This window comes from Lithobates pipiens, unplaced genomic scaffold (assembly GCF_037356315.1).
Source record: "Lithobates pipiens isolate NorthernLeopardFrog02 unplaced genomic scaffold, aLitPip1_a1.2 Scaffold_74, whole genome shotgun sequence".
Classification (NCBI taxonomy): Eukaryota; Metazoa; Chordata; class Amphibia; order Anura; family Ranidae; genus Lithobates; species Lithobates pipiens.
In genome coordinates, this window is record NW_027507897.1 from 448,041 (window position 1) to 736,398 (window position 288,358).

Genomic DNA, 288,358 nt, shown 5'->3' on the forward strand with positions numbered 1-288,358 from the left:
ACCTGATGAAGGGGAGGAGCCAGAAGTGCCGGTAGGGCATCCCAGAAGAGGAGGATCTGGGCTGCTCTGTGCAAAACCCTTGCACAGAACATGTATAACATGTTTGTTATTTTTATAAAAATAAAATAAAAAATCCGAACCTTTACAACCCCTTTAAGAGTAGTCAAAGTTGATTGAGAGTAAACTTCCACTTTAAAGTGATTGTAAAGGAAAGTTTTATTTAAAAACAAAACAAACAAAAAAAACATGTCATACCTGCTCTGTGCAATGGTTTTGCACAGAGCAGCCCCAATCGTCCTCTTCTCAGATCCCACGCCAGCATTCTTGGCCCCTCCCCCCGCTGATTGCCCCCATAGCAAGCAGTCTGCTGTGGGGGCACTCGTACATACTCTCTGCTGATCCGGCTCTCTGTGTCCATAGGATACATAGAGCGTGGCTCAGCTCCGCCCCCGTCAACTGTGATTGACAGCAGCGGGAGCCAATCTGCCTTTCAGTCAATCAGGAGGGAAAGACCTGGGAGAGCCTCAGATCTGGTGCACATTGCTGCATCAAAATTGGGCTTAGTTAAGTATGGGGGGGGGGGGGGCTGAAGGGGGAGTTGCACACTGAAGGTTTTTTTTTTACCTTTACAACCACTTTATTAAACAGCTGTGCAAATATCATAAGGTATTAAAAATTGCAACTGCTCCCATTTTAAAATATTTAATATTTGTTTTTGTTTTTTTAAGCAAAATTTGTTTACTATATTTTGTGTGCAAAAAATATTTAAAAATGTTTCTGGCTGCAAAGTGATTAACCGCTTAGCGTCCACCCCCCGTAGATTTACTGCGGCAGGGCGGCCGCTCTGCACCAGATTATCTGACACTTCCAGGTCTGGGGCGAGTGCGCCGTCTTCAACCTTTTTCCTGCCAGGACCCACCTATCATTAAGGAGAAAGGCAGATTGCCGTTCTGTGGAGGGGAATTCGCTGATCCTGTGTTCCTGAAGGAACACAAATTTTTACATCCCCCCCCCCCCCCCCCCACACAGTTAGAAAGCACTCCAAGGGAACAAACACTTAACCCATTGATCACCCCTGATGTTAACTACTTCTCGGCCAGTGTCATTAGTACAGTGACAGTACATATTTTTTTAGCACTGATCACTGTATTAGTGTCACAGGTCCCGAAAAAGTGTCAGTTAGTGTCTGATTTGTCCACGGCAATGTCGCAGTCCCGCTGATTGCCGCCATTATTAGTAAAAAAATAAATCTATCCTGTAGTGTGTAGACGCTATAACTTTTGTGCAAACCAATCAATATACACTTATTGGGATTTTTTTTTTACCAAAAAACATGTAGCAGAATACACACTGGCCTAAATTGATGAAGAAATTAGATTTTTTTACATTTTTTATGTTTTTTTTAGCAGAAAATTAAAAATATTGCTTTTTTTTCTAAATTGTTGCTCTTTTTTTTGTTTATAGCGCAAAAAAAAGAAGAAAAAAAACGCAGAGGTGATCAAATACCACCAAAAGAAAGCTCTATTTGTGGGAAAAAAAAAGACATCAATTTCATTTGAGTACAATGTCGCACGACCGTGCAATTGTCAGTTAAAGTAACGCAGTGACATATTGCAAAAAATATCCTGGTCATTAACCACTTCCCACCCAAGGGCGTCATATGGCATCTGACTTTCAGTGTGAATATCTGAATGATGCCTGCAGCTACAGGCATCATTCAGATATCCTTGTTTTCAGCCGTTGATTCTGTGCACCATAAGAATGATCATAGCGGCAGTTCCGCCGGTTAATCGTTCTTACAGGGGACGGGAGGGGACATCCCACCCCAGTTGGTCACCAGTCATCTCTATGATGGTCGGAGGCCTGGACACGGTGTTATGACGTCACGTCCGGGCCACAGATGTAAACAAAGCTGGGATCGCGGCTGGTAAGCATGATATCGTGGATTTTTTTTCCCGATCTCATGCTTTGCAGCCTGGAGGAGAGATACAGGATCTTATTGACCCCACATCTCTCCATAAAGAGGACCTGTCACAAATGATTCCTATTACAAGGGATGTTTACATTATGATAAAAAAAAGTAAAAATAAAATAAAAAATAAAGTAAAAAAAAAATAATAATAAAAAAAATTAAAACACCCGTATCGCGGGTACGCGCTAGTCCCGCCCACATATGTATATGCCGTTCAAACCACGTGAGGTATCGCTGCATGCGTTACAGCGCAAGCAACAATTCTAGCCCTAGACCTCCTCTGTAACATGTAACCTGTAAAAAAATGTAAAGCGTTGCCTATGGAGATTTTTAAAGCGGTATTCCAGCTGCAATTTTTTTTTTTTAAGTCAGCAGCTAGAAACACTGTAGCTGCTGACTTTTAATAAGGACACTTACCTGTCCAGGGAGCCTGCGATGTTGGCCCACTGAGGCCGATCCGTCCATCGGATCAGGTGCCGGCGCCACCATCTTAGCGTAGGGAAAGAGGCAGTGGAGCCTTGCGGGTTCACTGCCCGTTTCCTACTGTGCATGCTCAAGTCACGTAGCGCTTTGTGTGTTTCAAATATTTTTATTGAGATAATGCAGATATGCATAAAACCAAATACAGAATAAAGCACATTCAAAAAGTAAAGTGGTATAAATAGAAAGTGCAATGGTCTAGTAGTCAGCCAAAATGTAAAAGAACATCAGAAAAACATACACAAAAGCTTATAGATAAGTAGACATAAGCAGGTCAGAGCTCAATTATAGAAAGTTATATAAATATTAACTCAAGAGCATGTCTCTTATGCAGGATTTTTTAGGGGGGGTTGATCCCCGACCACTCACCCCTTTGGGGCGCAATCACGTAGCGCTTTGTGAATGTTCCTGTTGATTTCTGGGACACACACACAGCTCCCAGAAGACAACGAGGCAGCTTGCTGAAGAGTAGGAAGTGACAGAACAGCGCAGCGGAATAGGAAGAGGCAGATTAGGAAGACTGCCTAGCAACAGGCATTTCTGGTAAGTAAAAAAATAAAAAATAAATTCAAATTTTTTTTTCACATTTTTTTTTATACCTTTTTTGGAGAATGTTAAAGTCGTTTTTTTTTTTTAGGGTGGACTTCCACTTTAACCACTTGCAGACCGGACCATTTTGCTGGTCAAAGACCAGACCACTTTTTGCGATTTGGCACTGCGTCGCTTTAACCGACAATTGCGCGGTCGTGCGACGTGGCTCCCAAACAAAATTGACGTCCTTTTTTTCCCACAAATAGAGCTTTTTTTTGGCGGTATTTGATCACCCCTGCGGTTTTTATTTTTTGCGCTATAAACAAAAATAGAGCGACAATTTTGAAAAAAACGCATTATTTTTTACTTTTTGTTATAATAAATATCCTCCAAAAATATATAAAAAAACATTTTTTTCCCTCAGTTTAGGCCGATACGTATTTTTTTACATATTTTTGGTAAAAAAAATCGCAATAAGCAATTATTGATTGGTTTGTGCAAAAATTATAGCGTTTACAAAATAGGGATCGTTTTATAGCATTTTTATTAATAATTTTTTATTATTATTTTTTTTACTAGTAATGGCGGCGATCAGCGATTTTTATTGTGACTGCGACATTGTGGGGGACCCATCGGACATTTTTGACACATTTTTGGGACCATTGTCATTTATACAGTAATCACTGCTATATAAATGCAGTGATTCCTGTGTAAATGACACTGGCAGTGAAGGGGTTAACCAGGGGTGGCAGTGTAGGGGTTAAGTGTTCCTAGGGGTGTGTTACTAACTGTGGGGGGGCTGGGCTTTCATTTAGTGAACACTGATCTCTGCTCCAATCACATGGAGCAGAGATCAGCGTCACTAGTTGCTAGGCAGAATGGAGAAATGCTGTTTACACGGCATTTCCTCCATTCGGCCACTCCGTGAGACGATCGCGGGGATGCCCGTGGCGATCGAGTCCGGGGGTCCCGCGACTGGACTCACGGGGGTCCCGACCAGCGCGGGAGCGCGCCGCCGGTGGCGCGCTCCCGATGGCAGGGCGGCATTGAATATTGGACGTAACTGTACACCAATATGCCTGCCCGTGCCATTCTGTCGGGAACTGGTTAAGTACCAAAGTTTGGTGTCATTCCAAGTGTGTGCAAATTTAAAGCGTGACATGTTAGCTATCTATTTACTCGGCGTAACTTCATCTTTCACATTATACAAAAAAATTGGGCTAACTTTACTGTTTTGTTCTTTTTTAAATCATGAAACTGCTTTTTTTTTCCAAAAAAAGCATTTGAAAAATTGTTTTGCGAATACCGTGTGAGCTAAAAAGTTGCGAAAACGACCGCCATTTTATTCCCTAGTCTTCTGCAAAAAACAAACAAAAAAAAACCCACATATAACGTTTGGGGGTTCCGAGTAGTTTTCTAGAAAAATTATGATTTTTACATGTAGGAGTGCCAGAATGGGCCTGGTATGGAAGTGGTTAAGGGGGTAAATCTTTCGGAGCTGAAGTGGTTAAGGGAAGTTGAAAAAGAATAAACTTAGTGGCAGGATCAACAAGTATATGGGTAGTACAACTGTGGTAAAAGTGCCCTGTTTTGAAGTGGATAAACCAAAGACCTGTGTGTCATTGGTTGTGGCAGACAACCCCCCTCTCTCTCTTCTTCCTCTCCTCAGGTGACAGCGCCACCAAGGTAAAGTCCGGGGATGCGCGCGCAGCTCGACGCCCCGGCCGCCGCTCAGTCAGCTGACTAGAAGTTGTGCGTGCGCGCGCACCTCCCCTCCCTCCCCCTTCCCGTATACAGAGTACGGAGCCGCGAGGACACTCAGCGCGTGAGCACACACCTGGATAAGCCAGCGAGAGATCAAAGGCGCGCGCTGGGGGAAGGGGGAGGTGGAGTTGAGCGCGAGATCTGGGCGGGAGAATTTACCTGTTGACCCCCCCCCCCCTCCTTACATAGAAGCTGACACCTCTGTACAGGTCTGGCCGGCGCTGTGGGCGGTCCTGCGTTGTTGCTGTTAATTATTAATAACAAGAGAGACCCAAGGGGGGGAAAAAAAAAGAAGCAGGGGGTGGACGTGTGTGTGGGAAGCCCAGCATAGGCTGCTCCTGTGATCTCACCTGAGTGACAAGCTGTGTACGGAGACTAGTGAGAGGAGCCCCTCCCCTTCCCATAGAGGACAGGTGTGTGACCCCCCCCCTCCTCCTCGGAGTTCCCAGTGTGGGCGGGGCGCGGTGTTCCCTCTCCGGGTATCAGAGTCCTACAGGAGAGGTGATAGGTTCCCGGGCCTAGTGAGAGGGCGGAGCTTGAACAGTCCTTCCCTGGGGCCTACATACACCCTGGGGGGATTGTGGTGTCATCAGAGTGTAGATTCCAGGTGTCACCCCTCGGGGCAGTGTCTGAGTCCTCCTGTCAGTCTATAGGTATGGCCACTCCACACTAGTCCTCCCATCAGTGATTGTTGATGATAGGGGCTTCCTGTGTGTCCTGAGGAGATCCCAGTCTGATCAGTTCATCCTGTCCAATGCTGTGTACACAGAGGATATAAGATGTCCACTCGGACCCCGCTACCAACCGTCAATGAACGCGATGCTGACCAAGTAAGTGCAAAGGCCCAAATCTTGTGTCCTGGTGGTGTGTGTACAGGTTGTGTACAGGGAGTGTTTACACACCCGCTGTGTGCTCTATAATGTATTATCAGGGCGCCTGCACTCTGCCCCGCCTGGGGATTGGCCGCACTCTATCCACGGTTTCCCATAGGCTTTGAGATCGCCGTTTCTAGGTGTATTTTCTGAAAACGCACTGAAAGTTCTGCATGCTGCATCTTTGGTGAGCTTCTGAAATGCACCACAAATGAAGGACATAATAGAAGTCTATGGGAAAGCACAGGTGCGCTGTGGGCAAACCTCAGCGGGGCAGTGTGAAAGCTCCCTCGTACCGCAATTCCAGATACCTTAAAGTGATTGGAAAGTCGTGTGGGTTTTTTATTTTTATTATTTATTACATGTTTTACTTCCTCTGTGCAGTGGTTTTGCATCCTCCTTTTCTCGGGTTCCTCGCCAGCTCTCTTGGGTCCTGTCGAGTGACCCTACAGCAAGCAGCTTGCTATTGGGGCACCCCAGCTGAGCGACAGCTCTGTATCTATTCAAACACAGAGCTGCCGTTCGGCCCCACCCCCTCTCTCTCCTGATTGTCTAACTGACTTTGACAGCTGTGGGAGCCAATGGTATAGCTGCTGTGTCTCAGCCAATCGGGAGGAGAGTCCCGGGTAGCTGAGGAACTTGTGGACAGAGATGGGGAGGCTGCAACACACAGAAGGCTTTTTATCTTAACGCATAGAATGCATTATTATTATGTATTTCCCATGTAAATCTTAATAAAAATATTGAACGAGAATGCATTAAGATTAAAAAAAAAAAAAAAAAAACTTTCTGCCATTACAATTCCTTTTAACCTGATTATAATTGATCACCTTGTAAATCAACCCATTCAGTGTAAAATGGAAATGAAAAGCAAAATATTTGTGTATAGATCTAAAAAAAAAAAAAAAGTATTTGTAAGAATTGATCCCATTCCCCTGTACTCAGCTGCATACAAAGTGGGAGGAGGCGAAGGAGTAGCAGCACATTGAGCTTCCCAGTGAAAGGCTGTGCAGGGGGTGTGTCAGGACAAGTCTGGTCATTGGAGGAGAGCAGGCTGAGTTCCCAGCACAGCTAGAGAACTGACCACACTGTGCTCTCCTGCTTACCGTGGTCAGTTTTTAATAGGAAAGCAAAGGGACTGGTGGGAACACCAGGGATTTCACACAAAGAAGTAATACAAACAGAACAGGATGCTCTCTCGTACAAGTACATGGTACAGCGGACGCATATCAGGAATATGAAATGTTGGGGCAACAAACACTTTAAAGCCCAACTCCGGGCAAAAATTTTTTTTTTTTCCCATGCAGGGGGGCTGTGCACTCTAGGGGACAGGAGAAAGCTTATACTTAGTGCTCATGTACACGGACGTTTTAAAAAACTGGCTGCAAAGCTAGCTCCGATGCCTGGAAAAATCGTTGTTAAAAACGTGATTTTTACCACGTTTTGCATTGGCGTTTTTGCGCGTTTTTTAGCGTTAAGTAGCGTTTTTTAAGAAACACATCTCTTGGCTATAGCACTCAGAAAACAAAGAAAATATGTTGCGCGTTTATGCGCGTTTTTGCGCGTTTTCCCGCGATTCGCGTTTTTACAGCTCTAGCTCCACGCCACGGAACGCACTGGTTCTGGGTTTTTTTTACAGCTTAAAAACGCCTATGCCATTTGCAGCTCAAAAACGCCTAGGTGGGCATGAAGCCATAGACTAACATGGACAGCCGTTTTTAAGCTGCAAAAAAAGCTCAAAAAAGTGGCTGTAAAAACGTCCGTGTGCATGAGGCCTTACAGTAAAACCTTGGTTTAAGACTAACTTGGGTTGGGAGCATTTTGAAAGACAAGCTACGTTTTTAAATACATTTTGACTTAATATAAAAGTAGCGTCATGTCACAACTGAGTATAAAAGAGGAGAGGCGCCTCTAAGTGTAGCAATATGTTTACATTTATTGAAGGTACAACATTTAGCAACAAGCATGGCTGATGATTAAATCAGGCACATCACATCTAAGTATGCAGGCATCCAAGGAAAAGCTGTCCACATAGACCGTCCTCCGCACCGCCATCAACATCATCCCTTCCACTCTGCACTCCACGAGCGCTTCCAGCCTCGCTTTAAGATTGCTCTACTGCAGGGTAGTCTTCCCGGTCATGATTGCAGAGTGACAGCGGTGAGAGCCGGCAGTGCAGAGGATGGTCTATGTGGACAGCTTTACCCCGGATGCTTTCATACTTAGATGTGAAAGACCTATGAATAAATGGTTGTGGAACGAATCCTCTGAGTTTCCATTATTTCTTATGGGGAAATTCGCTTTGATCTAAATGTGCTTTGGATTACAAGCATGTTTCTGGAACGAATTATGCTCACAATCCAAGGTTTTACTGTAGTTGCATAGTTGGCCTGGTTGAAAAAGACACAAGCCCATCCAGTTCAACCAATAGAAAGGGTGGGGGGGTTAAAAAAATTACAGTCCTATCCTATATGATCCAGAAAGGCAAAAAAAAACTAGCAAAGCATTATCCACTTTGCTACAGCAGAGAAAAAAATTCATTCCTGATCGGCAATCGGATATTCCCTGGATCAACTTTACCTATAAATGTTAGTATCCAGTTATATTATGTACACTTGGGAAATAATCCAGGCAAAATCTACTGAGCTGAACACAACCGGCTCTTGGGGGAGTCTATATCACATTTTCACAGTTTATACTGTGAAGAAACATTTCCGTATTTAGAGATTAAATCTCTTTTCCCCCAGATGTAAGGACCGCCCCCTTGTCCTCTGTGATGATCTTTAAAGTGGAAAAACTCAACACCAAGTTCACTTTATGGACCACTTATGTATTTATACACGGTGATCAAATCCCCCCCCCCCCTTAATTTCCTCTTCTCAAGAGAATAAATTCAGTTTCTCTAATCTATCCTCATAGCTGAGCTCCTCCATGCCTCTGATCAGTTTGGTTGCTCTTCTCTGCATTTTCTCCAGTTCCCCGATATCCTTTTTATGAACTGGTGCCCAAAACTGAACAGTATACTCACCTGGTGCTCTGCTCCATTGGAACACAGCACTCCCCCACAGTCAAGTGGTGGACTTTTCCTGGTCCACAGAGCCTGTTCTGGGTGTGATGACATCAGGAACAGTCCACAACTCAAGACTGCTGGAGTCCGGGGGTGCTGGAAGGATTAGAAGATTAGGCAAGTATATCTTCTTACCCTTAGAAAAAAATAAACAAGCACAGCCTCCCTGCATGGCAAACTTTTTTTATTTTTTCTGCTGGAGTTGGGTTTTATAGATGAATTGCGGGTATGGATATTTTTACACGGTTATATTGGTCTAGCTTGGATCAGTGTAGATATGCATATACCACAGCTGTGAGACCCCTATAGAACAGAATGTTTAAACCTTTTTTTTACATGAAGGAACTTTTGAAATGGCATTCAGATCTTAGGGATCCCCTGCCAATAGTTACTATGCACACAATACATTAACATGGCTGTCAGTGGGAAGGAATGTCTTTAGTTAACTAAAAAGATCATTGATAACTTGCCTGAGAGACAGAAATTAGTCATTGCTTTAAAGTGGTTGTAAACCTCAGACATGATGTATGAACAAAGTATATCCTTCTATAGCAGGGATAGGTAACCTGGGGCCTTCCTGCTGTTGCAGAACTACAAGTCCCATCATGCCTCTGGTATTTATTGTAACTGGCAGCCCTGCAATGCCTCATGGGAAATGTAGTTCCACAACAGCTGGAGGGCCCCAGGGTGCCTACCCCTCTTCTATAGTGTGTACTTGTCTCAATCTGCAGCACTAAGGCTGCCCATACATTATACAATTCTTTTTGTACAATTTTCCTTTAGATTTACAAAAACCACATAATATGAGGTCAAACATAAACACTTTTTTGATTTGTATGCAATCAGGCAGACCCTTACACTACATAGTTGTAAACCTAAAGTAAACGCAAAAAGAAAATTGTATATTGTACGTCCAGCCTAAAGCCCTGCACACACAGGCCGAATGTCTGGCGGCATCGACGGGTTCAAGAGAAATATATCGACAATAGGCCTGTGTACGGGGGCCAGTCTGACGGAAGCTGTCTGTTCGGCTGGCTTCTGTTGAAGGGTCATCCATAAAATGTCTGACGATCGGCTCATGATCAGCGATCCCAGCCAGTGGCTGAGAGCGCTGACCGGACTGTTCACTGGGGAGATCTCTGTACTAACATCGGATTGTTAGTGCAGCGGCTCTGACCTGTGCTGTCGTTTTTTTTTTTTTTTTTAATTTAAAAATGGTAGCGTGTACAAGGCTTGTGTCGTGTTATTTCTGACTGCTGTCGTCTTTCTTTTGCTATCAGCATGAATAATTTCTGACAAGTTTTCCTAACCCCGAGAGACAAAAAGGTCACAGGAGGGCGCTCCAGCAGATTGGCAGCCTCAGCTCTGTTCCCTTAAGCTGTGAGAAGAGGCGTGTGTCATTTCGCTCCAATCAGCTCGTAGAGCTCTCCTCACTGAGCTCTGCAGAGTGTAATCCTTAGCTCTCTGTTCCCTTTTTTTCTGAAAGCTCATACGAGTTTTGTAAATTTTGCTCTTTGAACAGTTGTTGAGAACTGCAGATAAACAGGTACAACTTATATAGGAGGATTTGTTTTCCTTGTGTATCACCTGTGGCCAATCACTTCACTGGGTATATGTGAGGGTATACAACCACTTTAAAAGGTTAGTTTATCTTTACCAAATAACTGCATAGTGCGGATGCAGGTAAGGGCTTGTTTTGTAGATGAAAACAAGTGGCGCAACTTTGACCAAGATTGAATAATGCCCTTGCTACAGATGTAGGCCATTTATGTACCTCATGAAGCCCAACCTGAAAACTCCCAGCACGTTGCCAAGCAAAGGTCAGCTTTACAGTTCACCTTCACTGGAGTGAGCGCTTTCTCTGATTTTAGACCTCCTCGCATGTGCTTTCTCTACCCTGATGGAGTAGCTCTGAGTGCAGTATTTCAGAGCTCACTATTGTCATTGGGGAGGTAAACAGCAGTAGTTGGGTCTTGCTTGGCAACTTCCTGGGAGTTTTTGGGTCAGGCTTCATGAGTTATGTAAATGGCCTACGCCTAACGCAAGAGCATTCTTCAACTTTTGTCAAAGCTGCACAGTTTGCTTTTATCTACAGACACCCCTTATCTGCATAGACAGCTTTTTGGGAGAGGTGAATTAATCCTTTAAGGAACTCTGGAGCAGAGCCCTGGTTGGGAGAGACTCCAGTGATCACTGCTAGCGTCTGGGTACCGCGCTGAGAGGCTGTCCTGCAACATGAACACAGGAGGTCGCCCGCTTGGCATAGGCAGAATTTAGAGTTTGCTTTACATTTCCTCAATGAATGCAAAGTGTTCTCTGATTGGACGAGGTGGAGAGGTAGGTCGGAGATTTTACACTCTCCATCTTGTCTAAGCGGAGAATGGCGGCTGGTTGGCATGGGACCTGGAAGCTAGTAGAGATCTCTGAATTAGTGGTGCCAGTTAAAAAAGAACTCCAGGTATGGATAATGCTGTAATGTACTGTAAATCTGGATCATTATTATGATAGAATACAATTCTAATCTCTAGGTTTCTTTGAATTTGCATCTTCCTGGTGCATGTGTTTTACATCACATTGATGTGTAGATATTTGTCAGCACACCAAGAATCCTCTATTTCAGCCAAATGGTTATTATTAAAAGATCACATTGCAAAATGTGTATTACAACGTTTCAGAGCCACGCAGGACCCCTTCGTCATCACATGCCTGATGAAGGGGTCCTGTGTGGCTCCGAAACGTTGCACTACACCGTTTTGTGTTGTGATCTTGCTTTAATAAAAATCGTTTGGATGAAATCTATGATCCTTACTGTGCTGGCAAATATCTACATTATCGTGCATGTTCCAGTATCCAGCTGGCGGTCGCTACAGCACCAAGTACCTTAAGAGCCCATTCCGGGAATGTGTGATGGGAATATGGACTGTTTACATTGATTCACTTGCAGTGAATATGGCATTCAGTGCTTCATAAATACGGCTCTGTGTATTTTGATCTTTGGTTGGCCACAAGGATTAACCTTTTATTTTTTATTTTTTAAATTGTGCACTGGTGGGCGGAGCCTAATGGTGATTTAAAAAAAAACAAAAAAAAAAACGAGTTCCCTATCATGTCTGCCCGCCTTGTGATTGACAGCAGGCAGTCGGTGGATCCATGGCCAGTAGGCAACCTGCTGTTAATCACAAGGAGAGAGTGGACCTGATGGGGAAACAAATTCCTCAGCTTCCCCATCAGTCTCCACCCATTGGCAGCTTCACTGGTTGCTAGAAGCCTTTCACCTCTGAAAACGACAGTATCCTTGACAACCAGTGACAGATGTGGAGGTCGGTGGGTAGCTGGGGGAAAAAAAAAAAAAAGATGCTGCTCTGCTACACAATGTACAGAGACGGGCACTCTACCTGTCTCTGAATGCCATGTTTGAGTTGGTCTTAGTTCTGGTTTTGTTATCTACAAACTAGAGGAATTTTTTTTGGGTGTCAGAGCAGCCATAGTGGTACTATGAAGAACTACCTGAATATGTTACATGTTTCAGTTAAGCTTCTAAAACTGGCGGCAAGGGTGTTTGGTTTTTTTTTTTTTTTTTTTTTTTTTTACTCTGGTGCAGGATCTTTTTAAACGGCCTTACCAGGGAAGTGGCATAAATACTTTCCTGAATTCCCCTGAGTGTTCCTGGAACAATAATGCTATATCTGATGGCAGGTGTAACGCACACGCCTTAGGACCCATTCTTACCTGTCCAGCCTGTTGCTGTATTAAACGCACGCATGGCAATGTACAGTGATTTGCGCATTCAGTTTTTAATTTATTTTTTGGTACTTAAGTAGTGCTGACAATTTTTAGGCTTTGCTTTACATATATTGTAATTCACATCAGTCCCTGCCCTTAAAGGGCTTACACTCGAAGGTCCCTATCTCACATTTATACATATACTAGGGCCAATTTAGACAGGAACCAGTTAACCTCCCAGCATGTCTTTGGAGTGTGGGAGGAAATCCGAGTACCCGGACTAAACCTACGCAAGCACAGGGAGAACATGTAAACTCTATGCAGGTAGTGTTCTGGTTGGGATTTGAACATGTGTTACGTTAGAGCAGCCCGTGGCACCACAACAGAGCAAAAATTGTGCATTCAACTTTGACAGTGCATGTACTGCCCTGTGAGGGATCATTGGGTTATCATGGCACACTGCAGTGTAGTGACTGGGCTCTTACAGGAAAGATTTTTAAATTTAATATATGTATTTTTTTAAATTGGGATTTTTAAAAACTTTAAAAAAAAAAAAAAATAATAATTCTAGTGACGACTAACAATTGAAGGCGACTGAGAAAATATCTTATAAGATGCCACCCCCTGTTCAGGTATCTGTCGGCTCTGTGTCTGAATACAATAACTGGCAGTGGAGATTCCTCCATTCACACTGTTGGCATCGATGGGCGAATCCAGTTGATTTCTCTTGTTCAGCCCACTGGAAACAGAGCTTTGTACGCCAGCCTTACTTCCAATGTCTTATCTGTAATTACCATTAGGACATGTTCTGCCAGTGCCTCCTTTATAGAATCTCTGGAATGTTTACTCATCTCATCTGCATAAGATGCTGTTTATGATGAGCTATTTAGAAAATATTTCTAGGATTAGGGTTCTTATTCCTAGGACCTGATTTACTAAAGTGTAAAGCTTTCTGAACAGAACCTGTTCACCCAGCCATATAAAGGTGTAACACAGGTTTGGACCATGAAGTCTATGCAGGTTCCTTTCCTCTTAAAGAGGAAGTAAACCCTGATGAGTTTACTTCCTCTTTCATTCCCTGCAAAGCATAATGGACTACTATGCATCGCATAGTAGCCCATTATGTGTCACTTGCCTGACACAGGAGCCAGCGAAGTCGCCGCTGTCCCCTGTAGTCCGCCGCATCCATATTGTTGGAGGGGTCTCGCCGCTCCGCCGCTGTCATTCGGCGAAGCCACGATGACGTCACTCCCGCGCATGCGCACGGGAGCCGACACGTGCGGCAGCTCCGTCGCTGAGAATGCCGCGCTGAGTGCGCCTGTGCGCCGTTTTTGGGCAAATATCTCCTAAACCATATAGGTTTAGGAGATATTGCTTGGACCTACAGGTAAGCCTTAATCTAGGCTTACCTGTAGGTCAAAGTGGTTTGTAAGGGTTTACAACCACTTTAAAGGACTGCTAATTTACTAAAATGACTAACTCTGCATAATAACCAATCAGCAGGCATCTTCAGCTTGTTTAGCTTTGAAAAAGCCAGATAGAAGCTGATTGGTTGCCATGCACAGCTGCTCCAAACTTTTTGTAAACTCCCCTCATTGTGTTGTCATAATTGTTGCATTGGTGTGTATATACACTATATTGGCAAGAGTATTCGGACACCTGCCTTTACATGCACATGAACTTTAATGGCAGCCCAGTCTTAGCCCTTGTACACACGGTCGGAGATTCTGACAACCAAATCCGTCGGATTTTGTCCCGACGGATCTTGTCCGAAACTGTTGCATACACACGGTCGGACAAAGTTGTCGGAAAATCCGATCTTTCAGAACGTGATGATGTAATTTCGTTACGATGGGACTACATTCAGGCTAGTAGCCAATAGCTTTGATGTAGGAATTTGATCTGAGCATGCATGGCACTTTGTCCTATCGGAATTCTCTACACATGATCGGAGTATGTCTGATCGGAGCATTTTGTCGGAAAATATTTCTGGCAAGTTCGAAAATTTGGTCCGACGGAAACAGTCTGATGCAGACCACACACAGTCGGAATATCCGACAAAACGCTCCAATCGGACACATTCCATCGGAATCTCCGACCGTGTGTACAAGGGCTTAGTCTGTAGGGTTCAATATTGATTAGGCCCACCCTTTGCAGCTATAACAGCTTCAACTCTTCTGGGAAGGCCGTCCACAAGGTTTAGGAGTGCGTCTATGGGACTGTTTGACCATTCTTGTAGAAGCGCATGTGTGAGGTCAGGCACTGATGCTGATCAAGAAGGCCTGGCTCGCAGTCTCCACTCTAATTCATCCCAAAGGTGTTCTGTCGGGCTGAGGTCAGGACTTCTGGAAGAATGGGCAAACATTCCCATAGACACACTCCTAAACCTTGTGGACAATCTTGCCAGAAGAGTTGAAGCTGTAACGGTTGGGCCAACTCAATATTGAACCCTATGGACCAAGAGTGGGATGCCATTAAATTCATGTGCGTGTAAAGGCAAGCACCCCAATACTTACGATACTTATACGATAATATATATTATATGATATGCGCCAAATGAGAAGAAACAAAATATCATTCCACAATTGGGCTGGTCAACGATGGCACATAAGTCAAACTGTCATTTAATGCATGAGGTACAAGTATAAGGTTCTCTGTGCATGAAGTTGTAATGGCAAAACATATTGCAGTCAGATTCATACATCGGTAGTATCTATTAAAGCAGCATAGTCACTACCAAAAATAATATTCTGAGGGGAGCTGTGCCTCGGAACATCACTTTCATCAAAAGCTGCGGCTGGGTAAGAATCTTCCTCTGGCCCCCACGTCACCACTGTGTCCTGTAGTGATGTATGGGTTGGTAGATGGGATGGATTCATTGATGCCAGTTTAAGAACGAGTACGAGCACCAATACTTTTTATGAAGTACTCACCAATACCAATTACTGGCACATACATACACATCTCTCATCTCCTCTCAGAAAGATTTTATTGAAGTAACAGTAAACATACAGTCCAACAAATCAGGTTCCACACCAATTATTGGCATATAAGTTTGAACACATCATCACAATCCACTAGTGCAAAGGAAAGTTGCAATATATCTCTACAGGTCTCTGCTTCCCTCCCCATTCCACCCCATACCTATAAATATATTATTATTATTTTTTTCTTTTGAATGGTGATGCGGGTGATACAAAATGAATGGGCTCAAGTTGCACTGCAAAGTGTCACATGCGTTTTGAACAGGAATGCAGTGAATCGCATAGTTTTCCACACCGCTCCTGTGTGAACCCAGGCTTGTCATAGTGACTTCAGCTTGGGTTCACACAGGAGTGGTGCAAGAAACTGCATGCAGTTTGGGTCTGCACCACTTTCCTGTATAAATCGCATGCTATTCTTTGCAGTGCAGGTTGAGCCCATTTTTTTTTTTTTTTTTTTTTTTGTATGGCCTCAAATCGCACTTCCAGAGGATCCTTTGGTGGCCAGAGAGAGAATAATTCCTCTTTTCTTGGAGTTAAGTAAACATGTTGCTTTGTTAGGCCAAACTGCACACCCTTATCAGAATATGGCATTTTTTCCGAATTTTTTCCTGTGGGGTGAAAGATCTGCCAGGCATCACTGGCTAGAAGTTGACGGATTTATACTGTATATTCAGTTTACACGCCATAGGGCAGCAAGACCCTTCTAGGTATGTTTACATTTGATATGTTTTTCAGATATAAAAGAACCTTACCGTGGGAATAGGGGGCTGTGTGATTACAGCATTCACTGATGGATCAAGTCAGGACATTTTGGATGTTGTATAATGACAGTCGGTGTGTAGAGATGTCTGTAAGCAGCTTAAAAAAAAAATAAACAGTGCTTCTGATTTCGAGGTTTGCTTGCAATCATCATGATTTCTGATGTGCTAGAGGATAATAAGTGCCTTAGGCTGTTGGAGGTACTCATTATTGCAGGGAGGTTTTTCCAGCTTGAATGCTGCAGGGTTCAGTCTCAAGCTGGGCTCAAATTGCTCTTTGGGACCCTGGTGGGTGGGTACATCTCCCCATGCCCCCAGCTGACAGTTAAATTAGCCTGAGCAGTCTTCATTATTTTCAGAAACCGAAAGAGCAAAGGTGATTCAGAGTTACTGTTTTTTATTTCAGGGGCTTCTCCCAAAGTATGGATGGAGAATTTAGGGGTTTGACAATAGAAGGCGAGCAATGAGTCAGGCTGTTAGCTTTGGGGGTGGCTGGGAATCCAGGAAACCTCATTTGATTCTGAGAGTTATAAATAAGCCAATTGAGGTCTGCAGATATCTACCGGTAACCAGCATTTTCAGGAACAGAATTTAGCAATGTCACTCCCTACATTTTTAATTAGTTCTGCTTAAAGCTGAACCGGCGGATGTGTACTCGGACTACATTATGTTTTCGCTTTCCCTTTGACGCCCGGCCAGTGATGCTGGTGTTCTCAAGTGAAAACTGCTTTGTTGCACATTAAGATGGTATTCACTTTATAGTAGTGCCCTGAGCCCTATAATAATAATCAACAAAACGTAACACTGATGGGCGCTGTTATGGCAAGGACAAAATTGCAAGGGGGGGGAGGGGTGAGAGGTGATCTTTCTTCTGGAGAAAGTGGGGTACCTGGGTACCTGCTCCCCCCCCCCCCAAAAAAAATGACATGGCAAATGTGGCATGTCAGGGGGTCACCTGCACTTAAAGCGGAAGTTCCATTTTGGGTGGAACTCTGTTTTAAGACCCACTTTGACCCTTTTTGTTGTGGTGTTTTGCCGTTCTATTTATAAGGCCCCATTCACACATGAGCGTAGCGTTTTCAGGCAGAAAGTGGCCGGATTTTGTACAAGTCAAAAGGTCACCAATGTAAAAAGCAGAAAAACGCCTAAAAATGCATAACCCAACCAAAATATTATGAACCAGATTGTGCCCATACTTTTCTTCCTTGTTAACCACTTCTGGACTGCCCATTGTTGTTATATGTTGGTACTTTGAAGGAGGATTCGGCGCAAGATCGCTTTTATCAGTGGCGGGAGAGGGGGGGCCCCCCCTCCCGCCGCGATCCGGTGCCCTCCGCTACAATATGGAGCCAGCGGTGGAGGCGATCGCGTCCTTCTTGTGGCCTGACATGGAGACGAGTGAGGGGGTGGGCCATCTTCCATCTCCATAACATTGCAGAGCGGAAGCGACGTAAAAACGTCACTTCCGCCCATAGCTCTTAAAGGGCGATTTTTATTTTTTTATTATTTTTTTTTTATTGCATTTTAATGTAAATGAGATCTAAGGTCTTAAGAAGTCCTGTTTGTCTGAGCTGTTTACATTCCTTGTAATAGGAATAAAAATGACATTTTTTTTTCTTTTTAAAAAATGTAACAAAAAAGTAAAATTAAATAAGAAAAAAATAAATTTTTTTTTTTTTTTTAACCGCACCCCATCCCGACGAGCTTGTGTGCAGAAGCGAACACATATTTGAGCAGCGCCGCATAGGAAAATGGCGTTCAAACTACACATCTGAGGTATTGCAGCGAACCGTAGAGCGAGAGCAATAATTCTAGTCCTAGACCTCCTCTGTAACTAAAAACATGCAACCTGCAGAATTTTTTTTTTTTTTTTTTTTTTTAAACGTTGCCTATGGAGATTTTTAAGGGTAAAAGTTTGTCGCCATTCCACGAGTGGGAACAATTTTGAAGCGTGACATATTGGATATCAATTTACTCGGCGTAACATTATCTTTCACCATAAAATAAATAAATAAAAATTGTTGTTGTTTACTGTTGTCTTTTAATTAAAAAAATTAATTTTTTCCAAAAAAAAATTGCGCTTGTAAGACCGCTGTGCAAATACGGTGTGACAAAGTATTGCAATGACCGCCATTTTATTCTCTAGGGTGTTAGAAGAAAAAATATATAATGTTTGGGGGTTCTAAGTAATTTTCTAGCAAAAAAACAAAACAGTTTTTAACTTGTAAACAAATCTCAGAGCGGCTCAGTCCTTAAGTGGTTAAAAAATATGATTTAAATAAAGCCTTTTTACTAGTGATTTAAATCGCAATTAAAATCAACTTGATTTTAAATCAAATCCACCCTGTAGGCCGGTGACAGAATTTCATATATGCTCTGAATGGGCCAGCAGGTATGGAGTCATGTGCACCTTATGGTGCTGGCTGTTTTATGCAAGAGTTAGGCAGGCCATAGATGTACTTTTCTTTCCTGCAACCCCCCCATAGAGTCCCTCCAGCAAAACTACTGTGTTCTCCCTGCAGGGGCGCTGGGAGAACAAAGTGTTTGTTACTAGTGACTATAGCCGCTGGCAATAGGGGTACAACGGATCGTCACCGATCCGTGATCCGAATGGGTCACCCCGCTCGGATCGGCACACGGCGCGATCCGCGGTCACAGCCTTGGGAAAGGCCGCGGCTTTGGCCATCTTTCTACACCCAGGCCGTTTACAATGTGATCGCTCCGTCAAATGACGGAGCGATCACTTTCTAAACAAACCGGCGTCATGTCAGGACACCGGTTCCTGTCTCCCCTCTCTGTACTGATCTGTACAGTGGAGAGGGAGAGATCGGATGGATGCAGCGCTGTGGGCTGGATCTGTAGTGCCTACAGCACTGCTCTTTGACAGCCTACTCTGCCATGCTCTGCCAATACCCAGTCATGCTCTGCCAGTATTACAGTGGGGGAGATTGTGGATATTACAGTGAGGACTATATGGCGGTGGAATTTTCACAGGTTTTTTTCAAATTCAATTATTGCTGATCCGATCCGTGAGTTTTTTGATCCGTTGCACCCCTAGCTGGCAATAATAACATGAAAACAATCTGACGTACTAGTTGTACCAAAGTCGATCCAATCGGCCTGACCATAGATGATTCGGCCAGTCCCTGCTGAACCGGCTGAGATTCGAACCATCTATGGCAGGCTTTAGACTATGTCGCAGCGACAATAAATCTGATTCCTCAGCCTGGATTGACAGATGTGTGCGGATAGCTGACCACTGTGCCTATACAGAGCAGCATCGGGCTGTCCATGGCCACAGCAATTGGTGACGATTACCTGCTTGGCGCCCACAGCTATCAGTACATAGCCGTCTATTCCAGTGGCAGGAATCGGTAGCTTCCTGGTGCTGGGATTTGCAGTGTGGCTAAATGCCTGTGCGAATTGCAAATTTCATTAATCCGGTTTACTTCCATTTTAAAGTGGTTGTAAACACTTGCATATACCTAGTGAAGTGACTGGCCTCAGGTGATCTAGCGATGAAACAAATCCTCCTGCATAAGTTGTTCCTGTTTGTCTGCAGTCTGTCAAAAAATAAAGGTGGGTAGATCTGAAAATACTCTCTACACAGCGAGGAGAGCTGATTGGAGGGAAGGGACACATCCCCCTCCATACAACACAGGCACATAGCTTAGGTTGTCAACCACAAGCTGTCACCTTCTTTCTCTTGATGTCAGGAAAGCTTTTTTTTTTTTTTTAAGTGATTCATGCTGACAGCAGATGAAGGAAGCAGCAGACAGAAATTACACTTAGTACTCTGGTTTGAGACAAGTACACACTATAGAGGGATATGTTCCCTTCCCCCCCCCCCCCCCCCCCCCCATATGTCATATCTGAGGTTTACAACCACTTTTTTAAAATAAGTTATAACCCTATACCAAAACAAGAAATGAGGGAATGGGTGTCCCTGGTTCAGGAAGATGAGCAGCAAAAAAAATAAAGCTGACAATGGTTCACATCCTTCCTTGGTAGTATTCTACTGAAAAATACCTGTTTCTGATGTCTTTCTCCATTGGTAAGATTTCCCATCACTTCCTGTCCCTGTCAGGGGAGGACTGACAACTCATGGGGCCCCTGAGCAATAGGAGATTATGGGGCCACACAGTATACACAGACATGTTTCTATTGGCTGAGAAGGTACTGGAGAGGTGGGGCAGCTATAATCTCAGGATTTTTAGACCAAAAGGATGTCAGTAAGGCTAGGTTCACATTGCTGCGATGCGGGAACGCCGCGAATCCGCGGCGTTTTCCCGCATCGCATACCTCCCGCCGGCAGTTCACACTGCCCTATGCGGACGGCTGGGGGTGTCAATGTTATGTTAATGACACCCCCAGATCCGTCGGCATATCGCAGTGCGATCTGCCGACTCGCACAGGAATCGGATCGCATGGTGTGAACCCCCATGCGATCCGATTCCGTTGCGGACCCAAAAAAGGGTCCCGTGCGAGTTTGCTGCGGGACCGCTGCGAGTTCAGCCATACTATCTGTATGGCTGAACTCGCAGCGCTACGGAGATCGGATGTGATTTGCTGTGCGAATCACATCCGGTTCTCCCCCCGCAGCGGTGTGAACCCAGCCTAAGGGACATTTCAGAGACATGTAAAAAATAAAACAAAACAAAAAACAGATTCCCTGGTTTTACTGAGGCTGGCAACCCTCATGGGGCCCCCTAGTGGCTCGGGGCCCTCGGGCAGTGCCCGAATGGCCCAATTGTCAGTCCGCCCCTGGTCCCTGTAAAACACTTTCACCAGGGCAGGAGGTAAGAAGAAATCCTCCCGGAGGGAAGATAGCATTAGAAGTTGCCTAATATTTTTTAATAGAACATTTTTCTTTTTGTTATGTGTTCCTGTATCTTCTGTGAAGAAAATGATCTTGGTTTTCTTCTCATATCAGAAATGTAGCAATTGTAACTTGGTTAGTCTGTTACAATGTGAGGCTAGATAATTCACTGTGCTTCCTGTTTGTCACTTTTTGTAATTTCCTCTTCAGCACATGGTAGGCCTTGCTTGATGACTGTGTCACATATGATGTAGTCTAGCAGAGTCTCTGAACCACAGGTATGTGCACAGCTAGGCGCCAACTGACAACTGTTTACTTTCAAAAAAATAAAAGTAAACTGAATAGGTGCTGCTGGTCAGTAATCACTTGACATATACTAAAGTGGTCCCATACATTTCTCCTCCAGCAATTCTTTTTCAGGATTAAGAGGGCAGGATAGGTAAATGCGGTGTGTTTTTTTTATTTTTTTATATTTTATATAATTTTGCTTCCTTTATTCTACTTTTTCAGACTTGTGTTTTTACATGGCTAACCATTTTGAAATAGTCTTTGTTCTCAAGGTTCAGTGTATCTTTATCTCCTGCAGTTTTGGTTCTGAGCCACACAGAACAAATTCACCTGAGTAAATGTTCTCAATTTAGCCACACAGGGAGCAAAAAAAATCTGGAGTACTGCCTGTTACATTCACATCCTGTCATTTCAATTGCTTTGTAACATCAACACTGGACACTGATTGCCCTTTACAGCATATAGGTAACTGCCAGAATGCACAATGCGGTTCTGTTTTCCTGCTTTCAGAAAACCAACTTAGTGGATGTATTTTCTCTTTTTTTTTTTTTTTTTTTTTTTTTTTTAATTTAGGCTTGCACCTTGTACAGTATAGGATTTCATATCATCTGTGCCCAGTTTTGCCACAAAGAGTTAATCCAGCTCTGAGCAGTCCTCCTCCTTCTTCCTTTTTTTTTTTTTTTTTTTTTTTTTTTTTTTTTTTTTGTGAGATAAAAACTGACCGAGAAATACCAGGTAGTTCTTCCCCCCCCCCCTTGCTGTGAGTGACAGGTGATTTGAGCCTTAGAGAGGAATTCTGTGCAATTCTCCTCATCCTTTCTTCCCAGGCTCTCCCAGGATTGGCTGCTCTACACCTCGGCATGATTGGGCATGCTGAAGTCATGTGGTGACTTTTCTGGGTTTTGACTGGATGTTAGGGATCATAGCAGAAGTTCAGTGTAAGAAATACACAGGAGAAAGATCATGTTGACAAGGGGAGTGTAGGGGTAGGCGGGGAGTCTACTGACATCACAACTCCACCCACCGAGCTCCGGACAACAGACCCACCCACAGAATCTGCAGTTTTTTGGGTCTCATAACAGGCAGAGGGAAGGCATTTGACAGGTAAGGATACATGCAGGAGGCATGTATATCCTTCTAGATAACCACTATGGCAGTAGTTTAGAAAGGATGAGAGTGGGGTTACATCCACTTTAAGAAATTACAATTCTATTGTAAAATCTCCTAAGATTAAGTTGAATTGTACAGAAGTCTTGGAATCTGTGTTGCATGTGATCGGATTTTCTGCGGGAAATGTTGGATGTGAGCTTGTTGGCTCAAAGTCCGACCATGTGTATGCTCCATCGGACATTTGTTGTTGGACTTTCCGACAAAAAATGTTGGCTAGCAGGCTCTGAAATTTTCCAACAACAAAACTTTGTTGTCTGACTTTCCGATCATGTGTACACAAGTCCATCTCACAAAAGTTCACACATGCTTGGAATCAAGTACGAGCCAGAAGCGCTCGGTCTTGTAAAACTAGCCTTCGTAATGGAGATATCATGTACATCTTGTACGTCACTACGTTCGTAATTGTTGGTCAACATTTGGGTGACTGTGTGTATGCAAGACAAGTTGGAGCCAACACCCTTCGAACAAAATCCACGGTTTTGTTATCAGAAAGTCCGATCGTGTGTACGAGGCATGCGACTCAGTGCTAAAAATTGTTTAATAGTGATGGTACCCAAGTGAATTTATAACATGTATTGTGACCGTGCAAGGCCATGCCACTGTGAACATGATTGTAGAAAGAACATCAGGTTTGCACAAATCCAAACTGTTGCAAAGAAAAAACGCTTTCTCCAGATTTTGGTATTCCTGGTTTAGGCCTTGGAGTTTAGAGATCTCAAAATACTTTGGGAGGGAAGAAATCTCAAATTCAGTGTCTGCTGAAGACTAAGGATGGGCCCAAGCGTGTTTGGAACTCCACGTGCCTGCCAGGAAACTGACACTCCGCATTGCTAATTGCAGGCAGTGAAACATTTCCCGATCCGGGGCTGCACAGATCCAGAAATGTCTCACTACCTGTGATTAGCGCTGCAGAGTGTCCGCTTTCTGGCAGGCACGTGGAGTTGTGAACGCGCCCAAGCTCATCCTTACTGAAGACCAGCAGGGTGTGGCCAAATGCGCACAGCCCTTATGGTTTTGGGCATAGCTCAGTGCTCCATTAACGGGTGGGGTGTGCTCCACTCAGGGGATGGGTTTGGTCTCCCGTTAGGAGAGGTGCTCCACTTGAGAGCCAGCACTCCATGCTGAAGGAGAGCCTCCTTACCCACAGGACTGAGGGGGTCAAGGAGGCTAGAGTTTAGGAATCTGGGAAAGTTGGGAAGACTAGACAAGTCCAGGGGACTGCAGGAATTTGGAGGTCTCAGAGGAGTGAGAGCCCGGGTTGCTAGTAGAGCCCCTATTGAGAGGCTAGTAAAAAAGTTCCCAGGGTGCTGCAACTACAGTCTCCTGAGTGAGGAGAGCCTTGAGATCTGGGTAAGACCATCTGAGAAACCAGGGAAAAGAGCAGTGTTACTTCTGAAGAGGGAGCCAGGTAGCTTGACATTATATTTTTTGTTTTGATGATGGAAATTCCTACATGGGCAAGTGGTGTGAATTTGTTTTTTGTTGAACGTTTACTTTCACATTTAACCACTTTAGTACCTCACTATAGCCAAAAGATGGCTACAGAGTGGTCCTATAGTTCCCGGAGGACGTCTATAGACTCCCTTTTAGAGCCCTGGGGAAGCTGATCACAGATCGGGGCAAAGGACCAATCACAGCAGCCCTTTACCATGTGACTAGCTGTGTCCAATCGCACGTAAACAGACTTGCTGGTTATTGGCAGTCCTTTTCTTACGCACTTTATGGGGAAAGGAGTGCCAATAACCGTCAATCCTGTCCGCACACTGTTTATACTAATAATCAGGACACTGATCATCAGTGCATATCAGTGAAAAAGAAAAACTACTTATTTACAAAATTTTAGAGCAAACTAAGAAAAACATTTTTCAAAATGTTCTGTCTTCTTTTTTTTTTTTTTTTTTTTTTTTTTTTTTTCTTTCGTTTAGCAAACAATAAAAAAAAAACCCAGTGGTGATTCAATACCACCACAAGAAAGCTGTATAGCTCAAAAAACAAAAACAAAATGTAGTTTGGCTACAGTGTTGCATGACTGCAATTGTCATTCAATGTGCGTCAGCAGTGAAAGCTAAAAAATTGACCTGGGCAGGAAGGGGGTAAATGGGGCCCGGTATTAAAGTGGCCAACAAAAGTTGGCTGATGAGCCCTAAAACAAAGTTTGGAATGGCGGGATCGCCCTAAAATGGTTACTACTACGGAGCTAATGATCCCCCCCTAATATCACAGGATCTTGTGATTATTATTATTTTTTTTTCTATGTATGTTGTGTACATTTTGTTATTTGTCGCAGTGGGAGAGATTTTAGGACCAAAATCTCTTTTTCTCCTTTTTTTTTTTATTTTTTTTTGTAATCTTCTAGTTGGTGTTTTTATGAAAAGCTGCAGAACCTACATTCCTTTAGGCAAGGCATAACCTTAAAGTATCTCGCCACAAAACCGTATTACTCAGGATGAGTAGAATCCTGGCACCGGCATATTTCGGTGCAGAGGAAACTGTCAGAGAAAAGGTGAGTTTGCAGACAAAGGGTCACGTTTACTTGACTGAAGGCCTGTATGAGAGCTTGTGTTGGACTGCTTTCACACTGAGGCGCTTTACAGGTGCTGTAGCGCTAAAAATAGCCCCTGTGAAGTGCCTGTCCTCTCATTCCAGTGTAAAAGCCTGAGTGCTTTCACACTGGAGCAGTGCACTGGCAGGACGCTAACAAAAAGTCCTGCAAGCAGCATCTTTGAGGTGCTGTAGCAGTGGAGTATACACCACTCCTAAAGCGCCCCTGCCCACTGATATCAATGGGCAGTGGCAGCAAAGCGCCGCTACAGCAGCGCTTTGCGGGTGCTTTTAACACATTTTTGGCTGTTGGTTGGGGTTAAAAGCACCCTGCTAGAGGCCGAAAAGGGCCGCAAAAATGACTGTAAAGCGCCAATAAAAATAGAGCTTTACCGCTGACGCCCCCAACACCCCAGTGTGAAAGTATCCTTAGGGTTTGGATTACATCGTCTGAGTAGGGCTAAGGGATGGGCATTATTTGGTGCTAAGAGCTCTGGACTGAAAATGATGGTAGCAAAGCGGAGCTGAAACCTCACATAGCTCTGAAATTTGTCTTGTAGCTCGGTGCAGACTTCGAGGGAAAACGGGAGAGCCGGTCCCACAAGCTGGCTATTTCTGGGGAATTTTTGTACAGAATGCTTTTAGATTGTTATATTTGCAAGAAAGATATCTGAATCTTCTGATGGTTTTAGAAAATCTGTATCTGTGGATAGAAATGCAAAGGTCATTTTTAATGACCTTCTAAAGTAGTGGTCGTGAAACTGGCACCCTGGGGCTGGATGTGGCCCTTTGCTTGCTTTTGTCACTTTGTGCAATACTCCTTCAACGGACTCCAATGATGGGACACCATTTCTCTCGCTGACAGCATCAACGGGGCACTATTTCTCCCATTGATACCAAAAAGGGGCACTATTTATCCCATTACAACCAATGATGTGGCATTGCTTTCTTCCAATAACCACAGTCTGGCCAACTCAAAGCCTGAAGGACAATAAACTGGCCCTTTGCTAAGAAAGTTTGGAGACCCCCTGCTCTAAAGATTCCTAACATTTTTGGTGCGGTCTCAGAATTTGGGGAGTGGCTCTGATATGAGCAATAATTTTCATTTTAGACTGTGCTTACTAGGGCCTTACATTTAGGGGCATTGTGCAAGCCTGCTATATGTTGCACTTTCATATCATATTCAACATTATTATTACGGGTACTTGTGTAGTGTCGTCAATGTACACAGCACTTTTATAGTACATTCACATCAGTCTCTTCTTTCCAGGAGCTTACAATCTAAGGTCCCTAACGCACATTTATACATACACATAGTAGGACCAATTTAGACAGAAGCCAATTAACCAGCTAGTATGTCTTTGGAGTGTGGGAGGAAACCGAAATACCCAGAGAAAACCCACACAGGGAGAACATGCGACTCCAAAAAGGTAGTGCTGTGTTTGGGATTTGATCCGAAGACCCTAGTGCTTGCTAGGCAGAAGTGCTAACCACAATTCTATTCTTGCACCCCACAATATGTTTCATAGGCTGTCAGAAACGGGATGGATATAAATCAGTTTTTTTTTTTTTTTTCTTTATCAATTTTTTTTTTTTTTTTTTAATAAAATGCTTTTGGAGTAAAAAATCTATCTAAAGATAGTTTTTTCCTTTTAGGATACATTAATCTAGTTTATTCAGCATGAAATGGACCTCGTTTATTTAGCATGAGGCTGTATATTCTGCAATATTTACATTTTTAGTAAACGCATTCAATGAATGCAAGCTGAGATAACATGCACTGCATTGATGCATTCACACATTTTAACAGTAACCATGAAATAAAACAAAATTCAGGAATATTCCTTTATCCCATTGTTTTGAAAATCTATGTACACTACAAACTGTATAATTGAATCAGTTCTGATATCGTTGTTTTACTAACCTGACAGCTTATTCTGATTTTGTTTGCAAATATTAATGATTCTAACTACCAGCAAGAACAAGTCCTTACATTTAAAGAGCACCAGTCATTTCAGATCCATCATGTCAGCGCCTGTTAGCGGGCATCCACTCACGTGCTGTCACCACGTCTCTCTCCTCTTTGTGTCACTGCCGCTTCGCCAGCTGTCCTGTTAACCACTAGATGACCAGCTGCCGCCGCAGTTATACTGCGGCAGGTTGGCTCATCTGGGCAAATTGCCGTAGGTATACGTTGGGTGCTTTAAGACCACTAGGGGGCACATGCACTCCCACGGCGCGACAATGGAGCCGATGCTTGTGCCCGCCGTGCACAATGTTCGCTGGGCACCAGCAATCACTCCTAAGAGAGACAGAACGGAGGTCTGTCAGTGTAAACAGACAGATCTCTGCTCTGTCAGCGGTGAGGAGAGCGATCTGTTCAAACTAAGTTGCAAAAAAGTGTCAAGTGTCTGATCTGTCTGCCGCAATATCGCAGTCCCAATAAAAATCGCATATTGCCGCCATTACTAGTAAAAAAAAAAAAAAAATGAAAGCACCATAAAGCTACCACCTATTTTGTAGGCGCCTTTGTGCATACCAAACAATATATGCTTATTGCCATATTTTCGGTAAAAAAAAAAAAAAAATCTACATATTGGCCTAAACTGAGGAAGACTCTTTTATTTATTTTTTTAAGTAAAAAAATACCAATACCACCAAAAGCTCTATTTATGAGAAAAAAATGACATCAATTATGTTTGGGTACAGCATTGCACAGCTGTGCAATTGTTAGTTAAAGTGACGCAGTGCCGTATTGCAAAAAATGACCTGGTCAGGAAGGGAGCAAATCCTTCCGGGGCTGAAGTGGTTAAAGTGAATGGGACTGCCGGTGAGTCAACAGTGGATCGGAGGAGCTGAAGCAGGTCAGATGAGTTGCTCTTTAAAAATTATGATTTTAAATCGAGCCTTTTTATTAGTGATTTCAATCAAATCCACCCTGGTCAGGAAATGACCATGATTCTATAGCGGGGCACTTGAATTAAAATGTAATGGAGGTCCATTCAGCAACATTTTTCAGCAGAGATCCAGATCTCTTTAGTGCTTTAGTGCTAGAACACCCCTCAGTCCCCACGTACATCATCGTCTTCAGCGTACCTTTCACATCGTAGTCCCCTATTTAAAGAAGTCCCACAGTGTACTCAGTTCCCCCTTCACATCCTTGCTCCCCCTTTACAATGCAATGCCGTTTATACAACTGGTGCTGCAGATCAGGCCAGATAGCCGGAGTCTTTTCATATTAACAAGCCATGTAATCAACTGCTTGCTAACATAATAACTTGGGCAGCTCCCATTCCTCAGTCCTGGTCTGCAGCTCCTCCTGCCCGTTGTAAGGAGGACATTGGTGGCTGGGTGGGAGGCCTGGGAAAGGACACCCAGCCATGGCTGTGGCACTGCCACAGTCCAGACAGGACTGTAACTTGGTCTTGTTCTGGATTGCAGTCTGCCATTTAGTGACCGCTGTTATATAGTATTCTCAAATTGCCATTGACATGTGCTGTAGATGTATCCAGGCCCTATGCTGAAAGCAGAGTCACCATATGTAGTCAGCAGAAATGGATGCCTCACATGTACATTGTACATAATAACTAGTTGTTTCTAAAACAAACCAAAAAAAAAAGACGAACCTGTACTTTGGGGGTTATTTACTAAAGGAAAATACACTTTGTACTGAAAGTGCACTTGGAAGTAAAGTCGCTGTAGATCCGAGGGGGACATGCAAGGAAAATAAACAGCATTTTAGCTTGCACGTGATTGGATGATAAAATCAGCAGAGCTTCCACTCGTTTTAGATCTACCCCTTAGATTTAGAGCGAGTGTACTTGCAGTGCAAAGTGGATTTTCCTTTTCCTAAATAACCCCCTTTGTCTACACAGGGCAAGACCATGAATTTGCTTTGGGCAGCTGAAGGTGCCAGTATTATACTTGCATTCCTTTCACTTTCATGTTGCTATTTGCCCACTAAAGCTTAAACAGGGCTGAGGACCTTCTCCTGGGAACCTGAGTGGCAAATTGCAGAGCATCAGTGCTGATATGTGAAAGAAAGGCTAGTTGGAGAGATTCATATTGTTCAAGAAAGGGAAGGGGTGGGGGGTAAATTTACATGCCCCACTGTACCCAGAAGTACAAGATATGTCACTTGGTTTTCAGGGTGAGGTAGCATGGAAAGGAAGGTATGGAGAAAAGGCTGCAGGAGCTGGTTTAGCGTTTATGAATAGCCATAGAGTTTGGCCTGTTTAAATCTAATTTCAGGGTATTTATGACTTTCTTTGTCCCAATAGGGAGATTTCCCTTCACATCTTGTCTCAAAGGCCCAAGATGAGAGAAAATCTGCCCAAAGTGAGGGGGGGGGGGGGGGTGTTGTAGTCTCCATTCACACCTGAGCATCCTGGGAGTTTTCAGAATGTGCAAAGAGCACTCGTTACCCTTGAGGTCCCCCAACGCAGCTAGCAGATGTGCGTTTTGGTGTGTTGCAAAACACACAGAAAGTGTCAAGCTTTGCACTGTAAAAAAGGTGCAAGAGCTTCAATGGTGCATTTTGAAACCCTCTTAAGTGAATAGGTGGCCCTATACTTTCTCACGAAAAACGTGCAAAAATAATGGGAAAATGTGCATTTAGTGCAGATGTGAATGGGGCCTAAAAGTGAAGCTGTTGCTTTGCATGGATAAAACAAAGGTTCCCTTCAACAGATATAAAATATTTTCCCTGTGCAGCTACCTTCTACCCACACTAATGGACAGCACAGTGGCTAAGTGGTTAGTACATCAACCTGGTAGCACTAGGTTTGTCCATCCGAATCCCAACCATGACACTACCTGCCTGGAGTTGGCCTGTGTGTGTGTGTGTGTGTGTGTGTGTATATTCCCTCCGGGTACTTCAGTTTCCTCCTTCACACCAAAGACATTCTGGTAGGCTAATTGCATCCGGTCTTAATTGGCCCTGGTATGTGTATGTAAGAATGTGAGTTGGGGACCTTAGATTGTAAACTCCTTGAAGGCAGGGGCTGATGTGAGTGTACAATATATATGTACACTTGACATTATATAAGTACCTATAATAAAATGAATTAAAACAGTGCATTTGTTATACCCGCCTTCCTTTGATCCGGTCCGCTAAAAACAAATGGAAGAATATCCGTTCTCGGTGTAGTTGGGTGTAAACAGACAGCGGAGTCCCCGGCCGCCCATAGAGAAGAGTAGGCTCTGCAGAAACTGAGCTGACATGGACCTGTCATCCACCCGCTCTGCCCTGATCAGCGGGGGATCTGTGAGCGGATCTCCTGCTGATCGGAACGGAGTCCGCCCCGTGTGAAAAGGGCCTTTTATTAAGGAAATTACAAAGCTAAAATGCAGCTGCTGATTAGGGAGCTGAAATTGGCATTTGCATTGTAGAGCCGACCAGGTTTGGGTTCCCAGGGTTATTGGGAGACAATTGATAGCTCCATGTACCTGCCCTCCTTATACTATCCATACTATATTCTTCACCTCCACCGTCTACCATATTCTTCACCTCCACGGCTTTGTGAGCTTACACATGAGAATAGGAAGGCATTTAGTTTCCCTAGCTATGCAGAGAACTGGTTTCTCTTGTAATGTACTGTCTGGGGGCAGGGAGATCTTTCTAGCATTCTTTAGGAAGAAGGGAAGGGAGAGTGATGTGATAAAATCTTACTAGAGCTGCCTCTGATTTACTGACTGCCTATGCTTTCTTACTCTTCTGTTAAAACAAGCAAAGTGTGTGTTTGTGTGTGTTGTTAAGATTGTAAGCCAGTACCTATTTGATGCATGCCCTCTTCTAAAGATTGGAGGCATTGTGAATTTGGACACACAGTATCTCACAAAAGTGAGTACACCCCTCACATTTTTGTAAATATTTTATTATACCTTTTCATGTGACAACACTGAAGAAATTACACTTTGCTACAATGTAAAGTAGTGAGTGTACAGCTTGTAGAACAGTGTACATTTATTGTCCCCTCAAAATAACTCAACACACAGCCATTTAATGGCTAAACCCCTGGCAACAAAGGTGAGTACACCCCTAAGTGAAAATGTCCAAATTGAGCCCAATTAGCCATTTTCCCTCCCCGGTGTCATGTGACTTGTTAGTGTTACACGGTCTCAGGTGTGAATGTGGAGCAGGTGTGTTAAATTTGGTGTTCTCGCTGTCACTGTAAGTTCAACATAGCACCTCATGGCAAAGAACTATCTGAGGATCTGCTCTACATAAAGATGGCCTAGGCCAGTGATGGTGAACCTTGGCACCCCAGATGATTTGGAACTACGTTTCCCATGATGCTCCACTACACTGCAGATTGCAGGAGTATATTGGGAAATGTAGTTCCAAAACATCTGGGGTGCCAAGGTTTGCCATCACTGGCCTAGGCTATAGGAAGATTGCCAAGACCCTGAAACTGAGCGGTTTAGCAGGATAGGTTGCACTCAGAACAGGCCTTGTCATGGTTGACAAAGGAGGTTGAGTGCATGTGCTCAGCGTCGTATCCATTGGTTGTCTTTGGGAGATAGATGTATGAGTGCTGCCAGCATTACTGCAGAGGTTGGGGGGGGGGGTCAGCCTGTCAGTGCCCAGACCATATGCCGCACACTGCATCAAATCGGTCTGCATGGCTATTATGCTAGAAGGAAGCCTCTTCTAAAGATGATGCCAAAGAAAATCTGCACTTTGCTGAAGACAAGCAGACTAAGGACACAATTTACTGAAACCATGTCCTGTGGTCTGATGAGACCAAGATAAACGTATTTGGTTCAGATGGTGTCAGGGTATTGACAGAATATGGAGGGATGGCTGTGACTGCAATTGTCACAGAGCAGCGCTGTGGGCACTACAGATGCAGCCCACAGCACTGCTGCCGTCCAATTTTTCTCCCCTCCACTGTACAGAGAGGGGAGAGAGGAAACCGGAATCATCATGATGCCGGTTTGTTTGTAGCGATCACATTATAAAAGCAAATGGGTGCACCAAGATGGCCGCCGATCCACAACTAGGCCGAAGCTGCGGCCTTTCCTAAGGCTGAGACCGTGAAGCGCTCCGCGGATCGTGGCGTGTGCCGATCTGAGCGGAATGACCCATTCGGATCATGGATCAGTGACAATCCGTTGCACCCCTAGTGTCAAGTGGGTGAAGAGTGCAAAGACAAGTGTGTCTTGCTTACAGTCAAGCATGGTGGTGGGAGTGCCATGGTCTGGGGCTGCATGAGTGCTGCCGGTGTCTTATCATATAAGGTCCTCCATCCGATCGTGTCCGCTGCGTACTGCGCATGCGCAGTACACACCAGCACAGATTCCGAAAATTGCCAAGGATGAACGGCGCCTGCGCCGTGAGTCCAGGTTCTATCCCCACTATCCAAGTGGACATAGAGTAGGAATATAAAAGAGCTGAGCGCAGCGAGGCCCAGCCCGAAGCATGGCGAGCGAAGATCGCCCGCGAGGGGCCCTCTAATATTCACAACCCTATGTCCGCTTGGATGGTGGGGCTACCACCTCCACTCGCGGCGCAGGCGCCGTTCAGCTTCAGAGATCTTCCGAAGCTTTGTCTGCTCTGTACTGCGCATGCGCAGTACGGCGCGGACACTATATGATGGCCGGACACTATATGACACAACACCGGCACTGGAGAGCTACAGTTCATTGAGGGAACCATGAATACCAACATGTACTGTGACATACTGAAGCAGAGCATGATCCCCTTCCTTTTGGAGACTGGGCCACAGGGCAGTATTCCAACATAACGATCCCAAACACACCTCCAAGATGACCACTGCCTTGCTAAAGAAGCTGAGAGTAAAAGTGATGGACTGGCCAAGCATGTCTCCAGATCTAAACCCGATTGAGCATCTGTGGGGCATCCTCAAACAGAAGGTGGAGGAATGCCAGGTCTCTAACATCCACCAGCTCCGTGATGTCATCATGGAGGACTCCAGTGGCAACCTGTGAAGCTCTGGTGAACTCCATGCCAAGAGGGTTAAGGCAGTGCTGGAAAATAATGGTGGCCACACAAAATATTGACACTTTGGACCCAATTTGAACATTTTCACTTAGGGGTGTACTCACTTTTGTTGCTAGCAGTTTAGACATTAATGGCTGTGTGTTGAATTATTTTGAGGGGGCAGCAAATTTACACTGTTATTACAAGCTGTACATTCACTACTTTACATTGTAGCAAAGTGTCATTTCTTCAGTGTTGTCACATGAAAAGATATAATAAAATATTTACAAAAATGTGAGGGGTGTACTCACTTTTGTGAGATACTGTAAGTATCTCACAACTGCATTTAGAATTGCTTAAAAGTACGATTTATAAGCTAATACGCAGAATGTTCCCATACATGTGGCAGTAAACGATTGATTCTGTTGACTTGAAGGCTCTGTTGTCAAATGATCTTTCGAATCCAGAAAGAAAAGTTCCCTCTAGTTGAATTTAGCCGGATGCTCTGCTAGGCCAGTCCTTTATGTTTAGTAAGGCAATGGTTATACCAAACAGTTGTATTCAGCGTGTGGATGACATGGGCTAAATGTGTTGGTTTCATTGGTGTAGGTAAGCTGTTCTCTGATGCCAGAAGATGTAGCAGATTCATAAATCGTGAAAAAGGGCCCTGACGTGATCAACGGTTAAAGTGTTAAACCCAAAAATATATTGCAGCTTACCAAACATTAGATCTGGGACCTGCATTTGTTTTGTGTTTGTTTTGTTTTTGTTTATTTTTGAGCATGTGGATTTCTAGCATTTGGTTTTAACAGGCCATTTATTTCAATGGGCTTCAAGATGCACTAACGTCCAAAAAGTAGTGGAAGCTCTACTTTTGCAAATCGCAATGCACTAAACAGCACAGTATTGTAGTACTATGTGGTGTAGTGACCACGATTAAATGTCACCTGATGCATCTTGCAGAAGCAGCGCGTTGATGTGCGGTAGGGCAATGTACATGGAATGCATCCTTAGGCTTCATGTGTACACAGCCTACTTACACTGCCGGCTGCCAAAAAACTCCAACGGCAGCAAAATGGTGGTTTGCATTTTCTGGCGGTCAAAACGCTCCTACCCTGAAGGTGATTCTTCCGTGTTGAGGAGGGGAGGTTGAAGCTCCCCTAACCACAGCAGCTCCTAAACTCTGCTAAAAGCCTATGGGGGTTATTTACTAAAGGCAAATCCACTTTGCACTACAAGTGCACTTGGAAGTGCAGTCGCTGTAAATCTGAGAGGTCGATCTGAAATGAGGGGAAGCTCTGCTGATTTTATTATCCAATCATGTGCAAGCTAAAATGTTGTTATAATATTTTTTATTTATTTTTTCCTTGCATGTTCCCCTCAGATCTACAGTGACTGCACTTCCAAGTGCTCTTTCAGTGCAATTTCAAGTGCATTTTGCACTTGTAGCGCAAAGTGGATTTGCCTTTTGTAAATAAAGCCCATTGCATACAGTTTAGGAGCTTTGTAAAAAAAAGACAAAAAGCTCCTAAACTCAAGTTTAGGAGCTCTAGTGTACATGAAGCTGAAGGGTGCCTACACTTTGAATGAAGGAGAAACAGACCACTTTGGACAGAAGCATTTCAGTCTCGGGGGAGAGGAATGTTCAATGTACTAGCAGATTTCGCTGCGCTAACAAATCGAAAGCAAACTCCAGCTAACGCTTTATAAGTAGTTACAGCAACAGTTTTTGTTCCTTTTGGGATGATGGTTTTATATAAAAGCTGATCATTGTAAGCACCCCTGTCAGTAGTAAATGGGTTTTCCATGGTCCCTGTAACTGTTACATCTACAGGAGAGCTTGTTCTGTTTAAAAATGGGCTTACTGGCCAGATCACTTGGTAGAAATAAATGTAAGAAAACAAATACAGCCATTGCATCTAGGAATTGGTAAGCTGCAATATAATGAATGTTTTGTTTTTAGGTTTAATATGGCTTTAGGGCTGGTTCACACCACAATGTCTTCATTCCAGATGCATTTCTGCATGTGTGTCTTTGATGCCTTCAGTGCATTTTTTCGATCGAGGAGGATATGTGCGTTCCAGTGCATTTTTGTTGTGTTTTGCGGTGTTCCAGATGCATGCCATACCGAAAAAATACAACCTTTTCTACTTTTGTTGACTGAACTTGTGTGAACTAGGGCCATTGGAATCTATGTTGAATATTGGGTAATGCGTTTTTTGATGCAGAATAAAAACGCACATGTGGTGTGAACCAGCTGCAAGCCCTGTTTCACACTATAACTGGCATGTGAATTGCACAGGAACCGCACAGCATTCCTGTGCAATTCACATGCGATTTCAGTGTGGTGTGATTTGAGTAGTTAATAATAATATTGTTGTTGTTATTATACAGGATCTGTATAGCGCCAACAGTTTATGCAGTGCTTTACAATATAAAAAGGAGACAATACAGATGCAATTAAAATACAAGAGTATTAAGAGGGTCCTGCTCAGAAGAGCTTACAATTTAATAGGGTGGGGCAGGTGGTACAAAAGGTTGTAACTGTGGGGAATGAGCTGTTGGAAGTGGTAGAAGGTTAACTGGAGACATGATGGGCTTTCCTGAAGAGATGAGTTTTCAGGGATCGCCTGAAGATGGCAAGAGTAGGGGATAGCTGGACAGGTGGAGGTAGTGAGTTCCAGAGGATGGGAGAGGCTCTGGAGAAATCCTGGAGACGAGAGAGCTTGAGAAGAGCGTAGAGGGCGATTTGGGTGATGTTTGGAGACCAGATTGGTGATGGGGCAGAGTTGTGAATGGCTGTGTATGTTATGGTTAGTATTTTGTATTGAATTCGCTAGGTGATGGGGAGCCGGTGTAGGGACTGGAGGAGAGGGTTTGCAGACACTGAGCAGTTGGTAAGGTGAATGGGCTCAAATCACACTGCATCGCACTAAAGACGCAGATGCGCCTTGTTCGGAGCTGCACCGCAACCACATTGCATGGTCGTTTTGTACTTTGCAATCTTTTTTTGGAGTGTCGTTAACTTTGTATTGACACTCGCAGCAGATCGCTGCGTTTCCCACATTGCATGTATATGTGAACTTAGGCGGAAGTTCTAAAACAATGTCTTGACAATGTAGATTGTTTGTTTGTTTTTGTCTCCCAGACAGTGTCAAATCAGCGAATGTTTATTCCGATGTACAGTATTGTACTTCTTCCATAAGACAAGCGTGTAAACGTCTGTTAATGAAGTGCAATGTGTTTTTGGTAAAGAATTAAAATGTAAATAAAGCTTTGTGAAGGCAATGTCTAATAAAGAGAAGTAGAAAACTCCAATCTGTAGGTTGTTAGAATTGTGAATGAATTAGTGATCTCGCACTTCTCCTCTGTCCCCGGCTGGTCTTGCTAGTCCTGTGCGTGTTTTCAGTACACAATCAGAGGTCATTGACTATTGTTGGGATTGTTTGCGGGGATTAATGCAAATAATGTGATCCTCCAGTTCCCTCCTTATTCTCTGCTCTGTTGCACAAGATTCAACAGTCAGACAAGGCAAAGCTTTAGTGTCCTCTATAGGAAGAGGAGGAGCAGAACTTGGCTTGGATGAGGGGGTTGGGGAAAGGAAGAATTACCTTTTCTCTTACTCTGTAGCAGCGTGTGTTCGCGAGAACTGCATCATCCTGAGTGCTGGAGACTGGTGGAGAATGCCATGATGTCAGCCTGTGTCTCACCAGCATTACCTGCCCTAGTGAGGAGGGGACAGGTCAGCCTCTCCTCCCTGCGTGATATTGCAGGGTGGTAACTTCCTGCTTTTGAGTTTAGTCAAGAAGGGAACGTGAGCGAGCAAAGTAGGTGTACCTCCCCCTTGCCACAAAGTCTGGACTGACGGATTACAAGAAAAAAAAAAAACACAAGAAATCCTGGCTGAAGCCTTTTTATTTACATGAGTGGGATTCTGCTTTGAAAAGCCATGCTGGAGGACATAGTAGCCAAGCGTCGTGATCATCCAGACTCCTGTATGAACCCCCTGCTTCCTCATGAGGTCTGTAATCGCTTTCATTTCACGGATTCTGTTGAATGACCTGCTGTTAACATGCAGTGAGATCAAAGTTTTTGTACCCTGCTAGGTGGCGTATGTGTTTTGTGTGCGTTTTGTAGGTCTTGAGGTTGTATGGAACACTTTGGTATGTGTACTTAACATTTTGTCTCAATCATAAAACGCATATTGATAACAGCACTTTTATTTATTTTTTTTTTTTTGAGAATGATCCTGTGACCGGTGGTGATCAACTGAGAAGTGTTTGTCTTTATGTAGGTGTGCTGGTGGCAGTTGGTGTCTGTAAAGGTAGTTGGGTTTATAGCAAAAATCGAAATAACACTCTTAGAGCCACATTCGTATAAACTTGATTGGAGGAGAAAAAAAGGGCCACAGGGGCCCTAATTCTGACTTTGCAGGCAAGATGGACAATGATATAGTACAAAAATTATATTTTATTAACAAGAAGTCCTATCAAACAGGTCAAGTAAAAATAAAGCATAAAAAAATAAATAAAAAAGTAAAGAATTAAAAACATACACTAGGCATATGATACTAATGAGTATCTAGTGTAAACAAGTTGACGCCAAATAAATGGCAGTGAGTTAGTGGTTAGGTTTATGTATTACTTTTGCTCTTATTGATTGGATTTGCTAGTAGATTCTTAAATTTTTTTTTTTTTTTTTTTTTTTGTAAAGCTATCCTGTTTATTAATTTATCTAGTGTCTTTCTTCATGGGGGGGGGGGGGGGGCGCTTTTTCAGATAGGATTAAATATAAAGCATTCTATAGGCCTCAAAAGAGCAATGTTAATGGTAAAACGAAGGTAATTTATTGACAATGTCCTCCTGGCCATGAAGTTGTGAAACTGACAGGTGACTTCAAAGTAAAGGAATGTGTTTTTCTTTTATAGATCCCCATTTTAATGTTGCTAGTAGAACAGAACAGGTCCTCCACATCTCTTATCTGTAATCTCTTTATTTTATCCATGTTTTAGATACAACCCCAATAAAAAAAAAAAAAATGTAAAATCGACATAAAAACAGGTTGCACTGATTTGCAAATCTCATAAACTCGTATTTTAGTCACAATAGAAAACATATAGAATGTTTGTTTATACTGAGAACATGTACAATTTTAGGAAACTGTACTTTTGGAATTTGATGCCAGCAACAAATCTCAAAAAAAGTGGGACATTTACCATAGTGTAGCATGCCCTCTTCTTTTACCAGCACTCTAAACATCTGGGAACTGAGGAGACCGGTTGCTGAGGTTTTGGAAGTGGAATGTTGTCCCATTTTTGCCTGATATAGGATTCTAACTGCTCAACAGTTCTGGAACTTTATCATATTTTTTTGTTTTCAATTTGTGAAAGGTCTGGACTTCAGGCAGGCCAGTTAAGTGCCTGGACTCTTGTACTATGAAGCTGTGCTGTTGTCGTAGATGCTGTATGCGGTTTAGCATTGTCGGTTTGACCGGACCGTGGGTGTAGCTGAGTGTACCTGCGGGTTAGCTGCGCTTTTGCCATAGAGTTCTATTATATTCTGCGGTTTTGGTGTGTTTTCAGACAGTCCACTGAAAGTGTGGGACATAATAGAAATCTATGGGAAAGCACAGCTAACCCACACCAAACCCACAGGTACACTGCACTAAACCCATGGTGCTATCAGACTGCTCCGTGTCAGTGTGGATATCATTATGGCTGTATTTTTCTTCATTATGATGGTTACACAGTCAGAACTGGATTTCCAGTGTGCTATAGGTTGGCTGTTAGCAGAACTAGTGGTTGAGTTGCTGAGACATTTTCTTTCTTTTTTTTTTCTGTCCAGGTGATCGCAGATCTGTCTCCCTATGTGACAAAAATGATTGAATGCTCAGGAACAGACTGCCGTGTTTGGGGATCTGCCAAATCATGCCACTTTTCTTTATAGAGGCCTAGATTAGAGCCTAACTGCAGCCATTTTTTGTTTGAAATTGTAAATGAGTTTTATTTATTTATTTTTATCTGCAAATACATTCACTCACTCTGTTTCCTTCAGACACATGTATAAACGGATGTCAGCAGATCAGGAAGGCTTAGATGAGAATAAAGTTGGCAGAAATTCTAAATTCTAATTTTTTTTTTTTTTTACCTGTGTCCCTATTTTACTCATCACAGGAAGAGGAAAATGGAAGATCCCCGATAGGGGAACACATGGTAAAAGCCTGCCAGAGGTTCTAACGCAGTGTGTGTGTGTGTACAGTTGTGCTCATAAGTTTACATACCCTGGCAGAATTTGATTTCTTGGCCATTTTTCAGAGAATATGAATAATAACTCAAACTTTTTTCACTCGTGAGTATTGTTTGGCTGAAGCCACTTTCTTATCAATCAACTGTGTTTACTCTTTTTAAATCATAATTGCAACATAAACTACCCAAAATTACCCTGATCAAAAGTTTACATACCCCAGTTCTTAATACCGTGTATTGCCCCCTTTAACATCAATGAGAGCTTGAAGTCTTTTGTGGTATTTGTGGATGAGGCTCTTTATCTTCTCATATGGTAAATCTGCCCATTCCTCTTGGCAAAAAGCCTCCAGTTCCTGTAAATTCTTGGGCTGTCTTGCATGAACTGCACGTTTTGAGATCTCTCCAGAGTGGCTCAATGATATTGAGGTCAGGAGACTGAGATGGCCACTCTAGAAATTTCACTTTGTTCTGCTGTAGCCAATGACAGGTTGATTTGGCCCTGTGTTTTGGGTCATTGTCATGTTGTCCAAGTACGTCCCATGCGCAGCTTCCTGGCTGATGAATGCAAATGTTCCTTCAGTATTTTTTTGATAACTTACTGCATTCATTTTGACCAAATTTCTTGTGCCTTTTGTAGATCACACATCCCCAAAACATTAATGCTTCAAATCCGTGTTTCACAATAGGAATGGTGTACCTTTTTATCATAGACCTTGTTTACTCCTCTCCAAATGAAGCATTTATGGTTGTGGCCAAAAAGCTAAATGTTGGGCTTATCACTCCAAATGACTTTGTGCCAGAAGGTTTGAGGCTTGTCTCTGTGCTGTTTGGCATATTGTAAGTGGGATACTTTGTGGTATTTGCATAGTAATGGCTTTCTTCTGGCGACTCGACCATGCAGAGCACATTTTTCTTAAAGTGCCTCCTTATTGTGCATCTTGATACAGCCACACCACATGTTTTCAGAGACTCCTGTATTTCACCTGAAGTTATTTGTGGGTTTTTCTTTGCACCCCAAACTATTTTCCTGGCACTTGTGGCTGAAATTTTAGTTGGTCTACCTGACCGTAGTTTGGTTTCAACAGACAGGGCTTCAAAATACCCCCGCCCCCCAAATGACAGGGGGTAGGTGTTTTCTATTTCACATTAATAGCTGTAAACAGTGTAACTGACAAGAGCAAAGGGAGTTAACTGCTTACAAGATTTCTGCAAGGCCCCGTTCACATTTTGTGTACCTGGAACTTGCATTCCTGGTCACGATTTTGTGGCTGCAATTTTCACACGATTCTGCGTGTCACGCATAGGGCATCCCATTTGCTTCAATGAGCTGCCCTATGTGTGTTTGTCTCCCAAAAGAAGCCTTTACTCTATTTTGGGACGACCAGCTAAACACAATTTTTAAAGTCCGCGGTTTCCATGGCTACAGTGCGATTCTGTCGCTTGACAATCACGGAAAAATCGCACCACGCTTGGGGTGCCATCTAGAATGAATGGCACACAAACACTCATGGGGCATCCAGTACTGACTGCCACATTTGAAATTGCAAGCAAAATCGCAGGGCTGCCGTCCACAATTCCAAATCGCAAAACGTAAATGAAGCTTAACTCTGCACTTTTCAAATAGATATAACAAAAAGCTTTTAAAGTTTACTTAATATTTCGTTATGGCGATCTTGACTAAAGTGTTTCACAATTCTTTCTATGCAAAGAATTCTCTTTGCTCTTCCGAAGCCACAGCCCTCAAAAGAAAGGGAGAGAAAAACTGGGCAGTCTGCCGAGAATCAAATCATTCTTTATGGTTGAACTTAAATTGTTACAATGTTTATACTTATCAATGGAATAGACTTTGTGTGTAAGTGAAAAAAGTTTAACCACTTAAAGCGGAGGTCCACCCTAAAGTGGAGCTTCCGCTCATTGGAACCCTCCCCCCCCCCCCTCCGGCGCCACAATTGGCACCTTTCAGGGGGAGGGGGGTGCAGGTACCTGTACAGTACAGGTATCTGCACCCACTTCCGGCGTAGATTCTGCAGAAGCTACGCCCCTTTCCGCGGAATCTACACCCATTTCCGAAGGTCACCCGCTGCCTGCTGGGAAACACACGGATCCCAGAGACAGCGGGGACCATCCTTATTGCGCAGCGCGACTCGCGCATGCGCAGTAGGGAACCAGGAAATGAAGCCGCAAGGCTCCACTTCCTGATTCCCATACCCAAGATGGCGGCGGCAGCACTCGAGAGATCGGCTTCGGGTGCCGACATCGCGGGCGCGCTGGGCGGGTAAGTGTCATTATTTTAAGTCAGCAGCTGCAGTATTTGTAGCTGCTGGCTTTAAAAAAAAAAAAAACGGCGGACTCCCGCTTTAAACACTAAATATTTTTCTGATATTTGTTGGTTTCAAGTTAGAAATCATTTCTTTTGCTATAAAATTACTTAGAACCCCTAAACGTGTTATATATATATATATATATATATATATATATATATATATATATATATATATATATATATATATATATATATATATATATATATATATATATATATATATATATATATATATATAATTTTATTTTTTGTAGAGACTCTAAAGAATAAAATGGTGCAATAATCTATGTCGCTCTGTGTTTGCGCAGCGGTCTTTCAAGTGCCTTTTTATTTTAAAAAATAACCAGTAAAGTTAGCCCTTGTTTGTTTTTAATTTTTTTGTATAATGTGAAAGACTTTACGTTGCGAGAATCATGATCTTTTTATACTAAGCAAAAAAAAATCGCGATTCTCATTTTGGCCAGAATCGTGCAGCTCTAGATTGCTAGCCTTGCAGAGAGTTAAATTTTTTTTATTTTTTTTTGCATGTCGCTTATAAGCAATGGAGATGGTAATTCCTAAGAAAAGAATTTCTGAAGACCTAATGAAGCTGATATTTCATCAGATTTCCTGTTTGAGAGACTTGTGAACTCAGTTCTGTGTATTTCTGTGGGGATGATGGAGACCGGATTTTGTTCCCTCTTGATATGAAGTTTACAGCAAAAGTAGCTTCCGCCTTTTACCTTGAAGCAGGTCCTCGCCAAGAGCCGTCCAGCAAGTGTGGGTGTGGTGTGTGTGTGTGTGTGTGTGTGTGTGTGTGTGTGTGTGTGTGTGTGTGTGTATGTTGGTTTTTTTTCTCAATTGTACTGCAACCTTATCTGTTTACCTTTCCCGCGTCGTTTCCAGCATAAGCCTTTGTTGCAGTAAAAGTGAATGACCTAATATTTCCCTACTGTACTGCTTTGCGTCAGTGAGGTGACATGAAGAACTTAAGCTGGCCATATCGCCATGTTGGCCAGGTTTGAATATTTTCAACTTTCTTATTGTTAGTGGGGTCAAATTGAGATTCATTTTCAACCGCAGTAGCAACTTCAAAGTAGCAGGATGGAATATTTTTCTCAAACAACCAAATGTTTGAAACCACATTCAACCAGTAAATGTGGTTTTGTTCAGGGAAAGTCCATTCACTGCAAAAACTATTTTTTAATTTCATGTGAAAGCTTTATACAGTTCATTAAAAAAATCTATTTGCGTATGGCAAGCTTTAAGGTTCATTCAGAGGCTCCTCGTCCTCTCTGCTGAGCCCCTGTCTGCTGAATGAGAATCCACCTCCTGAGCTGCAGGTAGACGGCCTACAGAAGTGGATACACATACAGTGACTGCATGGACAGTCGCATGTGGAATCTCAACATGCAATTGTGTCACGTCTGCATCTACTTCTGTAGGCAGCCTGCTTGCAGCTCCGAGGTGGATTCATATGCAGCAGCCAGTGGCTCAGAATGCAGGATTTGTCTAAGTCCTACAAGTAATACACTAAGGGCAAAAAAGTATATCCTAACTTTTTGTTAGGTTTTAAGCCGGCCATACATGAATTGAAATATGCATGGTTCCTTTCCTTTCCTTTCCTTTCCTGTTTTTTTCCTTCCTTCCTTCCTTGTTTTTTTCCTTCCTTCCTTCCTTCCTTCCTTCTTTGTTTTTTTCCTTCCTTCCTTCTTTGTTTTTTTTCCTTCCTTCCTTCCTTCCTTCCTTCCTTCCTTCCTTCCTTCCTTCCTTGTTTTTTTTCCTTCCTTCCTTGTTTTTTTTCCTTCCTTCCTTCCTTCCTTGTTTTTTCCTTCCTTCCTTCCTTCCTTCCTTCCTTCCTTCCTTCCTTCCTTCCTTCCTTCCTTCCTTCCTTCCTTCCTTCTTGGTTTTTGGGCCTTTTCGGTTTTGCTCCCCACATACTATTAGCATCCCGAGTCACTGACATCTATCCTAACTGCCATAATCTGTACATATATGCAGCATTAGGGTCGTGTCGATGCATTTCAAGAAAGCAAATCAAATCGCCTATTGCTTGCCTTGGCTCAAGCAAGTGTGTGTGTGTGTGTGTGTGTGTGTGTGTCCTTCTTCTTCTTTTTTTTTTTTTTTTTTGGTAGATTGGGGAACGACTGTAACCCCAAGCTGTCAGCTTTTACTGCTATGCAGTGCTGTTATGGAGGGCATACATGCTTTGATTGTATTATCAAATTGATGTGCGTTTCACTCAAAACAATTTTTTTGGCTAACAATCATATAGGCATAACTTCATTCCAATTTATCTAGACTCTATCTAGATCGGATTTAATCAAATGGAGTTTATCTGCTAGGGTGGGAATTATAGACCACTTTGAAATACAAATGAGTTTATGAGCAAAGCTTTCTCGGTGCTGCCGAACGATTTAGTCGATCAGATTAGGAAATGTATTATGGTGAAATCTTTCCTGTGTACAGCATATCGATCTAAAGTGTTGCAGGTTTTATAGATCCATTATTTCTGTTGAGAGATTGTTCAGAAATGTAATGATTTATGGAAGCATTTAAAGCCATCATTAGAAAAAATTCTCCTTGCTGTCCTAATAACAATGGTTTCAACAAAAAGTGAGGGGAAAATCCGCAACTAATTCATGGAAGGGAATTGTAGCCACCTTCTCCTTTTTACTGAAAAAAAATATAATTTCTCTTTATTGTTGCTGAAAATGTTGCCCTTGTGTCCCTGTTGGGAAGATTCTCTCCTCTTTGTCGCTGTGACTGTTATCACTGAGATGGTAAAGCTGGCCATACGCAAGTCAATCTTTCAATCGATTTCTAACCAAGGAGCCGGGTGGAAAATTTTGTCAGATGACAGCTGTTGATATACAATTACTTGCAGCAGGAGATTCATTCAGGGAGACTTTGCGCTGTTAGCTTGAATGGAGGAATCTCTTTGCTTGCTTTCATTAATTGGGCTGAACAAAAGAAATCTGTACAGGTATAACCAAAATAAAAATAGGAAAGAGGTGCGTAAAAATCCTCCAATCGGGAGACTTGTCTGTCTTCTGTCAAAGGGGCATGCCCAAAAAACATAGGCCGATCAGTGCCACCAGCCAATGGCTGCAAGTGCTGACCAGTGCGTCTTGGTGGGGTGGGGGGCAGTTCCCTTGTAAAAAAGCACAATAGCTCAGCGGGGAGATCGTACCTAGCATTAGGCATTTTTTTTTTTTTTTTGTCTCATTTGATTTTTTTTCATTTGCTGTTGTGTCTACAGGACAGGGAGTTAGAGATTCTCCTTGGTGAAACGGGCAGTGTCAGAGTTTCGAACCCTTCCCTACTTTAAGCGTTTGCCGCCCACCGTCAAATGATGGAGAGACAGTGTTGCTCTCGTTCTGGGGGGACATCATATGATGGCACCCCAGAACGTCCGTGTCATGCACCTGCGGGGGCGCGCAGCGATCGTGGCCTTGCCGTGTTGCTAGCACACGGAGGGATCCCGATCTCTGTAAAGAGCTGTGACTCTTTAACCATGTGATCATCTGTGTCTAATCGCAACCGGTCACATGTAAATACGTAAGTGCCGTGAATTGGCTCTTCTTGCCTCACAATGACAGAGTGTGGGGCGAGGAGTGACGATCATCGGTGCCTAAGGCCCCTTTCACGCATGCGGACATTATGTCCGTATTTCATCCATCCGTTTGTAGATTAAATACGGACATACATGCATTCCTATGGAATAGCGGGTGTCTGCGGATGAACATCCGCAGACACCCGATATCGTCCGCCTCCGCAATTGTCCGATTCTGCAGACGGAGGAAAATCCTATTTTTCTATCCGTCTGCAGAGCAGGTTGGATGAACACGGACAGACGGTCCGTGCTCATCCGATCCCCCATAGCGGAGAGCTGACAAGGCGTTCCCTGCTCAGCGGGGACAACGGAGCGATCCCTGCTGAGCAAGCGGATCATCACGGGGCGGATCATTACTGATCCGTCCCATGTGAAAGGGGCCTTAAGGGTATATTGACACCTGCGAATGCACCAGAACTCCAATCAGATGTGATCACTCCATCGTGATTAGCTGCAGGAGGCAGCCCCATTGAAAACATTCAGAGGCTTCCGTCTCCCACAGCTAAGCAGGGTTACCCACATGTAATCACTTATGCAACAATCACACGCGAGTGGTTGACTGCAGTTAGCTGCGTAAGCCAGAAGCCTTCTGCTGTTTTCAATGGTGCAAACCCCCCCCCCCCCCCCCTCCAGCTAATCATGGGAACTCCCGATGGAGTTATCACATCTAATCGGCGTTCTGGGGCATTCACAGGAGTGAATACACACTTGGGTGTATTGGGTATATACCTGGCTCTGTCAGGGCTACCCTAAAAATGCCTTTGATACCACTAAAATGGCTAAGCCATATAATTTCATGCCCAGTTCTATAGACTATGTGACATTTTCCCACCGCTACATGCAGCTGCCATGCTGGGCTATGGATATATTTGGGGACTGCTGTGTTAATTGAAGCTTCATCCTATTAGGGAAGCATTCTAGTGAAGAGATACTTACCATCGTGTACACACTGTATGCTTTTGGTATGGAAATATTGAAGAGGAATTCTTAGGCCCCTTTCACACTGTGTGGATCCACTAGCGGAGTCCGCCACCTCAGCGGGGGATCGTTCCATTATTCTCCGCTAAGGCCAGCGGATGACGGGCCCGTCTCTGCTCACTGAGCGGGAGGGACCTGTCAGAGCCCTGCTGATTCCTATGGGGAGATCGGACAAAAACAGACAGCATGTCCGTTTTTCATCAGATCTCATCCGATCCGCCAGATGGATGGCTGAACGTATTGCCATACGTCTGTCTCGATCGGATGGCAGGCGGGTGTCCCCCGGGCACATCTCCACTGACATCCGCCTGCCCATAGGAGTCAGTGGCTCACTCGGGTATTCGCCTGTAAAATGGACAGGCGGATCCGAGCGGGCTTATGTAAAAGGGGCCTTTATACATCCCTTTTTCAAATTGTTGCCTAAAATGTTTAAATTTTTTAATTGTTGTACATTGAGGCCATCTAATCTGTGTCAGTGTAATTTATTATATATACTTTAAATATAAAAGCTGTACGTAACATAAATATGGATCATTTAGGAGGGAAATTGTGAAACTGGCTATTGAATTCTAGACAGCTGTCACTGGAATGAGTGTTCATTGCAAGATTTGCTGTCACCTCCTGTTCAACTGTAACCACCATTATTATATAGGATTGTTGGTTATATGGGTTTTTTTGTGGCAACAGTTTGCACAGCACTTTGCAAAATAAAGGGAGATGATGCACCAACATTTTGGATTTCCCATAACTTTCTGTCACCGGGACAAATAAGTGTGAATCTTCCCAAAGGGGTCACAGACAACTGTAAAAGCTTGATGGGGGGTGCGGGGTTAAGAATGCCCCACCCCAAAGTTTATACAGTATCTCACAGAAGAGAGTACACCCCTTACATTTTTGTAAATATTTTATTCTTTTCATGTGACAACACTGAAGAAATGACACTTTGCTACAATGTAAAGTAGTGAGTGTACAGATTGTATAACAGTGTAAATTTGCTGTCCCCTCAAAATTACTCAACACACAGCCATTAATGTCTAAATCACTGGCAACAAAAGTGAGCACACCCCTAAGTGAAAATTAGGCATTTTCCCTTCCCGGTGTCATGTGACTCAGTGTTACAAGGTCTCGGGTGTGAATGGGGAGCAGGTGTGTTAAATTTGGTGTTATCGCTCTCACTCTCATACTGGTCACTGGAAGTTCAACATGGCACCTCATGGCAAAGAACTTTCTGAGGATTTGAAAAAAGAATTGTTGCTCTACATAAAGATGGCCTAGGCTATAAGAAGATTGACCCTGAAACTGAGCTGCAGCATGGTGGCCAAGACCATAGAGCTATATAACGGGACAGGTTCCACTCAGAACGGGCGTCGCCATGGTCAAGCAAAGCAGTTGAGTGCACGTGCTCAGCATCCTATCCAGAGGTTGTCGTTGGGAAATAGACATGAGTGCTGCCAGCATTGCTGCAGAGGTTGAAGGGGAGGGGGTCAGCCTGTCAGTGCTCAGACCATACTCCATCAAATTGGTCTGCATGGCTGTTGTTCCAGAAGGAAGCCTCTTCTAAAGATGATGAACAAAGCCTGCAAACAGTTTGCTGAAGTCAAATAGACTAAGGACAAGGATTACTGAAACCATGTCTTGTGGTCTGATGAGACCAAGAGCATGATCCCCTCCATTCAGAGACTGGGCTGCAGGGCAGTATTCCAACATAACCCCAAACACACCTCCAAGATGACCACTGCCTTGCTAAAGAAATTGAGGGTAAAGGTGATGGGCTGGCTAAGGATGTCCCCAGACCTAAACCCTATTGAGCATCTGTGGGGCATTCTCAAACGGAAGGTGGAGGAGCGAAAGGTCTCTAACATCCACCAGCTCCATGCTGGCCTCATGGAGGAGTGGAAGAGGACTCCAGTGGCAACCTGTGAACTCCATACCCAAGAGGGTTAAGGCAGTGCTGGAAAGTAACGGTCGCCACACACAATATTGACACTTTGGGCCCAATTTGGACATTTTCACTTTACACCCCTTTCACACTGAGGCGTTTTACAGGCGTTTTTGCACTAAAAATAGCACTTGAAATACACCTGTAAACTGCCTCTTCTGCAGCCCCAGTGTGAAAGCTCGAGCGCTTTCACACTGGAGCGGTGCACTTGCAGGACAGGAAAAAAGTCATGCAAGCAGCATCTTTGGGGCAGTGGAGGAGTGGTGTATACATTGCTCATTGAAATGAATGGGCAGTGCTGCTGAAGCGACGCAAAACAAGCGCTAGTCATCCTTTCCTCAGCTGCTAGCAGGGGTTAAAAGCTCCCCGCTAGCGGTCGAAAAAGTGAATAAAGGTAAAGACAGATATACTGGCAACTTTTTTTGGCATTTGTATCCACTGTGTATAGCATATTGATAATCTGCTTTTTGACCTGGTGGCATTATTCTAAACAACTGGAAAATATGAAAATGCCTACCAATCAGACTTGGAAAAAAAAGTGAGGGCAGTAAAAACGTGGGGTCATACTGCTCCTCTCGAGAAGAGGAGATTAAGGGGAATATGATCAACATGTATAAGTACATAAGGGGTCCATATTTTAATGTCCTCACAGAGGACAAGGGGTGCTTTTTATCAGGGGTTGATCGATTATCGGAGTGGCCAATATTTGCAAATAATCGGTATGGGTCAGTGTGCAATTTATAGGCATTTATGCCATTTTTCTTTGGAAAACCATTTGAAGCATGTGCATGTGTGAGGCCCCGCTCCTCTCTCCTACTGGCCCATCAGCCTGACAGGCTGCATCCCTGATCGTGATAAGGGGCCTCTGTCAGAGGCTTCTTACCATGTGATCAGCTGTGACCAATCACAGGGGGAGGAGGAGGAAGCCCCACGGTGACGTCATGGATCATGGACCACACTCCCATAAGTGGGAATACCTGTCACGGAGGTTCCCATTTTGGGTGGAACTCCGCTTTAAGAAGTTGATTTGCAAGCACTTATTTTTTTTGTTCAGTTGTTTACTTTACATTTTTACAATTTTAATAAACAATTTTTTTGTGTAGAAATATTTGTTTTGATTTTTCAAAACATTAAATGTACAGAATATCGGCCTGAAAGGTGGCCGAAAAATTGGTATCTGCCCTGAAAAAACTATCAGTCGACCACCTACTCTTTACGTCTGGAGGAAAGGAGATTTCATCTCCAAATATGGAAAGGTTTCTCCCTCAAAAGCAGGTTCTGGCCAGCTCAGTATATTGCTTTTAAAAAAGGTCTGGATTCTCTCCTAAGGCTGGATGCACACTCGTACTACACGACCGTCCAGTCATACGACCGTCGTCCTACTTTGCTCTGCGACATCGGTCCTACGTTGGTCCGACTTGAATGAACAGGATACTACTTTTATTATCCAACTTTGATAGTCTGACTTGTTCTTTGATCAATCAAAACAATCCCAGTGTGACATAAATTCCCTTTTTACTGTTGCTGTAATCACCATGTTGGATGTCAAAAATCGGATGGTTAGGACAAGGATCCTACTTTGATCCTACTTCAGTGATATTCAATGGGCTGAAGTAGGGTCAAAGTCGGACCAAAGTAGTGCAGGGAGCATTTTCAAAGTTGGACCAGTTAAGACGTCTCTCATAAGGAAACATTGATTTTCACACGTCATGTGACGTGAGCTCCCAATGTCGGAGCGTTTGTCGTACAAGTGTAAACCCAGGCTGAATGTACATAATATAACTGGATACTTTCATCACGCCTATTAAGATGTGTATAATATTTCCAAACTGGAGCTGAGGGGGACTTTAACCACTTGCTGACTGCCGCACACAGATGTACGTTGTCAGAATGGCACAGGCAGGCAAATGGTCGTACCTGTACATCCCTTGGCATTTTCCGCCTATCGGGTGCTGTGAGAGCGTGCTCCACGAACTGTTTGTCGGTGGCCCATGATTGCGGTGAGGAGTGGCAGAATGGGGAGAAACGAGGCATTTCCCTGTTCTGTCTAGCAACATGACAGAGATCCACTGCTCCCTGTCATCGGGAGCATTGATCTGTCATGTTGTAGTGAGCCCATCTCTCCCCCCCCCCCCCCTACAGTTAGAACACCTCCCTAGGACACACTTATCCCCTTGATTGCACTCTAGCGTTTAACCCCTTCCCTGCCAGCGTCATTTATATCAGTGGCTATTTGTAGCTCTGATCGCTGTATAAATGACAATGGTCCTAAAATAGTGTCATAAGCATCCAATTTGTCCGCCATAATGTCAAAGTCCCAATAAAAATCGCAGATTGCCACCATTACTAATGTAAAAAATGTAATAATAAAAATGCCATAAATCTATCCCCTATTTTGTAGACGCTATAACTTTTACGCAAACCAATGAGTATACGCTTATTGCGATTTTTTTTTTTTTTTTTTTTTTTTTTGATAAAAATGTATAAGGATACATAGTGACCTAAACTGTTTTTCAAAATTGAAGGCCTTTTTTTTGTTTATAGTGCAAAAAATAAAAACTGCAGAGGTGATCAAATGCCACTAGAAAGCTCTATTTGTGGGGAAAAAAATGACGGCAATTTTGTTTGGGTATATCGCATGACCACACAATTGTCAGCTAAAGCGGCGCAGTACCAAATTGCCAAAAAAATGCTCTGGTCGGGAAGGGGGTAAAATCTTCTGGGGCTGAAGTGATTAAACGCTAAGAAAAAACTGCATGAAAGTGTTTTTTATTTAAAAAAAAAAAAAAAAAAAAAAAAAAAAAAAGCTTGTTTGAACTGCTCTTTTACAAGCTGAAGCCTGTGTGAACTCGGCCTTATTGAAATTACCAGGTAGGTACAGATAGCTGGTAAAGCAAAAAGTGTTTCAAGAACTCTCGAAACTTGTATTTGTGCTGCCATTCTTACATTTTTTATTTCAGTGTGGAGTAGAGGAGGTTACCATATGCTGTTGAGAGCACAGTAACAGAATAGGCGTGTTTGTTTGTTTTTTTTGTTGTGTGTTTTTTTTTTTCTAATTGTGTAACTGACTTCCCTCCCCTAAATCCCATAGGGTTGTAGGATGGTGGGCGTCTGCCTGTCTTCATAGATATGATGGTTGCCCCGAAGCAGCCGGAGTAAGACTTTCTACTCCTCCCTCTAGGCTAGCTTAGGCACAAGTCTCCTTTTTAGGTGTAGTTCAATGTGAAAATGTGATGAGGCAAAAGGTTCATATGCTATTCTTTTACTTTTTTTCTTTTTGTCCGTTGACCATGATGTTATTACAGTACAGAAATTTATTTATGGGCTCATTTCAGTTATGAGTTTTGTGTTCATGATGACCTTTTCTAAGGCCAGTTGGTGGTTGGAAGCCAGCATTTTTTGGCTCTTAATCCTAGATTTGGCCTAAAGTCCCTTTTTATAAAATAAAATCCCAAAAATGTGGCAAAAAAAATGACAACTTCTAATAACTCCTCATGCTTCTTACTAATCACCTTGGACTGTCTACTTTCCAAAATTGGGTAATTTGTAGTGTCCTGGCAGTTTAGGGCCCAAATAAATGACTAAAGTGCATCTTAATATGTATGAGTGTGTTGTTCTAATATATCCCTTTTACTAGGTTATGGAACATTAAGGCTCGGTTTCCACTAGTGTGACTTGTCATGCGACTTGGGACTGCAAAGTTGCATGACAAGTTGTACCCCTTGATTTCCAATGAGTACCGTTCATATCTGCAACTTCAAAGTTGTTCCTGCACTACTTTGGTCCCACTTTGATGTGACTTGAGGTCCGTAGACCTCAAGAATACACAGGCATTGCTTCAAGTCTCAGCAAAATTGTGTGACTTTCAGGTCACAATAGTGGAAACCTAGGCTAAAACCATTAAATGCATTATTAATATAGAAGAAGGAATGTGGCCTATTGTACTGATGTCATTACCAGCCTAAGAAGGATTTACTATCCCTCATTTTTATGTCACTTGTGTTGCGGAGGTTAGGGATCCTTCCCCAAACATGCTGTAGCCTTTTAAAGGGACATCACCTAGGATGCTGGGAACTGGCTGCTCATACTGAACTGATTAGTTGGTGGACAGTTGTTAATCTCATAGGGTTTACATAACTCTGCTACATCCAAAACCGTAACCATGTAGTGCCCCAACTGCAAGGATTAAACACTTATTAACTCTAGGGGATGAGGAATAAGGTTCAATACTTGCCCTACTCCTTTCTTTTTCAGGCTCCCTCCATTTTTGTGACTGATCCCATAAAGCCTCTTTCACAAGGTGCTTTGTGCTGCGAACGCACAAGAACATCAGCAAATACAATGCAGGGCCCCATAGCTGGGCTGGTGGGGGGCTGGGCTTGGGGGGTGTACAGTAGGGATAGTGTGTGTGTGTTTGTTTTTTTTTTTTTTTTTTTTATAATCCTGGAATTGGAATTTTAAGTTGGTAGAATGATTAATGTCTTTACCCTCTTGAATCCTTGGCAGAAAGACTTTTGCATTATTTGCCCTTCTCTGTGTATTTGGTGCAATAGATGGCAGGGACACGTTTTAACTCTTCTTTCTAAATAGTTTTCATAAACAAATGTTAAAAATGTTTATGCCTCAAAACTGCATAAAATTTGGAATCTTTTTCAGTTCAGAAGTTAAGCACTGCGTGCATACAGTTTAAAATCAGGATGGGATGTGTTTTTACCTTTTTATTTATTTATTTTTTTTTCCTCATCTTGGATATCAAACTATCACCCAAATTTGCAACACAGAGCCAAAAAATTGTCTTCCTTTTTTGTCTAGTGTATGTATGTGCGATAGAGATCTCTCCCCTCTCTCTCCCCTCTCTCTTCCCTCTCTCCCCTTGTAGATTTGTGAACCAGTATATTCAATGCTAGTTCTTCAGTTTCCAGAGCCTTGTAGAAATTGTACTGATATTTATATCCCTTATAAATAAGTCACTTGTTGATTTTGTATTCTGTAAATGTGAGATTGCCTGAATGGAAGGGAGATGACTGGAGGCCTTTTTTGCATGAAATGTGTAAGTGTTGTAGTGCTTTTACTATATGCCAACGTAATAGGAATCTGGAGTGCGTTTCTGAATGTTGGAGAATGTGTGGTAGGGCACCTGAGGGAGTTGCGAGTGTTGGAACTTTTTTTCACAATGTTCATGTTTACTGAAAGAGCAAATTGAGCAGAAGGATGACCTTGTTGTCATGCTGCTGCTCCTTTATTATCTGGTCAGTAGTTAGAGGTATGTTTTTACTAACCAAACAAATCTGTTGTAGAGGAGGTCGAGGCTTTGCTGTCTGGCAGAGGTACATAATCACTTGGTTTTCTTCCCAGTACCACACTCTCTATCCCAGGGTGACAACACTCCCTCGGTGTAATGTATCTATGGAGGAGCTGCGTAGTCACCTATAGACTGCTATTTAGATTTCAAAAACACCTGCCTTCTTTGTCCAATTACATAGAGCAGTGGTCTCCATACTGTGGCTCTGGGGCCGGATGCAACCCTTTGCTTCCCTTTATCTGGGCCCTTGATGCCTTATTCCTGCCACTGATGCCAACCATGGGGCACTATTCTTTCCACTGTCACCAATGATGGGGCATAATTCCTTCAACTAACAACAAAAATGGGTCACTATTCCTCCCACTGACACCAGCTATTTTCCCCCCTATACCAAGGATCTGGCATTGTTTACTCCCACCAGGCATAGTCTGGCCCTCCTAAAATTTAAGGACAGTAAACTGGCCCTTTCGTTAGAAAGTTTGGAGGCCCCTGGCATAGAGGGAAGGTGTTTTGTAGTCCACGGAAGATGGAAACGTTTCATTTTATTATAGGTACTTATGTACAGCTGTCAATTTACGCAGCGCTTACATATTACATTCACCTCAGTCCCTGCACTCAACCAGCTTACAATCTAAGGTCCCTAACTCGCATTCATACATACATATTGGGGTCAATTTAGACAGGAGCCAATTAAATGTGGGAGGAAACCCGCACAGTCTCAGGGGGACATGCAAACTCCAGGCAGGTCGTGTCGTGAGATTCGTACCAATGACCTTAGTGCTGCTAGGCTACTAACCACTTGGCAACATTTTTTTACATTTCAGTACAGTGAAAGTTAAAAGGACACACTTTGTCAGGATCAACATTTGCACCATAACAATGTGCTGCCCAAGGATGTATTAGTGTGTTGAGGTGGCTTACAAAATAAATGGCATCATACTGTGGTACATGTGCTGTGCAGAATGTGACTGGACCCTCCGCTATAAAACCATTATTTTGGGTTTACTGTTTTAAGAGCTTCCCTTCCAGTAGGGAGGCATAGGAGAGAAGAGTAATGGGTATGTCCCTGAATGCACTTTGGATGCCAGGAAGAAGAGATTAAATTTAGGGCAGACTCTCTTCTATTACTTCCAATTCTTCTTGCAAGAGGCTGCCTCTATCTAACACGTGTGTTTTCAACACCCTGTCACATCAGTTCAGCAGCCCCACTAATGATCAGTAGAAATGACATGGAGATGGTAGAATCCTACTTTGATATAGGAGCTCCAATTTTCATATTTGTATTTCTGTTCTTTTTCTACTATATAGAGATATACTTTTAAGTTCTCTATACATGTGTAGTGTGTGTATATTATATTTAACTTTACGTAGTTAGTAGTTACATGGTTAGAAAGGTTGAATAAAGACACCAGTCCATCCAGCTCAACCTGAGTGAGTGTCTAAAATTGTCCCTATCCCTGTACATTGTATCTCATTAAGATGCTCATTTATTATATAATTTAACCACTTCCCACCTGCCGTATGCAGAATGACGGCTGGGAAGTGGTTCTGTTATCCTGACTGGGAGGCTTCTTACCGTGTGGTCAGCTGTGACCAATCACAGCTGTTTATCGCGTGAACCAGAAAGTGCCTGTAAATGGCATTTCTCGTTTTTTTTCGCTGACAGGGAGAGCGGATCAGTGGCTCTCCCTGTCAGAATAGGGAGTCTGTGCCCCCTTAGTTGTGCAGATCGCCTGTAAATCCGTGCCCAGCAGTGTCCTAACAATAAAGAGTGGCAGTGCCAATCAGTGCCCAGCAGTAACACCTGTCAGTAATCTCTCAGTACCTCATCAGTGCCACCTGTCAGTGCCCATCACAGCCACCTGTCAGTTCTGCCTATCAGTGCCCGTCATTGAAGGGGAAAACAACATTTTATGACCAGGACATATTATTTTTTTTTTTTTTAAATGTTGGTCTTTTTTTAGTTTAGCAAAAAATAAAAATGCCAGAGGTGATCAAATACCACCAAAAGAAAACTCTATTTGTGGGCAGAAAATGATAAAAATTTAGTTTGGTACAGTGTTGCATGACTGCGCAATTGTCGTTCAAAGTGCGACAGCGCTGAAATCTGAAAATTGTCCTGGGCAGGAATGGTCAAAAGTGCCTGGTATTGAAGTGGTTAAGGTCCATAATTTACACAGCGCTCCACACGTACATCACACACTCACATCGGTCCTTACCCTCAAGGAGCCCAAAATCCAAGGTCCCCAACTCATTCATATACTAGGGCTAATTTCGGACAGAAGCCAATTAACCTACCAGCATGTCTTTGGAGTGTGGGAGGAAACTGGAGTACCCGGAGGAAACCCACGCAGGCACAGCAAGAACATGCAAACTCCAGGCAGGTAGTGTTGTGGTTGGGATTCAAAGCAGTGACCCTTTTTACTGCTAGATGAGAATGCTACCCACTACACTACTGTGCCACCCTCTTTAAAGTATAACTAAAGGCAAAACTTTTTTTTTTTTTTTTTTTAATAGAAGTCTTCCAATGGGGACACTAGTTCTGGTAACCTGGGGTTCCCTAAGAAATTCCCTTGTTTTACAGGGGTTTCCTCTCAATTCCTGTTCATTTCCTTCACAGGAGGTGAAGGCAAATCTCCGCAATGGGACGTAGATTGTGGGTAAAAGAAAAATCTGTCGGGGGCTATAACCCTCCCCTGATCTATCCAAAATGGAGAAAAAATAAGTTTTGCCTAATAGTTCTACTTTAACTCAAAATATTACAGATTTTCATACAATTTTTATTTATTTTTGTTCTTTTTATCTTCACCAAGAAGTTTCAACCTGGCGCCTAGGCTGCCACCCAAATGCTCCCCGTACACGTCCTCTCTCCTCCTGTTATAGTTGTTGGCAGACACCCTGGTGGTCAAACGCTTTTTTGTGGGAAAAGAGATACCTAACATGTCGCACTTTAAAATTGGAATGACGCCAAACTTCAGTACTTAAAATTCTCCATAGGGGATGCTTTGAAAATTTTCCAGGTTACCACTTTAGAGTTAGATTAGGTCTAGTGATAGAATGATTGCACACGCTCTGAAGCACGTGGTGATACCTCACATGTGTGGTTTGAACAGTGCATGTGCGTTTGCTTCTGAGCGCAAGCTACCGGGGACAGGGGCATTTTAAATATGTAAAAAAAATTTTTGATCACTTTTATTTCTATTACAAGGAATGTAAACATCCCCTTGTAATAGGAATCTATTGTGGCAAGTCCTTTTTATGGAGAGATGTGGGGGTCAATAAGACCCAGCATCTCTCCTCCAGGCTGGAAAGCATGAGATCGAGAAAAAAAATTCAACGATCTCATGCTGACAGCCACGATCGCAGCTTTGTTTACATCCGGGTCTCCGACGGTCATAGAGATGAATGGTGACCATCTGGTCACCAGAAATCTCTATCTTCATCTAGCGCTGACAGATTCTTTCTCCGGGCCCCCGGTGGCACCGGATGACGGAGGGGGGCTCTTTGTTGCCTATAAGAACGATCAAGCGGCGGAACTGCCGCTATGATCATTCTTATCGTGCACAGAATAGGCTGTAAAGAATATCTGATGCCTGTAGCTGCAGCCATCATTCAGATATCCCCTCACAAATTCAAGGATGTCGTCATATGACTATGTGCGGTATTGAAATGGTTAAAAATCATGGCGTTTGTATCCTTTCTCCTTTAGTCTTCTTGGGTCTTGTGATCACTGTTCCTGTTATCACTGTAGGACAGCTCAGGGGAGGGCGGAGCTAAGTCGCATGTTGTCGCATGTCCCTTCCATGTCATTCGGGGCAGAGTGGGTGGTTGGTCAACCATCTGAAGCCAGAGGGTGGAGAACATGCCTGACTGACGGCACACTTGGCTCTAAATGGCCTGGGAGAGAGGACATGTATTGGCTAAAGCGACATCTCATGAAATGTGAAGCGTTCTGATTTTGCTCCGCCCCCCAACCTGGCTGTGCCGCAGTGATGAAGAGGGATCACTTGACCTGGGAAATAAGCCATGTATTGCATGGCTTGCTTACTTGGCTTGTGGTGGCAACGCTGCAGATGATTTATGAATCTGCAGCTCCATTGCCAGCAGGAAGGAGGAGACCCAAGAAATGACAGGCTTAGCTGCTAAATTCTATTAGAGGAAAAAGTAAGAGCACAGACAGACAATAGACTTAATAAATGTTCTTTGGAAAGGGGGGGTTTAGAATCACTTTAGATTGGTCGGTCTACTTAACCACTTACGGACCGTCGCACGACGATATATACGCCCTAAGTTTGAAGAGGAATATCGTTGTTATGGCAGCAGCTAACTGCCATAAACCTGGTATCTTCTTCTTTGTCCGGCGGCCCGCTTTTCCATAAGAGCGGTCTCTGCAGCGGATTCGCCGCAATATCACTTTTGTTGGCGGCAGGAGAGGGGGGCCTCCTCCCTTTCCGCCAAGCTCCGGTGCTTAGCGGAGCCAGCGGCAGAGGATGTTCATCCATGCTGGGTATGGAGACTAGTGACTGGAAGATGGCCCCCACCGTCTCCATACCATCCATACCTTTGCTGGGCGGAAGCAACTTTTGCCCATAGCTCTTAAAGGGCCATTTTTTTATTTATTTTTATTTTTTTAATGACCAAATTTGTTTTCTTTTTCTTGCATTTTAATGTAAATATGAGATCTGAGGTCTTTTTTGACCCCAGATCTCATACTTAATGTGTCCTGTCATGCTTTTTTTCTATTACAAGAGATGTTTACAGCCCTTGTATTAGGAATAAGTGACACAATTTTTTTTTTTTTTTTTTTTTTTAAAGAACAGTGAAAAAAGAAAAACAACTTGGTTTTTAAAATGTGCCCGTCCCGCTGAGCTTGCGTGCTTAAGAGACCGCATGCATGAGTAGCGCCACATATAAAAACTGTGTTTAACCACACATGTGAGGTATCACCGCGATCGGTAGAGCAATAATTCTAGCCCTAGACCTCTAACTCAAAACATGAAACATGTAGAATATTATTTTTTTAAATGTCGTCTATGGATATTTTTAAGGGTAAAAGTTTGTCACTATTCCAGGAGCAGGCTCAATTTTTGAAGCACGATGCGTTGGGTATCAATTTACTCAGCGTAACATTATCTTTCACTTTCACAGTATAAAAAAATTGGGCTAACTTTACTGTAGTCTTAGTTTTTTTTTAATAAAAAAAAAAAAGTGTGTTCTTTCCCCCCCAAAAAAATAAATAAAAAAAAATAAAAATGTGCTTGTAAGACCGCTGCACAAATACAATGTGACAAAGTATTGCAACAACCGCCATTTTATTCTCTAGGGCAGTGATGGCGAACCTTGGCACTCCTGATGTTTTGAAACTACATTTCCCATGATGCTCCACTACACTGCAGAGTGCATGAGCATCATGGGAAATGTAGTTCCAAAACATCTGGGGTGCCAAGGTTCGCCATCACTGCTCTAGGGTGTTAGAAAAAAAATTTATGTTTTGGGGGTTTTAAGTAATTTTCTAGCAAAAAAACTGTTTTTAACTTGTAAACAGCAAATCTCAAAAAGAAGCTTGGTCCTTTAAGTGGTTAAAGGAACCAGCTTTGATTAATAGGAAATGATCAGGAGGTGACAAGTTGTCTAATGGGTCTGGACTCTAGCATTGATTCTGAAGAAGGGGCTTGACCCCAAAATGTGTTAGTGAATGGCTATGTCTTGCATACCTCATGAGACTTACATTTTATTAGAGGCCTTAGATGATCTCACACTGCAGATATACATCTATGAGGTTTAAGACGCACATGTTTTGTCCTTCAGCACAGAAAGTTCTTTACTCTTTGTTCAGGGAGGGTTTTGGACAATTGTTCTTTCTAAATGTTCCCTGTAACATGGTTCATGTTCACTGTTATGCCCTGTACACGCGGTCGGAAATTTCGATGGAAAAGGTCGGATTATGTGTCGGAAAATGCGATTTGTGTGTGGGCTCTATCACACTTTTTCTGTCGTATTTTCCGACACGCAAAGTTTGAGAACAGGATCTATGATTTTCTGACAACAAAATCCGATCGCATAAATTTCGATCGTGTGTAGACAATTCTGATGGAAAAAGTGCCACGCCTGCTCAGAATAAACGAAGAGACGAAATCTATTGGCTACTGGCCTGTTTATAGTCTCAACGTACATGTTGTACGTCACTTCATTCAGAATGATTGGATTTTCCGACGACTTTGTTGCATACACACGATGGCACACAAGTTTCGGACAAAATCTGTCGTAACAAAGCCAACAGATTTTTTGGTCTGAATGTCCAAACGTGTGTACAAGGCATTAGGCGTTAAGGTGTACTTTGATTGGGGTGAAGGGGGGTGTTTGTTATCATGTGTCATTTTGTTGGAGTTCCACTTTAAAGTTCAACATCTTTCCTTGGCATCATTGAATCTTTATAAGCACCTTCTGTGCCTTCTTATTTCTTGTACTTCTATGTAGACCCAAAAATATCCTAGCCGTGGGAGGCAATGATTCAGACCAAGCTGTAGAACATGTTTGTTGCAATATTTATCATGGTAAGGAGATGAGGGAATCGCTTCTTCCCTGTTAACATGCCATTTCAGTTAGAAAACATGTTTTCTGCTATTAGTGTTGCAGGCAAACACATGAAACTAGCGCAGATCACTCTGCTGCCGGGACCTGGGATAATAATGTGCAGTTATGCTCTTTTATAATAGAAGTAGATTTGGGGGTAGCTTTTTAGAATACTGATTTATTCTAACGTGAAGCATAACATATCTGTGTGTTAAGAAATTGTAGCAACTTTCCTTTTACTGTTGGTTTCCTGCTTAGTTGATCAAGTGTTCTCTTAACTGTGACATCCAGGAAATGAACCTGAGCGATTTTTTTTTTTGTTTCGTGTAAACATATTGCCCATCATTGCATAGAAAGCTCAGCAGTCATTCAGTTTAGTCTGACTTGTACAGCTCATTGGCTAGTATTTTCTTTTAGAAGATAATCCTTATTAGAACGTGGGGGGGGGGGGGGGAGTTTGTGCTATCTATCACCCCCATTTTCTTTCAATGTAAAGTAGAAGTCCACTCGAACACTAAAATCTATAAATCTACAGGCATCCACAAACGATTGCCCCGTACACACGACCTGTTTTCGCTGAAACTGTCTTGCGTACACGCGATCACACCAAGGTCTGATCATCAAGATTGCAGTGCTGTACAACACGTACAACTGGACTAGAAAAGAAGTTTAATACCCAGTAGCCAATAGCTTCCGTCTTGTACTTGCTTCAGAGCTTTCGTCGTTTTTTGGTCAGTCGGAACAGCATACAGACAAGCAGTTTACCCGATAGGAATTGGTTCTGTCGGGAATATTTAGAACATGTTCTGTTTCTAGGTCCGTCAGAATTTTCAATGTAAAAAGTCTGATGGGGCATACACACAATCGGAATATATGATGAAAAGCTCCCATCGGACTTTTTCTGTCAGAGGTTCCGCTCGTGTGTACGCGGCATTAGACTAGAGGGCAAGGAAAAGGAGAGAAGCACCAAACCACTCCTAGTGCAGCACCGTTTTAATGAATGGTTGCAAAGTGTAAACAATATAAAATGCACTCACTTAGTGCTGAGTGGATGAAGGCTTGCCAGGTGCAGCGGTGAAAGAAGCCGCTGGTGGATCCTATCATGTTCGCCACGAGCACCAGTGGCAGCTGAAGCTCCGGAAAACGTTCACACCGAGTGTCCAAGCCGGTGTCCAAGGCTGCCACTGGTGCTCGTGGCGAACATCATAGGATCCACCGGTGGCTTCTTCCACCACTGCACCTGGCAAGCCCTCACCCACTCAGCACTATGTGAGTGCATTTTATATTGCTTACACTTGGCAACCATTTATTAAAACAATGCAACACCAGTAGTGGTTTGTTCTCTCCTTTTCCTTGCCCTCCTTGTTTTCATACTCTCCGGGTCCCAAGCCCGTGCCTGAAGCAGCCTTGCTATCCCCAGCGGCCAATACTACAAAAACTTTCTGATAGTTTACCCCTAAGACGCCATACACACTATTAGATTTTCTGCAGATTTTTGTCTTCATATTTTCCAAAACCATATAATATGAGGTCAAACCTTAGGAGTTTCCATTTGTATTCAATCAGGCAGGCCCTTGCTCTACATGGTTTTGGTAAATATGTAGACAAAAATCTAATAGTGTGTATGGGGCGTTAGACTTTAGAAGAAAAATGTATATTAATGAGAGTCACTCTTGGTAAAGATTGAAGTTTTTTACATAATTAACACTATCCATGGATGCCATACACCACTTTGCAGTCCTTTTAGGTTCTAGCGCTGAGTTTCACACTGGCTTTGTGTGTGTGTGTGTGTGTGTGTTTTTTTTTTAACGATCTAAGGCTAACCTATCTAGCCCTATAAAGAAATCAGTATACATACCTTTTTTGAAGCCGTTCCAGTCTCCAGCGATGTATTCTTTGCAGAGGACACAGCTGACAGCAGCTGGGAAATGAATGGGAAGCGACATCACCCATAGAGCTACTATGAGGCTTCCGTTCTGGGCTGCCTCCTCTGCACCCGCCTACACAGCAAGGCCACCGCTGACAGCACAGCGTGGTACCGGACCGGAGCGACTTCAAAAAAGGTATGTATAACGCTTTTTCTTTACAGAGCTAGATAGATTTGTCATAGATCATGGATGCCTGTAGATTTACAGATTTGTTTTTGTTTAAAAATCTGTAAAACTTTTTTTTTTTTTTTTTTTTTTTGTGTTGGGGTGGACTTCTACTTTGACCTTAAATGAAAACTACCAAAACTACCACCACCAAAAAAAGTCCCATCTTCCATTGCGGCAGATGAACTCCTAGTTCTCAGTCAGGTGCTGTGCGGTCACCATTGATGCTTCCTCCAGCCCTGTAAACAAATGTCTGTACTTCGGTACAGACCTGTAGGGATACACTACCGGAGCCGGACTATAGATCCATGATCCACTAATAGTGGACTTTGAAAGTACAACTAAAGGCAAACATTTTTTTTTTTTTGGTTGTGTTTTTTATTTTTGTTTTTGAGTGGAGATGGAGTAGAACACCAGTTCACCAGTGACACCAGTCAGTTTGTATTGCAGTCTGTGCCCCCATTTTTTGGGTTGTCCCCAGAAAAGTAATAGAAATCTCCCAATATGGAAATGGTTTTGGTGATCTGGGAGGCCCCAAGGAAGTTGCTTAATTTGCAGGGATTTTCTCTCACTTCATGTTTTGGCTATGGGACAGGAAGTGAAGGTAAATCTCCCCCATGGGACACAAATGGCAACAAATAAACTGATGTGGTTTATGACTTTCTTCTTCTTTATCCTAAATGGGGGTGGAGTTTTATCTAAAGTTCTATTTTAAGGGAAACTTTTTTTTTTTTTTTTTTTTTTTGTACATGATCTTGCAAGGCTTGGCTAGCGGGCGCACGCGTGTGCCCGCCGCCAGCTCCGTGAGTCCGACAGCAGTTCGTGGGCTTCCGGAGGGGAAGAACGGGGAGATGCTAATGTAAACAAGCATCTCCCCGTTCTGCCTATTGACAGTGTCACTGATCTCTGCTCCCTGTGATCGGCAGCAGAGATCAGTGATATGTCACACACAGCCACGCTGCCCCCCCCCCCCAGTTAGAATCACTCTCTAGGGCACACTTAACCCCTAAATCGCCACCTAGTGTTAACCTCTTTGCTGCCAGTCACATTTACACAGTAATCGGTGCATTTTTGTAGACTCTATAACTTTTGCGCAAACCAATCAGTAAACGCTTATTGTGATTATTTTTTGGGGAGATTTATTATAGCAAAAAGTAAAAAATAATGCGTTTTTTTTTTCAAAACTGACGCTTTTTTGTTTATAGCGCAAAAAAATAATCGCAGAGGTGATGAAATACCACTAAAAGAAAGCTCTATTTGTGGGGAAAAAGGATGTCAATTTTTTTTGGGAGCTGCGCAATTCTCAGTTAAAGCGAAGCAGTGCCGAATCGCAAAAAGTGCTCTGGTCTTTGGCCAGCTAAATCCTCCAGGGATGAAGTGGTTAAAGCTGAACTTTTAAACAGCTTTAGAAATGACATGCCTTACCTTCATCAAATTATATATATATATATATATATATATATATATATATATATATATATATATATATATATATATATATATATATATATATATATATATATATAATTTTTTTTTTTCTGCAGTGAATGTAAATTGTTTTCCAGAAACCTGACAAATAGATCACTGTTCTGTATTTCCTGTTTGTAAGACAAGTGGTCGCTGTACGTGCTCCATCCCAAGACCATCAGTCTTGTATTTCCACACTGTAGTTTAGTTTAGTTTTTTTTTTTTTTTTTTTTTTTTTTTTCTTAATTCAGTGGTAACATTATTACCTCATAGCTGATTGTAGGGGGAGAAATCGAGTGTACCAGGTTCCTTGTTAAGAAAACAAACCCTCTTACAATCCTGCCCACATTGATGCCCATAGAAAGCTACAATTCCCATTGCATGATGAGAATTGTTTGAGCAGTGACAACGGACTTTCCGAATACCGCCAGATGCCCGGGCGTAGTGCAGTTTGTTTGCAGACAGTGATGTGAAAGGTACGTTAATCCAAAAACTTGGTAAACCTTTGCAGTGTAGATAGGGACAGGAATTAAACATCCAAATTAAAAACTATCCCAACGTTCAGCTTAACCCACATGGTTTTCCAGTATAATCACTGCCCATGAAATCTATCTAAAGGCATAGCAGCAGTTTTTTGGTAACTAGTTTAAAAAATGTAATATATTGCTGCTTACTAGTCTTTAGGCTGCATTGGTTTTCATTTTTTCCAGGCTAACATTTTACGTTTTCTGCAAGTGCAGGTACATAGCTGCCAATTACCAAAAAACCAGTGTGCTTGTTAACTTTTTGTGAACTGAAATCTCAAACATTCTTTACAGCCTTCCCATCTTTCTTCTGTGAGCTGTAGAACATCTCTGCCATGTGTTATTGAGTAGGGAGAGGTGTTGGTAGGCCATATTAAGAGGGGTAACAGCATAGATGTAGTGTATTGATGGATACAGTACACCAGCATTGTCGCCCTAGGACAGGAAGTGTTACAAGTAGGATCACCAGGTCAAAATAAAAGACAAAAAGGTATCTAAGGCAGGCGCTGATTAAACTTTATTTTTTTATTTTTATTTTTTTGATTAACCTTTCTGAAAGGCACTGGTCATAACAAAAATATGAAGGCTACTGCTCCTGAGTGCTTTCTTAACATGGTTGTTGCCTGGCTGTGGTGCTGGCACTCTTGCTTCAGTCTTTTGAGTCACTGACCCATGACAATAATGTAATTAAGGGCAAAGGGCTAGTTCACACCACATTCATTCCAGTGCTTTTTTTTTTTTTTTTTTCTGCATCCAAAAATGCATAGAAGGTAGGTTACATGGTTTGTCAATGGCATAGTTCACACCAGTGCTTGCAGTCCCAGTGAGTTCTCTGGTTCCAGAAAAAAAAAAGTAGAACATGCTGCATTTTTCCTACACAGGACTGCAGTGGAACGTGGTAAAACGCATAACAAAAAATGCACCGCCACGCTTAAAGCACCAGACACCAGTACATGAAGAAAAAAAGCATCTGGAAGGTATCCAGAAACACATTAAAAATGCAACAGAGCGCATCAAAAGCACATCAAGCGTGCATGCAGAAACTCGCCCGGAGCGGGGACGTTTTTGTGGTGTGAACTAGCCCTTTATAATTTTTATATGGCTTCCTTGTACGCATACTTGTCCACGTCTGTGACTTGGTGGTGGAGACCTTGCACCAAGAGAAATTGAGGGTATTTCAAATTTTATAGTTCAGAACAGAGGGTTAATCTCGCTATGGGGACAGCTGGCTAATACACGGTTCGAATTTCGAAAGAATTTTCTTTCGAAAATCGTGTCTAAGAATTTTCGTATGAATTTCGCACCATTAGCAGCAACAGCCGATTTTCGTGTGGAAATCAAATTTGAGGAATCGGACATGTTGGAAATTTTTTGAAAACAAATGATTTTATAATCAATGATTGGACAATCGTGCGAGAAATGTAATAAGAAAAGAAAATTTACAAAGAGAAAAGAAGATTCCAGCCACGAAAATTATTTTCTGTAGCAACATGAGGTGAAATTGAAGGCTTGGTCGGCCGAATTTCGAAAATCAATGGTGACATCATCGGATCACAAAAAACTAATTTTCTGATTTTGAAAATAAAATTTGTTCGAAATTTGACCATGTATGGCCTGCATAAGTAGTGAGGGGAGATTTCCTCTAAACCTGGCCATAAATTTTACATTTTTTTTTTTTTTGATGAACCAGCGGCTAGAGCTGCACGATTATTCGTTTAAAACTATCGATTCAACCCCCCCCATGATCTTAATCTGGCATTTCTGCGATTCATTCATGTAGCAAGCGCAGAGCTGGTCTCTGCTCACTCACAGCTGTCAACAAAACAAAAAACTAAAAAACATCCAAAATGTTTATCAACATTGCTTAGCGCTGGGAGAGAAAAAGAAACATTGTATTATTTGGATATTTTAGATCAAAGGGCTGGTAAACGGAAGTTTAGGAGCAGTTGGGCGTTCTCTTTGTTTGTTTTTTTTCAGCTGCCCCTGAACTCTCCTGTTATCTTATCAGTACATGTACACAGAGTCCTTTATAGTCCTTTCTAGGCAGTTGAGTTTAGAAGCATTTTTGGAAAGGAAAAAAAATGTGTTGAGGACGGATATTCAAAGAAATTTGAAACGCCAAATGCCTGTAACAGCTTGTAAACGTGGTAACTTTTAGCCACGTTTCGTTTACAGGCGTTTTTTAATGGAGATATATTTTTGACGGTTTGAAAAGAAAAACTCTCGTAGACGCTAATCTCTCTCTCTCTCTCTCTCTCTCTTCTCTCTCTCTCTCTCTCTCTCCTCTCTCTCTCTCTCTCTCTCTCTCTCTCTCTCTCTCTCTCTCTCTCTCTCTCTCTCTCTCTCTCTCTCTCTCTCTCTCTCTCTCTCTCTCTCTTCTCTCTCTCTCTCTCTCTCTCTCTCTCTCTCTCTCTCTTCTCTCTCTCTCTCTCTCTCTCTCTCTCTCTCTCTCTCTCTCTCTCTCTCTCTCTCTCGACAAACTAACACTTCAATGTATTAAAAAAAAACAAACAGTAAAGTTACCCCAATTTTGTATAATGTGAAAGATATTTCACAGAGAGTTCCTCAAACACATGCAGTGCTGATGGAGGACTCCCTCCCGTTGCGCTATTGGGTTCTGATGGCGAGGAGTGCAATGATCACTGTCGGTGGCCGTAAACGCACTAAGGCCCCTTTCACACCGAGGCAGTTTTCAGGTGTTTTAGCGCTAGAAATAGCGCCTATAAAGCGCCTGAATACTGCCTCCCATTCATTACAATGGGTGCTTTCACACTGGGGTGGTGCACTTGCGGGACATTCGGAAAATTCCTGCAAGCAGCATCTTTGGGGCGGATTGGGAGTGCTGTATTTAGTGCTCCCAAATCGCCCTGCCCATTGCAATGAATGGGCACCGCTACTCGGGAGTTTTTAACACCTTATTTGGGGTTAAAAGCGCTGTTTAAGCGCTGTTTAAACAGCGGTAAGTCGGTGCTAAAGTGAGCGGTGCTTTACCGCTAATAGACGGCGCTTTCAGTGTGAAAGCAGCCTAAAAAAAAACCCAACAGGCTGAATTTTACTGAAGTTGATCGATAAATTGACTTCAGTGTGACCCGCCTGCCCATAGATGGATCAAAACTGGCCCAATTTCGTTCTGTCTGTGGCTGGCTTAAGGCAGACTGTATCACTACTGAACTGAATGTACACTGATGGTTACTGTCTAAGGGGAAAAGTATGGCCGCCTTTAAGCAGTGTACCTCGGTGAGAACTTGCAGCTATTAAAAGAGCAAATCTTTTGCGCACACACGTTTTGTGTTTTGCATTTTATTTTTGTTCATGTTGCTTTATGTAGTCATTCTTTGTTTTGATTTCACCACTAGAAAATGTTGAGATTAGCAGTGAGTCACTGGAATTATATTTATAATTATATATAGGTGTTGAATATATAATAGGACGAGGAAGAAATAATTGCTATGCATTAAATGACTGCTACGTTCATGTGTGGCTGAATCTGCGTACTGTAGACATTCGTCACAGGAAAGACTATAAATGCCACACCCAATGGGTTTCCACCTTTCAGGTTTCTTCTCCTTTTACTGAATAGGATATCTTGTGTCTCATTATCTTTATACTGTTCAACCATGGAATTTAGACCCAGTGATAGAACTGTTCATTCATTACAAGTAGTGTTATATCTGCTCTCTCAAAACTCCTATATGTTTTTACATAGTAACTTTGATTTCAAGGTTTTTTTTTTTTTTTTTTTACAGAGACGTTTATTAAGTTTTCACATAGAGAATTCAATACAGAACATTAACAATGTTAACAATGATTTACCCACAAACATGCTGGCAACAAATGAGAGTACAGAGGGGTTGTCGCAGCAAAATATAAAAGCAGTATGTATCAGTATAATATGAAACGCCGATCCTACTGTGCAAAATCGAAGCAATCGGTAATGCAAACAGAGTATATGTACCGGAGTTACATGATACACACACTACAGTCATATCATAGAAATAACTAAGGCATCTTTGAAGTTATTGCAACTTTACATTATGACCGATACATAACTGGTCCTTCAAGAACCACCAGGTCCTTAGTGTTTCAACAGGTGTCAGGGGTCGCATGTCCTAACCCACGCAGACACAATTTTATTAATTTTTTTTGGGACAGTTGCGGCTAAGGTAGGTATGTTTTTATATAATGGATGGACATTGTTAATTGGGGTGCGCTACTGAGACAAGGAAGGAGGGTCCAGCTTCTTCCACCTAAGCAAGATAGCCTTCCTGACATATTGGCCTAAAATAAAAACTGGTATGGTATTAAGGGTGTCACAAATACCCAAGAGAAGCATAAGTGGATCCATAGGTATTGTCACTTCACTCACACTTCCCACTTCAGAGGCCACCCCCTTCTGGAAATCCTGTAGAGGAGGGCAAGGCAAAACCAGGTGAAATGTACCCACAAAGGCCTGGCATTTGGGACAGGTAGGATCAGTGGTGGCATATATACACATCGATCTTTTGGGGAGAATACTAAACCCTGTATAGGAATTTCAGTTGGATCCATTCATCTCTAGCTAATATGAGGGAGATGATTTTGGCTACCCACCTCCCAGTCCCCATTAGTCGGGGTAGGTAGATCCCCATGCCAAGTCTTGTATAGACAGAACACTTTGGAGGTATCAAGCTGAGCAATACACTGATAGAGGGATGATAATGGTTTGTCTAGCTGTTCCTTCAACAAGAGCAACTCCTCTTGGTGGAACTTCAGTTCGAATTGGGATCGAGCACCATGCCTAAGTTGAAGATGCCTGAGAAACATTTTCTTAGGCAAATGGTATACAGCTTTAAGGTTCTAAACATCCATCTGAGATTATATTTTGCAGGTCCCCCCCCCCCCCCCGTATTTTGTCCACAGGACAGGGTCCGGTATTATTATTATTATAATACACGATTTATATAGCGCAAACAGTTTAAGCAGTGCTTTACAATGTCTGGGGGGGGGGGGGGGGGGCACAATAACAGTGCAGTTCAATACAAAAGGTACAGGAAGGATCTCCTAAAGGTGGACAGGGTAGGGGCGGTATAGATTGAAAATGTGATAATTTGGCGTTACCACAAATAGAACTAAAGTCTTTATTTTTTCAGTGTTTTGAAAATGTGCAGCAGCATTATTATTATTGTTGTTGTTGTTGTTATACAGGATTTATATAGCACCAACAGTTTGCGCAGCGCTTTACAACATGAGGGCAGACAGTACACTTACAATACAAATCCATACAGGAGGGACTACAGGACCCTGCTCATTAGAGCTTACAATCTTCATAAATATATGTGGTGTGTGTGTATAAGCATCGGAAATTGGACATACGGTAGAAATCTGTGCTCTACAAAGCATACGCGTTGGGGAGACATTCACAGTAAGTGACACTGCAATGCATCAACTCTCGTAACATGCATTACTGTTAAGTAGTGTGGAGGGCCATATCTAAATGAACTTTTTTCTCCCCTTCACAAAAATCAAGCGATAGCCATATGCAATTTAACCAGAAAAGACATAACAGGGATAACTCTGCAGTAATATCTCCCTTCATTGTGTCGGTAGCGGCATTGGTGTTATTGACAGTGGAAGCCATAATATCCCACCTTTCCACCAATGCCTGTGACCGAACCCTAATCCCCCCCCCCCCCCCCCCGTCAGCAGTAAATACTACTACATCATTGATGATCAGTGACAGCAAGAAATACTCCTCAGTGGTAGCAATATATATACCACCTTCTTTTTGGTTTTCAGTGGGTGAAAAAATAAACCCCTTCACTCATGTTCAGTAGTTATCTGAACTTATAAACTTGTACTCCAATGCTTTTCCCTCTTCTCCCATTGTGCCAGAATTAGTGTTCCTATCCAGTGAAGTGATCAGATCACTCTGGCTGAGTTCTAGAATATGGAGTGTGGCATTCTGCATTGGGCACTGTCTAGTGAGGCCTTAAAGTGTTACTAAAGCCAATAATATGAAAATAGTTCATCCGCCCCTCACAATGCCCACAGCTTGTATAAATCAAAATTTTACATTTAAAATACTGCCACTATATACCTTTTTGGATGACCTGTATACCATGGTCACATGATAAACTGCAGAGTTTCTCCAGTGCTGAGATTTCAGGTAGGAGGAGATTTCCACTTTGTGCCTGTATACACACCCCCACATGTATGTCAATATCATGTGACCTGGCTAGCTCTGAGAAAAAGTAACTGTTCTCTCCAGCAAAAGACACAACTGAGCATGTTCAGGTCGGCTACCCTGCCTGTGTTAGCTTCCCCAGATAAGACAGTGCAGGAGGGGGAGGATCTGTGCATACAGGATCAAACAGCCTTTTTACACAATGCAGAGGATTAACCCCTTAAGTTCCACAGTGAGTATAACAAGCATGCTATGCTGCATGTAAAGACTGATTTTACTGTTGTGGGTTTAGTAACACTTTAAGCTGGCCACGGATGGATCAAAATTTGACCAGTTCAGCAGGGAGCAGACAAATTTTGAGCTATCTATGGTCATTCCCGTTCATGAGAAGTCGATCTAATGATGGACTTCTCACAAACCGGTTTATTGGCTAGTTTTTGTTCGATTACCGCTGCAGCCAAATTGCTGCAGCGCTGATCAGGATATTCTGGCAGTGGAGGAATCCTTGCTGTGATAATATGCTTTTAAGGTATTTTGTTAACAGAGACTCCTGGCTATTTGATTTTTTTTTTATGCAATGCATTTACAGGAAAAAGTATCCTTGTATATTGCTACTGCAACAAACTTTCATTAATACTAATCAGAATTGCTATTTATAGTATGTAAAACTCTATCCATTAACTTTTTCTTTGCTCCTCTTTGGTCTACTAAGGCTCCATTCATACTACCGCAACTCCAAATTCGCTTCATTTCCAGTGTGACTTTGATGCGATTTTAGACTCCTTTACATTGCACTGATCTGAATGGGTGCCATTGAAGAGAATAGCTGCTACTTGTCATGTCAAAGTCTCATTACAAGTTGCAGAAGTTTGATTGGAGTCTTAATATACCATTAAGGCCTTATTCACACCGCCACAGAGTGCTATACGCTTCAGAGCTGAAAATACACTGTTTGACATGTTAGATGAAGGCAGGACTTGGAGTACACAATATTTTTGACACACCAATGTGCAAGTATGCCAGAGATGTTTATTTTTTACTGACAATTAGTTATGTGGGAACCAAATGTCAAAACAAACTTTACCTACAATTTTTTTTATTGTTTTGGAAGAGATTTTTTGCTTAAAGCGGAGTTCTGCTTAAAAAAAAAAAAAGAAAAAATTAAGTCACTAGCTACAAATACTGCAGCTGCTGACTTTTAATAGTCGGACACTTGCCTGTTCTGGAGTCCAGTGATGCGGGGGGGGGGGGGCACGAAGCCCGGCTCCTCTCCCCCTCCTCTCTGCGGTGCTGGCATGGTCACTGTGGGCGCCCCGCTGTGGCTTCATCACAGCCAGGCGCATGCGCGAGGCACGCTGCGAGCTTTGACTGGCTGGGCAATCATCTGGGACCTATGATCTGTCCCAGATGATTGCCGAGAGGGAGGGGGAGAGGTGATCTTCCTTCTGCAGTGCCCCGGGAGGAAGTGAGAGCTTAGACCTTCTAAAAAGAGGCCCCCCCCAAAAAAAAATGACCTACCAAATGTGGCATGTCAGGGGGTCACCTTCCATTAAAGTGGAAGTTCCATTTTTGGGTGGAACTCTGCTTTAACATGACTGCCGCTACATGCCTGCCAACGTTATTAATACAGGACATTGTCCTCACAGGACATGTTACTCTAATGTGGTAGTAAAGTCTCTCGTTTGGAACTTGCAACTTACCTGTAGGTACAATGAATATTTCCTAAACGTGAGGGGTTGGCAACTTTAAAGAGGTGGAAATATACCTGACGAACATAGTAAAAATCAAAGATCACCAGGCAGTGTCACCTCCTCACACCTGATTTAAACCTCTAATTGCTGTACTACTGTGTTGCAATCATGGGGTTAAATCAGGTGGTGAGCAGCCACGGCTCCCTCGCTGATGCCATCATGACATCGTCATGGCCCGACCATTCAAACTGCTGGAAGACCGGGTGAAGATGGAAGCCTTGGCAACAGTGACAGGGCACCGTTGGAGGGCTTGGTTTGGAAGGCAAGTATGCCATAATGTGCTAGCACTTGGAGCATACTAGCACATTATGACATAAACCTGCAGGGGATCCAACTTTTTATTTTTTATTTGGTGGTTTACTCCCGCTTTAATGGAGCATTTAAAAAATACTTTGCCAGCTGTTCTTGTTAACACCGTTGGCTTTGAGGCTGTCAGATGTCCTCTTATTCTGTTAGAGGATCAGCATGACAGCCATAGATCTAAGGACATATATGCAGGAGGACTATTCATCTTTCTCTGGCTTTCCTGACACACCTGTTGCAGACCAGAAAGCTGGCCATACCAAAAGATTTTTTTTTTTTTTTTTCAGTCCGCAGGCTGAATATAAAATTCTAACAGATTCTCCCATCCACTATATATAGTGCTGATGGACAGAACTCTAGTGCCGGCTGTTGTATTATTACAGCAAACGCCAGCCTCTGCTTGGATACAGATACGGTTCGGTCAACAATTTTTATCTCCTTCAATTTTCAATCCAAGGATGTTGTGTGGGAGGGTGCTGGCATGACACCAACAAAATGAGTTTTGTCCAGTTCATTAGGAACGACTTAGTGTACGGCCAGCTTTAAAAAAGCTTTGCGTTATTGGGTCAGCATAACAGTTAAAGCACGATCATTTTCTAAAAGAGATCATTGGTGGTACTCCCCACAAATATTCTATTGGGAACCTATTGCTTTACCTTGTCATATAAAGCTTAGTGTTCTTCCTTGTGGGCATTTTCCTCTTTCTTTTAGAAGATCGATTTTCTCACAAGCTAGTCCAGTTTTCTAAACGTTCTGTTTGTGTTACTAAGCTTTACTGCCGGGAGGGGTTAAAGATCACTCTCCAAACACACAGGAACTCCCGTCTCTGCCCTCTTACCTGTGTTGTGTACACTATATAAGAACTTCCGCAAACTTGTCCCACACTAGCAGTTCTTTTCTCTTTGCTTACAGGTAGGGCTGGGTAATTATTTTGCTCATTGGTATATATATAGCTTGATGCAATAGAAGAGTTTCATTTTAGATTGCTTCATTTTAGAAATCATAGTGTGTGATTCTGCTTACTGTGACTAAATGTTTTTACAGCCTTGATGTAGATCAGGAGGCTCCAAACTTTCCAAACAAATGGCCAGTTTACTGTCCTTCAGACTTTAGAAGAGCCAGGCTGGCCATTGGGAAGAATTGTCCCCCCATTGCTGGGTCATTGGGAGGAATTGTGCCCCGTTATTGGTGTCATTGGAAGGAATTGTGCCCCATTGTTGGGTCGTTGGGAGGAATTGTGGCCCATTGTTGGGTCGTTGGGAGGAATTGTGGCCCATTGTTGGGTCGTTGGGAGGAATTGTGCCCCATTCTTGTCCGTAAATAAAACCGTGCCCCATGGGGATGGATAAATGCAAGCAAAGGGCTGCAGTTTGTAAACCACTGATGTAGGGGATTGTTTATCAGTGACTGAAATGTAGGGATTTCCTGCAACGTTCAATGAAAAGGTTGTGCTTAGTCTTGCTAAACTCACAACTGTAAAATCGGTCTTAATATGCAGTAAAGCAGGTGTTATAATCCCTGTGGAACCTAGGGGGTTAATCCAGCACATTGTTTAAATAGGCTGTTTGATCCAGTCTTCTCTGATCCTCACTTCCACTCTCCCCAATACACCTCCTGATAAGACGGAGCCTTTGGAGTCACTCTGCAAATGCTCAGTTTGATGTGTATTGCTAGTTTTTTTTTTTTTTTTTTTCTTCCTTGGGAGAGGGCATGTGATCAGCACAGGGCTAATAAGCATTGTCCAGACAGAGGGTCAGGGGTCCTGCAGCCTTATAGGACAGTCGGAGTAGAATGAAAACTCATTTTAAACTTTAACCAGAAACATAAGTCCTAAGACTGCTGTATATTACTGATGAGAAAGGGTATTTAGTAGTTTTTATTTACTAAAATAATTGGATTTCCATGTACTGTGGGAGACCAGCTATAGTGAATGCAGGGTCCTGGGTTTTAGAAGTTTAACTTTAGGAGTATGTTGCATGTTATAACCATATTTAGGGTATACCATATAACATGCTCCTATGCAACCTCTTGTCGCCACCAGTGCTGATGTAGGGGATTGTTTTTCAGTGGCTGAAATGTATGATTGTTCAATGAAAAGATTGTGCTTAAAGTGTTACTAAACCCCCAAGAGTAAAATCAGTCTCTGGGGTTCCTCTCCCTTCACCCGCTGTCATTTTTCTAAAACGGCATGGCTGTGCGGGGCTCAGACCACACAGCCATGTCATACATTCATTCACAGATTTCTGTAAATTAGAACTAAAAGTACCGTCTTCCACTGCGGGAGACATACTTCTAGTTTGAAGGGGCTGCGAGTGCGCTGATCGGCATGCTCATAGTTAATGCGCTCTTCCTCTAAGCCCTTGTACACACGGTCGGAGATTCCGACGGAATGTGTCCTATCGGACCGTGTGTGGTCTCCATCAGACTGTTCCGACCGACCAAGTTTTCCAACTTGTACGTAAAATTTTCAGACAAAATGCTCCGATCGGACATACTCTGATCATGTGTAGCCTACTCCGACGGACAAAGTGCCACGCATGCTCAGATCAAATTCCTAGACCAAAGCTATTGGCTACTAGCCTGAACGTAGTCCCGTCGTAACGAAATAATGTCATCACGTTATGTACAATCGGATTTTCCGACAACTTTGTCCGACCGTGTGTATGCAACAGTTTCGGACAAAATCCGTCGGACAAAATCCAACGGATTTGGTTGTCAGAATGTCCGACCGTGTGTACAAGGGCTCACTGTGTAACGAAGCTAGAGGGACGGTGTGCAGGAGCCTGACATCGTACCTGTGATCCACTCATCTGGTGGCAACTTCAAAGCAGGTTATGCACTACTTTGTTCCGACTTTGATGCAATTAGTGGGCCATAGACTTCAATGTCAACCATCAAAAGTTGCATGAAAGTCGAACCTGAGTGTTTTTTACAAGCAACAGTGGGTGAACTTTTCCGAGGGACAACAACTCGCATCCAAGTCGCACCCACCCAAAGTTGCATAAAACGTTAGAGCCCTGCAAATGTGGATCAAGCCTGAAGCACCATTCCCAGAACATTCGAATGTCGTTCAAAAGTAGTTCAAGATTTCCTTTTTGCTTTTAACATTTGATTTGGGAATGAATGGACTTTACTTGAAAATCACGTACAAGGTTAGACGGTTTGAGAAAATTTTTCCATCCTGCACCTTGAAATTTTTCTCATCACGTGGTTGAAAATGAACATCAATCTGACCTTGCTAATGATTAGAAAAATGAACAAACATTCTTACAATGTTGTATGAAATTCCAATGGTGTGTACCCAGCTCAATGGGAATTCCTCAGTCCTGTGGCTGGTCCATCCTTATGGAGGCCTCAGCCATCCAAAGGAGTAAAACCTAAGCTGTAGCAGTATGTGGGGAAGGTGCACAGTGTGTGTGGTGGTTGTTTTTTTTTTTTTTTTGTTTTTGTTTTGTTTTTAAAGCAGAATTCCACTCGTTTTTAAGTTTATTAAGTCAACAGCTACAAAGTGTAGTTGCTGACTTTTAATAAACACACACTCGCCTGTCCCCCGATCCAGAAATGCGGCCGCCCGAAGCCTCACTCCTCTTCCTGTCCTCTCCGCGGTGCCATCGTTGTAAGTGTGGGCACCCGGCTGTTACAGCAGCTGTGTCCCAGGAGTTTGCAGGGAGGAGGAGCCGCCTCGGCGACCGAGTGGAAGTCAGAGCTGGGTACCTGTCAAAACTAGGTACCCGCTACAGCCACCCCCCAATAAAAAAAATTGCATGCCTAATGTGGCATGTAAGGGGGCGAGGAGCGCTTAAAGCGGAAGTTCCACTTTTGAGCGAAACTCTGCTTTAAGTTGAATCTTCGGTTTGAATAGTTTGTTGTCAAAATGTAGTGTAAGGCTCTGTAATTGGGTTTAGGGTATAGCGGAAGGTGGCTTCTATTGGTATATGATCAGCACTAAGCTCTCATGCACATGGACATTTATGTACTTCACAGAAATGTAAAATTCCCAGCTCTTTTCCACCCCCCCCAGGAAACCACATTTGCTATTTACAGTTGCCAGTACATGTGAATGGCTGTGGCTGCACTTGTGTAAATGCTAATTGTTTTTGCATCAGCATTTATCTGCACATGTGCTGTATTTCCTTACAGTGATTCTAGAGGTTGTGTTTTTTTGTTTATAAAAATAAATAAATAAATAAGTCATACTAGTCTGCTCTGTGTAATGGTTTTGCGCAGAGCAGCCCTGATTCTCTTCTTCTCCAGGTACCCTGTCAGTGGCTCCTGGCTCCTCCAAGGAGCTGCTTGCTATGGGGTCACTTGTGCATATTTTACTCCAGAGCCCCGCTCTATCCGTCCATAAGACACATGGAGCCATGGCTCGGCCCCGTTCCCTCTCTCTTCATTGGTTAACTGTGATTAGGGATGGGCTCGGATGTCTTCGGATCATAGTCCTAACCCACCTAAACAAAACCCAGCAGGAAACAGTCACTGCACAACGCCAATCATAGGCAGCATGTGTATGTGCAGTGGCGGGCTGGGAAATGCCTCACTGCCTATGATTGGCATTGTGCAGTGAGGGCTTCCTGGTGGGATTGCTCAGGTGGGTTGGGACTACCATCAGAACATGCCTGAGCCCATCCCTAGCTGTGATTGACAGCCCGCTGCTGTGTTGCAGCCAGTGAGGAGAGAGAGACATGGGGCAGCTGAGGCTCCCGTGCACATTGCTGGATCGAGAGAGGGCTCAGGTGAGTATTGGGGGGAGCAGCACAGAAAAGGTTTTTAACCTTCGCGCATATAATACATGAAGGTAAAAAGCTTCAGCCTTTACAACCACTTTAAACGTGGAAGTGGCGCTGTCGGGGAAATACACCATTCGCACATGCACTGGTAACTTACAGGAGTGCGGCTGCACACAGCAATCCGATTGGATCCTGGAGTGGAAAGGCACCTAGGAGGACACCTCACCCATGTGCATAAGGCCTAAACGTTCTGAAAAGGGAAAAAATTGTAATGTTTCCTGTTGGCCATAAACGCTGTGAATTACCTTGTTTAACATATCAACAAAAGTTGTTTGTATTCTTCAGTAATCTGTTTAACTTGTCATATCAGATTAGTACATTTTTACTGAATGCCATGCAAACTAATAAATGCATTTTTATTCCTTTTAAGCTATTCCTGTGAACCTTGTCAGATAGCCCAACCATGTCTGTGACCTTAGTTGTGTTTTTTTCTCTTCCTTTTTTTTTTGTGTTTTTATTATTGCTCTGCGCCAGGTAAAATATAATAGCAGCGCTTAAAGAGGAAGTAAACCCGGATGGGTCTTCCTTCCTTCCTTCCTTCCTTCCTTCCTTCCTTCCTTCCTTCCTTCCTTTTTCCCCTGCAAAGTAAAAACATAATGTGCTAGTATGCATCGCATACTAACACATTATATGACACTTACCTGCAAACGAAGCCTGCGCCATCCCCGCTGCAGGCTGCATCTATGTTTTGCCGTCTTCCTTCCAGGGGGCTGTGGACTCCGGCTCTGTGACTGACCAGAGCCACGTGACATCACTTCCGCGCATTCATGTGGAAGCCGCTAGGGGACAGTTTCTTCACAGCGCATGCGCCAATGACCTCATCGGCACAACACACAGTAAATTCTCCTAAACGGTGCACGTTTAGGAGATATTTACGGTACCTATAGGTAAGCCTGGAATAAGGTTTACCTATAGGTACAACGTCCACAGAGAGGTTTACAACCTCTTTAAAGAGGAAGTAAAGCCTCTTGAGAAAAAGACACCCTGCAAGGCAAAGGCATAATGAGCTAGTATGCATAGCATACTAGCTCCTTGTGAATTACTTACCTTAGATCGAATCCCCCGCAGTGGTCCTCGGTCGCTGCCATGATACCCGGAGTGACTTCCGGGTATCGCGCTGTGACTGGCCGGAGCTGCGATGTCACTCCCGCACATGCACGCTGGTGCCGCCACTAACGACATGATCGACGTTGGAAACGGCACACTCAGTGCGCCTGCGCCCGATGTGTACGGTGCATGCGCTGTAGACATCGGTGCCACTATTCTTGCAATTATCTCCTAAACCTTTTAGGTTTGGGAGATATTTCTTGCACCTACAGGTAAGCCTTAATCTAGGCTTACCTGTAAGTTAAAGTGATTGTAAGGTTTTTACAACCACTTTAAGCTGGTTACACATTATACAATCTTCTTGCACGATTTACCTAAATCATATAATATGAGATCAAACCTAAACACTTTAAATTTTTATGCAATCATGCAGGCCCTTGCACTACTTAGTTGAAGGTAAATCTAAATGAAATTGAACACGAAAATTGTATAATGTGTAGCCAACTCATATTTTCCTGCAGACTGCTCCTTGGGTGAGTGCCGTTCCTCCTCCTGATTGAATGACACTCTACATCCATTGCGCCTGGTTTTTGTGAGCCCAAGGATCCATCTCCTGGGGGTTTGTCATCCAGACACCGTGGGCTTGCCGAAGCATGCTGCATAGTACAGCACTGGACCACCCTTCACTGCGGACAGAAGGGGACATTCAGTTTCCACAGTGTCTAATTTTTGTACAGTATTGGTCTGTGCACAAAACCTGTCCCTCTTATGTTCTCTTTGTTGTATTTCCTTCCGTTACTGCCCACATAGAAAACACTATGATCTGTGAAACTGGGGAAACTGGAGCTTCTTCATAGAACGGTTCCTGTAACATCTGTAAGGATGTCACTGGAGATTTTCCTCAATTGAGATATGCACGTGAGTACATATAACATGCAGGACCCTATATTTGCTATTTGGTCTTGGGATAATCCTAACTTATAAAAACAATCCTTTTTTTTTTTTGTTTTTGTTTTTGTTTTTTGGGAAAAAACACTAAAGGGGCTTAAAGCGGACCTTCACTAATTTTTAATATGTTTTTATTACAAATTATGTGAGCAGACTGCAGTTCCTCTTTAAAGTGATACTAAAGTCTTGTTTTTTTTATTAGTTAAAAATAACAAACTTGTTATACTTATTTGCCCTGTTCAGTGGTTTTGCACAGAGCAGCCCTGATCATCCTCTTCTCTGGTCCCTCTATGGTGCTCCTGGCACCTCCCTCCTATTGAGTCCCCTCACAGCAAGCAGCTTACTATGGGGGCACCCAAGCACCGTCACAGCTGTCCATTTAGACAGAGCTGTGGCCTGGGCCTGCCCCATTGTCTCCTCATTGGCTGACTGACTTGGCCAATGCGCTGCTGTCTCAGCCAATGAGGAGGGGAGTCCCGGGCCGCTAAGACACACCTGCAGCATCACTGGGTCTAGATGGAACTGAGGTAATCATTAGGGGGGCTCCTGCACACAGAAGGCTTTTTATCGTAACCATTTCAGCCCCTGAAGGTTTTACCCCATTAATTAACAGGCCATTTTTCTGCGATTCGGCACTGCATTTAACTGACGATTGCACAATTGTCAGGTGATGCTGTACACAAATAAAATTGATGTCCTGATGATTTCCCACAAATAGAGATTTCTTTTGGTGGCATTTGATCACCTCCCGTGGTTTTTATTTTTTATGCTTTAAACAAAAAAAGACTGATCCAAAATATGGGATAGTTATGGAAATTCTTTTTTTTTTCTACTAGTAATGGAGGCGATCAGCAATTTTTAGCAGGACTGCAACATTGTGGTGGACAAATAGAACACCTGACACCTTTGACACTTTTTTTTGGGAACCAGGGACATTATTACAGTGATCAGTGCTAAAAATATGCACTGTTACTGTACTAATGACACTGGCAGGGAAGGGGTTACCACCAGGGGTGATCAAAAGGTTGTGTGTCCCTAGGAGGTGCATACTAACTGTGTGGGGATGGTCTGACTGGATGAAGACAAGATCTCTATCTTCTTCCTTATCAGAACATCCTTGTTTACATCTAGGGCACCATCGATTGGCTCCCCCTCTGTCCAATCGGTGCATGCATGCCCCCAGTGTCTATTGCATAGCGTACAGGTACGTCCCTTTCGTGCAATAGAGCCTTCTTGTTGCAGTATATCTGCGGTAGGCAGTCTGTGAGTGATTTAATGCATGGAATGCATTAAGATAAACATTCTGCCTTTACAATCACTGTAAGGCCTCATGCACACTGGGCATTTACATCTGCTGTTTATGGCTTCAGACATTTTTTTTTTATTCTGCAGCTAGTAAACTCCCCAGCATATTATCCTATGTGTCCACGCACACAAAGGCTGTTATCAGTGTTTCAGGAGCATTTTCTAGCTGGGGAAAAAAACTCAGGATATTTGTTACACCCAAGACCAATCTCAGCATCACTTCTCTCTCTTTACTGGACATGGAGGCAGCAGTGGGGAGTCATTGGTTCCTGCTGCTTTCACTCACATCCAGTGGGGGGGGGGGAGCATGTCATGTGTGTCTATAGATGCACACAGCCTGGCTCGGGAGCGAGTCTGCATGTCTGTCCCTAAAGCACGCACCTTCTATGACTTTCTATGAGGCAGATACAAAAGAGGAGGCGTTCAGAACCCAGGGACCTGAAAAGAGGTTTTCAGGACTGCCCTTTGCAATGCCATTGCACAGAGCAGGTAAGTATAACAGGTTTGTTATTTTAATAATAATTAAAAAAAAAATAGCCATTAGTAACACTTTAGGCAGCTTTAACTATATATGAATTCCAGTTGTTGCTACATTTTAAATATCTGAACTTTTTTGGAAGTTTTTATAGTCGCTGGTTTGCTGATTGGAGTTGCTTTGCTGTGTTTTGGTTAGGTTGGAACCAATCTTTCATGTGTATGTGAGCACATTTTTGGCTGTGTTAGAGTGTGTGTGAGTGTGTGTGTGCTGGCACTGGTTAGCACTAGCCAGAACACTCTAGTTTCAAATAATTCAAAGTGATTGTCACTTACACCTGTCAACAACTGTCATTTATTATTTGTGGTGAAGTGCAGCCACCTAGAATGCTTCCCTGTTGTGGTCGGGCAGAGCTGTGACATTTCTGGTAATGTTCACTTGCACTGTCTTTGAAACATTCCAGTTGGCCAAATTCTATGGTGGGCGACCTTACTGAATATGATGCCAGGCAAGCTTTGCCTGATCACCTCTCATACATTACTATTGACCCGTTACTATTGTGGACTTCCTGACTGGTTAAAATGAATACGTGGATAGCAGTGGACACATTTTTTCACTTAAGGGGAAATGCTGATCACCTGATCAGAGACGCCTATAAGAGGACATTCATTTACAGTTTGCAAGTACTTCACATGATCACTTCCTTGAGATGAGATTGGAATATATTAGAACTGGACCAAATGTAAAAGTAGGATAAAGTGCTTGAATATCCTTCATTGTTTCTCCTGGGTTGTCATTGGATCCAAACTAGTTTTACTTGGAAGTCAAAAGAAGCCATTGAGTCCAACCTTACTGTTGCAAAAACTGGTGTATAATCTCCTTGTTCTAAGGCCTCATGCACACGAGACGCAGATGAAACCTCTGTTAAAAAAAAGCTGAAACGCGCGTTTAGAAACGCGCGTTTTGCCGCGTTTGCATGCCGCGTTTAGACGCGTTTAGACGCGTTTAGACGTGTTTAGACGCGTTTGCGTTTAAACGCGTTTATAAAGATAACATCATGTAGACCCTCCCCAAGCTCTCAAAGCATTTTTTTTAACTATTTCTGCTATTTTGATCAGAGTGAGCAGCAGCAGCATAGAGAGCAGTTGTACACTTGCATTTGCCGTGTCACTTGCCACGGCACCTGCCACAAGTTGTGGATTGTCCACTTGCCACGTCACTTGCCACAAGTTGGGGATTGTCCACTTGCCACATCACCTGCCAGGTCACCTGCCACAAATTGTGGATTGTCCACTTGCCGCGTCACTTGCCACGTCACTTGCCACATCACCTGCCACGTCACTTGCCACGAGATGTGGATTGTCCACTTTCCACATCATCTGCCATGCCACCTGCCACAAGCTGTGGATTGTCCACTTGCCACGTCACCAGCCACATCACCTGCCACAAGTTGTGGATTGTCCACTTGCCACGTGACTTGCCACATCACCTGCCACGTCACTTGCCACATCACCTGCCACAAGTTGTGGATTGTCTACTTGCCGCGTCACTTGCCACTTCACCTGCCACGTCACTTGCCACGTCACCTGCCATAAGTTGTGGTTTGTTCACTTGCCACGTCACCTGCCACAAGTTGTGGTTTGTTCACTTGCCACGTCACCTGCCACGTCACCTGCCACAAGTTGTGGATTGTCCACTTGCCACGTCACTTGCCACAAGCTGTGGATTGTCCACTTGCCACATCACTTGCCACGTCACCTGCCACGTCACTTGCCACGTCACCTGCCACAAGTTTTGGATTGTCCACTTGCCACGTCACTTGCCACGTCAGCTGCCACGTCACTTGCCACATCACCTGCCACAAGTTGTGGATTGTCCACTTGCCACGTCACTTGCCACATCACCTGCCACGTCACTTGCCACGAGATGTCACTTGCCATGTCACTTGCCATGTCACTTGCCATGTCACTTGCCATGTCACTTGCCATGTCACTTGCCATGTCACTTGCCATGTCACCTGCCACGTCACTTGCCACAAGATGTGGATTGTCCACTTGTCACATCACTTGCCACATCACCTGCCACGTCACCTGCCACAAGTTGTGGATTGTCCACTTGCCACGTCACTTGCCACATCACCTGCCACGTCACTTGCCACAAGATGTGGATTGTCCACTTGCCACGTCACCTGCCATGCCATCTGCCACAAGTTGTGGATTGTCCACTTACCACGTCACCAGCCACATCACCTGCCACAAGTTGTGGATTGTCCACTTGCCACACCACTTTCCACGTCACCTGCCACGTCACCTGCCACAAGATGTGGATTGTCCACTTGCCACGTTCCTTGCCACGTCCCCTGCCACGTCACCTGCCACAAGTGGATTGTCCACTTGCCACATCACTTGCCACATCACCTGCCACATCACCTGCCACAAGTTGTGGATTGTCCACTTGCCACATCACTTGCCACCTGCCATGTCACTTGCCACAAGTTGTGGATTGTCCACTTCCAATTGCAATTGTTTAAAATATTTTTCTAATGGTTTTTCATCATTTGCAATCATTTTTGAGATTTTTAATGTAAAAAAAAAGGTCACCTTTAAAAACGCATATAAACGCAAACGCGGCTAAACGCGGGTGCCGCGTTTAGCCGCGTTTTGTGTCTGAAACGCAGAAATTTTTGTTTCTGAACGCATTTTTTTGCTTCTGGAAAAAAGAGATTAAACGCAACTGCATATAAACGGAAAAAAACGAGACTGTGTGCATGGACACATAGGATAACATTGAATGAGTTCAGGTGCAGTTGAAAAAACTGTCCAACTGCATCTGAACGCGCGTTTAACTGCGTCTCGTGTGCATGAGGCCTTAAACCTCACAATGTGCTTCCTAGCTCAGGCTTGATAACTTATAGCCAACTCGCTATGCTGAATAAACCTTTTTGGACTCTAGAATAAAAAGTAACTGAATCCCCTTTTTGGCATGATAAACTCCTTAACACAGGTGTAAACATGTCTGCTGATTAGCGTCTGTATAAGGATAGAATGGTGTGGCCCTGCACTGATGTTTGTGGGATGTCCTCTGCTGCGGAGAGACCAGAGGAGTTTTATTTTTATTCTTTTTATTTTTTTTTCATTTAATTTGTCTGATTATGGACTGATGGAGACTCAAGTCCTGATCCTTTTGTCTAGGAATGCACCAATACCATCCTTTTTTTCAGCAATGGTATAAAGCATTGAAAAGTTATTTACAAATGAAATAGATTTATTTTTAATTTTGCACTTTTTCAATGTGAAATGTGTAAATATATGTTTATATATGTGTAAAAATATTCACTAGCAAAGCAAACAAAGAAAAGAGCTCTACTTTACCCTGTAAGTCTTGGTTCACACTAATGCGATGTGGCAAACGCAGAAAATTTGCCTTTCCCCACTTCGCACTCTATAAGCAATTGCATGACGTCTGTGAGAACTGCTGCGGGTGTCGATGTTAGCTTAATGACACTTCAAAAAAGAAGGCAAAACAGTGAGATTGCTTAAATCGCATCGCATGGGTATTTACACCAATGTGATGCGATTGGAAGAAAAGGTCATGCATCATTTTGCTTTTGGATGTGATTTTCAGGCATACAAAATAAATGGCTGAAATCGCACAGTACAGACATCGTGCAGACATTGTGCAGATCACATGCAGTGTTTTCCAACATACCAGTGTGAACCTGGTCTGACTAATAAGTCTGCAAGGGAGCTTTTTCTTTGGAAAAACAGACTTGCTGGCCGGATCTCCAGAAGAAAATAAAAGGGCATAAAAAGAAGCAGAGCGGTAAAGGGGCACTAAACCTTTTCTTGCATTACTAAGGTGTATAATTTTGTTACTGCACTTCCTGATTCCAAAGCTAAAATTCTGTTCATGTTTCTTTCCGGCACAATACAATTTACTTTTTTCTTTGCTTTTTCTTTTGTACTTGTTTTGGGTCAGTTGAGCTGGATCAGTGTTTTGATCTGTTTAACTGATTTTGTTTCTGTCTAAAAATGTGTTTAGATTTCAACACAGTTGCGACGATTAATAATTTAGCACCATGTTTGTTGGAAACATTGGAGGAAAAGTCCTATTGCCATACCTGTTTGAGGTCACTGAATCCAACATGAGCTCAGTACGGCAGCCAGCAGTTACCAAAAGCAACATCCACCTTTCTCTTGTAAGGTTTCCTTAGCTGCCCCTTTACTTAAATAATATTAAATTATGAAGCAGTTTTATGCCTGGATCAAGTAAAAATCCCATCCTCTTCTGTCACCAGAGTTAAACATTTTTGGAACTTCATAAGAAATCCTGGAGTTTAGAACGTGATATTCCGCTCCATTCAGATTACCCAAAGGAGTTAAAGATTTGACAGATGGTAACCCGTGTTTAAAACATCCGTTTTGCTGCGTTTACATGCCGCGTTTGCGTTTTTAGAAGAGTGAAAAATATATAAATATATATAATTTATTTATCTTTTTCAAAATGAGCAAAAATTAATAACGCGGCTTAACGCGTGTTACTAAGTTTTAGCCGCGTTTAGAATCGCTTGGCACTTGTAATGCCTCTAAGCGCGGCGTCTGAACTAATTTTTTTGCTTTCCAAAAAAGCCTCTAAACTCGACTGCCTAGAAACGACTATAAACAACCCTATGTACATGTACACATAAGATAACATAGAGGAGAGTTCAGGAGCAGGTGGAAAAAATGCCCAACTGCTCCTAAATGTCCATTTAGCAGCAGCAGTGCACATGAGGCCTTGTATGTCAAACCTTTTTACATTGTGAAAGCACAAAAGTTGAATTTTTTTTTTTTTTTTTTTATTTAGAATAAAAAAAAAAAAAATTCATATGAAATCCATGTAATGGTCCATTGAAGCATTTCAGCTGCTCTGAAGGCCTTACTCCTTGATCTTAATGTATTGAGTGTTGGCCAGAGTGACCCAACAGAAGGTCCCTAAGTAAGCAACAAAATGATCGTGGTTTAATGCACATGTGAGACAAACCGCAGGCAAAATGTGTTTTATTTTCTTTTTTATTTTTATGTAGTGTTGTAAGTAGTAATAAATATTTCCACTCGGAAATCTTAGATCCCCAAGTCAGTGGTTGGAAGCTTGTCAGCTTTTATAGCCCACCCCAAACCTTGGTATATCACTCCCTGCAGCAAAGATCAGCCTAAGAGAACAACTTACGGGGTGATAACCGAAACAAGCTACCAGGAGAAATATGTGAGGCGAAATTGCAATCGCAGCTGATAAAATAGGGAGATGGTAGCAGCACACCCTTTATGTCGCCATGCTCGTGCACAGTACTGTGACCCACAGGACTTGTAGCGCGAATTAACAGTAAACATAATTGCAGGTTGTAGGAGATCTCAAACATGTTTAACAGCTTTTGGTGGCACTGGGTGGGAAAATTCTTCAGTAATTACATCTTTGAGCCCCTGTTCAGTGCGCCTTTGTCATTGCTTTGGTATACAGTAATAATTCTCCATTCTGTCTGTTGGCACTGCTATTTAATCCAGCTGTTAGGGTGACTGTCAAGCAATGAGATGCCTATACCATTTGCAGGATAAGACATCTAGTTTTGTTTTTGTGGCGTTGGTTCAGATAGCTTGAGAGAAAATTTGCTTTGCAAAATAAAAGTCCAATTTGTAAAGTAACGTGCTGGAGTTTTGGTAAATCTGCCCTAAATTAAACATTACGATGATACCGAGGACACTTTGCAAAAAAAAATAAAGTGTTGGTAGTACAATATCTAAATAACAGTGAAAATTGTTATGAACGTCAGTCCTAAAATTTGCAGGTATATTTAATTTTTGGTTTTGGGTTTAAGATTGCTTTAACCCCTTTGCAACTGTGCGAGTGATGGCTACAGCACTACTGCGCGTTGCCAGGAGGCCGTCGTATGACGTCCTCCCGTGCTTGCGCTGCCTGTGTGCCCCCTGCAGAACGCATCGGCAGTAATCTGCGATCGCTGCGTCCTCCTGGCGCAGCTGATTACAGATCTGGGTGATCAGCTGTGTCCAATCACAGCTGATCACAATGTAAACAGGGTTTGTCAGTTATCGGCAATCGTCTTCTCACGCTGACAGGGCATGAGGAGAGCCAAAAACCCGCAAATCCACACGGGACATCTGTACTGACGGTGAGGGCACTGACCATCAGTGATGCCTTTCAGTGGCCATCAGTGCAGCCTCATCAGTGAACAAGAATTACTTATTTACAAAATTTTATAACAGAAACTAAAACTTTTTTTTGGTTTAGCAAAAAATAAAAAACCCAGTGGTGATTAAATGCCACCAAAAAATCTCTAGCGGTCTTAAGAAACAAAAAACAAAACACCCAATAAAAAAAAAAAAAAAAAATATATATATATATATAATAATTTTTTTTTTTATGTAAAATTTTGTCTGGGTACAGTGTTGCATGACTGCACAATTGTCATTCAAAGTGTGACAGAGCTGAAAATGTTGGCCTGGGCAGGTAGGAGATGAAAGTACCCAGTAGGCATTTTATTTTTTTATTTTATGTATATATTTTTTTTTATTTATTACCATCTTTCCCTCTATTTTAGCTTGGGTTTTGTTTATTATTACCATTCCAGTTCATCTACTTACTTTCAACAGAATTGCTGCCCATTGGAACTGGACTTTCTCCATTTGCTTTCCCTGAATAGAAACATGGTGTCTTAAACTGTAACATTAATGCTGTGGCGGTAAAGCTGAATTCCAGGCACGTCAGAACAGATTCATGCGGTCCCCACTCCTTTCAGCTTGCATAAATCTGCCCATATTTTAAACTACTGGTTAAAATTTGATTCCAAGTGTGTTTTATTGGACAGCTTGCTGTCACACTAACTTTCACATTGTTGCGATTTGTCCCATTGCTCTTAATTTATTTCAAGGTTATAAGATGTTCAAACTTTTCTTATCATCAGCTGGAAAAAAAATTACAGGATCTCAGGGATGTTATGATCCTGATTTTCATAAATTTAATGAGCGCATATGTTTATCACAATCGGCCATAACATTATCACCACTGACAGCAAAGTGAATACCATTGATGATCTTGTTACAGTGGCATCTGAAAGTGGGTGGGATACATTAGGCAGCAAGTGAACATTATGTCCCTGAACTTGATGTGTTGAAAGCAATAAAAAATAAATTAAAGCGGGCAAGTGTAAGGATCTGAGACTTTGACAAGGGACAAATTACAATGGCTAGACGACGGATGTTCTGTGTCTGCAGTTGTCACCACCTACCAAAAGTGTTCCAAGGAAGGCAAACCCATGAACTGGTGACGGGGTTATGGGTGGCCAAGTCTCATTGATGCATTTGGAGGGAAGAGAAGGCTGTCTTGTGTAATTGCTGAAAAAGTCAATGCTGGTTCCGTTAAAGGTGTCAGAACACACAGTGCATTGTTTCATATGTAGCTGTGTAGTCGCAGATCAGTTATGGTGCCATTGCTGACCCGTGTTCACAGCCAAAAGTGCCTACAATGGGCATCAGACTTGGACTATGGGACAATGGAGGAATGTGGCCTGGTCTGATGAATCACTCTTTCACATCATGTGGATGACCAGGTGGCGTGTGTCACTTACCTGGGGAATCGATGGCACCAGAATGCAATATGTAAAGAAGCCAAGCTGGTGGAATCGGTGTGATGGTTTGAGCTATGTTCTTCTGGGAAACCTTGGATCCTGCCATTCATGTGAATGACAGGTCAGGGCTGTTTTGGCTGCAAAAGGGGGGCCAACTCAGTATTAGGCGGGGCTGTCATTATGTTGTGGCTGATCAGTGTATATACTGTACTTGGAACTGAAAAAACACTCCTGCTGAAACCCCCAACTTAAAGTGGTTGTTAAGCCACTGTGTGCTATTGCTACAATCTTCTCTGTTTTATTATAAATACATATACACTGGGCACATAATTTCATTTCAACAGGAGATTTTAGCAATAAGACTCAGAAATGATAGCAGCAGGAGGGGAGGATTGGGGAGCAGATTGGAGGTGACAGGTGGTGGGGAAGTAGAGGACAGAGGAGAGACGGCGGATGACGGAGGCGCGTTAACTGACCACGGTGTCAGGACTCCGCAGCCATGATATACCGAAATCTACCCTACCAAATTAATACCACTCCTCACCCCCCCCCCCCCTTTTCCCATAAAAATTAATAAGGCATCACTTCTTTTTATCTAAGTCCAACTTGCATACATGTTGCTGTTGCCTATTTTCTCTTCTGTACTGCCAGAACCTCTGTTGGGTTCAGTTATGACATGCATCATTCAGGTTACTTCCTGTGAGCCTAGGCTGTTGTGGACACATCCCCTGGGGTTACATCATCATACAGCAGTCCTCTTCTGAATTATGCTCACATGTGCCAACGCAGGAGAGGAAGGACCATTGATGTCCCTAGACAGGGCGTACTGTATGTAATCGACAAGCAAATCGGTGTGTGTGTGTGTGTGTGTGTGTGTGTTCAGTGTAATGACGTGCACCCACAACACCTGATTATAATATTGTGGGCTTGTGTGGCACTGCTTGTCTACCAGTGAACCGTGGTACACTGCCACCACAACCCTGTAGATTTTTTTTTCTACTCCCTCACTTGGGGTTGCAACCCAAGGTGTGTTGCATAACTTGACAGAAAATTAGAGTAACAGCAAGATTGTTCAAGTTGATACTTTCAATAACGATTTTTCATCTTTGGTGAACTTTACATTATAAAATATGGAGAATGTGTTTCATATATTTCGGCACCTTCATAATACATCTTCAGGTAGCCGTGAGACCTTTCTGGTCCGTGTGGACTTTTGCTGGGTTTTGGAAAATGTCATTAATTTTGGATTAGGATAATCAGATTGAGTCTTGACGATTTTGTGATCTGGTTACACTGGAAAGGCACACTCTGTAGTAAATATAGACTGTAGTGTGAGTAATTAAATTAGATTATCATACTTACGAAGTCAAATCTGAATTCAAACATGGCAATGGTATTGACGTTTAACGATTTTTAAAGTGAATCTAATAGAATCACTATACTAATAGTTTTTACTATACTATTCAGCCATTATACTGTTGGTATAACAGTACAACATACTGTGGTTTTGGGTTATTTGGCTATGTCTGTAATTGATCTGTGGTCATGTCATCCTCTGAATTTAGTCAGACATTGCAGTTGCATTGGTGTACATAAATTATCAGGGGGGCAACAAGCATTCTCGCTGTGCAAAAGAGGTAGAGGGAATCCTTGGGTAGAACATTGTATTCCAGCTCTGTCAGCCATGAAAAATCCTCACCATGGACAATTGGCAGGCAGATTTTCTCAACTGGTAGCATCTAGACCTGGAATTGTGGTCTCTACACCCAGAGGTGTGTTCCAAGACCTGTGTCACAAATGGGGGATGCTGGGCATAGGTCTCTTGGCCTCCCAGATTCAACAACAAACTGCACACATTTGTATCTAGGTCCAGGGATCTGTTGACAGAAGCATTTATTATACTAATGGCTCTGTGGGATATGTACACCCTGTCTATGCCTTTTCTCCCCTGAAGCATATTGTTCTGGTCTTTTCATAGCCCCAGTTTCCCCCTGGACAGGGTGGTTAACCATCATAAGAGGACCTATTTCAGATGCACTTTGGGTTTTGCCAGACCAACCCGATCTGCTGTCCCAAGGACTGATTTACCACCCTGCGTCTTTTGTCACTGGCTTTACAACATGGATTTTGCAGCTCAGGCACATCTGAGATTGTTCTTCCCACAATGGTAAAGACTAGGAAGTCCACTACCTGCATAGATTGTCATCGGATGGGAAAGGTGTGCTTTGCTTGGTGTGATTTCGGAGGCTTTTACCTCCAGAGTTTCTCTGTGGGACAGATGGTTCTTTCCTGCAGTTGAGTCTGGACCCACGTTGGCCGAAGTACCATATCGAGGACCTGATCTTTCGCTTTCTTTTTCAGTTATTGTTGGGATCCCACTCTGATCAAAGGGGTCTCCCATGTGGCTTCCCCAGTCAAAATCCTCTCTGCTCTGACCCACCGTGTAATTTTCCTTGTTTTCGCCTCTGCTAGATGAGTGTCTGAACTGGCAACTTTATCCTGCACGGAAAACTTTTTTTTTTTTTGGGGTTCTGTTTAGGGGCAAGTTGGTTTTAAGGCCCAGGCCTGCCTTCCTTTCTAAGGTGGTCTCTGCCTTTCACCTTATTCAGGACATTGTCCTTCTTTGTGTCCAGTTCATCAAAAGGAAATTTCTCTCCACTGTGGGTCAAGTGTGTGTGTGTGTGTGTACCTCTCTGCAACATTTCATTTAGAAGATTAATTCTCTTTTTTTGTCCTGCCAGCTTTGGGCGCAAGTCCCTAAGCTGGCTCTTTGAGTTTTGGGCAGTATCCCATACTTGTTTCTTAGGGTGGTTTAGGTGTCTTTTGACTGTGTTTCCTAATGACCTGTTGGGCTGCTTTAAAACTTCCTGAAAGTGCAAGACTTCCTGTTTATCCCCAATGAATGAGCAAAAAACCTTTCTACCATAAAATTATTTTCTTCTTCTTTTTTTTTTTTTTATAGTTCGAGGGATACAGGTGCCACCCTTCTGTACCTATGTTTTGGTACTGCTTCACTACTGAATGGAGATATGCTGGTAGTTTTTCCAGTGTCCTGGCCTCTTTAAGGCAATAACCTTAAGGTTTAAAGTTGAATTCCAACTCTATGACTATAAAAAGTTCTATTTGTAGAACAACTATTTTCTTTTACGCAACTATGCAACTGTTGTGTACGCTGTAACTTACTGTTGTAGCAAGAGATACATACAGTAGGCCTCACTGTTCTGGCAGCGGTAGGAATGACTTCCTGTCTGCTACCGGTGTTCCCTCAGAATCGGCAATCCGTCAGATCAGGTAATGGAAGTGACATTCCGTCAGCTGCACTTGCATCCACCGCAAAACGGGTTTACTCATTTGACAGAATGCCTGTAGTCAGAAGGTGACAGCGGACATCTTGCTACACCCAGCTACATTTTGCATTTAAAAGCGTAATTTTAGCAATAAAGTGAGTGTAATAAAAATATAGTATGTTGACATCTGCTGCTGTTTGGATGTTACATTTTGAAAGAAGCTGGATGCCAGTAGTAGGAAGGTGGCGGAGGCCATGGTGGTACACCCCGGACTGCTCAGGGCTAAACCTTTTTTAGGCTTTCAAAATTACTCATCCAAACAGCATCACAGATGTAAATATACAATATTTATATATGCCCACTTTATTGCTAAAATTACACTGAAATTCAAGACGGAGCTGGGTGTACTAAGATGTCCGCTGCCTACTGACTGCAAGTGTTCTGTCAGGTGAGCAAATCTGTTAGCGGTGGATGCATGCACAGCTGACGGAATGTCATTTCAGTTACCTAATCTGACAGGTGGCTGATTTGGACAGAACATTGGAACTAAATTGAGTCAGCCGGAATGTCTTCCCCATTCAGGAACAGCTATGTATTTTTCTCAGCTTAATAAAAGGCTTACTCTGAGGTGGAGAGACAAGTGGATACCCTCATGATTTCCACCTCTGCTAATCAAATTAATGCTTGTATTCATTGATAAAAATACAAGGTGGCCCCTGAATGGTTGGTTGAGAAGCACTCAGGCTGACTCTTTATTTCTGGCAGCGGACTTGAGGTCACCCGTACTGCTGATGACAACACAACACAGCTTACGGTTTGTATCTAATGCTGCAGTATTTTACACTATATGCAGTGGCCACATAGCTATTAGAAAGTTTGTTTGGACCAGCTTGACGCAAACAAACTAAAGTCATAGTAAAGTTGATTTTTACTTTCTATGTCATATTACATAGTAGGTGAGATTGGAAAAAAAAAACACAAGTCCATCATGTCCAGCCTATGTGTGTGATTATATGTCAGTATTGCATTGTATATCCCGTTCAGGTGCTTAGCTAATACTTTCTTGAAACTATCAATGCCCTCCGTTTATACCACCGCCTGTGGAAGGGAATTCCTCATCCTTGCAGCTCTTACAGTAAAGAACCCTCTACATAGTTTAAGGTTAAACCTCTTTTCTTCTAATTTTAATGAGTGGCCACGAGTCTTGTTAAACTCCCCATTCTGAGTCTTGCATTCCTTAACTATCCATTTATTCTTGTTATCAGATATCGTTAAATTTTTTTTTTAATTTTTTTTTTTTTTTGTGAAGCTGGCATTTACATACCAGTTATCCAGGTATTGCAGCAAATGGGGTAATCAATATGTCTAAAGGCATTTGCAGGTACCACTAGGTGTCTGTTTTATTCATGTCTGTGACTTAATAACTTCAATATGTTCATAATCCAGTCTAGTAAATGCTGTATGTAATGATGGTTTTATAGTACACCTGGGTTTGTAAAACTTTCAACAGTAGTGGTTTCCTGGATATTTCAAAATGACGGAAAGTATGATGTGTGCACATTCAAGAGCAGGTGACTGTTGGTTTGAAGGGTATAAACAGTTATGCAAGTATGGCAGCCTTTAAGGGTAACTACACTTTCATGAGAGAAAAAAAATTGAAAGGGAAAGGTAGCATTTCATGGTATTCAATTACAATAAAACTTGTGCTGCAATTGGGTTTTGTTTTTTATTTTTATTTTTTTCTTCAATCTGCAGTGCTGTAATTCTCTGTAAAAGGCAGTGCTGTATGGCTATTTGGAGGTGTACAGACCACCCCCAGCTTACTGATTTTCCCCAAATATCTACACTAATGCAGGCCATACACGGTCGAATTTCGAACGAATTTTCTTTTCAAAATCAGAAAATTCGTTTTTTTTGTGATCCGATGATGCCACCATTGATTTTCGAAATTCGGCCGACCAAGCCTTCAATTTCACCTCATGTTGCTACAGAAAAGAATTTTCTTGGCTGGGAATCTTCTTTTCTCTCCGTACATTTTCTTTTATCTCCGTACATTTTCTTTTATCTCCGTACATTTTCTTTTATCTCCGTACATTTTCTTACGTTTCTCGCACGATTCTCCCATCATTGATCAGAAAATCGTTCGTTTTTCTAAAAATTTCCAACATGTCCGATTCCTCAAATTTTATTTCCGCACGAAAATCGGCTGTTGCTGCAGCCCACTAATGGTGCGAAATTCATACGAAAATTCTTAGATACGATTTTCGAAAGAAAATTCTTTCGAAATTCGAACCGTGTATGGCCGGCATAACATGCAAGGCAGATTTTGGGCATCCCCTACAACAAAAATTAAATTTTTGGTCCGATACTCCCAAAGGGAAATCGCGTCTAAACGAATGCTGACCCTGCCAGTTTCCTTATTGGAACCCTGCAAGTGCAACACTCCTATATAGATTCACTGAGCGCATGAACACAGACAAGACACATGGTTTTTCCTTCAGAAAAATCAAAATTAAGGATCTGCATCAAAGTTTGTTACAATTTTTGCAATGTACATAGATTACCCAGATGTGTGTGTGCGTTTGTTTCTTTGTGTGTTTTGTGTCTTGACTTTTTTTTTTTTTTTTTTTTTTTTTCCTTAAAAAAAAAAGTGAAGTTACTTTTAAGTTTAACCACTTCAATACCAGGCACTTACCCCCCTTCCTGCCCAAGCCAATGTTCAGCTTTCAGCGCTGTCACTTTTTAAATGACAGTTGCATGGTCATGATACACTGTACCCAAACAAACATTTTATAATTTTGTTCCCACAAATAGAGCTTTCTTTTGGTGGTATTTGATCACCTCTGCAGTTTTTATTTTTTGCTAAACAAATAAAAAAAATACTGAAATAGTTTGGGGGAAAAAAAATACTTTTTTTTTCCCCCCTTCCTTTTTTATGTTATAAAATTTTGTAAAAAGTAAGTTTTCTTCTTCACTGATGGGCACCGATAAGCTGCAATGATGAGGTGGCACTCATAGGCGGGACTGATAGACATCACTGGTGGCACTGGCAGGCATTTTTTATGGGCACTGATTGGTAGCTGCCTGGGCACTGATTGGCATATCCCTGGTGGTCCTGTGTGGTGGCCATCCCTGGTGGTCCTGGGCGGGAATCCGCGGGGGGCGGTCTGGGCTGATAAACAGTCAGCACAGAGCCGCCGATTGGCTCTCCTCTACTCGCGTCTGTCAGACGCGAATGAGGAAAAGCCGAGAAACGTCTCTCCCTGTTTACATCATGATTGGACAAGGCTGATCACGTGGTAAAGAGCCTTTGTCACAGGCACACACTGGCAGCTATCCTGAAAGACATCATATGACGTCCATTTAGGATAACGGAACCACCGGGAAGTGGTTAAAGTGGTTGAAAACCCTCCGGTATACCCAGTGAGGTGATTATCATCAGGTGATAGAGCTGAAACTGCTAAAAAAAATAAAATAAAAAAAAATGCACATTTTATACAATCTCTCTGCTCTGAGAAGCAGGGTGTGGGCACTTGAATTCACATACTGCACAGCTTAGTATGGAGAGCTCAAAGACCTGATTGGCTGTGAATCGCAGGCTGTGTGCTGGAGCTCTTCTCCCTGGTAACTAGTTATCTCTTGGAGACTTGATAAGCTGTCAGAAGTGACTCGTGCAGATGAGAGGAATACAGCATCGGATAAATCGCACTCAGTGCTTTGGATAGAGACGAGTACAGCCTGTAGATGGATGTGCTTTGCTCATATTTCATTTGTGAGATTTACAACAATTTTAAGAGCACCATGAACACATTATGTCTGTGTGCTCGTTAAATTTGTGTACAACACATAAAAAAACAAAAAATTCACGAATACACATGCCATGTGCTGGAAATTCAATCTGTGTGTTGGAGGGTCAGGTGTGTTTACTGCAACTTTTCGGTCCCTTTACAATGAATGGAATGCTGCTCAAAATGCATGTAAAGCACATGTTCCATTCTAATGTGCACAGACAGGTGTGGATCCACCCTTAGGGTTTTGATTTTTCTGCTGATATATATACAACCTGTATCGTGAGAAACAGAAAAGCCTTTCTATCAGTGATGGCACCGCCTGAAGAATTGCAACTTATAAAGTAGAATAAAAGTAGCTGTTGGTACACAAGAACACGTGACAATGTATTCCCAGTTACACTGATAAAGAGAAGTGATGCTTTGCTGCTATTTGCTATAAATTGGACATTTCTTTTGATCTCTAACTGAGCAGAAGCACGTAGTTCCTTGTATGAAACACACTCATTATATGTAAACACACAGAGACCACCTGTCCCTTACGGGTTTTCTCACGACACACTGGCTTTCTAGCTAAACACGATGATTTTACATTAACATAGCTCAGTAATGCTTTATTCACACAGATGGCTGGTAAAGACAGGTGATTGAAGGCCTCCCCCCAGCTGCCCACCTACACTGTGCGCATAGTGGCCAAATGGGGTAGTGCCTATTACAAAAATGATTCCGCATGTTCTGTTTGCCAGTCTATACCGCTGCCTAAGATGACCAATTTGATGCAACATTTCTATATAAAAGCCTACTCTGGCTGAAGGAGGAACCAACAAGATGGTATAAATTAAATTGCTTTAAGAAGTCTTTACTGTGCTGAGGGTTTTTTGTTGCTTTAGTTCCCTTTCGCTATAACCTGTATGGTTAAATTTGTCTTGTTGGGCCCCAAATATTAGAAGCCCTGCTTTTCATAACATTGCACCAAATAGCCTGAAATGGCTGGATGCAATTCCTTCATTCATTTTGTGAATAAAGGAATCTGTTCACTCTTTGAATGAAAACAAAAAACAGCCACATATACCTTCATACCTTCCTACCTTCCTTCCTACCTTCCTACCTTCCTACCTTCCTTAATTTCTTCCTTCCTTCCTTCCTTCCTTCCTTCTACTTGTCATCCAGGTAAAGCCATAATGTGCTAGTATGAAACTTGCCTGAAAACGAAGCCTAACGTGTGTGTGTGTGTGTGTGTGTGTGTGTGTGTGTGTGTGTGTGTGTATATATGTATACACATCTCAATTTTTTTTATTGTTTTAATACAATTACAGTACACAGTGGAAACTGCTTCCTTTTCTCTATTGCGCTGTATGGCAGGCTTAGATCTGGACATCACCCTAAGGCTACATGTACGCTAGCCTTCTCTGGCTGTGGGAAAACCTAAAAGGTGGCAAAAACGCAAACTGCATTCTTCTGCGTTCAGGAAAGTGACATTTAACCTGACCTAAACTGCTAAAAGCCTATGTGTCCATTGGCACATAGGGTCTAATTTAAATGAGTTATTGCGCCGCTCCGATTGGCCAGTGGGGGAGCCTATCGGCAGGTCCGGCAGACTCGCTGTCCGCCGCCCCTGATTGTTCTCTGCAGAGACAGAACAGGGATCTGCCAAAGTAAATAAGGCAGATCTCAATTCTGTCAGGGGAATGACACTGAGATGTCTTCCTGCTGAGCAGAAAGAAGTATCTGTGTTTCCCCAATCACACAGTCCCCCCCCCCCCCCCCCCATACAGTTAGTGTCATTAGCACAATGTCAGTGCATATTTATGGCACTAGGGAGGGAGATCACGTGACCACTCAGCAGATTTCAGAGGGAGATCTCGGTCCCTAACTCCCTAGTACATACAGCAGAGGAAGAGAGCGGCAGACGGTCACGTGACCGCTAATCTGGGAGAAGAAAAATAAGGTATTTAGAAGAAGAATTTTACAAAAGGGCATATAGTATATACTACAGGTTATACTAGCCGTGGGGTTGGTAGTGCTTGTGTGCACTGCTTTAACAACCCCTTAAAGAGGAAGTAAACCCTGATGAGTTTACTTCCTCTTTCATTCCCTGCAAAGGCAAAGCATAATGGACTACTATGCATCGCATAGTAGCCCATTATGTGTCACTTACCTGACACAGGAGCCAGCGAAGTCGCCGCTGTCCCCTGTAGTCCGCCGCATCCATCTTGTTGGTGGGGTCGCGCAGCTCCGCCGCTGTCATTCGGCGAAGCCGCGATGACGTCACTCCCGCGCATGCGCACGGGAGTTGACACGCGCGGCAGCTCCATTCTTGGAAATGCCGCGCTCAGTGCGCCTGCGCGCCGCTGTCTACGGCGCATGCGCCGTAGATGGCGGTGCCAGTTTTCATGCAAATATCTCCTAAACCATATAGGTTTAGGAGATATTGCTTGGACCTACAGGTAAGCCTTAATCTAGGCTTACCTGTAGGTCAAAGTGGTTTGTAAGGGTTTACAACCACTTTAAGTGCTGAAATAAAATGGCAGTCCAAATTAATGAGTAGCGGCCAAACATTTCCATGCCACCAGATTGCCTTGTCCTGAGGTCGTTTTTAGTAATAGTTTGTATACAATATGAAGTTTATTGTCCAGGCCTGCTAAAATTGCAGATATCAGTTCTTGTTTAAATACGGTTCTTTATTGTTCAGCCATCTGGTTTTGTGTCCACCCCTTGTCCTGTAAATGCTATAGGATTTTGTAAGAACGTCACAGGCCACTTAGGCTGGGTTAACACCTATGCGGCTGCGGTTTCAGTGCGGCAGTCTAGTGCGTTTTTTTTATTTTTTTTTTATTTTTTGTTCACCGGTTCAGGTGCAAATTGTTACCTGAAATGGCACCTGAACCGGACCCAAAAATGCACAGAGCCCTTTTTGAAACCACACCGCAGCCTTCCCGTGCATTGAAAACTATTCACATGTTATGCGGATTGGATGTGGTTAAAAATGCATCCAATTCGCATATATGTGAACCAAGCATTATAGAAGCCAGTGGGCAGTGAAGGAACATGGCACACCAGACTTTTCCACACTATGGTCTGTATTACATGTGGGTCAGCTTGTATAAGAGCAATGTTAAACACAGATCTTAACCCCTTTGCGCCGAGCGTACGCACATATGCCGCCTCGGCTTTAGGGGGTTGTGGGATGATTTTTTAGAGTTGGCGATCGGCTTTCCAGGAATAACAACTGATGCGGCTAAAAGCCGCTCGATTGTTATCCCGGAGGAGTGGGAGGTGACATCCAACCCCCCCCCCCCCCTCCGCCGCTCTGACCGGGCTTCCCGTCCCACTGGGGGGTGCGATCCGGCACTTCCACAGACTGGAACAAAGCCATTCCAGTCTCCTGAATGTAAACGCACAACGTCACTTCCAGATTTAAAAAATATATACAGTATTCAGAATTGCTGTTTTCAGCGATCTGAATACTTTGAAGTGCAAAGGAGGGATTGGAGGTCTTTTAGACCCCCGATCCCTCCATAAAGAGTACCTGTCACCACCTATTACTGTCAGGGATGTCTACATTCTTTGTGACAGCAATAAAAGCGATCACATTTTTATTTTATTTTTTAAAACAATTTAATAATATAAAAATAAAGAAAATGAAAAAAACTTTTTTTTTATAGCGGCCCCGTTCCCGCGAGCTCACACAGCAAAGAAAACGCATACGGAAGTTGCGCCCGCATATGTAAACCGTGTTCAAATCACACATGTGAGGTATCGCCGCATTGTCAGAGCGAGAGCAATAATTCTAGCACTAGACCTCCTCTGTAACTCTAATCTGGTAACCATAAAAATAAAATTAAAAGTGAATGCGCCACCTACGGAGATTTTTAGGTACCGTAGTTTGTCGCCATTCCACGAGTGCGTGCAATTAGAAAGCGTGACATGTTTGGTATCTATTTACTCGGCGTAACATCATCTTTCACATTATACAAAAAAAATGGGCTAACTTTACTGTTTCGTTCTTTTAAAATTCATGAAAATATCCCTTTTCCCAAAAAGATGCATTGAAAACACTGCTGCACAACTACCGTGTGACATAAAATATTGCAACCATTGACATTTTATTATCTAGATTATCTGCTAAAAAAATATGTTTGGGGAGTTCTAAGTAATTTTCTAGCAAAAAATACGGATTTTAACTTGTAACCACCAAATATCAGAAATAGGCGTAGGCATGAAAGGGTTAATGGGAGTGCTGCCAATTTCAAGAAAGCAGCTAGCAGGCTTCAGCACTTTTTAAGGCTGGGGTCACACTGCAGACGGATGCGGCTCACAGCAGCGGTCCAGTTTGTCTCTGTTCTTCGTTTCAGGGACAAATCGGGACCTGGATTTTTACCTGAATTCGGCCTTGAAATGGAGCCAAAGACACACAGGACTCCTGTGCAGGCGACTCCATAGCCGCTCCAGAGATAGGTGAGCCAGCTCCATAGAGAGAGAGCCGGTCACAATCTCCTGTCATGTAAATTGGATTCGGTGAAACCTGCATCCAATTCACACTAGTATGAATCCAGCCCTACAGATGGTTAAAATTTTGCTGAAGCCTGCTAACAGACTCCTTAAAGTGGAAATCAGCACTTTTAATTCAAGTCTGTGTTCAACATTCACAAACTGCAGCTGAATGGTATTTTAAAAGCTTCAACAAAAGCTCTGGAAATGCTGGTCAGAGCTTGCTGTTTACATTGCTCTTATACAAAATGAAGCCTGTGTGAAAACAGGCTGTATGATGTGTATTGCATTACCTGCAGGCTGCTGCCTCTGTTCAAACTCTGCAGTGTCTCCTGCCCTGACCTGCCTTCTTTTATGGCACTTTGAAGGTTAACAGCCACTGTGAATGAGAAAAGATGTCTTCCGCCTTCTCTGCCATCCACAAAACGTACTATATTCTCACAATGCATCGTGTTCTGTGAATGGGCGGAGGACCTCCCGTCATTCGACTTCTACTCTGCCATTCACGGAACCTGATGCATTGTGGGGCAATATTATAAAATGACAACTTTAAGTGCCAATATTTCCTGTGATTTCAAGGATATGTCTTACCCCAACTATAACTCTCGTCATTTCTGGTGTCCACACTAAATCTGTCAGAGTAGGCTAATTACATATGAGCTTGAATATTTTATTTTCTGTGACACTTTACATCCAAGCAGTACATCAAGTGGGTGGTAGGTGAACAAAGTTAAGTGCAAAATGTTGATTCCCCCCCCCCCCCCCCCTTTTAAGTTAAAGGGGTTGTAAAGGTTTGTTTTTTATTTTCTAAATAGGTTCCTTTAAGCTAGTGCATTGTTGGTTCACTTACCTTTTCCTTCGATTTCCTTTCTAAAAATTTTTTTTTCTTTGTTTTCTTTGTCTGAATTTCTCACTTCCTGTTCTTCCTCAGTAAGCTTTTCTGGCTGACTAAACACCACTCGGATGATGGTGTGAAGTTTACTGAGGAGAAACGGGAAATGAGAAATTCAGACAAAGAAAAAAAACATTTAGAAGGGAAATCTAAGGAAAAGGTAAGTGAACCAACAATGCACTAGCTTAAAGGAACCTATTTAGAAAATAAAAAACAAAGCTTTACAACCCCTTTAAAGTGGATGTAAACCCAATGTCATCCTTTCTAAACTACTGCCCATAGGGGTTATCTATAAGGATATACATGCCTCCTGCATGTATCTTTACTGTCAAATGCCTTCCCTCTGTCTGCTATGAGATCCGAAAAACTGCAGATTCTGTGGGTGGGTCTCTTGTCTGGAGCTCGGTGGGTGGAGTCCTGATGTTAGTAGACTCCCCGCCCACTTCTACACTCCCCATGTCAATATGTATTTTCTCCTGTGTATTTCTTACACTGAACTTCTGCTATGATCTCTAACATCCAGTGAAGACAGGAAAGTAACCACATGACTTCAGCATGCCCAATTATGCTGAGGTGTGGAACATCCAATCCTGGCAGAGCAGCAGAAGAAAGGAGTGGGAGGGAATTAAAAAATAATGCATGTCTCTTAGGCCAGTGCATGAGATATGTAAATCACCTGTCACTCACAGCAAGGGGGAGGCTTTGATAAAGTTTTGCTCTGTCAAGATTTATCTCACTGAACCATAAGATGATTGTTCAGAGCTGGATTAACTTTGTGGCAAGACTGGACTCAAATAATAGGAAATCGTATACTCTACATTATGACATTTTTTTTTTTTTCGGGTTTAAATCCACTTTAAGCTTGACCTATTCCCAGGATTCATGGTCTCTGATGAGCAGGACTGTGACAAGCAGGCCCTAAGGACCCATTCACACTATGTGCAGTTACCTCAATTTTTCAACATGGAAAATGCAGGTTGCTATATTGATACATAGAGAACAATTGTTTTCTATGTATCATGTTCACACTAGAATGCTGTTTTTCTGGATTCCATAGCAGTTAGATTTTATACAGTGTGATTGTATAATATTGCACTGCAACGCATCAGTATGCAACACACCTGTCACCTAGGACAATAGGTCGGAGGAAATCTGCCTTTTAAAAAAGTATGTAGGAAAACCTGCATAAAACTGCACAGAAACGTGCCAAAATGCATTGCACTGCAGGCGTGTTGTGTGCATTGTAGTGTGAATTACAGTGTAATTGTAGTGTGAACAGTTCAATTACAACACACACCATCACACAGCACACCAGCATTATATATGGAGCATAATGTGTGCTGACTAGTGTGAACCAGCTCTAAAAGTCAAGATTTGCATTTACCTTCAGCTGCTTTTACTATGTGGATCTTCTGATGGTTTCAGAATGTGGTTTCAGTAAAGGTAACTCTGAATATGTATTTCATGGTTTGATCAGCTGGAATTATCCAGGTTTATAGCAGCTACAAAGTGGATATTTTTTACCTTGTGTAAGTATTTATTTTGGAGTGGTTAGCTTTGTATGCTGTGTTTACTGCTATAATTGCCTGATACTTGATTCAACCACTTGCTACCCAAACAAATTCTGACACTTCTCACATACATGTAAATATCTGCATTTTTTTATTAGCAGATAGTTAGACCCCAGACATTCTATATATTCTAAAAGAAAATACATTGGAGAAAAAAATGCTGTTTTTTGCATTTTATTTTTTTTATGACAAATGCAAATTTGGAAAAAATAAAATGTATTGAATTTTAGTGCACGCAAACACAATATAATACTCAAAAAATAGGTAATATGCCAAGTAAATGGACATGTCATGCTTTAAAATTGCACACACCTGTGGAATGGAAGCAAACTATGGTACCTAAAAATACAAATAAGCAAATTTCAAAAGCCTTTAGGGTCGGTTCACACTGGGACGACTTGTCAGGCGACTTGGCCGCCTGACAAGTAGCATCCCATTCTGTACAATGGAACCGTTCTAATCGGAGCGACACAAGTCGCTCCGACTTAGGAAAAGGTTCCTGTATGACTTTGGGGGCGACTTGAGGTGACTTGCATTGACTTCTATACAGAAGTCATTTTGCAAGTCGCCGCAGCGGTCGAGTCCAGGTCGCCTGAGGCAGTCGCGCTGTAAGTCGTGCTGCCTCAGTGTAAACCGGACCTTACATGTTACCAGTTTAGAGTTACACAAGAAGTCTGGTGTTAGAATTATTGCTCTCACTCTGACATTTGTGGCAATACTTCACATTTATGGTGTGATCACCATTTACATACACACGGGGACCTACATAATATGCATTCACATTTGTGGGGTGGTACGTTGCTTTACATTTTTTCTTTTTATCTTCTTTTATTTAAAACTATTTTTTTTATCAAAAGGGATAAACAACATTCCTTGTGATAGTATGGGCAGTGACAAGTACTCTTTACCGACTCCAGATCTCTCCTCTTTCCTCAGAACAACCCGATCAGACAGACTGGTTTGATCAGATGCTTTACAAGCCATGTAAATATCAAAAGCTGACGTGACAAAATCCTTTCTGGTTTCATAGACTGTAGAGGTGATCAGGGAACACAAGTCCCTCCTTCATCTTTAGGATGTACCACACCAACCGCAGGTTTCTGTCTCAGGCTTCCTTGTGGAACAGAAAATCCAGGGAAGGCTTTGGGGGTGAATCGCCTTCCCCCCCCCACATGTAGAAATGATCCTGCGACTGTATAGTCACTCGGATCACTTTTATATTGTATAGCAATGGTCATCAACCCTGTCCTCAGGGCCCGCTAACAGGCCAGGTTTTATGTATTACCTTGGGGAGATGCAGACTAGAATACTGCAATGACTGAGCGGCAAATTATATCACCTGTCGTGTATTTCAGTTATCTTGCAAAGCTGGCCTGTTAGTGGGCCCTGAGGACAGGGTTGATGACCACTGTTTATATAGCATTGCCAGCTCTAAAAAAAGACTACCAGGGTCACGGCTGCAGCCATGACCCTGGTGGAACTACTGAATCATAAGTATGTACAGGCATGTTCATTTGCAGGAAGTGGTTAAAGTGGAACTTCATAATAAATAGGAAGTTACACTTTTAGGAACCCCCCCCCCTTCTAAAAAAAATATTGGAGGTTATTTTTTTTATTTATTTCTTATTTTTGGGGAGGAGCGGGTACATGGTTTTGGCTGGTAAATATTCCCACATCCTCTAGAATCGCCTAGGTGATTTCCCCCAGAAATTGTCCCTCCTCCTGCAACCTTTTGGTATACAGCACAGGGCCTAAGAGGCTGCAGGACAAATCGCATGCACAGCGGGAAGCTGGTTGTAAAGGAGTCATAGCTGACTTCCCACACTAGACATGCTGGCACTAAGGACCTGAAGACTGGCGAACAACCGCCTCGGGTGAGGACGGTGCTGGATCCCTGGACAGGTAAGTGTCCTCAAATTTAAGTCAGCAGCTACAGTATTTGTAGCTGCTGACTTTATTTTTCTACAGACTGAAGAACCTTTTTTAACATATTTACTTTCTGTAATTTGATCAAATGTGAATATACAAATAAATCGGGAGATATTGAGTTCCACATAAACGTGCTTTTATTTCAGGAGAAAAAAATGAATAGAAAATTCAGCATGATCTCACTTAACCCAGCTCTGTGTTTTTTATTTTTTTATTTTTTGTTTTTATTTTTTTCCTCTGGTTTTCTTTGATTGCAGGAACTATTTTATTTTGTGAGCAATAGGAGATGTTGTGACACCAGTAAGGATCATTAAAGCTTTCCATTTCAAGTGGTGTATTATCAATCTGTATAATTACCATTTGTGTTTAAAGGAAACCTGTTGTAAAAAAAAAAAACATATGTAGCCTGCCAATATACAATACTAATTTTGCAATTGTTGCCTGGTTGTTGGGCTGAAGCTTTGACCTCAATTCTTTGAATTGCTGATCCAGAGTAAATTTAGAAATGAGACGCTTTTTATTTTGCTACATGCTTGTGTTTTTTTGTTTTTTAATATTTATTTTTTATTTAGTTTTTTTTTTTTTTAATCTGTAATCTGATGTATTAAACTGGTAGTAAACCCGCTATTTTTTTTTTTTTTTTAACACCTGCAAAGCAAAAGGCATAATGAGCTAGTATGCACCGCATACTAGCTCATTATGAAATACTTACCTTCGAACGAGGCCCCGACATCTGGCACGATCCACGCCGAGGGAGCTGACATGCTCCCTCTGCGTTTCTTCCGGGTATCGCGGCTCCCGCGCTGTGAGTGGCCGGAGCCGCGATATCGTCACTCCCGCGCATGCGCGTGGGAGATTTCATTCCGGCCGGACGCTGCCGGATTTTCAGGCCGAGAACCCCCTCGTGCGCATGCGCCGCTGCAGTCAGCGGCGCATACCGAGGGGAATATCTCCTAAACCGTTAAGGTTTAGGAGATATTTTTTTTACCTACAGGTAAGCCTTATTATAGGCTTTCCTGTAGGTAAAAGTAAAAAAAAAGAGTATACAACCACTTTAAGAGTAGACATTCAGAATGACATCCTTCATGATATTCTCTGTGCAGATTTACACACGCACATACTTTAAAGCAGCTGTAAACCCTTACATCTACCCAGTGAAGTGAATGGCCTCAGGTGATGCACAGAGATGTAACAAATCCTCGTACATAAGTTGAAGCGATACTAAAGTCTTGTTTTGTTTGTTGTGTGTTTTATTAAAATATGTTATACTTGCCTGCTCTGTGCAGTGTTTATCTACAGAGCAGCCCAGATCCTCCTTCTCTTCGGTCCCTTCGCCAGAGCTCCTGGCCCCTCACTATGGCCCCCACAGCAATCGGCTTGCTATGGGGGCACCCGAGCCAAGCCACAGCTCTGTGTATCTATTCAGACAAGGATCCGTGGCCCAGCCCTGCCCCCCTCTCTCCTCACTGACTTGGCTTGATGTGTCTCTCAGCCAGTCAGAAGGTAGAATCCCGGACAGCTGAGTCTTCTGCAACATTGCTGGATCGAGCTGGGGCTCAGGAAAGTATTGGGGGGCTGTTGCGCAGCTGCTGACTTTTAATAAGCATCACTTACCGCGATGTCGGCCGCCCGAGGCTGACCCGTCCCTCGGTCTCTGGTCCCGGCGCCGCCATATTGGTTAGGGGAAACAGGCAGTGGAGCCTTGCGGCTTCACTGCCCATTTCCTACTGCGCATGCCCGACTCGCACAGTGCTTTGTGAATGGGACGCGCTGTGTTCTGGGACACACAGTTCCCAGAACACAGCGCGACCCATTACCCAGAAGACGCTGCACGGAGGAGAGAAGAAAGAAGATCTCCGCGGAGGAGGAAGAGGCAGATTAGGATGAAGGATGAAGTGCCTAGCAACAGGCATTTCTGTTTTTTTTTTTTTTTTTTTTTTTTTTAATGCATTTTCTTTTTTCAGGGTGGCCCTCCACTTTAAAGTGGAGGTTTACACAATAATGGAGCCTCTGCTTTTTGGAACCCTCCCTCCCTCTGGTGTCACACGATGGCACCTTTCAGGGGGAGGGGGGGTGCAGATACCTGTATAATACAGGTATTTACATCCACTTCCGAGAATAGACTCCCGCAGGAATCATACCCCTTCTCATCCCCCACACGCTGTCTCCTGGGAAACATACGGGTCCCAGGAGATAGCGGGGACCAGTTAGGAAGCACATCGTGACTCGTGCATGCACAGTAGAGAACCGGGAAGTGAAGCCACAACGCTTCACTTCCTGATTCCCTGACCGAGGATGGCGGCGGTAGCTGTCGAGAGCCGAGCGATTGATCGGCTTCGGCTGACGACATCGCTGGATCCTTGGACAGGTGAGTGTCCATTTTAATAAAAGTCAGCAGCTGCAGTATTTGTAGCTGCTGGCGTTTTAATATTTTTTTTTTTTTATAGATGGCCCTCCTCTTTAATGCAGAGAATGCATGAAGGTGCGTGTAAAGGCAGAAGTTTTTTTTTTTTTTTTTTTTTTAATCTTAATGTATTCTATGCATTATGATAAAAAGCCTTTTGTGTGCTGTGCGAACGGACAAACTTTTCGACAACCATAAGTCTGATGGAGCAAAGTCCGATCCTTTGTACAGAAAACCATCGGACTTAACAAACACGCATGCTCGGAACCAGTGCAAAAGATCAGACAACAATACAGAAGTTGACCAAAGGTGGCGGTAAAGAGCAGAAAAACCACGTGATTTGGTGAAAGTTGGCTGAAAGTCAGATTGTGTGTATGCAATACAAGTTCACGGGCAACGCCCTTTGTACAGAAATCCACGGGAAAGTTTGTATATAGTCTGATCGTGTGTATGAGGCTCAAGAGATGCAAGGATTTGGAATTCCCTTCGACAGGTGGTGGTCTCGGCATTGAAAGGTTCAAGAAATGATTAGATAAGCACTTGAACGACCGCAACGGACAAGGATATACAATGTAATACTGACATATAATCACACACATGGGTTGGACTTGATGGCCTTGTCTTTTTTTCAACCTCGCCTACTATGTAACTAGGTCTGAGGTTTACAACCACTTTGAGGATTGCTAAAGAAAAGGAGACCCAGCCATGTGAATGTACAGACGTTTCATTCACTGATTAAACATCTTCTATTTGTATAGAGATAATGTGATCTGGCTTCTAATTGCATGTTTACTGTTTAAAAACAGATCTTTTGTAAAGGATTGGCTGTTTAGGAATGGCTCTGTGTGGCCCTCGTAGGATGGAGACCTCGCGCTCGCTGGGCTCCGGAGAACACTAAAGGCACATGTCCTTTTTTATAACCCCAAAATCTCCTCCACCTACAAAGTACAGAGCTGTGCTGCCTGCTTTAAAAAGAATCCTTGATCCCCACAGTGCTCTCACATACACCCACACAAAATGTGACACAGGCTGAGAAATGCGTTGGTTTCCATGGTTATCCATAAAAAAGATGGATCTGGTACCATGGAAAAAAAAAAAAACAATTTGGCCTACAACAGCTGATAGCTTTCACAGAGCTGCCAGCCTTACTTTGGGATGTTCAAATATGTGAGGAGGAGGAAATGAAACTGGAGCATCTGTGCATTCTGATTTTACATGAAACATTCAGAATGTATCAGGAGGAGTGTCTGTCTGTGGGAATGTGTGGCTGTGATGCGATCACACACTGCTCTATACATACCATCATATACATCTTATTTTAGGACACAGTGGGGTTGATTTACTAAAACTGGAGAGTGCAAAATCTGGTGCAGCTGTGAGTGGTAGCCAATAGGCTTCTAACTTCAACCTGTTCAATTAACCACCTAAGGACCAAGCCTTTTTTTGAGATGTGTTTACAAGTCAAAAACTTTTTTTTTTTTTTTTTTTTTTGATGGAAAATTACTTAGAACCCCAAACACTTATACATTTTTTTTCTAACACCCTAGAGAATAAAATGGCGGTCGTTGCAGTACTTTCTGTCACACCGTATTTGTGCAGCGGTTTTACAAAAGCACTTTTTTTTTTTTTTTGGGGAAAAAATAGACTTTAATTAAATTAAGACAACAGTAAAAGTTAGCCCATTTTTTTTTTTTTTTCATATTGTAAAAGATAATGTTGCACTGAGTAAATGGATACCCAACATGTCAGGCTTCAAAATTGCGCCCGCTCGTGGAATGGCGACAAAATTTTACCCTTAGGTCCCTTTCACACCGGGGCATCGTTTTTGGCAGGGGTTTTCAGGCCACTAGCGGGGCGGTTTTAACCCCCGCCAGGGGCCGAAAAAGGGTTAAAACGACCCACAAAGCAGTGGCGCTTTGCTGCCGTTTCTGTGCCCATTCAATTCAGTGGGCAAGAGTGGTGAAGCTTCACCGCTCCAAGGATGCTGCTTTTTTTTTTTTTTTTAACATCCTGCAAGCGCACCACTCCAGTGTTAAAGTCAGAGAGAGAGGAGAGGCTCTTTACAGGCGATATTTTTAGCGCTGTAGCGCCTGTAAAGCGCCTAAGTGTGAAAGGGGTCTAAAAAAGGTGATGTTTAAATCATTTTACAGGTTGCATGTTTTAAGTTACAGATGCGGTCTAGGGCTACAATTATTGCTCTCGCTCTACCGATCGCGGCAATGCCTCGTATGTGTGGTTTGAACACCATTTTCATATGCAGGCGCTACTCGCATATGCATTCGCTTCTGCACGCAAGCTTGGCAGGACGGGGCGCATTTAAAAAAAAATTTTCTTATTCATTTTACCTTTTTTTTTTTTTTTTTTTTTATTTTTTTTTTTTTAACACGGTTTTAAAAAAAAAAATTAGAATTGTGTCCCTTTTTTTTATTCATATTACAAGGAATGTGAAAATCCTTTTGTAATAGAAAAAAAGCATGACAGGACCTCTTAAATACAAGATCTGGGGTCAAAAAGACCTCAGATCTCATATTTACCCTAAAATGCAATAAAACGTTTATCATTTTAAAATTATTATCTTTTTTTTTTAAATTTCCCTTCAAGAGCTATGGGCAGAAGTGACGTTTTGATGGAGCTTGGCAAGGGGCCCTCTCCCGCCGCCGATAAAAGTGATCTTGCGAATCTGCTGCAGAGACCACTGTTATCGGAAAGCAGACTGCCGGCCGAAGAAGAGGATTCCAGGGTTATGGCAGCTAGCTGCTGCCATAACGATATTCCTCTTCAAAGTAAGGATGGATATCGGCGTGCGGCGGTCCGGAAGTGGTTAAGCTTTGACAAAAAACAAACAAACCTGGCAGCGGATTGGTTTCTATGCAGAGCGGCACCAGATTTTGCACTCTCCTCCGGTTTTAGTAAATCATCCCCAGTGATAGACAATAGCACAGAGATGTTCTTCACATATTATGTGTGACATTTTTTCAGTACCAGCATCCCTTTTTGTGGTAAAGTATAAAATGTACAGACGTAGATGGGAAATCTCATTGGATCCTCTAATTTTCACCATTTTACATGAGCGGCCGTATTGACGTTCCACTGACCTGCTTGAACAGCCACAAAGACCCTAAAGCCATCACACAAAAACCATTCTCAGCAGGTTCTTTTGTAATGAGCTCTTATGTTTATGGAGCCATGTAATTCCGCTGTAATTCTTCGTACCGCAGCCCTCTCACTAATGGAGGCAACGGAACAGTCAAAAGTTGAGTTCATTGACTTCATTCAGTACCTTTTTACAAACAATAATATGTTGGATTTGGTTTGAACTTAAATTGGTCCTGAAGGCTTGACTACTCCTATTGTCTGAACAGCATTGATGTTTTACTGTATGCCGACAGTGAACTATTTTTGAAATCTGGAGTTTTGCATAAGCCCTCTTGTTTTGTTTTATGCTTTTACTTAAAGTGGAGGTCCACCCTGGAAAAAAAAAAAATTCCATAGAAATGCAACAAACAAATTGGGGGGGGGGGGAATATATATATTTTTTTACTCATCTGGAATGCCTGCTAGGCAGATCATCCGAATCTGCCACTTCCTTTTCCGCGGTGATCTTCAGTCTTCTCCTCCTCACGTTGTCTTCTGGGACCTGTGTGTGTCACAGAAGACAGCCACCCATTCAGAAATCGCTGGGGGACTCGCGCATGCGCAGTAGGAAATGGGCAGTGAAGCCGCAAGGCTCAACTGCCTGTTTCTCTTAGTGAGGATGGTGGTGCCGCGACCCGATACGAGGTAAGTGTCCTTATTAAAAGTCATCTGCTACAGTGTTTGTAGCTGCTGACTTTTACTGTTTTCTATTTATTTATTTTTATTTTTTTTTGGGTTGGAACATCGCTTTAATTTTTTTATTTTATTTTTTTCCCCCCATTGCAACTATTAAAGTGTTTGTGTTACCCCAACATTTCATATTCCTGATAAGTGTCTGCTGTACCATGTATTTGTATGAAAAAGTCTCCTGTTCTCTTTGTATTTCTTCCTTTGTGTGAAATCCCTGGTTTTCTGGCCAGTCTATTTTTGCCTTCCCATAAAAATCGACCACACTAAGCAGGAGAGCACAGCATGGACAGTTTTCTGTCTGTGCTGGGAACGCAGCCTGCTCTCCTCCAATGAGCAGACTTGACAATGACCTGACACGTCTTCCCTCCCTCTGCACAGCCATTCACTGGGAAGATCAGTTTACTGTTGCTTCTCCCCCCCCAGCTTTTATGCAGCTAAAAACAAACGGAACACAGGGAATGTGATCGCTTAGGGCCCTGTCACACGCGCGGACTGTTCAGATCAGCCGGTAAGTTTTTTTTCAGGCAGACCTAAACGGTCGCTCTATACATCTCTATGGAGCAACAGATGGTCAGGGGTGTCATGTCTACTGACACCCGATCCACCTTGATCCGCTCCGCTAAATCCAGACTGCTGTAAACCCTATTTTACATCCGTGTGGCAGATTGGAGCGGATGAAAACGGTGTGCAGAGACAGACTTGTCGTCCGCCGGCTCAGCGGGGTGATCCCTGCTGAGCAAGCGGATGGCTGAATACAGATCCGCACATATGAAAGGGCCCCCTTTAAAAAAAAAAAAAAGGGGGGGGGGGGATATTTTTTAATGTGTGTGTTGTGATTTTTATTTTGTTATACACCAATATATTTCTATTTTAAACTGAGTGGGTTGTTTTACAAGGTGATAATCCAATCATATTATAATAATAATACAATCACTTTTAGGCCCAATTACACTAGCAGCATGAACTGGCACTCCTCTAAAAAGCGATCCATGTTTTAGGGCTAGTTTACACTGGTGTGGTTCTGAAGAGCAATCTGCATCTGGATCACTCTTCAGAGAGCATTTGACAGGCAGTGAGGAGGCATTGTTTTGCCACCATCCACCGCCTGCTTTAACCCCTCGAACCCCATACTAGCAGGCTACGGCTCTGCATTGCATGTGGTTGTGGGGTGCCCCTATTCAGGAGCATGGGTCGTGTTCATCAGGCTGTACTGCCCGCTAAACACAGCAGTGGTGATCATTTTTGTCCTTCCATGATGTAAAGCATTGGGGCCGCCGCATATGTACATACTTCTCTGCCTTTGCAGCTAAATGGGGTGTGGTTGAGGGGCAGTAAACTGAGGCTCAGCTGCATGGTTTTACTGCACCCAACCACTAGTGTGAACAAGGCCATAACCTCCTAAATGTCACACTACCACACCACAACTGGTTGTGTGGTTATAGTACGGCCCTATTCACTTTTAGTGATTCCCATTTGGCGGACGATAGTGCCTGCCCAACTCAATGGTATAATTCCCATCGTGGGCGCAACATGTGTGCAGCTCCAGCCACTGCCTTTGAAGCTAAAGGTGGTCAGTTGAGGGAAATTAAAAATGCGGCTCAACCGCATGGTTTTACCTCCCACCAACCAGTAATGTACAGGAGCCTTTAAAAAGAACCTGAATTCTGGAAACTGCTTACAAAAGGCAAGCCAAGGGCAAACGGCTTATCCCCAGCATGTTGCAGAGTGGTTTGATCTGCCAGCCTGTAGACCTACGAGGACAGATGTGCTAATACAGTCTGATCATTGGGAAGGTTTTTCTGTTGCTGTTTGGCAGAACACATTGTTTTTGCTATGGATTAAAGTGGGGGGGGGGGGGGGGGGGGGCAGCACAGAGAGACCGGATGACCATCTTACATATGCCCAGCTTTATTCCTGCGAATAATCTTTTATGCGGAGAAGTGCACTTGAACACGAGAATATATATATATATATATATATATATATATATATATATATATATATATATATATATATATATATATATATATATATATATATATATATATATATATATATAATTTTTCTTATTCTTTTTTTCTTTCAATATGCAAAGGTGGAATGTCGGTATAATACAAATTCCTTGCAGTGCCGTTCTGTAATTTAACCCCTAAATGACTACTTATGTCTTTATGGTCTTGGGTATCATGCAGGATGTTGGTCTTATACTTCACTAGTCTCCTATACAATAAAAACCTGATCTCAGCATTTATTAGTAAAGACCAGGCTTTTCTACAGTGCTATACAAAGCAGATAGAGGCTTTGATGTGAGTTCTTATTTCCCGGAAAGGACAATTTAATTTCTAGTTATTATCCCCAACCCCCCCCCCCCCATATTGTCACCTACATATCAAAGCACCGGTCTTCATTCCCACTTGGGATCTTCACTGTGCAGCCCTGCCTAGAGCTACCCACCATAGTTCAGCCATATCGGTGTGGGCATCCTGTAGCGTTATGTGGAGGTGCCCGGTGTTCAGGATAAGCACATAATAATAACCTGATTTATATCTAGGTACATAATCTTTGACAAAAGGCCTCATGTACACTGCTGCTAAACGAACGTTTACTAGCTTTTGGGAATTTTTTTTTTCAACTGCTCCTGAACTCCGGTATCTTATCAGTACATGTACTCTGGGTCATTTATAGTCATTTCTAGGCAGTTGAGTTTAGACGCTTTTTTTCGGAACCCAAAAAATGCATTCAGAAGCTGTGTTTAGAGGCATTTCAAGCGCCAAGCGCAGCTACCCACCCGCATTTTGATCTTGAAGCATTTTTAAAAGGAAACTTTTTTTTTATTATTACTTTTGAGCCTATAAAATGCTAAAAAACATACCAAAAACTCAATCTTCATTGCCTGCAAGCTTGATATACCATGTGATATTCCCCTTGTCAGCCAATTATGCTGTACAATACATAACTTGCATTACTTGACACATGAAGTTGAGTCACCAACAGACGTTCCTCTGGTTGGCACCCTTTTCCTCATGTTGGTGTCCATGCGAACTAGTCGGGGTCTAACCTTTTCCAAGAGAACGTCAAAGGTGGCAATTGACATGCATGCAAAAAAATTCTCTGGGTAATTACGCAGCTGAACATGGATATTAGAAAGTATCCTGTGGAAATGCGTTGAGCCATCAATGGATGTGTCCAGTAGTGACAAACTCTGGTCCTCTCACGCAATTTTTTACATCTTTAGAGCCTCCGCAAAAGCAACATCAGGAGCGTTTCCCCACACACGCTCATCATGGGATCCATATTAACAAACCAACCAAAACATAACAGCTAGCTACAAGCACACTGCTTTCTCGGCTGATACTCACACTGTTCCTTCACATAATGGCTGAAATAGTTAATAACTACTTTAGTGCTTTCTAATAATTTGGGAGGGTCTCCTGAGGTTATCTTTAGGAAATCTTTATCTTTCGCTTCTGAACGCAAACGCAGCTTGTAAACGCTGCTAAACGCACGTTTTTAGACGTGGATTACTAGCTGTGATGTTCCAGCTTTCAGGAGAGGTTAAAGTGGTTGTAAACCCTTACAACCAACTTTGACCTACAGGTAAGCCTAGATTTAGGCTTACCTGTAGGTCCAAGAAATCTCTCCTAAATCTATACGGTTTAGGAGATATTTGCAGAAAGACAGGCACCGCTGTCTACGGCGCATAGGCGCACTGAGTGCGCCGCGGTCATCGGCGATATGCAGCGAGTGGCGGCTCGCATGTGCGGGAGTGACGTCATCGCGGCTTCGCCAAATGACAGCGGTGGAGCAGCGAGACCCACCGAGAAGATGGATGCGCCGGACTACAGGAGACAGCGGTGACTTGGCTAGCTCCTGTGTCAGGTAAGTGACACATAATGGACTACTATGCAATGCATAGTGGTCCATTATGCTTTACCTTTGCAGGGAATGAAAGGAAGTAAACTCATCAGGGTTTACTTCCTCTTTAAGGAATGTCCTATGTACATGAAGCCTGAGATGTGCCTGTAGGATTCTGAGTGATGGTTGTTTGTTTTTTTGGCTAAGGATTCCGGCTTCTTGCATAGGATAAATTCTGGTGAGGGTTTCAAATTCTATGCTATAGAAGTCTAGCAAATTAGGAGCCCTAGTCTTGGTAGGTGGCATAAAATTCTATGGGCAAAATCTATGAGCCTGGTGATTTAGCTCTGCAAATGAGGATAAGGCTTTCTAAATTTCTTGTGTTGAGGGGCCTCAAGTAGTTGGATGTGTTCAGAAATAAAGCTGTAAAAAAGTGCAGCGCCTAAGTGATCAAGAATGAATATAACTATATAAACAATGGAAAACCAAACAAAAGTGTGAGCTTAAGAGGTCCATAAAAAGCCCCACAAACATGTGACTCTTCTTAGTAGTAAATGAATAACTCAAGCAGTTACCTATGTTTAGTGCCCAGCCAACAGTCTGAATATATCGCCATGTATTGCTCTAAAACACCACCTTGGCGCACTCGCCAGCTATTAAGCTGCATCAGAAACGCAGCAGTGTTTTTGGCACATCCATCCGCATTATAATCTTCCACCAGCACCATTGATGTATCAAGCCTAGGAGGAATGCATGCCACATCGATGCCAGAGAAAAATGAATATAGTGTAGTAATTTTATTCACAAATTCAGCTTCTATCTGTCAATTAAATCCACACACCGAAGTGTACAGGTATAGCAGAGTGTAAATGTACTACGTGGGGACATTCACTTACGAAGATGGCAACTGGTCCCAGAAACCGGAGCAGCGGAGTGACGTTAGCAAGTAGCTCCTCCAAATGTGTTTTCATGAACGTCATCAGGGGATACTAGAGTGCTGACCCGTCCTTTTCATATCCTTTTTAAATATTTTGACAGAAATAAAGCTGACCATAGGTGAGAGAGAGGGTGGGGGGCTCCTTTAGACATGCGTGAAAGCTAAAAGGGGTTTTGTTTCTAGTGCATAGTAATAGGTGGCCTGTGCAACCAAAACAGTTACCAAACTTTGGGAGTGGTCTGGAAGTTCAGAAGTTAGCCGGCATCTTCAAACATGGGAGGAATGGTCTGTATAGTTGGGGTTCTAGTAAAACTAGAACAACCAGTTTGTGTGTAGGTGTGGTGTGTGTGTTTGGTTTTTATTTTTATTTTGTAGACTACCAGTATAATATCACATTTTAATTGAATTGATGCACTAGTAGTTCAGTAATATGATTTGTAAAACCATCTCACTTGCTTAAAAGTAGAGTTAGATTTTTAGTGTAACCTTTTATTAACAAGAACAGATGTATTTATTTCTCGGGCTGTGTAGATTGTCACATTGTGTTGAGCCTGTGAAGGTCCATTCTAAAATCGTTTATGAAGGCACTACTGCAATTTCAGCAATCTATCCATTGCACTCGCATGGCTCAAAGTTGCCAGCTGTCTCTCTGATCGGATCAAATCTGCATAGAATTTGCATCAGTGTGAATGGGGACTAAAATGCCAGATATTTCCAAATGAGCAAAAAGCTCACAGCCAAAAATATTTACCAACATCTGGGACTCCCAGATGTTGGTAAATATTTTTGGCTGTGAGCTTTTTGCTCATTTGGAAATATCTGGCATTTTAGTCCCCATTCACACTGATGCAAATTCTATGCAGATTTGATCCGATCCGAAAGGCATAGGGTCGCATGTCATCAGAAAAAACATTGTTTTCAGTGAAGGCCGTTAACATCTATACAGTGCGATTCTTATTCAGTTAAAAAAAAAAAAAAATAACCTTCAGCTTTAATTTCTGAGGTTTACAACCACTTTAAATGCATTTTTAAAGTCCATTTCCCAAATAGGTTATAGTTTGAGTAACTGATGAAGGCATAATGCTGACAACTATGACTTGGTTTATAGCATGCCTTGCTTGGATTTTAGAATCTCTTTGGCTATGTAAAACCACCTTGCAAATTTTAGAACTCCCCAGGAAAGTGACTGTTCATTCTTTTTACTGCATGATGAAAAGGTGAACTGTTCTGCTTGTACTCCAAGCAATCCCAGCAGTTCCTTTTATAATTTAATATAAATAAGTCAACTCCTTTTTGCCAAACCTGATCAGATGGTGAGAGATATTGAAAAATGCATATAATGGGAACGCTGGAAGAAATAGAAAAGGATAAATGAAGAGATAATACCATGTCAATAAAAAGGAAAGTGATATAATAGGATGTGTAGGTGGGAATCGAGCATAGAATCATTATGTCTCAACCCAGTACATGTTATGGAGATGCACAGGCAGGTGTGGCACCCAAGAACACGCTTAGTATTCCCAAAAAATGAACCTTTATTCTTCAATGTGGCTGAAAGCTCAGCTGGTGATTGACCTACAGTAATTCCATAGTGCTTGAGATGACCCAAGAGGTCCGTTGTACTTATTTTCTATCTTTTTTTTTTGGTTGTTTTTGTTCCTAGTCCCTAGCGCTGCCCATAGACTAATAGCACACTTAGGCCCCTTTCACACATGCGGACCGTATCTCCGTATTTCATCCATCCGTTTGTGGATGAAATACGGACATGCATGCATTCCTAGGGGATAGCGGGTATCTGCGGATAAACATCCGCAGACACCCGCTATTGTCTGTCTCCTCAATGGTCCGATTCTGCAGACGGAGGAAAATCCTATTTTTCTATCAGTCGGCAGATCAGATGAACACGGACAGACGCTCCATGTTCATCCGATTCCCCATAGAGGAGAGCGGAGAGCTGACCGTGTGCCCTGTCATCCGCCGGCTCAGTGGGGATAAACGGAGCAATCCCCGCTGAGCAAGCGGATCATTACGGATCTGTCCCGTGTGAAAGGGGCCTTAAAAGTAACTCCACTTTTGTTGGAAAATGAAAACATTTCCCTCTGTACCCATGTACCATTGTACCCATGGTACATTGCAGGGATTTTAACAAACATTGTTGCAGATTCCTACTTTGTTATTCTGAAGCAGTTTGTCTGTGCAAAGTGACTCTAGTGGGAGTAATTTTAGAACGGTCAATCAGCTGCTCCATTTGCAGGGTTCTAATGAGGAAAATTGCAGGGTCTTCATCTCTTTAGACGCAGTTTCCCTTTGGGAGCATCTCGCCCAAAACATTTTTGTTGCAGGGAATGTCCAAAATCTGACTTGTCTTACTTGCGCAGACTTTTGGGAAAATTTAGTAAGCCAATCACACAATTAGGAAATGATACATCTGTGTACAGGATGCCTCCAGGTTGCCATATTGGATTGCATGTTACAAAAAAAATGACGGCACTGCAGATTGAAAAGGAAAGGGAATTCACATACTATTATATATCTACCCTGTAAAAGGAAAGATGCCAATGCTTATGTATTCTGAAGTCTTTTGAGTCCAGTCACATCATGGGCTTCCAGCGGCAGTTTCAGTGTAGAGGAGGGACAGCCGGAAAGGACGTCCTATAATAAGCCTATAGGTGACTTCATCGCCCAGGCTGTGCAGCCATTTTTTTGGTGATCTCTCCTTTATTCTGAAGCTGGCCCTTGAGAGATCATGTGACCAGACTGGAGAGACTTCAGAACAGGTAAGTATAGATGGCTTTCCTTTTTTACAGCTTGGGTGGAATGGGATTTGGGAAAAGATTTAAGCTTTGTTTTTGACTTGCCTTCCACTTTAAGTGAATGGACAATTGATATGGAAAAATTGCAAAGCTGCAGTAGTGTATAGTGGTGCCACCATCCTGGCTGTGCTGTGTGTTAAGGGTGCCTAAATCTGACAAAACTGACTCATAAATCATAACTGGTAAAATTGTTTGCACATATATGTATTTTAGCAGTATATCGTGTTGCTTGGTTGGAGTTCAGTTTAACTGGTTTAGTGAAGGTGGGGCTCAGCTGCAGGACTGTGCTACAGAGGAAACTACACTAAAGAGACAGCCTATTACCTATTGGCCTTTTTTTTTTTTTTTTAAAGAGCAGCTTTTCAAATAGAGAACAGAATGTGTGCAATATAACTAGTCAAGTTGCGCTTTGGATTTAGCAATAGGAGGTGTAAATGTAAAGGTGTCCGCCTAGTTTGCAGAGTGCATAATTCTTCCATGCTACAGCCAACTTCTCTCCTCTGGAATGGCAATGATGCATCTCATTATTGTAGGTACACCATGTATATCACTGGTCTACTGTACAGAGACAGTCCATTTTCTTACTGCCATCCTTACTACTTAACCATGGACACCTTGGAAATTGGCGTCTGACATCCCTTTTTACCTGCAGATGGTAAGAACAGATTAACACAGATATAATATTCACAAGTAATTCAGTCTGATCCTGCTTTGCCCAGTTGTAGCAATATGTCATTATGCGACCTGGATGGAAGAAATTGTGCGCAATGCGCTTATTTGTTGGGAAGTAGCTTTATACCACTCCCTTTTGTAATGAGATTCTCAACTTCCTTATGGTGGCCAGAATACTTTAAATCAAGAAGCTATAAGAAGCTTTACCAGGGAGCTTTGTGGTCTATATCTTAAAATGGGTATTTAAAAAGGATTTACTGCTGTAAGAGAAAAGAGTGTTTCTATGAGCTTAAAGCTGAACTCCGGGCAGATATAAAAAGCACCATTTAATCCAGTTATGTATTCATTAAAAAATCATTACATGTATTTTTACATATAATTGCCTTAAGTACCTGAATCTGCCTTGGTATCTGCCTCCTGTGATCCCCTGCACAGTAGGTCTCATCGGGAGGGAGGGCTCTGGGTTTTACAGTATTTTCCGTCTCTCTTGGCATGCCTACAGGAAGAGAACAGTAGAGGGATGATGTCATCATTGTGCTGCTGAGGTCACTGTATGCAGAGCTACATTCTGATGTGATGTTTAGTGAAGGGGGGGGGGGGGGGGTGGTGTATGCTTTAAAGTGGAGGTCCACCCACCACTGCAAAAATGAAAAGCCAGTAGCTGCACATACTTCAGCTGCTGACTTTTAATAATCAGACACTTACCTGTCCTGGAGTCTAGCGATGTTGGCACCACAGCTGATGTTTCATCAGCTGTCGGGTGCATGCCGCCTCCATTGCGAGTAAGGGAACGCGGCAGTGTGGCCTTGCAGCTTCACCCTACTGCTCATGCACGAGGCTTCCTTCCTCTCTCCTACTGGCCCGGCAGCCAGGGAAGGAGAAGGGAGGAGGAGAGAGCCCCAGCGATTACGCAAATGCCCACGGCTGAGGCTCCTGGAAGTGGGGACAGGATACCTGTGAAAGACGGGTATCCTGTCCCCGCTTCCCCCGAAAGGTGCCAAATGTGGCATCTGAGGGGGAGAGGAGTACAAGGAGTGGAAGTTCCACTTTTGGGTGGAACTCCGGTTTAAGTGGGCTGAAGAACTAACAATATAGACACAGCAAGCACTTGGCAGGAGGGTGAAGCCAGCAGCGCTGTCGGGGGACCCAAGAAGAGGATCATGGCTGCTCTGTGCAAAACTATTACATGGAGCAGGTAAGTAGAACATGTTTTGTTTAAAAAAAAAAAACAACTTGACCCTAATATTTTAACCTCCTCTTAAACAGGACACTTACACTTCCTGCCCAGACCATTTTCAGCTTTCAGTTTGTGGAATTACTGTTGAGATTCTGGGAACTTTGTTGAAATTATTCCTGAGCCTTTTTGTTACTTACTACCCTGTGCTAAGCCAGAGCCAGTATTTGGCGCAATGAAAATCGCACCCAAATTTTCCTGTGGCGCAGAGCGCTGCACTTTTTCTCAGCTGCAGGGGCCCAACTTATGATCCTGCACACAGGCCCACTGCTTTAAGAAAATGCCCCTGTCCTGAGCTCATCATTGCGCATCCATTCCAGATGCTTGTATGTGACATCACATACATCCCATACATCACATACACCACATATAAGCACGTGGGTTGGATGCCAGAGGTGGATCAGAAGGTTGAGTGTACAGTGGTGGGAAAGATGTGCAGGGGCTTACAGTGGTGGGAAAGATGTGCAGGGGCTTACAGTGGTGGGAAAGATGTGCAGGGGCTTACAGTGGTGGGAAAGATGTGCAGGGGCTTACAGTGGTGGGGCAGATGAGAAAGGGGATACAGTGGTGGGGCAGATGAGCAGGGCAGTACAGTGGTGGGGCAGATGAGAAAGGGGGTACAGTGGTGGGGCAGATGAGCAGGGCAGTACAGTGACGGGGCAGATGAGCAGGGTAGTACAGTGCTGGGGCAGATGAGCATGGGCTACAGTGTTGAAACAGATTTTTAGGAGGGACAGTGATCTGAGGTGTGGAGTTGCAGGAATTGGGGCTGATCTGAGGTGTGAGAGTGCAGGATGTTAATTTCTCACTACTAAAGTAGTTTACAGCATTTACTTTATAAAAAAATCCTCCTTCACAGATGTGCTCTGATGAGGTGACACTGATGGGCGCTGGCTGGCTGGCTGGCTGGCTGTGCTGATGGGCACTGGCTGGCTGCACTGATGGGTGCTGGCTGGCTGGCTGCGCAGATGATCAGTGTCCTGATTTTCTGTGTGCCGATAACTGGCAAATCCTGTTTACTGTGATCAGCTGATTGGACAGCTGATCACGTGGTAAAGAGCGGCTGTGATTGGATCTTTACTCCGATCTGTGGTCAGCTGGGTCCTAAGGACACAGTGATCACAGATCTGTCGTTGGCCGGTGCAGTGGGCAGCGCAATCACAAGGGGACTTCCATAGACTCTATCCTGGCAATGTGACCTCGCTGTAGCCATCTTTCGGCTATAGCACAGTTATGAAGAGGATAAAGACTACAAGTGGTGCAAAATACCTGTTGATCTGCAAGAAATACTCATTGCTTCAAACTTCCTTTTTGGGCTGACAACAGGCTTTTGTGGTACTAAAATCTCAACCAGCATTGTTATCCCTATTTATAGGACTGCAAATCTCTGCCTATCCCCTACCCCTCCCTGTCCCACTTCACATGCATACATTGATTTATTTTCCAGTAAACCAATACTGCTCCATACACTGTGTGTAGACAAGGGGTTCTTGAGAGATGTTGTTCTTGGTTTACAACCACTATAACTCTGAACTGATGACCTATAAAAGCTTTTATAGCATTGCCTATAGAACATTTTGGGTATGGATGTTGCCATTTCATAGGCTTGTGCAAGTTTAAAGTATGACTCCACTTTTGTTGAGAAAAGATCACCCTCTGGGTGATCTATGTACATTTCAGGGATTTTAACCACTTGAGACTGACGAATGACGGCTACAGCGCGGATCTCCTTTGCCGGGACGACGTCTATTGACGGCGTCCCGTGCACGAGCGGCCTGCGCGCCCCCTAAGGGGCGTGCGCGGCGCGCTCTGTGATCGGCGAGTCTGAGACTCGCCTGATCACTGATCCGAGCAAGGGGTCGATCCCGACCCCTTATCACGTGATCAGCTGTCAGCCAATGACAGCTGATCATGTGATACAACGGAGCCGGTAATCGGCTATTATATAAAAAAAAAGCCGATCACCGGCGCCCATGATCGGGACATCAGTCCCGATCACGGCCAGCCCTGCCAGTGCCCACCTGCCCCCTGCCAGTGCCACATCATTAAAAAATAAGTGCCCCCTATCAGTGCCACCCAGCAGTGCCCACAATCTGCCTCAACAAAGGTGCTGCACCCCAGTGTCATCTACCAGTGCCCAGCAGTGCCGCCCGTCAGTGCCCAGCAGTGCCACCTATCAGAGCCACCTATCAGTGCCCATCAGTCCCATCTATCAGTGGTACCTATCAGTGCCCATCTGTGCCCATCAGTGCCGCCTTATCTGTGCCCATCGGTGCTGCCTATTAGTGCCGCCTTAACTATGCCTATCAGTGCCCACCAGTGCAGCCTATCAGTGCCGCCTCATCGGCTCACTTCAATGAAGGAGAAAAATGACCTGTTTGCAAAATTTTATAACAAACTATTAAACATGATTTTTTTTTTGCATCTTTTTTTGTTTGTTTAGCAAAAAATAAAACTCCCAGCTGTAATTAAATACCACCAAAAGAAAGCTCTATTTGTGGGAAAAAAAATTATAAAAATTTCATTTGGGTACAGTGTTGTATGGCCGCGCAATTGTCATTCAAAGTGCATCAGCGCTGAAAGCTGAAAATTGGTCTGGGCGGGGGGGGTTTAAGTGCCCAGTAAGCAAGTGGTTAACAAACTTTGTTGCGGATTCCTATCGCTTTATTGTGATTGAATAGTTATTTGTTTCTATTTGTGTCCATGTGATTAGTGAATCTGCATAAGAGGGATTTATTTTATTTTTTTAATTATCAATCAGCTGCTGTACCTGCGGGGCTCTGAGGAATGTGACAGGGTCTGCATCCCTTTTTATATGTGAATTCCCTTTGAGAGTATCTCACCAAATATGAATTTTCATTGCAAAATCAGATTTGTGTCTTGGTTCAGACTTCTGGGAAAATCAGTGCGCCAATCACACAGGCAGGAAATGACATTTCAGGGGGGCGTTCTGTACACATTCTGTGCTGATCGCCTCCAGGTAGTCGTATTGCATTTTACAGAAAATTACAGAGCTGGGGATTGAAAAGGAAAGGGGATTTTTTAATATTCAATTACAATATGACTTATCACAATTGTATATGCTATATTATTTTTTATTTGGTATTTTTTCCCTACGAAAGTGGAGTTGCCCTTTTAAGGCTTGACATATTGGGTATCTTTTTATTTACTTGGTCCAAACTTATCCTTTATATTTTCCCTAAAAAATTGGTAACCTATTGTGTTTTTGTGCACCAAAATTAACTTTTAGGCCCCTTTCACACAGACGAACAGGCGGACCCCAACGAACGCTCCATGCAGGTCTATGGAGCGACAGGTGTCAGAGGTGACCATGTCCGCTGACATCCGATCCGCTAAAATGAGATGTATGGTGATACGTCCTGGCGGATCAGATGAGATCTGATGAAAACTGACATGCTGTCTGGCCGATCCCTCTGTAGGAATCCGCGGCGTTCCCCACTGAGTGAGCAGAGACGGACCTGTCATCTACCGACTCAGCGGAGATCAACGGTGAGAGATCTGCTGAGCTGGTGGACTCCGCTGAGCGGATCCGCCTCATGTGAATGAGGCCTTAGTCTAACTTTTTTTTTTTTTTTTTTTTTACTAATATATCGTGGGTTTGATGAACTGTTCCACTAATATTGTGTGATCTAAAGTTAATTGTAGCTACTATCATTTTATTCTCCAGGGTCTCTGCCTTCAGAAAATCAGTTTTTTTGATTATTTTCAGGCCTCAAATTTTTAAGGTGTGCAAAAACAAAAGGACTGCGGTAGTGAAAGGATTAAATGATTGTATTGGTTCACCACAAATTTACTAAAGTTGTAAATACAAGAACTTACAATACCAATAGCTGTTTCATAATTTATGACTTCCTTTTTTCTTTCTTTTTTTTTTTTTTTTATTTTTTTTAAAGGGAGTGGAATCCTTGGCGTGTTTGCTTTGCTGTAGGATGTATTAGAAACGACATACTACTTAAACATTTTATTTTTTTTATTTTTCTGTATTTAGTCTTTTTTGTTTTTCTCCATCCTCTTATTTTTGCTGGGGCCTTCTCTTCTCCCCTACATTCTGTGCCCACACACACCGTACAGTGAAGTGTCTGCACTGAAGAGCTCAACCTTTTTCTCCTCTCCCTCCTACCCATCCTTCCAGCTTCACCCTTTGTAATTAGTTAGGTCAGCCAGGCTGTGACGTAGACCCATGAGCTGTGAAAATGCTTGCCCAACCCCTACCAGTACAATGTCTTGCTGAGGCTTGTTTCTCATCCGGCTTTACCTGAGTCACTGATTACCCATGAACTGCTCTAATGTCTACTGCCTGCTGCTTAAAAATAAGACTTCCAGAACTGGATATTCTTATTTCCAATGAGTCAGCATTCACTTTTGGCTCTAGGTTGAAAGATCAAATGATAATTCTTACTAAAAGGAGCAAAAAAAAAAAGTGCACATCTGTTGCAGGCTGTATTGACAGAGGGGTTCATTGGGTATGGATAATAATTTAAACCTGGATTTTGACGCTTGTGAATAAGTGTCTTGATTACTTGCTGCTTGTAAGTGATCATCGCATTCCTGTAGAAAAAGGCTTTTCTTATAGGATGTAAAATGGATAATTACTTTTTTTTTTTTTACTTCAGAAAATGCCCAGTGAAGCATCAAACTTTTTATAATTTACAGTTCTCCGGTCACAAATCGCTGCCTTGGCCTTTCTGAACTGCTAAAGTTGCTCCATTGTTTGGCATTTTCTCATTTCAGAGACCAGGAAGAAAATCCTGAGATCCGATGATTTGACCTTGTGATTTTCCGGAACACCATGTTCTTCCTACCTGGCCAAGAACTGGGAGATCGAAGCTGCAATGCTAGCTCTCAGGACCTCTTAAAAGTAGAATTGTACAAAAAAAAAAAATATATACATTTTGACTTTTGTACTAGAGGCTTCAGGAAAAAAAAACAGCAGTATGATGGGTTTCATTTTGGTAAGAGATTTTTGTTTCTAGCCCCCTGGATCGGAGTACGTTGTGCAGTGCTGCTCGTTCAGCTCAATGCAGAGCAGGTCTCCTGTCTTCAAACATCACCCCCTAGTGGTGATCAGGAACATTTTCTTTAGAGAAAGGATGAATGCAGAACACATGGCGAGGACATATATTGCTGGCAGCTGGATTTATCCTTCGTAAAGATAAGGCATATTGCCCTTTTTTTTCATAAGCTTTTTTTCAGAAACAAGTACACATGTGTAATGTTTACTTAAAGTGGAAGAAAAGATTAACTTAAATGTTCCCTCCCCTCCTACCAAACGTGTGTGTGTGTGTGTGTGTGTGTGTATATATATATATATATATATATATATATATATATATAAAAAACTAAAGTTAATCTATTCTTTTTCGCTTGAATTATTTTTTCTTTTTTTATAAGTTTTAAAATCTAAAACATACAAAACTAAGCCTGTTGGGCATACTTAGGCTTGAGAGACAAAAACACTACAGTAAAACCTTGGTTTGAGACTAACTTGGTTTGCAAGTGTTTTGCAAGACGAGCAACATTTTTAAATAAAGTTTGACTTTATATACAATCGATGTCTTGATATACAAGTAGCGTCACGTCACAACTATTGAGTATAAAAGAGAAGAGAGGCACCTCTGATACCAAGTACACACAATCTGACATTGATCAGACATTCCGACAACAAAACCCATGGATTTTTTCCGACGGATGTTGGCTCAAACTTGGTCACACAAAGTTGGTCGGCAATTGCGAACGTCAAGAACGCAGTGACGTACAACACGTACAACAAGCCGATAAATGAAGTTCAGTAGCCAGTGCGGCTCTTCTGCTTTATTCCAAGCATGCATGGAACTTTGTGCGTCGGAATTGTGTACACATGATCGTAATTTCTGACAACTGATTTTTTTGGCGGAAAATTTGAGATCCAGATCTCGAATTTTGTGTGACGGAAATTCAGATGGAGCCTACACACGGTCGGAATTTCTGACAAAAAACTCTCATCAAACATTTTCCGTAGGAAAATCCGACTGTGTACGCGGCATAGGTGTAGCAATATGGTTACATTTAATGAAGGTACAACATTTAGCAACATATTGCTACACATGGACGTGCCTCTCAACTTTTCTACTCTGTAGCTCTGCTGGTGGATTTTGCTTCTAATCCCCTTGTGGAGGCTTCCATTTGTGGATGGACATTTTATGGTTACACAACCTATCCCATTGCTATAATCTTTTTATATGGACTATAAACTGAAGAACTTATGAATAAATGGTTGTGGAACGAATCAGTTTCCATTATTTCTTATGGGGAAATTTGCTTTGATATACGAGTGCTTTAGATTACAAGCATGTTTCTGGAACAAATTATGCTTGCAATCCAAGGTTTTACTGTACTTCACTCCATAACTCAACATGCTATTGGTCTGGCAACCAATGCCCGAAGGTAACTGTGCTCTACATTGCTGGTGGTCAGTAAAAGGAGGAGTAGTAGAAACTCTATCCCCCAGAGTGTTGGGTTATACAAATACAGTTTAGGAGTACAGTTTTATAGTTCCAATCCCTGCTGGTCTGCTCACGTGACCCACGCTGCAGGAATGGACACCCACCTCCTTCCTTCTGTTTTTTTACTATATGGTGCTAAGAAGGTGGTTAAGCAATTAATTTATTGAGCGACAGGTCCAAAATAAGATTTTAACAGTTCATTAAAACTTATAAAATCAAAATCTTAAAATTTGTAAAAAATGTATCTTGGGTATGAAACCCTGATTTCATACTAGCAATCACCAAAAGTACAACCACTTTGCCTTTTGGCCATCTGTACTATCTTAGCCAGAATGGTTTAAAATCTACATTTCTAGCAATTGAACAGCAGCAGAGCAATTTCTCTGTTTTCTACCAGTGGTTGAGCGATATTATGTTTACACTGCGGGTACAGGCAAGGAACAGGGACATGACCCTTGGTGATTCTGCTGTTGACATTGCCAGCTCTGGCTGTGACATGGGCCAGAAACCTAAGGCTGCACTGTCAGATTTTATTCTCAGTGGTTTAAAAATTCCTGGTGCAAAAATATTTTTTTTCTGCTTCTACAGGAGATTCTTAGGTGATTTTTATTATATTTTTCAAATGAGATTCATCTTTTGGGGTATACTTGAATGAGAAAAATTACCGAAGATTTTTATGTATGAGTGACATGCTCCCATTAAAGTCTGTAGAAGAGAAGAGTGGACATTAGTCTCATATATTTTATTTTTTATGTTTTTTTTTTTTTAAAGAAAACTATTACATAAAAAAAAAAACTCCCTAGGGTATTAAAGTGGTTGTAAACCCTTACAACCAACTTTGACCTACAGGTAAGCCTAGATTAAGGCGTACCTGTAGGTCCAAGAAATATCTCCTAAACCTATACGGTTTAGGAGATATTTACCCGAAGACAGCGGCGCACTGGGGCAGGCCGCAGATCGCAGCGATATGCCGCGAGTGTCGGCTCCCGTGCGCACGTAGCCGCGAGACCCGGAAGTCACTCCGGAATCCATGGCGGCGGCAAAGAGGAAGACGGAGGACCGCTTCGGGGGCTTTGTTCTCAGGTAAGTTATTCATAATGAGCTAGTATGCTATGCATACTAGCTCATTATGCCTTTGCCTTACACTGTGTGTGCTTTAAAAAAAAAAAAATTGCCTTTACTCCTTCTTTAAGGCTGGGTTCACACTGCTGCGGGGGGAGATCCGGATGTGATTCGCACCGCAAATCACATCCGATCTTCGTAGCGATGCGAGTTCAGCCATACAGATAGTATGGCTGAATTCGCATCGCTCCCGCAGCAAACTCGCACGGGACCCTTTTTGTTTTGGTCCGCAACAGAATCGGATCGCATGGGGGTTCACACCATGCGATCCGATTCCTGTGCAAGTCGGCAGATCGCACTGCGATATGCGGACGGATCTAGGGGTGTCATTAACATATCATTGACACTCCCAGCCGTCCGCATAGGGCAGTGTGAACTGCCAGCGGGAGTAATGCGATGCGGGAAAACGCCGCAGATTCGCGGCGTTCCCGCATCGCAGCGGTGTGAACCTGGCCTAATATAACACTTAGTCCCATTATAAGTGGTGACCCCATTGTCCCTAAACCACGCCTTTTCTATGCTGATTGTAGCGCCACTTCTTTTTAAACTGCCTAACCATGGTGCTAAGAAACTAGGGGGGGGCGATTTACTAAAATTGGTGCACACAGAATCTGGTGCAGCTGGGCGTAGAAACCAGTCGGCTTTTAACTTTCGCTTGTTCAATTAAGCTTTGACGATAAGGCTTCATTCACACTTGTGTGACTTGTCATGCAAGTTTGGACAAGTTGCAGCCCATTCTTTTCACTCGCACCCACCAACTCAGATCAGTGCGACTTGGTCACAGCAGTTTTGAAAAGATGTCTGCACTACTTTAACCACTTACCGACCAGCCGCCGCTGTTTTACTGCGGCAGAAGAGCATGGCTGGGCAAAACGACATTATGTTGTCGCTTTTCCCCGTGGCCACTAGGGGCGTGCACGCCCGCTGCTCTCCCACAGAGCTGATGCGAGTGCCCGACGATCACCGTCGGGCCCCCGCGATCGCTGACACACCGAGAACCTGTGTGTGTGTGTGAACACAATTTCCGGTTCTCTGAGAGGAGAAGTGATCGTCTGTTCATACAGAGTATGAACAGCGATCTGTCATCTCCCCTACACAGTCCCCTCCCCCCTTCAGTTAGAACACAATTAACCCCTTGATTGCCCCCTAGTGTTAACCACTTCCCTGCCGGTGACATTTTTACAGTAATCAATGCATTTTTATAGAAGTGATCGCTGTATAAATGCCAATGGCCCAAAAAAATGTGTCAAAAGTGTTCGATGTGTCCCCCGTAATGTTGTAGTCACGATAAAAATCTCAGATCGCAGCCATTACTAGTAAAATAAAATAAAAATAAAGAATAATAAAAATGCTATAAAACCAATGCGCAAACCAATCAATATATGCTTATTGCGATTTTTACCAAAAATATGTACATATCGGCCTTAATCAAGGAAAACATTTTTTTTTTATATATATATTTTTGGGGGATATTTATTATGGCAACAAATATTGAATTTTCTTTTTTTTTCCCCTGAAATGGTTGGTTTTTTTGCTTATAGCGCAAAAAATAAAAAAGGCAGAGGTGATCAAATACCACCAAAAGAAAGCTCTACTTGTGGGGAAAAAAGGACGTCAATATTGTTTGGGTGCAACGTCACACGACCGTGCAATTTGTCATTTAAAGCGACACAGTGCCGAATCGCAAAAAGTGCTTTGGTCAGGAAGGGGGTAAAATCTTCTGGGGCTGAAGCGTTTAATGTGACTTTTGATGCGACTTGGGTTCAGAGAGTGTAAAGTCAAATCAAAGTCGCATTAGTCGCGCTCCAAAAGCGTACTTGAAATCATGCCACTTTGGAGTCGCACAAGTGTGGGAAAAAAGTTTTAAACTTCGATGTTTATTGGCTACGATGCTCAGCTGCACCAGCTTTAGTAAATCTCCTCCTTAAAGTATAGAGTTGAATGGGGTCAGGTGCTATATGCGCTTGGTCCCTTGGGGATGTTAAAGATAAAATAAAAGCGTTCTTTAACTTGCTTACCAGTGTTTTATCTGATTTAGGTTTACAGTAGTTGACGCTTACTTGTGTGAGCTTTAGAAGAGTCGTTTGCTACCTGAAATAAAGCCCTTGAGCCGTTATCTGGCCTGTGATCACGTGTATGAAATAAACCGTTCCACTCATTCCCTGGTACTTTGGACTTTGACTTCCGAGGAGCTAAGGGGACTTTCGGTTGCGTGCATCTCGCCAGATTACTGTATATGCTGTATTTACCTGGATCTATGGTGTGACCATAGCTGTTGCTTTATTTTTCAATATTCTGTACACAGATTTATTAGTTTGGTGCTGTGTTGCAGCCCTTTTACACGGGTATCATCAATTCAGTCTTGTTATGTGCCAAGAAAAAAAACTGATGAATCAGTTAGCATAGGTGAGCTCAGTTTACATCCATTTTTATTAATCCGTTTTTTACAATTCGTTCTCTAAAATAAATAACAAACAGACTTATCCATTTGCAACCACAAAACCATAAAACGGAGTGAGCTATGTTTGTTTACATCTGCCCACCCATAGACATACTGTACATTGTGGTTCAGTCTAGATCTGTCGGAAAAACTGACAGATGGAGTCAGACTGAATCTAAAAGGTCCTTCCTCTAACAATGTGTTTGCATTCCATAAGTAGCTGCAGAACTCTACAGTGCTGTAATATTCTCATGTTATGCATTTTCATTGCTTTTATTCAAAGGCATTGTAAATGCTATTTTTTTTTTTTAAATGACAAACGGGCTTATATTTATGTGCTCTGTGCAGAGGAATTGCACGGAGTGGCCCCAAACCTCCTGTTCTTGGATCCCCTGCCAGCGATCCTCCTCTTGGTGTCCTATCATAGGAAGCCGCTGCCTATTATGGCACACCTGCCGAGTTGCCTGCCGACACAGACAGCGCGGCTTAGCCCCACCCCCTCTTCACAGAATTTGACTGACAGCTGCTCTCGGCCAAGCCTGTGGGTAAGGATGAACTCCGGCGTGTTCCCATACTCCATGTGCAGAGCACTGTGCTAATCGCAGGCAGTGAGAAATTGCCCCTATGCGTGGCTGCAGAGATCGGGAAATGTCTCACTGCCTGTGATTACCGCAGCGCTGCGCCGACTTCGGGCTCTGCAAGTGGAGTATGCGAACATGCCGGAGCTCATCCCTACCTGCAGGGAGAAGAAAGAGAGCCTCTACAAGTGGGCACAGCGGGGGATCGAGTGAGGGCTCAGGTAAGTATTGGGGTGGGGGGGGGGGGGCGATACCGATACCTAAACATTTTAATTATATTTTTTGCAAGGAAGGCTTTAGGTGTGTGTGTGTGTGTGTGTGTGTGTGTATATATATATATATATATATATATATATATATATATATATATATATATATATATATATATATTATTTAGGTTTTACAACCACTTTAAAGCTAAAAGGTCATAGCTAAGATCTTTTTGTCCTTTGGACTTAAATAGTACTAAAATATATCCTTTCTATGTATAGGAAAAAACTTTAGGAATTCACGTGTGGTCACCTAAACACTCTCCATATCTCTTTGACCATTAAAAAAACATCCATGTGCAGTTAGGGTTCAGTTCACACCAGAACGCAGTGCGGGAAACCCAAATTCCGTGCGTATTTCCCACACCGTATTCAAAACGCACTGCACATAATCTATGGTTTGCTTAACTGAAAGTAATTACAATCCTTGTTGCTAATATCTGAGATGACTCCACTTAGCCATGGTGTTCCCTTTAGTGCAGGAATATGCAATTAGCGGACCTCCAGCTGTTGCAAAACTACAAGTCCCTTCATGCCTCTTTGTGTCATGCTTGTGGCTGTCAGTCTTGCTATGCCTCATGGGACTTGTAGTTCTGCTAGAGGTGTGCTAATTGTATATCCCCGCTTTAGCGGTTAATCATCTACAAATCTAGATCTAGTGTGTGTGTGTGTGTGTGTGTGTAATATATATATATATATATATATATATATATATATATATATATATATATATATCTATATATATATATATATATATGTGTGTATATATATATATATATATGTGTGTATATAATGTATACACACAGTTGGTATAGAAAAGAGTTGCATAGTAGGTGAGGTTGAAAAGACACAAGTCCAACCCATGTGTGTGATTTATATGTCAGTATTACATTGTATATCCCTGTATGTTGTGGCCATTCAGGTGCTTATCTAATAGTTTTTTTTAAACTATTAATGGCCCCCCCCCCCGCTGAAACCGCCACCCATGGAAGGGAATTCCACATCCTTGCTGCTCTTACAGTAAAGAACCCTCTACGCAGTTTAAGGTTACACCTAATTTTAATGAGTGGCCACGTTTCTTATTAAACTCCCTTCTACGGAAAAGTTTAATCCCTATTGTGGGGTCACCAGTAAGGTATTTGTAAATTGAAATTCTATCCCCTCTCAAGTGTCTCTTCTCCAGAGATAAGTTCAGTGCTCGCAACCTTTCCTCATAACTAATATTCTCCAGTCCCTTTTATTAGCTTTGTTTCCCTTCTCTGTACTCGCTCCATTTTCAGTACATCCCTCCTGAGGACTGGTGCCCAGAACTGAACAGCATACTCCAGGTGAGGCCGTAGCAGAGCCTTGCAGAGCGGGAGAATTACTGCTTTATCTTCTCAGTTAATCCCCTTTTTAATGCATGGCAATATTCAGTTTGCTTTGTTAGCAGCAGCTTTGCATTGCATGCCATTGCTGAGCCCATCGTCTACTAGGACCCCCAGATCCTTCTCCCCCCCAAGTGCATTTTTACATAATCTACATTATTCTCATTTGCCATGTAGTTGCCCACTCCATTAATTGGTTCAGATCTTCTTGCAAGGTTTCCACATCCTGCGGAGAAGTTATTGCCCTGCTTAACTTGGTATCATCCACAAATACAGAGATAAAACAAGAACTGTCTTTATTTCAACCTGCAAAGCAACAAAATGGAACTATTTGAAAGGGGTGTGTGTGTATATATGTATGTGTGTGTGTGTGTGTGTGTGTGTATATATATATATATATATAAATTAGTGTGTGTGTGGAGAGATATATAGGATTTATTTAGCGCTTACAGTTTGCGCCGGCTTTACATCTTTAATTTTGCGCTGTGTTTCGCAATTTGACGGGCTTTTTCTTTTGTACACTCATCTTGTAGTACGGGAGCAAATTCATGCATTTTTGTTATCAGACCTTTAAATTGGAATACCTTGATGTACATAAAAGTAAAAGCAAATTACAGAATTTCCAAAAGAGCACCTAAACACGCGTTTTTCAAGTGCTATTCTCATTCGAGTCTACAGGGCCACAAATGTGCAATATTACTCCAAAGAATCTCATGTATATTTCTGAGCTATACACAACCGACAAGTGACACAACGCCAACCAGGCCCATTGCAAAGAATGAAGTTCTTCATCATGAGCATTGTGCCGCTTCAGTATTCACGTGACTGAACGATCAGGTATGAAGAAGACCTTGTACACAGTAGAAGATTCTGCCTGCAAGTTGTAAATCAACATTATTTGCTTACACTCAATTTAGCTGTCCTTGGACAACTGGGAACCAGATAGGGAATGTAACTCCGAATGTGTACTACAAATACATTATGCATTGCCTTTTTATATGAACACTGTTCCAGTTTCACCAATATAATTTGCTGTGGTGATTATAACTTGAGTGTGCTCAGTAAAGCTGGCTAAATACTAGTAGACTGTTGTTAGAAAAGTTTCACTTTAAGAATATGCATTTGATTTTCTAACAGTTGGTGGGGTCAAAATTGAAGTTTTCTACCGCATTGAGAAAATCTGAAGGAGCGGGATGGAAAATTGTTCTCAAACGGATTTCTAACCATGAATGGCGTTTTCATTTGTGAAAGTCCATTGACTTTAAAATGGAATTTGTCATATTTTTTGAACAAATGTTTCTATTCGTTTATAGCCAGCTTCGGACTCAGATGAAAGGCTGTGTATGTTGTTTTTACCTCTGTGTATTTGCCTCATTTACTGCTGTATATTTTCCCTTTGGGGAGATTTCTTTGGACTTCCTTTCCTAATATCATAACAGGAAAGGAGAAGTAACACGTTTTGACAGCTGTCACGGGGCATCTCCTCACACCTATTGTTCCAGTGAGAACTGTACAGTTTTAGATTTCCTTTAACTTTTATTTTACCCCAGTAACACCAGTCACCAAGATGAAATGTGAGAATAACCTCCCATCCCAGGACACAGACAGCAATAAAAGCCTAGCGGGAGTTCTGGCCCTTCCCCAGGCTATACAAAACCGGAAAGAAAGGGCTTTATTTTGGATTGTACAGCTAACAATAATGTACCCAGTGTATCGATCTGTGTAGTGTTCATTTATTCTGTATTTGACAACCTGTCTGCTTATCTGCGAAAGCATAAGAGATCAAACTTGCAGGAAACAAAGCGCCAAGCACCAAGTACGAGGTGCAGTAATTCATAATAATGCTCCACTATTCACTTTCTTGATTTCATACCCATTACATATTGGCATGTCCGTGTTGCACTGGGTATAGCAGCTGGCACCCTTGCGCTTTTTGCTCTTTTATTGTTTAGGCCTGTGCTTTTTTTTTTTTCACCTTAACTTTTTTCGTTGTACCAGTGTCTTTTTAATGGGTAGGTACACAGATTACTTATTGTGATTTAGATGTTGAGAATAACAGACAAAGTATATAAAGGTTATACTCGCAATAATTGGTAAAGGTATTTATAGGAAGCTTCATTATGATTATGTGCATGTTAACCACACATTTTCATCAAAATTATATTGTCTATGGCTGATAAGTATGTCTCTATAACCAAGGTTTTGTCTGGTTGTCCGCCAGATATAACAAATGCAGGTGAGCAATACAATGATAAAAAGACAGCCTAAACCATTTGTTACAGGAACACACACTTTACTTATGGATGGATGGATAGGTATCGTAGTGTTCTATTTAACTTGCTCTCCCTTTTTAGACTCGTTGGGGGAAGAAAGTTGCATGAACTTTTTAGGCCTGTAGTATAAACCATTGTGCAAGGCTCAATTCCACTGTTATTTAAAAAAAAAAAAAAATATATATATATATATATATATATATATATATATATATATATAATTATTATTAAAAACTCCAGGTATTTCCTACCATTTGCCGCTCAGCATTGACTAACACTTTTTAGCTTTCTCTTGATTTATTTCTTTGGAGTGTTAACTATAAAGCAGGCAAGATCTGACATTTACCTTGACTCCTTGGTTTGGAACATTGATCTAAGGTCTATGTAATAGTCAATTTAAGTTGCATTAGTAATTGCAATAATCCGCTATCCTATTTCTCTGCAGCCTGCAGTGGGTCACACAGACTCGAAGACGAGCAGTGGTAACAGCAAGCCCAATATGCTGAGAGGTCGCCCTTCAATACCAACTTCAGCAGATGAGCAGCCGCATATTGGGAATTATCGTCTCCTCAAAACTATCGGCAAGGGCAATTTTGCCAAGGTTAAGCTAGCACGCCATGTTTTAACAGGAAAGGAGGTGAGAAACTTTACAAAAGGCATGGTTTTGTTTATTTTTATTTAATAATGTAGGGAGGGTATTAATCCCCGTCTGTTTTTTTTTTTTTTTTTTTTTTTTTGGCATTTGTGTCCCACAGGGGAACTTTACCTTCACTTCCAGCAGTGGCAGCCAGTGGTATATTTTCTTGGGGGGTGGCAAACAGTGCACAGCCAAGCCCCCTCTCCCTAAATTGACCCCCTCCCATTGGATGGGGCACCAGCAACCAAAAAACTGACATGGGTTCTAATTCCACTCTGCTCTATCCAAAACGTAAAAAAAATAAAGTTTTGGGTTTAGTTATACTTTTTAAGCTGTTTGTATAGCGTTGAGGATTTTTGTAGCTCATGACATTCACATCATTCCTATGGGTTTTTTGGAATGTAGTTTGTGTGTGCATTGAAACACAAATACTACGTTTAAAACAGTCTTTTATTTATGTTGATTAAAACATCACAAATAAAACTGGAGGTTCACAAAATGTATAGATCCAAAACAATTCACATGTAAACTGATGCATTTTGATGGTCTTCCTCAGGATACATGTGAATCAAATCAATACACTGGAACCCACATTTGATCTCCCAGGATTGGCTGCTCCACACCTCAGCATGATTGGGCATGCTGAATTCATGTGGTGACTTTTCTGGGTTTTGACTGATCCACGAGACCATCAGAAGTTCAGTGTAAGACGTTTCGAGCCTGGCCAAGGGGAGTGTAGAGGTGGGTGGGGAGTCTACTGATACGACTCCACCCACTGAGCCCTGGACAACAGACCTGCCCACAGAATCCGGAGTATTGCAGGGATCCAAACAGCTAAAAGGGAGATATTTGACTGGTAAGGATACATGCAGGAGGCATGTATATCCTTATAGATCAGCACTATGGGAGTAATTTAGAAATGATGAGGGTGGGTTTACATCCACTTTAAATACCACAATTTCAGTTATCAAACAGTCGCAGATGGAGGTCACCATGAGTTGTAGGGACCAGAACCTTCTCCCATGGTGTACTCTGGTGGGAGCATGTATGATGATTTTATATATTTGGAATAAGGAGTCCTTGCTGCTCTTTTTGAGCCATAAGGGATTTTCAGTCAGTAATGAGATACTGAGATATGTGATTAGCCATACAGCTTTAACACCATGGAGAAGATTTTGGCATTAGCTATAACTAATTTTTTAGTGCAGAGCTGAAATGGAATCAAACCGCTACATGAAAACGCATATTAACTCTTTAATGATTGTTGATTTCTACATGTGCAGATGCAGATTTAATGTCGAAATTAACGCGTTCAAAAGGAGCATGTTCTCATACCTGTGGTATACTGCATATGTGATATGTTGCATTTTTGGAAGTGTTGCCCTGCAAACCAGCCAGTTGTATGTGAGACTAGGGGGTAAATCAGTACAGATAAGCGGAAGATAAATTCGGAAGTGCCACTAGCGAATTTCCCAGTGGCAGTCACCTGATGTCAGAGTGTATTACCCTTATTTGTACTGACTTGCTCCCTCGCTTGCCCTGAATGCTACTGAATCTTAATCACTAGCGATTGGAGTGACATTTTTCTGCATCAGGTAACAAGGGAGCGATTCTATAGGGAGACAGGTGGACTATTGGCGATCTGCCACTAGTGATTTGTTTCTAGCAGCAGTCACCAGTCTGCCATCACCATTAATAAAAGCAAATAAATGCATGTTGCTGTATACATTATAGTGCGATCAAACACTAATTTGAGTATTAAAGTACATCCTTCTAACCCTTTTGTTCCTTGATAGCTTAAGGCCCTTTTCACATAAGCATAGCTGTTGACCTGCGATCCATGGTGGATTGCTTTGTTCACAGTGGCTGGCCCACAGTGATCAAGTGGTGATATACTGCCACCTGCACACCTGTTTGAAGAGGTATTTCACACTGATATATCACTTCACTGTGCTGCTACCATGCCAATTGAACATGGTTGCAGTGTGGCTGGGGTGTGTTGAAGGGCAGGACTGCTCAATGTAACATTCCCCTAGGTTTTTTGTTTTCTTTTGTTGCTGCACCATGAAGCACAGTGTTCCAACTGCATTGGGGTGTCTGGCAGCCATTGCTGGGTTTTGAGAGGCGGCTTTTGAGGTGCATTTAAAACGTGCCTCAGTCGCCTGACATTACCTCGCCAACATGCCCATGTGAAAGGGATACAATAACGTGTAATTTACAGCCATCTGTGTCTCAATTGTTCAGATAGTTTAACTTTTTGTCTGGAGTGAACATAAGCAGGGAAAATGTAATGCGTGATATAACTTTTCAATATTTGTTTCTTTTGCACGCTATGATGCAATCTAGCAATGAATATAATGAATGTTCTTAATTTTTTATTTTTCAGGTAGCTGTAAAAATTATAGACAAAACACAGCTGAATTCTTCCAGTTTGCAAAAGGTAAGAAGTAAAATAATAATTTAATGTAGGATTTGTAAAATATACCATAATAAAAAAAAAAAAAGATTTATTGTAAGAGTTAATTACAAAATAAAAACAGTTACTAACTGCTGGAATATTTTGTGTAACGCACTAGCACGTTGGTAAATAAGAAGTGCAACACCGGAAGAAAAAAAAAATCTCTATCTATCTCTATCCCTTAAATGGCTGCAGCATCAGTCCAATGCTACAGCTGTCCCCTGCCAGCTCGAGGACCGAGAATTGAGTGATCACATGATCACTCGGCTCTTGATTTTCAGTGAGCGAGCAGCAGTGACTGTTGGTCACCGTCACTCTGCTCCTCCAACGCTCACTGGGGGGGGCGGGCGGCTGGCTCAGGCTCTCAGTAGCTGAGAGACTAAGCCAGCTGCTGGTCAGGCAAGTGGGTGGATCCTGACATTGTCAGGATCCCTGCAGAGCCAGTCAGCCTGGACTGGCTCTGTGAGGTCAGCCAACGGAGGCTTTTAAATCAATGAAGTTCTTTATTGAAAAAGTTACCAAACATACATCAGATATTTGTGCCAGAAAAGTTTCAGCCAATATACATGTGTCACCACATCCCATCGTCCTCCCAAAAGCTTTTAGTAGATCTTATCACTGTTTCATACCTGTATGAAAATACACTGTTTTGGTTTGCATTTGTTCAACACCCAAAATCACATTCACAATATTCTGTCTAGAATTAGATCAACCGGGGTCAGCCCTGGTGTGTCAAGTCACGGTAACCAAACTGATATTTATGCAGGCACCTTCTGTGTTGGAATATGTAGTTTTCCTGGGGCAGTGTATCCCCCATAGCTGCAACTCGCTCCTTCCATGTGGGAGATTCAGCCGATTTGCCCAAAAGGCAGGGTTTAGGATCCCAGCCAATAGTGACTTGAATTACCCTATTAAGGGTGTCTTTTCCCCAGTATATATGTAGCTTGGGGCATCTCCATAGTAGATGGATTAGATCCCCGTGATCCCTGGCACATATAGAATCCCCTCTCACTCCCATTTTAAAAAGCCTCGCTGATGTAAGATGAACCCTAAGAAGGGGCGTACAACTGCAATAGTCTCTGTGTAACATTGAGCAAACACATCTGTACAGTCTGTAGGGCTTCCTCCCATTGTTCCTCTTCAAATGTCTCTACTTCATTCTCCCATCTAGCCTCCACTCGTGAAGGGAAGTCCTTCAAGAAAATAAGCAACAGCATGTAGTAGCATCGTGATATAAATCCCTAGTAGATTTCTATCTCGGCCATATGATTGAAAATAGGTGTCGAAGATTGCACCCAAGTGTCAGTGCCTGTTTGTATTCCAACTGCATGCTGTAATTGTAAATCATAAAAATACATATTTTGTGGAAGCTGAAATTGCAAAGTGGGGCAAGGGCACAATTTGCAGTTTTTCAAAGATGTGGGACAACCGTTTGATACCACTTGGCCCCACTTTGCAATGATTTAATCTCTCCCAAAATGCGTTTGCCCATATTGGACTGTATTTAGTAAAACCCACCACCTCCTGCATTTGTCTTGCCTTGTCTAGACCTTCTGCATGAAAGTGTATTTGGGGAAACGTTTATTAGACGTGCTATATGTTAAGGTTTCCAATCCCATAGCGACATCTTTCACCCGTCGCATAATGCAGTATATGGTTGGTGGCACTAAATGCATCATTGGCCCGGGACATGGCTCTGGAAATGTTGTAACTGAGCTTCCAAGTAATACAGCAATGGATTAGGCGATGCTGGGCTGACACTCTTTCGGTCTTTGAAGCCTTTCTAGTTTAATCCTTGGGGGTTTAGTATGCCTTATGAAGTTATGAGTGAGTGGAAGGTGGCGTTAATAACTCGAAACCTCTTCAGAGGGATAACCATGGGTGAGTTGTAAAGGATATAAAGGAGCTGTGGCATGAAGATCATTTTTAAAAGGTTAATCCTCCCTACCACGGAAAGCCAAAGTCAAGTCAATATTTTAACTTTGTTCCGCAAGTGGGTGAACAGAGGTGAAAAATTCAGGAAAACATAGTCCAGAAGACATGACGTCATATAAATACCCAGGTACTTAAAGTTAGAGGATACTGAAATGTTTTGAAAGGCTGTGTTGGAGCCACCCGGGTCAGCATTTAAAATCATAATGGCAGATTTCGCCCGTCCAATTCATGAGGAGACCAGAGAAGTTAGTCATAACTGTCATAGCTTTCTGTAAGGATCCACTGGTGTCTCCCGGCATGAGCATAGTATGATCTGCATATAGCATGATCTTATCTCGGAACAGATTATGGCCGCTAGGGGCTCAATAGCTATAGCAAATAAGAGTGGGGTCAGTGGGTACCCCTGCCAAGTACCTCTTCCTAGGGAAAAAGTGGGTGAAAGCTGAACTGCTACTGTAATTGCCGCTTCTGGAGAGCTATATAACAGACCGGCAAAGGATAGGAATTTCGCTCCAAAGCCAAGGTTTGATGGTTAAGAAATAGCCTGCATAAATTAATTGCCGTGAATTTTTGGGGAATAAATCCAGACTGGTCCGAGTGAATAATAGTTGTAATGACAGTATTCAACCTCAGGGATAATACCTTAACTAAAATTTTTATATCGGTTTGCAACAGGACTATAGGCCTATAAGACCCTGGGTCCAGTCGATCTTTACAGGGTTTCAATAATATAAAATTTGCTTTAGTCATGGACATGGGTAAGTAATGTAGCAGCATTAAACACTTTTTAAGTGAGAGAAGTAGTCAGATGGATTAGCAATAAATTCTGCCTCCAATAGACTCTCCAGCTGTGCAGCCTGTTCTTTGTGAAAATTGGTAGCCTTTTTAATGTTCGGCATTTCAGAGATGAACACGCCCCTCAGAGGCCTTAAAGGTGTCCCATACTGTAAGTAGTTTCCAGTGATCGGAATCGGTGCACCAAAACTCAACTATATGGGCCTCAATAGCTGAATGAGAGGGGAAAAGTTTCCGCCAGAAAGCATTTAAAGTGGTTGTAAACCCTTACAAACCACTTTGACCTACAGGTAAGCCTAGATTAAGGCTTACCTGTAGGTCCAAGAAATATCTCCTAAACCTATATGGTTTAGGAGATATTTGCCTGAAAACGGGCACCGCTGTCTACGGCGCATGCGCCGTAGACAGCGGCGCGCAGGCGCACTGAGCGCTGGCATTTCCAAGAATGGAGCTGCCGCGCGTGTCGAATGACAGCGGCGGAGCTGCGAGACGCCACCAACAAGATGGATGCGGCGGACTACAGGGGACAACGGTGACTTCGCTGGCTCCTGTGTCAGGTAAGTGACACATAATGGACTACTATGCGATACATAGTAGTCCATTATGCTTTGCCTTTGCAGGGAATGAAAGAGGAAGTAAACTCATCAGGGTTTACTTCCTCTTCAAAGTGGTTGTAAACCCACTATAACAAAAAAATCTGCAAGACAAAGGCATAGCATACTAGCTCATTATGAAATACTCACCTTAGTTTGAAGCCCCCGCTACGGTCCCCGCACACTGCTCTGGCCAACAACGCTCCTGGAGTTATTTCCAGGTATCACGGGCTCCGGCGCTGTGATTGGCTGGAGCCGCAATGACATCACTCCCGCACATGTGCTTGGGAGCCACCGGTAATGGCACATCAGCTGAAGCAACTGCACCAGCGAGCCGTTGCTTCAGTGCGCATGTGCCAATGATGTCGGCACATGCTGATACAGGGGATATCTCCTAAACCGTGTAGGTTTAGGAGATTTAGGGTAGCTACAGGTAAGCCTTATTATAGGCTTACCTGTAGTAAAAAGTGGATTGTAAGGGTTTACAACCACTTTAAGCTTCCATGGAGCCTTACCATGAGTTGAGGCGTCTGACATTTTAGGTAGACTAGTAAAGGTGAACGATCTGATATTCCTCTCTGCATACTCAATGGCCTGAATAATATGAGGCCGGTGGGGTACAAAGACATAAATCAATCCTAGACAATGAGCAATATATTTTAGAAAAGCATGAAAATTGCTTCTGTTTGGGTTATCTACTACGCCGGGGGTCCATCCAGCCTGCTTCGTCAGCAAATTTTAAAAGTGCTGTACGACGGGTACCACTTCCTGGCTGTATCGGGGGGAAGTTTATCTATGCTTGGGTCCATATAGCAATTAAGGTCCCCAACCACATACAAGGGGATCTCAGGGCTGCCCAGCTGGTAAGTCAATATGACCCGCAGCACTGCGGAGTTAAACGGAGGTGGAATATACACACAAGCTAGAATGCATTTAACCTGAAAAATACCGGCATAACAATATCGCATAATGTCCTTCAGTGTCCACTTGTTTATCATGAACCAGAAAGTCTAGGGTATGGTGGACCAGAACACTCACCACCCTAGAATAGGAGGTGTGAGTGGAATGGAACACCCATCTGACCCAGGAGTAACCCAAACATGGCAACGTATCGGTTGTGAGTTGTCTCCTGAAGGATACAAATAGCAGGAAGGTACTTCCGCATTGATGAAAAAAAATATGGAACGTTTAAGTGGGTTGTGGAGCCCCCTGACATTCCAGGAGACAGTCAGTACTGCAGTCATCATAAGGCAATATAGATATTGTTAGCAAATTGTAAAACAAAGCAGGCTTTCGCTATGTCAGCTGAATCTGGGTCAGATGAGTGCAGAATGAAATGCACTCCTTGTGACCCACAGGAGAAGTGGAGCCAAAAAAGCTTTGGCCCTACTTCTCATTTTAATAAAACACTTTTTAAACCACCTGCCGACCGCCTAAATGGGAATATACATCATGATTTTGACGTAAATTACCGTTATGGCAGCCACCGGTAAGCCTACACCCAAAAGGGGAAGTTCCGCTTTAAGGACTCCTCCCCCGCTCCTCTTGAAGAATTGGCACTTTTGAGGGGGGCAGGTACTCGCTCCCACTTCCTTTCGGCCGCCTAGTTGGACGAAAATGGAGGTTCTTCTCCCCTCCTGCAGTCTTCACAATGCGCATTGGGCACCCAGCAAGCTGTCGCAGCCGGGTGCCCATAGTGAAGATGCAGGTGCCGAGGAATGAAAGCAGCGGGTGAGCACAACGCTAGATCATGGGACAGGTGGTGAGTGTTATTTAAATCGGCAGCTACGCTTTTTGTAACTGCTGACTTTTTATATATTTTTTTTCATAGTTGGCTGGAACGCCGCTTTAACCACTTAAGGACATGTACTGTGACAGGGCAGCACTTAATTGCAAGATCACGTACCTATACAGGATTGTTGTTGTCAGCTCTGGGGTGCATGTGCGTGCTGCCAGAGCCGCTCTCCCGCTGTGATTAGACACTGTGAGCGGGACATGCCAATCATTCGCAGAAGAGGCAGAATGGCGGTCTGCCTATGTAAACAAGACAGACCGCCGTTCTGTCAGAGGAAGAGAGCGATCTTATGTTCCTGCTAATCAGAAGCACAGATGTCTCTCTTCCTCCAGTCAGTTCATCCCCTGCAGGCCTACACAGTTAGAAATCACTCCCTATTAGCACCCTTAACCCTTTGATCACCCCTGATGTTAACCCCTTCTCTGCCATTGTCATTAATACAATGACTGCATTTTTTTTTTTTTAACACTGATCACTGTATTGGTGTCACTTTTCCCCAAAAAGTGCCATTTGGTGTCAGATTTGTCAACCACAATGTTGTAGTCCCGCAAAAAAAAAAATCGCTGATCACCACCATTGCTAGTAAAAAAAAAAATCCCTAAATATAGTTTGTAGACGCTATAAGTTTTGTGCAAACCAACCAATATACGCTTATTTTTTAACCAAAAATATGTAGCAGAGTACATATTGGCCTAAATTGATGAAGGAATTTAGATTTTTATTTTTTTTTTTGCATATTTTTTTGGTTGTTTAACTTTAAGCATTAAAAAAAACAAAAAACTGCTCCCGAATAAATGTTTGTTGCAGGACCTGGGGCATGGTCTGGGTCCACAAACACTTTTTGTGACAATTTGCATATAAGCCTTTAAAATGAGCACTTTTGATTTTTCATGTTTGTGTCCCATACACTTTAATGCTGTTCGTGTGTTCTTCCGAATTTTTTGCCTATTCGCATGTTCTGGTGCGAACCAAATGGGCCAACAACTTTCTTAATTCTGTGACAATTAACCTCTTCCCGACCAACCGCCACACTTATACTGCAGCAGGTTGGCCCCACTACGCGAGCTGTCATAGCTATTCGTCGGCTCGCGGGGTCGGGATAACGGTCGCGCCGGCCACACAGCGGGGATGCCGATGCTCGTGACTGCTGGCCACAATCGATCATGACCAGGAGACAGAACAGGGACGTGTATGTGTAAACACACACACTTCCCTCTCTGTTCTGACAGGAGTGACCGATTGTGTGTTCTTATTAGCTAGGAACCACAATCTGTCACTTGATCTTATCAGTCCCCTTCAGATAAAATTACCTCCCAGGGAACACAGTTAACCCCTAGATCGCCCCTAGTGTTAACCCCTTCACTGCCAATCAATGCATTTTTAGAGCATTGATCACTGTATTAATGTTAATGGTCCCAAAAATGTGTCAAAATTGTCCGATGTGTCTGCCATAATGTCGCTGTCGCAATAAAAATTGCAGATCGCCATCATTACTAGTAAAAGAAAAAAAAAAAATATGCTATACATCTATCCCCTATTGTGTAGACGCTATCACCTTAGCACCTACCAAACAATATACACTTATTGAGATTTCTTTTTTTTAACCAAAAATTTGTAGAAGAATACATATCGGCCTAAACTGAGATAAAATTTGCAACATCGCACAAACGCGTAATTGTCAGTTAAAGCGACGCAGTGCCGAATCGCAAAATGTGCTCTGATCAGGAAGAGGGTAAATTCTTCCGGGGCCCATGTGGTTAAATGAAAAGCAGGGGAACAAATAACTTAGATCATAGGATCACATTTGGACCATTTTATACAGAGCAGTTGCAATAAAGTTGACGTTGAAACCAGCTCTAAGTTGCATGCAACATACTGTGTATATGCAGTTCTATCCGAAATAATTATTCTTAATCTTTTTCAACAGCTCTTCAGAGAAGTGCGAATTATGAAGGTTCTAAATCACCCTAACATAGGTAAACTTTCATACTTGTTCCATTGCTGTTGTCATGGTATTTGGCTCTTCTAAAATTGACATATCATTAAAGTAGGATTAGCAAAATATCTGTAAAATACATTTTTTTTTTTTATATAGAATATACTTCATATGTTCTTCGTACCAAATGGCTTTTCTACATTTACTGTATTTATGATCTTAGAATCTTTAATAAATATATTGCAAAAGAATAAAAAATGTAGGTTTACTGAATTTTATCTGGGAGCTTGCAAATGATCATTTTTAAAGCAAAGCTCCAGTCTACAACCATATATTTTATAATCGTCTGCTCCTGCATGCTGTCATGTTTACTAAAACGCATCTTTTCCAGCACAACAAAAGTGCATTAAAATTAGTCACCCTTAAATCCTATGTGAGTTTTCATTTTGTGTTGCATGCTGCATCTTTGGTGCACATCAAAAATACACCTTCCATTTAAGTCAATGGAAAATAAACCAAAAATATACCAAAAAACACACCACAAGGTGCATTTTTGATTTCATAAGGCAAAAATGCTGGTTATTGACGAACGGCACCCACCGGTGACCTTAACAAATAGTGAATTGCATACCAGGGTCTTTACCAGCCGATGGCTACACATACAATGAACATTTCCATCCCTCCCCACCCCCCCATACTTCCATGGTGGTTCCCCCACTGCTCCTCTCTGCTTCTTCATGTGGAGGAGTAGTCCCGACCACCCCCTATCCTCGCATTTTAGCGTGCCACAGAGCTGTTCCTGGCTCCTCCTACTCTGCAGTGTCCGGTGGTATCATGGCCTCTACACAAGAACAAGAAACTGAGAATAGAGGAGCTTGGGTTGACTATCATGGAGGTACAGGGAGGGGGACATTGTGTGGCTGGTGGTTGCCGGATACTTAACCACTTGCCGCCCGCCCTATAGGCAATTGACGGCAGCAAAGTGGTTTCATAATCCTGACCGGACGTCATATGACGTGATCAGGATTATGAGCCGCTGCGCGCCCCCGGGGGCGCGCATCGCGGCGATCGTTGTTGCGGGGTGTCAGTCTGACACCCGGCAACTACGATCTCGGTAAAGAGTCTCCGACGGAGACTCTTTACCATGTGATCAGCCGTGTCCAATCACGGCTGATCACAGTGTAAATGGGAAGAGCCGGTGATCGGCTTTCCCTCACTCGCGTCTGTCAGACGCGAGTAGAGGAGAGCCGATCGGCTGCTCCTCTGACAGGGGGGGTCTGTGCTGATCGATTATCAGCACAGCCCCCCCGAGGATGCCCACACTGGACCACCAGGGACGCCACCAGACCACCAGGGAAAAGGTAATCCTCCCTAGACCACCAGGGATGCCAGTCAGCACAATGGATGCCAATCAGTGCCCATAATGGATGCCAATCAGTGCCCACAATGGGCATCACTGATTGGCATGCATTATTGTTTGGCACTGATTGGCATCCATTACTATAGTATAACACCAATGCCGCCTAGGAGTGCCCACCTGTGCTGCCTAGGAGTGCCCACCTGTGCTGCCTAGGAGTGCCCACCTGTGCTGCCTAGGAGTGCCCACCTGTGCTGCCTAGGAGTGCCCACCTGTGCTGCCTAGGAGTGCCCACCTGTGCCGCCTAGGAGTGCCCACCTGTGCCGCCTAGGAGTGCCCACCTGTGCCGCCTAGGAGTGCCCACCTGTGCCGCCTAGGAGTGCCCACCTGTGCCGCCTAGGAGTGCCCACCTGTGCCGCCTAGGAGTGCCCACCTGTGCCGCCTAGGAGTGCCCACCTGTGCCGCCTATCCGTGCCCATTTGTGCCGCCTAGGAGTGCCGCCTATCCGTGCCCATTTGTGCCGCCTATCCGTGCCCATTTGTGCCGCCCATCCGTGCCAGCTATCCGTGCCAATTTGTGCCACCTATCAGTGTCCGTCCGTGTCGCCCATCCGTGCCGCCTATCAGTGCCACTTCATTGGTGCCCATCAGTGCCGCCTTATCAGTGCCCATCAGTGTAGCCCCATCAGTGCCCATCAGTGAAAGTGAAAACGTACTTATTTACAAAGTTTTGAAACTGAAACAAAAAAAACATTTTTTTTTTCAAAATTTTCGGTATTTTTTTATTTGTAGCGCAAAAAATAAAAACCGTAGAGGTGATCAAATACCACCAAAAGAAAGCTCTATTTGTGGGAAAAAAATGATAAAAATTTCATTTGGGTACAGTGTAGCATGACCGCGCAATTGTCATTCAAATTGCGACAGCGCTGAAAGCTCAAAATTGGTCTGGGCAGGAAGGTGTTTAAGTGCCCCGTATTGAAGTGGTTAACCAGTGAATAGCATAGCTGCCACCTGCTGGCTTCCTTAACTATTGGATGGCTGGTTGTTAAGAATCCAGCACCCACAACTGCATATAATCACTTGCCACGTCACTTGCCACACGTTGCAGATTGTCCCTTGCCACGTCACTCATTGCCGATTGTCTCTTGCTGTGTCCCAGAGTCAGGCAGCAGAGAGATGATGTAATCTCTCTGCTGCCCATGGCTGCCTGTACAGTGAGGACGGAACTGCAGGGTGGGCGATGTGAGATGATGTCATCTCTCTGCTCGCCCGCCGGCTTGCTGATTGGCCAGCCACCCTCTCACCCACCGAGACCTCAGCTGCCCAGCCTGCCCGCTCTCCCTCAGCCGCCCGCCTGTGGAGCCACCCGCTCTCACCCACTAACCGAGCCGCTCAGCTGCCCAGCCCGCCTGCTCTCACCCGCTCGTGGAGCCACCCGCTCTCACCCGTCCACTAACTCACCCACATCTAATCTCTCGGGGTGGGGCGTGGGGTGCAATTGCACCATTCCCCTCCCACCCCGGATCCTCCTCTGGTTTGGTGTCCAAAGGCCATTTGATAAACTGTCTGGAATTCAAGTGGTTAAAACAAGCTCACGGCTGCAACTGGCATGCAAAATTTTAAAGCTTGGCTTGTTTGTCATCTTTTTTTTTATTTGATCCCATCTTTATTTTACAAAATTGTGTATTATATTGTTTGTGCACAGTACTCTTTCACTGAAACTCCCAATTTCTATATTTTCTGATAATTGAGACCCTGAAAAATGTAAATAGTGGTAGTTCACTTTATGTCGGAAATTTGCGCGACTTAAATGCATATTATCAGTATAAAAAATGATCGTTAATTTTATTGCACATGAACATAATATATTACACATTGCCTAATTTTCTGATAAAAGATAGATGCACTGAATAAGTAACCTCAAAATTGCATGCGCCCGTGAAAGGGCAAATCGGTATGCAAGATTCAGGTGGCACGCTTAAAAGCCATCAATTTGATAAGTTAGTCTTCAAGTGTGTGCAGTGATATATAATATGTGTAATGCAATTGCCGTTTTTGTACGTAGGGGTTTACAGCGCCCTAAGAAAATATTCATCCCCTTGAAATTTTCCACGTTTTGTCATGTTACAACCAAAAACTTAAATGTATTTTATGGGAATTTTATGTGATAGACCAACAAAAAGTGGCACATAATTGTGAAGTAGCAGGAAAATGAGATATGGTTATTAACAATTCTTACAAATATCTGAAAAGTGTGGCATGCATTTGTATTCAGACCCTTTACTCTGATACTCCTAAGGCCCCCTTCACACTGGGGCCGTGGGTGCACCGTTGGTAAAACTGAGCTGTTTGGCCGCTAGCGGGGCGCTTTACCCCCCCCCCCCCCCCACGATAGCAGCTGAGAGAGGGTTAATTCTACTGCTATGCTGGCGGTATTGCCGTGCTGCCTTATTGATTTCAATAGGCAGTATACACCGCTCCAAAGATGCTACTAGCAGGACTTTTTTTTTTAAGCATCCTGCCAGCGCACCGCTCCAGTGTGAAAGCCCCAAGGGCTTTCACACTGGAGACACAGCAGCAGCTCTTTCAGGGAGCTTTGCAGGTACTATTTTTAGCGCTGTAACACCTGCAACGCGCCCTAGTGTGAAAGGGGTCTAACTAAAATCTAGTGGAATCAATTGCCTTCAGAAGTCACCTAATTAGTAAGTAGAGTTCACCTTTCTGTAATTTAATCTCAGTATAAATACAGCTGTTCTGCCCTCAGGTTTGTTAGAGAACCTTAGTGAACAAACAGCATCACGAAGGCCAAGGAACACACCAGACAGGTCAGAGATAAAGTTGTGGAGAAGTAAAGTTAAAAAAAAAAATATCCCAAGCTTTGAACATCTCACAGAGCACTGCTCAATCCATGATCCAAAAATGGAAAAAGTATGGCACAACTGAAGACCTACCAAGACATAGCCGTCCACCTAAACTGACAGGCTGGGCAAGGAGAGCATTAATCAGTGAAGCAGCCAAGAGGCCCATGGTAACTCTGGAGGAGCTGCAGAGATCCACAGCTCAGGTGGGAGAATCTGTCCACAGGACAACTATTAGTCATGTCCTCCACAAATCTGGGCTTTATGGAAGAGTGGCAAAAAGAAAGCCATTGTTGAAAGAAGGCCATAAGAAGTCCTGTTTTAATTTTGCGAGAAGCCATGTGGGGGACACAGCAAACATGTGGAAGAAGGTGCTCTGGTCAGATGAGACCAAAATTGAACTTTTTGACCTAAAAGCAAAATGCGATGTGTGGCGGAAAACACTGCTCATCACCCTGAACACACCATCGGTGGCAGCATCTTGTTGTGGGGATGCTTTTCTTCAGCAGGGACAGGGAACCTGGTCAGAGTTGATGTGAAGATGGATGGAGCCAAATACAGGGCAATATTAGAAGAAAACCTGTTAGAATCTGCAAAAGACTTGAGACTGGGGTGGAGGTTCACCTTCCAGCAGGACAATGACCCTAAACATACAGTCAGAGCTACAATGGAATAGTTTAAATCCAAAGCATATTCATGTGTTAGGATGGCCCAGTCAAAGTCTAGACCTAAATCTAATTGAGAATCTGTGGCGAGACTTAAAAAAATTGCTGTTCAGAGGCTCTCCATCCAATTTGACAGAGCTTGAGCTATTTTGCAAGAAGAATGGGCAAACACACATACCCAAAAAGACTTGCAGCTGTAATTGCAGCAAAAGGTGGTACTACAAAGTGTTAACTCAGGGGGGCTGAATACAAATGTACACAGCACTTTTCAGATATTTATTTGTAAAAAATGTTGAATGATTTATAATTTTCCTTCCAATTCACAATTATGTGCCACTTTGTGTTGGTCTATTACATAAAATCACAATAAAATGCATTTATATTTTTTGGTTTTAACATGATAAAATGTGGACAATTTTAAAGGATATGAATACGTTTTTAAGTCCCTATCAAGTCCTTGGGTCAACCTTAATTTAAACTTTTTTTTTTTTTTTTTTTTTTTTTAACGTGCATATTGATATCACCTAGGGGGCTGAAAAGCCTCATATTGTAATATCATTTTGTCTGACAGGTTATCATTAATGAGAAATCACAGATCGTACTTTGCTAGCTTCTTTCCCAGCAGCCAGGGAAAGGGACAGCTGTAACCGGAAGTGGCAAAGTACATGGTGTTCCTTCTTTCTAGCTAGGGGACATCAGTGAGTATAGGTTTGCTCATTTCCCTTCTCTCTACTTGGAGACACCTGGCTTGTAATGTTTATACTGCATCTGTCATAGGCCTTACTGCAGTGTAAGCAAAAGGGTTAAAATGAACTTTTGTGTATTTATTACTTAAAAATTGTATTTGATAAGCAGTTTGCAAATATCGAGCAACATAAAAAGTCCACCATTTTGGATTTAGGGCCTCTGCTTACAGAAAATGTGTAATTGCTTGGAGTTTTAAGACTTTTTCAAGCAACACTTGCTGATTTTGAGTGAAAAATTTGAAAATCACCGCAAAGTGGTTAAAGGAAGTTCTCTCTCTATTTTATATGCTGTTTGTTTTTTCTAATTATTCTGATGTCTTTTCTTTCAGTAAAATTATTTGAAGTTATAGAAACGGACAAGACATTGTACCTGATAATGGAATATGCAAGTGGAGGTTTGTTGTATTTTATTTTTTTTCTCCTCAATTCTTACTGTTCAATAAATCTGCTAAGACTAATGACAATGACCAATGCATTCTTCACATACCTGTGAACAGTTGATTATAGTTCAACTGCTGCATTTTTTTTGTACTAGTGTGGAGAAGGTTTACCACCTTGTTTAGGTTTTTATTGCAGCATGTCCATTGCATCCCTTACTTTCTGTGAGTTCAATAGGGCAGGAAGTTAGCAGAATCTTTCCAGCGGGGACATAGCAATTTAAAGAGTAACTACAATTTTGTTGAGGGGAAAAAAACCATTCCCCTCTGAGTAAGAGCTGCACATTGCAGATTTTTAACAAACTGCAATGCATTAGGAAGCATTATGATAAAACCAAGTGCCAACCAAAGCTGCATCCTAGGACAAAGCTAACCCAGTTCTGCTGTGTGCATTCTACACATTTGCATATATCCTAGAGAAGTGTGCATAGAAGACTCTATTTCATCCTTCTGTTCTTAAAGGCCACATATATACTAGACGTTTAGCCCGTGTGGGCAGAAGGAACAGGTGCTCCATCCAGCACCGCTACCAGCAAATCTGTTGAACTGTATGGAAGGCTGAAAAATGCAGTGGCTGGACAGTGTAACGAGTGGTACGACTGTTTGCACCCAGGGACAAATGCATGGAACGCAGACCTCGTGTGTTCAGGGCATTAGTCCCTTGGCGCATACAGCCTATAAATGTTAGTGCCACTCGGTGCACTGTCCAACAGTTGCATTTTATTGCCTCTTAGAGAACTAGCTGACTGCTAGTAGTGGGGCTGGACAGTACACCTGTTCAATCCACACCTAAACATAACAATCTCAGGCACAGAGACTAAACCTCCTGTGTGCATGAGGCCTAACTGTTTGTCTGCACGATTGCATTTAAAGACATTAACTTCTTTAAACCACATAGAATTTATAAGAGCTTTTCACACCGAGCAACCACTTTGCCGTTGTTTTAGTAGTGCTATTTAGCTGCTAGCGGGCGGTTTTAACCCCACGCTAGTGGCCGAAAAGGGATTAAATCCACCTGCAAAATGCCGCCGGAGTAACGTTTTTTAGTCGGCAGTATTGCATCGCTGCCCCATTGATTTCAATGGGGAGCAGCGGTGAGTTCACCATTCCTTCACTCCAAAGCAGCTGCTGGCAGGACTTTTTCTGATGCCCTGCCAGCGCACCGCTCCAGTATGGAAGCCCTTGGGCTTTCACACTGGAGTGGATGGAGCCACTTTTTTTTTAGGCGCTATTTTTTAGTGATGTAGTGCCTGAAAAACTATGGCAGTGTGAAAGAGGTCTAAAGGTGTATTTTTATGATTACAAATATTTAAAGCACAGATTTAACTTCTTTAACATTTTCTACAGGTGACATTGCTGCATGTTCTTTTATTTTTCCCATGTATCTTTCATTATTTTCTTTCTAATAAAATTTGTATTCATAAGAAAAACACACTTGCATGCCGAAAAGCCTCTTAAAAACATGCCTTATGCATAAGTGTCAAAAGGCCCTTTTCCTGCATGTATTAGGTCTAGTTCACTCCATTGTGGCTCTACTAGCTGTGTTTGTGTGGGCATGGCGACCCATTCATTTGGGCTGCTATGAAAAAGGTTCTTGCACTATTTTTAAAATGCAGCGGCAGGAAAATCACATGCCCTTTTCTTCCGTTTCCTGCACCTGCAAACTTGCTGCGTTTTGTAGATGTGTGGGGGTGCTTTTAAGAATGAATGGTAACCCTGCACATTTTAAATAACAGCATGTTTTGGCTGCGAGTGATTGCAGGTGCAGGAACAGGTGCGATTCCTACACTTTTAATTGCCCGCAATAGTGTGAACCAGGCCTTAGAGCATATGCACCATGGCCATTTTTTTTCCCCTTCCCCTTCCTCTCCTCTCTGTAATGCAAAAAAAAATAAAAAAATTCACTTAAATTTGTACTTAAAACAGTCACTTAGAAATAATACAATTGAGTATCAGGCGAAGACCTGTACATACCTGCAGCTGCCAACAAACTTGGTTGCTCTACCTGAATTGCCAGGCCATTGACACAGACATACTCCAATACTTGGTGTCAACACTTGCTCTATTGTGATGGGTTACTGTGTCTCATTGTTCAATAATAAAAGTACAGAAGTGTCCTCCTTTCCAGGAGTGACCAACGTTGCTCATCAGAATACTCCAAATTTGGGCACAGTGGTAGGGCTTGAAAGGCTACTGCAAATATGCACTTTTAGGTGCCTGAACTGCTTTATCTGATAGCAGATTTTCTTTTACAATAATTGTTTTAAACTGCTTTATTTAATAAATACAGTAACACATCATTGTGCGTGTTACTACAGACTCATAGGTGTGGACAGGTCCTGAGTAAATGCGATGCAGTCACTGCAGATTTAAACATAAATAGTGCGGAAGCTGGTGCCTGTGATCACTATGGAGCTAATTTAGCTGTGAAAAGTGAGTGTTCTCATATTTCTGTGGAGCCACATCCAATTTGCATCGCGCCCCCCCCCCATATTAAAATCGCCAATTCAGATGCTGCCCTGCAGCTTGAATGTTTTATCTGTCTCTACATCTCTGAAATCTTATGCTTGGAGCAAGAAGAAAGGGGGCTTACACTTCGTCATACCTGCTGAGCAGAGAGGGGGGTGCCAGAGTAGCCTCCAGGTGCGGCACTTGCACTTTGGTCTATGGCAGTGATGGCGAACCTTGGCACCCCAGATGTTTTGGAACTACATTTCCCATGATGGTCACCTACACTGCAGAGTTCATAAATATCATGGGAAATGTAGTTCCAAAACATCTGGTGTGCCAAGGTTCGCCATCACTGGTCTATGGTGTAGACCAGTGCTAGCTCTGAGGCATAGGTCCTGATGGCAGACTAATGAAGCTAATTACATGAGCCAGGTTGATTTTTCCAGTTGCCCTGGCAGCTGCCATTTGTCCAGGCCAAGAATAGGGTCACACAAGGTTTTCTCTATCTGTGATTAAATTGCATTGGTGCTGCCAGACAGGATGGCCTCCTTCTAAAATGAGCACTTATTTTACTTTTGAATTGAGTTAATTCAGATCTCTGCTCTATGAAGTGTGTTTACTGTGGGTTTTCAATGAAACATTTACTAGCCTGAAATGATCAAATCACATTCTGTTTATTTACCTAACTTCATAATCTCTTTTTAGGTGAAGTTTTTGATTATTTGGTTGCTCATGGAAGAATGAAAGAAAAGGAGGCACGTGCAAAGTTTAGGCAGGTGGGTTTAGCGTGTTTATGCTGCCATGTAACTGATCTGTTTTCCTGCACACTGGTTATAGATACAATTTACAATGAATTGCAGTGGACCTAAGATCATTTTATCATCTTGTCATGAAATAGTATAGTAGTAAAAGCCAGAAAGCATCTTTGCAGTGACTGTTCGCTGCGCTTGGTAAGTAAGGTAAAGCTCTGACAATTACTCATACAATACTTTACCCAAAATAATTTTATATAATTTTCTTGAGACAGAGCTTTCTTTTGGTGGTATATAATAACCACTGGGTCTTTATTTTGTAGTATTCTAAAAGGAAAAAGGTAACATTTTGATAAAAAAAATTTCTTTACTTTCTGTTATAAAACATACCAAGTAGAATAAAGTTTTTAAAAATTTAGACCAAAATGTGTTTTTAATTTCTTAAAAACCCACCATGGCAAGTGTTTTATCACATGTCAAGTTCCATCTCCCTACTGCAGGCTTTCAGTCATGGTGATTTGAGGTGATGGTTATTTTAAAATTGCAGAGCACTACATTTTTTTGCATGTAAACCTACTGAAACACATTGCAAACAAAGATGGCTGCAACTCGGTAAAAAAAATGGCAAAAAACACACTGCAAACACATTACAAATGCGTGTAAATGCGCATGCAGAACTGCATACTGGACACAGTGATTGCTTTAACGAACCCTAGTCCTGTACATAAATGACAACTTTTGTTTTAGGCTACTTTCACACGGAGGAGTTTTTCAGGCGCTAAAGGGCTAAAAACAGCGCATGTAAAGCGCTTCAAAAATGCCTCCCCTGCCACCCAGTGTGAAAGCCTGAGTGTGAACTTTGACACTGGAGCGGTGTGCTTGCAGGAAGGGAAAAAAGTCCTGCAAGCAGCATCTTTGGGGCGTTGTGGGAGCGGTGCATACACCGCTCCTAAAAAAACCCCTGCCATTGAAATCAATGACCAGCGGCAGCTAGCAGGGGTTAAAAGCGCTGCTAAAATTATGGTAAAATGCCGCTAAAAATAGTGCCATTTTGCGGCAGATGCTGTACTGAGGATATATACTCTTCACTACAAGATTGAACTTGCTATGTACTCCACTTTGAAAGTAGACACAAACTAATATTGTTGCTTCAGTCCTTGGTGACGATTTACATGTCACTTTCTCCTCAGATTGTTTCTGCTGTGCAGTATTGTCACCAAAAGTTTATCGTACACAGAGATCTAAAGGTAAGAAGTTATTAGTGTAAGTAAAGATATTTATTTTTATTTTTTTTACTTTGATTTTCTTGTGACTTTTCCTATGGAATTACATCATCTTACAATTCTGCTCTATTAATAAATGCACTGTGTAGTTAAATGTGACTGAGCATTAATAAATAAAAAAAAAAAAGATACAAAAATGCAGCTACATATGCCCTTTTGTACTAAAGATGCTCTAATAATTCAGACCCAGGGCGTTTCCTTATTGCCGCAAGGTGAGGCATGATGTAAAACGGCAAGAGAAAATAGAGAGAGATTATTTGCCTCCATATGCATTAGATTTATAGCTTTTTACAAAATGTATAGCTTCCATTTTTTTTTTTTTATTGAATCTTTGAAAAAAAAGTTCCACCCTATGGAACTCTTCACATGGGTGTCCAGTCTGTCGGGCAGATAACAATGGATGCACATCCAAGCTAGTTTATGTCTGCAGAAAAGAACGGAAATGATCTGCGTCCTTTTTTCCCTTCTTTGTAGACCTAAACGGATGCCATCCATTTGTGTCTGTATCATTTTGTTAGTTTTTCGGCAAGAAACAGGTTTTTTATTTATACTTTTGTCACCCATGACTAGTTCCTACAACATCATAAAAAAAAGTATAATGGAAAGTGATGTGAACTGAGCTGAAGACTGATGTGCAAACTGTTGAAACCTGAATCCGTATTCATTCATTTTTTGTTTTATTTTTTCCTTTGGAAAAAACATGATGGAACTAATACCCACGTGAAAGGACACTTGGCAATGGTCTCCACAGTGCAAACCTTTTTATGGCCCCTTGCACACGAACGGACTGATTAGGTATGCCTGTCGTTTTTTCAGGTGGACCCGATCAACCCCTCCTATCTCATCTGTGGAGCGGAGGGTGTAAATGGACATGTCTGTTTACACCCACCGGCATCACATTCAATATGCTTAAAACAGGTGGATGGGGATCCCTTTTCTGTTGATCGGATCAGGTGGCATTGGGTTGTAAACGGACAGGTGGTCTGTTTACATCTGACTGCCCATAGAGGAGAATTTGCTGTGTCTGCTCTGTGTAAGTGGGGTGGACACGGACCAGCCATCTGCCTGCTCAGCAGGAATGGGCAGACAGATGCCCCGTGTGGAAGGGGGTGGTTGAATTGAGAATCCGAAAATAAGTAGATCCGTTGCACTTATTTTGAGTTAAAAAAAAATAAAGGAATTGTAATGGCCAGTGCTGATATGCTCATTTCTTTCCACTTGGCATTAGTTAGATGTTTCTGAGAGCATTCTGAGCTCATTGACCAATTCACTTGACTTGCCTTTGACCGCCGCCTAACCTGCTTTTGGCCTACTTCAATCTGCTTTTGTGTCCCTGCTTGCATTCTGCTTAGGGTAATGCTTCTGTAAAATAAATGTATAAAATTGTGTGTATAAAGAACTTACTGGAGCTGTTTTGATCAGCTATGTTTGTATGCAGTTGCAATGTATTGAACACCTTTATCTTTATGATGCATTCGTTACGCATGAACTGAAGAGATGATGTGATAAAGGGTATCTTTATCCAAATCTCAGAACCCCAGTCGGGGTTTTCTTGCTGTCCGAGTCCTGCTGGAGATTTCACTTTACTTCCCGTCTTTGTCAAATGTCACTTTTTAACAGGAAGTAAAAAGAGAACTACAGAGGGGACCAAGACAACAATAAAAAGAGCGTTGAGGTTTTTATATTCTTTTAGAAACATGTTCTATCACTTCCTTCTCTGGTGAGACTGGAACTGAGGGAAAATCCTATTGGTAGTGTCACAGATGGAAAAATCCTTTCAGAGTTTCTAATTTTCCCTATTCTGTCCAGAAGCGCTGACTAGAGGATGCACTTTTAAAGCCTTCTATTGCTGGTTCAGTTTTTTACAGTATATTTTATTGGTGTATATATTGTGTATTCCCACATCTCCTCTTGCTTAGGCGGAAAACCTGCTTCTGGACTCGGATATGAATATAAAAATTGCTGATTTTGGCTTCAGCAACGAATTTACTTTTGGAAACAAGCTGGATACATTCTGTGGGAGTCCGCCATATGCAGCCCCTGAACTTTTCCAGGGAAAGAAGTATGATGGGCCCGAGGTGGATGTGTGGAGTCTCGGAGTTATCCTTTATACGTTGGTCAGCGGTTCCCTGCCTTTCGATGGCCAAAATTTAAAGGTATTTTGCATTTTAAATAAAAACAAAATCGAATGTGCTTAATTGCTAGGATTTTAACCTCCCTGGCGGTACGATTATTTCGGATTTTAGGTGCTAAAAGCGGTACCATTATTTTGCATGAAAATTTGGCGTTTTATATTGTAGTCCTGCAATTCTTAGGAATAACTCTCTTAAATCTGTCCAAACCAGAGTCTAGCAGACATCCCGGGTATGATAAAGTTTGAAAAATTAAATCATAAATTATAATATAATAAATAATTATAAATAATTGTACCAAATAATAATATAACAATAATAAAAATTATTCAATAATGTAATCAAATCAAAAACACTGAAATTTGCTCAGTTGCAGAATTGTCACTGTCATTACTTTTCAGTATTTGATGACGGATCTCCCCACAAATCGCTATCGCTCAATTCTGCGAGTGATTCTAATTTATTATCGCTGTTTTCTAGCTGGTCTAAAATCATTTTTGATGTAAAATGACAGTTTTGGTTGCTATGGGCAATCTCCAGTTTCCAGGCATAAAGAACAGTTTTTATTATATAAAACTGCATGCCGGACACTGGGCAGACCACTAGGGACAACGGGGATGTGAAATATTTACATACAGCAATGTAATCTGTAAGATTACATTATACTGTATGTTTACTGTTTGTTTCACTTTTTGAATTTGGCGCCGATCTCCGTGCCCGTGCGTCGCAACGCTCGCAGGGCACGGAGATCGGCGATGTAATGCATCGAGCGAGACACGGCTCGCTCGTACAACGGGGAGACAACGCTGGATCCGAGGGAGAAGGTAAGTAATCCTCCTCCTGGATCCAGCGATGCAGTCCCGAGTCTGACTCGGGGATACCGCTCTTGGTATAAAAAATCCACCCCGAGTCAGACTCGGGAATACCGTCAGGGGGGTTAATGTAAATAAGATAAGATGGTAATATATTGTGAATACCTAAGTGTTAAGCTTTATTATGCCCATTTCATTTAGTAGGGATAGAATATATTGTAATTTTAATATGTTAATATTTTGTGAAGAACTTTAGAGATTGTACTTAAAATGGACCTACATTTGCAAGGTCTGCTGATTTATTACGACACCTCTTCCCTTCTTTCAACCACAAACCCTCTAGGTGATAAACTAGGCTTTCCTTAAAGCTGGCCATACATGGATTTAAATTTGTCCGGTCCCTGCTGAATCAGCTGAATTCAATCCATGTATGGGCAGGCACATTGTGCACAAGTCTATTGATCGACTTGTGTACAAGCAGCCTGTCAGGTTTTTCTTGAATGATCAGTGTCCTAGGATATAACTGGCAACACTAATCATTGTATTCTGACAGTGGGGAAGTCTCCCTGCTGTCAGAATACAATACCACAGCAGGAGGGATTCCCCCATCCACTTCAAATGTGTGGATGGGGAAATCCGATAATTTTTTTTCATTTAGCCTGCGAGTTGAACTAAAAAATAAATAGTCAATGTTTGTGCTGCCACACTGCTTTTATGCATGGCACCACCATCCTTCTGATAAGAGCCCAGGAGATGCAGGGTAGCCTATATTTCACAAGAAAATACTAGAGTGCTGTAATGTATCCTCACCATGCGTTCCCTGGGTTGATGGTGAGGGATGGCAAAGGGGGGGGGGGGGGGGGGGAGATAAGTGGACCTTTCCTTAGTGGCAAATGCTTGTATATAGTTGACTGTTCTCTGTTGGGAGCAATTCATCTATCTGTTCTAACTTTTTGTTTATCTCCAATTCTGAATACTGACAATACAGCAAGGTCAAGACCGCTATGATTGATTCCCTGTATTGGTTTTCACCTTCAGTTTCTAAAGCAGTGTGCAGGTTTTTTTTTATTTTTATTTTTTGAGACAAGCATAAATGACGGTGGAAGGTCAGAAATAATGTTAGAAATCTTTTCTGTACTGAAGAATTATGTCATGGGTTTTTAAAAGCATACAGTGCCTTGAAAAAGTATTCATATCCCTTGACATTTTCCACCTTTTGTGATGTTACAACCAAAAATGTAAATGTATTTTATTTGATAGACCAACATAAAGTGGCACATAATTGTGAAGTGGAAGGAAAATGATAAGGCTCCTTTCACACTGACGATCTGTTCAGGTCCGCCTGTCAGTTTTTTAGACGGACCTGAACGGACACTCTATAGAGGTCTATGGAGGGACGGATGTCAGTGGTAACATGTCTGTTGACATCTGACCCGCTCCGATCCGAAAAAGTGTGATGGAGGAAAAACCTATTTTTCCATCCATCATCTGATCGGGTGACAACTGACCCTACGTTCCGTCTTCATCCGATCCCCCATAGAGGAAAACGGTGCTCTGACAGGTCCGTCCCTGCAGAGACAGACCTGTCATCTTCCTGCTCAGCGGGGATCGACGGAGCGTTCCCCGCTGAGCAGAGCGGGCTCCATACACGGACACGTCCGTGTGAAGGAGCCCTAAATGATTTTCAAAGTGTTTACAAATAAATATCTGAAAAGTGGGGCATGCATTTTTATTTAGCCCCCCCCATAGTCAATATTTTTTAGACCTTTCACAGCAATTACAGCTGCAAGTCTTTTTTAGGGATGTCTCTACCAGCTTTGCACATCTAGAGTAAAATTTGTGCCCGTTCTTAGTTGCAAAATAGCTCAAGCTCTGTCAAATTGGATGGAGCGTGTCTGAACAGCAATTTTCAAGTTTTGCCACAGATTCTTAATTGGATTTAGGTCTGGACTTTGACTGGGCCATTCTAATGCCTTGTACACACGGTCAGGCATTCCGACAACAAAATCCGTCTCATTTTTTCCTATGGATTTTGTCCTAAACTGGTGTTGCATACACATGGTCAGACAAAGCTGTGGGAAAATCAGATTGTTCGGAATGTGAGGATGTTCGTTCGTTATGATGGGACTATGTTGAGGCTAGTAGCCAATAGCTTTGGTAGCTTTGGTCGTGGCGTTTTGTCCGATCGGAATTCTCTACAAACAATCGGAAAATGTCTGATCTGATTTCTTTTTTTTTTTTTTGGAAAGTTTGAGATCCTGCTCTCAATTTTTTTTCAGTCGGAATTTCCAACGGAAAAAGTTCGATAGAGCCCACACACAATTTTCTGACAATATAATCCAATCGGACCTTTTCCGTTGGAATTTCCGACTGTGTACAAGGCGTAACACATGAATATGCTTTGGTCAAAACCATTCCATTATAGCTCTGGCTCTGTGTTTAGGGCCGTTGTCCTGCTGGAAGGTGAACCTCCGCACCATTCTCAAGTCTTTTGTTGACTCTAACAGGTTTTCTGCCTTGTATTTGGCTCCATCCATCTTCCCATCAACTCTGAGCAGCTTCCCTGTCCCTGCTGAAGAAAAGCATCCCCACAACATGATGCTGCCATCACCATTTTTCACGGTGGGAATGGTGTGTTCAGGGTAATGTGCAGTGTTTTCCATCACACACACTAGATTTTCGTTAGGGGTATCAGAGTAAAGGGGGCTGAATACAAATGCACGCCACACTTTTCAGATATATGTAAACATTTTGAAAACCTTTTATCATTTTCCTTCCACTTCACAATTATGTGTCACTTTGTGTTGGTCTATAACCTAAAATCCCAATAAAATACCATTACATTTTTGGTTGTAACATGACAAAAAAAATGGAAAATTTCAAGGGGCTTTGAATACTTTTCTAAGGCAATGTATCTCTAAACAGAACTTTTTTTTATTTTATTTTTTTCTTAGTTTTGCATAGTGGGGTAATGGTTAGACTGGAGATCATCATCACCTCTTCTTTTTTTTTTTTTTTCCTGGTGACCAGAAACAAAAAGGGTAAAATCTTAGCGTTCCTTCTGGTGAAAGTAGATGCGTATACACCACTACCCTACTTGAGCACTTTTGCTATAACCCCTTAAAGTAATTTTCAACATTTTAAAATGCAACTCCATACACTCAGTTTGGATGAATACCAGTTGATTCCCTTACCTATCATTGATGAGGTATCTTGTTCACCTAGCAACAATACCATAGCACATTTCAATTGGAATGTTTAAAGTGCCACTTATCACAGTTGGCGTCACCACATTAGTGACGTGTTCTTTGTTTATCCATGAAAGACCCTGTCATTGTTAGATGAGATATGGAAACTGTAACCAATGTATCTTTTAACTTGAACTCTGAACTACGAAACACTTATAATTATCATTTACTTAAACCAATGTATTTACACATGTTACATTTTTTGGTGAAATTTTTTTTTTAGCATTGGTCCAACGCAAGAGGTGAGGGGAAATCTTCTAATGGGGACAACTTTGTAAGCGGGATATGTCCCCACTCTTGTGTATATTTCCTCTAAGGGTCCTTTCACACTGATAATTTTTTGATGTGCTTTTGAGATTTAAAAAGCAGAACAAAAATTCATGGAAATTGTATCCCTTTTAATCCACTGGCACTTTTTACACCAATGCACTGTGGGTACGGTGTGTTTTTAAAAGTGCTGCATTTTTGGTGCATGTTTGAAACAAAATTTAGGCACAAAGATTTGTTTCTCTTGGCTTTACTAAAGTTTATGGAAATGGAGAAAAGCGCCCACAATGTGTTCTATAGTTCTTGGTAGTAAAAGCTTTAAAGTAGTTCTAAAGCCTCAAGGTTTTTATTACCTTTGTGCATTGTAAAAATAATCTTCTGGGTACAGTTCCCCCACCCCCCCATACTTGCCTCCAGCGATGTGCATGAGAGCAGTCACTTTCCCCTCATTTGCTCTCACAGTAGTGTGAGTCAATAACTTCTGATACTGTCAATCACAGCCAGTGAGCCAATGAGGAGAGAGTGGGAAGCGGGTCACTCTGATTGTGAATAGAGGATGTCTAGGCAGGCTATCGGGGGGGGGGGGACTCAGCAGGGGAAAGGTGCCAGAAGCGCTGGTGGGTGACCCAAAAAGAGGATCGTGGCTGCTCTGTGAAAAACCTTTGGTAAGTATAACATGTTTGTTGTTTTTTTTTTTTTTTTTTTTTAAATGCAAATCTTGCCTTTTAGAAACACTTTAAATGTAATAAGCTTAAAGGCATTTCTCATGGATCCCAGTACAATTTTTCTATTGGGGTACTAGGTTTGCAAATCTTTAAGAACCCATGATGTATAAAAAGAAAGGGGCCTTGGCATGCCAACCCAATACCTTCTGCCCCAAGGCTTACAAAGAATGCCCACCATCAAGTTAGCAAGATGTAGGTCAGGTTGGGTAAGGCCCCATGATGGTAGTACATGTGCTTCAAAGTCTTGGGTACAATATGTGATAGCCTGGCAGAGCTGCCATGGCTTTGTCAAAGTTGGCAAGGTAAAGTATCCAATGCAAAATTTGGTAAACTAATGTGCAGGAATATTTCATGAGTTTTGAACAATTGTGGAATCCACAATGGGAGTGAGCATCATGTGCTCAAATGCATATCACGCAACAGTCAATATACACATTAGTATGTACAAAGTCTCATATTCGCAAAACAAAATGTTTGCATCTAGTAAGTTCAAGACATAAATTCCCATATGAACAGGTTTTTTTTTTTATACTTGAAGATCTCTACACTCTACACATCTAGTGTTTGGGGATTGCATATGCACAACAAGCAGATCACATTGATATACTTGGGCATAACCGAAGAAATGGTTTACTAAATTCAAATAGATTGTTAATTTTGCAAGGGAAATGACACTGAGCAAGGGAATTTTCCCAGAGCTATATGAATTTGGTGCAGTTTCAAAGAATGCCCAATCATTTCATTTTTGCTTGCATTTGATTGAATGATAGAAGTCGGCCACGCTTCACCTCATTCACTAAGGGAGAATTCCCTTAAAAAGTGCAACTTCCATTTTAAAAAGAATAGTCTATTTGCATTCAGTAAATCAACCTCGGCGTGTTTGCAATCGGCAAAGAAATCTCACATGGCCAGTCTCTTGGTCAAGTGCATGGCTTATAGTTTCACTTTAAGTACACAACATCAGCATTTTGTAATGCAGGTTTCTCTAATCCAAATAAATTAAATGTAAAGGTGCTGCGCTTATGGCTAAAGCTAGTGTCAATAAAATCCATATCAATGTTGTGAAACAAATGTGAATGTGTTTGCCACTGACAAATAAAAATTATGAATGGTGTGATCAAAAATCACAAAGCATCAGTATTCTAAAAAAAAAAAGTTAATGTTGCAAAGTAAACATCAGCAGCACCTTTATATTTAAAATGATTGTAAAGTCTCGTGTTTTTTTAAAATTTATTTATTTTATAACAAACCTGTTCTACTTACCTACTCTGTGCAGTGGTTTTGTGATTTTTTTTTTTTTTTGTGGTTTTGCTGCTCCTGGCCCCTCCTTCCTGTCGAGTACCCCCCCACCCCCCCCCCCCCCAGCATGCAGCTTGCTATGGGGGCCCCTGACACAGAGCTGTTTGGCCCCGCCCCTCTCTCTCCTGATTGGCTAAATGACTTTGACAGTAGCGAGAGCTAATGACACCGCTGCTGTGTCTCAACCAATCAGGAGGGAGAGTCCCGGACAGCTAAAGGACTTGTGGACATCGCTGCATAGAGATGGGCTCGGGTAAGAGAGGGCTGCTACACACAGAAGGCTTTTTATCTTAAAGCAGTGTTCCCACCCAAAAAAATAATAAAAGCCAGCAGCTACACCTACTGCAGCTACTGGCTTTTAACAATAGGACACTTACCTGTCCTGGAGTCCAGTGATGTTGGCACCGCAGCTGATGTTTGCATCAGCTGTCGGGTGCTGCCGCCACCATTGCGGGTAAGGGTACCCGGCAGTGTAGCCTTATGGCTTCATGCCGGGAACCCTACTGCGTATGTGCGGGGCCCACTCCTCTCTTTCTGGCCCGGCAACAGGGAGAGGAGGAAGGGAGCCCCACGTTGATGTCACGGGCTGCGGCCCGTACGCCCAGAAGTGGGAACGTATTACCCCCCCCCCCCCCCCAAAGGTGCCAATTGTGGCACCGGAGGGAGAGAGGAGACAACTTTTGGGTGGAACTCTGCTTTGATGCATAGAATGCATTAAGATAAAAAACCTACCTTTACGACTCTTTACTTGAAGGACGAATTTGCTCTGTTAGTGTTAGCATCTAATTGGATTGTTACTGAAGCGCAATCAACATACCTCTATATTTATTCATTAATCCAATTGATGGGGTCTTGTTTCTTGCTACTGATTTAGACCTAGAAATTTCTAAGGGCTTACCCTTTTATAAGCATAAATCATGTTTGCAGGTCAAATATCCTTTTTTAAAATGGCATTTTCATTACTGCCCATTTAACCTGCTGTAGATATCCCTGCTTGCTCCAAGTCAGTCTTGATGATGCCTGGTTAAAAAAATAAAATAAAAAATCTGTTCAATGCTAAAACTGGTCACCGTTTAGGTTTCAAGCAATATTTTATTCCATCTCTTTCAGGAGCTGCGTGAGCGTGTATTGCGTGGTAAATATCGCATTCCTTTCTATATGTCCACGGACTGTGAAAATCTGCTAAAGAAATTCCTCATATTAAACCCAAGCAAGAGGGGCACACTGGAGGTAAGGAGAGCAAGCTTTTAATCAATGCACATTTTCAGGATTTCCTAATTCTAAATCTAAGATAAACTTGTCAGATCTTTCAGTACAGCTAGTACAGCAATTTTTAAAGTGGTTGTAAACCCTTACAACACACTTTGACCTACAGGTAAGCCTAAATTAATGCTTACCTGTAGGTCCAAGAAATATCTCCTAAACCTACACGGTTTAGGAGATATTTGCCGAAAGACAGGCACCGCTGTCTACGGCGCATGCGCTGTAGACAGCGGTGCGCAGGCACGCGCATGCGCGGGAGTCACGTCATCGCGGCTTCGCCGAATGACATCGGCGGAGCGGCGAGACCCATGAGAAGATGGATGCTCGGACTACAGGGGACAGCAGTGACTTCGCTGGCTCCTGTGTCAGGTAAGTGACACATAATGGACTACTATGCGATGTGATACATAGTAGTCCATTATGCTTTACCTTTGCAGGGAATGAAAGAGGAAGTAAACTCATCAGGATTTACTTCCTCTTTAATGTTCATAGCTTTGAAATATTAATCAGTTCATAAATCAGGATTTTGTTATGAACAGGTACAATATGATCTGACCACCTTTAGGCAACATGGTCTCAAAGGTTCTATAAACTTACACACTTTACTTGGCCATACAAATTAGAAGAGGTTTCCTAATGTACCAAGTGATAATTTCCCCAAAGAGAAATTGACCTGAATAGTGGATCTCCTGTTCATGACTAAGTTAAAGAATGTCAGAAGAACCCCCTATGTTGTTTGAATTCTTTTGACAGCAATACGATTTGATATTTGCACTGTTAAGGTAGGATATGGACCAGGGTGCTGTTGCCAGACAGATGGCATATATGATTAAGTCAGTTATGGAGTAGTAATATTGTGAATGTTGATCATGATACAACCATGTCAGAGTACATGTAAATTTGTTTATCATTTTTCTCTTGAGCTATTTGAACACTTGAGAATTGTAAAGCTAATTTCTAAAAACGTAAACAGTCATTTTTAAATGCAAGTGCATGTTGTGTGCCTTTGGTCTGATATTAGTAATGTTTGACAAGGCCACATGAATTATTGTTGTGAATATCTAAAACTGCTAAATATCCAGCTAGCAACTTGTTAGACTTTCCATTGTTCTTCCTGTATTCGTTAAAAATTTGAAAATGGATACATTTTTGCTGTTTTCTACAAACATATTTTACAATGGCGTGAACAGATTTGTTGGTACTCCTAGAAGCAATTATAAATAATTGGGTCCTAGTGATAGTTCAGACTTGGCCATACACCCTGTGGATTTCCTCTGCTCAATCAGCACTGCAGGCTATATCCAGCAATGCTGATTAGTGTATTCTGACAGCGGGGATAGTTTTCCCACTGTCAGATTGCAGTAGCTCAGAAAGGATTCCCCTATCCGCCACGAGTGTGTGAATGGGTGGAATAGAGTACTCTTTTTTTTTTTTTTTTTTTTTTTTTTTTCAACCTGCTGTTTGAATAAAAAAAGGCTTGTGTGTATGGGCTGCTTAAAGCAAGTGAAACTTCCGCTTATCTGCTCCCTCCCCCCATTATTCCCCCTCCAGTGCCACATTTGACACCTTTCAGGAAAAAGGAGGGGGACACAGGTACCCCTTTCTTACTTCCGGGAGACTGTGCCACCTGGAAGTGGGGAAGGGGAAGTTCCGCCCTCCTGTCCAGTAAGAAAGCACGGCACGCTTCATGCATTGCATAGTAGGAAACTGGCTGTGAAGCCAAAATGCTTCGCTGCCGGGTTCCCTTGCGATGAATGGCTGGGGTGCCGACATCACGGGCCCTCTAGAAAGGTAAGTGTCCATGTATTAAATGTCAGCAGCTACAGTATTTGTAGCTACTGCCTTTCATTTATTTATTTTTTTCCCAGGCCAAACAGCTTTGTGTAATTGGTATCACACATCTTCAATTTTGTAATAGTCGTTCAGCCTTTTTAAATAGAGCAAGGTAGTCACTCTGCTGTTTGGTGTAATCTGTGCACAACCCTGAACATGGGCCAGAGACAGCAAAGGAGGGAGTTGTTTGAGGAGATCAGAAAGAAAATTATAGACCAGCATGTCAGGTAAAGGCTAGATCATCATCTTTAAGCAGCTTGATGTTCCTGTGACTACAGTTTCAGGAGTGTGGAAATTTTGTAAAAAAAAAAAAAAAAACCTACTTGTCCAAGGGACGAACTCATTTTAACTAAAACCGTATTTAAATTTGAGGTGCTTTTAGAAATGTCTGGGGCTTTTCAAAACAAAAGGGGTGTTATGGCGACTTTAAACTATAATGTTTTTAACATTGGGCTGTTTATCCCCTACTCCTTTCCCTGCCTGTCTCCAACACCACACCCAGGGACTAGCAGGGAGGGGAGAGACCTTGAAGTATGGCAAGAACTGATTGGGTGCTTGTTGGGCTCTCTTAACACCCAGAAGTCCATCTGCTGAGCTAGTAAATGAATCACCGACCCCCAGTGGAAAAAAAACTTTATTCCTTCAGGTTACACTCGCATATGGAAGAACTTGGGTGCTCAGTACAAGTGCATGCTGGGCAGCCAAAGTAAGCTCTGGTGTCTTCTCCATTAAATGTTAAGTTCACCTTTTTAAAAAAAAAAATAGATGCACTTTTTTGCAGGTAAAGCATTGCACCAGCGATCAGCAGATCTTAACAGCAATGTGGTAGTTTATTGAGAACTACGAGCTGACATCCACAAAGGATGTTGGTACTTGTAGTTGATTCATTTACAGAACACCCTGAATGATGGTTGCGTGTGGGCAGAGCCCACTTGGCCGAGGTCTTGTCAAAAAGTGACAGCTGGTACAGGGAACTTCTCCCCATATCGCTGTCACACAGAGGGCCTAGATCACAGAGCCACTGCAGAAGCAGGAACATGTTACATGTTCCTCTCTAAAAACAGGTGATTTCTTTGCCTGAAGAGTACATAAACCCTCCAAAACATATATTTTTTTCTGAAAGCAGACGCCCTAGAGAATAAAATAGGGGTAGCTACAATTTTTTTTTTTTTTTTTTTTTTTTTTTTTTATGCCGCACAATATTACCGCAAAGGTCTAGGAAATGCTATATTCCAGTAAAAAAACATACTAAAGTTAATAGTAGGGGGCACAAAAGCGCAATAAATTACCCATTTTCTTTTTTAGTAAAATTTAAAAGCCGAGTGTAATTGGATATTCCACATGTCAAACCTTAAATTTGTGTCCACCTGTGAAATGGAAACAAATGTCAGAACCTATATGTTCGATAGGTGACGTTTTAAAAGCCCCCTATATGTCATCAGTTTAGTGTTATGGAGGAGGACTGGTGCTAGAATTATTGCTCTCATTCTGACGTGCGCAGCGATGCGTAACATGCATCTCAATTGTCGTTTGCAGGTGTATGCGGCCCAATGTGTGTCCGCTCTTCTCCCTCTCTTATACCTGGCGGCGTTCTGCTATGCTGGCCTCTGGCCTGCAGATGGGCAAGCGATGCCCGAGATGCACAGCAGAGGGTGGGGGCATATTGACATGGTGTTCCTTTTAAAACATGTTAAACAGCATAGTGCTTGTGCAGTGTTATTTGTCCCTTTCTATGTTATAAAAATACCTGGCTGATCCTGCCTGTTCCTGTGTCCTCCTATGGGAACTGACAACAGTATTTGTTGCTGCTGATCCATGATACCTTGGTTGGTTTACGTACCTCTGTCATCCCACTGTGTTCAGAGTCTCTTTCCTCCTTTCCTCCCTTCTATCTGTTGCTAGTGGGAGAGCCATATCCTCCCCACCCCTCCAGCTACTATTACAAATTTAGTGATTACAATACTGGCAGCCCCTCTGCAATAACAAGATATACTGTGCAGGGTCTTTGTTTTTTAAAATCATGCAGCTAAATACCTTCTTTCACATAGCCCATGTGTGATCTCGTTACCTCCTGGCTGACGTCCGAGGGGAAGCTCTGCCCTTCCCGCTGTAGTCCTCAGATCAGTCACATGACCACACACTGGCGATGTGAAAGAATTTATTTATTATTTTTTTAAATCGTGCAGCTAAATACAAAGACTCTGTAGCAACAAGATATAATGTGCAGAGGGGCAGCCAGTAATTGTAATCACTAACTTAACCACTTTTAAGTTTAAAGGGTATTTTCACTTTTGCAGCTAATTAGGATAACTACGGTATATATTTTCTGAAAGTCCCATTTCACATAGCGTAACTTTAAAAAAAATATTTAAAAATTGCAGTTTTTGCTCTTTTCTGGATCTTCTAGCAAGGAAAACATTCTACTTAGATCTCTATTATTATGAGGGAGATTGGCAAGCTGTTTTTACTATAATTTAACCCTGTCTAGAGGCAGACATCTCCTCAGTTGTACTAGATTTGAACACTATCTTAACAAAGGGTTAAAACCTTTAGGAGCCAGGCTTGGCGGGTGCAAATGCTTCCCTGGGAGGAACTGAAATCACTTGTTTGCCCATAAAAGTTGACCAACAAAACACTGGTTAAGGGGTTCTATCATTTTGTGAATATCCTGCCATTTTTTTTTTTTTTTTAATATTGTGTTGAATTAAAAATCAATCTGATTTTAATGAATGCAGAATAAACAATTATGCATGGCAATTACTTTTGTAGGTTTCAAGTCCCTTCAGAGAAAATTGTAGGTTCTGCTTTTGTGGAAGGACACCAACAAATTTATTCACAGTTGTGCATATACATTATATGGGCATATACATTGTATGCGCTGAAGTTATAAGCTTTATTATATATAGTGTGTGTGTGTGTATACTGTAACACTTACATTTTGAAATGCCAGTTGGTAGATTTAAAATTACTGACTGATTTACTTTGGTTTTCTTCTTTTAGCAAATCATGAGGGATCGTTGGATGAATGTGGGACATGAAGATGATGAGTTGAAACCCTATATAGATCCAGTTCCAGACTACAAGGATCCTAAAAGGACAGGTCTTACATTTTTTCTTTTTAATTGGCAGAATTCTCTGAGGACTGTTCACGCTAGAATCCAGTGTGAAAAGTGTGTGGGAAAATCGAACTACCCTTGCAATCTGATGGGGGGGTCAGTGCAAAGTTAACACCCCAAACGCAGGTCGCAAACACAGTGCGTTGCCCACACCAGATCACAAGTTACAAGACTACAATGCAATCTGATTGCTGTGCGTTTCAAAAAGTAGTGCATGCACTACTTTTGGTGTGGTCCGATTATAGCCCATTCAAAATGAATGGGCTGAAATCGCAATGAACAGGACTGCATGTGAATTGCACAGGAACAGAATCGTATTCTGTGGGATTTACATGCAGTTCTTAGTGTGAATCGGCCCTAAATCATTTGTAGTGAAAAAGTTTGTGGTATCCAAGTGAGCTGAATTATAGATAAATATGTGAAGTGAAGTCACAGCATCACAAGTGTTAGGCTTTCTCCCAAAGGAATAGGAGCAAGGCACCAAATACATTTTTTATTAAATACACTTCATAAGAAACCACTTTTTACCTGTTGTCTCTACAACAGATGAACTAGGTTGAGACAACAGATGATGTGTACATATTACGATATTAAATCAAACTTTGTAGTGTTGGATAATTTATGCCCACTTACCTCCATTCTACGATCTAGTAATTTCTGGCCTTTGTTCGGGATTTATTGTAATTGGGGGTTGCTTGTAATCACTGATAGTGAAGTAAGGTGGTGTTCTCCTGTAGTGGTTATAGGATCACTGTAAGTTATTTATGGAGATTCTGTTCTGAATATGACAGATGAAGCTGTCATGGTGTGCTTTTAATTTTGAGTGCAGTGATTTTCCTATTTACAAAAATCCAGCTGCACAATGATTTGTCTAGCAAAGATGTTGCCTATGGCAGAATTTTGCATTTAGTGTTTTCTTTGCAGCAGATAAAAAGATTATTTTTATACTTTTTCAATCTATTCTAAAAGCATTGCGTGGCTATAGACCTTGTTCGGAAGTGCATCATGGCCTAAAATACCGCAAGTGGAAAACATTGTTAGAATAGGACCAGAGTAATGAAGCAATGTAGGTATTTGTGCCAATTTACTTATTCCTTTTTTTTTTCTACACAGAATTGATGGTAACTATGGGCTACTCCCGAGAGGAAATCCAGGACTCTCTTGTAAATCAGAAGTATAATGAAGTCATGGCCACCTACCTGCTGCTTGGGTATAAGTCATCTGAGGTACTAGGCACTCAGCATTTTTGCATTTTTTCTAAATGTTTTAAGGGAGTTCTCTTTCTTGTAGAATGCACAATGTTTTGGATATTTTCAGCTCTGATTTTTTTTTTTTTTTTTTTATGATGGCCTGCCTCTTGACAGGCCATCGCAGATAAGTAACACTAGCTACGCTAGCAATGTTAAAAAAAACTCAGGGTGGGAGATGTCTTCTTCTTTTTTTTTTTTTTTTTCTTTTTTTTTTTTTAAAGCACAGATGGGGCTGGGGGACACCAGACATGGCTATCCTAGCTTCCAGGTTAAACAACAAACTGAGCAAGTTTGTCCCCAGGTACATGGATCCTCCAATCTTAACAGCAAATGCTCTGGTAGCTCAGTGGGATCGATTCGACCAGAGATAAGCTTTTCCTCCTCTGAAACTCTTTTCTCACCTGCTCTGCAGAATAAAGATGAAGGGCAAGTCTGGTGATGCTAATCACTTCAAACTAGCATAGACGGACATAATGCTCTGACTTCATCAGACTTCTTGCACTCTTGGAAGTACATTCTCACATAGTCTAGGTTTTTCCATCCCGGGAGATACTCTAATCCTGTCTTTTCTCAGATCTGGGCTGGATCAACATTTGGCTTTAGGTACCATCAAGGGACAAATTATTTCTCCAAGACTGCTTGCTTCACTCCTTAGTAAAAGCCATTGTACAGAGTACTGCTCACATTGGTCCCCCTGTACATTCTTCAGTGTCTCTGTGGGATCTCATCCTGGTTCTTTCAGTTCTCTGGAAACCACCCTTCGAATCTCTATGGGATATTTCCTGGTCTACTCTTGCTCAGAAAGTTGCCTTTTTCGTTGTCCTAACCTCAACAAGGTGGGTTTGTGAGTTGACCTTAACCTGTAAAGAACACCTTCTTATGCTACACAGTGACAAGGTTGTCTTGAGGCCTTGAACCTCTTTTCTTCAGAATGTGGTTCTTCCTTTCACCTTAAAGTGGAGCTCCACCCTAAAGTGGAGCTTCCGCTCATTTGGCACCTTTCAGGGGGGAGGGGGGTGCAGGTACCTGTACAGTACAGGTATCTGCACCCACTTCCGGCATAGATATCTGCAGAAGCTACGCCCCTTTCCGCAGAATCTACGCCCCTTTCCGAAGGTCCCTCGCTGTCTGCTGGGAAACATACGGATCCCAGAGACAGCGGGGACCATGCTTATTGCGCAGCGCGACTCGCGCATGCGCAGTAGGGAACCGGGAAATGAAGCCGCAAGGCTCCACTTCCTGATTCCCATACCCAAGATGGCGGCGGCAGCACCCGAGAGACGATCGAGAGATCGGCTTCGGGTGCCGACATCGCGGGCGCGCTGGGCGGGTAAGTGTCATTATTTTAAAAGTCAGCAGCTGCAGTATTTGTAGCTGCTGGCTTTTAAAAAAAAAAAAAAACGGCGGACTCCCACTTTAACCAGAACATTGTTCTTCCATCTCTGTCCTGCACCTAGAATTCAAAGGAAATTTCAGCATTTTCTGGATGTGATACACACTGCCATCTCTGTTTCAGCTTCTTTTAAACACTGTCCTTTTTGCAATTCCTGAACACTGACTCTTCCTGCTGAGGGTCCCTGTAGTGGACCATTGGTTTCCCGCTCCACCACCTCCAGGTGAATTCAGGAGCTCATTATTCTAACTTGGACTAAAGATTGGCCATCCATGGATCTAAATTCAGCCAGTTCAGCAGGAACCGCATAAATTTAAATCCCATTATGAAAAGTCGATCTATCTAATTTCCACTTGATTTAGCGCATGCAGCCATTGGGCTGTATCGCTGATCGGTGTCTTCTGACAGCGGGAAAGTCTTGCTGTGAGGATTTCCCCATCCCCTTCAAATGTATGGATCGGGAAATTGGCTCAGTTTAAAAACTGAGTACTGTGTGGCCAGCTTTAGTCAAGGGTCTTCCTTTACACATCAGAACACTCCACTAGATCAGTTATTGCTTCATGGGCTTTTCAGCATCAGGCCACCTTTTCTCAGAATTGCAAGACTTCTACCTGTCCTTCTGTTCACACGTTGGTCAAGTTTTACCAGGTGGATATTCAGACCTTCTCCTATTCCAGCTTTGGTCTTAAATCGGAACCCTCCCCCCTCCGGTGTCACAATTGGCACCTTACAGGGGGAGGGGGGTGGCGATACCTGTCATTTCCTGCCCTACCGAGCTGTCAGCTGGGAATTCCTATTGCGCTGCGCGAATCACGCATGCGCAGTAGGGAACCGGGAAGTGAAGCCGATTCACTTCACTTCCTGATTCCCTCACCTAGAATGGTGACGGCAGCAGCCGAGAGCCGAGCGATCGATCGGCCTCGGCTGCCGGCATCGCTGGAACCCGGGACAGGTGAGTGTCCATTTATTAAAAGTCAGCAGCTGTAGTATTTATAGCTGCTGGCTTTTAATATTATTTTTTTTTTTAGGTGGAATCCCTCTTTAAGGTTGTTAAGGTGGCTTTGTGAGCTTTGAGCCCCCTCTTTAACCTTTTGTTTACATGAGCATGTTCGCATTTCTTTGCTATGTTTCCCGCCCCTCAGTTGGACTGCTTTTGGACTTCCCTATGTACCTGAAATACTCATTCTGTGTCCCCTAATGTTTGCCTAAGAAAATAGGATTTTTGACTTGCCTTTAGAGTTCTTTTTTTGAAGTACAGTAACGGGCATCTGCTCCTAAATCTAGAGTATGATGGGAGAAGTTGTACTAGGAGATTTGTTTTCCATTGTCCAATCCCCTGAAAACAGCAGCATAACTTCCAAAAACAGCATTTTATGGCAAGTCAAAAATCCTATTTAGCAGAAGTAATTTAATGGGAGATTTGCCAAATTCATGGCTAAAGTGTCTGACAGAAGAGTCTGTCATCCATGACTGCAACCAACCAGTGTCTATTTTACAAGTTCTTATCAGTCCTAGGATCAGAAAAAGGCACAAACAGTGGTTATTGGGAAGCAAACGTGGAGGTTTCCAGAGTTAAGCCTCGTACACACAATCGAAATATTGTAAAAAAAAAAAATACTGCTTTCAAAGCGATCGTACGTTAGTCTGATGGTAGTTACACAGCTTTCATGCAAAATTATCTAAAGAGACAAACACGAAAATTTTTCTCATACTATACCAGAATGTCAATTTTCATTTATTCAGTACAGTTTTTCGTCCAAAAATACAATACAAATATGTTGCATTACTTCCTAGTTTTTATTCTGTAATACGAGAACTTTTGTACTTTAGTAATCTATTCACTTTCGATATGGAGTCTAGATCGGTTCGTTCGTCTGATAATCTCAGTGTGTACTAGGCTTAAAGCTATTCAAACAGCTGACCCAGTAGCAAAAGGAAAACAAAATCCAGCTTAGGTAGTTTGTGAGATCTAGCAAAACAGACATTTTTACCAAGAGTAAAACAGAATTTTTATAATGAAGATCTACCTGTATAGGAAGTGTGTGATTTCCGTTTTTGCATATAGATATTGTTTGTGAATTGTTTCATGTATTACCAACCTCTTAAATATCAGAGATACGTAAAGTAGAATCTTATTTGTCTTCCATGTGTTCCCCTTAGCTGGACAATGACAACATGACCCTCAAACCTAGACCGCCTCCAGATATCACCAACAGTACAGCTCCTTCACCTGCTCACAAGGTACATCGCAGTGTATCTGCCAATACCAAACAAAGAAGACTAAGTGACCAGGGTGAGTTTAGCCTTTATATTAGTATTCTTAAATAAGTCTGTTTTCTTCATGAATAAGCAAATTAGGATTTAATGAAATGCCTTATTTTGTATACTTGTGTTTTGTCTTTAGCTGGACCAGCTATCCCGACATCAAATTCCTACTCCAAAAAGACCCAAAGTAACAATGCTGAAAACAAGCGGCCTGACGAGGAGCGAGAGAGTGGTCGCAAATCCAGTAGCACAGTTAGGGTACCACCTAGTCCCTTATCTGGGCTTGAGCGGAAGAGAACCACTCCAACCCCCTCTACAGTGAGATGCATAAATATTTTAGTGTTTCACAACTTCATTTTGAGATATCTCTAATAGTATTCCATGCAACATCATGTTAAGCATTCTTTTTCTTTATTTCCTATGTCTTTGATGTTAAACGCAAGTTTATATGTCTAAATCTATTTTACTTTTTAAATATCTTTGTAAATTTCTCTTTTAGTCCACATGCACACTGGTTTCTTGTAAATGCTGTTGACAGGAGAAAATCTGTTATAAAGTCACATAAGCTGCATTTTTTTAAACCAGTTAAGCAGCGTTTGGAGTTTGGGCATTCATTTCATTGACAAGAATTTTCATTTATTCTGGCCACTGAAATAAATGCTACCTAGCGTTTAGGCGCATTTAACAGCGATCAGCATTTTTTTGTGGTCAAAATTCCCTTTTCTGCACGTGATTTTAGGGCGTTCAGAAAACATCCTCTAAAATCCCCTGCTACTAACCTGCTTAAAAACATCCATGTGGGCATGGACACATAGGATAACGTTTGGGGGGTTCAAGGGCAGAAACCCCCCCCATAACTCACAAAAACATATGTTTAACAGCAGCAGTGTGGATGAGGCCTTATATTGTATAACCAAGATGTAGGTTGTTGAGGTTGAACAGTTTGACACCAACATCCCTCACAGTATCAACAGTAGAAGACCAAAAATAAATGGGACTTTTAAAGTGGAACTATAGGCTAAACTTGTTTTCTTTTTGGATAGAGTAAGGGAGGCTTATAACCCTTGTCAGTTTTTTGCCATCTGAGCCCCTAAACAAAAGTGAGGGGAAACCGCTTCTAAGTGAGGGAATCCCTGGTTGTTGCCAGCGTCACCAAAACTAGTGTCCCCATTGGAAGATTTCCCCTCTTCCTGTTCTGGGGACAACCTAAAACTGGGGGTTTATTTTACCACTTTAAAGGGTAATGGTAAACAGGACAAATACAGAGGGTAAATCCCTCTCTAATCCATCCAAAAATGCCTGCTTGAGCACATACGTCACTCTGATTATTTGAGGACTTTATATGAGAGTTATAGTTTACTCATTCTCTGTTTATTTGCACTTATTTGCACTATTGCACTTGTTTAACCTGAGGGTGCTTGTGCTTATTTATATCTGTTAGCACGTCATTGGGCATTAATATATATCATATATATTTATGCAGTATTATATATTATTATTGTCTATATATACTAATTGATTTTTTCATAGTTTGCTCACTTGCACACACGTGTGTGTGTGTGTGTGTGTATATATATATATATATATATATATATATAATATATTTTGGCACTATTGTATTTCTTCACAGCATCGCAACACGTTGCACAAAAAATTACTTTATCATTAGGATTTTTTTTATTATTGGCACATATCTCATAGTGGTGTAACTTTATACTTCAGGCCCCTGTTTGCCGACCATTTTTATATGGCCTTGTGAGTTTAAATGGCCTTATAATGGAATAATGTACTTAAGCAGAGGCTTCCAATTTTATTTAGTTAAATTTAACTAGCTGGTCTTTATACTAAGGCAGTGATCAGTAGATAACTCTTATAGGATTTGGGAGTAATATACAAACTAAATATAGGGCCTCCTATAGTAGCTTCCACGAACTAGCTCCCCCCTTTTTTTGTTTGTTGTTTTTTTTTTGCTTCTCCTGGTTCTTATTGTTTTATATTGTCATTGGTTGGTTTGTTACCATTTACATGTGGTTTAGCTCTCTCTAAAACCTATGGAATACCTATGTAATATTAATACTAAAGTGGCAATATAGATTTGTTCTACCTAAATAAGGATATATCTATTTTCAGCTAAACTTAGTACGGGTAGCGCCCTAGTCCCTTATTTTATTCCCTTTCACATCCAAAAATAAAGCTTTGCTTTTAGCTATACTTTAATGTACCGTCATACCAATAGAACATTCACAGTCAAACAAAATCTCTTGCGCTTGACAGTGGTGCGATTGCAGTGGAAATAGCCTAGGATTTCTATTGCTCCTGGTAAATGCACAGGCCTTGCTGCCCTCTAAGGGTCAAGGGACACCCAATGGAAACACTGTAAAAGAACGTAAAGAGAGCGGACCAACTCAGGGCTCTGAGGAAGAGGGGATCTCGCCTCGAAACGAATCCGCTATCTGGAAGGTCCTCCGGTGTGCTGGTTGCTCTGTGTCTATTGTGGACTTGCTTTTATTATCCACTTGTTTGAGTATGTTTCTTTCCTTGAGATTTCAATAAATATCACTTGGGTAATGCAAGGTTGGTGCTCCCTCCTTCCGTTCTTTTACCAATAGAACATTGTGTGGGATTAAAACTGCATATGTTTTTATTCTTGTACATTTAACAAGTTGATCATTAGATCCTTAGTGTATAAGATTCTGGCCACCAAAGGGCCCATACATTAACACAAAATCATAAATTTGACTACTATTAAAGATACCTTTTTGGCTGAGTTCACACTGCCGCAAGGAGTGGCTGACAGCAGGGGTCTGGTGCATCCCGGTTCAACATTTCCGGTCCGATTTCAGTCCGAATTGTTGGCTGAATTTGGACCTAAAACGAACCAGAAGATGCACAGGACTCCTGTACAATTCGCTCCGCAGCTACTCTAAAGATGTGTGAGCCGGCTCCATTGGGAGCCGGTCACAATGTCCTAATTTGCGAATTTGATGCGGAGAAATCTTCTTTCAAATCGCAATAGTGTGAACCCAGCCTTACTTTTTCTTTGGTGTGGTGGTGGTCCCAAGTTCCTGGTCCTTCCATATGAAGAAAGGTTCTTTGTATTATTGTCTACATATTTATGAACCCTACAAGAAGTTGGATTACAATAGCATGTTACTGTAGATATGTTTCGTTCATTGGTACAGTTTCACAGAACCGGAAGACTTGGTAGTCCCTAAACCCATGAAATGCATCGCAAATCTGCCATTTTCCCACTCCAACTTGATCCACATGCAAGATTCTGAAAAATACTCCTATTAGAAAAGAATAGATGGGTAATATGCTGAAGGGTGGGGGACGTGGATGAGAGACTGTCAAATTATTTTAACTGTAGTCAAATTTATGATCTTATGTTAATGTATGTGCCTTTGGTGGACAGAACATTATGCACTTTAAAGATCTGATGATCAGCTTTTTAAATGTATAAGAATAAAAACATATGTTTTAAACATATTGTATGTCCTATACATGCAAGGGCACCTTAAAAGATTTATACTGTTTGTTATATATAGCTATATAAAACCTGAAGAATAATAATATAAAAGAATCACAGGTCCTTTTTTTTTCCTTTTTTTGTCTTCCCTAAGGAAAAAATATAATTAAAGGAAAACTAGTTGTTTTAGTTTTCGCTTTCTCCTAATATTGTACTACCGAGGAAATACAAATTGGCACTTCTAACCTGTTTGACCACAAGTATTTTTTCATGATTGGCCAATTAAAGTATTTACCTTTTTGGACTTTTGCCGCAAACCTTCCTAACATGTTTTACAAGAGTGCTTATTTTTCAGCTGCCCATTTCATTTCCCCCCACTCTCTATCCTGCCATCTGCAGGACAGAGAGAGGAGGGCAGTGGAATAAGCAGCTGAAAAAGTAGGCATTATTTTACAAAACTGAGCACTGCATGCTAATATATTAGATACTGTAATGAATAGGGAGGTTTGTGGCAAACTATCGGTGATGATAAACTAGTCCCTTTAATGTCTCTTGAAAGCTCAGTATTCTTGAACATATGCAGCATATCACAACTCTGGGAGTTTCATAGTTCTGTGTAGCGTATATATCAAGTCAGGTCCACGCTTTTCTTTATTATTATTTTTTTGTTTTGGATGGAGTGTAGGAAAGAGTAGAATCCCTGTTTTGTTTTTCTTTTTGCTCTCCTGAGGCTCTGTTAAATTCCCTTTGTTTCATGTGATGGTAATTGGTATCACCCCACAGGAATTAAAAGTAAGGCTGGGATGAATGGATTCCTCCATGCACACAAGAGAGCTATTGTATTCTGACAGTGGGACTCTTCTGCTGTCAGAATCCACTGCTTCGTGTGCAGTGGCCGATGGAATGAAAATTTTACAACATTCCTGTTTGATAGAAGTTATAGGTTAGATAAATAGTTAGATCGACTTCTGTCAAGTGGGAAAGGCCAAAGATTCTTTGAAATTTGGTTGGTCTTTGTTGAACTGGCTGAATTTTGATCCATTTGTGGTCGGCTGTAGGCCTATTTTGACAGGCTTTGGGCTTGTCAATGGCAATAGTTTGGCATCGGTTTGAGATGCTTCCGAGATCAATCAGAATACATTGACCGGTGCATTTGACTTGCATTTTACCTTCTCCCCTCATTTAAACTGCTTCTAGCAGATTTCGCACACCCTTAAGCCTCATACACATGATCGGATTGTCTGATGGGAAATGTGTGATGACAGGCTGTCGGCAGAAAATCCGATCGTGTGTATGCGCCATCAGACAATTGTTGTCGGTTATTCCGCGGACAAATGTTGGCTAGCAGGTTTTAAAATTTATTGCAAAAGGCTTTTTTTTTGTCTAGTGATATCAAGAATAATATTTATGGGTTTTTTTTTCTGATTTGGGCAAGTTACCACAACTCTATTATCCTGTAGTTTTTAAGATCAAAGATAAAACTATGTTGCTGTCCCTTGTCAATTTCACATTGTATTTTTTTAAATGTACCTGCCTACTCCCAAACTGCTATTCTAAGTAAAACACATAGCCAAGTAGTATTCTCCACAATTTTTTTATTGTGCATTAAAAAAAGAAAACAAATAAAATTAGACATGCTATCTGCCAATAGAACTTAACCAAAAAGTGCATTCTATGCATCCAAAAATATAGAAAATATACCAAATCAGATCATTATTCAACCAAAAAATGTCAAAGCAATAACTCCAAGGCCAATAATAAATAACACGTTCTCCCCTCTCCGATTCTGCAACATGTCTGGTTGACGAACGGCCATTCAGAAACAAAATAAAAAGAACAAAATAAAAAGAACAAAATAAAAAGAACAAAATAAAAAGAACAAAATAAAAAGAACAAAATAAAAAGAACAAAATAAAAAGAACAAAATAAAAAGAACAAAATAAAAAGAACAAAATAAAAAGCACAAAATAAAAAGCACAAAATGAAAAGCTTGAATCAACACTCGCCAAACTTCTACTAACACGAAATTAGCAGAAGGAGCCCAAAGGGTGGTGCTAAAGAGCTGAAAAACCATGTAGTACGTCACTACGTTTGTGATTGTTGGCCAATTGTGTGCCGTGTATATGCAAGACAAGTTTGAGCCAACGCCCTTCTGACAAAAGTCCACGGTTTTGTTGGCCATCGATCCGATCGTGTGTACGAGGCTTAAGACTTGTATGGGAATTCAAAATAAATTTGATTTGAACTGTCCTCTACATCACTCTATTGAAATTAATGGGACTTTGCTGGCCTGCATTTGAGAACAGCACCCCCCTATATGGGTCCCAACAGAGAACCTTTTGCAGAGGTTTCCAGATCAAATATGATCGTTTCCTGAGGCACTCTCTCCAAAACAAAAAAAAAAGCTGGACATACTTTTACTGGTTGCTTGTTACAAAGCCCATCATCAAGGAATGGTAAATAAGAGAAGTAAAGTATAAGTTTATTGATTATACTCGATGGCTTGGTTAGCTTTGCAATGTCAACTATGTTTAAGACCTTGCATAATTTGTTTGAGACATAATACAATTCTTGCGTGTATTAGGAGGATTGCTTAATTCATTTGACATCATTGTTTTCTTCATGTTTAAGGAGCTGTCTGCTCAAAACTGATGTTTCAGTGTTTGATAGACACTGCCAAGTGGGATCACTCACTGGTTTGAATCTTTTGTTCAATATCCACTCCTAAGTTCCCAGCTGTACCAACATCTTGTAGATATCATAATGGATCTCCTTTGCTGCTAGATTTTTATTTATTTGCAAATTATGGAGAATGCTGCTGTAGGATTGAGAAAGTGTTAGAGCTAGAAATGAACAGAACTCAATATATTCCCCCAAGAGGTGCAGAGGAAAGGGATTCATTCTGCTGACACGCATTTGTAACTTAAATAACGAATGTTAATGGACAGAGCCTTTAAAAAAATATGCAAAAAGTACAATATTTTTAAACATGTCTTGTTCTTTTTGCTCTTGTAGAACAGTGTGCTGTCCACTGGCACCAATCGTAGTCGAAACTCTCCTATGCTAGATAGAGCAAATCCTGGACCTGGGTCTGTTCAGAATGGCAAAGACAGGTAAGAGCATAATTAGTCTTCAATTGGTTTTATACATAACATTACTATGACCCTACACTAACACAACCTAAAATTAGGATCTGCCCAAAAACTTTTCTTTTTGAGTTTATAACTTCAGAATCAACACATAACCTTTCACTTAAAATGCCATTCTAGCTCCAGTTATTCAAGTGTTTTTCCACAATAACTTTATAAAAAGTTAGCCTAATGGCCCATACACACAATCTGAATATCTTACGAAAACTGTCGTCCGGGGAAGAATCGTACGATTTTTGGATCGTGTGTACACTACTTTCGAGAGCCGATCACGACAGTTCATATGATGTTATTCGATTGGACAAGGACAAACCTTTTCCTTGTACGATACCAGATCATACCATTTTCATTTAGTCAGTATAGTTGTCATCCGAAAATACATTAAAACACATGACATCACTTCCATATTTTTATTTTTTCTGTCGTACGAGAATTTTTCGTGACTTTAGTTACTTATTCAATTTCTACTTGCGACTATTAAAGCGGAGTTCCACCCTAAAGTGGAACTTCTGCTCATTGTATCCCCCCCCTGCCCCCCCCCCCCCCGGTGCAACAATTGCCACCTTTTCAGGGGGGAGGGGAGGTGCAGATACTTGTATAATCCAGGTATTTGCACCCACTTCCGGGAATAGCTAGCCGCAGATATCCCGCCCCCCTGTTGTGGTCTGGGAAACGTACAGTTTGCAGAACACAACGGGGACCAGTGAAGACGCGCATGCGCAGTAGGGAACCGGGCAGTGAAGCCGCAACTCTTCACTTCCTGATTCCCTGACCGAGGATTGCGGCGGGGGCAGCCGAGGAACGAGCGATTGCTCGCCATCTGCTGCCAACATCGTGGGCACCCTGGACAGGTAAGTGTCCATTTATTAAGTCAGCAGCTGCAGTATTTGTAGCTGCTGACTTTTAATATATTTTTTTTTAAGGTGTCCCCCCCTCTTTAAGACACAAAAGTTGTACGATCTTTTGTACCATATTCAGATCGTGTGTACGGGCCATTAGGCAGAGGGCATATTAAGGCAGAACTCCAGGAATTATATTTTTGAATACTTTGGACCAACTTTATTGAAAAAAATATGAATGGCAGAAGTGCCAAGCGAGCAAACTGCCTGGGGGAAGCCATATAACATAGAACCAAGAAAATCACAGGTTTCATTGCATGTAATGCAGCACTACATATATATATCATATATGCATACTTGTATCAAGCCAAGCTGGTCAATGTAATTTTGCAAAAAATAGAATACCTGAAGTTCAGCGTTCCTGTTTTGGCTCTGAGTAAATCTACTTTCAGATTTGTTAGAATTATATTTGCGGCTTGATGAAGCTAAATAACCTACGAGTGGAATATATTCATTTTTCCTATGCATGCAGCACTCAAGCAGTTCTGAATTACTTTGCAGTATTATGAACTGCAGCAATTTTTGCAAAACATGCACATATGCCTTCTGGAATTTTTGCTTTTTTCTGTGTTTCACATGACCCGGTTATCCATTTGTCTTGCATTTTATTTCACCTTCTGGGTCATGTAAAAGGCATGTTCATATGTAAGGCTTTCTATAACAGAATATATAGAGTCATGCTATGTCTGTTTTCAGTGTCATTGTTTCCTTCTATCCTTGCAAAAACCCATTTTTGGTAGAAAATGTCCTCTCCTTCCTTCCTCGCTTTCTCCTTTTTGTTAGTCTGTGCATCCATATCCTGTTTTGTATCTCCACATCCACCCTCCACTCCCAGTTTCTCCACGCCTGGTTCCCGTGCCTCCACTGCTTCTGCCCCGGCCACCTCAGCCCGGACCCGTCAGCACCAGAAATCCATGTCTACATCTGTGCATCCCTCCAAACCCACAGCCTCCTTGGAAGGCAGCTGTGACTCGTACAGACAAAGGCAAGTTTAAATATGGGAAGGTGAAATATAGGGATAATTCAGAATAACTCTTGTTAGTATATTAAGGGTAATAGAATGTTTAGTGATGTATAGAGTTCCAATACATAATGTCAGATTCCTGTTCACAAAAGTTTGTGTTCATAAATAGAATGTTAAAGGTCTCTTTTTATTTTTATTTTATTTATTTTTTGGTATGTGAGTGTGTGCACAGGTAGTCTCCCTAACATTTTACAGTGGTGATACAAATCGATTCAAGAGGAAAACTGCACATATGCTTTTAAAAAAAAAAAAGTTAAATGTGTTAAAAAGCACATAATGCAAGAGGAACAAGCCCATTGCTTCACAAACTAATCCCAGAAGGGATGAGCAGCCCCGTCCCTACTGGGATTCGTTTGTGAAGCAATGGGCTTGTTCTCCTTGGATTATATGTGCTTTTTAACACATTTTTGTGAGTATATTTGTAAGTTAGTTTAATAAAGCAGTGGATTTTTTTTAACTACTCAAGGCCTGCGCTGTTTTCCCCTTGCTCTCATTTGTGTTTAATAGGCGGAGTTCCCTCTCCCTGATGTCGGCAGCATTCCTCTTGGTGTTAAGTGCATTGTTGTCTAGTGTTTTGGCTACCCGCTCATATGTGCTATTGCTTTTTTCATATTTATGTACATGCTGTTCTATACCATCCACCATATATTTACTCATTGGAGAAGTACCTAAAAAGGCACTGTGGCTTACACCAGGGGGGAGTGTAGCGCTGTGTGCCAAGCTCTATTTGGGGTGAGGTATGGTTTAATTTAATGTGTTATTCACAGTGGGGATGCCTGTTTACTATTGCAGTTGGGGGATCCTTCAAGCATTTGAATACTTGTAATACCCTATTTGTTTTTATCAAATTTTTTTTTTTTTTTTTTTTTTTTACATTTACTGTTCAAAGGTTTTAGGCAGGTGTGAAGAAATGCAGTAAAGTAAGCATGCTTTCAAAAATGCATATTTTAATTGTTTCGGTCAATTTACAAAATGCAAAGTGAGCGACCAGAAAAAAATCTAAATCAAATCAATATTTGGTGTGACTACTTTTGGCTTCAAACCAGCATCAATTCTTGCACACTTTGTACACTTGCAGTCAGGTATTTTGTAGGATTAGCATGAGGTGTAGGATTAACCAATTATACTAAGCAGGTGCTAATGATCATCAATTTTATAAGTAGGCTGAACAGCAACAGCTGTGTAGAGCAGGCTTAAAACTGGGTGAGGACCAGCCAAATTCGGCTACTAAGTAAGGTGAGGTTGTGGAAGACCATTTCATGTCACAGGTCATACACCATGGCAAGACTGAGCACAGCAACAAGACTCAAGGTAACTTATACTGTATCAGCAAGTTCTTTCCAAAAAAAGATTTCAAAGCAGACTAGGGTTTCAAGATGAAGAAGCACAAAGAAACAGGCACCGTTGAGGACCGTAGTAGCAGTGATCAAGGAAATGTAATCCAACAGATGAAAGGCATACACTTACTTCCCTTTGACATCGGAAGATGTTCAGCAGTGTCATCAGCACAGATCTGTCTGAAACCAGTAGGACCCAGGTACACCCATCTACTGTCTGCAGAAGTCTGCCCAGGAGTGGTCTTCGTTGAAGAGTTGTGGCCAAAAATCCATACCTCTGATGTGGAAACAAGGCCTAAGTGACTTAACTATGCATGAAAATATAGGAACTGGGGTGCGAAAAATGGCAGCAGGTGCTCTGGACTGATGCGTTAAAATATTTGGCTGTAGGAAGCAGTTCACTCATGAAGGACTTCAGAGTGGTATAATGATTGTCTGCAGAACCAGTGAATCATGGTGGAGGCCTTGCAAGTTTGGGGCTGCACTTCTGCAAATGGAGTTGCAGATTTGATCAGGATCAATGGTGTCCTCGAAGCTGAGAAATACAGGTAGATACTTATCCATCAAATTTATTCTGCAGCAGGACAACAAACATACAGCCAATGTCATTAGGAACAATCTTCAGTGTAAAGAACAGGAAGTGATAGTTTGGCTCCCACAGAGCCCTGATCTCATCATCAAGTCTGTCGGGGATTACATGAAGAGACAGAAGAATTTGAGGCAGCCTACATCCGCAGAAGATGTGTGGTTAGTTCTCCAAGGTGTTTGGAACAATCTACGTGCCAAGTTCCTTCAGAAACTGTGTGCAAGTGTACCTAGCTGAATTGATGCTGTTTTCAAGGCTAAGGGCGGTCACACCAAATATTGATTTGAATTTCTCTTCTGTTCATTTTACTTTTAATTTTATTAATTCAGTGCTCGACAAATCCCAGGTGCCAGATCGCCATGACGACTAGAAATTGCGTCCTAGTGCCTGGCCTTTTGTCAGCCCCAGTGTCTTTAGCATGGGGTGGAGGGACAGCTGGGTGCAACAGGAGTCTCCAATCATGTCACTGCTGGGTGGCTGGCATTCAGGTATCACCAGGGGGACCCAGGTACACCTGCAGGTGGCCAACAGGCAGGTGAAACCAGCAGGACCCAGGTTCTTATCACCAGAGCCAGTGGTGAAAGTATGTAAAATCGCCCAACTCATCTGCCCTGAGGTAGTCATAGGGCCTGGGTGTGAAAATGCAGCCTGTGCCAGTTGGAACGCCATGTTGCAGCCCTGCAATGACAGCAGCCTGGACTCCGGCTTTGTGTGGTTTTCAAGAATCTTGGTGGTGTCCTTGTTAAAGCCATGTGCTCTAATGCTGTATTCACAGTAATGCATCCACAATACATGCAAAAATCGCATCTCGCTCTTGCAGTGCCATTCATAATTGATGGTACCCCAAACACCACGACAAGGAAGACATTTTTTCACAGGAAGCCACACATAGCACAGCTAAAAATTGTGCAAAGCTCAAAAATACATTTGCCTCATTTGAAATGAATGTGCTTCCCTATTCCAGAAGTGCGTACAAGAAATGCGCTGCAATAGTATGAATGGAGGCGAAAGGGAGCTAAAGGTACTGTGAATGGAGGCCTAAACTGGTCACAAAGTCCTATGTATAGCTATTTTAGGTATATTCCGACAAACTCAGTAGTCTTAGGCCTGGTTCACACTGCTGCGACTTATGAAACATAAAATTGCACAAGTCAAAACACATTGATTTCAGTGGGTGCTATCTTAATCAATGCGACTCAATTTGCAGTGACAAAAATGGTTTCTGCTTACGTTTCTGTGACTTTGGTGCGACTTGAGTGCCATAGACTGCAATGTTAAATCACAAAAGTCGCAAGGAAGCTGCAACAACTTTGGGGTCGCAGCAGTGTGAACCAAGCCATATTGTCTGGGTAGAAATGTACATTTTCTAGAGTTTATTTTTAATTTTTATTTTTTTTAATATTTTGCCATTTTTTTATTTTATTTTTATATTCCTGACGTTATATAGGAGTATGTAAATATTTATATTTCTCTTCTTATAGCACAGCCCCTCAAAGAGTCCCTGTTGCATCTCCATCAGCTCATAACATCAGCAGTGCTGCCCCAGAGAGGACCAACTTCCCTCGTGGAGTATCAAGTAGGAGCACTTTTCACGCCGGTCAACTTCGCCAGGCCCGGGACCAGCAAAACACGCAATTTGGAGGTGTAACGCCAGCTTCTCCATCTGGCAACAGCCAGGGCCGGCGTGGAGCCACTGGAAGCATATTCAGCAAATTCACATCCAAATTTGTGCGAAGGTAAGTAACCAAATTCTAGATTTAAACTTGATTGGTAGTACAAGTAGAAAGGAAGAGTAAGTTATTATAGTATGAATAAATATTTAATTCACTGATAATCAGTTCTATGTACTAGATTTTAAAGATGAAACAGTTGTTTATAGCATAGGTTTAGGGAACTCTAACCCAAAATGTATAATTATTTACGATCGCTTTACATTAATAGTCCTAAAGCAGACCAGCAGTGAAGGGGTTAGGATTTAGTAATGTCAGATTTAGACATAATTTAAAATTTTTCCTGCCCCCTCACTTATCTGTTTTTTTTTTTTTTTTTTTTTTTCTGTTTTCCTCCCATTCGTCTATCTAGAAATCTGTCTTTCAGATTTCCCAGAAGGTAGGCATGTATTCCCCACTTCTCTTACTGCTACCTTTTCTCTGTTGTCCTTCCAAACTGCTCAATTTACCATACTTGTTAATGTCCTGTGCCTCTCACAAGGGCAGTGTATGCATAATTGTGGCTCTCTGAGAAATGAGGCAGGATCAGAACCTTGCGATAAAATGGTGACTGTGTGTCACAAGTTTGTGTTTAGCATTGTATATACTTTACTGGGTTCTGAACTGTCTCATATCTCTGCTTGTTTCTTCCTGGGTGTAGGCTTTCATTTTCAGGCCTCTTACTGCATCTTACTACTCTTCTCTCCATGTTGATAGTATTATAGATCTTCTCCAATGTGATAGCCTTTGCACACTGCAGTTAGAATTCTGCTTTTTTGTTTGTGTTTCTCCTGCTCACCTTTCCATGCTCATCTTGTCAATTTACTGATATATTATATTATGCATTGGAACTTTTTTTTTTTTAAATGGGGTAAAGGATACTGGAAATATAGACAGTTTAGATCAGTGATGGCGAACCTTGGCACCCCAGATGTTTTGGAACTACATTTCCCATGATGCTCAAGTACCCTTCAGAGTGCATGAGCATCATGGGAAATGTAGTTCCAAAACATCTGGTTCGCCATCACTGGTTTAGATCTTCCAGCTTTTTTTTGGCTACTGCCAGTGAATTTTGATTTAAAGCCAAAACTTTTTTAAAGATTTTAGATCGAATGTGGAAAGGTTGGCACCACTGTTAAGTGTTTCTGCTGTCTGTGTCTGAATGACCATTCTGTTCTGATGACTATTGTCCCCAGTACGAAAAGTGATGGGAAAAACCAAAGTTTTTGAGTTGCCACAGAAACCTAATAGAGTAACCTTTCTCAACCTTTTCAACACAAAAGAACCCTTAAAAAAAGACTTTCTGGTCTCAGGGAACCCCTACTAAAAAATGACTAACTACAATTAATGATACATTAGTGTGATGGTCAATGGGAAGAATATTTCTTACACTTGTGGTCAATGGGAGGCGATCCCCCCCTTAGCCCTTGTACACACGGTCAGAAATTCCGACGGAAAATGTCCGATCGGACCGTGTTGTCGGATAATCCAACCGTGTGTGGGCTCCATCGGACTTTTTCCGTCGGAATGTCCGACCAACAAAGTTTGAGAGCTGGATATAAAATTTTCCGACAACATGATCCAATAGGACTTTGATCGTTTGTAGAGAATTCCGATCTGACAAAGTGCCACGCATGCTCAGATCAAATTACGAGACCAAAGCTATTGGCTACTAGCCTGAATGTAGTCCCGTCGTAATGAAATAACGTCATCACGTTCCAAACGCTTGGATTTTCCGACAACTTTGTCTGACCGTGTGTATGCAACACCAGTTTCGGACAAAATTCGTCGGACAAAATCCATCGGATTTTGTTGTCAGGATGTCCGACTGTGTGTACAAGGGCTTACAGATGGCTAAAAAGATCAGTGGTGTCAGTGAGAACTTATCTGAAAGGCAGAAATTGCTCATTGCCTAAGGAACCTCTAGCAACCTCTCAAGGAACCCCAGTTGAGAAACCCTGAGATGGGAGGGTAAATCTCCGCTTACTACTTTCTGGGTTGATTTACTAAAACTGGAGAGTGCAAAATCTGGTGCAGCCAAACCTGGTAGCCAATCGGCTTCTAACTGAAACTTGTTCAGTTTAGCGTTGACAAAATAAAACTACCTGAAAGCTGATTGGTTTCTATGCTGAGCTGCACCAGATTTTTCACACTCCAGTTTTAGTAAATCAAGCCCCAATGTGTTTGTGGGACAGGAATGAGTGTAAATCTACAGAGACAGACAGGAAAAAAAAATGGGAAAACCCTCCTTTATCCAAAACAACAAAAAAGCTTTGGTTTTACAAACACTTTTTAAACCAAACGAATCCCTATTGGCGTAGCAATACTTCCGTTGTTCCTTTTATTTTCTTTACATTTTAATTGTGCTCTTTGAATCTGAACTACAATGTTAATTGGCCGATTTGTCATCAGTTGAAGAATTGTAAAATGAATGGAAAACATTTTTTTAAGCCTCACAATTGTAGGTATATGATGACAAAGTACACAGATTCATAGTGGCTTTTTAGGTTTTTCGTTGTTTTTGTGGTGTGCAACATCAAGTTGCACATGTACAGATCACACAAAATGGCTATATTACTTAGATATGCCTTTTAAAACAACCCCTGCAGTGTCCTAAGGATTTTTCCCAGTTGGCTCTTGACATTTCTTGACCACTTTTATCAAGAAATGTAGAGTGGGTCTTGTATTTTTCTTCCCCCTGCACTTTTCATACACGCTTTTGCAGGTACTTGTGCTTCCTACCCTTCACCTGAGACATCTTGTCATCTGCCTACTGGACTTAACTTGGGATCATTCTACATGTGATTCTAGGAGACATCTGCTTTATATACCATCTGCTTGCATTGAAGACATTAAGGGAGCTATATCAGCTGTGTCACCTCTAATTCAGTGCCAAAGTCTGGAGTTTGTAAAGCATAATCTGTAAGGTTGATTTATAAATTGCCATAATCTAAGTGCATTTCATTACAGTCTCTTTGAAAATTGAAAGCGTAATTACAATAAGAAATGTATGAAGGTTTGTAGGGTTATCACTGAAAACTTTCAGAAAAGTGTACTGCATAGCGATAATAGCCCAAATATGCATAATGTTATTCTTTAAGCCAGTGGTCTCCAAACTGCGGCCCTGGGGCCAGATGTGGCCCTTTGCTTGCCTCTATCCGGCACTTGGGGCACTATGCAATGCACCACTGACACCAAGGATGGGGCACTATTCCTCCCACTGACACCAAGGATGGGGCACTATTCCTCCCACTGACACCAAGGATGGGGCACTATTCCTCCCACTGACACCAAGGATGGGGTTCTATTCCTCCCACCAATATTAATAGGGCACTATTCCTTCCACTAAAACCAATGATGAGGCATTGTTTACTCCCACTGGCCACAGTCCGGCCCCCATAAAGTCAGGACAGTAAACTGGCCCTTTGTTTCGCTAGTTTGGAGGCCCCTGCTTTAAACCATAATACAAGGAAAACCCGCCTTTGTTTTTCAACCTGATTAGTAATGGAATTATTGCACTCAGTGTTAATTTTGGCAGCAAATTTCATTTAGTTTTAGTGTTAGTCTTAGGACTAAAATGGCGTTTTAGTCTCATTTTAGCCATCGTCATTTAGTCAACTAAAATCTAATATGTTAAATTGTAATGCATTATTTAAGCATTTCTCTAGATTTTACAAACTCATTATATACTCCTGGGGAAAAAAAAATGTAATGTTATTATTTATGGTATTAAGGTCTGGAAAAAATCAGATACAGTTCTGTGAAAACCAGAAGTTATTACATGAGGGTAAACGCCCCTCCTTGCCATTTTCGCCCCGTTTTCGTTCCTTAATGAAAACAGGGTTTTATTTTCATCAGTTTTCGTCAGTGGACGAAAATGTGCTGTGCTTTTTGTTTAGTTTTTTGGTCACTGTAAAAATGCCGCTGATGAGAACTGGCAAACATTTTCGTTGACTAAATTAACACTGCTTGTACTTGTTAAGAAATTTGTTTGAGATCAGTGAGGGAAAATTTTGGATCACCTAGTATGAGGTTCACACATGACATACTTGTGCTTCATGTCGTAAGTGATCATGATGAATTTGTCTCGCTCTGACTGTTAACTGTAAAAAGTGTGTGTGTGTTTGTGTGTTACATCTACCACCTCCAATGTCAGCCAGCTATGTTTCTTGCAGCTTTGTTGTGACCTCTGTCCCATCTGCCTTGTGACTTTACCTGCTGACACAGGTGTCTGAAAATTCACACCCCTTCACTGCTGGGGCTCTAGGGCTTAACAGTGTGCATGTGTTATTTTTCCTTCTTTTTTCTGCAGATCAGTTCAGTTATTTGTATTTTTGTTTGTGCTTTATATTGTTATGATGTGCATGCAAGGTTGTAGTGTGCGGTTTATATTTGTACACAGCAATGTTTACACAATTTGTATACATTGGCCGTTTAACTGATTGATTTTCTTTTTAAAGTGCATCTCCAGGTAAAAGGTTTTTTTTGTTTTGGATAGTGTGGGGAGGAGTTAGAACATATGTGAGTTTTACGGCTTTTTATGGCCCTGCTGGGAAAATTCCCCCTTACTTGGTGTTCCACTGAAAAAGTATTTGCAGAAAGGTAATACCTTGCAGAAGGCCAACCACAAAAAACTCACGTTTCTTTATTGCCATCTGTGCCCCTCTTGGAGGTTTACCTTCACTTCCTGTCCAGGTGAAGTTGTCACAGGAAGTGATGGGGAATCGCCCCCTGACGGACATCGGACAGCAATAAAATCCTCCGAGTTTCTATCCCTTCATCATTCTATTGAAAAAAATGTTTTGGCTGGAGTTAACCTTTGTTACAATGTAAAGAGGAGACCCCCCTCTTTCAAAATCTGATTGTAGTATGTCCAAAATGTACATGTAAAGAAAAAAAAAAAAGTTAGATTTAGACTTGGCAAAACAAAATAAGATTGTGCACTGCCACCTACTGGTAAGAGAATTAATGTTGAATGAGACAAAATTAAGACTAACATCAAGTTAGTGATGTGAAAATGAAGCTGCTGCTATCACCTGGGTTTTGTCACAAAACAACAATGAGGCTAGAAGTGTTGGAAGTGTGATTAGCGCTGCTATGAGTTAGGCTCAGCTCACACCGAAACCAGCCACGGATCACACAGGAACGCTGTGCGTCCCCGTTCTCTATTTCAAGGCTGAATCTGTGCCTGATTTCGGTCCTGAAGCAGAGCCAAAGACGCACAGCATTTCTGTGCAGTGCACTCCTCAGCCACCCTGGAGATATGTAAACCGGCTCCATAGAGAGCCATCACATTCTCCTGTTATGCAAATTGTATGCGTGTAAACCTGCATCCAATTCTCATAGGTGTGAACCCAGCCTCAAAGATCATGAATCCTAGAAACGCTGTGGGATATTAAAGTGTCAGTTTCCTTACATATAACTATACATGTTGGCTAAAGGCAAATGTGCATAAATAATAAGTCCATGTGAAAACAAATCCAAATAGAAAATGAAAATAAAACTTGAAAATATTGTGATGAAAATGAAGTCTTCTTATAAATGGTGCACTTGAGATTTCACTGTGAAAAACGTGCTTCACAGTCAAAACAAGTGACTAGTGCTCCCTTCACCAGGTGCAATGGACGCTCACCTCCTTCATAGACCCTAATATAGGGTCAAACGCGCTCAGAACTCAGTGATTCTCATCAGCAAATGGCTCCACATACATTTCTTGTGGCTCCTATAAAGATCTTGCAGAGGTCAAACACTCTCTGCACACCATGTTCTTGTTTAATGCTCACCAGAAGCTCCAAACCAACATGAAAAGATAAAAGTGCTTCCAATAGTGCAGTACCAGGTGTTAAGCTGAATGAAACCTCACCACCTCAGCTTAATACGTTAAACTCACATTTATTGAGATAAAATTCATCATGTATAAAAAATCCAGCAAGTCTCAGCATGTAAGAATCTCCACCAGGCCCTACCTCTAGGCGTTACGCCACCATCCTTGTGGCTTCATACCATCCCTGTCGTTCTGGGAAGATCCCTGGGGAATGCAGAGCAGGCGAAATATCACAAGAAGGCACTCAAATCCATTGTAAAAGTGTCTTCTCGTCATATTCTAGCTATTCTTTATTCCCCAAGATCTAACCACGTGGAGTGTGATGTCACCTTCACTGCAAGTGGAAGTCAAAGGTAATGCCTGGTACACACGATAAGATTATCAGACGAATGATCATCCGTTTTTTTTTTTTTTTTTCGTTTTTTTTTTTTGCATGATAATCGCAGATCGAATCTGATGAGTTTACTAATGTCATGAAAATTCTTGTATGACAGAATAAAAAAACTGCCGTGATTGGCTCTGTGCTAATGATCCGATTATCATACAATCATTTCAAAAGTGGTATTTTTTGTACAATTTTCTGATCGTGTGTATGGGGCTTAAGGAAGTATAAATCTCCCCCCCCCCCCCCCCCCAACTACTGCATTGTGTTCCTACTAACAGCGCATGCTTTTTACAGGGGGTGGGGTCCCAGACAGTACAATTGGGCATTTTATTGCAAAGTTCAATTTTTTCTGCACTTTATATATGCTGGCACAGAATATACCCTGGTTTATAGTAAGGCCTTTCTTTGCAGGCCGAACAGCTGTATTTGCATAACAGTATGAAACAAAAATTTGAAATGGATGACTTGCTGCCACTAGTGTGGACGGGGCATGGTTTTTGTAAGCCTCCATTAATCATTCTAAGGCATGAATCGCATCTATGCATCCTAGTGTGGTACAACTTTTATCAATATCATTTTTTTAAATTCAGAATTCTTGCATTATTGGTTAGGGTTACAGCAGATATATCTTCATGGTATTAAATGCTACCAGGTGTAAAATGAATCAAAAATGCACCAAAAAATTGGGGTGTGATTTAGTCCTGCACTGGTTGTTTGTTATTTACTGTACATGCATAGCATTAGGCTGGGTGTGATCGTGCCAGCCTTTAAGTTCGATGTCCAGAGTTCTTTTGGTGTGTATATACCATTACAACTCACTAATAATAAGCTCAAAAAAGATGTCAGAAATAAAATATTCTATCGATTTATTGAGAGACACTGCCAAATTTGATGTCTTTGTTTATGCTGTCACATGTCTAATCAATCTGTCTCTCTGGAAACTCAGAGAAAAGAATTTGAGCCAGAGTACAAAGATTGTATTTTGAGAGCACGATTAAACCATCAAAACCTTAGAATATTAACCTTTTTATAGTTTTTTTAATTTCCTTTTCTTTGCATGTTAGTTTTCAGTATTGGTTGTCCCATACTTGCCAAATCCCAGTATCATATGATCTGACAGGACATACATTTTTATAACTATAAAACAACCACAAGAGGGCGCTTTTTTATGTGCATTAGGATCTCAAGACCTAATATGAGAGGAGCTGCATTCACTTCACATTCTGTTCCCTGTCTCTCTCCTGGCCTTTTCATGTGCCTTTTTAATGATGTTTGGGGTCTAGTCAGTGCAATAGCTTATTTTTTTTTTCTTTGGTACATTCTTGAAGTGCTGATCCAGTGACGCAACTAGGCCTCATACACACTGGACATTTTTAACATGGCTATTAGGGGCGTCTGCCATTTTTTTTTTTTTTTTTTTTTTTTTTTTTTTTTTTTTTTTTTTCTGCCTCTAAATGCCCCTGCATGTTAACCTATGTGGCCATACACACATAGGCGTTTATAGGCAGGGATGTTTAGAGACAGAAAAAAACAACCGTAGCCAGCGTGCCCAGGGGCAACAGCGATTTGCAGAAAAAGCGCTTGTAAGTGCTAATTAACGCTAGGCACGTTTAGCATTTGAGCGTTCATTCGTTTCAGTGGCCAGAAATAGATTATTAAGTTGGCCAATGAAATGAAGTAACGCCCAAGTGCTTGATGCGTTTACAAGTGTCAAACGTTTTTTTCTGCCAAAGCACTGCTGCCAGGAGGAAAGCCATCTAGGAGAGATTAGCAAAACATCCAGTGTGCATAAGGCCTTTCTATACTATATATATTGTCCACTTTATATTTTATACATTTTCCTTGACCTCTGATAAAGCAAACATTGAAAAATACATATTTTCCCTCTTTCTTACCTGTTTTCAGCAATAATGCAGAATATAATTTGGATGTTCTCCAGGACCTATAAATTAAAGCAAAAAGACTCCATAGAAATAGGACGGTATTCTGCTTTCTTCTCTTTATTACATTTTTTTTAATGAAAATAATAAATGCACCCCTGTTGGAAACAAATGTGCATTTATTTTTTTTATTTTTTGCATTTGGATCTGTAAACATGACAACTGCAATCAGTGCAACACTGGTGTAATGGACTGGCTCCTGAAGACTTTTTTTTTTGTCCAGCCCCACTTGTGTATTTGGAACTATAGTGGAAGATGGGACTTGTAGTCTCTCCATTCACAGATCTCTGTGAATAGATGACGTGGCTGAACCACACAGCCACATATTCATATTGAATATCGAAATATTGATATCCAAATTTAAACAGAAACCTGTTGGGAGAAGCAGTCTGCAATACTGTAAGTCGGGGGATAGTTTGAAAATAGGTGGCTGGGCAAGGGCACTCTAGTATCCTAGATACGGATATAACGTGAAACATGTTGTGAAGGGTTAAAGACCATTTCCCAGACTACTGATTGATAAGATAAATCGTCTGCTCTCAGTTCTCAGCAGGCTTTTAGCATTGAATTGGTAGTTATGTGCAATGCCACTGATCTTATATTGGCTCACAGTGCTTCTAGCCCTGCTGTGCGGTGAATTGCAGGAAGTTTTTTTTAAGATGTGTCTACACACTTGAAGCTGTACTCCGGGATAAGCAAATATTGTCTTAATACAACAGTCATGTGTATTCTTGCTTGAATCTTGGTTTGCTTTGTATATTTCTTCTAGAATTGTGCAGTAATCCAGTGTGAAACTTTACATCCGCGCAGGAGCTTCGTGTAATAACGACCAGTCATCGCTGCTCTCTCTCCTTGTGCAGGGTGCCTGGTCTGGTCTCCGCCCCCTCTGTAGTTTGCAGGCAGTCTGTAGTGCGTGAGCTCCCTTGGTCCCCTCCCACAGCTCTGATCTTTGCGCAGGCCATTTGCAGCACAGTGATGTCACTGATACTTTTACAAAGCAATATCTGGCGTTGTCAAGTTATTTGCATGCAAAGTGGATTTATATCCTTTTGGTTAGTGAGAAATACTAGATATTACAGAAAATATAGAAAAATTAAAATTAACGTTTTTAAGTTCAGATTTAATATGCATTAAAAATAAATGGAAATATTAGTGAGTTTCTAATGTGTTGCTTAACCACTTCAGCCCCGGAAGGATTTTCCCCCATAATGACCAGGCCATTTTTTTATTTTTTAATGATATGGCACTGCGTCGTTTTAACTGACATTTGCGCAGTCGTGCAACGTTGTCTCCAAACAAAATTGATGTCCTCCCCCCCCATAAATATCTTTATTTTGGTGGTATTTAATTACCTCTGGGTTTTTAATTTTTGCGCTATAAACAAAAAAATACAGACCATTTTGGAAAAAAAAAAATTATTTTTTAGCTATCATAAATATCCCAGTTTAGGCCTTCTACATATTTTTGGTAAAAAAAAAAATTGCAATAAGTGTATATTGATTGGTTTGCATAAAAGTTATAGCATCTGCAAAATAGGGGATAGATTTATGACGGTGATCAGCGATTTTCTTTTTTAGCGGGACTGCGACATTGCGGCGGACAGATTGGACACTTCCTACTTTTTTGGGACCAGTGACACTTATACAGCGATCAGTGCTATAAAAATGCACTGATTACTGTATAAATGACACTGACAGGGAAAGGGTTGACACTAGGGAGCGATCAAGAGGTTAAATGTGTTCCCTGGGAGGTATTTCTAACTGCGGGGGGAGTGGATGGATGGGGAAAAACAGACGATCACGATACATCTACGGCGATTCACGCAATCAAACCGACCTACCGTAGTATACCTGCGGCGGCTGGTTAGCAAGTGGTCAAATAAAGTGAGATATGCCTTGTTATACAATTATTTAAATTTAAAGTAGAACTAAACCCTAGAACACAAATGTAACATATAGAAGCTTACCATTCTTTACATGTGGTAGCTGATTCGTTTTTTATTTTTATTTTTGCCTGCCAGCAAAACACCCTCTGTCCTAGGGTAACTAGCTCTACTGTGTATGTATTAAGGAGCAGCATTGCAACTCTAGTACAGGAAATGTTTTAGGACTAGTAGAATGGGAAGGTATTCTGCAGTCCACGATTAGAACTGAGAACAATTACTATAAGATAACCGTGCAACACAGGCAGAGAGCACAGGAAGTTATCAGTTTGCTAGTTTTATGACCAAACCAATTAAAGTATAACTAAAGGCAAAACCTTTTTGGATAGAGTAGAAAGGGATTCGAATATCTGTCAGTTTTTCCTGCTGTCTGTGCCCCCGTTAAACAAAAATCACCCTCTCTATTTGTCCTGTTTTACGATTATCAGTGAAAGTAAAAGAAAATCCCAATTTTTGGAATGCCTCCAGAAAGATGATAGGGGGGGAATCTTCCAATGGGCACACTAGTTCTGGTTAGCTGTGGGACCCCAGGAAATTCCCTTAATTTTTAGGGATTTCCTCACTTCCTGTGTGCAGAGATTTCCCTTCAATTCCTGTCCCATAGCCAATTGGACACAGATGGTGGGGAAAAAAAATTGACAGGATAACCCTCTGTCCAAAATGAAAGAAAAAAAAGTTATGCCTATAGTTCTACTTTAATCCCACAGTACAAGTCACAGGCCGGATGTTTACCCTGGGTTATACTGCAGTCCCATGCCATGAGGCCTCAGATTTTTGCTTGTGTCCTGTAGGTGATTGACTTCTTCTCCTTTCTGGGGAGGTTTCTGTGCTTAACTAGTTCTTATTTATTCAAATTCTTCATTCAGTCTCTTCACTGCCTTCTTCCACAACAATGGAATCAGTGCATCAAGATCAGTATAAGCTCAGTAAAGCCTTTGGAACTGTATCCGGGCTCCACTGTGGGAACAGCCTGTAATGTTTTTTTAGGCACTGGACCCTGCTTGGGTGCTCCCTTTGCAACAAGTGTGATTAGCCGCAGTGTGCTATTCATGCAGACCCCTCTTGGAGGTATGCCCACCGTGATGGATTAAGCCTGGGACCAACGATGTGGAAAGGTAAGACAAGGTTCACCCTGTTATGGGACTATTGCTGTAGCTCTGTAGCAAGTAAGAGATGTAAAGTGTTACTAAACCCACAACAGTAAAATCAGTCTGTATATGCAGTAAAGCATGCTTGTTATACCCACTGTGGAACCTAAGAGGTTAATACTCTGCATTGTGTAAAAAGGCTGTTTGATCCTGTCTTTTCTGGTCCTCCCCTTATTCCACCGTCCCCAAACCATCTCCTGATAAAACTGAGAATTGGGGGCAAGCTGCACATGCTCAGTTTAGGGAGTATTTCTAGAATTATTCTTTTCCTTGGGATCAGCACTGAGCCAATCAACACTGTCCAGACAGAGGCTCAGATGTGCTGCAGGCTCATAGGACACCCAGGGGAGAATGAAAACTCCTACAAGCTTTAACCAGTGCTCTGCTGGACACTGATAGAAGACTGCTATATAATGCTTATGAGAAAAGGTATTTGGCAGTTTATAGTTACTAAAATAATTGCATTTCCATGTTGTGTACTGTGTATAGTGAATGCAGGGTCCTGGGTTTAGTAACACTTTACTTTTAACACATTTTTCAGTACACTTATTAGTGTGTTCTAAATAGTATTCGTTTTTCTGACTAAAACTATGAGGAAATTGGGAATTGTTTGAATTTATTCACTTATTGAGTGTTTTAACTTGGTGGTAAAAATTCCACCACTCAGAGTGAAGTTTAAGGGGGGTGACTAGGTGTTACATCACACCCCAGGTTCACACTGTTACCAACTTCCTCCCAGAGCTACTGCAAGGTACTCGGGCACTTCCTCACACTTTGTACAAGCCCACAGTACCGGTCCGTGGCCAGGGGGTTGGGAACCTCTGCTGTACTCTATAATTGAGTTCAAAGGAATTTTGACTAATCCTGTAAATTCCAGTACAGTACACAGAACACCTTCCCCTCTGTTCCTGTGTTACTCTGCATTGCTTACTAAAAAACTGGGATCTCATGGGGTAGGATTATATTTGTACATTCTGGGGAAGAGGGGGATGCGCAAGTCTAACAAGCTTTGCCAGTGTCCTGTCTCCTGAACGTAGCAGCCTGTAACCCTGGTGTCCTGTACTGTGCTAAAAGATTCAGAATTTACGGGTGAGTCAAAATTCCTTTTATCTTAATCGTAGAGAACAGGAGCACAGGCAAAGTATTCATACACCATGGGTTATAGCCTCATATTTTCTGGTGATTGGACACTGGCAATCTTTTGAGGACATGCCCCCTGGGGCTTTTCCCCTATAAACCTACTCCACTTCGTGAGTCCTCAGTTTTTTGGTAGTGTCTGTAGGTATTGGATCTGGTCTTTATCTTGGCGATATCAACTTCACTACTTCAATTACTTTCCTAGATTTTTTTTTTTTTTTTTACTCAAACCTTGCTGTCTTCTCATGCCGACGGAAGTAGGATATCTGGATCAGTGCAACCTTGGTAGCCATACTCGGACCCCATGCTGTGCGAATGGTCTGTAATGTTGCCTTGGGCACTGTATTCTGTGTATGGCACTCAACTTGGCACTTCTTGCAACGCATTGAGTAACCTCCGGTTGCTATACAGGTCAAGGGCCATGGTCCATTACCATGGAACTCAGTCCCTGAAGATCCCTTTTGGGGTGTTCCCACCATGATGGGTGAAGCCTTTATATACCGTTCAATGTCGTAAAAAGGTTAAACAGGATCACCCTGTACATTTGAAATTTACTGTGTAAAACAGGGATATTTTGGGAACATATTCACTTCACAGTGTAAACTTTTACAACTTGGAGCTCATATTCAACCACTCAGAGCCGCGTCTCAGGTAGATGACCAGGTGTTGCATCACACCAATGGTCACATGCTTTAATGTTACTAGAGCCCTTATAAAGTACTCAGACGCTTCCTTCCACTCTTTTGCAAAGAGGATTCATCACAGGACGGTCTACATCTGGGTTATCGCATACTTCTACCAGACATGCTCACTCAGTCTACTTCATAAATACCCCAGAGGAAACACTCACTTTTAGCTCACTTTAGCTAAAAGGAGATGGCTCAAGGCAACGTCAAACACTCGCTCTGTGGAAGCCCAGGCCTCAGTCACTTTTTGTCCTTTGCACTGGCGCAGGAACCGGCCTTAACACCAGCTTCAGCATCTGATTCTAGTTCTATTTCTGGCATGCAACTAATGCGTTTTTGACAAAAGCAGAGTTTTCTGCATCTGTCACAGTTCCTCAGACAGATTGCGGCCTTAATTCAGCCAACTTTGTCCATAGCTCAAAAACGCCCCACCTCTTCTTCTCCTCCTCTGGTTTCTCCACAGGAGTCGTACCCCGATATGCTGGTTTAGAGAACACGGAATCAGAGGGGAATGTAGAACAGCCTTGACAGAAGCTGAAGAAGATTTCTGTCCCCCACACTGGCATTTGTATTAGACCCCTTTCACACGGGGCAGATGACAGGTCCGCGTTTGCTTACTGTGCAGGGATGCACCTGCCAGAGCTCAGCTGTCCTTTATGGTGAGATTGGATGAAAACTGACAGCCTATCCATTTTCATCCGATCCACTGAACGGATGGCAAACGTATCGCCAGCCGTCTGTTTTGATCAGATATGTCAAATTGGAGAGCAGGCCGGTGTCAGCGGACACATCTCCGCTGACATCCGCTTGCCCATACAAGTCAATGGGTGGCCAGCTCAGATCCGCCTGTAAAACGGACGGGCGGATCTTTACGGGCCGGTTGTGTGAAAGGCGCCTTATAGAGGGAGCGCTTGATGTGTCTGTTGTACCATGTACCCTGTAATAAAAAGTATCCTGTTCTATTTGCATTGCTTTCTTTGTGTGAAACACCTGCTGATCCTGCCAGTCCCCTTGCTTTCCTGTTTCAAATTGGCCATGCCAGAACACGGAAGCACATCTATGCCAGTGTGCTTGGTTTGCTGCTTTGCAATATACCTAGGAGCACAGCCATACTACCGTTCAAATGTTTTAGAACCCCTCCATTTCTCCAGTTTTCAATTTAAACAGTTCTGCAGCAATGTAAATAAATTAAGACTCTCAAAAGAAAAAAGGAATTCAGAAAGGAAGACATAAAGACCATTATAACCCTTTAAAGTGTAGGTTTTTCCTATAGAGAGATAAGGAAAGCCAAGGTGTCAGTGAGTATGGTTTCCTACACCAGGCTATTGGAGAAAACTCTGACAGGATGAGGTTTGGCAGACCCAAAGCCACAATAGAATCATAAGACAAGTTTCTGAGAGTCAACAGCTTGCATGACTGCCGGCTTAACACTGATCAAAGTGATAGTGATCTATACAGTGATGTGGGAAATCATTATCTTCATGAAAGAACACACACACACCAACATGGGTAATCGAGTCCGTTTCAACTGAAGAAAAGATTTCGAGCTGCAGGTTTGACAGGTCGGGGGGCTATAAGAATCCATCGCTTATATGGCTGAATAAAAAAAGACTTGCCTGGGTAATGAAGCACCACCAGTGGATTACTGAAGACTAGAAGAAGGTCTAATGAATAAAAATTTGAGATCATTGCGCAGGGTTTTTGAACACTGGAGAAGGTGAAAGGATTATTCTTCCGTGTGACTCAGTCCAGGCTGTGTCAGAACTACCTTAGCCCTTGTACACAGGGTCGGAGATTCCGACAACCAAATCCGTCGCATATTGTCTGTCGGATTTTGTCCGAAACTGTTGCATACACACGGTCAGACAAAGTTGTCGGAAAATCCGACGTGATGACGTTATTTCGTTACGACAGGACTATATTCACGCTAGTAGCCAATGGCTTTGGTGTAGGAATTTGATCTGAGCATGCGTTGCACTTTGTCTGATCGGAATTCTCTACACATGATCGGAATATGTCAAGTTGGAAAACTTGGTCCGTCGGAGTAATCGATGTAGACCACACACAGTCGGAATGGATTCCGTTGGAATCTCCGACCATGTGTACAAGGGCTTAGAAGAAAATGAGAAAACCATACTCTTCAAATCATGGAATGGTCAACACAGTCTCCAAACTTAAACCCATTGAGCTGGCTTGTGATGAACTAGACATAAGGTTGAAAGAAAAGTAACCTACAAGTACAAAATATTTGTAGGAAATCCAGTAACAAGAACAACTGTCTGAACGATAGTTGATTTCCGGTGTATAAAGAATGCCACGAGTGTGTTTGGATGTTATATCTGCAAAATGTGGCTTCTTTTGAGTCAAACGTGTAGATTGCATTACAAGAAAATAATTCTGTGAGGGATTTTTTTATGTGCATTTGTTTAATTGTTCTATGCTTTATTTTCAGAGTACATGGAGACATTAAACTACATTACATTCAATAAATATTGGAAAAATGGGGGTGTTCTAAAATCTTTGACCAGTGTAAAATATATATATATTATTGTAGCAGTGAGAGCATCTCGCGCTGAGCTGTCAGCCATGGCTTTGCTGTGTGGGCAGGTGAAGAGGACATGTCCGACAACGGAAGCCCCATTGTAAGTCTATGGGTGACTTCACTTCCCATTCATTTCACAGCCGTTGTTGGGCGTGTACTCAACAGAGCTTCCACCACTGGAGATCCGGTCGGATCGCGTGCAGCAAAAGGTATGTATACTGATTTTTATTTTTATTTTTCTTTAACCGGCTAGATAGGTTAGTGTCAGAATGTTGGTGGCTGTAGATGCAGGGATTTTAGTTTTAGCATGGCCTTCCAGTTTAAAAACATTACATTCTGTCATCGTGGCAAAGGTTTACCTACAGATTCTCCTCTGTTTATACACACTTGGCACCACTCTATAGAAATCTAAACCTAGTCGCTTTTCTACCTGGGCGTTTTTTTTTTTCTTTTTTCCAAACATAAATTAAAATCAACATTTTTAGTTAGATATTACTTTACAATGCCAAACAATTCCATATTTTCTGAAAGGCCCTGTAGAATAAAATGGTGGTGTGGCAATTTTTTTTTTTATTATGTTCTATATTTAACTGTTTATTACAGGTGTTTCCATGAAAAAGTACATTAAAATGTATTTAATGAAAAAAAATCCCAATTTTTTTGGATAAGTAAAAAAAAATGCCAAACATGTCTAGGCTTAAAATGGTGTGCCCATGAAATTGTGAGGGACAAATATGGTATTCAAAATGTTCCATAGGCAACATTTTACATTTGATAAACTGTAAAAAAAAGAGCTCCTCTTTTAAGTACTATGACAAGGCTATAATAAGTCTCCAATGTGGTAGCAAGGACCAGGGACAGGTCCTCTTTATGGAGACATCAATTGTCCATTAGACCCTCAATGTCTCCCTTCCCTCCATTGCATCTAATCAAGTACAGATCATGCTTGATTATTAGCTGCTTACCTGGCTACAACAAATAGGGAATAGCTGCTCTGAATCAGGAAATGGGGTAATTTATGTCACTACCATATTTGCAGGGTAAAATCCCACTGCTCCAAATGTTACTGCAGTTTTCTGTGGTTCTGGCCTGTCCGGAGGAGTGGGAGAGCCCAAAAACTATAAACAAGAACTGGGGAAGCCCTGTAATAGTGATCAGGTGGCTATAGAGCTGTCCAGATCTTTTACCTGGAAGCCAAGAGACGGTAGGCAAGGGGTTAAACAATGGCGTCAGTATATCCTTTTTTTTTTTTTTTTTAATGATTCAGTGGTAAAACCTACAAAGTATTCATAATTTAGATTCAGCTTTAGTTTCTTTCCACAGATAGAAATGTTATTGTGTTCACATTTTTTTTATCTATACACAAGCTCTACTATTTATTCAGCAAAAAAATAGAAACTAGAAAAGGCATATTTTAGTAATATGAACTATGAATATCTCCACTCGAAAATTGCCATACACATGATACAATTGAGGTTTTACACTATGGAGACTGCTTTTCTTTTTCTTCGGCTACTAAAACTGGAACATTGGGAATAATTGCATTTAGGAGGAAACAGGAGTGGAGGAACAGTGATCATTTGTGCTAAACCATCCCAACAGTTGAGCAAAGCGGTGACTTGACCTTTTTGTTAATAACGTAAAGGTCAATCCTATCCGGTGAGTTCACCCATTTAAGATGGCTGCTTATAAAGATGTTGTAGCACGTAGAGGAGGTAAGCACCAGTATATTATTGTCAATTTGTTTCTGTTGGCGATCACAGAAAGACCCATTTTGATGAACTGCACATTTGAACTTTACTTTGGATGTTATATTTTTAACCACTTGCCGCCCGCCCTATAACAAATAGACGGTGGCAAAGTGGTTGCATAATCCTGACCGGACGTCATATGACGTGATCAGGATTATGAGCCGCTGCGCGCCCCCGGGGGCGCGCATCGCGGCAATCGTTGTTGCGGGGTGTCAGTCTGACACCCGGCAACTACGATCTCGGTAAAGAGTCTCCAATGGAGACTCTTTACCACGTGATCAGCCGTGTCCAATCACCGCTGATCACAGTGTAAATAGGAAAAGCCGGTGATCGGCTTTTCCTCACTCGCGTCTGTCAGACGCGAGTAGAGGAGAGCCGATCGGCTGCTCCTCTGACAGGGGGGTCTGTGCTGATCGATTATCAGCACAGCCCCCCTGAGGATGCCCACACTGGACCACCAGGGACGCCACCAGACCACCAGGGATGCCCAGGACAAGGTATGCCACCCTAGACCACCAGGGATTCCAGTCAGTGCCACAATGGATGCCAATCAGTGCCCACAATGGGCATCACTGATTGGCATGCATTATTGATTGGCACTGATTGGCATCCATTAGTACAATATATTAGAATACAATGCCGCCTATCAGTGCCCATCCATGCCACCTATCAGTGCCCATCCATGCCCACCTGTGCTGCCTACCCATGCCCACCTGTGCCGCCTACCCATGCCCACCTGTGCCGCCTACCCATGCCCACCTGTGCCGCCTACCCATGCCCACCTGTGCCGACTAACCCATGCCCACCTGTGCCGACTAACCCATGCCCACCTGTGCCAGCTATCCATGCCAATCCGTGCCAGCTATCAGTGCCCATCCGTGTCGCCCATCAGTGCCGCCTATCAATGCCACATATCGGTGTCCATCAATGCCACCTCATCAGTGCCACTTCATTGGTGCCACCTCATCGGTGCCCATCAGTGCCGCCTTATCATTGCCCATCAGTGCCCATCAGTGAAGGAGAAAACTTACTTATTTGCAAAGTTTTGAAACCGAAACAAAAAAAAACTTTTTTTTTCAAAATTTTCAGTATTTTTTTATTTGTTTAGCAAAAAATAAAAACCGTAGAGGTGATCAAATACCACCAAAAGAAAGCTCTATTTGTGGTAAAAAAATGATAAAAATTTCATTTGGGTACAGTGTAGCATGACCGCGCAATTGTCATTCAAAGTGCGACAGCGCTGAAAGCTCAAAATTGGTCTGGGCAGGGAGGTGTTTAAGTGCCTGGTATTGAAGTGGTTAATTTATAAATCACTGACTGTATGTGGGCGGAGAGTACTATATATTTCTACCAACAGTAAACACTAATTTGGTTGCCACTGGTTACCATAGTAGGACATACATTGATATACTGCACATTTTTATTTTTTTCATTTTCATTTTTATACTTGATTCGATTATTTGTGATATTAAATGCTGTTTATGATTCTGGATGGATTATTTGTATTTTTGATTTTGTTCTTCGCACTGGTTTTGATCACGTTTCTTTTACGTGTGTGTGTGTGTGTTTTTTTTTTTTTTTTTTTAATAATCGTATTGGATGAGCGGTTTAATATTGGTTTATGTTAGATACTACAATATTAAGTGAGGCTAGTGCTGTGTTTATCAAAAAAATCATCTTCACAATATCATTTGCTATATATAACACAGCCAGATTAAGGGAAGCGTGTGGCATATTAGGCAGAGCGTATCTGGTAAATTTTGCAACTTTTCTGTCAAACTATGTCTAACTGGTTAATCCCCTAAACAGCATTCAACTACTGCTGCTGTTCCCAGCGCGTACGAACATGTGGACTGTAACGTTAAACTTTCACTGTGACAGTTTTACGCTTGTATGCTGTCAAATCCTCAGACAACCTGTCCTTAGCATGAAGGTGCACCCCCAGCTTCCAGAGTGAAGATGCATTTGTTAAATTTTGTAAATGCAGCTTGAATCTCGGATGGTTGGGTGCAGGAAGTGGCATCCCAAGGCTACAAAATGGAGTATCTCTTCATCATCTTGGCTGCTTACTCCCAACCTTCCTGTGTCACAGCACAGATTAGCAGAACTTTATCAAACCCTCTTAAATCTTCTGGGTCAGGGTGTCATTTGTCCCAATTCCTGTGGCAGGCGATGTCAGGATTTCTACTCTAACCTTGCTACTATTCCCAAACCCAAAAGGGTGGTCTCGGCATCTTGGATCTTGAAACGCTTACTGTTTTCATTTCAATCCAGAAATTGTGTGGGTTCCATCAAATGTATCAATGCCACCCTTCATTGGGGAGGCTTTTTTGGCTTCTGTAGACCTCACATATGCTTACCTTCGTGTCCCCATCTTTTGAGCACATCAGTGATTTTTATGCTTTGCTGTGGGGCCCCTTGTGCTACCAGTCAACTTTCTCATATTTACAAGGCAGCTAACTTGTGATGTGTACGCTTTCTAAGTTAAGCCACATCTGATGCCGGTCTTATGTCATAAGGTCATTCAGGTGGGTCTTTGAACTGCAGGCAGTCTTCAGTTCTGTTTCTATATATATATATATATATATATATATATATATATATATATATATATATATATATATATATAGCTATATCTTTAATTTTTTTATTTATTTCAGGACTTGTATAGCGCTGTCCATTTACGCAGCAATTTACATATACATTGTACATTCACATCAGTCCCTACCCTCAAGGAGCTTACAATCTAAGATATCTATCTCTATCTCGGGCTAGGTCACATTTGTTTTACCGTGTTGCCCACCCCTCAGTCAGACTGCTTTTGGAGGTCCCCAAAAATTTGACTTCTGTGTCTCTGGCCGAGAATTGGAATAGGATTTTTGTACTCACCAAAAAAATCCTTTCATGGTGTTTGAGGCACATCATCTCATGCTTTCATAATCGGGTTCTTGGTATTGCTTGCTACAACAGTGAGGCAGGCTGGTATTAGGAGGGGTTATTCTGGACTGGCCTGCAATTTTGCCAGTTTTTGTTTGCCAGTCCTGCAGGTAGCAGTATAATGCCTATGTCCCTCGATGGATGCCAACAGTAATAGTTTGTGATTATTTAACAAATCCTCCTATTTATTTAAGCTATTTTAATATGTATGCCACATCTGCTGTTGAAATTGTAAAATACCATATTATAGCCATTGTTTTACATGCAGCAGAGCAAGCCTTTGTCTGCAAATTCTAATACCTGTCCAGTAACTCATTTGCCAAGAAATCTGTTACAGAGAAGAACCACCAGCTAGCCACCTTCTAAGTTTTATATGTAACAGCCCGCAACCATGACAGACTGCAATAATGAGCTGACTTAGGTTCTAGCCTTCCACAATGCTATTGCCTTTTCCTTCATTTCATGTTCTTTTAACAGCGTTATCCCTGGGAGAGGTAATGAAGGGGAATCCCTAACAGAGCCTTTAACATCAATATAAATTATATAGATTTTATAGTAAAGTAAAAAAAAATATAACTCAACGCACAGCCAATTAATGTCTAAACCACTGGCAACAAAAAGTGAGTACACCCCTATGTAAAAATGTCCAAATTGGGCCCAAAGTGTTAATATTTTGTGTGACCACTACCTTAACCCTCTTGGGCATGGAGTTCACCAGAGCTTCACAGGTTTCCACTGGAGTCCTTTTCCACTCCTCCATGATGACATCACAGAGCTGGTTGATATTGGAGACCTCGTGCTCCTCCACCTTCCATTTGAGGATGCCCCAAAGATGCTCAATAGGGTTTAGGTCTGGAGACATGCTTGGCCAGTCCATCACCTTTACCCTCAGCTTCTTTAGCAGGGCAGTGGTCATCTTGGAGGCGTGTCCCTTCTGGGAGACAGTTATACAGACCAATTTGATGCAGTGTGCGGCGTATGGTCTGAGCACTGACAGGCTGACCCCCCTACCCCTTCAACCTCTGCAGAAATGCTGGCAGCTCTCATTTATCTATTTCCCAAAGACAACCTCTGGATATGACTCTGAGCACGTGCACTCAACTTCTTTGGTCGACCCTGGCGAGGCCTGTTGTGAGTAAAACCTGTCCTGGTAAACCTCTGTATGATCTTGGCCACTGTGCTGCAGCTCAGTTTCAGGATCTTGGCAATCTTCTTCTAGCCTAGGCAATCTTTATGTAGAGAAACAATTCTTTTTTTTTTTTTTTTTTTTTTTCAATCCTCAGTTCTTTGCCATGAGGTTCCATGTTGAACTTCCAGTGACCAGTATGAGAGTTAGAATAACACCAAATTTAACACACCTGCTCCCCATTCACACCTGAGGCTTTGTAACACTAAGCCCTTGTACACACGGTCGGAGATTCCGACAACCAAATCCGTCGGATTTTGTCCGACGGATCTTGTCCGAAACTGTTGCATACACACGGTCGGACAAAGTTGTCGGAAAATCCAACCGTTCAGAACGTGATGACGTAATTTAGTTACGATGGGACTACGTTCAGGCTAGTAGCCAATAGCTTTGATGTAGGAATTTGATCTGAGCATGCGTGGCACTTTGTCCGATCGGAATTCTCTACACATTATCGGAGTGTGTCCGATCGGAGCATTTTGTCGGAAAATATTTCCGGCAAGTTGGAAATTTTGGTCCGACGGAAACAGTCCGATGCATACCACACACAGTCGGAATATCCGACAAAACGCTCCGATCGGACACATTCCGTCAGATTCTCCGATCGTGTGTACAAGGGCTAACAAGTCACATGACGCTGGGGAGGGAAAATGGCTAATTGGGCCCAATTTGTGGTTAAGACATCAATGGCCGTGTGTTGAGATATTTTGAGGGATCTGCAAATTTACTCTATTATACAAGCTGTACACTCACTACTTTACATTGTAGCAAAGTGAAATTTAGTCAGTGTTGTCACATGAAAAGATATATAATAAAATATTTCCAAAAAATGTGAATGGCGTTTTTTGAGGTACTGTGTGTGTGTGTGTGTGTGTGTGTGTGTGTGTCTGTTTTTATATATATATATATTTCAGCTAGGGGTACAATTTAGTGGCTGTACATATTTATTAAGGTAAGTACTTGTGTAGTATACTATTGGCTGATATTTTTGGCCTTGTTTACCCTAGGGGTTGGGGAGGGGGGGGCAGTAAAATACCCTCAGCCATGGGTATACACATGCCACAGCCATGATGCTTTGCTTTGCAGCCTTGTCTGCAATTATACCCCCTTTTGCTTTCATTGGGCATAGCGGGGTGGTGGCTAAGAGTGTAAAATGTACCTTTCAGTTGGTTAAATATCACATCAGTTCCAGGTTACTTGACCTAAAGTGACCTGCATTATGGGAAATTACTTCTGCTCTCGGTATACTGCTGCCATAACTTCAGAAAATGTGATGCAAATCCTGAACACTATGGAACCAGCTGTTTCTAACCAACAGGTGGGAATTTTCACCATTCATGATATACTATCTGTATATACCCACTGTACCATCTTAAGATGTTTCTAAACACAAAAATAAATGTATTATATCACAGCATTGCAGTCTTTTGAAAAAAATAGCTGCTGTTTCCTTTTTTTTTTTTTTTTTACCCTATATATATATATTTTTTTTCTAGGGTTAGTTAAATTTACTACTCTAGCATATCTGTGCAGGGACCCATGGTTGTCACCCAGGCTGCCCTTCAAACACATCTTCCTTTTTTATCGCCATTGTCTGGAGGCTGGGGGATTAGTAGTTTACAGATGGAATATAAGTGCTCTTTCACACGTGCGGACCGTTCAGATCCGCCTGTCAGTTTTTTCAGCAGATCTGAACAGTCGATCCATACGGTGATGGATGTCAGCGGTAACATGTCCGCTGACATCTGATCCACTGCGCAAAATCCAGATGGATGAAAACCTTTTTTCCCATCCGTCTGGCGGATTGGATGAATCCCCCCATAGAGGAGAGCGGAGATCTGACAGGTCCATCCCAGCACAGTGTGCAGAGACAGACTTGTCATCCGCCAGCTCAGCCAGGGTCAATGGAGCGATCCCTGCTGAGCAAGTGGATGGCTGAATACGGATCCGCATGTGTGAAAGAGCCCTAACGGTCTCCAAGAATCTCACAAGTGACAAGGATGCCACATTTCTGGTAAAATGAACAGGTATTTTCTCTACTGGTTGAAGTTATTAGCTGAAAACTAAATGCAGACAGCACATTTAAGGACTGCTAGCCTGAAAAATATTACATTTTTTTCCTTGTGTTATATAATCTCCTTTATCGGCTACATATTTTATAAAGAATACAAACTTTAAATTTAGGTTCACATAAAGAAAAAGGAAATGATTCACAGATTTTTTTTATCTGCAATGGCTTCACTTTACACGTGCACAAGGCCATAATGATGAATGTGCCGCTTTGCTGCAGTTTGATTCCCCTATTTATTCTGTCTACAATATGGAGGTTTCATTGAAACAGACTAATTTTATTTGATAATGGCTATACAAAAAAGAGTTGGACTTTTTGGGGACATAACGGCATTCAAATTCACTAGCGATGGGAACCCATTTCTACTTTTGGGTAGAACTGGTCTTTAATGTAGCATTTTTTTAAATGTTTTGTTTGGTTTTAACAATGTATGTGCATGGAAGCACTATATTTGATGATTGTATCGGTATGCTGTATTTCCTGCTTAGTAGTACAATCCATTATTTGCACTTACAGCTACTCTTATATCAGTGGATATTTATAGACACGTTTTGTCAGTAGACATCCAGAAAATAAAAAATATACTTTCTAGGTTGTTTTTTACTCTATTTTTTCACAGGAGGCCTTCAGCAAGGATGCTGATTGCACTCTATCCAGTAGATTGGAACTGTAGAATCTGCCTGAAATATGAGTATGAATATAAAGTCAAGAAATACATAAAGGGAAAAGTAAAAAATACACAATCTCTTTTGAAGTCATTCTTTTTATAAAGGGTTGTAGACTATTCAGGAAATGCCACACAATGATTGGGCACCAGTTGAAGATGATTTACTGGGAGGAAGTCTTGTGACAGCACTGCTGTTCCTAGCAGTTGGAGACCACTGGGGGTAGTGACTGTAAAAACCAACAACCAAATATCTCTGTATAGCGCTCGGAATAAGCCTGTGAGTGTCATGGGTATTTGTAACACCTCGGTTCAAATAACAGTCTTGAAAAGTCAGAATCCACCAGAGCCAATAAAGAGAAACCAGTTTATTGAACCTATAACTCATGTAGAAAAAACATAAAACAATAAGTGATTGAATAAAAGTAGTTGAGATTAAAGAACTGACTGGTACCAGGCAGTTCTCTTATCGCAACTACTTTTATTCAACCACTTGTTATTTTTATTGTTTTCACATGTAACTTATAGGTTCAGAAAACAGGTTTATCTTTATTGGCTCTGGTGGATTCTAACTTTTCACAACTGTTACTTGAACATGGGTTTTACAAATACCCATGACACCGACAGGCTTATTCCAAGCACTATATAGAGATATTTGGTGGTTGGTTATAGAATATTCAGACTTGTCTTTAAGGACTAAATATCTTGGACAGTAATTGATGCTCTGCAGAGCTCACAGTTCATACACTGAATTTATTTACCTCTCTCTTTTGAGGAACCCAAATGAACCAGAAGGGAAAGATCGAGTGGAGAGCACCAGGTGAGAGAGCCAACATCACTGCTTCAGTGTAAATGAACTCCCCTAGCTTTCTTCCACCTCATCTCTAGTGTCTTATACTGCTTCATGTTTTGTATCTCTTGAATCAGCGTTTTTATTTTTTTTTTAAATTTCTTTCACGTTTATTCTCCCTGTAATCTGTTTTCTCTTTTCACTTTCCCTCTGGGGTTTGGTTCTTCAGCTTCTTCAGCTTCTTCTGCTGATCAGATCAATGCTGCTTATTTTTATCCATAGCTTGTAAACCGTTACTTCTGTAGATCATCCGTCTACTGCTTCATTGTTTGTGTGTAAGACCGTTTTATATTAGAATACAGTTTGGTGTAATCCATGCAGAGCTTTCAGTGGTGATTATACACCGTTACACTTGCCTAGTGTTACAAGAAGATTAATGAATAGTAACTGGCTTTTCTGGTGCTACATCAGTTAAGACTTACACAAATTATTTTAAAATTGTTGACAATTTTATTTTGATATACATACGAAGTATCAAAGTTTAATTATATTTACATATGTACATATCTGACAGAATGCCGAGAGCCCGCCCTACATACCCTAGAGAGCCAGAAAGTATACCGCAAAGGGACACCTTTAGTTCTTACCAGGTATAAATCTAAAAAAAACTATTTTCTAGTAAGCATTGAGGACTCAGAAGAATATTAAATGGGTGCATTTAAGTACACCAATATAAGTATATCAATGGCCCACATATTGAATGACACTCGCTATTATCCTGGGTTAATAGCTGAATACCTTTATCTGTAGGTTGCAGTATGGGAGGATCAACCATCATCTCATCTTAGAGGTGATAGGGCAGTAGACAGATGTAAAGGAATGTGATTGATTGTTGAATATCGTGGCGAGCACAAAGTTCATGCTCACATTTTCAGGGATTTTAAAATGGTTTTTGAAAAACTTATTGGAGTAGCATCTGATAAGTGTCAATGCCTGTGTCCTTTCAATAGTGGATATAACAAACCTATGAAAATCTACTGGGAAATGGCTATGGAAACAGATGCTACCTTTTTTTTTTTTTTTTTTCTATTCTTTTAGCTCCCAGTGTAAAACAGACAAGTGATACCTAAGCACAACCAGTATTTTTGTATAGGAATGGTAACTAAACTATTTTATACACCTTGTAAAAACACAACAGTATTTTCAATAGTTCTGCAATTTGCAGTGACACATTTTACTTGCCCTGCCTCCCTTTCTCATGAAGAATCATAAACATATTGGATTGTTTTAAATTTTCCTCTATCCATCCTCAATCACGTTTTCATCCAGGGAAACTTTCATAACCCGGAATGCTCTTCTGGCCTGCAAGTATACAATTAAAGACTGAAAGGAAGAATTAATAGGAAAGACACCCGATTGGCAGACCTCTTTAGGTTTTTAAAGTGTATTACCACTTTTTCAGCCAAGCTACTTTATAATTGTTACATGTCCCTGTTCACATGGCATAACTTATAAACAAAAAAATTTATTTTTAAATTGCAGCTTACCTTTTTTTTTTTTTTTAGATGCTAGCTTCTGCACCATGCAGCAAGGAAAAATAATAGGTTGTTCTCTTTGATTATGAGCTCTGCAGGCAGATGTCGCCAGGTTACCAAGTAGGCAGAATAGGCACCAGTGTATTGGTCCCACACTGTTTAAGGGCTCTGCAACTTCAGATCAAAATAAAATTGATTTGATATTGAAAGAAAGATAAAATTAAGTTTTCTTAACGTTTACAAAAGATAGAAAAAAATAATCGACTCAAATGAAGAAAAACTTTACATTTAAATATTCTATAGAGTAATGTAAAGTACACAAACCATTGACCTTAGATTTACATTGCAGTTTGTCATTTAAAAGCTTTTTATTTATTTTTTTTTTTTTTGTAAACAATGTTTTGGTGCAACCTACGTATGTGTAAATGTGCACTAGTGATGGTAATCTCATATAGGTATAGACCACGCTATCCTAGTATTAGCAGCCGGCACAAAAGGTGTAGATAAATAAACGTGTATGTGAAAAAAAAGTGCAGCGCTGCACTTTTTTTTTTTTTTTCACATACACATGATGGTAATCTCATCTAGCAGCCGTCATGCAAACTTCTTAGTTCAGTGTTATCCTACTAGAGTGTGTGCTGGAGAAACCTACAAAAATCTGAGAAGGGGGGCACGGTTTCAGCTGCTTCAGGGCCTCCACAGAGTTTAAAGTGGAAGTAAACCCATAGAATTAAACAGTTAAAAAAAAAAAAAGCATGCCGGGAATGCTAACTGCACATTGGCTGTGCTCTCAGCCAAACTATCAAACCATCCAATGGCTGGTGTCATAACGAATCACATGTGCAGCACCATAGCAGTTGAAGATTAAACAGAGGCAACGATGGCAGCTTCCTTGGCTGAAAACGATAGGGGAGTTTACTTGCACTTTACTCCAGCAGTGCAAGCAGATCTTCATTATCAATCATAACTAGATTTGAACAGGTTAAAGGTTTGGAGGTTGGGCTTTCTACATTGTAAGTTAATGATGACAGACTTGGAGCAGGCTCATTCTAACATTGTCCAAAAAAAAAAAAATTAAAAAAAAACTTTTAGTCCGCTATGACACCACCTTTAAAAAAAAAAAAAAAAAAAAAGTAATACGTTTTAAAACCTTTTTTAGGCATGCTGTGGGAATGGTAACGCATAACATAGTAGGGTTTTCTTAACTTTGATAGCAAAACTGAAAGTATGCTTTTAAATCGGTCAAGGCCAGAGATTTTTATTCTTTCATGTTAAGTGCACACATTCTTTCTATTGCTTAAAGTATATCTAATATGTAATATATTGCAGTTTATCACTCCTTAGATGTAGCAGCTGCATTAGGTTTCTTTTTCAGGTTTTTTCCTCTATTTTTCAACTGGAAATCCTAGGAATAACACGCTTCACATTTGTTTCTCTACTGTATATATGGACAGAGTCACGATTGTCACAGTAGGCTGGGCTTTAAACATGTCAGAGGCGTAGCTAGGATTGTAAAATACCTGGGCCCCCTTAGGGAAGTAATGATGGAGTTTTCATAGCACGCTGAGGCAAATAGTTGGTGTGGCCATATTGCACTATAAAGTATGTGGTGGGGGGGAGGGGTTAAAGGGGTGTAGGTAAACCCTAAGCCTACTCTACTCTGGAGCAAGAGTAAATAATGCACACAGTGTAGAGGTCTGGAGAAAGTAGCATATGCACACACATGCCACAGTCTGAATACTCACAAAATACTCCTAATTGCTCTGTAATTGTGATAGTCTCACAGGCACACATAAACCTCAGTACAAAGGATCATTATTCATAAGTTGTTTCATTACATAGCCTTTTGCATGCAGAAAGAATTATCACTCCCACAATGGTATTGTATCCTGCTGCCAGGGAGCCTTCCCTGCTGGCAAATGTCAATAATTAGTGTTGCCAGCTATACCGGCGGCACTAATTGTTTGGGGAAAAAGCCTTCATGTTGGTTGTACACAAGTTGGTCAATCCGCTGAACCGACAAATTTCGATTCATGTATGGCCAGACTAAGCCTATCTTAGAGGAACAACTGGATGGGGGAGGGATAATATTATGCACAGTAATAAAATGATCATTCAATACCTAGTTTGGTTTGATAGGGGTAGGTCAGTAATGAAAAATACCACCCCAATTCCAAAAAGTTGCAGACACTGTGTAAAATCTAAACAGAATGCAATGATTTGCAAATCTTATAAGCCTATAGTTTGTTCACAACAGAAAACCTATCAAATGTTTAAACTGAGAAAATGTACTATTTTAAGAAACAAATTTGGTAACCTAAGGTTCACCTAAATAAATTCACTTGCTTATTTTGACAATTATGTTGTCTTGTCGCCCTTTCTGTTGCAACTCCTGTCTGCGCTGTAGGATTTAATTTGACCTTGCACTTACAAAAAATATTATGCTGTTATAGTATTTTTAAAACATTAATAAAAACATTTAAACAGAAAAGGTTGGGGCAGGGCCCTGTTTACCATGCTGTAGCATCCCCTCTTCTTTTAACAACACTCTGTAAACCTCTGGGAACTGAGGACACCTGTTGCTGGAGTTTTGGGGGAGAGTTATGTTGTCCTGTTCTTTCGTGATATTGGATTCAAACTGCTAAACAGTCCTGGGTCATCTGTTGTTTTTTTCATTTCAAGATGCAACAAATATTTTCAAGTGGTGAAAGGTCTGGACTGCAGGCAGGCCAGTTAAGCGTCCAGATTCTTCTACTACAAAGCCATGTTGTCCAGTATACCACATATTAGCAAGGATCTGCTGAAATTTGCAAACCTTCCATGAAAAAGATGTCTTTTTGGATATATCTTTCAGCATTGATTATGCCTTTCCCGATGTGCAAGCTGCTCATTTCATTCGCAAACCCATCAGAGATACTGGCTTTTAAACTAAGTTCTGATAACAAAGTGGCAGGTCCGTCTTCTGTTTTGTAAGGAGGACGTAGCGCCCATGGTTGCTAAAAATGTAAAATTTAGATTAGTCTAACCACAGACCAGTTTTCCACTTTCCAACAGACCATTTTAAATGAGCCTCTGTCCATCTTTACTTCAAAGATACTCTGGCTAAGACAGGGCTCAACAAAACCCGGGCGCCAGGTCGCATTTGCGACTAGAATTAGCGACCTGGCGCCTGGGGCAGCACAGCTGGGGGTATCCTTTCTCCGTGGACCACCCCTGGCGTGATCACGTCAGGCCGTTCCGCCGGCGGCCGGTAATTGAGGCCGCGGCTTTGAGGCCTTCTGCGGTCCTATGATTCCTTCTGGAGTCTGGCGCCCTCTTGTGGTGGCCGTTGATATGACAACCAGCAATGCTAATGGAGCTTCCTCTTCCTTTTTTTTATTGCCTGCCTATCTCCTTGCCTTTATTTAGAACCTCCTAAACATTATATATATTTTTTATTCTAACACCCTAGAGAATAAAATGGTGGTTGTTGCAATACTGTCTGTCACACCGTATTTGCGCAGCAGACTTACAAGCGCACTTTTTTGGGGAAAAATAATTTATTTAATAAAATAAGACAACAGTAAAGTTAGCCCAATTTTTTTTAGATTGTTAAAGATAATATTACACCGAGTAAATTGATACCCAACATGTCACGCTTCAAAATTGCACCCGCTCATGGAATGGTGACAAAATTTTACCCTTTAAAATCTCCACAGGTGACGTTTTAAAAAAATTCTACAGGTTGCATGTTTTGAGTTACAGAGGAGGTCTAGGGCTAGAATTATTGCTCTCGCTCTACCGATCACGGCAATACCTCCTTATGTGTGGTTTGAACACCACTTTCATATGCAGGCGGGACAGGGCGCATTTAAAAAAATATATATATTTTTCTTATTTTAACTTTATTTTTATTTTTTTCACTGTTCTTTTAAAAAAAAAAATTGTGTCACTTTTATTCTTATTACAAGGAATGTAAAAATCCCTTGTAATAGAAAAAGCATGACAGGTCCTCTTAAATATGAGATCTGCGGTCAGAGAGACCTCAGATCTCATATTTACACTAAAATGCAATAAAAAGTTGTCATTTGAAAAAAATAAATAAAATGTCCCTCTTAGAGCTATGGGCAATGACTTGGAGACTGGTGGGGGGGGGGGGGGGGGGCAGCTGCGCTATCTTCCCCTCACTCGTCTCCATGTCAGGCCAGGGACAGGTCCGGATCACCGTTACCAACCTGGCTCCTAACTTTTTAAGCTGGCTCCTAGATTCCAAGCAAATTTGTCAAGCCCTGGGCTAAGATCTTTTTATACCCAAGCATATTTCCTTCTTAGTACGACATACTTTGCCAGCTTTTTGTTTTTCTACTTTTAAATGTGTTGCTGCTATCAATTTCAAAAATACCTTTATTTTTATTCTTAAAATGGCACATTTTCTCAGTTTAAGCATTTGATATGTTTTGTATTTTTTATTGTGAATAAAATATGGATTTATGAGATTTTTCAAATAGTTGCATTCAGTTTTTATGTGGATTTTACACAGCGTCCCAACTTTTTTGGAATTGGGTTTCTAGTATATTGCATAAAATAAACAAAAGCTTAGCTGCTGACAAAGCAATAAAACCCCTATACCAGGGAAGATGTACCCAAGGAACAAAAGACCCTATTCAAGCAGTCATAAATTGGAAAACAAACTAGTCAAAAGTATATCAGAAATTACTGATCCGAGGAAGTTGAACAATAGCTGATTTCTCAGACCCACTCCGAGCCTGTCTCCCAAATGTGTATCTGTCAGGTCTATCCATCAGGTCTCTTTGTGCCATTTGTAAAGCGCAGCATAAATTGATGGCACTATACAAGTACCTGTAATAATAAATACATTGTTTTATCCTAGTTCCTTCCATTCACAATCATTGAGAATCTCTCCCTGGTATGTGGAGTCATGGCATCTTGCAAGTGTGTGTGTTAGGTTTAATTTCAGAGGATAACGCCTATTTAGATACTCCTATGATTTCAAACACTTGCCTGTCAGTTGGCCTCCTACCCCTAAAGACAAAGGAGCAATCTTAATGATATTGCACAATGTTTTGACTTTAGCATAAAAATAAAGGGAAGAACAAGAAAACCTTTCTTCTCTGGAGAGACATATATCGGTCTTATAAAGACCTACATCCAGACTTTTTGCCCATATCTCATATTAATCTTGTATAAATATGTAAATTGCATATTTTTGCTACCAATAATCATTTTATTTGCGTAATTTTTTACGTGCCATCTTTAACAGCAGCTCTTAAAGTGGAAGTAAACTCCCCTATCGTTTTCAGCCAAGGAAGCTGCCATCTTTGCCTCTGTTTAACCTTCAACTGCTATGGTGCTGCACATGTGATCAGTTATGACACCAGCCATTGGATGGTTTGATAGTTTGGCTGAGAGCACAGCCAATGTGCAGTTAGCATTCCCGGCATGCCTTTTTTTTTTAACTGTTTAAATCGATGGGTTTACTTCCACTTTAAGATGAACACTTTTTGTTCAGGACTAAAGGGGGGGGGGGGGTCAGAGAGAGAGAGAGAGGACTGGCACAGAGAATGGGAAAAGGCTTGGACACTAACCATAGCTATCCGCTCTGTGTATGGCTACATGCAAATAACAATAGCCACTGAGCCTGCCATTGGTTTAGGTGGGCTGAGCGGCCGCTGCTGATCACATGACCCGGTCGTTCCAGGACCATATATCTCTAGATTCTGGCCACAGGAATCCAGCGACTGTATGTAACTGACTGTGTGAAGGCCTTAGAATGTTATTGTCTACTTTGAGGTGAAGTAATTTCCTGCACGCTTTTAATTTCTCAGAATCTCTCATTACAGCGACACTAATCAGTCTTTTAATAGGTTCTTCCACTGACATATGAGCAAGCAACAGCTACGTAGTCTCACATCATGGGGTAACACAAAGCATAGGCTGTCTTAGAAGATTTTAGTTGACCTTGCCAATCACTGCTGTTTATAGAGTACAGAATTTATTTTTAGGGGAAAATATAATATTGCTTTTCTGGAAACTATAAACTAACAGTGACAGAAAACGAGAAATGATCAATCGGTCAATATTTCTCCCTCAGCACTCATAGAAAAATTGTTATTTAAAATAACATAAGCAGCTACTTTAATAAAAAAAAAAAAAACTACTAAACCAGAAATATGTCAAAGCCAAGAAATACCATAACATTAGTAGTGCTACACAATCCAAAAATGTTATGATTGCTAATAAGCCCACTTTAATAGTCTAGATGAGTAGAAAGTCCACTTTAAAGGTGAAAATAAGCAGATTATTACAGATCTTAATTCATGATGACTTCCTTCACCACACCGCGTGTATTGCAATCCCCCTAGGTAATCCACTTACCAGATAATACTGGGTTAAGCGTTTGTCTTTCAATAGATTTTGCCAGTACTCTGCATACACTCCATCTAAATTTTGTTTATCACAAGCAGAGGACAAAGATGCACATAGCGTAATCCAGTACTAAAAGTGTATTTATTTAAATGTTTCCTTAAGATTGCACACTTACAATATAATAAAAATAAAAAAGCATGTAATCTTTTGGGGACAGACTATCCTACACTTACATCTGCTTATTTTCACCTTTTAAAGTGGACTTTCTACTCATCTACACTATTAAAGTTGACTTTTGTAAAATATTTGGTTTGTGTAGCGCTACTAATGTTATGGAATTTCTTGGCTTTGACATATTTCTGGTATAAACTAACAGTGTTCTAGTGTTTCCCTGTATGATGGCTTTAATAGTATTGTTAGCATGGAAAGAGGAGCACATTGAAAGTGCAGCTTTTAATGCACAATTTATTGCTTTTTCTTGCTGCTATAGTAAGGCAAGTTACAATATAAAAAAAAGCATAGTATACTTTTCTAGATAAATTCCAGGTAAACGTGGAGTCTTCCTATTAAAGGCCGACCTCACTACTTCTTTTTGCAACTATACAGCTAAGCCTACTTGCATATTAGGTATTTACTAAGGGGGCTGCTTCCAACAGCATTTTGCCTTTCCTGTTTTAGTTTGTATCTTATGTTTGGAAGGATCACTTCCATGCCCAAGTATTTTGGCAATGCCATCAGTTGGTAATGCAAGCTTAAAGAACACTATCTCTGTACCGAAAGATAATTTTTGTTTGTGTTTTTGTATGTGATGGTAATAGTGATGTAAAAAACACCGTTATTTGATTTGCAGCACATACATCATTGTTATAACAAAACCATGTTGTCCATTTCCTCAGGCCTAACCTGACAGTGGCAGAAAAAGAGAGAGAAGACCTGAGGGACTCCAAGCCACGCTCATTACGCTTCACGTGGAGTATGAAAACCACCAGCTCAATGGAACCCAATGAGATGATGAGTGAAATACGCAAAGTGCTGGATGCCAACAGCTGCCAACATGAACTGCAAGAGAAGTACATGCTGCTTTGTATCCATGGTTCACCTGGGCATGACAACTATGTACAGTGGGAAATGGAGGTGTGCAAGCTTCCACGCCTCTCTCTAAATGGTGTACGCTTCAAAAGAATCTCTGGCACCTCTATGGCATTTAAGAACATTGCCTCCAAAATTGCCAATGAACTCAAACTTTAACCAGGCTCCAGCTCTCAGACTGAAACTGCAAAATTAGACACCTACAGCCCCCTGCCATAGCTGGTCAGCACTCTTAGCCAAGTGGATGCAGGAAGTTCCATTTGTTTCTCCTTGCTGGCCTGTGCTGGAAGGACAAACCAGGCTTTGTGGCTGGGGGTTGGCAGGGTGCCCTGGGAATGACTACTGCTCCTTTCATTGTAGGTTTTGAGGGTATTTTATTTGAAATAGGTTTATAATTTTTTTTTTTTTTTTTTTTTTTTAAAGATTGGGGATTGGGCTCAGATTATCTAATAGACTGATAAGAGGAAGGGTTGTAGAATGAGATTGTAGAGTGGTTTCCCTTCCTATTAATGTGTTTCAGCTCTATGATGCAGTTTTTCTGGTACAGTTTATAAAGCAGAAAAAGAGCTTGGAAGAGGTATCCCCCTTTTTGTCTACAGATGAGTTCACATTGTACAGAAGGATTATAAAAATGTACAATGTCTTTGTACAGAAGAGATTTAAAAATCGTCATGACACTGAACTAATAGCTCAGGGTGCCCTTAATACACAGGTACAGGTAAAGACATGCCCAGCATGGAGAATTATTGTGCCAGTAACTAGATTTGTATGGTGGAAACCTGGTGGGCTGCCAGTGCTTTTATTAATATACATGCTGTTTTTTTTCCATTATTTATTTTCCTTGAAAGTTGGCAATCAGTTGCAACAATCAATTTGGTGACAGTTACACCATCAATGGTACAAACAACTGTTTAATTCTCCAAGCACACCTTTATTCCCTTTATGTTCATTGGACTAGTCCAGAACCGCTTCCATGTTTTCCCATACATATAGTAAACTGTTGATGTAGTTTTCACACATTCCTCATAAAGGAGGAGCATCCAGGAGCCCGCTATGATTTCCATCTACAATTTCTTTCTTCACACTTTTTCTCCTTTAAAAAGCATGAATGCACACCACCATGACTATGTCACTGTATACAGAATGCACCCCTTTATTCTAGACACTTCTATGAAGATCAGAAATACTAGACATTGTTTGCCACACTCTCCATGTATATATCTACATGTTTTGCAGGTTTAAATCCGGGAAATTATCAATTAAATTATAGGACTATTGGAAGTGAAAGAGTGGAGGCAACTTTGTTGAGGAAATGTTTGTGGAATGTACAGTGAATACAGCATATCAGACTTTATCTACCCCTCAGTTGCGGTTGTGGGCTGTATCTGCTGTAAATATTAATCAAAAAAATGTGTATGACTCCCACTTGCAGTTGAGGGGTGAAGCAAGTTTCCATGGCCCGACAGATGATCGCTTGCAAGCGTTATTGTTTATTTGATTTTATTATTTTCCTTTTGTGTGAATGATTTCATTGCTGTTTGGAAAAAAAAAGAAACTAATTGCGGTTGACACTGACTGTTTTATTTTTCTAAAGAAAAGTTTGTCCTGCATGTCATGGGTACATTCAATATATCCTAGAATACTCAGGAACAATAATTACAAAAAAAAAAATATTTATACATAATTAACTATAGATTCATTTAAGCTAACCAACATCTTACTAAGATCATGACAATCTTCAGAATTTAGATATATGCACATTTTGGAAGTTCATGCCAACTGACGCAAACCTTCTCATGTTCTTAAATGCTGCATGAGCTCCTACCCTATGCTGTGCCTTCCTATCTTTTTCTAAAGCCAGTCACAAGGGGTGACATACATGGTAGAAGCATGTTGTTTGTTTTTTTTTCTTTAGTGCACTTGAACTTCCATCAGTTGGTTATTGGAGCAAGTAACCACCTGAGCTGTGGCAATAACCTAATCCTCCCCTTGGCAGAGTTATTGATATTGTAACACAACACAAACCAACACGCAATTATGCAGGATGAGCTTCAGGTTGTACTCCACATCTGCATTGTGGTAAGCTGCAGGTATATGTGCATTGCCATTTATTCTGAAGATCAGCACAAGTCCAAATACATACAAAAAAAATAAAAGTACCTGCTCTATAGTGCACTATAACCCACAAATGTGAGTTGTAACATGCCTTGGCATAAAAGACACAATTTAAAAATAATGCAATAAAATGCACACAAAGAGGTCACTGGGTTTCACACATTTCTTAGGCTACATTCACAACAGTGATTAAGGTCAATGCAAATAGCGGCAGCATTCCTCTGATTCCTGCTGCGGCCACTGACCCCGTTCCCTATGATGACGAGTCGCCTGTATTTGCGGCTGTCTGCACAGCCACCAATTACTTGCTGTGAGTGCTCTGGATGCACTTTGTGCGCATTCAGCAGCACTCACTGCAGGTGATTGCTGGCTGGGCAGAGAGCTGTAAATAGCTACGGCCCTGTTGTTATAGTGGACAAGACTGGCCTCTGCACTGAGCCACGGCAGGCATCTGAGGATTCCTGCAGCTACAATTCCAGCCATAAGTGCCGGTGTGAATGTAGCCTTAAGACACTTGGGCGCAGTGACAAAACATTTATGTATTTATTTTTATTTATTTTTTCTTGTTCATTGTGCCAAGAACTTTAATGACCTTTTATTTAGATGTTCAGTCCTTTTCACTCAGACTGTAAGAGAAACATCAGTGGCATTAAAAGATAAGTTATAAAGCCGGTCCATCCAAAAATTATATTTTAGTTATGGGTGGAACCTGTTGGTCGGCGTCGGCTCCTGACTTGTCTTGGATGCAACAGAAAGATCTACATGCCATGATTCTCATTGACATTTTTAATTTTATGGGTTCACATCCACTTTTTGTGTTCCAGAAATTCCAGTTGCCTTCTTTATCATATAAAATAAATACAAATTCATCTGTGGGAACTCCTTGAAATGGCCATGACAGGTATGCAGACCACGGAACTCAAGCAAATATCTAATTTGGAAGGTCCCTGAGAGATGTATTAATGTTTGGTGGTTTAATTTTCCAGTATCAACAAAAAAAAAAAAAATCTCTGTTGGATTAGCTCGTAAATAAGTTGTCACGCATGCAGAAATCCCTAACATTTATTTTTAAACATTTTGGCCATATATAAAATGTGTGTACCCACACTATACTTAAGGTGGTTGTAAAGGCAGAAGATTATTTGAATGCATTCTATGCTTTAAGATATAAAGTCTTCTGTGTGCAGCAGCCAACCTCACCCTTCCTAATACTTACCTGAGTCCCATCTCAATCCAGCAATGTTGCAGCAAGGTTGAGAGACTTGGCTGTCTGGGACTCTCCCTCCTCATTGGCTGAGAGAGCAGTGAAGTGCCATTGGCTCCTGCTTCTGTCAAAGCCAGTGAGCAAATGAGGAAAGCAAGGGGGGCGGGACCAAGCTGTGGCTGAATGGACACAGAGCTGTGGCTTGCTGCAGGTGCTCCCATAGCAAACTGTTTGCTGTGGAGGCACTCAACAGGAGGGAGGGGCCAGGAGCTCCGAAAAGGGACCCAAGAAGAGTAGACTCTGGGCTGCTCTGTGCAAAACCCTCTGCACATAGCAGGTAAGTATAACATGTTTGACATAATATGTTTTTATTTTTTAACACAAAAAAAAGACTTTAGTATCACTTTAATGGAAGAAAACTGTGAATTTCCAAATACGGCCCTATTCACAAGCTCCGAAACGCTGGAGGAAAAAAAAAAAATCTATTATTCTCTGTGGATTTGGTTCACATCTCTTACAGATCACCAGAAGCTCAAAGTTCTGGAGCTTTTTTTGTAACTCAACTCAAGCAGATTGTTGCGTTTTTTTTTCAACATAGAAATGCAAGAAAAAGCTTGACTCAAGCGTTTTTCTGCTCAAATGCAATATTAAATTAAAATCGGTAATAAATAAATTTAAAAAAAAATTTAACTCTAATACCGCGTACACATGACTGGTTTTCCCATCGGCATAAACTCCGAAGGTTTTTCCGATGAAACTGTCTTGTGTATACACAATCACACAAGTCCGATTGTTAAGAACAGTGACGTACAAAACGTACGACAGGACTAGAAAAAGGAAGTTCAGTAGGCAATAGCCTCTGTCTCGTACTTCAGAGCATCTGTTTGTTTTTGGTCTGTCGGAACAGCATACAGACGAGCGGTTTTCCCGATAGGAATTGGTTCCGTCGGAAATATTTAAAACATGTTCTATTTCTAGGTCCGTCAGAATTTTCGTAAAAAAAACAAAAAATAAGTCCTATGAGGCAGACACACGTTCGGAATATATACGATGAAAAGCTTCCGTTGGACATTCTGCTCATGTGTATGCAGCCTAACAACTCCTAATCAACTCCTAGCAAAAAAATAAATAAAATAAAAAACCCTAACAATAACATTTACCCAAACCCTTACAAAAAAAAGGTAAATAAAAGTGGATGAAACTGCTGAAAAACATAGCAACAAGGGATATTGGCTAATTAAAAAAAAAATGCCAAAGCTCAAAAACGCTTAAAAAAAAAACCTACACAAACGCGCCTACAAATGATAAAAAAAAAAAAAAAATCTGGAAAAAAAAACGCTCAGCGATGCCAGCTGTGAATGCTGCAGCATAAGTGTTCTTTAAAATTACCCACTTTCTAGCCTGGGTAATTCAACAAAGCATACAATAAAAAAAATATATATATATATTTAGTGGAAATTGCATGGCAAAACAACTGGATTAACTCCTGCTTAAATTGCTTTATCTGCTAATGATTTTGATGAGTTTTGCAGGCAATGTCTTTTTAGAATTTTTTCCATCTTGTGTTAAGGCTAAATTACCCAGGTTTGTATAAGGTTCAAAGTAACACACACAACAGCTATATTTTTGTTGGCAGATAGTTTAAACCAAGGGTCTTCAAGCTTTTTAAAATGTACTCTCTTTGGGGCCAGACTGGCCAGTAGGAGTAGAAAATGTGTTGGAGAACAGGTAGAGTGATAATGTCCCAGTGGCCGAGAAATGCTACCTTGGCTGTGTTGGTGGAAGGCATGGGACTGTATCTGTTTTGGCAGGAGGAATGATGATGCATTACCAGGGGAGCAGAAGGTTCTCCATGCAAGGCTGATAAATGAGCAGTGGGCTATAGATTTAGGACCACCAATTTAGTAAATAGTCGCGGTTCATGATGGAAAAATTGTGAAGACTCTTAATTTGCAACTGGTACAACTTCCTCCATTACCTGAATGAATGAAATACTTGTATAGCGCACAATGCGAACTGAATCGCCTCTAGGCGCTGTGGCGAGCTTTGACCATCTGCTAAAAGAGGAAGGTCTTCCTCTGGCTTATTTTTATTTTTTACCATCTCTGTATACTAATCTAGTTCAATATCTCTATTTTTGAGATGGCTTGCTTGCCTGCCTGTGTCATACCACAGTATTTCAATAGAATTTAGGCCAGCATTCTGACTGTAAATGTATTACTATGGCCTGAATGAAGATCACATTTTAGGATACAGTATGTGTGTAAAATATACAAACACAGCATGCACTGTTTTCACTGTTATTTTTACCAGACCGAGTGCATTGGTCAACACGGAAAAGCCAAAAGCCTTGTTTTGTATTATCACAGTTTACACCAATGTGCTGCAATAAAAAAAAAAAAAAGAATGAAGGCAGGCACCATTATATTGCAGTGAGTTGGAAAGAAAGTAAGTAATGAATTTATACAAAAAATGCACTACATGTAGACAACACGCCAAAGCACATGGAGAACTTACCCTTAATGTTGGAAAAAGACGCTTATCTATTGAGTGCATTCATGTTTATAAAGAAAAGCAAAAAAATGGAACCTGATTTCAGAAATTCTATTTGATCCAAAGAAAGGAAAGACTTGTGTTTTTGTATGTTTGGTGAGATATTTATATTTATTTTAAAAGACAGATGATTTGCCCAAAGATGACCCTATGGAGCTCATGCAACAGGGCTGATTCCAAAACAGCCTGAAGTATGTTTGGGATTTACACAAGCCCTACCACATGCAGAAAATGTATATGACAGTAACAAACTTCATGACATGTAGTAACAGAAATGGCTCTGTGTATTTCAGCATTTGTACACCCATAATTTCCATCAAACAGAATAGGCTGCACCATTCTTACTCATCTAATTCAGGGGTCTCCAAACTTTCTAAACAAAGGGACAGACTTCAGTCCTTCAGGCTAAGGGGGGATGGGGGCGCGAACTGTGACTGGTAGGAGTAAAAAAAATGCCCCGCCATCAATGGGAGTAAGCACTACCCCATGTTTGGTTTTAAGAGGAGCAATAGTGCCCCATTGTTTGTTGTTTTTTGTTTTGTTTTTTAATTTAACTACATTTTTAGGATCATGGAATTGTGGATCCTTTGCCTGCCAGAACAGTATACAATATGTGCATATCAGATGGTTTTAATGCACAAAAACAAAACAAAAAAATTATGTAAAGGCCTTGGATTGACTGCCTTTTTTTTTTTTCTGCAGTAATTTTGCCATAGAATGTGACCTGATCCTCATCTAAGCCTGGCCAGAGATGGAGAAAATGTATTTCCTGCAACCATGTGTTACAGAAAATTAATTTGCTTGATTCCCTCATTAACACAGACAGTAGTGGTAGCGGAATCGATCCCACAGAGCCATTGTGTGTGCCCAGTGGGGGAGGCTGTCCAGGCCAGGAGCACACAGTGATTATTGCTAGTGCCCATAATGCCCACTAGCAATAATTGCATGTAAAATTGATTGATCGCTTAACTTGGGTACATTCAGCCTGCCCATACATAGTTTTAATCTCGGCCAGTTCCTTCTTCACAATAGACAAATGCAATGTGCTTAAGTTGATAATACACAATAAGTGAACCCATAGACAAATATCTTCAATGAAAGCTAATTGGAGTCAGTAGCACACCTGGAGTCAAAAAAATGGAATGAGTTTGGGGGTGTGGTTCAGAGCTAACTTGACTGATAAAAAGACACTCAAAAATTTTAAGTTTGCTGTTCAAAAGAAGCATCAGCAATATCCCGCGAGATATTGATGCCTAGAATGGTATCATATATGAACGGGAGAGGTGGAGACTGGGAGATATGACGGGAAGCGTTAGAGGCTGAGATTACGATCATCCAGAAGGAGGGAAAAGATCCCTCTCTGTGTTCAAGTTAGCGGCCCATATCGCTATTAAACGTTGATGGTAAAATTGTACGCAAAGACCTTAGCCAGTCGATTAAAAATGGTAATGAATGATTTGGTTTATACAGTGAAATTCACTGGTATAAGCAATCTTAATGTGTAAAAAAAAAAAAAAAATCATGATCACTTCCCCGGTAGTAAGTAGTGTTACTAATGTAACACTAATGCTCTGGTCAATGTGTGTTAAAAATAAAATATTAAATGTCATTTTTTTTCCTACATACTGTCACCAGTCAGTATCCCTGATTATCTCCACACCCATTATATGATAATTAATGTACTGCACTGGTGACCATATGTTACATTTCTTTTTTTTACAATTTTTTTTTTTTTTTTTTTTTTTAATTTCTTCATTTTCAAAAAAAGGTTTGACAAAAAAAAATTACAACTTCAAAAAACTCACCATGCCTCTTACTAAATACCCTGGATTGTTTACTTTCCAAACAGAGGTCATTTGGGGATTTTTGCCCTGTCTTGGAATTTTCGGGTCTCAGGAAATCAGCACATCATCATTGAATCTCCCTCTCCCTCCAAGAGAAGAAAAACAAGTTTTTGTTTATTTTTTCAAAATGTATTCTTTTTCCGTTTAGCAAAAAAAATAAAAAACCCAGCTGTGATTTTATACCAGCAGAAGAAAGCTCTACGTCTGTAAAAAATTATAAACATTTCATATGGGTACAGTGTTGCATGACTGCGCAATTGTCCTTCAAAGTGTGACAGCTGAATGCTGAAATTTGGCCTGGGCAGGAAGGGGGTAAAAGTGCCAGGTACTGAAGTGGTTAGAGTTTATTTTTTTTTTAAATTCTTTAAACTGTAAAGCTTTCCTAGAGCAGCCAATCAAGCTTGGAAATTCTCATTGTTAGAGCGTCTACCTGCCAGCACTAGGGTTGTGGGTTCAAATCCCACCCGGGTGTGCCCAACAGCTGCCTCTGCAACCATTGCCAGCCTATCAATGGTATAACCAGTATATACTACATAATGTGCAGGATTAATACGGCAGTAGGAATGAACATTTCACATTTTGGTGCATTTTTCCAGTGACACGCATAGGGCAGCCCATTGATTTCAATGGGCTGCCCTACGCACAACACACACAGCAAAATAGCTCATGGGCCATTTTGGTGTGTTTCAGTTTGCGTGTATTTTACTTTTGTGTTTTTTTGCACTCAACAAAATCTGTGTTTGATTCTGCGTTTGGGGTGCCGATAGCCATTAACGGCACTGAAAGTGTAACTGGGTAATTTTAGGTATACAAAGGTGGCCATACAATAGACCATCCGACTACAATCTTCTTTAGATTTACCAAAGCTATATATTAGGGGGGCACATCTATCTAATCACTCTGTATCCAGTGAGGCAGGCCCTTGCACTACACAGTTGATGGTAGATCTAAAGGAGATATTTCTGGAATATAGGGGGAAAAGGGTGAACTTATCTTTTAAGAATGAGCTGCCCAATCTTTTTCCTCCAGCACACAATAAAAATTATGTCCAAATTTCTGTTCCTCTGCATTGGTTACACTGTTGATTCCCTGGCAATTGCTGCACAGACTGGCACCTGTTGCGTAGGCTTGTGAATAGGATTTGAACTGATGACCCGACCACTGCCAGGCAGATGTGCTAACCTCTAGGTGGTATTACCTGCCCAGAGTAACAGACCAGCTTTTATTTTTCAGGTTACATTCACACCTAAGCATCACCTTTTCCTAATTCGAGCTTTCATTTTCTCCACCCCTGCAACTGAATTTGTCACAGACCCTTTGCGGATATTTAATATAAATAGATAATACACACACTATATCACCAAAAGTTTACACGCACATGAACTTTAATAGCATCCCAGTATTAGTCCATAGGGTTATATTATATTGAGTTGGCCCACACTTTGAATCTATAACAGCTTCAACTCTTCTGGGAAGACTGTCCACAAGGTTTAGGAGTGTGTCTATGGGAACATTTGACCATTCTTCCAGAAGCACATTTGTGAGGTCAGGCACTGATGTTCGATGAGAAGGCCTGCCTCGCAGTCTCCACTCTAATTCATCCCAAAGGTGTTCTATCGGGTTGAGGTCAGGACTCTGAGGTGGAAGAACTTGACCGGCCTGCACAAGCTCCCTCATCCATGTCTTTATGGACCTTGCTTTGTGCACTGGTGCGCAGTCATGTTGGGACATGAAGGGGCCATCCCCAAACTGTTCCCACAATGTTGGGTGCTTGAAATGACCTTCGTATGCTGATGCCTCAAGAGTTCTCTTCACTGGAACTAAAGGGCCAAGCCCAACCCTTGAAGAACAACCCCACACCATAATTCCCCCTCCACCAAACGATTTGGACCAGTGCACAAAGCAAAGTGTCACAATGTGTGTATGTCCTGCTTTAGACTGAGCCTCTTCCACAGCCACTTCCTGCAGCATATCTAGCCTAGAACACAGCCCTCTGTAGTCTAAGACTGCAAATGATGTAACTTCCTTCACAACTCTGAAGGTGGGTGGGATGGAATACATCCTAATTAGAATTCAATCCCACCCAGTCACACCTACAGGAAGAGTCCACATCTCCCAAGTCCCACAGATCCCAGCTTTATTCAAAAAGGAAGCCCCTTCATATACACATACACAGCCTGTTCTGATAGCTGTGCTGCTGCTGGGCTGCGGGAGTCTCCCACATTTGGTTGATGGCGCCTGGACACCCGTGAGTACAGGGCGATCTCCCGGATGGACCTGTCCATCAGCCACAGAGCGGCCAAATAGAGTACAGCTGAGGCAGAGGGGGGACAGCCCATACTGGTCGGGTCCGGTCTGTCTGGCCAATACAGCAGGGAATGAGGGGGGTGTGCGGAGGCAGAGAGAAGACTGAGCACCACCCCTGATCTGCAGGATGTAGCAATTAAATGAAAAACTTTCCCCTGTCAAGCGGACTCTTTCTCCACTTTCGGGTGCTGCTGCACAGTGATCTCCTGTGCGTCAAGTACATGACAGTTCTCTTCTAGATTAATCCGCCGGGGAGATCGGGTCTGTCATGTCCTTGTCGCATAGGAGATCACTGCACAGCGGCACCCGAAAGTTGAAAGAGTCCGCTTGACAGGGGTAAGTTCTTTTTTTTTTCTTTTAATTGATACAGCCTCCAGATCACGACACCCAGTCTTCTCTCTGCCTCTGCCTACCCCCCTCCTGCTGGGGAATTCTCTGACTGGGATGGCTCCCTAGCACCAGCGGACAGACCCCAACACCAGCAGACAGACCCCAGGACCAGCAGCTGTGTAATCAGGCTGCATTTCATGGGCACTGGTATAGCTGCATTTAATTAGCACTGATTGGGCTGCATTTAATTGGCACTGGGAGGAAAAATCTTATTGAGGTGACACCAAACAATCAAAAGCAGAGAGATCAGCAAGGATCTGGATCTGCCACTATTGATAATTTCAGAGGTCGTTTGATTATCTGTAGAATAAAACACCATCTGTCCTGCCCATAGATGCCTCCACACCGGAGCAGCTGCCACTATGGGATAAACTTCGAACAATGCAGATGTCTCCGTGAACCGAGGAATTGCCAAAACCTCATCTGACCAAGACCCTACCAGCCAGTGTGAGCCCAAAATGGTCACATAGACTTTGGTAGCTGCTGAGTCTGTGGAAATTTGAGGGGAAAACCTAGACTGCTGGGATAAACATAGTGACCCCATTCCAGTGCTGGGGGAACTCATGCCACATCTGAAGGTCAGAAAGTGGAAGGATCCAGGAAAACCCAAGAATCAGAGTTGGGGGCTGAAGGCAACAGTGATAACAGTCTAGAAATGAAAGCCCTCCCCTGGGGAATGATCCTCATAGCAAAATTTAACATGCCCAGTAGTGATTGTAATTCAACCCTGGTTCAGACTCGGCAGACAATAAACGCATGAAGGTGATCTCTGATCCTCACCAGCTTGTCTGAAGGAAGACTGTCCAGCATGGACTCCGTATCAAGCGTCATTCCCAGGAACGTTAGTCTGGTAACTGGTCCCTCCATTTTTTTGACTGCTAGCGGGATGTTGAGTGCATAAAAAAAAAATTAAATGAGCTTCTGAAGGTTGGTGGGGACCTGATCACAACCTTCAATGAGGAGAAAATTATCTAAATAATGAATCACCTTGTGACAATTCTCCCTATGAGTAAAACTGGCCATACACTTATAGATTATCTGCAGATTTTCTATGGTTAGATGGAAAAAGTGCAACAGATTTCTCCATGTATGCTAAACTGTGTGGATGGAGGAATCTCCCACTGGGCCAAGCTTCAGTATCTTGCTAGTCAGACCGCTCTCTCAACCTAAACAATCTGCTCCTAATCAGAATGTTCAGGTATTGTGAGAGCCAGCGGGGCCGACTAGCAAGATTTGGAGCTTGGGCCAGTGGGAAATTCTTCCATCCACACAGTTCAGCGTAGATGAAGGAATCTGTTCCACTTTTTCCATCTGACCATAGAAAATCTGCAGATAATCTATAGGTGTATGGCCAGTCTTAGGATCCAGCTAAGAGTCTGAGAAAAAGAGTTGAACAACCAAGGGCTACTTTTAAACTCAAACGTAAGCTTGGTGGCAACATAGTAAACACCCTTCCATCTGATACCATGCCACTGTCAGAGATACGGTAGAATTGGCAGAAGCTTGAAAGCATCTGCAATGTCTGCTTTGGACAACCAAGTGCCTATGCCCACCCCAATGATGGACTGAATCACCTGATCCACCGAAGCATATTTAAGAGAAAATTATTTTGAAGTAATCAAAGAGTTGAGGCTAGCTATGTGTGAACAATGAGGGTCAGAGAAGTCATAGATTAAACGTGGTTTATTGGAAAACTTCCCTCTAACAAGCCCCAGGGGGTTGACCCTCCAAAACCGGAAAGGTGGTGTAGTGAATGGCCCGATGACAAACCCCTTTTCAAGTTCTGACTGCAGTAACAAATCCACCGCTTTCGTATCTACGGAAGATGACCTGAGGTTTTGATACTCTAAACTATCTGATGGCAAGGAAACAAACCCCATGTGGAACCCCTCCGTGAAACCCTTTACCAAAAAAACGCTCAAAGAAGGTGATGGATGGGCGGCTTTGTTCTGCCTAAGCAAACAGACCAACTTGGGTTAAGCCCTGAAACACCCGGTACAGATGTGCAACAAATGGCATTAACTGTAATTGCATACCCCAAGGTTGTAACTGTTGCAAATCTAGGATTTCCCCAGAAAATTAGTAGGATGGCCTAACTTATCCAAGGGTGCTGGATGGTCTGAGGATGGGAGAGAAACACCTGACTCCCTAGACGTGCTAGGTAGTGCAGGAACCTCTGAACTGGGGCACCAGTATGCCGTGTGTATAGACGACTGACAAGTCGCGCACACTGGAGATGTGAGCCCCGCGAAATGCTGGCAAAACAACTTGGTATCTATGTTGCTCCAAAACGCCACTACTTGGAATTGAGCAAAATGGGCCACAGCCTTGGCGGAAAATTACCGGTGATAATCATAAAAGTTGGACCCCCATACTTATGGTCTAACTTGACCACCGTATATAGGTACAGGTCCAACTCTTCCCTTCTAAGCGGACTCACAGAGCAAATGATGTCTCTATAGAGACTAAAGACGAGAACAAACTCAGGGGTGGACAACTTGCAACTAAGCCTGTGATCCCTGATCTTAACCACCACTGAAACATCCCTGCAAACGTAGGACCTGTTGTCCACTACAACATGGGCAGCAATTAACAGGGATGCCAGGTTAACATCTATGCCTTCCAGGATGTCTTTCTTAATGTTACCCGGGATAAAATGTAATGGGGGGGGGGGGCACACAAGTTATTACCTGAGCCTACAGGTACGGGTCTAGGTACCGAGGGGGTCCCGGTATCCGCAGAATCCACAAGGCCGGTAGCAGCTCCAGTAGCTGAATTCGGCTGACTCTCCAAAACCTCCATCCCATTACGCAATTCTTGGCAGGACATAGCCAGGGAACTTAGGGTAGTGTGGATCTGGGACAGAGAAGAAACCACAGTCTGCAGGGTAACTTGCTCCACACTCACGTCCGACGCACTAGGAAACAGCAACCTAAATAGCTGGGCTTTCCGAGCCGGGAAAGCAATCCCCCTGCGTTGTAGTTCTGCCATCAGCCTTGGGATGGGCCAGGTTCTGAGAGAGTATGAGCTACCGTGCTCCGACCCCCCTAGCCGGAGGAATGGAAGCAAAGTCCCCAATATCTCTAGCCTGCGACTTGACTTAACCGAAAAAATAAACTTCACATAACCGAGGACATAACAACTGACCCCATGACTTACCTGCAACCAACCGGCCACCCCCTCCCCCCCTTACAATAAAACAAAGCAAGAAATGGGCAAGCACTGAAATATGCCAGTGTTGAGAAATTACCAGGCCGAGTTACCTGTGGTGCAACAGGCAAATTAAAAACGTAAACTCAGGCCTTGAAACCTGAAAACGTTTCAGGCTACCAATGTAAGTGGTAACATGTTAAACTAAGAAACAGAAACGAGATGTAATTTATGTGCCACGGATGGGGAGACTTGCCACCGACCAAGTCAATTAAAAACGGCAAACTCAATCCGTGTGAACCTATAACGTGAAAGGTAAAAGTGCAGTGGAGCTGACATGAACTAACAGATTGATACAAAACCCATGTAAAAACATACAAACTCAACCTGGAGAAAACATGAATGGAAAAAACCTGCGTGAGAAACGTAAGTCGTCACGAGAATGTAAGCACACAAGAGAAAGTCAGCTGCGTGAGGAACTTAACTGCGTAAGCAACGTAGGCTGTGTGTGAAATGTGGGAAAAACATAAGTTAGGGCAAACTAAACCAAACTAAACTGCAAGTTGCATGAAAACATAAGTTGCGTAAGAAATGAAAACGTAAATTGCATGAGACGCGTAAAATTGCATGAGAAACGTAGCATTGCATGATAAACATAAATTGCATAAGAAATGTAAATTGCGTGAGAACAGAGGAGGAGATTTGCCACTGAAACAAGCCAATTAAAAATGAACACCTCGATCTGTTGAGAACCCATAGACTTGAGGGGTAACCAGCAGTGGAAGAACGTAGTCGGCCCTAATGTGTGAAAAATGTGCTAAACCTGGAGTATAAAACCTGAAATACAGTGCCTTGCGAAAGTATTCGGCCCCCTTGAACTTTTCAACCTTTTGCCACATTTCAGGCTTCAAACATAAATATATAAAATTTAAATTTTTGGTGAAGAATCACCAAAAAGTGGGACACAATTGTGAAGTGGAACGAAATCTTTTGGATAATTTAAACTTTTTTAGCAAATAAAAAACTGAAAAGTGGTGCGCGAAAATTATTCGGCCCCTTTACTTTCAGTGCAGCAAACTCACTCCAGAAGTTCAGCGAGGATCTCTGAATGATCCAATGTTGTCCTAAATGACTGATGGTGATAAATAGAATCCACCTGTGTGTAATCAAGTCTCTGTATAAATGCACCTGCTCTGTGATAGTCTCAGGGTTCTGTTGAAAGCGCAGAGAGCATCATGAAGACCAAGGAACACACCAGGCAGGCCCGTAATACTGTTGTGGAGAAGTTTAAAGCCGGATTTGGATACAAAAAGATTTCCCAAGCTTTAAACATCCCAAGGAGCACTGTGCAAGCGATCATTTTGAAATGGAAGGAGTATCAGACCACTGCAAATCTACCAAGACCTGGCCGTCCCTCTAAACTTTCAGCTCAGATGCAGCCAAATACAGGACCATTCTGGATGAAAACCTGTTGGAGTCTGCAAAAGACCTGAAACTGGGATGGAGATTTATCTTCCAACAAGACAATCATCTCAAACATACAGCAAAATCTACAAAGGAATGGTTCACAAATAAACGTATCCAGGTGTTAGAATGGCCAAGTCAAAGTCCAGACCTGAATCCAATCGAGAATCTGTGGAAAGAGCTGAAAACTGCTGTTCACAAACGCTCTCCATCCAACCTCACTGAGCTCGAGCTGTTTTGCAAGGAAGAATGGGCAAGAATTTCAGTCTCTCGATGTGTAAAACTGATAGAGACATACCCCAAGCGACTTGCAGCTGTAATCTCAGCAAAAGGTGGCTCTACAAAGTATTAACGCAAGGGGGCCGAATAATTTTGCACGCCCCACTTTTCATTTTTTTATTAGTTAAAAAAGTTTCAAAAATCCAATAGATTTCATTCCACTTCACAATTGTGTCCCACTTGTTGGTGATTCATCACAAAAAATAAAAATTTTATATCTTTATGTTTGAAGCCTGAAATGTGGCAAAAGGTTGAAAAGTTCAAGGGGGCCGAATACTTTCACAAGACACTGTACATATCTGAACTACCTGGGAACCACCAAACATAATCCTGAGAAACCTGCTGCAAAGCGTCAGATCTGAAATAATAAAAATAAAAAATAAAACCACTCCTGAAAATCGGCATGAGGAAAACAAATACCTACCAGAGATGGACAGGAAAAAGAAACTGCAAAGAATGCAACCTCGTGCCTCCTGTAGATATGTAGAACAAACCAACTAAAAAAAAGAACCATAAACATAAAAAGCTACCACTCAGAAAAATTACAGGAACGTGAGGTTTATAAAGAGAAATTCAACTTTTAATGACATAGGCCGCGTACACACGGGCGGATTGTATGGCCTACTTAGTCCGTCATACAATCCGACGGACAGTCCGTCTTACTTTCGAATGAACGGACTTGACCACACACGGATGCACAAACAGTCCGTCGAAAGCTTGCGCGATGACGTGTACAGCACGTACGACGGGACTAGAAATAGGAAGTCCAATACACAGCAATGCAACCTTCCGCCGTGTAAATCCTTTCTGAGCATGCGCCATTCTTAGTCCGTCGAACTAGCCTACTCACGAGCGGATTGTCCGCTGAAACCAAAGTATGACGGACAGTATTATGGAAATTCCGAAATACTTACTACGCCAGACTGCACGCTGAAAAAGTCCGCTGAAGCCCACACACGAGCGGACTGTCCGCTGAAATGTGTTTCGGCGGACTAAGTAGGCCATACAAACGCCCGTGTGTACGCGGCTTAATGCCCAGGACATACCAGAGTATTGCGGCTGGCGAGGATGTTACATTACCACGCATACCTGTAACCCTCCCCTCCTACACGGATGTGGGGTTTCATGGAGCTAAGCACTGGGAGAGGGTCCCTGCTGAGCTGCCCCCAAGTAACCAGAGCACCCCCTCCAGCCTGCTTCTGAGCCCATAGCAATATAGGTCGTATGCCTCCCTACCAGAAAAACAACATCCCCACATGGCCCCTCAACACACAACCCCCACCATGAAAACCCAGAATGCAACCCCGAGCTGCCCTGCCACCAATATCCTCAACCAGCCCACACAGTATCAGACCAGCCAGGCAAGAACCAGCCGAGTGAGGTGACAAGGGAGGGAAACCTCACTTCCCCTTACCTGCTCCCCTGGCATGCCAGACCCTCCGAGAAAATCTGCCCGAAATGAAGCAGTCTAAAAGCCTGACTGAGAGCCTGGAGAAGCGAGGCCACCGCATCCTCCTCGTCAAACCACAACCCGGAAGTGATGTCAGAGAAATGATGCTACATGACAGCCTATGACCACAAGGGGAGGAGGCGAAGGAAGGGCAGGCTTTATGCAGCCTTACTCCGCCTACAAAAACAGGCTGACCGCAGGTCAGCCTTACACTTGTTGCTCTACATAAAGATGACCTAGGCTATAAGAATATTGTCAAGACCCTGAAACTGAGCTGCAGCACAGTGACCAAAACCATACAGTGGTTTGACAGGACAGGTTCCACTCAGAACAGGCCTCACCATGGTCGACCAAAGAAGTGAAGTGCACGTGCCCAGCATCATATCCAGAGGTTGTCTTTGGGAAATAGATGTATGAGTGCTGCCAGCATTGCTGCAAAGGTTAAAGGGGTGGGAGGTCAGCCTGTCAGTTCTCAGACCATACGCAGCACACTGCATCAAATTGGTCTGCATGTTGTCCCAGAAGAAAGCCTCTTCTAAAGATGATGCACAAGAAAGCCTGCAAACAGATTGCTGAAAATAAAAACTGCAGAGGTGATCAAATGCCACCAAAAGAAAGCTCTATTTGTGGGGAAAAAAGGACGTTGATTTTGTTTGAGTACAACGGCACACGACTGTGCAATTGTCAGTTAAAGCGACGTAGTGCAGTATCACAAAAAATGGCCTGGTCATTAAGGGAGCAAATCCTTCTGGGACTGAAGTGGTTAAAGAGATTGGAAAGACTATTTTTGAATTAAAATGGAAAACATGTTATCCTTGCACAGAGCAGCCCCATACCTCCTGTTCTGGAGTCCCCCATCGATACTCTCTGCTCCTTACTTCCTGTGTGTGCCCCCATAGCAAACCGCATGCTATGGGGTCACATGTGCAGGCCGAGTCAAGCTCTGTATTTCCATAGACAATGCCCCCTGCTCTCTCCTCACAGGATTTGACTCACAGCAGCGGGAGCCAATGTCTTCTGTGAGACTAGGAAGAGGGGAGAGAAGTTGATGCAGCCAGGCACATAACTGGATCAAGAGAGGTAAGTGTTTGGAGGGTGCACAGCAAATGGTAAAATGTTTTTTACCTTAATGCAGGTAATGCACCACTTTAAAATATACAGTCTGAAAAATAAGGGTAAGAGAGACATGATTGAAACCTTTAAAAGCTTTATTGGCCATATTTTTCTTCTGGGTCACAGAAGAAAATTTTTGCCCAAGAGAATTAATGGTTACTTAAAGAGAAAGTAAACCCTGATGGATTTTACTTCCTCTTTTGTTCCCCGTAAAGTAAAAGCATAATGGGCTAGTATGCATTGCATACTAGCCCATTGTGTGCTACTTACCTGCAAACGAAGCCTGCTATGTCCCCGTTGGTGGCCACATCCATCTTCACCCTTCTTCCTTCCGATGTCCCAGGGCTGTGGACATCTGAAAATGGTAAGAGTTTGGCACAACTGCAAACCTACCAAGACATGGCTGTCCACCTAAACTGACAGGCCGGGCAAGGAGAGCATTAATCAGAGAAGCAGCCAAAAGGCCCATGGTAACTTTGGAGGGGCTGCAGAGATCCACAGCTCAGGTGGGAGAATCTGTCCACAAGACAACTATTGGTTGTGCACTCCACGAATCTGGCCTTTATGGAAGAGTGGCAAGAAGAAAGCCATTATTGAAAAAAAGCCATAAGAAGTCCCATTTGCAGTTTATGAGAAACCATGTGGGAGACACAGCAAACATGTGGAAGAAGGTGCTCTGGTCAGAAGAGACCAAAATTGAACTTTTTGGCCTAGAAGCAAAATGTTATGTGTGGCGGAAAACCAACACTGCACATCACCCTGAACACACCATCCCCACCATGAAACATGGTGATGGCTGCATCATGTTGTGGGGATGTTTTTCTTCAGCAGGGACAGGTAAGAGTTGAGGGGAAGATGGGTGGATCAAATACAAGGCAATCTTAGAAAGAAAAAACGGTTGGAGTCAGCAAAAGATTGGGACTGGGTTGGAGGTTCACCTTCCAGAAGGACAACCACCCTAAACCTACAGCCAGAGCTACAATGGAAGAGTTACTTTAGATCAAAGCCTATTCATGTGTTAGAATGGCCCAGTCAAAGTGCAGACCTTAGGCTCCATGCACACTGAAGCTCAAAAGAGCTTTTTCTGGATGCCAGATTGCTGGCAGAAAACGCTGGTTGAAAAACCTGCTTTTAACAGCGTTTTGTACTAGCGTTTATGAGCGTTTTTAATAAAAATACACAGAGGACACTCCAAAAATCCCACAGTGCATTCCAAACTCTCACAAGGCATTGAAAAAATAGAACGCCGAACACTAATTAACGCGTGTTTATGAGCATTTATCGCATTTGCCGTTTTTTGGCGGTGAAAAACGGCACTTTGAACGCAAATTTCTGGCGTTCAGAAAAAAGCCCATAAACTCCTCTGCTCATTAAAGCTAAAAAACATCCATGTGTGCATGGACACATAGGCTAACACAGAGTGGAGTTTATGGGCTTTTAAAAAACGCCCAAACTCCAATAAACTGCAGTTTATGAGCTCCAGTGTGCACGGAGCCTAAATCCAATTGAAAATCTGTGAATAGACTTGACAATTGCTGTTATTGAAAATTGCTGTTCACAGATGCTCTCCTTCCAATCTGACAGCTTGAGGTATTTTTCAAAGAAAAATGGCCAAAAATGTCATCCTCTAGATGTGCAAAGCTGGTAGAGACATCCCCAAAAAAGACTTACAGCTGTAATTGCAGTGAAAGAAGGTTCTACAAAGTATTGATTCAGGGAGGCTGAATACAAATGCACTCCACACTTTTCACATATTTATTTGTAAAAAATGTTGAAAACCATTTATCATTTTCCTTCCACTTCACAATGATGTGCCACTTTGTGTTGGTCTTTCACATAAAATCCCAATAAAATACATTTACGTTTTTGGTTGTAACGTGACAAAATGTGGAAAATTTCAAGGGGTGTGAATACTTTTTCAGGGCACTGTATATTTATTTTCAGCAGAGGTTCCCTAAGACAGTTATTTTCAGGGTTCCTCTGTGTTGAAAAGGTTGAGAAAGGCTGCTCTAAACAGTCATCAGATCATTTAACACAGAGATCGTTCAGCTTCCCATGATTGTAAGTTCAATTGTTTTTGTCAATAACTCTACTTCAAATGGTTCTAAAGGCAAATAGTTTTTTCTTAAAATAATTTTTTTTTTTAGAATTATCTGCTCTGTCCCAGTTGAAGTCACCAGAAGTGACGTAACGCGTAAGATACGGAGACCGGAAGTGACGCTCGCACTAGAGCGTTCTGTTTGAATTGTCTTGCTGATAATACTGCCTTCGTTTGTAAATGAAATAGTGACCTTTTAAAACTTGCTACACTATGGTTGCCCTTATATCTGTTGTTTGAGCTATATTGGAGTACCTTAATGGAGTTTACACAGACAGAGACCTGAGAGTGATTCCCTGAGGCCCCCCTCCTTTCTCTCTTCTCCCTATTGATCCCTGGTGCATCTGTGAGGAGGCTGCATATACGCTATATTTTAAATAGCGGGGAGGTAATTACCCAGTGTGCACACTTACACGTGGAATCACTTGTGTGGAGGAAGATCCTTTGATGCACTTTATAAGCACGGAATCACTTTATATGCATATTTGATATTGCCACTGGACTGTGTTCACTCAGTTAGACGTTACGTATATTCCAGTTCTTTTGTTTACTATATGCACTCAGCACTTTTTTTTTTTTATTATTATTGCGTGTGTTTCAATATTTCTATGTCTATTACTGCACTCAGCACTTTTTGTCATATTACGGAGTTATAAGTTGCACTTGGCACTTTGATATTCAATATTATGTATACACAGTCTAATTTATATGAACACTCTTATCAGGTGATAGATTAACTCTTATATTGTGTATAGAGGTTTTTTTTATTAACTTTTATTATATTTTGAGTTTAATGTGTTTGGGGTGACTATACACCATTAGATTACACTCCCATTTGAACAAATCAGTTCTCTGGGGCTCCTTTTTAAGGCTCCACTTCCCTGGAAGCGCAACACCATCCTATCTTTTATTTTGTGCACAGAGCAGTACCTCCCCCCGGAACCTCCACTCCATGAGAAATCACTCTTAGTTTTGTAGCACCCTGATGTGTAGGTAGGACTGGTATCAAATTTAGTTGGTGAATTGTTAGGCGATAGATTGATTTCCCCCTAATTCTGTTATTGCTGCACTTCTCTCCTAATAGGTGGCATTATAGCTGGTGACATTGAATAAGGCAAGGGCAAAGCAAGGACAGACTATGAACGAATGGGGTGCCTCAGCCAATAGCCAGGGATTTTCCTTGGTCTTCCTTGGGGCCTGCTGGGAGCGCCTATTTATGTGGGTGGAGTCAGGTGATTGGGGTTCTATGCCACCTGGACGGCTGTCTGGGTGGAAGTGTGCTATGCTGCCCCGGGCTGCTAGGCCGGAGACCTATCCCAGAAACTTCTGGCTGCTAGGCTATCTGAGGGCTTATCCAGAAGCAGGAGAAGCAGAACAGGGTTGGGGCTGCAGGCTTGTAGTCCAACCAGAAGTAGCAGTTCTGCTGGCCAGGGAATCGGCTGTGGTCAGAGGTAGAGGGGAAGCTGTCGCCACTAAGGGACCATCCACCTTGTTACCGAAGACCACTGGGAGTAAGCGGAGGACAGTACCAGAGCAGACTTCTCACCAGCCGGGGACAGTAAAGAAATGGGAAAATTTCAGCAAGTGCAAAGTCAGGGGCCCAGCGGGACAGCAAAGGTGACGCTTGCGGGGCATCAGTGAGTGCCAAGCCAGGGACTAACGTGTCAGCAGGAGTGAGGCTTGAAGAGAATCTGTGAGTGGCAAGCCAGGGACCAAGCAGGGAAGTAGGGGTGATGCTTGAGGAAGATGCTGAGTACTAAAAGTGGAAGAGCTCAAGGGATTCAGTGGCTATTGGATCTGAAGTCTAGTGAAAGACTGGGAGTTCTTTGAGTAAAGATCCACAGTGAGTGACTGTGATGGAGAACTGTTTGTGTTGCCAATAGTTGAGCACAACTACCGTTAAGCCCCATAGTGCTGATTTTTGTCTTCAGATTTACCAAAACCATATAAAGAGAGGTCAAACCTTAGGAGTTTCAATTTGTATGCAATCAGGCAGGCCCTTGCACTACATGGTTTTGGTAAATCTGAAGACAAAAATCAGCAGAAAATGTGATAGTGTGTATGGGGCTTAAGTAACTGCTACAAGATTGTTGCCATGGAAGACAGCGGTCCTACCTATACAGAAGCGGTGTCCAGCTGGAGGCTTTCACCTGTATAGCTGTCTGCCTATAGAAGTCTCGGAGTCTGCCAAATTATTATTGCATCTACCTAACAGTGTCCAGGCCCTAACCCTTTCTCCCAAAGTTCTGTTCAAGAGACAATGAATCTCTTTGCATTCGAATTACACCCACCATGCCTTGCAATCCACTCTACACAGAAGGATGCCGGCTGTCCCTAACTCTGGAGGTCACCATTGGCCTTGGGGGAACCGGACTTTGCTACAGTTTAAATCCGTATTAACCCAAAGCTAAAAATATAATGTATGGTAGCATACCAATCATTAAATGTGGTGGCTGCATACATTTTTTTTTTTTAGGTGTTTTTCCATGTTTTCATCTGATGATCTGGTCAGTAACACAGCTCCTGTATTAGAATGCCCCCTCTCTGTATGAATGAGGCATTGATAGCAGCATTGTCATTCTGAGGATAGGAGAGTGTTAGGGATGTACTAGCAGATATAAACTAACAAACTGAAGACAAACTCCAGCTAGTACTTTATAAACAGGTACAGCAAACTTAGTTTTTTTCTATTTGGGATGAAGGTTTTACATACATAAATAAAAGCTTAACATTGTAAGCACCCGTTTCAGTGCTAAAGAGGAGCTCCAGGCCCCCCCCCCCCCCCCAAAAAAAAATTAAGTCAGCAGCTAGAAATACTGTAGCTGCTGACTCTTAATATTAGGGTCCTTATCTGTCCAAGAATCCAGCGATGTCCTCACCTGACCCAATTTTTCAATTGGCTATTGAGTGCTGGTGCCACCATCTTACTAAGTTAAACCGCACCCTCTCCCCCATCCCCCCCAAAAGGTGCCAAATGTGGCAGCGGGGGGGGGGGGAGGTAGAGAAGCAGAGCTTCCCCTTTTGGGTGGAGCTGTGCTTTAAATGTTTTTTTCTCAACCCTGTGACTGTTACATCTAGGGGAGTACTTGTTCTTTTGAAAAACAAAAGCCAAACTGGATCACCAGCTGAAAATAAAGTAAAGAAAGCCTAAAAAAATAAAACTAATGCAGCCATCACATTTTAGAATTGATACGTTGCAATATAATAAGTGTTTACTTTGTGTTTAATACAGTTTTAACTAGTATAAAATGTTATCTTTGGATTCTTCTATCAGCTCTCAAATCAATCCTCACTGTCTTCTAATATGTCTCATAGAAGCAGTGCATCCAGATAAGCTCAATATACCAACTGTACTTGGACATCATGCTGTAGGGACAGCCTGTAATATTGCTTTGGATGCTGGATCCTGCACACTCACCTTTGCACGTAGTGCGATGTGTGTAGTCAGTGGCAGAGTGCTATATAGATCCAGGCCTGTGGTCCATTCCTATGGAATGCATTCCCTAAAGACCCCTTCGGGTGTATGCCGCCCATCATGATGGACAAAGCCTGGACTATATATGGTCCCACTTCATGGACAAGTAGGACAGGGTATCTCTGTATTTCTATCCCTTACTATGAAAACTGGGGATATATTTTAAATGCATTCGCTTTCAGTGTAATTTTTTCAAATCTGGTGCTAAAATAAAACCATTTAAAGCTTAGTCTTGGGTGGATAACCACTGGTTTCACACTCTGTCGACATTTCTGCCTAGAGTCCTTATAAGGCATTCAGGAGCTTCCTTCTAACCTTTTGCCATTTGGACTTTGCTATAGGAAGGTCTACAACTGAGTTGCTGCATACTCCTTCCAGACACACTTACCCTATATTGTGTATACCTACTACATGAGTACCCCACATTGAAATGCCATCACCCGTAGTTATGGAGGAGACCAGACGAAAGGTCAAGTTTTGCCCTACTGAAGGTCTGCACAGCACTCAACCTCAGAGTGATGATGCTTCCCTTTCACTAGTGCAGAAATTGATTCTATCACCAGCATCACCATCTCATTGTAGTTCTCTTTTAGGTACACAACAAGTAGCCTACTTATAGCAAAATTCCTCAGACAAATAATGGCTTTACTACAGCCATCTCCTTTCAGGGCTCACAAATGCTAACCCCCTTCTTTAACTTCTATGTCTCTACCTGAATCGAATCCCAAGATGCTTGCCTCAGATGAGGCAGACACAAAAAGTAATGATGGGGACATAGAAGCCGCATCGGAGAATGTGGTGATTTTTCTACCCCAGACTCCCATACAATTTAAAGTATATATAAACCCTCACCTTGGAAAACACCCTATTCCGTTTAAGATAGAAATAAAAGGCAAGTCAGGCTCTCGCCAGACCAGAAGAACCGTGCGCTTCTTTTTGCGCACAAGTCATCCTTATGTAGTAAATACCAGGAAATGGCTTATAAAATTTTGACCCGTTGGTACAGGACCCCCACTGTCCTGGCGGCTATGTTTCCCGGTCACAGCCCATTGTGCTGGAGATGCAGTGAACAAGCCGGCACGTTACTACATATCTTCTGGGAGTGCCCTCAACTGACCCATTTCTGGAGACAGGTTCTCAATATCATTTATGACCTCACAACTATCGATCTCCGGGACAACCCGGCGGCGATCTTCCTCAATCTGACCCCCACTCTCGAGCAAGAAATACCATAAATCTCTCTTAAAACATCTTCTGAGTGCGGCCAGGGCATGTATACCTAGCATGTGGAAGCAGAAGGCCGCTCCAATAGTGTCTCACTGGTTCGCAAGAGTTTGCGACATCTACCGTATGGAACAGCTCACATCAGCGTTAGGCGACAGGGAGGAAGAACACACTGCTCGTTGGTTGCCTTGGAGCCTGTTCAGGTTTTCCGACACATACAGATCCTACCTGTAGGCTCTGGCACGTGTACAGAGGGAAGGGCCCGGCCGTGGGAACCCACCGGAGTCCTCTTTCTTTCTCTCCCTGCTTGTGGACCACTCTGGTCCACTCTTCCCTCCCTTTTTTTTGACCCCCGTCTGCCTCGTAGCACTGTTAGCCCCCTATAACTTTCTTTCTTTCTACCCCCATCCCCTTCACCTGCCCGTTTGCTCCCCCCTCTTTCCCTATCCCCTAACTCCCAAGTATAATAAAAATAAATGGTGATTGCAAGATTCTTTCCATTCTGTTCCCTCAGTTTCCCAGCCAGGGGTTGGCGGCCCTCGGGGTGGCCCCAGCTGAGCTCTTTGACCAATAGAATGAAGTTGACTGATGTTAGAGGCCCCTCAGACTGGGCCTGGAGGGGGATCGTCCCGGGGACTGCCCTGGTTTATAAGTGGACACTGGGGTGCCGGATCATTAGAGTGGGATAATGTGGTGGTCTAGACATGGTTGGGGCTGCTGCTGCCATAAGTTGATAGGTTTCCCCCGGTCCCCCACGAAGTATTAACTGTATTTTTGTCATACTGGAAAACTGAGTGATTTGTGTCTTTTACAGTTTGTCTCTGTATTACCTGCAATCCGTAAATAAAGAATAAAAAAAAAAAAAAAAGAAATAAAAGGCAAAACATTTGTGCATAGATATAAAAAACATTATAAATACATCCCCCCCTTTTTAATAAATGATCACATAATCAATGTTCTCAGCTAAGGGAGAAGAAACAGCAGCACACTGAAATTCTTGGTGAATGACTGTGTGGAGGGGGTGTTAGCACAAGTCTGAACATTGGAGGAGAGCAGGCTGAATTCCCAGAAAAGCTAGAGAACTGACTATGCTGTGCTCTTATGCCTAGTGTTGTCAATTTTTAATAGGACAGCAGAAGGTCTGGTAGGAACACCAGGGATTTTGCACAAAGGAAGCAATACAAAGAGAACAGGATACATTTTCATACAGGTACAGTGGTGTGAAAAAGTGTTTGCCCCCTTCCTCATTTCCTGTTCCTTTGCATGTTTGTCACACTTAAGTGTTTCGGAACATCAAACCAATTTAAACAATAGTCAAGGACAACACAAGTATCCAAACCATCATGGCCCTGTGTGAAAAAGTGATTGCCCCCCTTGTTAAAACATACTATAACTGTGGTTGTCCACACCTGAGTTCAATTTCTCTAGCCACACCCAGGCCTGATTATTGCCACACCTGTTCACAATCAAGGCATCACTTAAATAGGAGCTGCTTGACACAGTAAGGTCCACCAGAAGATCCTTAAAAGCTACACATCATGCCGAGACCCAAAGAAATTCAGGAACAATTGAGAAAGAAAGTAATTGAGATCTATCAGTCTGGAAAGGGTTATAAAGCCATTTCCAAAGCTTTGGGAATCCAGCGAACCACAGTGAGAGTCATTATCCACAAATGGCGAAGACATGGAACAGTGGTGAACCTTCCCAGGAGTGGCCGGCCGCCCAAAATTACCCCAAGAGCGCAGCAACGACTCATCCAAGAGGTCACAAAAGACCCCACAACAACGTCCAAGGAACTGCAGGCCTCACTTGCCTCAGTTAAGGTCAGCGTTCATGCCTCCACCATCAGGAAAAGACTGGGCAAAAATGGCCTGCATGGCAGAGTTCCAAGGAGAAAACCACTGCTGAGCAAAAAGAACATCAAAGCTCGTCTCAATTTCTCCACAACACATCTTGATGATCCCCAAGACTTTTGGGACAACATTCTGTGGACCGATGAGACAAAAGTGGAACTCTTTGGAAGGTGTGTGTCCAAGTATATCTGGCGTAGAAGGAACACTGCATTTCATAAAAAGAACATTATACCAACAGTAAAATATGGTGGTGGTAGTGTGATGGTCTGGGGCTGTTTTGCTGCTTCAGGACCTGGAAGACTTGCCGTGATAAAAGGAACTATGAATTCTGCTGTCTACCAAGAGATCCTGAAGGAGAATGTCCGACCATCTGTTCGTGTACTCAAGCTGAAACGAACTTGGGTTCTGCAGCAGGACAATGATCCTAAACACACCAGCAAGTCCACCACCGAATGGCTGAAGAAAAACAAAATGAAGACTTTGGAGTGGCCTAGCCAAAGTGCTGACCTGAATCCTATTGAGATGTTGTGGTATGACCTTAAAAGGCCGTTCATGCTCGAAAACCCTCTAAGGCCGCGTACACACGCACGGACTGTTTGCCCAACCTTGTTCGTCAAACAGTTTCGGCAAACAGTCCGCTCAAAATTTGCATGAGCGGACTTGCCCACACACGAGCGGACTGTTTGACGAACAAGGTTGGGCAAACAGTTCGCTCAACTTTTGAAATGAACGGACTCGCCCACGTAAGGAGGAGGCAAATCCGCCCATTTCGAGCGCGTGTACAGGTAGGCGGGGCCCGCGAAGGAGACGTCGCGGGCTCCGCCGCCTGGAATGGGCTTAAAGGGGAACCCCAACGCCGAAAAAAATCGGCGTGGGGGTTCCCCCAAAGTCCACACCAGACCCTTGTCCGAGCACGCTACCCGGCCGGCCAGGAAAGGGGGGCGAGCGAGCGCGCCCCCCCTCCTGAGCCGTACCAGGCCGCGTGCCCTCAACATGGGGGGGTGCCTTGGGGAAGGGGGGGCCGCGCGGCCCCCCCACCCCAAAGCACCTTGTCCCCATGTTGATGAGGACAAGGGCCTCTTCCCGACAACCCTGGCCGTTGGTTGTCGGGGTCTGCGGGCGGGGGGCTTATCGGAATCCGGGAGCCCCCTTTAAGAAGGGGGCCCCCGGATACCGGCCCCCCACCCTATGTGAATGAGTATGGGGTACAATGTACCCCTACCCATTCACCTGTGAAATAAAGTACAAAAAAAAACACAACACAGGGAAAAAATATTTTATTGCACAGCTCCGGGGGTCTTCCGTCTTCGGGGGTCTTCTCGCCGGACTCCTCCGCTATCTGTGTGTAGCTCTTTTACTAGCGGAGGAGTCCGGCTTTCTTCCTCCCCGCCGCCGGCCTCTTCTCCCGACTTCGGGGGTCTTGTCCCCCTCTTCGGTTCTTCTGCCGGGCCACCGCGCCTTCTTGTAGCTCTTTTACAGGCGGTGGCCCGGTCTTCTGTCGCCGCTGCCGCTGTCGTCGTCGCCGCCGCCGCCTTCCGTTCTTGTTCTTCTTCTTGTTCTTCTTCTTCTTCTCCTGGAGATGTTGACTCGACGATCTCTCCGGCCGGAATGCCAGAGCCGCGCTGTGCGGTCACTTATATAGTGACAATGGGGCGGTGTCACATGGTATATGTCACATGGGTTGGTCACATGGTGACCCCGCCCCCTTACGATGTCATAGTCCCCATGTGACATCAACCCATGTGACCAACCCATGTGACCAACCCATGTGACATATACCATGTGACACCGCCCCATTGTCACTATATAAGTGACCGCACAGCGCGGCTCTGGCATTCCGGCCGGAGAGATCGTCGAGTCAACATCTCCAGGAGAAGAAGAAGAAGAACAAGAAGAAGAACAAGAACGGAAGGCGGCGGCGGCGGCGACGACGACAGCGGCAGCGGCGACAGAAGACCGGGCCACCGCCTGTAAAAGAGCTACAAGAAGGCGCGGTGGCCCGGCAGAAGAACCGAAGAGGGGGACAAGACCCCCGAAGTCGGGAGAAGAGGCCGGCGGCGGGGAGGAAGAAAGCCGGACTCCTCCGCTAGTAAAAGAGCTACACACAGATAGCGGAGGAGTCCGGCGAGAAGACCCCCGAAGACGGAAGACCCCCGGAGCTGTGCAATAAAATATTTTTTCCCTGTGTTGTGTTTTTTTTTGTACTTTATTTCACAGGTGAATGGGTAGGGGTACATTGTACCCCATACTCATTCACATAGGGTGGGGGGCCGGTATCCGGGGGCCCCCTTCTTAAAGGGGGCTCCCGGATTCCGATAAGCCCCCCGCCCGCAGACCCCGACAACCAACGGCCAGGGTTGTCGGGAAGAGGCCCTTGTCCTCATCAACATGGGGACAAGGTGCTTTGGGGTGGGGGGGCCGCGCGGCCCCCCCTTCCCCAAGGCACCCCCCATGTTGAGGGCACGCGGCCTGGTACGGCTCAGGAGGGGGGGCGCGCTCGCTCGCCCCCCTTTCCTGGCCGGCCGGGTAGCGTGCTCGGACAAGGGTCTGGTGTGGACTTTGGGGGAACCCCCACGCCGATTTTTTTCGGCGTTGGGGTTCCCCTTTAAGCCCATTCCAGGCGGCGGAGCCCGCGACGTCTCCTTCGCGGGCCCCGCCTACCTGTACACGCGCTCGAAATGGGCGGACTTTCCGAGCGGGAACAGTCCGCTCATTTCGAAAGTACAGCGGACAAGCCCACACACGGGCGGACTGTTCGCTCAAACACAGTTTCAGCGGACAGTTTTTCGGAATTTCCGAAAGACTTTGTCCGTCCAACTGTCCGCTGAAACTGTCCGCTGAAAGCCCACACACGAGCGGACTGTCCGCCCAAACACTGTTCAGCGGACAAGGTTGGGCGAACAGTCCGCCCGTGTGTACGCGGCCTTATGTAACTGAATTAGGACAATTCTGCAAAGATGAGTGGGCCAAAATTCCTCCAGGACGCTGTAAAAGCCTCATTGCACGTTATCGCAAACGCTTGGTTGCAGTTGTTGCTGCTAAGGGTGGCCCAACCAGTTATTAGGTTTAGGGGGCAATCACTTTTTCACACAGGGCCATGATGGTTTGGATTTTTTTTCACCTTTAATAATAAACACCTTCATTTACAAATTGCATTTTGTGTTTACTTGTGTTGTCCTTGACTATTGTTTAAATTGGTTTGATGTTCCGAAACACTTAAGTGTGACAAACATGCAAAGGAACAGGAAATGAGGAAGGGGGCAAACACTTTTTCACACCACTGTACATGGTACAGTAGGTGCATATCAGGAATATGAAATGTTGGGTGTACATGTTCTTTAAGCAAGAGCTTCATGCAACATGCATGCTAATGTAGATAAGCTCACTGTTACTGTGCACAAAAGCCTCAGCATTGTTGAAACTGAGTAGGGATGAGCCGAACACCCCCCGGTTCGGTTCGCACCAGAACTTTCGAACGGACCGAAAATTTGTACGAACTTTAGAACCCCATTGAAGTCTATGGGACTCAAACGTTCGAAATCAAAAGTGCTAATTTTAATGGCTAATAGGCAAGATATTGCCCTAAAAAGGGTTTGGGGACCCAGCTCATGCCCCAGGGGACATGGATCAATGCCAATTTTTTTTTGTTTTAAAACAGCCATTTTTTCGGGAGCCCTGATTTTAATGACGATTAAACTGAAAAAAAAAGTGAAATATTCCTTCAAATATCGTGCCTGGGGGGTGTCTATAGTATGCCTGTGAAGTGGCACGTGTTTCCCGTGTTTAGAAAAGTCCCTGCACAAAATTACATTTAATGGAAAAAAAAGTCATTTAAAACTGCTTGCGGTTTTAATGTAATGTCTGGTTCCGGCAATACGGATGAAAATCATTAAGTAAAAAATTGTCATGGGTAGCCCCCCCTGCCCATTACCAGCCCCTTTGGGTCTTGTATGAATATTAAGGGGATCCCCGTACCCAAATAAAAAAAAAGTAAAGGCGTGGAGCTCCCAGGCCCTATATACTCAGAACAGCAGTATACAGGCGGTGCAAACAAGACAGGAACTGTGTAGGATTGTTGTGTTAAGTAGTTAAGTAGAATCTGTTTGTAATTTTGAACTGGTACATTTTGAAAGTGTAGCTCCAGTCAAAAAATCTATTTTTAAGCTTTTTGGAAAACATAGGGAAGGGTTATCACCCCTGTATAATTTTATGGGCCGTCCGTCTTTTTTCATCTCACTTCCTGTTGTCTCCTTCCGTTTGCAAGTAGGAGACGTTTGTAAGTTGGATGTTTGAAAGTAGGGGCCTGCCCTATATGCTCTGCAGAAATGTGGGCCTAAAGTGTTGCCACAACACTGTAAGCCCTCAAAGGGACTCTTGGTGCGCTGAGGAGCCCCCTGCTGTGAACGATTATATCAAGAATTGTAATTGCATGCCATTGTTGAACAGTGGTAAAAAAATTGGGCCTTTGGTGGTTGTGGTGATGCTGGTGCCACAACACTATAAGTCCTCACAGTTAATCTTGGTGGCCGCAGGAATGGGCCCTGCTGTGAAATATTATATCAATAATTGTAATTACATGCCCCTGTTAAACAGGGGCTGAAAAATTGGGCCTTAGGCACTGGTGCTGGTGCCACGACACTGCAACCTCTCCTACATACTCTAGTTGGAGTGCAGGAATGAGCCCTGCTGCAAAGCATTGCATCAGAAATTGTAATTACACGCCCCTGTAAAACAGGGGCTGAAAAATTGGGCCTTAGGCACTGGTGATGGTGCCACGACACTGCAACCTCTCCCAGATACTCTAGTTGGAGTGCAGGAATGAGCCCTGCTGCAAAGTATTGCATCAAAAATTGTAATTACACGCCCCTGTAAAACAGGGGCTGAAAAATTGGGCCTTAGCCACTGGTGGCATCACCCAGAACCAAAAATGTTCTTCCAAGCTATCAGCAGGATCATTGGGGAGGAAGAGGATAGTCAGTCAACATAACAGGACAGTCACTCAGCATCAGCATAGGCAATCTTGAAGGCATGTGACATATCAAAAAAAAATTATTCGGTTACGTCAGCTTCAGGTGCTCAGTAGCTGGTGGTGATTCATCTTTATGAAGGTCAGTCGATCAACCGAGTCAGTGGACAAGCGCACCCTGTGATCGGTTACAAAGCCTCCAGCAGCACTGAAGGTGCGTTCCGAAAGAAAGCTGGATGCAGGACAGGCCAGTAGCTCAATTGCATACTGTGCAAGCTCTGGCCAGTGATCCATCCTCAAGACCCAGTAAGTCAGAGGATTTTCGGTGGGAAAGGTGTTCAAGTCTGACCTTGCCCCTAGGTATTCCTGCACCATGTAAATCAGACACTGGCGATGGTTGCTGGAACCAATCATACCTTGGGGCTGCGGACTAAAAAATTGTCTGAACGCATCGGTCAGACGACCACCTTCTCCACCGCTCCTTCTGTGACTGACCAAAGCCTCAGCAACATGTTGTCCAGGACCAGGAGTTTGTAACTTCCCAGTCTCTGGGAACGCGTTGCACAGACCTTTCTGCAAGGCCTCCCAGAGATGTCTCATCCTCTGCTCCCTCTGAAATGGCAAAATAAGGTCCACAACCTTACCCTTGTACCGTGGATCAAGGAGAGTGGCCAGCCAGTAATGGTCCCTCTCCTTGATCCGAAGAATACGAAGATCCTTGCGCAGGCTTTGCAGGATCAGGGAGGCCATGCAGTGTAGGTTAGCTGAGGCATTCGGTCCGGAGTCCTCTGGGTCACTAAGGACAACATGATCCGCAGCCACCTCCTCCCAGCCACGTACAAGTCCACGGGTTTCTTGGGACTGTAAATCATCCCTAAAAGACTGCTGCTGATGCTGAGTGCCAGGCTCCACCTCCATGCTGACACAAGCCTCCTCCTCCTCCTCCGCCTCTTCCTGTGTGATGGGTGGGACAGCAGGAACACGGTCTGGATAAAGGGGGCCTTGAGAGGCAAGGAAGTCCTCCTCTTCCTGCCTCTGTTCTGCCTCAAGTGCCCTGTCCATTATTCCACGCAGCATATGCTCCAACAGGTGGACAAGAGGTACAGTGTCACTGATGCATGCACTGTCACTGCTCACCATCCTCATGGCCTCCTCAAATGGTGACAGAACAGTGCATGCATCCCTGATCATGCCCCACTGGCGTGGTGAAAAAAAAGGAGCTCCCCTGACTCTGTCCTGGTGCCATAGTCGCACAGGTACTCATTGATGGCCCTCTGCTGCGTGTGCAGCCGCTGCAGCATGGCCAACGTTGAGTTCCACCTGGTGGGCATGTCACATATAATGCGGTCTTTGGCAGGTTCAACTCCTTTTGGAGCTCAGCCAGCCGAGCACTGGCATTATATGATCGGCGGAAATGCACACAGACTTTCCTGGCCTGCCTCAGGACATCCTGCAAGCCCGGGTACCTGCCCAAGAACCGCTGCACCACCAGGGTAAGGACGTGAGCCACACAGGGCACATGGGTCAGTTGTCCCTGTCTGAGGACGGAGAGGAGGTTGGTGCCATTGTCGCAAACCACCATTCCTGGCTTAAGCTGGCATGGCATTAACCACCTCTCGGCCTGCCTCTGCAGAGCTGACAAAATATCTGCCCCAGCGTGTCTCCTGTCCCCCAAACAAACCAGCGCATCTTTTTGCCTGCGTACTTGCGTAGCCCCTTGAACGCCTACAGAGCACCTCTGGTTCCGAGGACAAAGCACTGGAAGAGGCCATGGAGGAAGAAGAAGAGGAGGGGGTGGAAGAGAGAGGTGTGTCACAACCAGTAGTAGCATTTTGGAGGCGTGGTGGCGGAACAACCTCCAACACTACTGCACCTTGTCCTGCATCCTTCCCAGCTGCCAGAAGAGTGACCCAATGGGCCGTGAAAGATAGGTAACGTCCGTGTCCATGCCTGCTGGACCATGAGTCAGCGGTAATATGCACCTTACCGCTGACCACCCTGTCCAGTGAGGCAATGACATTGCCTTCCACATGCCGGTAGAGAGCCGGAATCGCCTTCCGTGAGAAAAAGTGGCATTTGGGAACCTGCCACTGAGGAACCGCACATTGCACAAACTCACAGAAGGGGGCCGAGTCTACCAACTGAAAAGGCAGCAGTTGAAGTGCTAGCAATTTAGCCAAGCTAGCATTCAACCGCTGGGCATGTGGATGGCTGGGAGTGAACTTCTTTCGACGGTCCAGCAGCTCGGGCAGGGAAATTGGCCTGCTACAATCGGACATCAATGTACTGCTCGCAGAGTTCCCGCAAGTACTTGGCTGTGACACACCTAATTCTACACCTTCATTCCTCTCAGTGCAGGTTTCAGAGAGGACTGAAGGTCTAGTGGGGTTGGAGATCCCAGCTGATGAGGAGCAAGGAGAGGTCCGCTTTGTTCTTTGGTGTGGGTCAACATATGTCTGGTCAAGCATGTGGTGCCCAAGCGGCTGATGTTTTGGCCATGCGAGATACACTTGAGACATATGTTGCACATTGCAGCGGTGCAATCTGATGCACCCGTCTCAAAAAAGGCCCACACCAAAGAACTTTTGGAATAACACACACAGGATGCTCCCTGCACAGGCGGAGCTCTGCGGTATCATTCAATTGGTGTGCTGCCCCTAAGCTGGCCCCCGGAGGGCATCCTGCCTCGTTGGAGATGTGCCACCTCCTCCTCTCTCCTATCAGGCACCCACGTGGAGTCAGTGACCTCATCATCCCCTCCCTCTTCATCACTGGAGCAAACCTGGCAGTATGCTGCAGCTGATGGAACATGACTGTCACATTGCTGTCCTTCTTGAGCATCCCCTCTCTCTGCGCTCACGCTACTGCCTTCCTCTAGCTGGGTATCATCATCAGAGCCTTCAAAATGCTGGGCATCCTCCTGGAGCATGTACCCAACACTTTGCTCAAACAGTTCGGGGGACTCCTCAGGAGGAAATGGTGGGTCTAGGGAAGGAGTGACTGATGACATTGAGACGAGGGAAGAGGACGCGCTGGCAGCTGCCTGGCTAGTACCCTGAGCCTGGGTGAGGGGATGAGGAGGATGAGGAGGGTTGGTCATCCACTCTACCAAGTCTTTGGCATGATGCGGCTCAACATGTCCAGCTGCCGAAAATAAGGACAAGCGTGTCCCATGGCCACGTGTTGGTGACGTTGCACTGCGTCCATGACCAGCACTGTTGTCTCTAAACACAGAGCCTGCTTGCCCTCTTTTATTGGCTCGTGACTGTCTACCTCTCCTTGTTGGCCTTCCAGACATAGTAATGGCCTGCAGGGAGATGGGAAAACCAGCAATTGGGTAGCTTTAGTTGCACACTGAGCAGATGACACAGTACACCGACTGTAATTACTGCAGCTGCCTGCCTGTGTTACAGAAACAGAACAACACCAGCAATAAGGGGTAGCTTCAGGTGTATACTGTGCAGGAGGCACACAACACCCACTGTAAATGCTGCAGATGCCTGTATTACAGAAACAGAACACCTGGAGGCACACAACACCCACTTAAACTGCTGCAGATGCCTGTATTACAGAAACAGAACACCAGCAATAAGGGGTATCTTCAGGTGTATACTGTGCTGGAGGCAAACAACACCCACTTTAACTGCTGCAGATGCCTGTATTACAGAAACAGAACACCAGCAATAAGGAGTATCTTCAGGTGTATACTGTGCTGGAGGCACACAACAGCCACTTTAACTGCTGCAGATGCCTGTATTACAGAAACAGAACACCAGCAATAAAGGGTAGCTTCAGGTGTATACTGTGCTGGAGGCACACAACACCCACTGCAACAGCGCTAGGTTTCCAAGCAACAAAGACACTGTCCCTGGCTATCCTGCTCTTTCCCTGACTGCCGCAACACACTACACAAGGCCGCCACGCTGGTGGCCTTATATACTGTGGGGCATGTACTTAACCCCCCTGAGCTATAATTGGCCACAAACATCCTGCCTGTGGCCAATTATGGCTCTTCTCGCTGGCGGCGCTGTGATTGGCCAAGCATGCGGGGTCACAGTGCATGCTTGGCCAATCAAGAGCCAGCAATGCAATGCACTGCGATGGCGCAGTGCATTGTGGGCCATGAGCGCCACACGAATATGGCGCAAACGGCCCACAGAGTTCTGGCTTCGCCGAATGGGCGAACAGTCGGTGTTCGAGTCGAACATGCATATGACTCGAACATCCCTAAAACTGAGCCTCCATTTTGCCATGCCCCTTTGGGTTCAAGAAGATATTCCCACTCATGAACAAATAGAAAAGGCAATCTATGAATATTGGATTACTCTAGAAAAGATTTTCACTCCTCCAAAAAAATCTATGCTAAACTCTAACCAGTGGGAAAAGAGTTCAGTAAAAAGTAGTTGATCCTGTCATCACACTCTTAAACAAACATCTCCCTGTACCGTAATGATGTTCCTTCATTCAAACATTCTGCAGATAGAAAGTTTGAGATTCTCCTATAGACTCCTTACTCTTGCAGGCCCAGCCATGCAGCCAGCTCTTGCTGCTAATTCAGTATGTCCAAGTCAAACTTCAGGAAAATGAACTAGGTCAGTGACAACCAACATGATCTTGTATTACAGAGAAATGTAAGCAAATACCTTCTGCTCTGCTTTTATGTATGGATATCCTGGAACATGTCATGAGAAAAATTTCTAGAATGTCACTAATCTTCATCCACAAGCACAGAATCTTGTGGCTAAAAGCCCGGACAGCTGAAGCCACCCGTAAAAAGCACACTTAAAAGGCCGTGGTGAGATGGAGGAGAGTCTACCTGTACAATGCCAATGCTTTTTCTGATTGAGGCAATGATCTTTTCAACATTAGTGTGCGCAAAGCTCCCTCTTCAATATGGAGATAGCATTGAGCTAGAAACAGATGCTGAGACCGGTGTTAAAACCAAGTTCCTGCTCCAAAGTAAGGGACACATCTGCAGTCTGAGGTTGAGCATTGTGCGGACCTTCTGCAGAGTGAATATTCACCAGCTCTTTTGCGTTTGCTCCCTTTTGCCTACTTTAAACTTTCAAGTGTGGGAGAAGGGGTAAATGTGTTTGGTAGGAGTTCATGTAACCAGTGGCGGTTGGTGCTCCATTGGGATGAGGAGGCAGACGGACCTGACCACGGACCCACCCCCGCATTGCTACAGACTGCACTGAGGTCACGGGCCACAAGTTGAGCATTAGGCCGAAAAGAAATTTGCTTGATTGGAGGGCCGGTGCTACCACTAGGCAATCTAAGCAGCTGGCTAGGGCGCACTGGTGCCTAGGGGTGCCCGGCCACTGGTTTCCCTCTGCGTTTGCATGCTCTGCAGGCTGCAGTATGTAACTAACTCAATCCAACCGATAGTGTAATTAGAGGTGCAGCACAGCACTGGAGCCAGTGCTAGAGGAAGCATCATCTCTGCTTCCTGTATAGTGGCGCCTTCTGTCACATGGGCAGGGCAAAGGGGTGGAGTCAGAGGTGGAGCCAATGGGGGCAGCAAAATTAGGTTTTTGCCTAGGGTGTCAAAAATCCTTGCACCAGCCCTGCTTGATTGCCACCGGCCCTGCTTGATTGGAATCCCACCTGCCATGCCATTGTCTTCTCCTGGCGGGGTAGCCACCCCGCCAAGGGAAGATAGTTATAATCACAAAAAAATCTGGCAAGCTGGTTGTTCAATAAACTTGATACATTCAGCCTGCCCATTAACGGTTCGGTTCAGCAGGAATCGGCAGAGAGTCGAACCGTGTATGGACGGCCTTACTGTTATAAAAGCTCTAGGCTGCAGTGGCATTATAGTGCGACCAGTGGTGTGATGTAACACCTGCTCATCCAACTAAAACTGAGCTCCAAGTGGATGAATTTAAGTGCCAAGTTTGAAAAGTTTACACTTGGAGTGAATACATTTAAAACATAGCCAAATTTAACACAGTAATGGTCCAGTATACTGTACAGGATGACCTTGTCTTATCTGCCCACGATGCTGGACTGGACGCGAAGTTCAGGCTATGCCCCCCCACGGTGGCAATACCCCCCAAATGGGTCTTCAGGGACTGGGTTCCAGAGCAATGAACCACACCCCTGGACCTGTACAGCACCCTGCGGCTAACTCAAGTCCCTACTGTCAATATACAATAGTGCAGTGTGGAGGACTCCTCAATCCACTTTGTATGGATGGGGGAATCCATTCAGTTTTTTTTTTATCAGCCTGCTGATAAATGTATGGCCAACTTAAGACACAGATGTCCCAAACTGGTGTATAGAAGGGACTGAAATAGTATCCTTAGTGAGAAAATGAAACCTCCACTAAACAGTAACACATTTTTCAAAGAGGGATGGTTTTTGTGATAATGATGGTTTCTTCCAGACACAAAGAACACTTTAAATTATATATACGTATTAGTCCATAGTAAGACAAAAATTGGACCTGCATATATAGGTGCATTAGGGTGCTGGTAACTGTCAGATGATTATTATTTGTATTTGTTTTGCCTGATTTATAAAGCGCCAACAGTTTGTGCAGCACTTTACTGAATTAAGGGGAGGCAGTACAGTTACAATACAATTCAATACAGGTGGATGCAGACGATCCTGCTCGTGAGAGCTTACATGATGCCTGAAAGTTTTCCATAACATCAGTATTACTAGATTTTCCATGGTGAAGAAAGGTTAAAGGGATACAAAATATTAGAACAAGATGGGACAACTAACATTGCCAAGCATTCCCACCCACTATGTTTATCTGTGTTGCTAAGTAATAGTGTATCTTCAAAGAGTACCACTAATCCATCTCACTAATAGAATGCAGGACAATATTTGTAGTCCAGTTTTCAGCATTTGATTTGAGTTTCAAGTAATTCTAAGTATGGTAATTCTAATAGCCTGTCAAAATTTCAAAAGTTTGGACAGGATATAAATTAGAGATCCATTACCATCACTATCAATGTGCAAAGGTTTTATAGTCAGTATATTTAGGACACAAAATTAGTTATATAGTCTGTTGTTAGCCATTTCTTTAATGTCTAAAGATTTAATTTCCTGATCTTGACTTTACAGAAGATAAATAGGATTAAATGGTTTCAGACATGTGTCAGTAAAAATAAGAACTGTTTGTCTTCTTTTTTTCCCCGCATACGCATAATTACAAATTGTTTCTCAGTGCATATTCTCCTGTTCTAATAGCATCAGGCTGTTATAGATTGAATTTGACATTTGATCTCTGCATTCATGTTTTCATTGGAAAAGCATTGATGAGGCCCTTTCTCCTATAAGATTTCTACATGTATACTTGAAATTAAATAAAACTTTATTCTTGAAAAAAAAAGAACTGTGGTTGTATTATCTTTTGCTTTGTGGGACAGAATGAGGTCAACTTGGCCTGAAAGAAGAAACTGCTGTAAATGCGATATTAATCTGTTAATGAGTCTAAAATGGGGGTTGGCAGCTTTTCGTTTGTGATCTACCTGTCGTTTGCATAATTTCCCTGCCACTCCCTGGAACCTGTATAGGGGGGGGGGGGGCAACATTTACTGGAACAGATCTCCTGTATTTTCTTCCTTGCTGCAGTTGAAAGCCAGCAGCCAGCGGGAGGGGGAAGAGGAGAAGCCGTATTTTAGCTGTGCTGTGTTTAACCACTTGTCACCCAGCCACTGCATATGTATGGCCGGGTGGGCGCTCTCTCCTTCTGAGCGGACGTTCAGGAACGTCCCTCAGAAGGAAGGGGATCGCGCGCGCGCATCTCAGATCGGCAGAGGGGCTCTGTGATTGGCCCTCTTGATCAAATGACGGCTGTGTCTAATCACGGCCCTCATGTGATGTAAACATAGAGCTGGTTGCTAGGCGATCAACTCTCCTCTCCTGTCATGGTTATGCAATAGTTTGTCTGCTTACCTGTTTCCAGGTGTTCATCTCTAGAGACCAGCCGACCCTCACCTGCCTGCTTTTGTAATCCATCCTCTGGCATGACTCCACCCTAGCTCCTATCAGAGAACTCTATATTAACCTGTGCTCTGCAGGCCAACCCTGCTGATCAACCATTGTGTATTCCTTTGTGTGTTTAGCTTCCTGTTACCTGCCATGTGCTCTTCTGTTATTCCGTTACCGACTTTGGCGTGTCCTTGACTATCTCTGTTTGCCTGTGATCCTGACCTATTGGCGTGTCCCTGATTATTCCTGTCTGCTTGTGGCCCCGATCTTGGCTTTATCCCTCACTATCCCTGTCCTCCTGTTGCCTACTGTGGGTGCGAGCTGGGGGACCCTGGGGGTCGCGACCTGGAGCCAGTTGCAGCCAAGTCCATCCTCACCACTAGAGGCTCTGGTGAACACCTGCTGGCTCTTAGACTCCGCGCCACAGGGAATCTTACGCTCTAACCTCGGTGGGATCTGTCTCCCGTCCGCAGCAGTCAGCCTTAGGGTCCACAACCTTGCGGTGCACTCCTGATCCCTTCGGTGTGCATCTGTCACCTCGCCTCAAAGTGACCTAACATCTCCCCACACATTAGTTGTTGGTGAGGAGGATAGCAGGTCGCTGCAGCCGGCTGGTGATCGGTGTGTATGAGCTGTTTTTTATAGCTTTTTGCACACTGATCACCAGCATAGTAACACACAGTGTAAAATACAATGTCTCAAAACACATGTCCCCACATATGTTCCAGTAAAATTACATGTCCCAATGATTATCTGCACACATATGTCCGTGATTACCTGCGCACATCTGTACATGATCATTTGTGTACATCTGTCTGTGATCACATGAACCAATTATTATACACTTAACTGGATTTTTTTTACCAAAGACATGTAGCAGAATACATTTTGGCATAAATTTATGACAAAATTTGATTTTATTGGATTTCTTTTAAATTAGAATAAAGAAAATATTGTTTTTTTTTCCAAATTTCCGCTCTTTTTTCGCTTATGTCGCAAAAAATAAAAAACAGAGTCGTGAATAAATACCACCAAAAGAAATCTCTATTCGTGCAAACAAAATGATAAAAATTTAATTTGGGTACAGCGTAGCATGTCCATGCAATTATCATTGAACATGCGAGAGCGCCAAAAGCTGAAAATTGGCCTGGGAAGGAAGGGGGCGAAAGTGCCCAGTATTGATGTGGGTAATTCACAACTTAAGCATAGTAATGTGTGTTTACTATGCTTAAGTTTGTGAATGAACCTGGATTTACGCACTTTGTTTAATTATGATGTTGTGCCTGGTCCTGTCTGATCTTGGAAGCTAAGAAGGATTGGGCCTGATTAGTACTTGGATGGGAGACATTGGGGGTAAGATCTTAGTGATTCATAGGATTATTTTAATTTCTGTTTTATTTTTATCATTTTGGTTTGTGCTGCACTTGTTATATACCTCCCAAAAGAAAAAAAAAATACAATTAAGAATAGAATAATAAAAATAAAAAACGACTGACTCTGTGCACTGCCCTACAGACACAAACCTCTGACCTACTGACGCTATCCGCTACTCTACTGACACCAACCTCTGACCTACTGATACGTCTGATCTATCAACACCATTCATTTCCCTACTGACACTGTCAGCTTTGCTTGGCATAACAAACCAGGTATAGCATTTTCTGTTAAAAGTCTTATATAAACTGACATAATAATTCAGAAACGTCCCTTTTGAGTGCTGGGCTAATATTCACACGGAAATTTTATGAGATATATGTTTTCTACTAAACAAAAGGCTTGAGGTGTTAGGGAGCATTATCCACACGGATCAACCCAGTTATTATATGCTAAATGTGTTACCTTGATGTAGTCAGTACGTGCGCAATACTGTCATATGATTTTAAAAAAAAACATGGTTACAAAATAAACAATGAGTTTAGGGCGAGATCTTCCATGATTGTCATTTCGTAACAGTTGTGTTTTATTTTAATACATTGTTAGTGTTTTATTTTGCAAATCCACATTGTACAGCAGTGTGCGTACATGAAATAACTAGCAAGTAAAAAGCTATGGGTTTGCTTAAAACAGTACTAAAGTCTAAACTGAAAAGCTTATGACCAGCTAGGCTATTTATTGCATGCAGAAATATAATACACTTACCTGTCTGTTCGTAGTGTTCTGCAGAATGTACAATGAGCTGCGTATGCACAGTTCACATTTCTGAGAGGGTACCCGTGTGCCAGAATGATGTAATTTGGGAGAAGCTGGGGAGAAGATGCTGGTGCCGGAGCGGGGCCCTACAAATTTTGAAGAAGAGGTAAGTATTGCGGACCTTAGTTTTGTTTTAAAGGCTCAGTTCACTTAAAGAGGAAAGTAAACCCTGATGGGTTTACTTGCTCTTTGATTCCCTGCAAAGGTAAAGCATAATGGACTACTATGCATCACATAGTAGTCTATTATGTGTCACTTACCTGACACAGGAGCCAGCGAAGTCACCGATGTCCCCTGTAGTTCCGAGCATCCATCTTCTTGGTGGGTCTCACTGCTCCGGCGCTGTGATTCGCCAGAGCAGCGATAACGTCACTCCCGCGCATGCGCACGGGAGCCAACACTCGCGGCATATCACCGCGATCTGCGGCTTACCCAGTGCGCCTGAGCGCCGCTGTCTACAGCGCATGCGTCGTAGACAGCGGTGGCTGTCTTAAGGTAAATATCTCCTAAACCGTATAGGTTTAGGAGATATTTCTTGGATCTACAGGTAGGCCTTAATCTAAGCTTACCTGTAGGTCAAAGTGGTTTGTAAGGGTTTACAACCACTTTAAAACTGATAGTTTTGTTTTTGCCATATACTAGAATTATTACAATCTACTAGAGCTATATGATTTTGGATAAAATGAGAATCACAATTTTTTTGCTTAGAATAAAGATCACGATTCTCGCGGTGTAACATCTTCATTCACATTATACAAAAAATTGGGCTAACTTTACGGTTTAGTTTTTTTTTTAAACTCATTAAAGTGTATTTTTTTTTTTTTTAAATTGCGTTTTAAAAACCGCTGCGCAAATACGGTGAGACATAACATATTCCAACAACCACCATTTTATTCTCTAGGGTCTCTGGCAAAAAAAAAATATCATGTTTGGGTGTTTCAAGTCATTTTCTAGCAGAAAATAATGATTTTTACTTGTAAGCAATAAATGTCAGAAAAGGTTTGGCCTTTAAATGGTTAAACTTCCTTCATTTACATGCTGGTGTTCTTTCCTTTGATAAAAAAAGGAAAATATACTTTGTTTCTACTTATTTGGGTGTTGTGATAAAACCTGGCTGGCTGCCTGGATTTTTTTTCCAGCTGTGAGAACTCTCTGCACTTGTTAAAGAATCGTGACATGCTGTTTTGAAGATCGGGAAGGGAATAAATTATCGATTTTGATTCTTAACGATTAATCGTGCACCTCTACAAGGACTCAAGTTATGAGATTTCAATGCTTACCCATGCAAAGCAGCAAAGCAACAAAGAAACAGGTTTGCTTTAATGTCCCCCTCCCACCTTAGCAGTTCACTCAGCTCCATTCAGCTGCAAGCAGAACAGCAAGAAGAGGAAGGCCTATGTAATTCCACTCCTGCAAGAGCTTACAGAAGGCTGAGTATAGTCTCTCCACATCCATATGACAGTGTTGTGCCATTAATCACCATGAAAATAAAGACTATAACTCTCCTCCACACTTATGAAGTTTTATTAGCTCCCAGCAGCTGAATCTACCTGTGGGGGAGTGAATGCTTACCATATTTACATTTCATGGCATACTTGCCTCTTGAGCTGACAATAGATGGATCGAAATTCTGTGGCTGCTCCCAGTTGACAGAAGTCAATCGAATGAACAAAATGATCCATCTATGGCCAGCTTTAGATTGATTGCTTTTTCCTTGGCCACTAGTTGACCACAGTAAACCACACACATTCACACTGAAGATACATTGTTGGCATCTTACAGAAGTGTGCGGGCAGTATACAAAGCAAAAATAATTGCTAAGAGAAAAATGTAAGGGATTGTTTTTGGCAAAAAAAGACATATAAAGTCCTTAAAGCCTATATTACATTTTAGTGTTTGGGTTCGAACATAATTTCATTTTTTAAAAGTGAACCTGAGATCAAAAATAGACTTACTTTGTTATAGGGAACATCTAGAAATGTTCACCACTTCTCGCTCTGCCTATAGTAAAATAACAGCCAGGCGGGAGCTTCCTAATCCTAGGTGGACATCATATGGTACTGTACCATGTGATAGCTGTGACCAATCACAGCATCACGATAGTAAACAAGAGTAAAATAAGACACATGAATGAAAGGCATTCATGACAGTTAAAATGAATGCTGTTACAGTGATCATCACTGTAACAAGCAATCACAATATAAAAATAAAATTCCGATCACCTTCCCAGAGTAGTATAGTGTCACTATGGTGACAATGCACAACTATAGTCACAGAATGAAAAAAGTGTAAAAAAATAAAATAAAAATTGTACGATCAGCAGCTGTTAGCACACACAAAGCGGTTAGCTGCAGATAGGGACAGATGTTTAAGCCTTAACTATTGTAGACTCTATAACTTTCACACAAACTAAATAATATACATAGATTTGGGTTATTTTTGCCAAAGAAATGTAGTACAATATATTTTGACCTCAATTTATGAAGAAAGATTATTTATTTGCAAAATTTTATAGAAAGAAAAATGAGTTTTTTTCTCAAAGTGTTTGGTATTTTTTTATTTATATAGCAAAAAATAAAAGACCATGGTGATTAAAAATCACCAAAAGAAAGCTCCATCTGTCTAAAAAAATGTAATTTGGGTTCAGTGTTGCATGACAGAGTAATTGTCATTCAAAGTGCCAGAGCATTGAAAATGTAAAATGGCCTGGGCAGGAAGGGGCTGAAAGTGTCTGTCATTGAGGTGGTTAATTGTGCTTAAATGGTATCCTGATGTTTTTACTTTTTGTCCCATTTTTCTCGTGCCTGCTTCCATATATTTATTGTGTGTGTATATATACAGTGTATATACTGTGTATACAGTATATATATATATATATATATATATATATATATATATACACACACACACACACACACACACACACACACACACGGTACTGTGAAAAAGTGTTAGTCAAGTGTGAAGAAATGCTGTAAAGTAATAATGCTTTCAAAAATATGTATTTTAATTGTTTATATTTATTACTTTATAAGATGCACAGTGAGTGAAGGAAAATCAAATCCATATATGGTGTGACTATCCTTTGGCTTCAAAACCAACATACATTATTACACTTGCACATTTTGTACAGTTGCACCAAGTCAGGAATTTTGTAGGATTGGACTCAGGTGTATGATTAACCAAATATACCAAGCAGTTGCTAATGATCATCAATTTCATATGTACAGTAAACCTTGGATTGAGAGTAATTTGGTTTAACCACTTGCCGCCCGCCCTATTACAAATAGACGGCGGCAAAGTGGTTTGATAATCCTGACCGGACGTCATATGACGTCCTCAGGATTATGAGCCGCTGCGCGCCCCCGGGGGCGCGCATCACGGCGATCGTTGTTGCGGGGTGTCAGTCTGACACCCGGCAACTACCATCTCGGTAAAGAGTCTCAGACGGAGACTCTTTACCACGTGATCAGCCGTGTCCAATCACGGCTGATCACAGTGTAAAGGGGAAGAGCCGGTGATCGGCTTCTCCTCACTCGCGTCTGTCAGACGCGAGTAGAGGAGAGCCGATCGGCTGCTCCTCTGACAGGGGGGGGTCTGTGCTGATCGATTATCAGCACGGCCCCCCGAGGATGCCCACACTGGACCACCAGGGACACCACCAGGGAAAAGGTAATCCTCCCTAGACCACCAGGGATGCCCATGGTCAGCACAATGGATGCCAATCAGTGCCCATAATGGATGCCAATCAGTGCCCACAATGGGCATCACTGATTGGCATGCATTATTGTTTGGCACTGATTGGCATCCATTAGTACAGTATAAAACCAATGCCGCCTATGAGTGCCCACCCGTGCCGCCTATGAGTGCCCACCTGTTATGAGTGCCCACCTGTGCCGCCTATGAGTGCCCACCTGTGCTGCCTATGAGTGCCCACCTGTGCCGCCTATCAGTGCCCACCCATGCCCATCTGTGCCACCTATCCATGCCCATCTGTGCCGCCTATCCATGCCCATCTGTGCCGCCTATCCATGCCAATCCGTGCCAGCTATCAGTGCCAATTTGTGCCACCTATCAGTGTCCATCCGTGTCGCCCATCCGTGTCGCCCATCCGTGTCGCCCATCCGTGTCACCCATCCGTGTCACCCATCCGTGCCGCCTATCAGTGTCCATCAATGCCACCTCATCAGTGCCACTTCATTGGTGCCCATCAGTGCCGCCTTATCAGTGCCCATCAGTGTAGCCCCATCAGTGCCCATCAGTGAAGGAGAAAACTTACTTATTTACAAAGTTTTGAAACTGAAACAAAAAAAAACATTTTTTTTTTCAAAATTTTCGGTATTTTTTTATTTGTAGCGCAAAAAATAAAAACCGTAGAGGTGATCAAATACCACCAAAAGAAAGCTCTATTTGTGGGAAAAAAATGATAAACATTTCATTTGGGTACAGTGTAGCATGACCGCGCAATTGTCATTCAAAGTGCGACAGCGCTGAAAGCTCAAAATTGGTCTGGGCAGGAAGGTGTTTAAGTGCCCTGTATTGAAGTGGTTAAGAGTGTTTTACAAGACAATCTAAATTGTTTAATACATTTTGACCTGATAAATAAGTGATATCTTGATATACAAGTAGCATCATGTCACAACTGAGTATAAAAGAGAAGAGAGGTGCAGGCATCCGGAGTAAAGCTGTCCACATAAACCATCCTCTGCACCGCCATCTACATCATCCCTTCCACTCTGCACTACACACAGGGCCGGCGCTAGCAATAGGCAAGTCAGGCAGCTGCCTAGGGCGCCAGGGTAGTGGGGGCGGTAAAATCCGGATCCCTAGCCACTCGCTGGGGATTCGGTTTTTAAAATACCTGCAGGGCCGGTAATACCATAAAGCAGCAATGTCGCTAGGCTGAGGGGGGGGGGGGCTTGCGCGGTAAAATGTGCCTGTGATCCCCGCACAAACATATAACCCTCTCCATCCCCCTTCTGTCAGCCTCCTTTTTTTCTAAGCTCTCCCGGGTTGGGTCTTTCAATGTGAACGCCGTGGACTCCCCTGCCAGGACTTCACTCTATCCCCAGCCCGAAGTGCATCCCTGGCAGAGGCAGTAAGAAGAGGAGGGGAGAGAGCCAGGGACAAAGAGCAGCGCCGGCAGGCCCATGGAATCGGCCGGGGCGGATGAGATGGAACCCTGCATGTAAGTTTCGAGCTTGCTGCGATTTCCCTGTCCTCCTCCTCCTAGACCATCGGGGATCTTTTGTGGGAAGACAGGCAGCAGCTCCGATCTGCTCGAGGTGAGGCCACCACGCAGTTCGCACAGGTAGTGGAAGAACAAGCACCACACATCCAGTAACTTGAATTTAAAAAAAAAAAAACATTTTTCTGCTGTTTAAGTTAATATTGCATTGTCAAGTTTATATTGCATTGCACGCACAAAGGGGAACAGAGGTGGGGTGGTGGGTGCAGAGGGGAACTGTTGTGCATGGAGGTGGGGGTTAAAGAGGGCAATAGATATATGGGGGGGTTAAGGAGGGGAATAAATATATGGGGGGGGCAAAGAGGGGAACAGATGGGGGGGTAAAGAGGGGAATAGATATATGGGAGGGTAAAGAGGGGAATAGATATGTGGGGGGGGTGCAAAGAGGGGAACAGATATGTGTGGGGGGGGGGTAAAGAGGGGAACAGATATGTGTGGGGGGGTAAAGAGGGGAACAGATATGTGTGGGGGGGTAAAGAGGGGAACAGATATGTGCGGGGGGGTAAAGAGGGGAACAGACATGTGCGGGGGGGTAAAAGGGGAACAGATATGTGTGGGGGGTAAAGAGGGGAACATATATGTGGGAGTGTAAAGAGGGGAACAGATATGGTGGTGGGGGGGGTTAAGAGGGGAACATATATGTGGGGGGGGGGGTAAAGAGGGGAACATATATGTGGGGGGATAAAGAGGGGAACAGATATGTGGGTGGGGATAAAGAGGGGAACAGATATGTGGGGGGGGTAAAGAGGGGAACAGATATGTGGGGGATGTAAAGAGGGGAACAGATATGTGGGGGATGTAAAGAGGGGAACAGATATGGTGGGGGGTAAAGAGGGGAACATATATGGTGGGGGGGGGGGGTAAAGAGGGGAACAGATATGGTGGGGGGGGTAAAGAGGGGAACAGATATGGTGGGGGGGTAAAGAGGGGAACAGATATGGTGGGGGGTAAAGAGGGGAACAGATGTGGGGGAGGGGGTAAAGAGGGGGAACAGATGTGGGGGGGTAAAGAGGGGGGAACAGATATGTGGGGGGTAAAGAGGGGGGAACAGATATGTGTGGGGGTAAAGAGGGGGGAACCGATATGTGGGGGGGTAAAGAGGGGAACAGATATATGGGGAAGGGATACAGAGGGGAACAGACATGTGGGGGAGGGTACAGAGGGGAACAGATGTGTGTGAGGTGAACAGATGTGTGGGGGGGGTACAGAGGGAACAGATATGTGTGCGGGGTACAGAGGGAACAGATATGCGGGGGCAAGTGTCCAGAAGTGAATAGGTGTGTGTGTGTGTGGGGGGGGGGGTACAAAGAGGAACTGATGTGCTTGTGGGGGGAGGGGGGTTACAAAGGGGTAAAGGTGGACAAATTGTGGTGATCTTAGGCCTGAGAATACAGGAATTGGGGTGATTTAAGGCGTGGAGGTTCAAGTTCACCTTTGTAAAGAAATAATAAATGCAGATCTTTTTGCAGGTAAAAAAATGTGCATTTATTATTATTTAGGCATTGTTAGTGTAGTAGTTACACAGTTAGCCTGTCGGTATAATACCCTAGGCTGCCCTTATACTACCCTAGCCTGTCCCTATACCTGCAGACCACAGCTGGCATGAGGAAGCAAGCCGGTACCACCACTGTTTGTCTTCAGGCCGGGTCCAGTGATGCAGGTGTGGGCCTGTTGATCATGGCCTAAAGATAAGGTGGCGAGGTGCAGCAAAAATCTACAGGGGCAGAGCTAATTGGGGGGGGGGGGGGAGGGGCGCCGAAATGAGGTTTCGCCTAGGGTGTCAAAAATTCTTGCACCAGCCCTGACTCCACAAGCACTTCAAGCCTTGCCTTCAGATCCCTCTACTGCAGGGCAGTCTTCCAGACTGACAGCGGTGAGAGCCGGCAGTGCAGAGGATGGTCTATGTGGACAGCTTTACCCTGGATGCCTGCATACTTAGAGGTGCCAGTTTTAATCAACCATGTGAGTTGCTAAATGTTGGACCTTCATTAAATGTGACCATATTGCTACACTTAGAGGTGCCTCTCTTCTCTTCTATACACTGTAGCTCCTTGTGGAGGCTGTCATTTGTGGATGGACATTTTATGGTTACACAATCACATTACTATAATCATTTTATATTGACCATAAACGGAAGGACTTATGAATAAATGGTTGTGGAATGAATCATCTGAGTTTCCATTATTTCGTATGGGGAAAATTGTTTTGATATACAAGTGCTTTGGATTACAAGCATGTTTCTGGAACAAATTATGTTCACAATCCAAGGTTTTACTGTAGGTTGAAACACAGTCATTAACTGAAACAGAAACAGCTGTGTAGGAGGCATAAAACTGGGTGAGGAATAGCCAAACTCTTCGAAGGTGAAGTTGTGGAAGACAGTTTTATGTCACAGGTCATACACCATGACAAGACTGAGCGCAGCAACAAAACACAAGGTAGTTATACTTACATCAGCAAAGTCTCTCCCAGGCAAAGATTTCAAAGCAGACTGGGGTTTCAAGATAAGCGGTTCAAGCTCTTTTAACCACTTCCTGCCCGGTCTATAGCAGAATGACGGCCGGGCGGTGGTTCAGTTATCCTGACTGGGCGTCATATGACATCCAGCAGGATAACAGCCGCCACATGCCCATGGGGGTGTGCATCACGGTGATCGGTGGTGTGGTGTGTCTCCGACGGAGGCTCTTTACCACGTGATCAGCCGTGTCCAACCACGGCTGATCACAATGTAAACAGGAAGAGCCGTTGATCGGCTTTTTCTCACTCGCATCTGACAGACTGCTCTCCTAACAGGGGGGATCTGTGCTGATTGTTTATCAGCGCAGCCCCCCCTCCCTTGGAGGACCACCATCATGCCACCCAGGACCACCAGGATGGCCATCCACACTGGATCACCAGGTGTTGCTCATTGGTGCCACCTCATCAGTGCCGCCTTGTCAGTGCCCATCAGTGAAGGAGAAAACTTACTTATTTACAAAATTTTATAACAGAAACAAAAGCAAAACTTTTATTTATTTTTTAATTTTTCAGTCTTTTTTTATTTATTTAGCAAAAAAGAAAAACCGCAGAGGTGATCAAATACCACCAAAAGAAAGTTCTATTTGTGGGAACAAACTGATAAAAAATTCTGTTTGGGTACAGTGTAGCATGACCGCGCAATTGTCATTTAAATAGTGACAGCGCAGAATGCTGAAAATTGGCTTGGGTAGGAAGGGGGGTAAGTGCCTGGTATTGAAGTAGTTAAAGAAGCACAAAGAAACATTGGGTACTGTAGATGCATTGGTCAGGGAAGGAAACTTAATGCAGCAGATGAAAGACACCATTATACTTACTTTCCTTTGACATTAGAAGATGTCCAGGGGGGTCATCAGCACAGAACTGGTGGAAACCAGTGGGACCCAGGTATACCCATCAACTGTCCAGAAAAGTCTGGCTAAAAGTGCTCTTCATGGAAGAATTGTGCCCCAAAAACAATACCGCCTACATGGAAACATGTCTAAGCGACTCTTTGGTATGATGAGTCAAAATTTTTTATATTTGGCTGTAACAAGAGGCAGTTTGTTCACCGAAGGACTGGAGAGAGGTACAATAATGTGTGTTTGCAGGCAACAGTGAAACATGGTACAAACAGATTGGAAATTTGGTCAGGATTAATGGTATCCTCAATGCTGAGAAATACAAGCAGATACTTATCCATCGGGCTATGCCATCAGACCTCAAATGTATTCTGCAGGACATTGACCCCAAGCATATAGCCAATGTCATTAAAAATATCTTCAGCATAAAGAGGAAGTCCTGCCTGGGATGATTTGGCCCCCACACAGCCCTGATCTCAACATCATCAAGTCTGTCTGGGATTACATGAAGAGACAAAAGGATTTGAGGCAGCCTACATTCACAGAAGATCTGTGGTGGTTAGTTCTCCAAGATATTTGGAACAACCTACCTGCCAAGTTCCTTCAAAAACTGTGCTAGTATACCTAGAAGAATTGATGCTGTTTTAAAGGCAAAGGGTGGTCACACCAAATATTGATTTGACTTAAATCTATTTTCTGTTCATTCACTTTCCCTTTTGTTAATTGATAAAAATAAAACACTTCTATTTCTGAAATATACTGTGTAGGGTATTCCATCTAAGAATAAGGAGATTGAAAAAATACAGAGTGAAATCTCCATACTTCAGGAGGACATCAAGCCACTACAAAATATGGCTGATTTCATAGATTTGGATAAATTATTTAATAAAACAGTAAACAGATTGGAAAAAGACATAATTGAAACTAAGTAAGAAAAAATGTTGAGAGACAAACTGGACTAAGACACAAACACCGTATATGTGTGGAAACACAGATGCAATTGGGGCCACACACCCGGCAAGCATGTTATGTTTCTGACACCGAAGCTGAATACATTGGGGGCTTCTGACTTGTATCATTCAACTGTACAGACACCAGGTACCAGGCGAGTGAATGGCAACAGCACATCCAGTCAATCAAAAAACTGGATACAAAATGGAAACCATATAATGGACAATGCAATCGAGGCACAAAAAACAAGAAGGGGACAAAAATGAGCATGAAAACAGGGGTGACAACTGCTATCCACTCCGGACCACTCCCCGCAGGACTTAGCAGGTACATGTAATGTCCTTAACCTTTCCACTAGGACTCTCTCCCTTGAGGAGACCCGACTCCACTCAAGGGGTTTCAACTTTTGTCCTCAGAGACATTTTAATATTCTTTTAACTATTTTGGACATCAATAAATTCATCATTATTATACTAATTAAAAAGCATTATTATAAAGATCATGTTGGTGCACAAAGTGATTTAGATATTTCTCCCATAGCACACAGCGCAAAGGATGAAGGTATTCCACTTTAGTTTAGGGAGCTGTGTGCGTAGGGAGATCTAGAGGAATTGTCTTGGGAGGGATATGCGGAGGCTGCTAGAGAGATTGATTTAGTTTCATAAACCTTTTGATTCAATTTAAAAAACGATCTGACTTTTATACCATCAATGCACGTAACCCTGAGATGAATACATTTCAGAAACGAATTGAGAGAGGGATCTCACAACATTATCTTTACAACCCTCAGCAGGTGCGTCCACCAAGCGGAACAATCTTTCACGTCAGGAAAGAAAAGCACTTAAGAGTCTTGAAAATGATACATCCGTAGTTATAAGAATCTCACATAAAGGAGGATTGGTGGTTGTTATGGGTGTAGATCAATATAGATGTGAAATGGAAAGACAACTATCCGACCCTGACACTTCTTTGAGGCTCAGGGGGATCCCACTAAGAAATTCAAAATGTTAACTCGTTTTGGTCAATGAAGGGGTTTATTTAGGTATCTTTGAGGATAAAGTTGTAACAAGTTTGATTCCCAAATACCCTATAGCTCCCATCTTGGACGGCACAGTGGTGTAGTGGTTAGCACTCTCGCCTAGCAGTAAAAAGGGTTACTGGTTCCCATCGCAACCACGACACTACCTGCCTGGAGTTTGCATGTTCTCCCTGTGCCTGCGTGGTTTTCCTCCGGGTACTCCGGTTTCCTCCCACACTCCAAAGATTTGCTGGTAGGTTAATTGTCTTCTGTCTAAATTGGCCCTAGTATATGAATGTGAGTTAGGGACCTTATATGGTAAGCTCCTTGAGGGTAGGGACCAATGTGAATGTACAATGTATATGTAAAGCGCTGCATAAATTGATGATACTATATAAGTACCTTAAATAATAGTAATAATAATCATCTTCCCAAGACTCACAAGGGGCTTGATCCGTTTCATGTGAGACCCATTAGCTCTGGTATTGGTTCCCTTAATGAAAAATTGGGTCAGTGGCTGGATGGTATATTGCAACCTTTGGTATGTAGACTTCTGAGTTACCTTAAAGACACCAATCATTTATTAAGCATTGCAGATGGTACAAAATGGGATAACTCCTCCATATGGATCACCTGCAATGTTTTCAGCCTTTATTCCTCTATTCCCCATGATCGAAAATTCGATTGGTTGGTTTTTACCTAGAACGTGACTCAAATTTCAGTGTGGAATACAGATTGTTTATTTTCGATGTGCTCCAATATTTATTAACACACAATTTTTTTTGTTTAAATGTGAAACAGCTATGGGAGCCAAATTTTTGCCCTGGCTTGGGAATCTATATATGGGATGGCGGGAGCGCCCTCACATATATGGAGTCAACAATCCTTTCAGACCTCTGATTAGAATGTTCTACCACTATATTGATGATCTGATTTTCATTATGGATGTTGGTTTAGGCTCTCTTGACAGTTTGATGGTACAGTGTAACAAAAAATTAATTGATTTCCTAGATGTCCACTTGTGTGGTGTTGGAGCAGACATTCCTAACAGTCTATATAAGAAGCCTCTATCTGGCAACACCTTGTTGATGGCCCAATCATGTCATTCCCAGGCACACTTTCAGGTATATCCCTGTTTGTCAATTTTTAAGAGTCCGCAGAATATGCAGTGATCTACTTATGATAAGGAAGTGCATGGCCTGTACTCTCGGTTTATACAGAGGGGACACCCCAGATATATGCTGGACAGGGCTTTGTCCATTGCCAACTCTAAAAATAAAAGGGATTTTTTGAAAGGGACTAGTCGGTGCAATAGTGGCAAAAAGAAAAGAAAACTCTCAGCACGCCCTTCAGTGAGGAGTTTGATGAAAGAAACTTGTGCACAGATATTTCCTGATCCTCTTTGAGGATCGTATCTGTGCTGAGCTCCTCAAAGATGGCATCAACTTTTAGTCTAGATGGGCCCTCACATTGGGTAATTCTTTGTCACCAAGTTTTTTGATCCCACCATCATTAAATCCACCATTTGGCTTCACTTTAAAGGTAACTATGGATGTGGGACAGCTGGTTGCTCCTGCTGCAAACACATCATTAAAGGTGATGTAGTATGTTCATTCTCTAATGACAAAGAACACTAGTTGAAATTATTTCACAATTGTAACACCAGATACAGTATGTAGTATATATTGTTACATGCAGACTTTGCAATGTGCAGTATATAGGGTGTACTACTAGCCGACTTAGAGACAGATTCCAGGAGCATCTCTACAACATTGAGAAAAATCTGTCTACTAATGTCACTCGACATTTCAATCAATATCATGATGGTAACAGTTCAGCAATAGGAGTACAGGTCATAGAAAAGATCCAGAACCCTAAGAGAGGGGGTGATATCTTTAAACTCCTCTGCAAAAGGGGGGTTTTTCATTTTTTGTTTTTTTTTCTGTTCAAAACACGCATACCATTTGGGTTAAACTTTGAATGGGACATCAAACACTTTCATGATTAAGTTTGTCCTCACTGTTTCCCCTTTGTGGGAGTGGGAGGAGTTTTTTTGCCATCGCACCATGACATGGATTTCCTTGTCTGTGTTGCTGTGCGGTGGCTGGGACCCTTCCCTCCACAGTCTTATCTTTGGTGGATTCTGCCGACAAAGGTCGATTTAGGGCTATTCCAGTATGCAAGAGAGATATATTTATTATGTTTTATATATTCACTATAGTTCATGCCGCATGTGTGGGCTCCCCAAAGGTCCGGCGGACTTAGAAAGAAGACTTGCTTCAAAATTGTCCACTGGACTTGGCTTTCTAGAGGACAATCCACTCGTCTGTAAGCTGGTCCGCCTGACTTTCCAAATGAATGGACTTGCCCACACACGGAGTAAAGTTTGTTAATTTTGAACATGACTTCAGGTACAACGGGACTAGAGAAGGAAGTCAATCTCGCCGCTTCCATCGGCGAGATTGACACCTTGCGAGTCTCGTCGCCTGGTATGAGTTTTAAGGGTAACCCATACACCGAAAAGTCCATACCAGACCCTTATTCGAGCACGCAGCCTGGCCGGTCAGGAAAAGGGGTGGGGAGGAGCGGAAAATTGTACGGAAAATCCACTTTGCACTACAAGTGCACTTGAAAGTGCACTTAAAGTGCACTTGGAAGTAAAGTTGCTGTAGATCCGAGGGGGACATGCAAGGAAAATAAAAAACAGCAATTTAGCTTGCACATGATTGGATGATAAAATCAGCAGAGCTTCCACTCATTTTAGATCTATCACTTAGATTTAGAGCGACTGCACTTCCAAGTACACTTTCAAGTGCACTTGCAGTGCAAAGTGGATTTGCCTTTCGGAACTAACCCCCATTGTGTCTACAGTCATATATACATACACAATTTTTGGGCATGTCATTCTGCTTTGTTTATTGTTACAGTTTATATTATATTTTAATATGTAGCAGAGTATAGTCATGTTTTGATTTGTGTTTCAGTAATGTGAAGTTATGGAGAATGGGGTTTTTTATGCATATTTGTATTTTTGTATCGTTATACATTTTTGATAAGCTTGGTGCTTATCAATCTATATACCTAGAAAGATACCCATATTTCTTCTTTATTCCTGTTTTATTTATACAGTATACACATGTTTATGACCATGAACATTGGTGTATTTTGCCAGTGGTCCCTCCTACAGTGTTTTAACTTACTACATTTTTCATTTTTATTTTTCAAATTTTATTTAGGTGTGGTTATTTGTTTAACCTCCCTGGCGGCAATCCCGAGTGTGGCTCAGGGTTACATTTCAGTACTATTAGCGGTAACCCCGAGCCACACTCGGGATTGCATTGCAGAATCCTGGTGCAGTGTACTTACCTTGTCACCAGGATCCTGCGATGTCCCCCCACTGTTTCTGTGGGCTGTGTCCTCTGCCCAATGCTCTGTGTGCCAGGCTCTGTTCCCTGCGAGCTTCCTGACGCATGGGGTGGAGCCTGGCGGCAAATTCAAAAAGCACACAAAACATAATGCATAGAGTACACTGCAATCTTTACAAAGATTACTGTATCAAATAATTTTACCTCCCTTTGTCGCTAGTGCTTTGTCCAGTGCCCTCCCTGCAGTTTTATATTATATATACTGTTCTTTCTGCCTGAAAACTTGAGATTGTCCATGGCAACCAAAAAGTGTCCCGTTACATCAAGTGGTTTTAGACCAGCTAGAAAACAGCGATAGTAAATTAGAACATTTGCAGAATTGAGCGATAGTGATTCCTGGGAAAAATTATTTTATTACTATTATAGTATTATTTTTATAAGTATTTATAATTATCTATTATATTATCATTTATGATTTTGTGTTTCAAACTTTATCATACCCGGAATGTCTACTGGACTCTTGTTTGGACAGATTTAAGTGTGTTATTACTAAGAATTAAAGGCCTACAATATAAAACGCCAAATTTCAATGCAAACAATGTACGACTTTGAGATGCAAAAATCGGACATAATCATACCGCCAGGGTGGCTATCATTAAATGTTCTTTCTTTTTGCTTTTTGTCTTTTTCTTTTCTTTTTTTGTTTGTTGTACTATATCCCATGCAAAGTTTTTTACTCAAATATCAGGATGTTCATCCATATGTGCATCAGCTGTTGTCTCAGCACAGGAGATTTTTGGGTATGGTTACACCTAGGTATTCACTTTAAGTATCCTGTGCAGAGAACATATCTATGTTGTGAATAAGCATGATATACCCATGTGAAACGCATAAACTGTGATTCCTGTATCTGTGTCTGGCATCTGACAATAAAGGTTTTCTATCAAGCATTCATTTGGCTTCAGTGTACAACCATTTTGTTTTATCCTTCATATCTGCTGTGTACAGTGGTGAGCTGGGGTCTGCACCTGGGGCTTGTCTACACTGGTAGTTTGCCTGTGGAAGTGTGTTTTCTTTTGCTGACTGTATGGTAGTGCTTCATGTCACTGATAGTCTCAAGAAGTATGACATAGGTTTTGGTGATGTCACTACTGTGCTGCATGCATCTGTGAGTATGTGCTTCCTCCACATCTCCTACTTCTTGAATTTTAATTAAAAATAATTTTCCCACCAGCTATCAGGGGACAGTTCTGGCCTCGAAAGGTCCCGCTCTTCTGCCAAGATGGCCACCTCTGCAAAGAATTACAGTAAAGAATAAGACATGGTTAGGCAGTAATAGGAAAAGGGAAAAAGATCAGCTGCAGGGAGCCTACAGGCAATGCTGGTGTCTAGTTATTCTTCAATATATAATTTACCCAATTTTTATATCTGCTTTTAAACATATCACAAAGCCCCTTCCTCAGTTCTTATGACAGATTTTTGGAAACTTCCTCAGCTTTTCTGGAACTTCCATAATCTTTATAATCCTCACTCTCATCTTTCCATTAGCACACACTTTCCTATGACTTTAACATGAAGCTGCCTGGAAAACCACAGCACGTCACAGTCCACACCTACACTCATAAACAAAGATGTCAAAGTATAGATTCGGGGGGAAACTAAATCACAAATCATGATAAAAAAATAGGTATATTCACTAAAACGGGTAAGCTATTTTATGCGGTGTTTGTTACTTTACATTACAATAACTTTTTACATAAAAATGTTCACACCATAATTTATATCACATAAGTGTGGTTGTTTTCTGCATTAAGACTGTTATTTTACCCATTCAAGGTCTGTTTTAGGGCTCGTTCACACTAGTATTACATTGAGAGTTCTTCAGACAGTATTTGATAGGCAGTGAGTAGGTGTTGAATCTACTCAAGGCATGCTTTAACCCCTTGAACCTCACACTAGCATGCCACAATAACGTGCATTACACACAGAATTATTGCTCTCACTCTGATGTTCACGATGATACACCACATGTGTGGTGCAATCACTGTTTACATATACTTTACGTGTGGGACTGTATGTATTTGTTTGCATTTGCATTCAAGCAAGAGGGACAGGAGTGCTTAAAAAAATAATTGTTTTTTTATTTATTTTATTTAAATGTATTTTTTACACTGTCCCTTTTTTGTTGTTGTATCAACCTTATTGCTAACATGAGGGGTAAACAACATCCCTTTTAATAGCATGGGCAGTGACAGGTACATATTACTGAGAGATCTGGGGTCTACAAGACTCCAAATCTCTTCTCTGTCCTCAAAAGCATGTAATCAAACTGAGATCGGTTTGATCAGATTATTTACAAGCTAGTAATGGCTTTGAAACAATCTGAAACCGGAAGTTACAAAATGGTTTCTGACATATAGGAGGGATGAGTACAGATGTATCTGCCTTTCTTCTTCTCTCTTCTAGCAGCCAGCCAGTTTGCAACAGGCAGTGGCAGAGCCACCCATATCACTGCTACTTGAAAGCTCATTGAGACCTGCAAATCTTGATACTGACCGCTGCAGCCACGATTCCGGTGTAACCATTTTAACCTGAGGACATATGGGTACATCCTAAGGGCATGCAGTGGTTAAAGCGGCACATAGGATTCAAGTAATTAAATATAAAGTCTGATTTTAAAAGGGACAATCACAGAGTAAGTTATATATTAATATATTAATAACTATATATTATAAGTTTTTGTATATATTCATTGTTTCCATAAGTTAAAAAATATGGCACGCTATTAGAATTTCTTGTGAAGATGGGATTGATTTACTAAAGGCAAATGAGCCTTTCACTTTCCAAGGGAACTTTCCCTGCAGCTTACTGAATTTACTCATGTTGCAAAGAATACCTAATCATGTGTAAGGAAAAAAACAGCTTGCACATTGGATAATTTGGAGTTTCATCTTATTCAATAAGTAATAGGGATAATTCCCTTACAAAGTACAACTTCTCTTGCAAAATGAACACCATCTTTGCCTTAGCAAATTAACCCGTGTGTCAACATATGGATAAAAGCAAACTTTAGCCAATGTTAAAGCATGTTTAGCATTTTCAGTGACTAAGCAAATAGGGTAGCAAGGATTTCAAATTGTTTACTTTAGGTTGGAATTACTACTGGATTAAAGCTGGCCATAGATGGAGCAATTTTCCTGTGGATGCAGGATAGAAAATTGATTTATTCCCCCGTCAAAACAGACTGCGGAGCTATCATGTTCTGCGGCAGGGAAGGAACAGTCCTTGCCAGGAAAACAGTGATTGCTGCTAGCGGCTATAATAGCATTAACTGTAATAACTGAATGTAAAATCCAAAGACTGGTTGTACCAAAGTTTATCGATCAATCAACTTGGGTACATTCAGCCTGCCCATACATGGTTCAAATCTTGTCTGGTCTCTGCTGAACTGGCCAGGATTCAAATCATCTATGGCCAGCTTAAGACTGAACAAGCCCTGGTACCACTTCCCCATCAAACCACCTTCCCTATCCATACCCTGATCACATATTCCAAAAATAAAAAAATAAAAAAATGTACACAAATTATGTCAAAGAGATCTTCATCTGTATCACTGCTTTATTTTCTGATAATGGATTGTAAACTATTTTACCTTCTGTATTTATATCTTAAACTGGCCATAGATGAATTGTTTTTTTGATCAGCCAGACGCCTTATCAAAAAAAAATGAAACGATTCCCCCATCCACACATTCAGGGTTGCCAACTGTCCATAGCAGTTTGTAAAACTCTGGCTTTTTTGCCTGTTTGTAAATGTCCATGAAAGGGCAACAAGTGCCCGTAAAATAAATGGCAATGGTCGACTTTGTCCAGCCGAATGCTACTGCCTGGGTCAGGTGGCGAGGCAGGTCGGGGGTGTGCCTGCATGTGACCTTATGGCACACATCAGGCGCGTGAATAAAAATCATGCGCGGCATGCTTGTTCCTGCCAGCTGTCATTCGATTGCAAAGAAGCCAGTGGAGTCTTTTGTCCTGTGGTCACGCTGCCTGAAGCTTCCCAGCCCTGGCCCATGTCTGCTTGTCTAGTGTGCTCATCAAAAGGTCCAACCATCACACTAACAGTACTAGTAGATAGATAGCATTGCAGGGGCAATATGGAGCAGTCTCCCTGGGTGAAATTTGGAGCAGTCTCTCTCTCTCTCTCTCTGTGGGGTCAGTGGAAGCAGTCTCTCTCTGGGCCTGGGGGCAATGTGGAGCAGTTTTTCTCAGGCGGGCAAATTGGAGCAGTGTGTCTCTCTCTCTCTCTCTGGGAGAAAGTTGGAGCAGTCTCACTCTCTCTGGGGGCAATATGAGAGCAGTCTCACTCTCTCTGGGAGAAAATTGGAGCAGTCTCTCTCTCTCTCTGAGGGCAGTGGGAGCAGTCTCTCTATCTGGGCTTGGAGCAGTCTCTCTCAGGGGGAAATTTAGCACAGTCTCTCATTCTCTGAGGGCAATATGGGAGCAGTCTCTCCCTGGGTCTGAGGGAAATGTGGTAACAGTCTCTCTCTGGGCCAGGGGACAATGTGGAGCAGTCTCTGTGGCCTGTGGGGGCAGTCTTTCTGAAGGGGCAGTCTTTCGCTCCCTCTATGAAGCCTGAGCCCATGGGGGCAGGGGAAGAAGGGACTGTGGCTGTTGGAGATGGATATGACTTTAGAGCCAGTCAGACCTAACTTGTCTGCAGGTAGCTGGAGGTGGGGTGTACAACTAATGGAAATCAGGCAAATTTGAGAATGTTTTGGGTGGGCTTAGTTGGCATTATGTTTTATTCTAGGGTTTTTCACCTTCTCCCTCTTTGTACATTTACCTTCTCCTGGACTCTCACCTACTGATGCCACAGATATTGATCAGTCTTTTCAACAGCTACCTTGGATTAAGTTAGTTTAAGAACACTCAGCTGCCTGCCTACAAGCACCACTGCTGCCTGCAAACTCTTGAAACATTTAGTGACAGTCTTAGGATTGAATATACAGCTACATCTTATGGTAAGTACACAACTTGTCTTGGTGTTTTTTTTTTTTCAATATTTCGTTTGGTTTGCCTGGACTCTCACCAACCCCTGCGACTGTATTCGACCAATCTGCACTGGGCAAACAGACAGCTGCCTACCTATAAACTCCACTGCTGCCTGCAACTCCTGAAACATTCCCTAGTAGTCTTTGGATCGGAGCCTGCTTGTTCCCTGCCTTCTTGGATCAAGTCACTGCCCCGGTAAAACAGTCAGCTGGCTTTCTACAAGCCCACTGCTACACAATCTAGTAACAGTCTCAGGATTGAGTATACAACTACATCTAATTGTTTTTCATTGCTATTAGGGTTTTCTCCACCCTTGTACAGGTAGCTTTTCTTGGACTCTTAACCACTGTTAGAACTATTGAGGTTAAAAAGAAGAATTAATCTATAAGGCCTATTTATGTTACTTTATACGTGATTTTCTGAACAACTCAGAAGCCATTTTGTGCTGTTTCTTAAAAATGTTAACTTAAGTTCTTGGCTGATGAATAGACACTGTTACTAGAGTTTTTTTTCTCTTAAAGGATCCAGTGCATAAGTTTCCCAAATTATAAATCTTGAAGAGTCTTAGTCAAATAAACAAAATAAGGGAACCATGAGCTTACAGACAACTGAGAAATGCAAATAGGGCTTATTCAAAAAAACTGCCTTATAAACAAACCTTATTACTCATAACAAGTAATTGTATTAGCGATAATTTCTATAACATTCTTATTACATTATATTGGATAGATTACATGCTATTTGAGTTAATCATTTTACATATATCTTTGGTTTATGTATTTTTATAATACCTTTTGTTTTATATATTCATATTGTATTGTTTGGATATATTCATAGAAATGTAGTAGTATATATATTACAATGAATATAGCATGTTTGTAAGGCTATGAAAAGTTTTAAAGTATAGAAACTATATTTGTGATAAAAACATTGGGAGGTTAAGTACCACATTACTTAACTCAAGGAATTTAAAGAAAAGTTAATTGTGTGGGCTAGACATTCTAGAAAACCCTATATCTGAGTTGTAGCCAAGACATCTAGCAAATCTGACATATTTGTCAAAATATAAACCTCTTATCATAGTTTATGGCTTTCTATTAAGCTCAAGTCAAGGGTTAAGATTGATTTTTGACAAGCAAAATAATCCTATACTGGCCCCTAGTGGAAATTATACATGTAGGTTCGATATTGCCCCTATACGTTTTGGGCAAAAGATGACGTGTTTGTCATTAATGACATGAAAGGCATGTCCACACCCACTCCTGGGGGGATATAGAGTGTATACACATGACAGAGAGGGAGATCGGACATCGGAAGGAAAGAAAGGAAGACGAGGGGAGAACAGAGAAATGTAGGAATGGCAGAGATGTCCTTTGGGACACACAGCTGATATCTCCCAAAACAACAGATTTCTTAAATCTCTGGTAAAGTATTCATTTATATTTTTACCTATTTGGTAATTGAAATTATACCAAGTTTGTATATGGTTAACAAAATTGTCCATATACCATAAAAGAGGTTTAAACTTGTAGATCTGTTTGTTTGAGAAAAAAATCGAAACGTGTTAAAATCAACACCTGGTTATATTCATAGTCTGTAAAGCCACAGAAGGCTATTTACCAAGCCATCGTGAAGTGTTGAGACGTGGTATGTTTGTAACAAGAGCTTGAGGTAAATTTCTCATCATCTGTATCATCAATATAATTTATATTTGAATTTATATCTTTTTGTATATCACCAATTATATCTGATATTATTTTCCACTGAATTTTTAGTTAATGAATATATATATATTTTAGCACACCACTGTATTCCTTTTTGTCTTCAAACTAGCATGGATAAACCTATTTGAATTATTTGAATTATTTGGTTGATTTGTGGAAAGACGTGAAAATCTCCTTAACCACTTGCCATCCGCAGGCCGTCATATGACGGCCTCAAATTTGCGGTGGTATATCTGAATGATGCCTGAGGCTACAGACATCATTCAGATATCGGCATTTTCAGCCGGCGATTCTCTACACCATAAGAATGATCATAGCGGCTGTTCCACCGCTTGATTGTTCTTACGGGCGGTAAAAGGGAACGTCGCCTCCTTCCACCACCCTCTGGTGCTTCTACCAACTCAGCGCAGCGATCGGTGAGTCGGACAGAGGATCTGCCGGCCCAGGATGTTGATCATAGAGATTTCTGGTGGACCAGATGGTCGCCGGAGTCTCTATGATCATCGGAGACCGGGCGCGATGTTATGATGTCACGCCCGGCCTCTGCATTCAAAAATCCAGCGCTGCCTCGGCTGGGAAGCAAGGATCGTTTTTTTTTTTTTTATTTCAGGCTTCCCAGCCTAGTGGTGAGATGTGGGGTCCTATTGACCCCATATCTCACTGTAAGATATGTCCTGTCATGTCATATTCCTATTACAAGGGATGGTTACAATGTTGCCCAATGTTGATACGTTTTAACCCAAAGCAGACAAGGCCTGAGGAATTCTCTAAGTTGCACCGGTAAGTGGGAGACACTTAAAGGGGCTGGTGTTGGCTGTAGTTCCTACCTAGAGGTGGGTGGCATTTAAGAGGGCTGGTGTTGCTTTAGGTTATATCCAGAAGTTGGCTCATTTTAAAGGGGCTGGTGTGGCCATAGGTTACACCTAGAACTGGGTGAAATTTATGAGGCTTGGCTTGGCCGTAGGTTAAACCCACAAGTGGGTGGAATTTAAGAGGGCTAGCTTAGTCATAGGTTACACTTAAAAGTGGGGGGGGGGGGGGGGGGATTTAAGAGAGCTGGTTTTGCCGTATGTTTCCCTCAAAAGTGGGAACACAATTTAAAAGGCTGTTTGACTGCAGATTAATGTTTGAAATTTTTAGAGCTGCTATTGGTAACACATTTCAGGGCTTGTGTTGGTTGTAGGTTAGAATATCTGCAGTTCCACTTTAGAAATGGAAGGGGCACCACCTCCTGCCAAAAATACCTTAGGCATTGTTCCTTTTCAAGCTCATGGCTAACAGATGTAAAGTTTAAATATTGGTAGATGCTGAATCAAAGTGTCGTGTGTTGCAAAAAATGTTCAGCATAGCACATGGTGGTGTTCGTGATATCTGTAGTTATGCTGCAAGTTCAAAACACAAGTCTATTGCTGCAGCTAGGCAACTCTGCAATTGTTAATTTTGCTAAAAAAAAAATACCACCATCAGATCCAGCAGTGTTGGCTCATAAAAAAAGAAATTGCTAATTTCCTTGCACAAAAAAAGTACCACTAAGTTTGTTAGATGATCTTACCAGTAACATCGCTGACTGGTTTTCCGGGCTCAAAAATAGCAAACTCCATCAACTATAAGTGTACCAAAGATGTTGATGTCAAATGTATGACCACAAGCTTTAAACTTTATAAAACCCTAAATGTAAACCACCCACTGTTTCTTCTGCTGCTGATAAGGACAAAGATGTGGTGGTTAAGGATGAGTTCTGGCGTGTTCACACACTCCACGTGCAGAGCCTGTCAGGAAGTCGGCACGGCGATGCACTAATCACAAGCAATGAGACATTTCCTAATCTCTGCAGCCACGAAAATGTCTCAGTGCCTGTGATTAGTGCAGTGCCGTGCAGACTTCCTGGCGGGCTCTGCACATGGAGTCTGTGAACACACCAAAACTCATCCTTAGTGGTGGTGGAGAAGGAGGAGGACTAACAACAGATGTCATGAGCATGTAATAATTTGATTTCTAAATTGTGCTATACAATCACATCAGGAAGGAAACAGAAATATTTTGTTTCTACTGTTATAACATTTAAAGAGGAAGTAAACCCTGATGAGTTTACTTCCTCTTTCATTCCCTGTAAAGGCAAAGCATAATGGACTACTATGCATCGCATAGTAGCCCATTATGTGTCACTTACCTGACACAGGAGCCAGCGAAGTCGCCGCTGTCCCCTGTAGTCCGCCGCATCCATCTTGTTGGTGGGGTCTCGCAGCTCCGCCGCTGTCATTCGGCGAAACCGCAATGACGTCACTCCCGCGCATGCGCACGGGAGCCGACACGCGCGGCAGCTCCGTCGCGGAGAATGTGCCCGTTTTCAAGCAAATATCTCCTAAACCATATAGGTTTAGGAGATATTGCTTGGACCTACAGGTAAGCCTTAATCTAGGCTTACCTGTAGGTCAAAGTGGTTTATAAGGGTTTACAACCACTTTAAAATATTTTCAAACACAGAAAATTACTGTTTGAGTTTGAAAATGTTGGGGCTAAGTGTGTATCTTTAGCCTAAAAGGGCTAATTTCACTCTATTTTGCTTGTGTTTTAGGAAGCTGTGCTGTCACTATGCTGAATAGGTTCACCTATTGCTCATGGTTGCTACCTTGGATTATCCCTCTGTTTCTGTGGGGAAAGTTAAAGGGAAATCTCTCCAATTTGACACGGATTAAAAAACTTATGGGCTATAATAACCTGCCTTTACTTTATCCAAAATGAGAATTTTTGCCTCTTTGAAATTTTCAAAATTTGGCTGTGTCAGTAAATTTTTGGTGTCATGTCAGTAAATATCACTTTGGGTTTGTTGGAAAACCTGCATGTGTGATTCATTTTGTTACAAATGAAAATTTGGACAAACTTTTTGTTATTTGAAGATTCGGATGTATATGAGTCCCCGAATCACAATAGTAACACATTTTTACTAATCCGAAATAAATGATAATGAAACAACAAATTTATTTGTTTCATTCAGACCTTTTGTTAATGTTTGAATCATCCCAAATAACATAACGTTTTTCTTTATTATAAAAAATGTACTACATATGAACTAGAAACATATTGTAGTAAATACAATTAAGGCTGCTTTCATACTGCTCTGTTTCAAAAATGCAGCAAACACACATGCGTTTTTTCCACATTTTTGTGTTTTTGGTGCATTTTTTCAATGGAGCAGTGTAAAAGCAGCCTTACGGTATTTCTTGCAATATTATTATTATCAGAATAAGAAGAATTTTTGAGGAGGGTGAAATAAGGGATAGGAAGAAGGAGTGGAGGGGTTTGGCAAAGATTCTGAATTTCAGAAAAATGGGATTGCATATAGTAATCTCAAATTGAAATCTAAAAAGATGCCCACTCTTAACAATATTATGAATATCTCGGTTTTTTTAGGCAGTAACAAAACAATGCAAAAGATTGACTCGACAACAACTATTGCTGAAAATGTAACCAAACAAGAAAGGAGGGCCCTCAATGAATTACATAGTAGAAAAGAGATTTTGTTAAAGACTGATAAAGATGGTGATGCGGTTCTCCTTACTGAAGGATGTTATGTAGGTGAAATCAAGAGACAACTGTGGGTTTTTTATAAGGAAATTCCCTCTGTTGGCACAGAAATTAAAATGGAAATTTCAATGGGCATATATGAAAGGGGTTTTGAAGAAAAATTACTTTGAATACATGAACGCTGTGATATACAATATATCCATATTCTATAAACCCCCAAAAGCATAAAAATAAGGAAACTTCCCCACGGGTATCTGATTATTTTGGCTATTGGAATGTCCTAATCATAGAATAGGAGATTTATTGACAGGGTGCTAAAATATTTGATCACATATCTCCCCCTCTATGTCCAGGATAGTAGTGCTCTCCTGAGAATTCTTAAATCTGTACAGTTGGGACACTATCTCAATGTACACTCACTATATGTAGAATACTATAATGTTGATTCTTCATTGAGTAAGTATGAAATTGTTGGAGTTCTTTTGTAATTGTGTTGACCAGGTATGGAGTTCCAGAGAACGAGTTTATCTTGAACCTTTAGAAATTCAGTTTGGAAAATAATGATTTTCAAGAACATGCCCCTTGGGTGCCTGATCTATAACCCTACCCCACTCCATGCATCCTCAGTTTTTTGTTACCTTCTTGAGGTTATAGACATCTTCTCCTTCACAGAGAAATCACTTTTATCTTAGCCATTGTATTCCTTTTATTATATTATCTTCAAATTCTACAATCAACTCCTCACTGCCCTGTAATTCCAAAAACAGGAGCGGTGGATCCAGACCGGCACAACCCCTGTAAACCTTAGGAGTCATACCTGGACACCAACGCTGTGGGGAAGGCATGTAATGTTGCTTTGGGCACTGGACCCTGCATGGGTGCTTACTTTGGCACTTGCGAGTGCCACACATTGTAGTGGGCTGCAGGGTGCTATACAGGTACAGGACCATAGTCCATCATAATGGAACCCAGTCCCACAATGGGTGAAAACTGGACTTTATATACAGTTTAGCATTATGGACAGGTAAGACAGGTTCACCCTGTGTGTTTCTGACCATTTCTGCTAATTCCTGTGGTGATATTTGAATTTTCAAATTTGGCGCTAAAACTCAACCATTTAGAGCTTAGTCTTAGGTGGATGACAATGTATGACATCACACCACGGGTTGCACATTTTACCACCACATCCATCTAGAGCCTCATAAGGTACTCAAGCAATTCCTCACGCTCCTTTACCACGAAGATTCATAAAGGGTGATCTGCACCTGGGTTGCTGCATTCTCCTTCTGGACACGCTTACTCTATATTCTGTACCCTACTCTGTGAGTACTCAACAGAGTACTTCCCTTATAGATAGTTATGGCAGAGGCCAGGCAAAAGGAAACCATTGCAAAACCGCAGGCGAACATCTGCTCCCTTGAAGGCCAGCA

At 42.4% G+C, this 288,358-nt stretch overlaps 1 protein-coding gene across 9 annotated transcripts; it reads left to right on the forward strand.

The window, feature by feature from the left end:
• Positions 1-4,746: 4,746 nt before the first annotated feature.
• LOC143959417 (serine/threonine-protein kinase MARK2-like) lies at positions 4,747-222,637 on the forward strand. Of its 9 annotated transcripts, XM_077468067.1 has the most exons (20): positions 36,570-36,935; positions 135,048-135,239; positions 137,626-137,679; positions 144,743-144,791; positions 150,706-150,771; positions 153,970-154,040; positions 155,207-155,263; positions 157,219-157,455; positions 164,893-165,012; positions 169,879-169,978; positions 171,108-171,220; positions 174,798-174,930; positions 175,042-175,220; positions 181,387-181,484; positions 183,255-183,404; positions 186,848-187,102; positions 187,449-187,475; positions 212,064-212,108; positions 212,653-212,728; positions 220,876-221,017. In XM_077468067.1, exons 1-20 carry the CDS (start codon positions 36,864-36,866, stop codon positions 220,879-220,881), a joined length of 2,100 nt encoding a protein of 699 aa, XP_077324193.1. In that variant the 5' UTR covers positions 36,570-36,863; the 3' UTR covers positions 220,882-221,017. The 9 variants fall into 9 exon arrangements, with proteins under 9 accessions (XP_077324186.1, XP_077324190.1, XP_077324193.1 ...); XM_077468060.1 differs by lacking the exons at positions 36,570-36,935; positions 212,653-212,728 and adding an exon at positions 4,747-5,577 and having other exon boundaries at positions 220,876-222,637; XM_077468068.1 differs by lacking the exon at positions 187,449-187,475 and having other exon boundaries at positions 36,571-36,935.
• Positions 222,638-288,358: the final 65,721 nt, after the last annotated feature.

Excerpts from the sequence above, each read along its gene's own strand:
- LOC143959417 (XM_077468059.1), top strand. The coding sequence starts at position 36,864 with ATGCTGGAGGACATAGTAGCCAAGCGTCGTGATCATCCAGACTCCTGT. Across the intron at positions 169,979-171,107 it reads CAAGGATCCTAAAAGGACAG|AATTGATGGTAACTATGGGC; the intron begins GTCTTACATTTT and ends TTTTCTACACAG. Across the intron at positions 175,221-181,386 it reads CCACTCCAACCCCCTCTACA|AACAGTGTGCTGTCCACTGG; the intron begins GTGAGATGCATA and ends TTGCTCTTGTAG.